The following is a 288,358-nucleotide window of genomic DNA, read 5'->3' on the forward strand; positions in this document are numbered from 1 at the left end:
GCCTAGAGATGGGAGGTCCTAGGTTCAAATGTGGCCTCAAGATACTTCCTAGCTGTGTGACCCTGGGCAAGTCACTTAACCCCCATTGCCTAGCCCTTACCACTCTTCTGCCTTGGAACCAATACCCAGTATTGATTCCAAGATGGAAGGTAAGGGTTAAAAAAAATATATATTCAGAAATAACAGAGCTTTTATCTGTTGTAGGTTTTATTTGCATTGGTATTGTCAACATGGAAATCTAGAAAACCCCAGTTTATTTGGTTTGAAAGTATAAACCCCAGGTTTTGACCTTGTCTCAGGAGAGTTTACTTTTATAAAGGAGCTCAATGGAAGGAATACAATCCGTGATTCCTCCAAAACTTTAAAATAAAGGTCCAATTTGGTTTTATTAGAGCTCACGTCACATGAATACGTGTATTGCATGTGCAGACAGGGGCCTTCATCCACAATCCAATCAATCTCTTGAGCTTTGCCTCCGCGCTGCTCCACCCACCTCACTTTACTACAGACCCCAGATGTCGCAAGGGCAGGGCCGTAAAGCAGTCCATCGCTGGGATTCCGCTGTCAGGTTGCCTAGAAACAGCATAACTCAACTGGAGCCTCCCTGCTCCCCACTCTGTGCAGGCGTGTCCACAGACTAGATCTCTAGCAGCCCCTGCGCGTACTTACCCCGGCATCCGTTGATCTGTGCGCCCATGGAAGAAGGGGAGGAAGACTGGGAGGCGGCGGCGGCGGGAGCGGGAGACTGCAGAGGTAGCTCTGGGGAACTCTGCCTCATGGACAAGGCCATCGGCAGGTAAGGGAAGAGCTTGCCCTGGCCCTAGTTCCTGTTTTGTGGGGCCACCCCAGAACTACGTCCACGGGACCCATTTCTGGATACTTTTGGCGGATGGGCCGAGCTGGATTCCCACCCATCCTTCTGTCAATCAAGAAGCAAGTATTAAGCGCCTCTCGTGTGCCAGGCTCTGGATAAGAATAGGCATCTCTGCGGAGAGCGCCAAAAAGGCATTACACAATTATAAGATCCCAGCATATTTACAATAAGATAATGTCTTTTCATCTTAATGGAAGAGTGGCATATGTTCCACGAGGAGTCATGAAGTCGAGCTCCTATCTGACCATGCATCGAGTGCCCATTGGCTGCCAAATGCCAGGAGATCCTGAGACCTGTTGCCGAGTGCTCTTAAACAGCGAAGCCTAATGGCGAGGTTCAGGGAGCCTGGGGTCTGAACCAGAGAGGGGACAAGTTTGTGGGAGAATTCCACTTTGGGCTGGTAGGAGCTGGCCTTATCCGAGCAGGCAGTGCTCTCAAGAACCTCAGGGTGCCTGATTGTCATGTCAGTGCCAGGCAGAATTGGGTCCTTCATTTCGAGAGTTCACCTGACTGGTGGGGGAACCTGGCCTGGGTGTCAAGGTGGAGGCAATGGAGGCAGCAGCTGCAGTGCTTTATCCTGACATTGTCTTTGCTGTCAGTCTACATTTAGGGATCCTTCTCTAGTTCCTACCCTCCTGGTTTCTCCATAGCTCTCTGCCAAAGAAAAGGTCATGGAAGAACCAATTTTAAAAGTTGGGGGGGGGGGGGTGTTGAATTTTTTTTTTTCAATTTATATGTAGAAATAATTTTTGACAATTGTTTTCTAACATTTTGTGATTCAGATTCTTTCCCTTTCTCTCAAGATGGTAAATAGTCTGATAGGTTATTCTAATGCTTTCATGTAGTACATATTTCTATATTCCCCATTTCAAGACTGAAAATGCATCACATATACAAAAAATAAATAAATAAATAAAATGAAGGAAATAAAACAAAGGATGGAGTATTTTGACCTGCAGTGAGATTCCAATAGTTCCTTCTTTGGCTATAGATGGTGCTTTTTTTTTTTTTAATGAGTCACTTGGGTTATCTTGTAATCTTGGTAATAGTTTAGCCTTTCACAGTTGATCATTTTACACTATTTCTCTTACTGTATACACTTTAGCTGGTTCTGCTCACTTTTTATCACTTTATGTCTTTTCAGACTTTTCTAAACTTACCTTGTTCATCATTTCTTATAGTGAAATAGTTTTCCATTATAACCATATACCACAGCTTATTCAGCCATTTCCCAGGTGATGGACACTACCTCAGTTTCTCATTTTTTTCCACTACAAAAAGTGCTCCTAAAAGTATTTTTGTACAAGTAGGTCCTTTCCCCCAGACTCTTCAGGATATAGACCTAGTATTGCTGGGTCAAAGGGTTTGTATAGTTTTATGGCCCTTTGGACTTGAGAACCAATTTCTTTTTTAAAAAATTAATCAAGCAACAAAGCGTACTAAGGTGAAAAAGCAACAAAATTTATGGCTGCTAGGTGGCTCAGAGAATAGAGACCTGGATGGGAGTTAGGAAGACTTGAGTTCAAGTTCTGCCTCACATACTTAGCCAGCCACTTAACATTTAGCAAGCCTCTTAACCTCAGAGTCTGTAGACATCAGCTGTATGACCTGGGTCAAGATACAACCTTCTCAGTCAGAGTTTTCTCTTTTGTTAAATGGGGATTATAATAGCTCAAATGAGATAATGTCTACTGACTTGCCCCTATGCAAACCCTGAATACTTTAGTGCTAGCTTTTGCTATGATGCTCACAAAACAACCCTTTGAGATTGGTGCTATTATGATCCCTGCAGATGAGCAGTGAGCTGAAAGAAGTGAAGGGTCTTGCCCAGGGTCACTCAGCTAGGGCCTGAGATTCAACTTGGATCAATTAACCTCTCCAAAGCTCATTTCCTCATCTATAAAATAGGGATGATAGTAATACTTTTTAGCACCTGTTTCATGAGTTGTTGTGAGGTTCCTATATGATGTATATAAAGGGCTTTGTAAACTTTAAATTGCCATGTGAAGGTAAGTTATTTTTTTGTCCAGATATGATTTCATTGTTATAGAATATTCATCATGGGGAAATTTTCTTCACCAGAACATGTTGACATTTTCTCTACAACTAGAGAGAGCTAGTGGTACAATGGAGCCAGGAAGGCCCATTTCTTGTCAAACACTTAACAGCTGCATTATCCTAGTCAAGCTGCTGAACTTCTGTTTGCCTCAGTTCCCTCATCTATAAAATACAGATGAATAATAACAGTACCTACTATACAGAATTGTTTTAAGAATCAAAGCACTTTGCAAAACATTAAAATGCTATATAAGTGCTAAATGACTTGCCCAGGGACATGCATCCAGTATGAGAGTGTAAGGGGAGAGGAAGGAATTTAATTTTCCTGACTTGGTTATTATTATTATTATTATTATCATCATCATCATCATCTGGATTCACACAGATAATTAGTGGCAGAGTTAGGAACAGAATCCTTGTCTCCTGATTTCTAGTCCTCATTGTTTTTTCCACTGCAACATGATGCTGAACTTAGGGATGGTAACTGACTCTGTAATTTTTCATTAGTATAGGGATTTCCCAAATGAACAGACTCCTACCAATTCAGGCTGGCATCTTCTCTACAATTTACAGTGTTAGCTGTCTAGACTAGAACACTAAGAGATTAAATGACTTGTCCAGAATCACACTGCCAGCTTGTGTCAATCAGAAATGGGACTTGAGTAAGAGTTAAATAAACGAGGGATTTAAAATTAATGTCCAATACTTCAAGTATCATATTTTATAAAGTTTATTATTTGACAAAACAGAACTACGTGACTTAAAGTTTTTTCTACCTGCTCCACCAAAGCTGCAAGAGAAAGACAAGGAGGAGAGAGACAGACCTCCATTCAATTTATATTCTGTCTACATCAGCACATAAGGACAGAAAGTGAATGGGATTTTGGGAATCATAGTTTTGCTGGGATTGTAGTTTTTAGAGTAATAGATTCTTTTTTTTTTTTAAAGCCCTTACCTTCTGTCTTGGAGTCAATTCTGTGTATTGGCTCCAAGGCAGAAGAGTGGTAAGGGCTAGGCAATGGGGGTCAAGTGACTTGCCCAGGGTCACACAACTGGGAAGTGTCTGAGGCTAGATTTGAACCTAGGATCTCCCATCTCTAGGCCTAGCTCTCAATCCACTGAGCTACCCAGCTGCCCCCAGAGTAATAGATTCTAATTACACACTTGGGCCAAATCAGCCTAGCTTAGAAACCAACTCTATACTACCTCAGGCTGACACTCTATGCTGGAGATAGATAGGAAGACAAAATGTTGAAATTCCTTTTAATATTCTAACTTGCAAGTTCAAAAACTTACTTATCAGCATACCTTGGAGATATCTTGGATTCAGTTAGATTACTGCAATAAAGCAAATGTTGCAGTATTATTATTATTAAAGTATGTAGTAATATATCTTTTAAACTATATACCCTAATAAAAAGTACCAACAATCATCTGAGACATCCAGTGAGTTATTTTCTTTTTTTCTGATAGAAGATGTTGATGGCTGCTGATGAGGATGGTGGCCTAACTTTCTGCCTGTCTTGGCTTTTAGTATGCCTTCCTCACTAAGTTTAATCATTTAGCTTTTGATTTAAAGTGAGAGACCATGATGCTTCCTTTCACTTGGTTAGGGTTATTTTTTTTTAATTTTATTTGGTCAATTTCAAACATTATTCTTTGGTTACAAAAATCATATTCTATTCCTCCCTCCCCTCCCCTTACCCTTCCCATAGCTGATGGGCAATTCCACTGGGTATTGCATGAATCCTTGATCAGAACCTATTTCCATGCTGCTGATGTTTGCACTAGGATGATCATTTAGGGTCTATATCCCCAATCATATCCCCCTCAACCAGTGTAGTCAAGCAGTTGTTTTTCTTCGGTGTTTTTACTCCCACAGTTTTTCCTCTGAATGTAGATAGTGTTCTTTTTCATAGATCACTCCGAGTTGTTCAGGATCACTGCATTGCCACTAATGGAGAAATCCATTTCATTCGATTGTACCACAGTGTATCAGTCTGTGTACAATGTTCTCCTGGTTCTGCTCCTTTCACTCTGCATCACTTCCTGGAGGTTGTTAACAGTAGGGTTATTAATTAGCTTAATTTCAATATTGTTGTGTCTCTGGGAATAGAGAGGCTGGAGAAGAGGAGAGGGAGAGAGATGGAGGAAGCTGCCAGTCAGTGGAGCAGTTAAGACACATACTACATTTCTTGATTGTTTCCTGTTCTGTTTGTGGCCCCCTACAACAGTTGCAATCGTAACATCAAGGATCCTTGATTACAGATCACTGTAACAGATAAAATACAGATATAATAATAGTGAAAACATTCAAAATATTGCAAAAATTACCAAAATGTGAGAAATATAATGTAAGCAAATACTATTAGAAAAATGGTGCTCTAAACTTGCTTGATGCAGTGTTTCCACAAACCTTCAGTTTGTAAAAACTGCAGTATCTGGGAAGTGCAATAAAACTAATAAAATGAGGTATTCCTGTATTCTCATGACTTATTCATCGACTCCAGCTCAGCTACACAAATTGGTGTTCTTGTCCTTGATCTTGCCATTACCTAGGAGTATCTGCCTTTATGTTCATGAATTCTTAAATTCCTTTGTATGATCATTATCTTTTATTGTTACTTTTTTTTAGTCTTATCTTCTGTTTTAGAATATTTGAGTATCCCTTTCAAGGCAGAAGAACCATAAAGACTAATTGGGATTAAGTGACTTGCCCAGGGTCACGTCTAGAAAGGGTCTCCTGGCTCTGTATTCTCTGAGCTACTTAGCTGATCATTATCTTTTATTCAATCTTTACCTCTGCTCCAAAATTCAGAGTCCTTTTCTTCAGTCTCAATGTGATCTCTAATTCCTCCATTCCTCAATTCTTTTCTAAGCCATCATTCCTATACTGGCTACCTTCTCTTCCCTTCTCCTTGTTAATCCTTTAGATGAACCAGTTCACTCTATACTATGCTTATCTTATTCTGCTGAGCTGCTGTGTATTGTGCATTGGTAAGGGCTAGGCAATGGGGGTTAAGTGACTTGCCCAGGGTCACACAGTTGGGAAGTATCTGAGGCTAGATTTGAACCCAGGACCTTCCATCTAGGCCTGACTCTCAATTTACTAAGCCACCCAGCTGCCTCCTTAATCCTTCCCCACCCCACCCCCCAACTCTTATCTTCTGTCTTAGAATCAATACTGTGTGTTGGTTCCAAGGCAGAAAAGAGATAAGGGCTAGGCAAAGGAGTGAGATGATGATGGAATGCACCAGGTGACTTGGGATATTCAGAGGAGAGGAGGAATATATGAGAGAAGTTGCAAAGGTAGAATCAATAGGGTTTTGCAACTAATTGGATAAAGAGGGTGAAAGAGTAAAGAGTAGAGAGGAAGATACCTAAGTGACTGAAGATCATGGTACCCTATAATAGAGAAATTAAGAAGAGGGGAGAAAGAGGAACTTAACTTGGAAATTATTAATCATTTAGTTCAAGATGTCTAAAATAGGCATCTAGAGATGCTAGGCTAAAGGTCAGTAGTAATATTAAAAATTTGCTCAATCTGCAAAATGATACAGAACTTCAAGCCAAGAACTATTCAAGGGACCTGGCCTTCAATGAATAGTACGTCAGATCTCCCTCATGATCTGAGAGCCTCTCTTCCTCCAGAGCACTGGTTTTATAATGCTTGATACCCAGATCATACAGAATAAAATACAACATCTCATTGGTTGATAGACTTCTCTCTTGGCCCTCCCAAAAGGCTAAAGGTGATACATATACATGGGAGGTCCTAGAAGGGGCAAAGCAAGGGTTATCTCTGTTAACCAGATGGTCAAAGGATAGATGCCTCCCCATGTTGGGCAATGGAGAGAGAGAACAAAGGGCAGAAAGGCACCTAAATAATTGGAGGACTTTTCCCATTATTAGAACATCCCTATTCATGTAGGATTTGGATGATTAGGCTCAGGGTGGAGGTCCTGAGGTCCTCTTACCCCACCCTGGCCTTTGTCACTTACTCATCAGGCCAAAAAAGTAGAGATCCAGTTAGTATTTTATGGTTAAGCACCTGTAATTATAACTAATAGTTTAAAGTTTAATAACCTGTACTTTATAGTTTAAGAAAGTATTATAATAATCTAATTAATATGATTTAATTATCCCTAAATGTAATATGTAGTAATATCAGTTGATTAAACTGACTAAATGTATATCAGTGACTAAGTATAAAGGAAATAATCAGTTTCTCTATTAAATCACATTAAACTAGAAAATACTGATTAGAAATAAAAATAGGGATCAAATAATTTCATTTCTCATAGGAAAGAAGAGGGTAGGTTGTGAGATGAGACTAGGGGAGAAGAGGGAGTTGTAGGTGAATGACTTTAATTTTCTAAGTCAGGTATGACTTTAGTTAAAATGACTTCAGCTAAAAATATTTGGGGGAAGTGCAGAGGAAGCCTGAGGAGAGATTTTTAACAGCTGTTTTGGAAAGAGTAATAAGAACTCAGGAAGGGAGTAAAAGGATTGCCATGTTGTGGTAATAGCACAATTCAGATTAACCAACTTTTTAGTCAGCAGCACCCAAGTGGGGATATAATAGGCAGACAGTGGGAGGAATTCAGTATTGGAGTTTGGCAATGTATGAATAGTGATTACTCTCACATCCCTTGCCAAAGGGATTATTAAAGAATTTGGTAGAATTGAACTATGTCACTACAAGGGAGGAAATAGGAAAAGAGGAGGGTGTGATTAGAGAAAAGGTGTAAGACTGACAAAATATTGATAAGGAGAAGAGCAAGGATCATTTTAAGGACCAAGAATAGGTTTAGGAGTATTACCAGATTAAAGAAATTTCTTGATCATGAAGGTAGAATACTTGTAGATAAGGGCAAGATCAGAAATATGGCTGTCTTTTATGTAGTCAAAATGGATTGGAGAAGCAGATTATAGGAACTGAGATCATTAAGTAATTGGAAATTAAGAATGTTGGTGTCCTCTAGTATGGTAGTAGGAGTTGAGGCTGGGCATTGGAACTCATTAAGAAAAGAAAATATTCTTGGGGTTAGTAGAACAGCCCCATAATCTGGTTTGAATGATAAATTAGGATAGATTGAATCTCAAAGAGGAGAGGGTTGCCCAAGTAATAGTGGTAGAGGGAAAATCTGGAAGTTGAAATGTGAAGAAGGGAGGTTTCAGATTAGAGTGTAATGTTTTATGCCTTGGCCAGATGTGTGGGTGATCTTGAAAGAGTTATCCTTAAGGAAAGCACCATTAACAATGTTAAATGCTCCATTGAAGTCAAATGATGACCCCTGGAGTTGATGATAGCTGAGTATGGATATAGATTAGCTAGATTTAGATTGCAGAGAGCAGGTGATTAGAAAGTGGCCAGAGATCATTTTTTCCCCCTAGAAGTTATCTGTGAAGGAAGAAAAGAAATAAAATGGCAGTTGGATAGCAATAGGGTTGAGGGTGAAGGAAGAAGAATTATTAAAGATGTATGAAGTAAAAGTAATAATTGGTAGACCATGGTCCTATATGGTAGGTGTGAGAAGGGACTGCTGATGAGTTCAAGATCATAGTGTTAGCAGATAAAATAGTTGGTGCCATAAACTATGGCAGTTAAAAAGAGTGTTTGTCTTAAACTGTGACCACAAAGATATGTTTTTTATATTAAAAATAAAGTGGTCGCCAGGGAAAAATTCCCAAATATGAAATATACCCAAGTCAGCTGGGTTTTTATGGAGATTTAAATTAATACAAATAAGGAATAGGCCAGCCTGGGCCAGCCTGGGCTTTTAAGCCTTAAGAGAGAGATCAGTCAGTCTTTTATCCACTCACCACAAGATTTGTCCCAAGCAAGATTCTAGTGTTCAGAGAGACACCAGTTCAGCTTTGGCCAGCTCAATCTCCAGAGAGAGTTCTCTGAGAGAGTCCCTTGCTCTCAGCTTCTCATCTCCTTTTAAAAAGAATTTTCTCCTATGTCACCTCCCCTAAGTTCTCACATCTACCAATCACAGTAGAAGTTTTCCAAAGGACAGACCATTCTTAATTCACACCTGAGTAGGGTAAACTTTTGAGTAATTCACACCTGAGTAGACTAAAACCTCTGAGTAAGTTCTCACCTCTTTGCTCCTTGCAAGTTTACAAGTTGCCTGACCTTCATGGGTACTTAGCACCTTCCTAAAAATAGATGTAGCCTAAGTGCTTGGCCTCACTATAAGTATGGGTTAAGTACTTTTCATTGTTCAATAAAGAGTTTACAACTTTATCTTCCCCTAAAGTATGCCTAAGTATGGGTGGAGTAGAGTTCTCACATTCCTGATCAAGTACCTTCATTGTTTAAAATGGGGAATGGTCTTAACCAAATCTTATGACATAGGGTCTGAGAATTTTTAAGATTCACAATAGACAGAAAGAAAGAAGAACCCTTCTATTGGGATATGAAGGAAGGGAAAGAGCATGTGTGATGATACTGAGGAATTTAGAGGGACAATGTAAAGATTTTGGAGTTCTCCTGAATATCATTATCAATCATTAATGCAGAAGAGTGATGGTGAACTATGCTTGCTGACTCTTGGCATAATGATGGGGGTAGATGAGAAAGAGACAGGAAGAGAAAGAGAAATTTTCATAATTTTCATTTTATTTATTTATTTTTGGGAAATTTTTATTTAATTAATTGATTTGGAATATTTTCCCATGGTTACAAGATTCATGTTCTTTCCCTCCCCTTCCATAGTCAATGTGGTTTACATGTGTCATTGATCAAGACCTATTTCTATATTATTGATATTTACACTAGGTTAAGCATTTAGAGTCTGTGTCCCCAATATCGACCCATGTGATCAAGCAGTTGTTTTTCTTCTCTGTTTCTACTCCCACAATTCTTTCTCTGGATGTTGACAGCATTCCTTCTCATAAGTCCCTCAGAATTGTCCTGAATCATTGCATTGCTGCTAGTAGAGAAGTCCATTACATTCGATTGTGCCACAGTGTATCAGTCTCTGTATATAACGTTCTCCTGGTTCTGCTCCTTTCACTCTGCATCAGTTCCTGGAGGTCCTTCCAGTTCACATGGAATCCCTCCAGTTCATTATTCCTTTCAGCCCAATAGTATTCCATCTTGGTGATGTTTTTAAAAAAGTACCAGTAACCTAAGAAATAGGAATTATTTTAAAATTAATTTTAAGAGAAGAAACAAGTTCAGAGAATTCTTGACAAATTTTCTTAATCTCAGTGAAGTAAGTGGTTAAAGTCACTGATATAAGTAAGAAGTAGAAAAGTAGTAAGTGTGAAGAAATGTTTTGAAATTGGTATGGGAAATGAAATAGGGAATCAGTAAGTAGGCAAAAGAATTGTTGAGCAGCAGTGAGACCCAGCTGAAGTTATTAGCAATTCACTTTTTAAAAATCTAGAATGTAGTGGAGATAGTGCACATATTGCCCAGTTTCTTTTGTAAGGTACTGTGTTGAATGTTGTTCTTTCTCTCTGCTGTTCTGACCTTTTGTCCTCCCTTCATATTTCTCTGGGTATCCATTAATAAAGAGGGAACCTTCTATATTATCCTTCCTACTGATATTTACTTAAAGTATTTTATTATGCATTTTGCCATCTATCCAGAACTAACTTTACTTCTCCAGTGCTAGAGAAAATAATGAGTTCTGTGCTTTTGTCCATCCCTTAAGAGCTTATGCTTCTTTTATTATCTCACCTCACATTACTTCATTCTATCTACAGTGGGTTAGAAGACACTAAAGTTGTTCAATAACTCCAGAATTTCCTTTCCAGTAATGTAAGTCTTTAACAAATTGATTATTTTTCTGACAGGAATTATTATTGTGTGGTTCAACCTAAAGATAGAAGGATGGACTGAATGACCATTCATATTCTATTCTTTTCATGCTATTCCATTTTAAATTTAAGGGTTTTGTTACATATTTGGAGAACAGAAAAGCAATTCTGTTGAGCTCCACTCCAAGCCTATACTTCTGACAGGTGCTGTTGTTCCAGTATTATGACCACTGCTGCTGGATGTTGTTGTGGGAGTCCCTATTTCCTCCCGTAACTCAGAACTCCTTTCAAGGAGGACTCTCCCTATTGCTGAGCCAAGAAGTCCTTGATACTGGGGCTGGTGGAGATATTATCCTAAATTTCCTTCTTGGAATAATTTAGAATTATCTTTCCATTGCAACAGAAGTAGGATCTGAGTCCCATGAACTCCAGAAGGCCTATGAAAAGGTGGTTGATCCCTTCAGAAAACATTAAGTTCTGTTGCTCTAGGATGAAAATGACTCAGGAAAACCAAGATTCTTCTTTGGATATTTATCAAGGCAATCAGATTATATCTCCAAACTACCCTTGATGGCAATCATGTTATCTTTCTTCAGCTATATTATGGCTTAAGTAGGTATTTGTGACCTAGCTTGGGAACCTAATATCAAACTTATAAGATACCAGGCTTAAATGAACTGTTGTATGTAAAATGGAGGGAGGAAAGTGAAGAAGCTTTTATTAGGTGTTTATTTACTATGTGCCAAGAACTAGGCATTGTATATAATGAATCTCATCATTCCTGACAATAATCCTGTTGGGCAGGTGCTATTTTTATTTCTAATTTAGAGTTGAGGAAACTAAGGCAGACAGAGGTTAAGTAACTTGTCCTGGGTCACATGGCTAGTATCTGAGGCTAGTCTTCCTGATTCTAGGTCTAGCACTCTATCCACTAGGCACCACTTAGCAGACTTGAAAGTGCTTTACAAACTAATCAAGCACTATATAAAGATCATTGTTTTATACATTTCCTCTTTCCCTTGGAACTTTCCAAATTTGATGGAGAAAATAGAAGTCCTATGCTCCTATAAACTTATCGGAAAGAGTCTAGAGGAGCCATGGAGCTGGAACTTTTCTCTAGCTGTGGACCAAGGAAAAGGGAGTCAGAAGGAGCTCTAACCTGGAATTATTTTAAAAAGATGACTCCAGAATACCAGCCAGTTTTCACAAAAGAGCTTTCTGTGCTTTCCCCAAGCTTATTGAATTTTCTATCCCCTCTCCATAATGAAATTTGCAGTGCTTTCCAGTTAAATTCTTTCAAGGTGCAGAACACAAATGCACAAATAGAAGGATTAGGAGTTAATGGAAGTCAGTTAGTGAGTTGAGAGGAACTGGCAAATTAGGACTATAGCTTGGGTAGACTCTTTAGAACTAATTAGAAATCAGAACTGGCAGTGATGATGCTTGGCTCTTTTCCAAGTGATCTAGATGTCTTGGGGCTTTCTTGGAGGCACTGAAAACACTGGATTCTGAGAAGCCAAATGACTGTAAGGGTAGTGAGTTTAGAAATCATGGTCTTCACATAAATGATGCTATAAGGATTTTCTTTTCAGCTCCCAATTTAGGCATAAAATAAATGACTGAATTTTAGTAGGTGGGATTTTGCTTTGCTCTGAGGAAGGGATATTTGATTAAATGTTTCAGGACCCAGAGAGGACCATGGAGAGTCTCTCAGAAAAATTTGGTAACCTTTATCCGTTGGAGTATGGATTTGATGTCAACCTCCTTGCACAGAGGTCAGATCTAAGTCCATGAATTCCAGAAGGCCTGCAGAAAGATTATTGATCCCCTCAGAAAATATAAGTACCAGTTGCCCCAGGAGGAAAGTGACCCAGGAAAACTAAGGTTTTTTGAACGGTTATCAAAACAAATTATATTTCCAAACTACCCTTGTCAGAGCAAGAGAAAGTCAGCTTATGCAATAGAAAACACATTGGAGATCTGATTTGTAGTCCTGGCATTGCTCCTAATTGTTGTTTAACCTCTCTTTGGGTTTTAATTTTCTCAGCTATAAAATGAGGAGTTCACAGATCATAAATTTATAGCTGAAAGGTACCTTAAAGGTTTTTGGAGTCATAGATTTAGAGCCACAGAGGACCTTAGAAGGCCAGCGAGTCCAGATCCCTAATTTTATAGATGAGGAAACAGAGGGTGACAGAGGTTAAATTATTTGTCCAGGGTCACTGAGCTAATAAATGACTGACATAGTATTCAAACTGAGGTTTTCATGACTTAAGTCTAGTACTCTATATATTATGCCATGTTTTCTTTGAAACATCACATTATATGATATCTTAGTTCCCTGACAGCTCTAGATTTCACTGATTCCTTGAGTGGCATTGATGGTGTGAATTTCAGAGATTTTTGCATGCTAGTGAGAGCAGATTTGGGAGCAGAATGGTTATAATGCCTTTTCTACTACCAAAGTTGTTCATCAATTTTTCATTGTAACATAATAGATATTAACATAAGATAATATACATAAAGCACTTGAAAACAATAAAGCATAGTATAAATAACAGTTTTCATTATTGTGATTCCGTTATATCCAGATGCATTTTTATCTGCTGTATATGTCATATTTTCATTATTGTACTGAAATGCTGGCTTAGTTTCTAAAATCTACTGGATTGAAGTCATTTAGACTAATATTAGCAGGGTGGGGGGGAGGTTTCTGTTAAATTAATATAATAAGCATGTGCAAATTTATCTTATGCTTTATTTTCTATAAACCTATTTTTCTTAGCTTGCTGGAAGTATCTTTAAGTTCAAAACTTCATACACTCAACCTTCACTGCAATAATATCTCCAAGATTGAAGGCCTTTGTCATATTTTGAATTTACGGCATTTAGATCTTTCATCTAATCAAATAAGTCAGATTGAAGGGCTCAACTCACTGACAAATTTATGTACTTTAAACTTGGCTTGCAATTTAATCACAAAAGTGGAAGGTAAGCATTGATGTTGAATTTTATGTAAGACTTCAAATGTGACTGTTTACATTCATTTGTGTTTTCTGTGAGAATATGTATTTAATTATTATGATTCATTAAAAATTAACCATAGGAAGCATGTTTACATGATAATCAAGATAAAATTACCATCTTTGAGAGGAGAAAAGGAAGGAAGGGAGGAAAACAATATGGATCTTATAATTTTGGAAAATATGGAAAATTATTATTGCATTTAATTGGGAAAATTTTAAATATCTGAATAAATAAAAGAAAGAAAATTAACCATAGAGTTTCATAGGAGATAAAATAATTTTGCAAGGAAAATATCAAGTCAATTTTCACAATATCGAATTTTAAATTTACTAAACATTTTTAAGAATAATGGATTATATTAGTTTTTCTGACTTCACAAAGGATAGCAACATTACCAAAAAAATTGTTTATTTTTTGGATTAACATTAAAATATATTGCTATATATAACAAAGTGATTTCTATATTGGCTTTTCATTTCTTTTCCTAGGGCTTGAAAAATTATGGAATCTAACTAAGCTGAATTTGTCATACAATCATATACATGATCTTCAGGGTAAGTGGATTTGATGCAAAAAAAAATTAACCTTATACATAAAGTATTTCAGTCCAGGGTAGGTTGATGTTAATTTTTCTGTATAAATCTATTTACTTTATCAAGCAGCACTGCTGACAGAGCATACTGCTTAGGTATCTCATGGACAAAGTTCATGTTTCTTTTTATTGTTCAGAAATAGGAAGCTGGAAGTCAGCAAGAATAGAATAGTAGAAGTGTACAATGAATGGGGGATGATTTCTGTTATTTAATTTCAACTGCAAATGGTAACTTGGTGGAGATGTCTCACTTCTAGGATAGTGGAATATACAAATCACTTCCAATTTGAAATAAGATTGAAAAAAACTTTAGAGTGTAAATTCATAAACTTCCATGCATAGTATAATTAAAATATTGTACTATACTTTGATATAGTACATAATTCAACTTAAATATTTTTTCTTTTCTTGTCTACATACAGTTTTGTATTTTGACTTAGTGTTATTCGTGAAGAGATATAGTGATAAATGTAATAGTGAGTGACAAGTGGCTGTATAAAGAGATTAAGTTGGAAAAACAAAAAAATAAACCAAAATGAGAGGAGTCTTGAACCCATTTCTCATCAGCAAATCAATCACCAGAACCTAATCTGTGCTGCTAGTATTCACTACTGTAGAAAGGTGAACTGTCAATAACAATTCTGCTCTATTGTTCTGATTTGCCCTAGACTGATTGACCTTGCTTCTTGCTTCCCTGAGAATGGAAATGTGTTCCAAACAAGTTTTTGACCTCAATCCTAAATCATCAAGATACAGAATATAATTATTATTCAACTTTTGGTTATATATAACACATGACACCAGTTATACTTAATCTTTTAAACTTTTAGTTGAGTGAAACATAATGACTGTGCATCCTTGTCAAAATTTATTTCCATTGAATATTTATTCCTTAAATATTTATTGAAGAGGTAGCTAGGTGGCTCATTGGATAGGGAGCCAAGCCCAGAGATGAGAGGTTTGGGGTTCAAATATGACTTCAGATACTTCCTAACTGTGTGACCCTGGCCAAGTCACTTAACATCTATTTCCTAGCCTTTACCACTCTTCTGCCTAAGACAGAAGGTAAGGGTTCATAACATATATATATTTTAAATTTATAAAAGGGTTTATTTGTCAGTGTTAGAGCAACTATCACCAACATGGAGACAATTACAAAATTGTACTTTCTATTGGATTCTGCTCACATATTTCCTTACTAAGCCTGCTGGAGAACCCAGTGAAGCACATAATGAGTTTTCTTGGTATATTAGAAAGACATATAATCATTAATAACTACATTTTGGTCACTCTCTCCAGTATCACATGTAGTTATTTTAGGGTTCTAAATATTTACAATCTGATCAAACAGCTTTGGAGATGTTAGGAGTTAAAAAGATGTCAATAATGTAAATGAGAGTGGGGATAAAGGACAAGAAGTGACATTTATTTATTTTTTTTTTTATTGAATACCTACTATGTATGAAATACTGTGCTAAGAGCATGGAGGATACAAGAGAAAAATAAGACATGATTTCTGCTCAATATTTAAACAGTCCTCTGCAGGGAAATAAAACATGCATTTAATATATATTAACATCAATTAGAATATGAAATATGTTAAGAAGAGTTAAAATAAGATGCTTTTGGAAATTTGTGCAATGGAACAGTAAGGAAAGGTATATTATAGGAAATATAGCAAATGAATTGGGTTATAAGAATAACAGAAAATTAAGAGCTATTTCAACAAAATAAACTTTTTAATATCATCATTAGAATGCAGTTATCTGTGATTCTTTTGTAGACATATTTTCCTTAATATGAATTGTTTATTTTTAGTGATAGAAGTAGCATTTCTTTTTTTTTAGGCTTTTTCATGAAGCAGCCAGTTTGGATTCTTGAAGAAAAATCACTATGCAGCAGCCCAAGTTTGCTGAATTAATAGTGAAACTTTTAATGGCACTTATTACTCTATCTAAGCAGAAAGAAAACTAATATATATATATATATATATATATATGTATATATATATATATATATACACATATATATATATATATAATAGTGAACCTTTTAGTGATGCCCAATGCCCCATTCTATACTAAAAAAAAAAAAATCCATAAAGGATACTAAACAAACATATTAGCCAACATAAACATTCTTAATAAGGATTACATTAGCAACTAAGAACTATTACCTAGGATAAATCCCTTTAGAAGAAAAAACTAAAAGCTTTTTAATTAATAGGAAAATATTTAAAAATAATGCAACTAATCAACAAACATCTTAATTAACCTCCTATTATGTGCTAGACCCTATGGTATATACATTTGGAATATCAAGACAAAAATATTACAATTTCCCCATTATCAGGCAGCTTATATTCTATCAGTGTAAATAACATGTACACACATAAATAGATGCAAACTATATACACAAAGCTTGTACAGGATAGTATATTCAGGGAAAAGGAGTTGGAATAAGCAAGTAGGCAGATGAAAAAAGGCCATCCACATACATTAATCCTGTAAACTCTGTGCAGGCAGGGATTCTACCTTTTTTTTTTTTGGGTATCTTTTAATGCACCTAACATGGTTTTGCACATACTGCAGTTGTAAATAGTTTCTAAATGGAGGAATTATGCTTCTTGCTAGCATCTAAATTTTGTGTCTATTATATGTTTCTAAGACTACTGTGGTTTTTTCCAGGAATTCAGACTGAGAGTCTGTTTTTTACTTTTAGTCAAGTCATATCTGAAACCAAGGTACACTTTTCTGCTTGTCAAACAAAAGTGAACTGAAATGTATCTTTAGTGGATGCCTATTAATTGATAAGCGCCTTAAAAGAGTGAAAATCAATTCTTTTGAGAGAGAGAGAGAGAGAGAGAGAGAGAGAGAGAGAGAGCTGGCAGAATACGTTGCAAATTGTTCTTTGATGTGTTCAAGTATATTTGATATGCATTCATGTGTTAGCCCTAGGAAGTATCTAACTGACCACTTGTGGGTAGAGTCAGGACACATTTCCAAGAACAAAAACTTATTAGATAGATGGACTCTTTTTATATATTAAAGAAAGCCAACACATTCTTTTAAGATGAATAAAACCTAATTAATGCTTATTTTCCATTAAACATAGCAGAAAGTTATACTATAACTCATTTGTATGTGTATATTACAGGGTTTTTATACCTTCGTGGAACCAGGCATAAAATTAGTCACATTGACCTACATAGCAATTATATATGTAGCATTCATCACTTACTCCAGTGTATGGTAGGATTACATTTCTTAACCAATCTTACTTTGGAGAAAAATGGAAAAAATAATCCAATCTGTGATCAACCAGGTATGAGCAATTTATTTTAGCACTATTTTAAGGTCATTAATGTATTTGTTGATTGAAATATGGAGATTTTTATAGCTGCTATTTCCTCCAGTGTGAAATCCAGAAAACAGATAATGAGTTAATTATTTTTTAATTAAAAAAATGTAACCCGAATTAGCTAAAAATCAGAGGCTAAAAGATCATTAAACTTAAGTACTTACTCAGCTGTGCATATGATTATTAGAAACTTATAACTTAAACTTGTGATCTTATCAATATGGTCTGATGGAAGAAGTACAGATCTTGAATTTGGGAGATTTGATTTGAAAATCAACTTTGACGTTCTCTAGCATGTGAACCAGTTAAGATGTTTGAACAGTTCTTTTTCCTTCTCTGTAAAGTGGAGAAAATTAAAAAGCAAATACTTCCTATTGTAGAAGGTAATTTTAAGAAGAATCATCCTGAAACTGTTAAATACTATATAAATGAGTTATTGTACCCTCTTTATTGATACAGATTGTAAGTTTTCTTTGCCTTATTATCCTGTGAAATTCTTGTCTGTTGTCTATAAATCTTCTAAAAAGCATCCATACAGTTTACTGAAGGCTATCTTCTGGTCTTTTCAGTATCTTAGCAGTATTTGTTTAATATGAGTCATCCATCTCTCATGATCTCACAGAACCTTTTCTGGTGATAAATGTTGTTAATGATATCATTTTTATCCAGGACATTTTTTCTTTATTTCTCCTCCCCACCCCCATCCCCCCAGAGTATCATTGTTAATATCCTATGGCAGTCTTTTTTTTTTAACCCTTACCTTCTGTCTTAGAATCAATGCTGTATGTTGGTTCCAAGGAAGAAGAGTGGTAAGGGCCAGGCAATGGGGGTTAGGTGACTTGTCCAGGGTCACACAATTAGGAAGTGTCTGAGACCAGATTTGAACCCAGCATCTCTCTCCTATGCCTAGGCCTGGCTCTCAATTTACTGAGCTACCCAGATGCCCCACCCTTTTTAAAATCCTATGATATTCTTAACAGCTATTGTGCATCTTTCCACTACCCTCTGAGTCATTTAAATTTTTATTTCTTTTTTAGATTGTGGTACTCTATATAACTTGTGTTCATATGGCATCACCAAATGTATCAAACAAAATTTTTGTGGCATTACATTACTGCATTCAAAAGTAGTCTTATAAAGCTAGAAAAAACTTTAGAACCCTCTAGTTTGGTCCCCTCATTGAAGAAATACCAGTGAAATCATAGATCCTTGAAGTATTAAGATTCTAATGATTAATTAGCATTAATCAGTCATAAAATTAGCTATAATTTTATAGTAACTATGTAAGTAATATTTTTCATTTACTCCCATATAATGATTATTATCAACCTTAATTTTTCCAGATGTTTTATGCTATAGCATGGGGAAAATGCTAGTGGGCTAATCGAGATTACTCTAGATGTTCTCTTGTCTTTAAAAATAAGAAACAAAACATTCTCTGTGATCAGCCACCCTAAACATCTAATAGCTGCCTGTCAAGCATATTCAGAGCTATATGAAAACTAAAGGCAAAGGGGTTTGACTGTACCATTTTTTAAACTTCATCAATGTCTTGCTCATAGTGTTTAATGGATATTTGCTGAGTGAACTAAGCTGTTTTAAGAAAAATTATTTGGTGATAGAAAAGACTTGAATTGCTTTTTGTAGGGATATTTTACTTGTAATATAGAAAATTAGTTTTATCATCAGGAAGATATATAGTATGGTATTTTTAGATTATTTTAGAAAATAAAATATTTTTAAATGTTACATTTTAACAATTTTTTTTTTACTTTAGGTTACAGAGGGATCATTCTTCAAACCTTGCCCCAACTAACAGTCCTAGATGGAATGAATATATTTGGTGAACCAGTAAATATGAAAGAAGGAAATCCATCAGATCTACAATGTTTAGAAGATCTTTTGGATAATTTAGTTTATACTGATTCTCAGTTAAATTCAAAAGAGGTCTGATATTGATTTCCCCCTTCATATAAAATCTTCTTATTTCTTTATTTTTTTATTTTTTTATTATTTTATTTTATTTCTTTATCTTTATTATTTTTTAATTGCCAAAATTAAAAAAATATATGCTCTGTTTTTTTTTTTCTATAGACCTCTGATAACTTACCTGGAATTCTACTTGGAATTAATCAGGAAATGTCCAAGGATCAACAGCCTACAAGTACATCAACAAATAATACATTCCATCCCCCTGTAGAAGTTGCTTCATCTTCTGAGCCAGAAAGATATAAACTTGATGAAAGTAATCTGAATAGTGAGATGAGAATAAAAAAATTAGAAGATCAGATTTCACAGCTCCTCAATAATGTAATTCATTTGTGTTTTATATTTTTCCCTTAGGGAAAACAAAATTAGAGAGCTATAAAAACTAGGAATTATTTGAGAAATGGATCTACTTAAGTTATTTTTTCCTTTTGATGTATTTTTTCTGTTCAAATATTAGCACTTCCCCATAAGGAAATAATTATTTTAAATGGGTCAAATGAGTGAGTCCAAATAATGAAATCCTATGTGATGAACATCTTTAGAGTCTTACCAAGACTACCTTTGAGATCAGCCCTTCTAATTCCTCCATTATCATATGGTGAAAACTAGAAAGGAGGAATGAACCTGATACACAGATAATCAGCAGCAGAGAATTCCTCATTTCCTGACATTAGTGAAGAGCCTTTCATATCCCAAACTTTTGCTTTCTGGACCACAAGACTGCTTCAGAATCTTTATTCTCATTTCTTTAGTGGCTTGCTTTGTCCTGTTGTTTTCATTTAAAACTGGCAATAATACTCGGTCAGACTTTCTGTGTGTAACTGTATATGTGTATCTATATATATATATATAGAAATATATATATATATATATACATACATACATACACACACATATACATACATTTCTTGTTGTTCAGTCATAGTTATATCTTACTGTGACCCCATTTGAAGTTTTTTGGCAAAGTACTAGATTGGCTTGCTCTTCCTTCTCCAGCTTCTTTTACAGATGAGGAAACTGAGGCCATCAGAGTAAAGTGACTTGTCCACAATCAAATAGCTACTAAGTGTCTGAGGCTGGATTTGAATTCAGGTCATCCTGACTCCAGGCCCAGCACTCTACTGAGCCACCCAGTTTCACATTTGACTCTGACATCTATATTTTTCTAAGCTATCATTTGTAAGCCCATTTTTACAATTGATCAGAAATTATTTTTTGAAATTTAATCAAACATCTACTTTGATCAACCATTATCATTGTAAAAATGGGAATCTTTTAACATTTTTTTCAAATTTTATTTTGCAGATCTTTAAGACAAATCCTGGGTTTTTTTTTTTTTTTGTTATAGGCCACTAGTTTTCCCAAAAGTAATACTTCTTTGAAAGCTGTCAAACCAAAAAGAGAAACAATTGTGACTTCTGAAAGTGATTATGAAAGTGGAAAAGAAAACCATAGGAAAATGCCTAGAAGAACAAGAATTCCTCTTTATAACAAAGCTTTACAGACTTCCAAGCACCATAATAAAAGCAAACTTTCTGACAGGTACCTTTTATAACTTTTTCTTTTCACCAACCTATACCACTTAATACAGTTCTAATGTTTTTACACACAGTAGATTTTATTCTGTGGATGATTCAAGCCAGTAACAAAGAATTTTGCTTGAAAATGTTGAGAACTCAAAATACTTTAACAAGAGGATGTAATAATTATTATTGCCAAAGTACCTACTAACTAGGTAGTTTGTCAGGAGTACCAGTAGTCTCTCTAAAGAAAACTTCTTAGAAGGAAAATATTTGGATTTATTATTCCAACTATGAATCCTGGGGAGGAAATAGTGTTGACATTCAAAACATTAAATAATTTTTGAATTTTCTTTCCTTGTAGTAGTACAGAGCATAGTTGTACCAAGAAATCAAAAGATCATTCCACAAAGGATTTATCAAGATCATTTTCGAGAAACTCAAATTTAAAGATGGAAAAATCAACTGGAAATCTAGGATCACAAAATATTGAGACAAATAAAACAGAAGACAAAAGTTTAAGGCCCACAGAAGAATCTACATACCAGGTATGATTTTGCAACCTAAATTGGGAAGGGATGAGGCAAGGTAACTAAATGTAAATATTTTAAAACAGTTTGCATATATTTACTAGTTACCCCAGAATATTATGTATATTTTTAAGGTAGAATAATTTTTATGCATCCAGATAAAGCTTAAAAATTTTTTTTGAGTAGTACATTGGAAAATGTAAAAAATAAGTAATTTATTTCAAGAATAGCCTGACTTTTAAAAATGATAAAGGCAGCTGAAATTGAACAAAACTTTGCTAATTCAGACGTCACTCATTCATTTAAATAATTGAGACATAATAAATAGTATTCATGGTGGTTATGGAATAAAAGCATACTTACTTCTGCAAATGAGAGGACAGGTGGTAAAGTGGAAAGAATAATGTGGAGATATGGAGATCTAGCTTTTAGTTTGAATGCCATCACTGTTTAGTTTTGCAAGTCACTTAAATCTCTGAGCCAAATTTCTATCTATAAAATTAAGATGGGGCAGAACAAACTATTTCTTAGTTCCCTTTAACAATAAGATTGTTATGTTATCTCAGTCTTGTTCTTTTAATTGTTTTTCAAAATGAGGTTTTAGAAAATTAAGGATTCTTTCTATATGCTTTTCATTTTTGAGTCCAACAATTTTTTAATATTAAAATATAGCAATCTTTCTGGGCAGTTAGGTTACATGGTCAATAGAATGCTAAGCCTAAAGTCAGGAAGACCTGAGTTTAAACACGACCACAAAGACTACTTGTATGATCCTGGACATGTCATTTAATCCTGTTGGCCTCTGTTTCCTCATCTGTAAAATAAGCTGGAGAAGGAAATGACAAACCAGGAAAATCTACAAAATGGATCATGAAAAGTAAGACATGACCAAAAAATGACTAAACAACAAGCATCCTTTCTATCACTACATCCCCAAGTTTTCTTTACATTGTCAGTATTTGGAGGATGACAGAGTACTCCTCTCAGAGTTGGAGGGGTAGTCCTGAAAGTGTGGATTTATAGTGCTTTCATTCATAAGCCCTTATTGATTTGTTTGCCACTGGTGATCAACTGATCTTAATTTGATTTTTTAGCAAAGGTATTTTAGTAGGAACAAAAATAGTTCCTTCCAAAGCATATTCTCCCATAATTGGAGAGTGGGCAAAAACCTGATGTGCGAAGGCAGACAACACATTTGAAGGGCACATGGTATAGGGGTAACTCATCACTTCTTGCCACTGGGAGCCCTTTTTTAAAATTTAATTTTTTGTTAACTATCAGAGAATCCTCGAGAAGTTCCTTTTAGGTAGAATTCTCTGTGGGACTCTGAGATTGGCTGCCTTTATAGAATCCAGAGCTGGAACTTCTTTCTGCCCCATTAGCTCACACGCCCTGAAGCTGCCTTTGCTTGGGTGATGACTGCTCTTGGGGGGATTTGTTCTCTCTTGTTGGCCCAACATTTTTATTTCCAGCTAGATGCACTCTCTGCTACTGCCCAGTTCCTCTGATGACATGGTCACTGGTGGTCAGAGGGAATGGGAAGACAAGAGACAGAGATAGATTCTTTCTTTCCCTAAAAAGCTTTTTATTCTCTCAGGGGGTTGGCTCTAACCCTCAAATTGCAATACTCCAAACTGGTACTCTTCTATCACTAAAATGGACTATTGTGAACTGCTTTTATGCTTTTATAAAGTCTAAGATATCTGCTTTATCTCCTCCACCAATCATTTTTCTCTGAGTAAAACTCTAATTGTCTAAGATTGATTAAGAACTTACTTATAGGGGCAGCTAGGTGGCTCAGTGGATTGAGAGCCAGGCTTAGAGACAGGAGGTCCTGGGTTCCAATATGACCTCAGACAATTCCTAGCTAGGTGACTTCAGGCAAATTACTTAGCCTATAGCCTAACCCTTACTGTTTTTCTGCCTTGGAAACAATACACAGTATTGTTAGTAAGATAGAAGGTAAGGGCTTAAAAAAAAAAAAAAGCTTATTTACACTTGGTTTATATTTTGAATTGATCAATTCAATTGAAGTGTCTGGGCCTTCTTGAATTTATATTGTTTGGGGTTAGAATTGACCCCTACTCTTACAAAAAATGTGAATTTATATTGCATGTGTATAAAATACATCTCTTTTAATCATTCTTGTCTTCGCTTATCCTTTGAAAAGTATTCTTTCAAAGTTTTATATGCAAGGTACTTTAAAAAAATCATTCTATAAGTCATAGGTTCCAAAAAAATGTTGATACTATTTAATAAATTTTTAAAGGTTTACTTTATGTTCAGAATTAACATCTCATTAGACTATTCTTATATAAACTTGGTTTTATTTCAGACACTTGTTCAGAAATTGGATGAAGAGAGGGAAAAAAGATGGAAAGCTGAACAAGCTGAGAAGAAACTTGCAGACTGTATCAAAGAATTAGAGAAACAAGCACAAGAAGAAAAGGATATTCATAGTGTGGCACTCTTTACCACAGAGAGGTAAGAAGGAAATCCTGGTCAAAAAAGGCTACATGATTGCTTCTCATTAGCATAACTTTGGAACAATTTTTTATACATAATCAGGGCTTGCTATTTGCTATTTATTTATTTTTTAATTTGAATTAATTTATTTAGTCAATTTAGAACATTATTCCTTGGTTACAATAATTACATTATTTCCCTACCACCCTTCCTGCAGCCAACATGCAATTTCATTGGGTATTACTTGTGTTCTTGATCAGAACCTATTTCCATGTTGTTGGTGTTTGCACTAGGATGTTAATTTAGAGTCTATATCCTTGATCATATCCCCTCGACTTGTATTCAAGCAGTTGTTTTCCTTCTGTATTTCTACTCCCACAGTTTTTCCTCTGAATGTGTATAGTGGTTTTTCTCGTAGATTCTTCCAAGTTGTTCAGGATCACTGCATTGCCACCAATGGAGAAGTCCATTACAATCGATCTTACCACAGTGTATCAGTCTCGGTGTATAATGTTCTCTTGGTTCTGCTCCTCTCACTCAGCATCAGTTCCTGGAGGTTGTTCCAGTTCCCATGGAATTCCTCCACTTTACTATTCCTTTGAGCACAATAGTATTCCATCACCAACATATACCACAATTTGTTCAGCCATTCCCCAATTGAAGGGCATCCCCTCATTTTCCAATTTTTTGCCACCCAAAGAGTGCAGCTATGAATATTTTTGTATATGTCTTTTTCTTTATTGTCTCTTTGGGGTATAAACCCAGCAATGCTATGGCTGGATCAAAGGGCAGACAGTCTTTTAGCGCCCAGTGGGCAGAGTTCCAAATTGCCCTCTAGAATGGTTGGATCAATTCACAACTCCATCAGTAATGCATTAATGTCCCAATTTTGCCACATCCCCTCCAGCATTCATTACTTTCCATAGCTGTCATGTTAGCCAGTCTACTAGGTGTGAGGTGAGTTGTTTTGATTTGCATCTCTCTGATTATAAGAGATTTAGAACACTTTTTCATGTGCTTATTAATAGTTTTGATTTCTTTAACTGAAAATTGCCTATTCATGTCCATTGCCCATTTATCAATTGGAGAATCGCTTGATTTTTGTACAATTGGTTTAGCTCTTTATAAATTTGAGTAATTAGAACTTTGTCAGAGGTTTTTGTTATGAAGATTGTTTCCCAGTTTGTTGCTTCCCTTCTAATTTTGGATGCATTAGTTTTGTTTGTACAAAAATTTTTTTATTTGATGTAATCGAAATTATTGATTTTACATTTTGTGATTTTTTTTTTCTAGCTCTTGCTTGGTTTTAAAGTCTTTCCTTTCCCAAAGATCTGACATGTGTACTATTCTGTATTTGCCTAATTTTCTTATAGTTTCCTTCTTTATATTCAGGTCATTCACCCATTCTGAGTTTATCTTGGGGTAGGGTGTGAGGTATTGATCCAAACCTAATCTCTCCCATACTGTCTTCCAATTTTCCCAGCAGTTTTTATCAAATAGTGGGTTTTGGTCCCAAAAGCTGGGATCTTTGGGTTTATCATAGACTGTCTTGCTGAGGTAATTTACCCCAATTCTATTAAACTGATCCTCCTGTCTCTTAGCCAGTACCAAATTCTTTTGATGACCACTGCTTTATAGTATAAATAAATAAAACTACCCCTCCCCCACCCTCCTCCTCCCTTGTACTGCTTCCCTCCCCACCAGTCTGTTTGTTACCCTTCTACTCCCCTATAGGGCACAAATCTATTCTCTGCCCCAATGAATTGGATTGTTCTTCCCTTTTTGGGTCAATTTCAATGCACATAAGAGTTGAGTATTTCCTATCTCCAACCTCTTTACCCTTCTAGTGTATTGATGATCCTCCCCTCTTCCTGCCATGAGCTTCTTTATGACATATAAATTTACCCCCTTTTGTTTCTATTCCCATTTCTTTTCGTATTAACCTTTTTTTTAGCTCTCGTAAATATATATATATATATAAACATGTATATGTATTTATGCATACATATATCTATATACATATTTATGTCTTGTCATTTCATCCTATACAGTTTGTTACTGTTCCCTCTAAGTGTAATTCTTCTAGATGCCAATGTGATGATAACAGTTTTTAAGAGTTACCAATGACCTTTTTTCTTATAGGGATACATATCATTTTAACTTATTGGGTCTCTTTAAAAAAAAAACGTTTTTTTGTTTGTTTTGTTTTGTTTTTCTTTTTTTCCCTCTTTTTAAATTACCTTTTTATGATTCTCTTGAGTTCTGTGCTTGGCCATCAAATTTTCTGTTCATGTCTGGTCTTTTCTTTACAAATGCTTGGAATTCTTCTATTTTGTTGAGTGACCCTACTTTCCCCTGTAAGAATATAGTCATTTTTGCTGGGTAGTTGTTCCCTTGCTTTCTGGAATATAATATTCCATGCCTTTCGGTCCTTCAGTGTAGATGTAGCCAGATCCTGTGTTATCCTCACTGTGATTCCATGGTATCTGAATGACTTCTTCTTGGCAGCTTGTAATATTTTTTCCTTGGTCTGATAGTTCTTGAATTTGGCTATAACATTCCTGGGTGTTGTCAGTTAGAGATTAAGTACAGGAGGCTGATCTGTGAATTCTTTCCATCTGCACTTTTCCCTCTTGTTCTAGAATATTGGGTTAGTTTTCTTGGATAATTTCCTGTAGTATGACGTCTAGGCTTTTTCTTTTATCATGGTCTTCTGGTAGATCAATTATTCTTAAGTTGTTTCTCCTGGAACATTTTTCTAAATCTTCAGTATTGTGAATGAGATGCTTCATATTTTCCTCAATGTTTTCATTCTTTTGGTTCTGTTTTATAGTGTCCTGTTGCCTTATGAGGTTACTTGGTTCTAGTTGTATTCTGTTTCTTAAAGACTGGATTTCATCCTTGGCTTTTTGGTCATCCTCTCCTTCTGCTCTGATTTTCTTTGCAGGTCATCTTTCATTCTCTTTACCTTATCTCTCATCTCCTTTGCCTCATCTTTCGTCCTCTTTACCTCATGTTTCATTTCCTTTGCCTCATATTTCATCTTCTTTACCTCATCTTTCATCTCCTTTGCCTCATTTTCAAGCTGGTTGATTTTGGTTTTCAGGACATTATTTTCTGTTTCCAGATGACTTAATTAGTTTTTAAGTTCTTTTCCCAATTGCCTTCAGCCTCTCTTAATTGTGTTTTGAATTGTATTTTGAGTTCTTCCAAAGCCTGTATCCAATTCGCTGGGATTTCTGTTTTTTTTTTTTTTATAAACCCCTACCTTCTGTCTTGGAGTCAATACTGTGTATTGGTTCCAAAGCAGAAGAGTGGTAAGGGCTAGGCAATGGGGGTCAAGTGACTTGCCCAGGGTCACACAGCTGAGAAGGGTCTGAGGCCAGATTTGAACCTAGGACCTCCCGTCTCTAGGACTGGCTCTCAATCCACTGAGCTACACAGCTGCCCCCTGGGATTTCTGTTTTATTGCTTGATATTCCTTGATCCTTCTCTGTTTCATTTTATCTTTGTTCATTGCCTGTATAGAAGCTGTAAATTGTAATTTCTTTTCCCTTTTTTTTGTTGTTTGCTCATATTTACCCCTTCTTTGCTCCCTGTAGTTATCTGTGCTCTTGCTCCTCTCATTTTTTTTTTTTTTTGGTTTTGGGCTTTTCTGTCAGTCTCTCCTCTTGGAGCTTTGTCAGGAGATCTCTCAGTGCAGTCTTTGGGGGAGGAATGTTGGTACTTGAGTTGCTGCACTGTCCTCTGGATGCTTTGATTGGATTAAAGTCCAGCAGTCTGTGAGGGAGGGGTGTTGGAGCTTGAGCTTCCCTGATCTCTGAAGACTTTTGATGGGATTAAATTCAGCTGGGCTGAGCTGGATGTGCCATGAGGCTAAAACCTCCTGGAAGTCTGGAGCAATGTGGAGGGTCTCCGCCACTTTGACCAGGCTGCCCACTCTGCATTCTCTCTCCAGCTTCTTCCCCACTGCCTGTGTTTGATTCTCTGAGCCTGGCACAGCCCTGCCTGCAAGGTACTCCCTCCAGACCAGCACCTTTGTCCACCCAGAGGTTCCTGCTGCCGCTGGAGGCTTAGAGCTCTAGGTGGAGAAGGGGTCCTGGGACCTTCTTTCTTACTTTCCCTAAACTGGAGTGTTCTTGAATTCTGGCTTTTCTGGGGCATACCCTTTGAATTGAGTCTAGCAGGAGGGTTCCTTGGCTCTGTCTTGTTGTTAGGTTTGATTTTCAGTCCCCTAGGAGCATTTAGTTTGTAATTGGTAAGGAGTGGTTTTCAGAGGTCTGAACTTTTGTTGTCTCTAAGCCGCCATCTTGACTCCAACCCACAATTCCTCACTATTTGCTATTTATTAACTGAAAAGAACACTGAATCTATTCCATCATCTGTAAATAGATACAAAAAGTCTTGCATTCCCTACAGGGTTGTTTTCAAAGTTTCTTTCAAAGTTTCAAAGTTTTCAAATTTCTATCAAAGAAGCACATTCAAAATTGTAAAACAGTCAGAAAGCATTTATTCAAAATGCAACATAAGCTATAAACTGTCTTATTAAATAATAATCATTAATTAATTATTTCATTCAATTCAGGAGACATTTATTAAGTGCTAGCAGCTGAGGATACAGAGACAAAAGGATGATAATCTCTGTAGAGTACTGTGAAATCAGTGGTTAACACTGCATTGCAAAGGAATTGAATTGTCCAAAAGAGGAATTAGAAGTTTGTCCTAAAGGTGGCAGTAGTAAATCCCTGTAGGAAAGCAATAGAGTAACATGGTGTTTGTTGTGCTTTAAGAATATCAGATGAGGTTTTTGTTTTCTTTTGTTTTTTTCCCTTTTAGATATATGACTTCCAAATATCTTCACTCTCACTCAGTGAATCTTCCTTTGCAACAAATAAAAATATTTATGGAAAACCAGAAAACACAGATGCCATATCTGATAGTGTATATACCATTTTTGCACATAAATTTGGGAGTTGTGTTGACGATGGATTAGATAGGAGAGTGATTGGATGCAGGTAAATCAATTAAAAGGCTATTGTGTAATAGTCCAGAAAAGTAGTAATTAGGTGAACAAGAGTGGTGACTATGTAAGTAGATAGAAGGGAATGGATGAAAAAGATGCTGTGAAGCTAGAATCATAGGTTTCTCAACTATTTGGGTATGAGAGATAATGGAGAATGAGGGGGTTGAGATCCTCAATAATAGAAAGCATCATTTCTCCTACAGAAATGTAAGATGGATAGATTTATGGACAAAAATAATGACTTTTTTAGAAATGTCAAGTTTGAGATGCCTGTAGGACATCAAGAGTAGAAATATGTGAGAACTAAATATGTAGTTTTTTGTAGTCAGCTGCAAAAAATGATAATAGGACTCATCGAAGTTTATGAGATCACTATGAACAGTGAGAATTTAGGAGGAAAGGGCCCGGTATACCCTTGCATAAGTGGCAGGACATGAATGATGATCCATCTGTTATAAAGGGATGCTGCTAGCACACAGAGTAAGGGTGAACAGTTTCAAACATTGTACTAAAATTCAAGCTGTTAGTTCTACATTGGAAAACATAATGGAAGAAAAAAGGCCTATCCTCTTGGTCCACAGAAGTTTGCTATTTGTTATACAATTTAAAAAGTTTAAATAGGTTTGTTGCTGTTTTGTAGTTTTCAATCATACCCTACTGTACAAAGATACTGGAGTATCTTGTCATTACCTTCTCCAGTTTATTTTGCAAATGAGGAACTGTGGTAAACAGGATTAAGTGATTTACCTAGGGTTATATAGCTAATAAGTGGCTGAGGCCACAGTTGAAAAGTCTTCCTGACTACAGATCTGGCACTATGCCATCTCCCTGCCCTTCTTAAATAGATTAGCTTACACTTGATATTTTGACTTTTTCCTTGATAAATGTTGATCCTAATCATTGAATCTAGTGACAATGCTGAGTTTTTTATTCTTTTTTTTTTCAGAATGTGACAAGGAAATCACTTAAAGACTGATATAAATTAATTTAAGGTCGCCAAGGAATTCAGCTATGTAATTCCTTAATGAAAACTCAAGTCAGCAGTCAACCTTTTATGGAGTTTAATTACAAACAGGAGGAAGAAAGGTATTAGAGAGAGAGAGAGAGAGAAAGGGGAGAGAAGGGAATAGGGCTTAAATACCCCTTCTGTTTAGGCTGGGCCAAAAGGCCCAAGCCCTTAGATAGCTGAGGCAAAGAAAAGAGATCAGTCCCTATCACTCACGTGACCAAAATGGAGAAACAGTCTTAGGGGCCTCCACCTCCAGCTTTCTTCAGAGCAAGCTTCTCAGAGCACAACCTCTCAGAGCAAAACCTCTCCAACCATCCACCTCCCAGTCCTCAGACCCCGCTATCTTTAAGGAAACCATCCAAGTTCCCTCCCCTCAGTTCTCACATCTACCAGTCACTGTCCATGTCTTCCCTGTGCCAATGGTGGCTCTACCTTAACCCAGGACTGCCCAGAGGTCTGTGGCTTTGCACATGTCTGTTGAAGGTCATATTCTCAAATAATTAAATCTTGATCCTTTGCTGCAGCCCTTCCTAAATCCTGTTACCCTGAGTAGGGTGGAGATTGGAATAATTAAATTTTGATCTATGCTGCAGCCTTTCCTAAATCCTGTTAGGACTGAGTAGGATGGAGATTGTAATTTCCAAGACCTGGTTCTGTCATTCCAAGTATCTCTATTGTATCAATTCTAAAATCAATCATGACTCAAAGAACTTCCTGTTCTATGCTTAAGCATAGGTCAAAGCCCTTTCTATTGTTCAGCAAAAGGTTTCTGTCCTAAAGAAATCTTAAGAAGGGAGGAGGAGGAACCTCCCATGCCAACCTCACATTCCAATAGACTATCAGTAAGAAATTTTCCAAGTATGAAATTTCCCAATGGTGAAATTTCCAACATTTATAAGTCTAAGAAATTTTAAGGTTTACAAGAAGTCAGAAGCAGATATGCTTATGAGTATATTACTGAAGGAAAATGAAAAATGAATTCTTTTTTGTCAAATGAACAAGTTGGCAAAATTCAAATAAATGAAAAGAGGAACTAGTGATTCTTTCTACATTAATTTCAGTACCTCTTCATTCCTTTATGCTGTATAATCTAGTTTTTTCTCTTAATACTTTTTTTTTCAAATACATTGTTTTAATAAGGAAATCAGTTGTTTTGAAATACAGTTAAAAAATTATTCCCCCCCACCAAACCATTACCTTTGGTCTTAGCATCAATTCTTTTTTTTTTAACATTATTTTATTTGGTCATTTCCAAACATTATTCATTGGAAACAAAGATCATTTTCTTTTCTACTCCCCCCTCCCCCCCCCATAGCCAACACGCAATTCCACTGGGTTTAATACTTTTATTGTAACAGTTTCTTTAAAAGTCACTGAAGATATGCAGATCTTCCTTTTTCCCTGATCTCACTGAAATATTTGATTACCTTTATCTTCTTTAAATTATTTTCTCCTTTGTTGCCCATGCCATTGCATGTTTCTAATTCTCCTACCTTTATAACTTTGTCCTTCTCTATTCTTCTTTGACTGTCTTCATCCTTTTGTCACCAAAATAGGAGAGGAGTTGTTGTTTTTTTAATCCTTGCCTTCTACCTTAGAATCAATACTATGTATTGGTTCCACGGCAGAAGAGTGGTAAGGGCTTGTGTAATAGATAATATTGGAGGGATTATTATTTTCAAATGTAATGTCAGCTTCATTTTCAGCAAATTTTTTATTATCTAAATCAGTCATTGCTGGATGGAAAGTTTTATCTTCAGGCTTCAAAGTAGATATTTTTTTCTAAGGGTACCTGTGCCATACAGCTATTTGAAGAATTAACTGAGTTTGGTGGGATGTCATCATACAAATCTGTGAATGATTTCAAAGTATTTACATCTCTAGCAACAGTAACCTGTAGGGAATTGAAATTTTGTTTCTCTGTATCTTTCACTAACTCTTGAGTTTTTGTGACTGTCTGTCTTGTCCTTTTACCCAATTCAATCCCTGTGCCCACTCTGTACTGAAAAAAGTTCTCCAAGAATGTTTTGAGTTGATTTTTACTTTTTTTCCTGTGTGATTACTATACAGTCTCTCTCTGAGTCTCTTATCTCTGTTGCTATTTGAGACATGATGTCTTTAACTTATGCATCAATCTGTTTTACTTGTCTCTGCCTGTCTCCTGATTTATTGCACTTGCTATCACTCACAGATTCACTAATTAGTACTAAATTTTCACCATTTCTTATCTCTTTTATCCTAAGTTTAACATGGGTCTCTTTTACACCATTTCTTCTAATCTCCATGTACCAAACTACATACATTATAGACCTGGCTTTATAATACTTTCCTGACCATGTAAGAATATTTAGGTTTAGCTCCTGATTTAATAGCCTGTTGCATTTCCTGTAAATCAGTTGCCTGTTGTGTGGATTTTAGCTTACAATGAGAACAGCAAGTGGAATTTTGCTTTCTGTGTCTTGCTAATGTGCCTTTGTTGTTATTTATTTAATATTTCTTTTTTCAGAAAACAGTCTTTGATCAAGTGTCCTTTTTTATGGCAGAAAAAAATATTGTCTAGTTTCTCTCTATACTGTTTTTGATTTGTAAGAAACTTTTGAGTAAGTTCTAACAGTATTTAGTTTCTTGTTTTTCTCAATCTCCTTGTCTCTTAAATTTTTCTCTGTCACCTCTAATTTTTCCTTTAAATCCTGCATCTGTTTATTTTGCTCTGAATGATTTTCATGGAGGTAAGTCGTGGTTTCACATAATTTGATCAAATTCACAGTATCATACTTTGGAAAATAATGCCTGAAAACGTTTTTCAAGTGAGGAGTGCAACCTTTCAAAAACTGTCTCCTCACGTGATTTATCGACTCATCAGTATTTGCTTCTAAACCCTTTATTATTTCAGAGAGACGATCTATAAATGAAGCTAGATGTTCCCATTTATTTTGCATGAGTTTGTCAAATCTTGCCCATGCATTAGGCTTTGAACAACAGAGCTTAATAGCTTGGAGCAAGTCTTCCCTACATTTCCTTAAATAATCCATGCTTGTGGGATTAGCAAAATCAAGGTCTTCCCTTTGCTCCTCTGTGGGCCAACTAGTCAGGTTGTTTTCTGACCTAGTCTTTTCAATGAATTGGCGATGCTCATGGGGGCTGAACAGTTCAGACAAGAGAAATTCCACATCTTGGAAATCTGGATCAAAAATTTGGAAAGCACATTTGAGTTCTTTCTGAGTCTTTTAGGGCTGATAGATAAATTTTGGAACCTGTTTCTTCAGGGAATCAAGCTCCTGGGTTGTAAACGGTCTATGCACCTTTGAATATAACACACCAGCTGTATTTGATAATTTGGTAACATCCTTTAGTTGAAAAATTTTCTCAGGTTCACTTTCAGACTTAGTGTCCTTGTCACTGTCATTTCCCTGTGCATTAGCCTTTGCCTTCTTTGCCTTTCTGTCTTTCTCCTTGGGTGCACTATCTGTCTGGCCATGTCTTTTAACCTTAATCTGGTCTAGCCCTTTTGCCTTGAAAAATTCCTCAAACATGTTCTTAATAACATTTTCCAAGTTAGTATCCACCACCATTATCTTACTTATTTGTTTGGGGATCAGAACTCTATAGATGTTCTTCAGATAGGTCAGTGTCTGTATAGCAGCCATGGAAAAAACCCAAGTCATAATGTGCCAGAGGACAGTTTCTTTTTGGAATGGCTACTGTAGTATGAACATCATGGTGTTGCCCAGGTATTCCATTAAATCTACAATCATGGTGGTCATTTTACTGTATATATTTTACTGTATAGGATGTTATAAATCCAATAGCCCATAATAGCTGCCAGCACAACTACCCCACAGAGCACTTATTTAAACATCTTGCTGTTATTTTTAGAGATTGTAAAGTTCAGTCAGTCTGAGGTGCCAAATTGTAATAGATAATATTGAGGGGGTATATTTGATGGGTAAGTGATAAATAATGGATCAGGTAGTTATCTTTTTTTTCTAACCTCCTTCCTCTGTACCTCCCTTCCTCCTTCTTCCAGCCTCTTCTCTGGCCTCCCTTCCTCCCTACTCTTCTGGTTTCTAAATTAGTCAGAGTGAGTTAATGATGTTTCAAATTATACAGTCTTTATTTTCTTTTATCTCAAGTAAGAGATTTATTTGGGGAAGACAGGAAAGGGTAGAGAATGGAGGTGTAAGAGTGTTTGAAGTTTCCCTATTATCTACAGTGAGCCTTAGGTTGGAGGATATTGAGAGAAATGGCAATTCAGTCACTACCATGAAACAGAGCAAGTCAGAGAGAGATATATCGACTATTGTCCTTCTGCCTTCAAATCAGCCAGGCCACCTCCAACTTGATTATCCCAAGTCCCAGAGATAAATCCACCTTCTTCCTTCAAAGTCACCACCATCAGCCAAGAAGCCCAGAAATCAGTCAACATTTGGCTCTTGCCTTCAACTGTTTCCCAATAACATTCCAAATGGAATCTTCCTTTGATTCACAGATGATCAATCTCCAGCTTCTTGTCTTGCTGCATGCTTTCCCTCTGGCTTTTGTATGCTTTCCCAATTCCTCTTTCACACTTGGCAATGGGGGTTAAGTGACTTGCCCAGGGTCACACAGCTAGGAAGTGTCTAATGCCAGATTTGAACCTAGGACCTCCCATCTCTAGGATAGGCTCTCAATTCATTGAGCTACCCAGTTGCCTCTAGGAGAGTTTGAAGAGCTTTTCCCTTGGACATATTTGAGTCTTGTTTATTACTATGTGACCCTGATAAAAATTATTTCATTTTCTTGCTCTATTGTATCTATAAAGTGGAAATAATAATACTTATGGTTGTTGTAAGGAGAGTGCTTTACAATCCTTAAACTTACTTGTCTGTAATGAATCATTATCTAACTTAATCATGTGCTAATACAGATTGTAGCCTATTTACATCTCATCTTATGTAATTCTTATGAAGCCTTGTCTTGCTCAGAATTTGTCATAAAAGATCAAATCAGTGCACTACAGGTATTCATATAGTTCTTTTAAAATCTTATTAGTACTCGTGTGGTACTAGAGTTGTCCATCTATTATCATTGTGTAACACCAATAATTATTACTGTGGAGAGGGTAGAATTGTTGGAACAATACCTTTCCATTCCTTTTTGCATTCTAGAAAGGGGCAAACATGAATACTACCATATTTCTCCTGTCTTTTATTTGGGGAGAAGTTTAAGGTATGGCCTGTTCAATCACTGTGTTTTCTTCTTTGTTCCCCTTTTCTTAGGACCACATGATAACTTTCTCTACTATTTGTTATTAGATGAAAAGTTATTAATAAAAGCATAGTTCAGAGCCCTTAGTTAACATTTTGATAGAATTTTGACTTTGTGACCTCATTTGATACTTGGTATATTTCCAGGTAATTCCTCCCTCTCTCTATTCCCCTTTTCTTGGCAGTCAATCATTAAGCATTTATCAAACTTCTGCTAGGTGCCAAGCACTATACTGAATACTGTATCCCTCAAAGGAGCTTCCTGGTATAAAGGGGAGACAACCTGTAAACAACTATGTGTAATTTAAACTGTATACAGAATGAATAAGAAATAACCATAAGGGAAAGCACTAGATCAGGAATATTTTCCTGAAGAAAGTAGAATTTTAATTGAGACTTGAAAGAAAACCAAGAAATCTCAGAGAGGTAGATGTGGAATGACAACATTTCAGGCATAGGAGACAATCAGAGAAAATATCCAGAATTTATCGAATGTTTTCTTTCAGAACAGCAGGAAGACCAGTATCATTGGATTGATGAATACATGGAAGGATATAAGGTGTAAGAGAACTGGAAAGATATGAGGAAAGAGGGTACTAAATTATGAAGGGTTTTGAATGTCAAACAGAGGATTTTGTGTGGGCTCCTAGAGGTAATAGGATCCACTGAAATTAAGGGCGGGGATAGGTTACATGATTAGACTTGTGCTTTAGGAAAATGAGAGTATTCCTAACCTGATTGAGTTAACATTAAAAGTTATCTGTTCCCCAAGCTTAGTGTGAGCAAATGGATCGAGGGGAGACCTTTTGGTCTCGAGTAGTGGAGGGGGGACAAGAGGAACAAGAGCAAATTGGGGAGAGCAGCTTTAGCTAAGGAGGGAAGGCAGAAGGGGGAAAATCTTCAAACCCTCTCTCCTCTCTCTGAGCCAACCCATTACATCTTCTGTCTCCCTTGAACCCTGCTTTGAGATGAGGGGATTCCCCTCTCTTTCCCTCTCTCCATACCAAAAGTCCAAATTTCCCTCTGGTAAAAACTTCCCTCATTTATCTTTTCTTTCCCCTCTTAGATGTATAAATGTATCAGCTCCAAAGTCTCTTGTAACAATGTCTCGCTTGGCTATCTTGTCAGAATGGTCTGGATACTTGAGTTGCTGTTTGAAAGATTTCCTAGCCTTGTTTGATTTTCCACTGCCTAGATCCATTCTGCAAGCTAAAACATTTTCCAAAAAAGATTTAATCTGTTCCTTGCTTTTCTTCATGCATTTGCAAGATTGTTAGCAGATGCATTAATTGGTGCCTGTATGTCATTGGCAAGGTCATTTCCCCCTACTGCACCTAATGGTGTCCCAGTATTAGTATTAGTGACTACATCATCCTTATTTAATCTATCTCGTCACCTCTCCAGTCTCCTCTTCAGTTCCCTTCCCCATGCTTTGTTTTCTCTGCATTTAATCTTGGTACAGCTCAGTTATAATAGGGATCTGACTAAACAATGCCTGTAATCCATTATCTATGACTAGAGCATGTACAGTTTTCTTTGGGAAGATCAGGTTGGCACCAGCTTTGATATTATTTAAGATGTTAGTCACTACCAAGAACACAACATAGACTTGGAGTATGATTTGCCAGAGGTAATTTACATCTAGATAATTCATTAGCAACTGTGTCCATCCCATAGTCACATTGGTTAATGTCCCCAGAACATTGTCTATTATCCCTGCCACTGTATTATAAATGATACAGTAGCCCCAATAAATGGCAATTATTCTTTTTTTTTTTAAACCCTTACCTTCCGACTTGGAGTCAATACTGTATATTGGCTCCAAGGCAGAAGAGTGGTAAGGGCTAGGCAATGGGGGTCAAGTGACTTGCCCAGGGTCACACAGGGCAATTATTCTTAGTCCAGAAGACCGATGTATTAGTTGTAACATGTTTCCCATTAGATATTTTCTAGGCTCTAACTGCTAGGATTTAATATTTAGAAAATGGTTGTCGTCCCCACAAGCTTTGCTTCTAGCTAGATAGGATCCAAGATGGCTAGATCCTATTGCTGACAGCCCTAGTACAGCTTCCCTTTTGCAATAGACTCCCTCCCTCTGTTTTGTAACTGACTAGAGTGGCAGTTGGTAACTGACTTGTTATCCCCCTCCCTTCCCCCACCCCCATCATGATGTTTTTGATCCTATGTGGAAACTGCCAGGCAGAGTTAGTGTCAAAGACTGCTAGCCTCAGGAGTTGTAATTGACAACAACTTCACAATTGACAGTTGGTGACAGTCACTAAAGGTTTTTATTTTCAATAAACGGGGTTCTTTTAAATCTGGGGTGCCAACTGTATTTTAAAAAAAGATAAATGAGGGAAATTTTTACCCGAGGGAAATTTGGACTTTTTGTATGGAGAGGGGGTAAGAGAGGAGAACCCCCCCCCCATCTCAATGCGGGGATCAATGGAGACAGCAGATGTAACAGGTTGGTTCAGAGAGAGGAGAGGTGGTTTGAAGATTTTCCCCATTCTGCCTTCCCTCCTTAGCTAAAGCTGTTCTCCCCAATTTGCTGTTGTTCCTCTTGTCCCCCCTCCACTATTCAAGACCAAAAGGTCTCCCCCTGATTCGTTCACTCCCACTCAGCTTGGGGAACAGATAACTTTTAATGTTAACTCAATCAGGTAATGCAAAAGGAATAACAGGCAGGGAAGAATGGGAAAAGGAAAGTGAGGAGACGGGGTCTTCTGCCTAAACCCTTTCCCCTCTCTCCTCCAGTTTGGAGGGAACTCAGGCTTTGGCAGCCTGAACCTCCTGAGAGAAAGTCAGGTTGACTCACCCCTGGGCAACAGGAGCTGAGGTCAAGTCTGCTCAGATTTCTCTTCAGAAGTCCCTTCAATGGGGAAGTGTTGGGGGGAAAGATTTCCAGTCACCAGCAGGAAAAATGGGTAACCCTCAGGAGAAAGTCTTTCCCCCAAATTCTCTCTTCAGCTTCTCAAGACTGAGAGAGCCTCACTGTTCTCCAAGCCAAAGTCTCCTCCTCCTCCGGAATCCACTCCTGGGGCCCCTCCCCCATCAAGGTGATCAATTTCACATACTCTTCAACCTGGCACTTTTTCTCAAGTGCCAGCCTCTGTCACATCTACAATCCCTTAAATTATTACACCAGTCTCTTCAGAGAAAAAGCAGCAGTTGAGTCAGCTTTTCACTCACCATGTGTCAGTCCAGTCAGGAACAGGATCCCAGGTCCTGTCAGCAGATCCTTCTGTTCCTCTTCACCAGCCTCAACTTGAAAGCACGAAGAATTGAATTCACTTCAGGAAGTTGTCATTCCCTTTTAAAGACATTTTCTCTTGTGTCACTTCCTGTGTCTTCCCCTAATATTACATCTACCAATCACAGTTGACGCTCTGCTTTAGGACTGCCCAGAAGGCAGTCATTCGATTCTGATTCATCATCCACTATCACACATGTGGGTCACAGACCTCCCCCACTCAAGTGTGAATGGGGTGTTTACACTGTGAATTTCAAAACTACTCAACCCTGTTCAAACCATTCTTTAGAAGATAGGATTTAGCTATTTCCTGATCAATAACAATAGAGATACTTGGAATGACAGAATCAGGTCTTGGAAACTACAATCTCCACCCTACTCAGGGTAACAGGATTTAGGAAGGGCCGCAACAAAGCTCAAGATTTAATTATTTGAGAATATGGCCTTCAACAGACATATGCAAAGTGGACAGACCTCTGGGCGGTCCTGGGTGAAGCTAGAGCCACCATTGGCACAGGCGAGACATAGGAAGTGAGGTAGAGGACAGCTGAGGAGTCTGGGGATTTCCTGTGTGGGGGAAAGGAGGTTGTTGGAGCCTGGTGCTTGGAGTGGAGGCCCTCAGACTGTTTCTCCATTTTGGTCACGTGAGTGATAGGGACTGATCTCTTTTCTTTGCCTCTGCTATCCAAGGCCTTGGACCTTTGGCTCAGCCTAAGCAGAGTGGGTATTTAAGCCCTATTCCCTCCTCTCCCTTTTCCCCCTCTCTCTCTTTCCCTCTAATACTTTTCTTCCTCCTGTTTGTAATTAAAACTCCATAAAAGGTTGACTGCTAACTTGAGTTTTCATTTAGGAATTACATAGCTGAATTCCTTGGTGACCTTAAATTAATATATATCAGTCTTTTAAAGTGATTTCCATATCACATTGTGGCTGACCACACAGGAGTCTAAAGAATTCTCTCAATAAACTTCTGAATTTTCTTGCCTTTTTACTCTACTTTCTCACCATTTAGTCCTTTTTATATCTCTTTGGCTCCTTATATTTTTCACCAAGGTTGCTAGTCATATTTGGATAGATCATTGTTACAAAGAGTTTATACAGGTGAAAAGTTGGCATGTGTAACTATTATATTGATATTGCCTAATTCACCTTTTTTGATAATTATCACTTTTTTCCCATTCATTGAATATCCCTGTAGATAATTTTGACAATCCCTTAATGCTGTGAAAATTTTGTCACCTGTTGCATAGATTTATTTCATTTAGCTTCTTTTCCTATGTTGTCTTCTTTATTAAATTTTATAATATTTTCAATTGAAAAAGACTTCAGGCCATCTGATCTAACCCATAACTGAAAAAGGATCACCTTCATGGTATATTCAAAAGACCTCATGTAGATGTTCCTTAAAGACTGTATTGAAAAGGAATCCATTATCACCTGAAGCAACCCTTTTAGATCATTCTAATTAGGATGCTTAAGCTAAATTATAAATTTTTATATATATGAAAAAACTAAATATATATTAGTTTTTCTTCTTCTTTGTTTTACTTTAGGCTAAAGGAATTGATTTTGAAAGAGAGAAATACAAAATCAAAGCTCCAAACCATTGTCCAGAAATTTAGAAATGAAATTGAGAGACTTAATAATGAACTAAGTCAATCAAGAAGTAAAGAAGAGGAGCAAAATGGAATGCTAAGAACTTTAGAACAAACATTGTCAAAAATGGAGAACCAAAAAGCTCAGCAACAGGTTGAAGAGGTAGCCTTTTGTTTGTCAAAAGTATTGTTAACGTTACATAAATTAGCATGGGTTCATAGGTCTAAATCTCAAAATACATTGTTGTTCAGATGTTCAGTTGTGTCTGATTCTCTGTAACTCCATAGGTGATAGCATGCCAATACTGTCCATGAGGTTTTCTTTGCAAAGATACTAAAGAGGTTTGCCATTTCCTTCTCCAGTGATTAAGGCAAAAAGAGATTAGTTGACTTGCCTAGGTTCACAGTCACTAAGTGCCTGAGATCAGATTTGAACCCAGATCTTCCTGACTTTGGCCTACCATGTTATCCAACAGAGATCTAGCTATACTGTAAAGTACATTACACTAAGCCAAAGTATTTAAAATGTCCACAAGAAAGAATCCAATTACACTTTGAAAATACAGCCTACAAAATTAGTTCCATGCCAAGTCTACCATTGCTTTCTGAAACCACAACATTGTTATGACACTGGTAAATGTGGGAAGGGCAAATAAAAGCTCTCAAGCTTTAAAATGTTCTGTAAAGTGATGCAAATTCAGGAATATAGGCAGTTTTAAAGAATTTCTGAGGGGGAACAACATCCTCTTTTCATAACTCCAGAATCAGGATTATCTTTACATGTGGACTACCAAAGTTTCTATAAAGCATTTGATATAGTTATATATCTACATCATCTGTGAATATACAATTGTTACTTAATTTATTAAGCATGATAAAAACTACCCAAAGAAGTTGATGTTTTTGATTGCTTGAGAAAGTTGCTGAAATTAAACTTGGAGGAGGGCTAATTAATCATTATCAAAATTACCATAGTAATCACTCTCATTTAGGTGAAACGAGTTCAAGAGGTAGAACTCAAAGCTTCAGCTGCTGAGAGAGAAATACAGCTACTTAGAGTATCCCTTCGGCAACAAAAAGAAAAGGTACAACAACTTCATGAACTTCTTGCCATGAAAGAACAGGAACATAGGTAAATGGTAACTAAATGGAAAAAGATTTTAAAAGTTTCAAATCACTCATAGAACTAGCAACTATCCTAATTTCTCTGAATGCCTAAAATTGGTTTCTGAGCTGGCTTTGGTAAAATTCTAAAGTACCCAGCATATTGGTGAACACCTTGTTATTGAGCAAATGGAACTAGCAGAAAGTACTAGACTCACTTTTTTGTCACCATGAAACTTGTAGTTCTTTGAGTCCCACCAAAAATTAAATGAGAATAAATAGTTATTACTTCAGAAGCAGAGCCAATCTAAAGTTACATGGGAGCAGGGCTTGGAGAACTAGTTTCAGAGAAGAGCTGCCTCTCAGTCTTGCAAGTGTTTTTGAGAATAGAGGCATACCCAGCATGTCTTTCTCAGTAGTATTGTGTCTGGGTACCTTGGCCAGCTCTCACACACATATTTTTCCTTGCCTTTCTGATTTATGTCTTTAGTTGGGGAGAATAGAAATAGATCTTAAATATGTACCCTACAGAATTTCAGGAAGATGAAGTAATGCAAAAAAATCAAGGTTAATTTTTGGAAGTAGGGTAGGCTACTGAATTTTTATTGGGCTTAAGTATGGACATATTTGTATTTCCAATTTTAAATTAAAGGTTGTGTATCATATAACATAGTTCTTGACTTTCTTAGTAGAATACTATATGGTTCCCCTCCCCCCCAACATGGACAGTTCAGCTTCTTTTTCAAGAATTTTCAATTCAAATACATTGTTCTCCAGATAATCTTTCATAAAATGGACATAAAAAGGGATAATCAGCATAAAAGGAATGAGAAGCCATTTGAAAAAAAAGGCATGATCTGTGAAAATTAAATGAAAATATGAAGGATTGCAAAGAAAACTATCAGCTTTTTATGTTTTGTTTTCAAATAAAAAACACTTAAGTATTTAAATTTATTGTTTATTCCAGAAAGGAGCTTGAAACAAGAGTGACTTTGAATGGCCCTGATTTCCAGAATGCTTTGGCAAAAGAAATAGCTAAAGAAGAGAAGAGGCATGAAGAACGAGTGAAAGAATTTCAGGAAAAAATTAATATATTAAATCAACAGTATTTAGAACTTGAGGATGAATTTCGTATGGCGTTAACTGTAGAAGCCAAAAGATTTAAAGAAGTAAGAATGATAGTCTCTCTCAGTGGTAATGTTAATTTACATTAATGTAGTATTTATATTTTACATAATACTTTATTTACAACAACTCTGTGAAAATGGTCATTCAAAAATTATCTAATTGACATTGTCAAGGCCTTGTTTTGTTAAATTAGCATCCTCAGCAATATGATATTCTTTTTTTTAAATTATATTTCTATTTACAAAAGTCCAAGCATTTATTTTCTCTTCCATTTCCTCCTCCTAATGAAAAAAGAAAAAACATGTATAATAAATATGTATAATCAAGAAAACAGATCTCCAAATTGACCATGTCCAAAAATATATTTCATAGTTGGCATATTGAGAGTCTATAGCCCTCAAAGGAGGTAGGTAGAATTCTTCCTCTTCAGTACTCTTGTATCATGGGTGGTTATTGCATTGATTAGAGGTAAGTCTTTCAAAATTGTCAGTTAGGAAACATTTATTAAGGAGCTGCTATATCCCAGGCACTGTGTTAAGTCCTGTGATTATATAGAAAGGCAAAAGACAATTCCTACTTTCAAGGAGCTCCCAGAGTAGTGGGAGAAACAGCATGAAAACTATGTACAAATATGCTAAATATATGATAAATTGGAGGTTAGCAATGAAAGGAAGACACCAGAATTAAAAGAGATTGACAAAGGCTTCCTGTAAAAGGTAGAATTTTATCTGGGCCTTGAAGGAAGCCAGGATATAAAGATGAGGAGGGAGAGAATTTCAGGCATAGAGGAAAGCCAGTGAAATTCCCTGGAGTGCAGAGATAGAGTGTCTTATGTGAGGAACAGTAGGGAAGCTAGTGCTATCTGATTAACATTACCTGGAAAGGAGTAAGGTATAAACAGATTGGAAAGGTTTGGGGGAGAGGTGCACGGTTATAATGGGCTTTGAATACCAAATGGGATTTTATATTTGATCCTGGAGGTGATGGAGAGGCACTGGATTTAATTGAGATGGGGGGTTTATATATTCAGACCTGAATTTTATGAAAACCTCTTTGGCATCTGAGTAGAGGTTGGACTATTGAGAAGAGACTTGAAGCCGGCTAATTAACCAGCAAGTTAGTACAGTAATCCAGAAGAGCCTGTACCAGAGTGGTAGCTGTGTCCCAGAGGAAAAAAGGGCATAACAAGTGATATTTCAAAGGTTAAATTGGCAGGCTTTAGAAATAGATTGAATATAAGAAATTAGTATATTAAGGAGTTGATGATACTTAGATTGTGAGTCTGGGTGGCTGAGAGGATGTTGAGAGTAATAGCAAAGTTAGGAGTGAGGAAGAGTTCAATTTGGGACATGGTAAGTTTGAGATTTCTAGTGGACATCCAGTTTAATTTGTCTAATAGACATTTGAAGATGCAAGACTGGAGGTCAGCAGAGGGGGTAGGATTGGAGAAGTAGATTTGAGAATTAATCAATATAGAGAAGTATAATAAATAATAATTAATCTTGGACACTTTATGCTACATTTATAAGTACTGATTAGTAAAGAGGAAAAAAAAGAGAGAAAGAAGATATTACCTGCCTAACTAACCAAAGTCTCTGGTTGCATTGCTGCTGCTTCATCAGGTCCTAGATTTCGAACTGGCATAGTACATTGTACAAGTGGCAGCAAGGGGGCCCAGCTGTGTCTACATGGTTGGGCCAGATAAAATAGCCAAGGAGTGGGCTTGAGTTCAGGAAGGGACTGGAACAAAAAAGAGCACAGAATATGGCAGTGTGATCCTAGCAACAGACTATGACAACTTTGAATGGCCACACAGTTAAGTATGAAGAGACTCGGCAACAATAGGTTCTCCATTTGATGATGAATTTTTTGCCCATATCACAAAGAAAAGTAAAAAAGTAGCCCTTGGTCCTATATCAGTAATGACAATGACAGATTATAACCATTTCTTAAGGAAGTTTAATCAATCTAAAATAATACAAATAATGAGGAAATCAAAAGAATTTAGAAACCACTCTTGGCAGAAAAAACTTGACCTCATTGCTAAAGAAAATGACAGTGGATCCAAAGACAACACTAGTTTTGAATATAGACACATTTGTAAAATTCTTCTGAAGAGGGCAGTTGAAGATTCTAAGACAGTAAGAACTAGTAGGTGAAAAAACAAATTTACAAAATGCTTGGAGAAAGACAATAGTCAAACCAGATCACTTCAAGTGATGAAGGATGCACTTGGAATTAAAACTAAATAGATGAAAAATGAGAAAGCACTGTCAAAATTCATTATATTTAAATTTTTATTTTTATTGTTATGCAAAACACACTTCCATATTGGTCACTGTTGTAAGAGTAAACTGATACAAAACCAAAACTCCCAAATAAAACCCTAAATACACTGAATGTGAAAGTTGACTCCAACAGTTCTTTCTCTGGAGATGGAGAGCATTTCCCATCAAAAGCCTTGGATTGTCCCAGATCATTGTATTGCTGAGAAATAGCCAAGTTTTCACAGATCATCATTGTATACAGTGGAAGAAAGTGAACTAGTACAAAAATGAACAGAAAAAAGAGACAGGACTGAATATTGCCTTTGAGAAATAATGCAGTATTTTTAATGACACAGAGTTTCTTCCTGTGGGAAAAAAATGGGCCATCTTTTTAGCATCAATATTCTTCTAGTGAGGGTGTATAGCTGCCTCATCCAAGCTTGGGGCTGCCTGCAGGGCAATGGAGAAGTACATAGTAAATATGAATAGACTGAGTCATGTAGTGAATTGAATTTCATATCATAAGTGAATGAATGAAAAGGCCAACTCTGTGTTAGGCATTTTGCAAATACAAAGCAAATACAAAGTCCCTGCCTTCCAACCCTCCAACAGATAGAGACAACTCTGTAGGAATTTGAAGCATATTAGATATAATGGATAATGTACCACTTATTAGACCACTAAGCTCCAGGGAGGAGTTTGAAAATGAATTGGATCAGGCCTAGAAGTTTTGGTCTCAGGCAGAGCAAAGTGCTCTCATACTTCCAGGTTTTCTGGTGGATAACTGGATAAAATTTTATTAGAGAAATATATGAGAATAAAAAGAGAAGAATCTAGTCATGTATGAAGGACAAGAGTTAATTGATGGACACCATTATGCTTTTCCAGTATTCACAAAATGCCAACAAATATAGAGAAAAATCACTAGCATACTGGGGAGACTATGGAGGATTTTACCGGAGAGTATGGCCAAACATTGGTTGTAGCTTTTATCATTAGAGGAAATAACTACATTGATGAGGAGAGATAGTAATTGAAATGGCAAAAGACATTAAAATTTGTTTTTTTGTTGTACCTTTATTAAACTTTTTGTGCAGAAAAAATAAATATACACGCACACACAATATATTGGGGAGAGATAAAAACCTTACATGAGTTGTGACTCATGACTCAAATACAAATAAATTCATTAATTCCTTAGAATAGAAACAGTGCTCTTAGATCTTGTTGCCTGATTGTTGAATGGTTTCTGTATGTGGCAGGGGTGGAAAAGGTAAAATGGGATGGGAAAAAAACAACCTTTGTATTTTCTCAGTTCTGGCAGCAAACACTGCATTATAGAAAATAAAAAGATTATTTTTGTCCTGAGCAGAATTCTTACGGGACATAAACTTACTGATTGCCTGAAAATTGTGAATCTTGTTCTTTGTACCAAATTCTTACTGATTATAATGCAAATGCACCTTTCCTTAGTAGAGAAGATGCAGATTCTACTACTTAATAAGTGACCTTTCACAAGCTCACAACCTCTCTCAATTTCATCTCTAAATGGAGAAAATAATTAACATGCCTGACTCACAAGGTTAGTTTGAGGAAACCACTTTGTAAACTGGAAGTATAATGCAAAATATGAGCTGTTATGTAATCAAAATATTTGAAAATACTATAAATTAAATTTACTATTTTGATCAAGATGCTATAAAAATAGAGAAAATGGAACCAAATATTGAATCAAATTAAATTAATACCAAACTGGTTTTAATGAAGAAATTAGAAAATAAAAATAATGAGAACCAATGATAGAAATATAATTATAGCCTTATATTCTCTCCTGGATATGACAATTTAGAAGGGATATTATGTATTAGATTGTCTACATGAAAACAATCAGGGATGACAGGTGTAGAATCCATGTCTTTAGAGATCTCTGTGAAGCAATCTGGGATATTTAGCTTGGCGAAGAGAAGTCTCAGGGAGGGAATGATAGCTGACTTCAAGGATTTGAAGTGCCCTTTTGTAGATGAAGGATTAGATTTGTTCTGTTTGACTTGAAGAATAGAACCAGCAGCAGTGGTGGAAATTGCAAAGAATTAATTTAATCTTGATGTGGGGGTGAGGGGGTGGGAAGAAAATTCAACCTCCTAAGAATTAGTCCAAAAGTGGAATAAATAAGCTGAGATTTTGAGTATGGGGAGGCATTTTTAGATTGGTATTGGGCAAAGTGATTGTTGGGATCCCTTCCAACTATAAATTCTATTATTCTGTAAAAATTTAAAGAACAAATTGTTTTCAGACTTGACAATTATCTAATGCCCCTTAGGGTATATGAAGAATGTTCCAAATTATGACTATCCTGCAAAATATATGAAACCAAATGACAGGCCTATTTAAGACAAAATTCTGATTTTTCGTAACTACAGAGACTCAAATTTTGTTATCCAAAAGACTTTGCATACAGGCATAAATACACTCAGATGTTCATTTTTGCATTCTTAGATGTATGTAACCACTATAGTTGGAAACAGTGAAGGAGGGCCAACTAATGATATAGAGAGAAGCAAGAACCTTTGAATTCATAGCAACTGCTGGTATATATGCATATATATGTACGATGAAATCCTTAAGGATTCTTTTATTCTAAAAAGTTTCAGTGTTTTTCAAAAGGTCTTTTGTGTCATGCTAACACCTTTTCCAATTGATTCTAGGACAACTACTTTGTCTTCTTGTACAGCTCTGTCCTTATCACTTCAGCCATCCTGGTGAGAATTAGACTATCAATAATATCAATAATAACATTTATATCACTCTTGGGATTTGTAAAGCACATTATATATATGATCTCATGAGCCACACAATTCTATATTCTCAGCATTTCTCTGAATACTCTTAAGAGGAATTATTTATACCCATTTTGCAAGAAATTAAGGTTCAGTGACTTGATTGTGGTTTACTTTTAGAAATGTATAAAATTGGATTTGAACCCAAATCTCTCATAATTCCAAATCCTTTGGCATTTCTGCTAGCACACTGCCTCTGATCCTACCTTCCTTGTTTTCACATATTTCTGAATGCTGTGGTTTTGTTTTTATACTTTTAAGATAGACTAATTCCTCAATTGCTTTCTGGTACCAGTAGTTCTTGGCTATTTTTACTGTAGCATAGTTTAGTTCATCATTATATCTTTTATACAGACCACTTAGTCGCTATTGCAGTAACAATAATTTACCAACAATAAACATTGACTTATTGTTTGTATTAATGTAGCAATCATATCACACATAGTCATTTTATAATTATTTGGTAAATCCTTATTTCTAATACATCTTTGCTTTCATTTTGAATTATAGGTTAAAGATGGCTTTGAAAATATTGCAGCTGAATTAGCAAAGAAAAAACATGCTCTGGCTCGGGCTCTACAAAAAGAAAGCGAATCATCTACTTTAATTCAAGATCTGACCTTGATGGTAAAAGAACAGAAAGCAAAAATTGCAGAAGTTTCCAAATCAAAATTGGAAACAACATCAAATTTAAAGGCAAGACTGACATTTTCTTTTTATTTTCCTACAGGTTTAGAGAGACTTAATAATTTATTTTTAATTTAGTTTTGATATGATTTTTCAGAAATCCTCATGTTCCCTCCCCTCAATTTAATACTTTATATTTAAAAGTTTTCTTTAATGACTTTGCCTATATTTCAAAATGACAAATTTTAGTTTTTTTTTCCCCCAAAATAACCTTTGGAACAGACATATATCTGGTTGGTGAAAAATTATTTCCTCATTTTTATTGATGAATTTCGCCTTTCAGGGTGCTGAAGTAAAAGGTGCCCTAAAGAAGTAGCATTTAGCCAACATTTATGACAACCTTCAAAGACTATGTTTAGTTTAAAAAAATTGAACTTTTAAAGTTGTGAAAAACTTTCCTTTGTGTTTTGAGTATTTTATGTTCAAACAAAATCAGTGCAGCTAAGAGTAGATGGGAGACAGTTAATGGGGGGGGGCGTGTAAAAATTAAAATTAATCTACAATAATTTCAAATATTATATTTTATAAGATTTATTAATAATCACTAGAAGTAACAAAATAAAACCATGTGCCCATGGCTAATCTACCTATTCAAACAGCCTACTCCACCAGTCTCCAATAGGAAGCAAAGAGTGAGAGATCAGGAATCCCAGCAAATTTATCCCCCTGTCTACATCAGCACCTAATGACAGGAAGTCAATGGGCTCCTGGGAAATGTAGTTCAAAGACGCAAGATTTCCAATTACACATTTCCCCCTGAGATCTATTTGAAGACTGCTCTCTCCAATGGATCTTATAAACATAACCAAGTTTTAAATTAAAATTATTTGGAAATAAAAGGGAAAGAGAACAAAACCAATGATTGCTAGGCACATCGACAAAAACCAATTAGGGGGCAGTCCCCTTCGGCATAAGAGTATATATACAAAACAAATGCATTCAACTCCACACAGTTCAAATCACCACATCCCAAAATTCACTGAATCTTCCGGTGCAGCATGTAGTCTGTGCAGGCATCTTCATGGCACCTTCTCCAAACAGTTCACTTTCTGGATTCAGAGGTAGCATGTTTCTTATCCTAAAATTACTCTAAAAAATTATTTATATTTTGTATTATAGGATAATTACATGGGGTGAAGCAGGGTATGGAAATCATTGCAGCATATTTCACTGATAAAAGGAGAAATTATATTCTCAGGTGCTTCCCAGAAGAAATCCATGCTATTAGTGACCCTAGGAACAAACATTTTCAAATCACCATAGAGAAATGCAAATTTAAACAACTCCTAGGTTTTACCACATACTTACCATATTAGCAAAGTCAACAAAAAAGTAAAATGATAAATATTGGAGGGGCTGTGGGGAAAAAAATATTCTGCTGGTAGAATTGGTTCAGCTATTCTGGAAAGCAGTTTTAAACATCCCTAAAAATTACCAAATTCTGCATACCCTTTGATGGATTGATACCAAAAATTTATAGCATCTCTTTTTGTGGTGGCAAAGAACTGGAAACTAAGGGATGCCCATTATTTGGAGAATGATTAAAATTTTATTTTATTTTTTTTTAAATATATTTTATTTGATCATTTCCAAGCATTATTCGTTAAAGACATAGATCATTTTCTTTTCCTCCCCCCCACCCCCCATAGCCGACGCGTAAGTCCACTGGGCATTAGATGTTTTCTTGATTTGAACCCATTGCTTTGTTGATAGTATTTGCATTAGAGTGTTCATTTAAAGTCTATCCTCTGTCATGTCCCCTCAACCTCTGTATTCAGGCAGTTGCTTTTTCTCGGTGTTTCCACTCCCATAGTTTATCCTTTGCTTATGAATGGTGTTTTTTTTTTCTCCTGGATCCCTGAAAGTTGTTCAGGGACATTACACCGCCCCTAATGGAGAAGTCCATTACGTTCGATTATACCACAGTGTATTAGTCTCTGTGTACAATGTTCTCCTGGTTCTGCTCCTCTCGCTCTGCATCACTTCCTGGAGGTTGTTCCAGTCTCCATGGAACTTCTCCACTTTATTATTCCTTTGAGCACAATAGTATTCCATCACCAACATATACCACAGTTTGTTCAGCCATTCCCCAATTGATGGGCATCCCCTCGTTTTCCAGTTTTGGGCCACCACAAATAAAATTTTATTTTATATGAATATATTGAAATACTATTGCATCTTAAGAAATGATGGATTCAAGAGAAACTTGGTAAGACCTGTATCATCCAGTGCAGTGTGAAGTAAGAAGAACCAGGAGAACAATATACACAACTTTAACAACATTGTAAGCATAAAAGAACCTTGAAAGACTTAAGATATTTATGTAATACAATGACCAACTATGATTTCACAGTACCAACAATGATTATGACAAACAGTGCTACCCATTTCTGTACGACAGAAGAGAAGAACTTAGGATGCAGGATGAGGCATACATTTTGGACATTACCAATGTGGACATTTATTTTTCTTAATGATGGATATTGTTATAAGGATTTGTGTTTTTTCTTTTCTGGGAAGGAGGGGAGGAAAAGGGAAGATGGACAGTGAATGTCTATTAATTGAAAAAAATTAATTAAAATATATTTTATGTACCTAGAATCGAATCTGTACCCTTGAAACCATGATTGAGGAGGACAAGCAAAAGAGTGTTCAAATAGAACTTCTTAAGCAGGAAAAATCACAGCTTACTTCTCAACTAACAGCCCAGGAATCAATAATTGATGGTTTAAGAGCAGAAAGAAAAATATGGGGACAGGAGCTGGCACAACAGGGTAAAAAATAAGTTTCTAAAAGGCAAAACAACAAGACTGTTTTTTAGTTCTAAATCAAGGGGTAAAATTCATTTTGTTGCCAACAAAAAAGTAAATTTTTTTAATGTTGCTCAAATTTTGGTTTTATTCACATAAATTAACTTTTATTATGTATCACATGATCTAAAAGTAGGAATCTTGATCAATTTATTGGAATTAAAAAATTTCCAGGTTAACAATCACCTATCCATCTATCTACCTTTGCCATTGTTTCAGTTCTTTTGAATATATATTATTAGTAGAACACAATATGTCTCATGATGTATTTATAGAATGTAATGTAATTTCATCCACCCAAGTTTTTGATGTCTCCTTGCTCTTTCAGTTCATCATTTTTGTTACATCTTTATTTCAGTCATTCAGTCAATAAGTATTTATTAAAACTACTCTGCTAGGTACAAAAGATTCAAGCCATGAAAGTAAGGCAGTCTTACTGCCTTTGAGAGCTTATTACGTTCTACTTCACAATTTTGGCCTATGGTCAACTTTGAACATCTGATATCCTTCAAGACAAAAAGTATAGATACTGTATTTGAATTATTTAATATGTAAAATGAAATGAGTAGCCATTTGGCAGAGTAGATTGAGAACTGGACTTGGAATCAGGAAGACTCAGCTTCATGAGTTCACATCCAGCTTTAGAAGCTTATTTACTAGCTTTGTGACTCTGGGAAAGTAACTTAAATCTATTTGCTTCTGTTTCCTCATCTGTAAAAGGAATTGAGAAGGCTATGGCAAATCACTCCAATATCTTTGCCAAGAAAACTCCAGATTGGGTCATGAGGAGTCAGACACAACTGAGATGATTGAACAAAAATAACAAAAGAGTCAACAAACATTTATTAAATGCTTATGTGCCAGGCACTAATCTAAACCCTGGGAATACAAGTAGTCATTGCCCTAAAGGGGTTTATGTTTTAATGGAGGAAGATAACAGAAAAATAAACTGAATGTGGAAATTTCAAGGGAAGGTCCATTGAGACCTCAGATTTGAATAAAGATGTGGTTGGCCTCAATGTTTTTCTTCCTGATTAAAAGGCCATTTTTCTATCCACTAAGCCATGCCAATAACTATGGCAATGCTAATTATGATATTGTCAGCTAAGACTTTTAATATTTTATACATTGTATTGATATCTTAATCTCAGAACCACTAGCTTCCTCAAGGCTCAGCTCAGTACCACCACTAGGACTATAACTCAAAGAGATCGAAGGAAGAGAAAAAGGGAGAAAAATATGTATAAAATAATTATTGCAACTCTTTTAAGTTTTAAAAAAACTTTAGACCAAGGAAACCAAGGGAGTACCCATCACTTGGGAAATAAACAATTATGCATATGAATGTAAAGGTATACTGTTGTGGCAGAGAAATAATAAAAGGAATCATTTGAGAAAGCTTACAATATAGAATAAGTCATCAGTTTTAAAAATGTGACCAGTATAGGAATTTATTTTGCCTAACTTTGCATATTTATTATAGGATTTAGGGGCTCAGTTATTTTTTAATTGTGGGGAATGGAAAGAAAATAAATACATGTTTACTGAAAAAAATTATTTAAAGCCATTCTAAAAAAAGACTAAAGAAAATAAGCAAATATGGCCCAAAGTTTTGTTTTGTTTTGTTTTGCTTTGTTTTTAAAAGAAAAACAACAAAGTAAAGCCCAGCTCAAATGCTACTTGAGGGCAATCCTGATTCTTCCAGGTGTTAATATCCCCTTCTCAAAAATTTTTTTGTATTTAAACAGTAAAATATAAGCTCCTGAGAACAGGAACTTCTTTGTTTTTGTTATTGTATCCTAGCACTTAGTACAATGTCTGACATTTAGTTCTTAATAAATGATGCCTTTTTTTAAACCCTTACTTTCCATAATAGAATTGATATTAAGTGTTGGTTTCAAGGCAGAAGAACAGTAAGGGCTAGGCTGGGTTTAAGTGACTTGCCCAGGGTCACACAGCTTAGGAAGTCTCTGATCAAATTTGAACCGAAGATCACCTGTCTGTAGTTCTAACTCTATCCACTGAGCCACCAGCTGCTCCATAAATGCTATTTGTTTGATTAATAATTAAAAGTATAGTATAATAGCATTCAATTGTCAATTGAATTTACTATGGAAATTTATTTTAAAAGTCATTTTAAATGTACTGAATGTTTTAGTCAAGCAGTTCTTTAGTATTTGAAGTATATAACACTATATGCTCACTCATTTGGAGATTTTAAAAAGAGCATTTTAAGTCATTAAAGGAAAAAGTTTTGGATTTTATTTTCTCTTCACAATGAAGTATGGTAATTTCCTTAATTCAGATCTATTTCTTTGGAAAAATAATTAAAATGTATAAAGTTTATTTGAAATATTCAGAATATTCATTATGCATTCCATTTTGATAATCTTTGCATTTTTTTATTAAGGAGTGTCTCTAGCGCAAGATCGTGGAAAATTGGAGGCAAAAATTGAAGTTTTAACTACAGAGAATGAATCTCTACGGAAGTTAAATGAACGTGGTAGTGATTCATTAAAAATTAAAGTCAAAATTATAGAAGACCAAACGGAAACTATTAGAAAATTGAAAGAAGTAAGTTTGACATCATATTTATTTATTTATTTTGCATTTCACAAATTCTTTTTTTTTTGGTGAAAATTTTATTTAGTTAATTTAGAACATTATTCCTTGGTTACAAGAATCATATTTCTTTCCCTCTCTTCCCTTACCCCCACCCCTTCCCATAGCTGACATGCAATTCCACTGGGTTTTCCAGGCATCCTTGATCAGAGCCTATTTCCATGTTGTTGATGTTTGCACTAGGATGATCATTTAGAGTCTATATCCCCAATTATATCCCCCTTGACCCACGTAATCAAGCAGTTGTTTTTCTTTGGTGTTTCTACTCCCACAGTTTTTCCTCTGGATATGGATAGTGTTCTTTTTTGTAGATCCCTCTGAGTTATTCAGGATCACTGCTTTGCCACTAAGGAGAAGTCCATTACATTTGATTGTACCACAGTGTATCAGTCTCTGTGTATAATGTTCTCCTGGTTCTGCTCCTCTCACTCTGCATCAATTCCTGGAGGTTATTCTAGTTCACATGGAATTCTTCCAGTTTATTATTCCTTTGAGCACAATAGTATTCCATCACCAACATCTACCACAATTTGTTCAGCCAGTCCCTAATTGAAAGGCATCTCCTCATTTTCCAATTTTTTGCCACCACAAAGAGCACAGCTATGAATATTCTTGTACAAGTCGTTTTCCTTATTATTATTATTATTATCCTTATTATTATTTCCTTATTATCTCTTTGAGGCATAAACGCAGCAGTGCTATGGCTGGATCAAAGGGCAGACAGTCTTTTAGCGCTTTTAGGCATAGTTCCAAATTGCCCCTCAGAATGGTTGGATCAATTCACAACTCTACCAGCAATGCATTAATGTCCCCACTTTGCCACATCCCCTCCAGGATTCATTACTTTCCTTTACTGTCATGTTTTGATTTGCATCTCTCTGATTATAAGAGATTTAGAACACATTTTTATGTGCTTATTAATAGTTTTGATTTCTTTATCTGAAAATTGCCTATTCATGTCCCTTACCCATTTATCAATTGAAGAATGGCTTGATTTTTGGTACAATTGATTTAACTCTTTATAAATTTGAGTAATTAGACTTTTGTCAGAGGTTTTTGTCATGAAGATTTTTTTCCCAGTTTATTTCCCTACTAATTTTAGTTGCATTGGTTTTGTTTGTACAAAAGCTTTTTAATTTAATGTAATCAAAATTATTTATTTTACATTTTGTGATTTTTTTTCTAACTCTTGCTTGCTCTTAAAATTTTTCTTTTCCCAAAGATCTGACATGTACATGAACACATACTGTGTTCACTTAATTTACTTAATAGTTTCCTTCTTTCTATTCAAGTCATTCACCCATTCTGAGTTTATCTTGGAATAGGGTGTGAGATGTTGATCTGAACCTAATATCTCTCATACTGTCTTCCAATTTTTCCCAGCAGTTTTTATCAAATACTGGATTTTTGTCCCAAAAGCTGGGATCTTTGGACTTATTATAGACTGTCTTGCTGAGGTCACTAACCCCAAGTCTATTCCACAGATCCTCCCTTCTGTCTCTTATCCAGTACCATCTTGTTTTGATGACCACTTCTTTATAGTATAGTTTGAGATCTGGGACTGCAAGTCCTCCTTCTTTTGCATTTTTTTTCATTATTTTCCTGGATATCCTTGATCTTTTGTTCTTCCAAATGAACTTTGTTATGGTTTTTTCTAATTCAGTAAAAAAGTTTTTTGGAAGTTCAATGGATATGGCACTAAATAAGTAAATTAATTTGGGTAGGATTGTCATTTTTATTATGTTAGCTTGTCCTACCCATGAGCAATAGATGCTTTTCCAATTGTTTAGATCTAGTTTTAATTGTGTGGAGAGTGTTTTGTAGTTGTGTTCCTATAGTTCTTGTGTTTGTCTCAGCAGATAGAGTCCTAATTATTTTATATTATCTAATGTAATATCTATAGGGAAAATGGGAGGGATTGAAGAACAGGGCATATGGAAGGTTTTGTAACAGGGAATGGAGGAGCTAAAGGAAGAAAGGGAATATGGCTGCCGGTGAGGTAAAAGGAGAATTTCTCCTTTTCTCCAAATTTCTCCAAAATAGCCAAAAGGCTATTTTGAAAAATGGAGTTCCCGAGAAATGGGCCACTTATGATAGCCTGAGGGGATGTCTTCTCTATGTATTGATGTTGGAGATACCCCAGAGCAAGTAAGCACGCACTCTGCTGAGGGACAAGCCTCCCCCCCAGACCAAGGTTGCCCAACAGGGGTCCAATAAGTACCATTTATAGTTGAATGACTGTCTTGAGGTTCAGCTCCCTCTATGTCGCCTGAAATGATAGTCCTCTTATCTGACTATAGTTATTTAAATAAAAATGAATTTAATAGCAGGTTTGGATTGGGAAGATATCAGGGAAGAGGGAATTGGGATTTCCCTAGATTGGATTTGAGTCTCTCTCAGCTTTTGAGCTGAGGCCAGGCCTTGCAGGCTGGTGGAAGTTTTCTTTTATTCCTGTCTATGCTCTATCTGTGCTAGCTTTCTTAAATTCAAAGTCTTAGCAGTGTGAACTTCAGATTATTCCACCCTACTTAGTCTAACAAAATCAGGAATGTGTACATCCATACTTAAGGATTAAGTATTTAGGAAGATGGCCTGTGACAGACATGTGATAGCAAATGATGAATCAGAAACTACTGACAGACCCCTGGGCTGTGCTAAGTCAAGCGTAAAATATCATTGGTACGTGTGAGATACAGGAAAGTGATGTTAAAACCATCTATATATTTCTTGTCACTTCCTCTCTCTGGACTCTTTGATGTTCCATCTATATATTTCTTGTCACTTCTCCTCTCTGGACTCTTTGTCGGTGGAGAGGTAACTGGCAGCAGCTTGCTGAGCATGTCGCCATCATGGCGTGGCGACTGCTGTTGTCCGGATTTAGTGATGAGTTTTCCTTGATACCATACTGGAGGAAGCATAGTAATCTAGTTCAGGTGAGGCTCTTCTCTGAGATCTCTCGGAATTTAGGCTGATTTTTCTCTCCTTTACCTTCCAAATACTATCCTCTTAGAGAAAGCCTCTAATCTTCAAGGACCTCATGGTCCTCAATCCTCAAGGACTTTGAATTTGCCTGACACAGGTTGGGCAGGAGAAATCCTATACCTTTCCCTCTCTCTTCTCCTTGATTTCTTCCCTATATATTGATTAAACCACCATATATTTCCAAACTAATTCGGGTATTTTATTTGGGATATCCCCTGGTGACCAAAAATCAAACTTAGATTAGGTTACAACCCTAAATTATTCTTACAGCAGTAGACAGAAAGAGGAAGGGTTTTCTCTTGACTCACACCCCTAAAGACCAGCCTTATAGTTCAAACTGTTTTCTTTAAGGCCTTTTGTCTGATGATACGATCACAGGAATCCTGGTAGAGCACACAGTTGGGAAATTCATGAATGGAGGAACTTCAATCAATCCCGAGTTAGGGAGAGAGGCTCCTTCTAGTTCCAGGGCCAGGAAGTGAGTCCATCAGGAGACCAACTGCCATTCCCAGTTTGCCACCACCACCACCACCACCAAATGTCATTCTCAATATCTTCTCTCTAACATTCCAACTGCTGTTTGTTCCACCTGATTGCCAGAAAGTCCAAAACTTGCTTTAGTTTTCCTTTCTACACTAAGGTGATTTTAGATTGAATTTCTCTTTCTAATTCTTACTGCTGTGAATTTTAAAACTATTCCACCCTAATCAGACCATTCTTTAGAAGATCTTATTTCATTATTTCCTGATCAATAACAATGGAGATACTTGGATTAACTGAATCAGGTCTTGGAAAACCCACATTCTCCACCCTACTCAGTTTAACAAGATTTTGAAAGGTTTGCATCAAACTCAAGATTTAATTATCTGAGGAGATGGCCTTCAACAGACATGTACAAAAAAAAGGACAGACTTCTGGGCTGTCCTAAGTCAAGCTAAGTCCTCATTGGTACAGATAAGACACAGAAAAGTGATGTAAAAACGTCCATATTAGACATGTCAGTTTCTGCCTCTTTCTCTTTCCCTGGAGAGATGACACTGGCTGGCAACATGCTAAGCATGGTAAGTTTGCCCTGGAGCTGATTTCAGTTTCTGGCATCTTAGCTAAGCCTCTTTGGAGGTCAAGCTGAATCTTTCCTCCTTCACATTCAAACCCTTACTTTCTAGATCTCCTATCTTCCTGCCCGGTACTGGCCCCTTCCTTCCTCCTTCTTCTTAAAATCTTCTCTACTATATCAATTAAACCACCATAAAATTTGGCAACTGACTTGGGTATTTTATTATTTGGGATTTCCCTTGGAGAACACTTAAATTTAGATTTTTTTCAGTCTCAACCATAATTTCACCCTTTACACTGCTGAGATGTGTTGGAGATATATAGGAATGATGATGATTTATGTGGGTTTATTTTGTATCCTGCAACTTTGCTAAAGTTGTTGATTTTTTTCGACTAGCTTTTTGGTTGATTCTCTAGGATTCTTTAAGTAGACATCATATCATCCACAAAGAGATTTGATAGCTTGGTCTCCTCATTGCTGATTTTAATACCTTCAGTTTCTTTTTCTTCTCTAATCGTTATAGCTAGTATTTCTAGTACAATGTTAAAGAATAGAGGTAATAATTGGCATCCTTGTTTCACTCCTGATCTTATTGGGAAGGCTTCTAGTTTATGCTGATGGTTTCAGATATATATTGTTTATTATTTTTAGGAAAGGCCCTTCTATTCCTATACTTTCTAGTGTTCTCAATAGGAATGGGTGTTGTATTTTGTCAAAGGCTTTTTCTGCAGCTATTGAGATAATCATGTGGTTTTTGTCGGTTTGCTTGTTAATATGGTCAATTATGTGGATGGTTTTCTTATATAGAACCATCCTTGCATTTCTGGTATGAATCCTACCTGGTCATAGTGAATAACCCTCCTGATCACTTGCTGGAGTCTTTTTGCTAGTATTCTATTTAAGATATTTGCATCTATATTCATTAAGGAAATTGGTCTATTGTTTTCTTTCTCTGTTTTTGACCTGCCCGGCTTTGGAAGCAGTACCATATTTGTGTCATAAAAGGAATTTGGTAGAACTCTTTATTTTCTTATTCTGTCAAATAGTTTGTATAATATTGGGATTGGTTGTTCTTTGAATGTTTGATAGAATTCATTGTAAATCCATCTGGACCTGGGGATTTTATCTTAGGGAGTTCTTTGATGACTTGTTCAATTTCTTTTTCTGATATGGGGTTGTTTAGGTATTCTATTTCTTCTTCTGTTAATCTAGGCAACTTATATTTTTGTAAATAGTTTTCCATATCACCTAGATTACCATACTTATTGCCTTAGAATTGTGCATAATAGTTTTTAATGATTGCTTTAATTTCCTCTTCCTTAGAGGTCAGGTCTCCCTTTTCATCTTGGATACTATCAATTTGGTTTTCTTATTTCCTTTTTTTAATTAGATTGACCAGTACTTTGCCTATTTTATTTGCTTTTTCAAAGTACCAGCTTCTAGTCTAATTCACTAAATCAATAGTTCTTTGACTTTCAATTTTATTAATTTTTCCTTTGATTTTTAGGATCTCTAATTTAGTCTTCATCTGAGGATTTTTAATTTGTTCACTTTCTAGTTTTTTAATTTGCATGTCCAATTCATTGACCTCTGCCATATCTAGTTTGTTAATATATGAACTCAAGGATATAAATTTCCACCTGAGTACTGTTTTGGCTGCTTCATATAGATGTTGAAAGGATGTCTCATTGTCATTTTCTTCAATGAAATTATTGTTTCTCTGATTTTTTTCTTTAACCAATTTTGGAGAATCATATTGTTTAGTTTCCAATTAATTTTTGATTTGCCTCTCCATATACCCTTACTAATTATTATTTTCATTGTGTTGTGATCTGAGAAGGTTGCATTTATTATTTCTGCTCTTTTACACTTTTTTGCAATGTTTTTATGCCCTAATACATGGTCAGTTTTTGTGAATGTACCATGTACTGCTTAAAAGAAGTTATATTCCTTTTTGTCCCTATTTATTTTTCTCCACATATCTACTAAGTTTAATTTTTCTAAGATTCACTTCTCTTACCTCTTTCTTATTTATTTTTTTGGTTTGATTTATCTAGTTCTGATAGAGGAAGGTTCAGGTCTCCCACTAGTACAGTTTTTCTATCTATTGCATCCTTGAGGTCCACTAGTTTCTCCTTTAGAAATTTGGATGCTATGCCATTTGGTGCATACATGTTGAGTACTGATATTTCCTCATTGTCTGTACTGCCTTTTATCAGGGTGTAATTACCTTCCCTATCTCTTTTGATTAGATCTATTTTTACTTTGGCTTTGTCAGATATCATGATTGAGACTCCTGCCTTCTTTTTCTCCATTGATGCCCAATAGATTTGGCTCCATCCTCTTTCTATTACCCTATGTGTTTCTACCTTCCTCATGTATGTTTCTTGTAGATACCATATGGTAGGGTTTTGGTTATAATCCACTGTGCTTGCATTTTATGGGTGTGTTCATTCCATTCACATTCAGAGGTATGATTATCAGCTATGTATTTCACAGCATTTTGATTTCTACTCCTAGTCCTGCACTTTCTTCTTTAACTATTTCATTCTACACCAATGCTTTGTTTTTAATCAGTCCCCCTAATGCCCAGCCTTATTTTACTTCCCTTTCTACCCCCCTTCTTATTCCCCTCTTATTTTCTTTACAGTCTTTTTAAGCTATTCCCCCCCACCCTCCCCCTCCTTTGTATTGCTTCCCTCCCCACCAGTCCATTTGTTACCCTTCTTCTTCCTTATAGGGTGCAAATCAATTCTCTGCCCCAATTTATTTGATTGTTCTTCCCTTTTTGTGTCAATTTCAATGCACATAAGAGTTGAGTATTTTCTATCTCCAACCTCTTTACCCTTCTAGTGTATTGATGTTCTCCCCCTTACCGCCATGTGACATATAAATTTACCCCATTTTGTTTCTTTTCCTATTTCTCTTAGTATTAACCTCTTTTTTTTAACTCTAGTTTTATATGTATGTATATAAATATATATATATATATACATATATCTTTATACATATTTATGTCTTGGCATTTCATCATATACAGTTTGTCACTTGTTCCCTCTAAGTATAATTCTTCTAGCTACCCAGTTGATAACAATTTTTATTTAAACCCTTACCTTCCATCTTGGAATCAATATTGATTCCAAGGCAGAAGAGTGGTACAGTTTAGGCAATGGGGGTCAAGTGACTTGCCCAGGATCACAGAGCTGGGAAGTGTCTGAAGCCAGATTTGAAACTAGGACCTCCCTGTCTCTAGGCCTGACTCTCAATCCACTGAGCTATCCAGTTGCCTCCAATAACAAATTTTAAAAGTGACCAATATCCTCTTTCCTTGTAGGGATAGATATCATTTTAACTTATTGGGTCCCTTAAAAAAAGTTGTTTTTTTTGTTTTTGTTTTTTCCCCCTTTATTACCTTTTTGATGATTCTCTTGAGTTCTGTGTTTGGTCATCAAATTTTCTGTTCAGGTCTGGTCTTTTTTTAATGAATGCTTGGAATTCTTATATTTTGTTAAATGACTATACTTTCCCCTATAAGAATATAGTCAGTTTTGCTGTGTAGTTAATTCTTGGTTGTATATCTAGTTCCTTTGCTTTCTGGACTATACTATTCCATGCCTTTTAGTCCTTCAGTGTATATGCAGCCAGATCCTGTGTCATCCTGACTGTAGTTCCATAGTATCTGAATGACTTCTTTTTAGCAGCTTGTAATATTTTTTCCTTGGTCTGGTAGTTCTTGAATTTGGCTATAACATTCCTGTGTGTTGTCAGTTGGGGATTAAGTATAGGGGGTGATCTGTGGATTATTTCAATGTCCACTTTTCCCTCTTGTGCTAGAATGTTGGGTCAGTTTTCTTTGATAATATCCTGTAGGATGATGGGCAGGCTTTTTCTTTTGTCATTGTCTTCCAGTAGACCAATGATTATTAAGTTGTCTTTACTGGAATGTTTTTCTAAATCTTCTGTTTTGTGAATGAGGTGTTTTATATTTTCCTAAATTTTTTCATTCTTTTGATTTTGTTTTATCGTCTCCTGCTGCCATGTGAAATGTCTTGCTTCAAATTTTCTTCTAATTGTTGTATTCTGGTTTTTAAAGACTGAATTTCATCCCTGGCTTTTTGCTCATCTTTCTCCTTCTGGTCTGCTTTTATTTGGAAGTCATCTTTCATCTCCTTTGCCTCATTGTCAAGCTGATTAATTTTTGCTTTTAAGTGCCTCTGTTTCCAGATGACTGATCTTTCTTTTTAAGTTCTGTTCCCAGTTGTCTTCAGCCTCTCTTAATTGTGTTTTGAATTGTATTTTGAGTTCTTCCAAAACCTGTGTCCAATTCGCTGGAGTTTCTGTGTTGTGATAATTAAAATAGTTGGTTGTCATAAACTGTAGTGATTAAAATAGTGGAAGATATAAATTGTGATAGATATAAGAGTGGATGAGTAAAATATGACTGCCGAAAATATGTTTTCACTACAGTGTCTTGTTTTAAAATTAATATATAAGGTGGTCGCCAGGGAAATATTCCCAATTATGAAATATACCTAAGTCAGCTGGGTTTTATAGAGATTTTAATTAATTAATACAATGAGGAATTAAAGAAAGAAAGAGAGAAAAGGGAAATAATAAGAAAAGGATAGGCCACCCCAGGGCAGCCCTGACCAACCCAGGCCTAAGCCTTAAGAGAAAGATCAGTCAGTCCTAAACTGTGATAAACACTCACCACAAGATCTGTCTAAGCAAGGATTCTAGTGACACCAGGCCAGCTTCATCTCAGCTGACTCCACCAGCTCAATGCCTGAATTTCCGTCCATCTGAATGAATCTGAGCTCCTATTTAAAGGGCATTTTTTCCTATGTCACCTCCCTTAAGTCCTTATATCTACCAATGACAGTAGACGTTTTTCAAAGGACAGACCATTCTTAATTCACACCTAAGAAGGCTTTAAATTTTTTATTAAGTTCGCACCAGAAAACCTCTAAGTAAGTTTCTCACCTCTTTGCTCCTTGTAAATTCACAAGTTGCCTGACATTTATAGGTACTTAGCACCCCTTTGTACTATATCCAAAAATAGGCATGGCTTAAGAACTTTATGTCTTATTATAAGTATGGGTTTAAGTATCTTTCATTGTTCAGCAAAAGAGTTTACAACTTTATCTTCCCCTAAGGCATGCTTAAGTATGGTGAAGTAGAGTTCTCACATTCCTGATCTAAGTAGAGTTCTCACATTCCTGATCTAAGTTACTTTCACTGCCCAAATGGAGAATGGTCCCAATGGGAAATGGTCTTAACCCAACCTTATGAAGTAGGGTCTGGGAAATTTTTAAGGTTCACAATCCTAACCTTATGAAGTAGGGTCTGAGAATTTTTTAAGGTTCACAGTGTTTTTGCTTTTTGTTCCTTGATCCTCCTGTTACATTTGCTCTTTGTTCATTGTCTTGATAGAAGGTGTCAATTGTAATTTCGGTTTTTGTTTTCTGTTGTTTGCTCATATTTGTCCCCTTCTTTTCCCCCTGTAGTTGCCTGTAGTCTTGCTCCTATCATTATGTACTGGATTTGTAGGTTTGAACTTTTCTGTCAGCCTTCATCCTTGGAGCTTAGCAAGGCTCTCTGAGCAGTCTGTGGTGGAGGGGTTTTGGATCTTGAGCTTTCCTGCCCTCTTCAAGCTTGATAATATTAAGCCCAGGTGAGTTGAACTTTCAGAACTGGATGTGCCCTGAGGACAAAACCTTTGGAACAGGGGAGGGGCAATATGGATTGTCTCAGCTGTGATCAGGCTGACTTCTTTGAGGTTCTCCTCCGGCTGCCTCCCCGAGACATGTATTCAAAGCTCTGTGCCTGGCACAGCTTTGCCCCCTCCGAGATTCCAGCCACTTCTGGAGGCTCAGTACTGTAGGTGGGGGAGGGGTCCTGGGACCTTTCTTTTTTCTTCCCCTTAAACCCAGGTGTTCTCCAATTCAGGCTTTTTGGGGGCATATCTTTTAAGTTGAGTCCAGCAGGAGGGTTCCTTAGCTCCATCCTGTTGTTAGATTTGGTTTTCAGTCCCCTAGGAGCAATTGGTTTTTAATCAGTTAAGAAGGGTTTTCAGAAGTCTGAACTTTCGCTGCCTCTACACTGCCATCTTGACTCCGCCTTCCATCATATTTAATATTAAGGATTGTCTGTTTCTTAAGAAAGATATTGAGATGATATATTTGGTAAACATTTATAATAATTGTTTTGAGTTAAATACAGAATTTTTTACATAGAAGTAATTTTAAAAACAAAAAACTCCTTACATCCTTTCTTAGAATCAATACTAAGTGTCAGTTCCAAGACAAAAGAACAGATAAGGGCCAGGCAAATAGGGTTAAGTGACTTGTCCAAGGTCACACATCTTGGAAGTACCAGTTTTAAATCCAGGTCCTCCTGACTCCAGACCTGGCACTTTATCTGCTGTACTATCTAGTTCTAATCCCCCTACCCCCCAAAAAATAATTTTAGAATTTTTTTGTATGCTGTATATTTGTAAGAGGTTAAATATCAACACTGCATTTTGTTTATTCTTGTTTAACTCCCAATTTTATATTTCATTACTTTCCTCCTTACAAAATTAATTTCTTATGAGCTGACAGAAAAGGTAGCTAGTTCTTTTTTCTTGTCATTTGTCAATCAGCACTTTGTAAACAGTCAGTTTTCAAAACAAACTTTTTTTCGATATAACTTTTTTACCCATCTTTGTGTAAGTTGTGTTCCAACCCCACTCCTTAGTCCTCAATTTTAAATATATTGAATTAATTCACACAATATATTAAAATAAATTCAGGTAAAGTCTTGCTTATAAAAAATTGTTAAATATAGCTTTTCTAGGCAAGCTTCTACCTCCAATTCCCCTCCTCCAGTTTGTTTCAATACCATTTTTTCTGAAATCATCCTGATCATCATTTCTTACAGTATTCTATCAGAATTATTTATACAACTTAGCCATTCTCTAACTTATGAGTATCTCCTCAGTTTTTAATTCTTTGCCCCTACAAAAAGATCTGCTACAAATACAGATTTTGGTACAAATACATCCTTTTCTCTTTTCTTTTATCTATTTTGGATTTATTTGGATTTATTTTTATATTTGGCAACTTTCCTAAAGACCTTAATTTTTTCGGGTAGTTTTAGGATTCCATCATATCATCTGCAAAGAGTTTTATTTCCTTATTGCCTATTCTAATTCCTTCAATTTCTTTTTCTTCTCTTACTACTGTAGCTAGCATTTCTAGTACAGTTTCAAATAATAATGGTGACAGTGGGCATCCTTGCTTGCTTCACCTCTGATTTACTTCAAATTTATCCCTGTTACAGATAATGCTTTCTCTTGACTTTAGATAGAGAGTACTTAGTCATTATAAGAAAGATCTTTCCCTCTTTCCCTCCCTCCTTGTCCCTGCACTAGAGAAGGCATCAGTTCACAAAAAAAAGTATATAAACTATGTCTTTTGTGTTTCTATTTATCAGTTCTTTCTCTAGAAGTAGATATTTACAAATTGTTTTCACATATTCATTTCATAGCTGTATATATAATGTTCTCTTGGTTCTGCTCATTTTATTTTTGTAATTTCATGTAGGTCTTTTCCATTAAAAAAATTAATCTGGTCATCGTTTCTTATGGCACAGTAGTATTCTATCACAACCATATGCCACAACTTGTTCAGCCATTCCCTAATTAATGAGCATGCCCCTAATTTCCAGTTTTTTGCTACTACAAAGAGAACTGCTATAAATATTTTGGAACATGTAAGTTCTTTTCCTTTGTCCCTGATCAACTTGGGAAACAGCCCCAAAAGTGGTATTACTGGGCCTATGGGCATACACAGTTTTATGACTCTGATCATAATTCTATAATGCTGTGAAAGAGAGAAATTGGGAAACATGAATGCTTCCCAATTTCTCTCCTCTACAGTGCTCTCCAAAATGTTGGATCAGTTCACAGTTCCAATCTGCTAGGCATGTAGCCTAGCACAGTAGCCAATCTGATAGGCATGATTTGTATCAGAGTTGCTTTGATTTGCATTTTTCTAGTCAATATTGATTTAGAGCATTTTTTCATAGAGTTATATATAGCTTTGATTTCTTCATCCAAAAACTGTCCATATCTTTTAACCATTTCTTAATTGGGGAAATGGCTCATATTTTTATACATATATTAGAGTTCTTTATGTATTTTAGATATGAAACCTCTATATGAAAAACTGTCTATAAAATTTTCCTCAAATTTTCTGTTTTCTTTCTAATCTTTGCTACATTAGTTTCATTTGTATAAACCCTTTTTAATTTGATGTAATCAGTCATCCATTTTGTATCTCATAATGCTCTCTATTTCTTGCTTATTCAAATTCATCTCTTGTCCATAAATCTGACAGGTAATATGTTTCCTGTTCTTCTGAATTACTTAAGATATCATGCTTTATGTCTAGGTCGTGTATCTATTTTGTTCTTATCTTGGTAAATGTTGTAAGATATTGGTCTATACCTAGTTTCTGTCAAACTACTGTACAGTTCTCCCAACAATTTTTACCAAATAGTGAATTCTTATCCCAACAACTTGTATCTTTACTTTTGTCAAATATAAAGTTATGATGATCTTTTACCACTATTTGTTTGTATGTCTTTTCTGTTCCACTTTCTATTTCTTAGAAAATACCAGATAGTTTAAATAATTTCTGCTTTATAATATACCTTAAAATCTGGTACTGTTGGATCTTCTTCTTTTATCCTTTTTTTTCACTAATTTATTTGATATTCTTGACCTTTTGTTTTTCCAAATGAATTCTGTTATTATTTCTTCTAGCTCAATAATTTTTCAGAAATTTAATTGGAATGATATTGAATAAGTAGATTAATTTGGGTAGGATTTAATTATATTGCCTCTGCCAACCTATGAATAATTAATATTTTTCCAGTTATTTAAATCTGATTTTATTTGTATAAAAAAGTGTTTTATAATTATATTCACGTAGTTCCCAGGTTTGTTTTGGCAGATATACTCCCAGGTATTTTATTTTGTGTGTTGTTATTTTAAATGAAGTATCTCCATCTCTTCTTGCAGATCTTTGTTAGTGATATATAGAAGTGCTGATAACGTTTTTGGATTTTTTAAAAATTCTGCTACTTTACTAAAATTAATGTTTTAAGTAACTTTTTAGTTGAGTTTCTAGGATTTTCCACATATACTATCATATTATTGACAGTTTTATTACCTCTTTGGTTATTCTGATTCTTTAAATTTCTTTTTCTTTTATTGCCATTGCTAGCATTTCTAATATTATATTAAATGTTATTTTAAATAATGAACATCTGTGTTTCACTCCTGATATTATTGGGAAGATGTCTATCTTATTCTTGTTATAAATAACACTTGCTGATGGTTTTAGGTAGATACTTTTATCATTTAAAGAAAAAAATCATTTTACTTTATTTCTATAGCTAACTTTTCTAAGATTCTATTCATCTTAACTTATTTCTTATTTATTTTATGGTTAGACTTGTCTAGTACCGAGGGGAAAGTTGAGGTTCCACTATCAATGTAATTTTATTATGTTTCCTCCTCTTATTCATTTAATTTTTACCTTAACAATTTGGATACTATACCATTTGGTGTGTGTGTATATATATAAATACACACACACACACACACACACACACACACACACACACACATATATAGTATTGCTATTACTTCATTCATTGTGTGTGGTGCCTTTTTAGCAAGATATAGTTTCTCTATTTATCTCTTAATTAGGTCTATATTTGCTTTTGCTTAGTCTCAGATCATGATTACTAACCCTGGCCTTTTTTACTATTGCTGAAGCATAATAGATTCTGCCTCAGCCTTTAATTTTAACTCTTATATGTGAGTCTCTTTTTCAAGAATATCTTTTGTAGTTTCTAATCCATTCTGCTATTCATTTTATGTGTGAATTCATCCCTTTAAAATGCAGTTTAACAGTTTAACTAACTGCATTCCTTCTATTCTATTTTCTTTAGTTTATCCTTTTCTCTGTTTTCTTTCTTTTCTTCCTCTGAAGTATATTTTGCTTATGACCACTGTGTTTTTTTATCTACTCTCTCTTTATCACACCACCACCACCACCTTCTCTTATCCTCATCTCCTTCAACTTCCTCATTGGGAAGATGGATTTCTGTACCCAGTTAAGTGTGTATGTATATATATTTTTTCTCTCTGAACCAAATTCAATCATTGCCCATCTACTTGCAATTTTCCTCTCAGCTATAAAATTTCTTCCTTCTGTGCCTCTTTTATCTGAGATAATTTTGCCTATTATTCTTTTACCTTTGTTTTTCTTCCAGAACACGCCTTTTTGTCTCTCATCCATTTATTTTTTGAGGAGGGGCACCATCCCAACTTACTTCTGAGCCCATTGTCTATGTAGACTCTTTCTAACTTTCCTAATAATGATAAAGTTCTTAGAAGTTACATGTATCATCTTCCTGTATAGAATTGTAAGCAGTTTACATTTTTTTCATGTTTTTCTTTCATGTTTACATTTTTTATTAAACCCTTACCTTCTGTCTGGTAAGGGCTAGGCAATGGGCGTCAAGTGACTTGCCCAGGGTCACACAGCTGGGAAGTGTCTGAGGTCAGATTTGAACCTAGGACCTCCCGTCTCTAGGCCTGGCTTTCAATCCACTGAGTTCTCCAGCTGCCCCCTCATGTTTACTTTTTAATGCTGCTCTTGAGTCTTGTATTTGAAAGTCAGATTTTCTATTTAGCTGTGGTATTCTCCTTAGGAATACTTGAAAATGTATTTCATTAAATATGTTATTTTTTTTCCATTGAAAGATTGTATTCACTTTTGCTAGGTAGATTACTGTTTGTTGTAATCTTTGGTCTTTTACCTTCTGGAATGCCATATTTTAAGCCATCTGTTCCTTTAATGTGGCAGCAGGTAAATCTTGTGTTGTCATTAGGTTCCATGATTATTTGAATGGTTTCTTTCTGGCTGCTTGTAGTATTTTCTCTTTGACTTTGAAGCTCTGGAATTTGGCTATAATGGTCCTGTATCTTCATTTTGGGATCTCTTTCAGGTAGTAATTGATGGATTCTTTCAGTTTCCATTTGGCCGTTTCAATTTCTGTTTGTCCTGGTTCCTACAACATTTGGGCAATTTAAAAAATATTTTCTTTTAGTATGTCTATGTTTTTTCTTTGATTATAGCTTTCAGGTATTCTAATAATTCTTAAATTATATCTCCTCAATCTGTTTTTCCAGGTTACTTTTTCCAGTGAGATATTTCATGTGTTTTTTTTAATTTAAAAAAATTTTTTGTTTTATTGTTTCTTGATATCTCATGAAGTCAATAGTTTCCATTTCCCCAATTCTAATTTTTAATGATTTTCTTGACTTAACTTTTGTACCTCTTTTTTCCATTTGGCTTATTCTGTTTTTAAGGTATTTTCTTCAGTATTTTGTGGTACTTTTTATTAAACTGTTAATATTTTTCATAATGTTCTTCCTTTGCTTTCATTTTTTTACATAATTTTTATTTCATCATTCTTATTTGATTTTCAAAATAATGCTTAGTTCTTCTAGGAATTTTTGTTGTGTTTGCATCCAATTCACATTTTTTTGAGGCTGGCTCACCAAAAACTGTAATATTTATAGTGAAAATGGGTGGATTGAATAACAGGGGATAATGAAGGTTTTATGATGGGAAATGGAGAAGTTGAAGGGAGAGAGGGAATATGGCTGCCGGTGAGGTAAAAGGAGAGAGATGCCACCTGCTGAGAGGCTATTTTTTTTTGAAAAATGGGGTTCCTGAGGAATGGGCCACTTATGATAGCCTGAGGGGATGTCTTCTCTATAGATTAATGTTGCAGATACCCCAGAGCAGGTAAGCACAGACCCTCCTGAAGAACAAGCCTCTACCCAGACTTAATCACCCAGCTGGGGTCCAGTAAAGACAGTTTATAGTTGAATGGCTATCCTGAGGTTCAGCTCCCTCTATGTCCCCTGAAATATTAGTCCTCTTATCTGGCTGCGATATTCAAATAAAGATAAAATTTAATAACAGGCTTGGATTGGAAAGGTATCAGTGAAGAGGGAAGAGGGATTTCCCTAGATAGGGTTTGAGTCTCTCTCAGCTTTTGAGCTGAGGCCAGGCCTCACAGGTTGGTGGAGGGTTTCTCTTATTCCTGTCTATGCTATATCTGTGCTAGCTTTCTTAATTTCAAGAGTCTTAGTAGTAGACAGCGAGAGGAAGAAAATTCTGACCTTCAGAGCTGGTAGGCCTGTCTCTTCGAGCTGATGCCCCTAAAGATCGGCCTTTCAGCTCAAACTGCTTCCCATAAGTCCTTTTGTCAATGACACGATCACAGGAATTCAGAGAGAGCACACAGTTGGGAAAATCAGGAAAATAGAGGTACATCTATCCAGATACCAGGAGAAAACACCTTCTACTTCCAACGCCAGGCAGGAAAAGCTTGTCAAAATACCAACTGCCACTCCTAGTTGCCCCTTTCCCTACAAATTGTCAGTCTTGTCAATATCTTCTCTCTCTAATATTCCCACTGTTGTTTGTTCCAACTCAGTGGCAGAAAGTCCAGAATTTGTTTTAGTTTTCCTTTCCACAATTTGTATGCCTATAGCTTTTTTTACTTCATTGCCTTTTGAATTTGTGTCTTGCTCTTCCTCATCACCATAGTATGTTTTTATGACTGTGTGCTTTTTTGTTGTTTACTGATTTTTTTCCTATTTCTTTGCTTTGAACTTTACATTAAAGTTGGTTTCTGTTCCTTCCATGATGGGGTAGAGGAACTCTGTTCCAAGATTTAGGTGTTTTTGGACTGCTATTTTCAAAACTAGATCTGGGACTTTGGAAGATTTTGGTGCTTTCCAGGTGGTGTGATCTGGGGGAAAGTGTGGCCACTGCTCTCCTAGTCTATGTTCTGGTTCTTACTCTGGAAGGGTTTTGCAATCAGTATTGCTCCCTAGGTCACTTGTTCCCTCTTGAAGGAAAGTGTTCCTTTCTACCCTTAAACTATGACTGGAAGAGGTAATAGGCAATAGAGTTGCCAAACAACATCCAGTCCTTTGACAGTTGTTAGCAGGGTGGGGGGGGAGAGAGTTGGGGGGGGTCCTGTAATCTCTTTTTGATCAGTTACTATATCTCCTTACCAACTCTGCCTTGAAAGTTCCTGAAGCTTCTGCTTAGCAAAAGATGATAGACTTCTGCACTTTGTGGGCAAAAAATAATGAACATTTTGATCATATGTATTTATGGGGAATTATAGGAGAAGCTGGGAATAGAATTGTATCTAATAGGATTTTGACTACTCTTCATTGTTTTCAACTTATCAGTTCTACTGCTAGATAATAAGAAAGTAAAAAGGATAGTATTAGGAGAGTAAGACCTGATCAGCTGGAATATATTTTTCTGTGTATTTCAAAAGGTAAAGAATAAGATTCTAGCAGAATTTTCTATTTTTCCTTTTGTTCAATAATACAAGGTAGAAAGCATCATTTTGCCTATGGTTATTAATTATCCAGATTAACAAATATCCTACATCTTATACAATGAAGCCCCCTCTTCCTTTTTTATTTATTTTTATTTAGAATATTTTTCCATGGTTACATGGTTCATGATCCCCTCGCTCTTTCCTCCCCCCTCCCGAATTGAACAAGCAGTTCCACTGGGTTATACGTGTATCATTGTTGAAAGCCTATTTCCGTGTTATTTGTATTCCTTTTTTAAAAGTAAGTGTAACCTCCACCCTCAAGCCACCTTTTTTAGCAGAGATTTGGAAAATATGAATTTAATTTTTTCATTATTCATAGATCACACATATAGATAACCTTTTTAGAATGAACTGTCATTTCATTTTCATTTTTTAAATTCCTCTCCTCCTAAAACTTATACATGATGCATATTTCTTATTTTTTTCCTTAATCTGAATTAATTTTGCAAATCATTCTTATGTACAAAGGATTACATTTTATTATTTTCATCATACTAGACCATTTAAATTGGGATTCCAAAAGGTTCCTAGACTTTGTTTTAAAAAATAAATGTATGTTGTTCAAAATTGATCACTTAGTGAAATAATAATTTAAAGGCATAAAAAATAAAAGTTCTTGATGATACTTGTTCATAGTTAATACAAACGATTTTAGATTATTTGGATTTTTTACTAAACTTCACAGTAAATATTTTCTTAAATTCCTTACACAATAAACTTCCAAATTATTTCCTCAATTGTTAAGATATCTTTTTCTTACCTTATTTTGTAAAGTAGCAAAGACATTTCAGAGGCAATAAAAAATAAACAAGGCATTGACATTTCTTCAAAGAGCTTACAGGAAAGAGACGAACATATTAGAAAGTTACGAGAAGAAATCACTGAAATGCAAAAAAATACTCAAGAACAACTTGATGAAAAAGCTGTACAGCTAGAAGAACTGATGGAGAAATTGGAGCAATACAGTGAGAGAAAAGAGGACCTAAAACAGCAATTGAAGGAAAAGGAAGCAGAACTTGAGGAAATTGGAAAAGCGTACAGGTATGAGACAATGTTATCATTATCATAACTAGCATTTATTAAACTCCTATTGTGTGCCAGATGTGTTGAGCACATTGCAAATATTATCTCATTTAATCTTCATAGCAGCCTTGGGAGGAGGTATTACTATCATTCCCATTTTATACATGAAGGAAGCAGAACAAACAGGCTATATGACTTGCCCTGGGTCACACAGCTGGATTTGAACTTGGGCCTTCTTGACTCCAGGCCCAGTGCTTTACCACCGCAATACCTTGATGCCTCCTAAATTAATGAAAAGCTATTATGGTACATTAAATTGATATGGGCATTTATTTATAAACCCTTTTACTTTCATTACAGTGCAATTAATAAAAAGTGGCAAGATAAAGGAGAACTACTAAGTGGTCTTGAGATACAAGTTAAACAAATGAAAGAAAAATTTGAAACCAAGGAAAAGAAACTCATCGAAGAAAGAGACAAAAGTCTTCAAAATCAAAAGTAAAATTAATTTCCTAATCCTAGCAACTTTCTGCATTCAGAAGCAGATGGTTAAATTTGTAGGAAAAATATCCTTTTATTAACTAATAATAAGGTATGTAAAGGCACCAAAGATGAATTTGTATTTATGTCCTAAAGGGCTACAATGGAAAGACTTCGTTCTATGGATGATAGTTTTAGAAAACAACTTGAATCAGTGGTTGCAGCCCATCAGGCAGAACTCCTACAGCTGGCAAATGAAAAACAAAAGCAAATTGATGCTGCTGATGAAAAGGTAATGTTGATAAAGACAACTTATAACTTTCATATCCAGGATAACACTTTATAATTTAAATGGAGTGACCCCTAAAATTGTGGGAGAGAAAAAAAAAGGACAGATTTGAACACTATGTGAACATAAAGAATGATGTCAAAAGCAATTGGTTCCAAACCACTGCTCTAAAGATCATTTACAAAATTTTGATTCCAGTATAGACTCACTAGTGCACAATTGTTCTACAGCTAAGCATCATATCCTGTCACATAGCTATTTCACAAGATATAGTTACTAAGAGACTATAGATATATATTAATACAACCTTTCATTACCCCTCAAAAAAACTGCTCAAAGAAAATGCTTTTCTGATAAAGTATTGTGGGGATCATCTTTGTTGATTTAGTTACATGGCAATTTGGAAGAGAAGTTTAGGAGAGATGAACATGTAAGTCTTATTTTCCTTATTAATTTTGAAATGATTATGAGAATTTCAAGTTATATAAATATAACAGTTGGAGATTCAGAATTGAACAAATGGTAAAGGCATCAATAATAGAAAAGCAAATCTGCATCCAAGGCCAAGATGATATTTAAATTTGTAGAACAAATACCTAGGAAATGTACCCCCAAAAAAGAGAAAGTAAAAGAATTTCAAAAACAGCCTAAATTGAGTAGGGTAGATGGTGAAGCTTACTATTAATTTACTTTAGAATATAGTTCTTAAATCCAATTCATCAAATATTTATTAAATTTATATTATATGCTTAACAGTCTCTTAGGTTCTCTGGGAAAATTATTTTTTTTTAAACTCTTACCTTCTGTCTTGGAACCAATACTGTGTATTGGTTCCAAGACAGAAGAGTGGTAAGGGCTGGGCAATGGGGATCGAGTGATTTGCCCAGGGTCACACAGCTGGGAAGTGTCTGAAGCCAGATTTGAACCTAGGACCTCCCATCTCTAAGCCTAGTTCTCAATCCACTGAGCCACCCAGCTGCCCCCTCTCTGGGGAAATTATGAACAAAACAGAAAAATAACTTTAGCATAAGATAGCTCTGTCCAGCAAGGAGCTGGCACTATAGTTAAGGAGGCAGATAAAGAATTCATCATTAAAATAAAAGAATTCAAATAAATAGATAGTACAAGATGAGTAGTAAAGCCAGTAAGAGGAGAAATCTTTAGACAAGGAAGAAACCTTAATTGTAGATAATAGATTTGGAGCTGGAGTGAAATGCCATCTTTTACAAAGGAGGAAACTCAGGCCTAACGAGTTTTAGTGACTTGTCCTTGTCTGCACAGCTAATGAAACCAAAATGTGAACACAGGTTGTCTTATAATCCAAAGCCAATGCTTTCTTCACTACATCTGTTCTTTGAAAAAGAGGAGCGGTAGGGAGACCAGGAGATGGGATTCATGGTAGGAGAAACAAGTCACAGTTCAAGGACAGATGTTATAGAGAGCTTGTTGGTGGGACACTGAGAGGACTGAACTTACTGGAATTAGTGATCGAAGGAGACACTGGATAAAATTTTTGCTTCTTATAGAATTATTGATCATTAAAATTATCTAGCCCAGTGGAATCAAACTCAAATAGAAATGAAACCTATTAAGTGGCATCTTGACTTAGAAAATCACAAATTAGCAATATGTAGTTGTGTATTTTTATTTTTGTTAAGTATTTCCCAGTCACATTTTAATCTGGTTCCTTTGGCATCCTAGAATTTGACACTTCTGAGCTAATCCAAACTTCTCATTTCATTGTTTAGAAGGCTTGAACAGGTAAGTAACTTGTCTAAGAGGATTCATTTGGTCCAGAATTCAGGTCTTTGATTTCCAAGTACCTTTTTCCACTGAACCACATTTATTTTCTCCTTAGGAAAGAGTAGGGCTAGATTTGAGAGGACTTGGGAAATCAGAAAAAAGAATTTGAAATTCTAAAGATAGAGTCACTAAGGGCTTTTGCATAGAAAAACATCATCAGAAAAGTTGCTTTGTTTTTAAACAGATTAATACAATAATATACAGGATCCGTGAAGCTACTATATAGCATAGCAGAAAGAGCACTGGATTAAGAGTCAAGAAGATATGTTCAAAAGGAGTCTCAGATACTAGCTAGAGTGAGACAATATGTCTCTGCCTCAGTTTTTTCATCTGTAAAATGAGATAATAATGGCATGAAGCTAAAATGAGATTGTAAAAATAAATCACTTTGCAAACTTTAAAGTGTTATAAAAATGCTGTTATTTTTATCATTATTATTACATTAGAGGTAAAAAATGTTGGAATACTCTAACCATTATTCATAAAAATAGCTCACATTTACGTAGTGCTTTAAAGTTTATAAAGCACCTTAAATTTATCACCACTTTTGATGCAACAACCCTGTGAGGTAAGTACTCTTATGAGCCCCATTTAATGATTAAGAATCAAAGGCTTGGAGATTTTAAGTTACTTACCCAGGGTTGCATAGCTATTAAAAGTTAAAGGTAGAATTGAAAACCATTTCTTCTTGATCCCAAGGGTGGTACTTTATGCAGTATGCCAATTATATCTTTCCATTAATAAATAAATGAAAAATAATTGCTTAAGCACTTGATATATACTAGATTTTTTCTAAGCTCCGGGGACAAAAATACAAACGAAAATCATTCCCTACATTCAAGGACCTTAGAGGGAGAAGTAACACAATAACACATGGAAGAGCAGTAGTAGGGAAGGACTGGACTTTGTAGTTGAGTTACCTAATTAGTGAGTACCTAAACCTTGCTAGTAATGGTGGGGATGGAATGGAAGGATACTTAAATATTTTGAAGAAAGAATTGATAGGCTTTGTCATAAGATCAAATCAAAAGAATTTATTTAATGAAAGATATGAAGGAGAAAGAAAGAAAAGACTACGTCGTGATTATGGGCCTGGATGACTAAAAGAATTGTAGTATCACTGAAAGAAATACTAAGAAAAATTAAGAAAAAAGGAGCCAATTTAAATATAAGATTCTAGATTTGTTTTTAAATGTTCTGAGCTTAAGTAATTGAAACAAAAATAAGCATAACTTTGAAAGACTTAGGATCTCTAATCAACACAATGAAACCTACCACCATTCTAGAGGAATCATAATAAATATGCAATTTTCTTCCATATAGAGAGGTTGTTGGACTCAGAATGCAGATCAGTGTATTTTATTGGACCTGGCTTATGGGGGAATTCTATTTTGCTCAACTATACAAATTTGCAATAGGTTTTCTCTTTCTTGTTTTTTTTAAACCCTTACCTTCCTTATTGAAATCAATACTGTGTATTGGTTCCAAGGCAGAAGAATAGTAAGGGCTAGGCAATGGGGGTCAAGTGACTTGCCCAGGGTCACACAGCTGGGAAGTCTCTGAGGCCAGATTTGAACCTTGGACCCCACCCCACCCCCAGGCCTGGCTCTCAATCCACTCCAGCTGCCCCCTTTTTTGTTTTCTTATTGAGTTGTGGAATAGGGAAGTAAGCGGGAAAGAATTCAGAACAGCCTTGGTAGTCATCCACATAAGAGTATGTAATTGTTTTAGCTACTAGAGACTAGTAAAAAGAGGAGTTTAGCTAATTTGGAAGATTTGGAGGAAAAACAATCAAGAAGATGAATGAGAAAACAGTGAAAGAAAGATATTTATTAGGCAATGAATTTAAGAGGAAAATAATATGTTTAGATGTTTTAAAATTCCACCAAAGAATAAGATGAATGGAAGGGATTCATTGTGTTTTGTGAGGAGACTGACCCTCAAGCAAACATTTCATTATAATGGACAAATGGGATGGCATCTTTGGGATAGTTTCTATTTATAGAACACTTCCCTTAATTTTTAAATATATTCACTTTAGTAATTTTAATTTTTGCTTTATTTTAGTAATAGTAATCTTAAAGGGTCACAATATAAACTTTCTGAGGGGACAGATTCCATGTACTAGATTAACTCTCATGTGTTTTTCTTCTAATATGCACTTTTAGAATGTTAATGTTAAGAGAAATTAAAATATTTCAAACTTTGGTTGTCAATTTAGGTTTCCCAGGTTGAAGACGAGATGCGTCAACTTCTCCAAGAAACAGAACAAAACAAAAAATCCATGGAGTTAAAGATAAAGCGACTTACTTATGCTTTAAGAGATATTCAGCAAGAATTTTGATGGTCTGAGACTTTATCAAGTTGAAATGGTCTTGCAAATTTAATATAAATCATATCATCAGCAACCAATTATTGTAATTGCTGTGCCTTTAAATTTTCTTTCTACACATTCCAATATGAATATATTTTAAAGCCCTTTTTTGATCAAGTATTTACTAAATATATGTATAATTTTTCTTAAATTATTTATACTTCTGTGTCTGGGAATGTATTGTCAAAATAAACTAAAGGCACTTTTGTCTTATGTCTATAATAAAAGTTGTTTCCAAATAAACATATTATTTTTAAAATAGGGTTTTGCTATTTTCCTATGAGAAGGAAGACATAAGTTAATCTAACAATATTTTAGTTATTACCACCACCACATTGTGACTGTATACCAAGGGATTGCTGGGTTCATGTTTTTAGCAAAAATATCTAAAGTGGCTGGGAAGCATTTTACTGACTAATGTCAATTAATTGATACCAGTTCTGTTCCTACTGTGTGCTGGGCATTGCCATGAACTAGGGCTATGAAAACAAAAGTGAAAAAGTGGGGTATCAAATTGTTTACCGTTTCAAGGGGGAAGGGAAGAGGGAAGGAAGAGAATGCGGATCGAAAATGTTAGAAAACAAATACCAAAAATAAAATAAATAAAATAAAATATAAAAAATAAATAAAATAAAAAATAAAACATTACTAAAGGGGAAACAATTTTTTTTTCCTGATTGTTATTAGGGCCTTCTCAAAAATCACTGTTTTATTTTGCACATAACCTATATTATCTGTAAATATGACTTTCTTTCCAGTGGAATATCACTATGCTCCTTGAGGGCAGAGATTATCATCTTTTTTATTTTTTTATCCCCATAACATGAGTCATTTAATAATTGTCAATTGATTACTAATTTTCTTCCCTCTCTCCATTACTTCTGCTCTTATCTGTGACTTTTCTTTTTTTTTTGGACTTTTGTTTTTTCGGAGAGATCATACACTCAGTTTGCCACCCATATGTGGTCCACCTCTAGTTCTTTATTGACAGTTTTAGCTGAGCATTTTCATTAAGATGTTTTCCCATCAAAATGAAACATTTTAATTTAAATTCATCTTCTACAATCCCTTATAATCCTTTGTTTAGTGTTCAAAGCCCTTTATAACCTAGCTCCTTTCTATCTTTCCAAGTCTTCTTGCACTTTACTCTCCCAACTATCCAGTGATAGTGGCCCTTTACTGTTCCAACCATTGCCCATCTCTTGACTCCAGGCATTTATTTCTGGAAATTCATGCCTTCATTCCTGGAATGCATTCCCTTCTCATCTTGGCCTACTGGCTTCCCTGGCTTCCTTTAATTTTCAACTAAAATTCCATCTTCTACAGAAAGCCCTTTCTATACCATCATAATTCAAGTGACTTTTTTTTTTTAAACCCTTACCTTCTATCTTAGAATCAATACTGTCTATTGATTCCAAGGCAGAAGAGCTGTAAGGGCTAGGCTGTGGAGGTTAAGTGACTTGCCCAGGGCCACACAGTTAGGAAGCATCTGATTAGAACCCAGGACTTCCCTTTTCACCTAGTTCTCAATCCACTGAGCTACCTCACTGCCCTCCACTTTCTCTTTTTTGAATATTTCTTGTTGATCTGTATATACCTTGCTTTTATATATTTGATTGGTTGTTGTCTTCCCCCAATAAGTTGTGAGTTTCTTCAGGACAGGAACTGTCTTTTACTTTTTATATCCTCAGTATTTACAACAGTCACTATTTACTGACTTGAAGAAAGCGATAAAACTAAGTTTCTATCAGCTTTAATTTTTCATTCATACTCTAATCACTATATATTAGAAAGGACAATATCCGTTCTTGTTGGACTTGTCCATCTAGTACACTATACACACAAGCAAGAACAGCATTCTTTAGGTATTTAGTTTATGTTACTTCCTTCTAATGGCCCTTAGTTACTTCAGCACTAATATTAAAACTCCTAATTATTAGTTTCAGGTCTTAATCTTGTTCCTCTTCACATAAGGGCCACCATCTTTGCTGTATTTGTGGTCTTACCTCCAAAAAAGCAAATCTATTTTCTCTCTGAAGATTTTAAGTTACCTGCTCTTACTTGAAATCATACATCATATGCAGTTCCCCACACTTCCTCTTTACTCTGCCAAACCACATTCCTTCCTTCAAGGTGCCATTGTAAAGCCTTTTTGTCATAATACTGACTCTAGTCACTACAACATTCTTCTTAGCATTTAAATTTTTTAAATTAAATTTTATTTTTTTAAAATTACATGTAGAAACAATTTTTCATAATTGTTTTCTGGCACTTTATGATTAAGATTCTCTTTCCTTCCTCCTCCTGCCTCCAAGGTGGTTGTCTGATAGGGGTCATACCAGTGTTTTCATTCAATATGTATTTCCATATTCTTCATGCCATGACTGAAGATACACATCACATATACAATAGAAAACTTGTGAAGGAAATAAAATAAGTGATTGCCATGCTTTAATCTGCAGTTAGATTCCAACAGTTCTTTCTTTGACTGTGGATAGTGGTTTTTTGTTTGTTTTTTTATCCTGAATCCCTTTGGGGTTATCTTAGAAATTTATTTTTCTGATATTAGTTTAATACTTCATTGATCATTCTGCAGTATTTGTGTTATTGTATACACTGTTCTGGTTCTGCTCACTTCACTTTGTATCAGATCACAAAGTCTTTCCAGGTTCTTCTGAATTCATCCTAGTCATCATTTCTTATGGCATGATAGTTTTCTATTATGACCATATGCAATCACTTGTTCAGCCATCCCCCAATTGATGGACAACCCCTGTTTCCAATTTTTTGCCACTACAAAAGAGCTGCTAAAAACATTTTTGTACAAATAAATCCTTTTTCTCTATCTCTAATTTTTTTGGAATATAGACCCAGTAGTGGTAATGCTGGATCAAACATTTGGGCATGGTTCCATCTTGCACTCCAGAATTGTATCAGTTCAGAGTTATACCAACAGTGTATATTTAATGTCCCAGCTTTCCCACATCTCCAACATTTATCATTTCCCTTTTTGGTGGTATTAGTCACTCTGATAGGCATGAGGTGGTATCATAATTGTTTTAATTTTCGTTTCTCAAATGGTGATTTGAGGCATTTCCTCCTGACTAGATAGTTTTAATTTCTTCATCTGAGAACTAACTGTCTGTTCATATCTTCTGACCATTTGTCAATTGGGGAATGCTTTGCATTATAAATTTGGTTCAGTTCTCTAGACAGCTGAAAAATTAGTCCTTTGTCAGAGACTTGCAGTAAAAAAATCTTTCTCCCAGTTTCTTGTTTCCCTGCTAATCTTAGTTGCATTGGTTTTGTTTTTAGAGAATCTTTTTAATTTACTGTAATCAAAATTATCCATTTCATTTTTCATAATGTTCTATATGTCTTGTTTGGTCATGAATTATTCCCTTATCCATAAGTCAGATAGGTAAACTTTTCCATGGTCCTCTAATTTATTTATGATATCCCCCGCTATTTCTATATCAAGTATCCATTTTGACTTTATCTTGATGTATGTTTTGAGGTATAGTTCTATGCCTAATTTCTGCCATATTGTTTTCTAGTTTTTGCTGCAAATAGTGAATTCTTCCTCCAGTAGCTTAGATCATTTTTGACTTCCTAACTCATTCAATTTATCTACTTCTCTATTTCTTAGCCAGTACCAGATTGTTTTGATGATTACCACTTTATAGGATAATCTGAGATCTGGTCCGAGTGGGCCTTCTTCCTTCATTTTTTTCTCATTAATTCCCTTGATAGTGACTTTTTGTTCTTCCAGATTAATTTTATTAATTTTCTAGTTCTAAGAAATATTTTTTAGGTAGTTTGATTGAAGGGGTAAATTAATTTAGATAGGATTATCATTTTTATTACATTGGCTTGACCCATCCATGAGTAATTAATATTTTTCCAATTTGTTTAGATCTGATTTTATTTGTGTGAAAAGCATTTTGTAATTGTTTTTCATTTAGTTGCTGGGTTTGTTTTCATAAGTATATTCCTAGGTATTTTATTTGTCTGCAATTATTTTGTGGTAAATAGAAATGTTGATGGTTTGCTTGGGTTTATTTTGTATCTTTCAACTTTGCTAAAGTTGTTTCTCTTTTTTTGTTGATTCTCTGGCATTCTCTCTCTACATTATATATGCAAAGAGAGACAGTTTTGTTTCCTCATTGCCTATTCTATCTTTCAATTTCTTTCTCTGCTCTTATTGCTATTGCTAGCATTTCTGGATTCTAGTTTATTCCCATTGCAGATAATGCTTGTTGATAGTTTTAGATAAATGTCCTTTATCAATTTAAGGAAAGCTCCTTTTATTCCAACGTTTTCTAATGTTCTTATAAATAAGGAATAGGTGTTGTGTTTGTCAAAGGCTTTTTCTCCATCTGTTGAGATAATCATGATTTCTGGGTTTTGTGATTGATGTGGTCTAATATGCTGATCTCTTAGACCTTTTGTATATCTCTACAACTACCATACATGGTAATTTATAATTTTGGTGTTTTTTTTCCTATTACCACTTTTAGAGGCAGAGTTTCTTAAGGAGAAAATCTTTGTAATTTATTTAGTTTTAGTGAACTGCAAGGCAAATGTCCCATGATTTTCAAAAAAGCTAATGTAATCTTGGGCTGCATGAAGAATGCTATCCAATACATGGAAGATGATAATTCCACTGTTTTCAGCCTACATGTGGAGTATTATATTAACTCTAAGTCTCCTACTCCTACTTGAAACTTAAGAGGCCTCAGGGGAAGATGACCAGATGGTGAGGGGACTGACCAGCATGTCTTTATCAGACTCACACACTTGTGATGTTTAGCCTGGAGAAGATAACATTTAGGAGGGAAATAGCAGCTATCTTCAAATTCTTAAAAGATGGTCACAGAAGAAGCATTTGACTTCTCCTCCTGGGCCTCCAGGGGTCAAACTTGAAACAATGGGGGGAAATTGTCAAGAGACAAATTTAGACTTGATTGAGGGCAAACCTTCTAATAATTAGTCCCCAAATATAATAGGCTGTCTAAAAAGATAGTAGACTCCCTCTAAAAGAGGTCTTCACCACACTTATGGATACAAGAGGGAAAAGGGAAACTTGCTACTAAAAGGGTTGAACCAGTAAAGGCTCCTTTAAGAAAGTAGCTTCAGAATTTAAAGGATGAGTGGGAATTTAATAGGTAAAGAGTCTGGAAGATAGTATTAGAAACATCAACTTTAAGAGATTGTTCAGTTTGGCTCTAGGTTAAAGTGCATAAAGAAGAGTAATGGATCAATTAAGCATGCATTAAGTGCCTACTATATGCTAGTTACTGTACTAGGCGATAGAATGTGATAAAGCTGGAAAGGTAGTGAAGTGACATCAGATTGTGGAGCCATTGAATGCCAAGTAAAACAGTCCATTTAGTCTAGAGATAATAAGGAGTCTCAGAAGTTTTTGAACAGTTAAATGGCATGGCAATGTGTGTACCCAGGAAATTTATTGTAGCTACATCACGAAGTATGGATTAGAGGAGGAAGAGACAGAAGGGAGCAGGAAGACTTGATAGGAAGATATAACAATAATTCAGAAGGGAGAATAAAATTCTATTAGGGTAACAGTAATTTTACAGAATAAACTGAACCTCAGAAAGTTTGGGATTTGCTCAGTCACATGGATAAAGTCATGGGTCCAAGACTCAAATCTTCTGATGTCAAGAATAATATCCTTTCCTTACTTGCTATATATATATATATGAATCATAGATCTAGCACTGGAAGGGATTTCTAAACACATCTAGTCCAATCATCTCATTTTATAGATTAAAAAACTAAGGACAAGGAGGTTATATGAGTTACCCAAGGGTCACATAGATAGTAAACCTCAGAAGTGTAATGAGAACTTAAGTTTTTTGACCCTAGAGCCACTCTTCTTTCTCCTATACAGTATTTCCTCAAAGGTATTTTGTAATTGATTAGATATGAGAGATGAAATAGGGGACCATAATATAAAATGTGGAAAAATGGATGAGGTGGGTTCTTGATAAAAATGGTGAAATAAGTAGGACAGATTTAGGGACTGAGCTAATAAGCTTGGTCTACAGTTAGAGTGTGGATTTGGAGCCCTAAAGGGTATAGATAGAATACAGAAGTTTTCTGCAAAAGGGACAATATGTGAAGGTATGAAGGAGATTGCCAAGGGAAAAAGCATGTATACACACACATACAGTATGTGTACATGTCTGTCTCTCTCTTCCCTTTCTTCCCCTCTCTCTGATGTAAAGGGAGGAAAACATGCAGTATGAGGGGTTGGTCAATTATCAAAATTGCAGAGAAAGAGGATGAAAACTAAAAACAATAGTAAAAAACAGCCATAGTGATTCATTGGTTTTTGGTGACTTTTGAGAGCAAAGCCTCAGTTCAGTGGTGGTAACAAAAGCCAAAGTGCAAAGGTTGAGGAGAAAGGAATGAATGATATAGAAATGGAAGCATTTGGAAATGATTTTTTTTCTAAGAATTTAGTAATGACTTTTCAGATTTCAAACTAAGAGTGCCCATCAATTGGGGAAAGACTAAACAAATTGTGAAACCTAAAAGTAATGTAATATTGTACCATAAGAAACAATGACTAAAATTCAGAGACACTTGAGACTTGCATGAATTGATGCAAGTAAAGAAAGCAAATGCAGAAAAATAATATAGTCTCGACAGCTATATGTGTGAAAAATAAGGCCAAACTATATGTAATTGCAATGTTCAATTTCAGCCCCAGAGAGGAAATGAAAAAAATACAAATATTTCCTTTTTTTGTTGGAAAGATGACTATGGAATCTTATAACTAGATGCTTCTCATTGTTATAGGTTTTGCTTTACTCTTTCCTTATTTGTTATGAGAGAAGTTTCATTGTATATGAGGAGAAAGGGCCATATTTAGAAATTATTTTAATGTGGAAACAAGACAACCTTTAAAAAAATTTAGTTGTAGTGAAAGGGGAGAGAGGCAGGATATAGCTGGATCTGGTAGAATGATCAAGAGAAGACTTTTTTCAAAGTAGTGAGAAACATTTTTGTCACAACATATTAAGATGGAGAAGGATTTCCATCCACACCCATTAAATACCAAAGGTTTCCATGTATCAAAATACAAAGCATTTGCAGTATAATTGAAAGAACTCTATCCTGGGGACTGTAGGAGTGGAAAAGTAGGGATTGGTTTAATTTTTGTATCTGTCTCCCCAGTGTCTCTAGCGCTGGGCTCGACACCGTAAGTAGTTAATAAATGCTTTTGGTCTCTTTAATTTAATTTAAACTCTTTAAAACTCAGTTTCCGCATCTTTAAAGAACGGGAATTGGAGTAAATCATTCAGAGTTCCTTCCAGCATTAAAACTGTCTGATTTTATTTTTTATTCATTCCAATTCTTTATAGTATAAGCATCCTAATTCTTATAGATAGGCTATTAGCGGGCTTCTCTAAAATTGAAGAAAATACTAGGTAAGAAAAATAGAATTCAGTCCAAGTAAGACAAGTGTTCTGAGGCTTTTTTAGTTAAGACAACAACTTCAGAGTCTTGAGGTTCACGCAGGCCATTTTTTCTACCAGGACACAAACCTTACTTCTTCCCACTCCCCGGCCCTTCCTAATTTCTTTTTATTCCCACTGATCATTTTCCAGGCAGGTGATTTGGTCAGTTCCTTCTCGGAGTCGCAGGCGAATGGAGAGGTGAGGATGGAACATAGTTTAGCCGGTTCTTCTGGCTGAGGGTCCTCACCTCCCAACGGCACATCACCTCCAGCACCCCTCTCCATCTCACCACTCACCCAATCCCGAAGGAGGGAAAAAAGTGTCTCCGAGCAACGGCGCGCTTTGGCGTCATTTCCTGGCATTTAAACTCCTTTCTCCACCCTGCGGCTTCCCTCTTCTTTACTCTCCAGCTCGACCCCCTCCCCCCGCCCCCTAGCCGGAACGTTCTGGTTCCCGGGCCAGCGACCGGGTCGGAGTCGGGGCGCGTCGCGCTGTTGGCGCCGTTCAGGCACCTGCGCTGTGCGGACGTGCGGGGCTGGGCTGGGTTGAGCTCGGACTTTAGGTCTGAGCCTTGAAGCGGCGGGCGGCATGGCGGCGGCGGCCGAGCTCGGGAGCTCTGGCCAGCAGCAGCCGCCCGGCCAGGGGCAGCCCCCGCAGCAGCCACCAGCGGCGCCCCCGGGTAACGGCGGAGGCGGGAGCAGCAGCCGCCACGAGAAAAGCCTAGGGCTGCTCACCACCAAGTTCGTGTCGCTGCTGCAGGAGGCCAAGGACGGGGTCCTGGATCTCAAGGCGGTAAGAGCTGCGAGGGCAGAGGGAGGGCGGGCGCAGCGGCTCCTCCGCTTCTTGGCTGGGGCATCCTTTCCGATGGCAGACAGGCGGAGGACTCGCGCCAGAGCGCCGCTTAGGCCTCTCTGCCCCAGCCTCTGGGGTCCCCTCCAATCCTCGAAGGAAGAGGGGACCCCGCGGCCGCCGCGAGCACCTTGTTCTCAACATTCTCGGGCCGCCTGGAGATTATCTCCCCATTTCGGGTTCCTTTGTAAGGCAGGAGCTGGAGGTGAGACCCTGCCTCGAACCCACCGCTACCCCCGGCCTGGGCTCTCAGCTGCCTGGGCGCGCTACTGCCAGCGGGGAGGCAGTAGCCTCCTGGGTCACTCCTGGATTTAGAAATGAGTTTAGGTTCCTACCTAGCGGCAGGTTCTTCTAACCCATCCCTTTGGGCACTTACTCGAGCTATGATGCAAAGTGAGCCCAATTTTTCTTCTGGTTGAGAATGGGGGTTGGGGGGGAATGCTAGCATTTCCCGATTCTGAACCCCCCTCTCCCTTAAAAAAACCGCGCCGCGAAGGCTTCTGTAGTTTTGCGGTATTTTCCACCCTGAGGAAGTTAGAATGGAGAAATCACTTTAAGTACTAGAGCGTGGTGAGAGTTGAGAGGAATGAAATTCTGAAAGTTCTCATCTCTCCACCTTTAAGTTGGAAACTTATTTAAAGAAGTGAAAGCAGCTGGCTAGTGCATACTAAGGATTCTCTTGCTTACCCCTACTGCAGGCCATAAAAACAAAAACTGTTCAGTAACCCAATTACCTAAACCCTCCAGCCATGACTTGGAAGAACGCCATAGCCCGTTGGTACTTGAGGAAGACAGAAGTTATTTGCTTGAATTGAAATTCAGCCAGTCAGAGCACTAAAAATAAGACCGTATTGGGGGAGAAGGATGGGGAGTGGGAAAGGGATTGTTCTTGGCAACTTGGATTCCAAGGGGCCTGAGACTCCAGTTTTTACAGTTAACCTTATTTAAGTGATAACTGAAAGAGGTGAGACATCTTATTGCATGCAGGCTTTTTCAAATTCCACTTGTTGCAACAACTTGGGACCTGCCAAACAAGCTTTTCAGACCCAAAAATGTTGCTAGGACATCCCTAGAAAGTGCAAACCAGGATGGAAGTAAAGCAGCAGCTGGTCTGGAGAGCCCAGTTGTTTTGTAATAATTAGGATGGTAGAAGTTTGAGATCTATCATTTATTACGGTTTTCAGGAAGTTATTGTGTGCTTATTAATTATCAAATTGCATTAGCTTAGTATCAACAATCTTTGTACAATTTGTCTGCTGAAGCAGTTCGGAAATTATCTTGTTCTTTAATTTTCTCTAATGCTTCCTAACCTTTCTGGAAATTACTTTTATCTTTGATTATCAACATCTTGCCTTCACCTCCAAAAGTATTACTCTGTATCATAAATTTAGCTTTTCGCTTCAAGTAAACCTGATTTAATTTTTGCCTTGACTTGTACCTTATGTCTTGAAATACTGAGACACTCGGAGGTTGTAAAACCAAAGTTAGGAATTGCCATTGAAATGATAGAAACTCCTCTCTGGGAAGAGCAACCCTGTTTTAAGTATATTCCAATGTGTCTTGTATCTTTAAGTATCTTCCATATTCTTGCTGTTTGAGTTGGGAATTTTGGCTTACTATTTCAAGCAATCAAAAAATAAGTAGTAAGCATCTATTAAGCCTGGCACTGTGATGAGCATTGAGTACAAAAGAGGCCTTTTAGTTACTATAGGAAAGTTACAAAGTAGTGTCTAGTTTTTGATGTTTCACATTACATTGTGTGGAAGAGAGGAACATTACATTGTTTCAGTAGTGGTGGGAAATCTATGGAGGCTTAGGGTTTGGGCTTCTATCAAGAAATATCTGGGGGCAGCTGGGTAGCTCAGTGGAGAGTCAAGACTAGACAGAAGGTCCTGGGTTCAAATGTGGCCTCATACATTTCCTAGCTGTGTGACCCTGGGCAAGTCACTTAACCCCCATTGCCTAGCCCTTACCACTCTTCTGCCATGGAACCAATACATAGGACTCTAAGGCAAGAGGTAAGGATTGGAAAAAAGAAAAGAAATATCTGAGTCAGAGCTCCTTCTATTAGATATTTTTATTAATCATTTTATGAACCAAATAAGAGTCATTCTTTTTCCCCTCTACATATAATTATGTTTGTAGGCATTCCTCTTTCTTGTTATTATTACACATTGAAAAAGATGTTGGTTATGGTCCTGGCCCTAGCATAAGTTAGGTCCATTCTCTTATACCACTTGTCATTTAAAAAAATATGTTTCATTATAATTTTTAATTTGATGGTCATCCAAAGTAGTCCAGTCATTTAAATAGCATGAGATATATCATAGCATGCCAAATTTACATTCTTAATAAGTTCTAATGTGTATTACATTGTGAAAGAGTAAAAAGTCTAATATCTTAAATGATCCAACATCCTCACTAAATATAAATAATGCAGCTTTGGGCATTATTTAATGGAACAAAGTGATTCTATAACATAGTTTTAAATTTTCAAATTGGGATGGAAAGTAGGGCCACTGAGAGCAGCTAGGTAGCTCAGTGGATAGAGAGCCAAGTCTGGAGACTGGAGGTCCTGAATTCAAATATGACCTTAGACAATTCCAAGCTGTGTGACTTCACCTCAGTGTGACTAAAGTCATTTAACTCCACTTGCCTAACCTTTACCATTCTTTGCTTTGGAACCCATATTCAATATTAATTCTAAGATAGAAGGTAAAGGTTTAAAGAAAAAAAAGTCTGTATCTTACTACTTTTCACTAACAGAAAATTACTTTATCCCTATTAATGTATTTTTATGTTTAGTTGAGGTAATAGTTTAAGTTGTGATTATATGATGTGTATGATTTATCTAATAGAATTAGGTGGTATCAGAAAGCCCTGGTGCTATATTCACCAGCTTGTATGTCTTTGGCAAATCATTTAACATTTCTCAACTTTAATGTCTTCATCAATAAGATGAGGAGAATAATTTCCCTCTACTTTGGTGTTGTGAGGCACCACTGAGATAATAGATGATTTATTTATTTAGGCATTTATTAAGTGCTTGCTATATGTCAAGCATTGTTCTAAGCTCTAGAATTAATAAATAACAAGCAAGAGAGTCCCTGCCCACAAATAACATATTTTCATGTGAGGGAAACAATTCCTAAAAGGAGAACTAAAGAGAGAAAAGGGTATTGCTGTGGCATGAGGGAATGAGATGAAACCTGTAGATCAGAGCCAGGTAAAAAGAAAGTTCACAGAGTCCAAGGTTCCAGTAGCATCATGATCTAGAAAGTGAGGGCAATGTTTTGTAATATTTGAACCCCCAAATTATAGTTTGTTTTAATTCTACATTTAGACATTCATTAGCTTTGGTAGGGGGGAAAGGGTTGTGATGCTTGCACTGCCTTCCTCAAAGCCTTGTTTTTTCTTTTGTTTACTTTTAAAGAAATTTTATACTCTTCCAAAATAGAAACCTCTTTTATATTAAAGAGAATAGAAGGGGGCAGCTAGGGAGCCAGTGGATTGAGAGTCAGGCCCAGAGATGGGAGGTACTGGGTTCAAATGTGCCCTCTGATACTTCCCAGCTGTGTGACCCTGGGCAAGTCACTTAACAGCCATTGCCTAGCCCATACCACTCTTCTGTCTTGGAATCAGTTGATTCCAAGATGGAAGCTAAGGGTTTAAAAAAAGAGAATAGAAAAGTGATTTTTTTTCTCCCCAAACTCAAAAAAGCCATTAACTTAAGGAGATTTTGATCTAAGCTGGCAGAGTACCCATAATTAAGAAATCACAGGTCCTATAGCATTCACTTAATGTTTTTAAATTACAAAAATGTTAGCAATTTCCTTGATTTTTCTTTAAAACTTGCCTTCTATCTTAGAATCAATACTAAGGAGAGGTTCCAAGGCAGAAAAATAGTAATGGCTAGGCTATTGGAGTTAAGTGACTTGCCCAGGGTCACACAGCTAGGAAGTAACTTTCTCCAGGTCTGACTCTCTGTCTACTGAGGTACCTAACTGCCTCTCTTTGATGTTTTCTTGAAGTTTTCTAGACACAAAAAGGTGTTAACAACTGGAAATCCGATACCAAAACCTCACACAAATGTTTAAACTCTGAATATCAGCTATGAAAAACCCACCTCTCAAATAGAGTAGTCTTGGTTGAGTTAAAAAAAAATAATTTATTAAATAAGAGAAAATGTTAGACATGCATCCTAGGATCATTTATAATGAAGGGGTGGGGGTAGCAAGCTGAAAGGGATAGGAACAATTTTTGTTGGCAAATCACATTTATCTCCTGTCTCTATGTTTTTGTACTATTTGATACTTATGGAGTACATAGAATATATTCCCTATTTAACTTGAACTCCTAGAAAGCCTATTTTCCTCAAAGTCTTGACTCCATGAAGTGTTACCTGATTTCCTCTCCAACCTCTGGTATCTTCTCTTCAAAAAAAATTTTTTTTATTTAGAATATTTTTTCATGATGATATGATTCCTGACTTCTTACCCCTCTTCTCTCCCCCCTCATGGAGCTGACAAGCAGTTCCACTGGGTTATATATGTATCATTGTTCAAAACCTATTTATGTATTATTTGTATTTGTAGTAGATTGATCTTTTAACATCAAACTCCTAATCACATCCCCAATCAAACTATATGATTGATCATATGTTTGTCTTCTGGATTTCTGCTCTAACAGTTCTTTTTCTGGATGTGGATAGTGTTCTTTCTCTCATAAGTCCCTCAGAATTGTCCTGGATCATTGCATTGCTGCTTTTAGAGAAGTCCATTACATTCGGTAATATCAGTTTATCAGTTTCTGTGTACAATGTTCTCCTGGTTCTGCTCCTTTTGCTCTGCATCAATTCCTGGAGGTCATTCCAGTTCATATGGAATTCCTCCAATACCTCATTCCTTTTAGCACAATAGTATTCCATCACCAACATATACCACAATTTGTTCAGCCATTCCCCAATTGAAGGGCATCCCCTCATTTTCCAGTTTTTTGCCACTACAAAGAACACGGCTATGAATATTTTTGTACAAGTCTTTACTATCTCCTTGGGGTACAAACCCAGCCTTGGTATGTATGGCTGTAGGTATTCTTTTTTTTTTTGTAGGTATTCTTTTAAAGCCCTTTGCACATAATTCCAACTTGCCCTCCAGAATGGTTGGACCAATCCTCTAGTACCTTCTCTTAAAAACTCTCTCTCTGTATATGTGTGTGTGTGTGTGTGTGTGTGTGTGTGTGTGTGTGTGTGTGTTTGTATCCATAGGTACTTTTCCTTTTTCTTTGATCTTTTTGGTATATAGATCTAATAACTTTGTATCACTGAGTGAGAGCATAATTCCAAATCATCCTCCAGAATGGTTGAACCAGTTCACAGCTCCATCAATCATGCATTTTTGCATGACTATTGATAGCTTTGAATTCTTCTGAAATTTCTGAACTGCCTGTTCATATCCTTTGACCATTTATCATTTGGAGAATGGTTCTTATTTTTAGAAATCTGACTCAGTTCCCTATATATTTGAGAAATTAGACCTTTGTTACAGAAACTTGCTGTAAATTTCCCTCTAGTTTCCTGCTTTCCTTCTAATTTTTGCTATCGTGGTCTTGTTAGTGCAAAACCTTAAATTTGATATAATCAAAATGATCCATTTTGCCTCCCTAATTTGCTTGTGGTATCTTACTTAATGTCTAAATCATGTATCCATTTTGAACTTTTCTTGCTATATACAGAGTGAGTTATTTATTGGTATATGCCTAATTCCTGCTTTCAAGTTTTCCCAGCAGCTTTTGGCAAATACTGAGTTCTTGCCTCAAAATCTTGCATCTTTGGGTTTATCAAACCCTAGCTTCTCAACTCTTAACCCTGGCATTTGTTCCAGATGGGGTATAACCCTTGGAGAACCTGATCTTTAATGAGAGAATGCCAGGCTCCCCATTCTCATTCTTCAGCTCACTAAAGACTCACCCTATGACCCTGAGGATGCTTAGGCTCACATCTAGGATATCCTCAAAAGAGGGAAGAAATGTATCCATTGTTCAGCTGAGTCAGGTATAGGGCAAGTATTTTATTCCTATTTTAAAAAATGTTCATTGTAAAAGGCTCACAGAATGCATTAACAAAATGATTTTTAAAAGGTTTAATATCTTGTCAATATTGTTGAGAGACTTGAAACTTGAATCTCATCAAACATAAAGCAATGTGCACAACTGATCAGGTATTTCACATTCTACCTCTTCTCTACACTGTCCAAACAACTCTTGGTACATGTCTCCTGGCAAAATGGCCTGCCATTTTGTCAGTGACTGTCTCTGATGCAGAAGCTTGCCCTGCTAACAGCAAACTCCAGTCCTTGAATTCTGGACTTCTTGAATTCACAAGATCATCTTCAGCCCTTGACTAGTCTATCTCTCCTGGAACAAATTCACCACTTAAGATCAAGCAAGAATGAACCCAAGGATAGCCTTTTCTTCTTGCCATGGTTGAGTTTTCTGTCCTCACAGGATAGAGAAGAGCCATTCTTTACTCATTCCCTCCCCTGAAATCTTGGAGTTTACATGATCCTGGAGAGTAAAAGTGAGAGCTAGACAGAAGCCTTGATCTAATTGATGCAGCACTCCAGTCTCCCTGTCACTGTCATGAGGCAGGAGTAACACCAAGATACCACTGTATATGTTTATGGAATCCCCAAAAATTTCTAAAGGAGTTCCTGGTTCCTGGCAAATGAGATGACTCATATAAACTAATTCTTTATGTTATGTTTATATGTGTACATATTGTCTTTTTTGGCTAAATTGTGAGTTCCTGAAGGACATGCATTGTTTTAATTTTATCCTTAAATCCCTCTATTCATAGTCCATGCATCAGTAAATGTATATTTGATAGATCTATTGTCTTTATCTTAGTCTTCTATCTTAAGGGCTTACAAACAAACCAGTATTTGCATTCTGTACTTGGAAGTTGTGACCTACACATCTTTTGAAGATCATAAGAGCCAAGGTTCAACATCTATTTTCCAGAATCACTTTCATTTTTCTTCAGACAAAAGAATTCTGTAGGTATTGCTTTTCTTATCAGTCTGGTATATTCATTCTACTTTATTTTCAGACCTTCAGAGTAGTATGATATTGGGCAGTGCTTTTGTAATGCATTTAGTCTTCTAATCTATACCTTTCATACAGAGTTTAAAAAAGCATCCATTTAATTCTTGCCGCAGTAGACTTAATCAGACTTAATCTCATCCATCCCATTACTACAGTACTTTAATGCAATTAAGCTCCTGACAAAATACACAGATTCATTCCTTTTACAAATATTTAGTGCTTGGTATAATCCACTGCAATGTGCTAGACCCTAGAAAAGATAACAAATACAGTCAATCTTCAACTTTCTAGGGGGTTGTATTCCTTGAAAACAGCATGAAAGTAAAAAATGTGAATGCTGATACATTGAACCTATGGAAAATAGGAAGTTAGATTCCCACCACCACCAAAAAAGCTAATCTTTTTCTAGAAATATTGAAAATACACTTTTCTACATATCAAATACTTTATATCAAAACATTAATTCTGATAAGCACTTTTTCTAACCTAATAACCCATAAAATACAGTACACAGAATAAAATTGATAGCATGCAAAACTTTTTCTTGCTAATAATTCCCTAGATTTCAGTGATCTTTTGTTAACACCTCAATAAAGAAAATTGGTCCCGATTGTATTTACACTTTATAAGACATGAAATCTACAGTACCACAAATAATTCACAGCATATAAAATTCTTCAAACTAAGTATTTAACCTGAATCTTACTGTCTCAGATAGTGGTGTGAGGGGCTTGTACTATATATTGTAATGTTGTAAACCTTTCTCAGCTGCTCTCTGAAAACCAAAGGAGAGTTTGCTGGGAATTTCAGTGGCTGCTGCTGAAAGATGTCAAGATCTTGACATCACCTTAGAGCCCAAAGGACTTTCACTCTGCTTTGAGGATATAATTACTACATAGAATTTGAGCTTGAAAAGACAAGCAGTGAAAATATGTAACAAGTGCATAGGGAGCTCTGTATCACAGTGCTAGAGTGAAAAAGACAGATCCATAAACATGTATGTATCACACCTCGTTTTTTTCTCATAGCTGCAAATGTACTTGTTTACCAACATGAGAGTAAAACTGAAGTTACTAATAAAATCACACAAATGCTTGAGGTCACAAAAGCTACATGTAAGTGTTGAGTATTGACTGTAATATATGATCCCTACCCTGATTGCAGTTATAATAGGGAGAGATACTTGTATATAGATAAGTATAAAATAAAATTGTAATTGTAAAAAATTTTAAATTAAAAAAGGTATGAGATAAGGAATTGGGTACCTCTAGTTTACAGAGAGAAATAAAGGAAAGTTTCATTAACAGTGTCAACAGATGTATGAAAACATAGGCTATATTTGGGAGAAAGAGAATCTAGTTTTACCACAGTGTTGACTAATGTGAGATAAAGCTGAAAAATCAGGTTAGAACCAAATTATGAAAGTCTACTTTTGAGGGTTGGCAGTTTGGCTTTTATACAGCAGGCAGTGCAGAATCATGGGCGATTTCTGAGCAGTGAAATAAATGGCTTGTCCAAGGGGTATAAGAAAACCCAATTTATCAGTAGGGTGTAAGAGTATAAGATGAATGTAAGAAGTTACTAACTTAGCCTTGAACATTGGTCCTCCTACTCTACAGTCAACTGTCCTCTTTCTACTTTGTGAGGTTATATCAGTGCCAGTTTGGGAGACCCTTGAAGACACTTGAAAAGTAATGAGGTCCTGATAATATGACTGGAAAAAAGGAGACATGTTGGGAGAGAACCTGGAGATAATGTTAGTGCAAGAAATAATTCTTCATTTTTATTTCCAAAAATGTAAAAGCTTGTTAAAAATTTTTTTTAGTCCTCTAGTTTAAAAGAGAATTAAATGTGGTGGGAGAGTTCATTGGAAATATTGTATTTCTTTCTGTAATGTTAAAGTACAGTGTTTGAGTGTCATTTAGATGCTTACCAGGTTAGTTTTTTTTTAAGACACAGTGAACTTTCTAGGTACATAATAACACCCTGCTTGTGTTCTGTGTTTTTTTTTTCCTCCCTGAGACACATGTTTACAATGCCCTTGGTTAGGTATAATTGCCTTCTTAATTCCTTTCGTTTATGCTAACAGGCTATGCAGCCTCCAAAACTTAATTCTTTAGGCATCCTTTAAAGATATATTGGGAGGAGTCCCAACTAATTAATTGTGTTCAGGATCCCAGAAAACCTGCTTGCCCAGTTCCTTTTCAATTCTCTGGCAATTTTACAACTTCTATGATGAAGGGGATTAGTTCAGACCTTAGCAGCTGTTTGGAATATTTCTGAACCACAGTGAAACTGATGCAGGAGCTACAATGACTCTTGAGATTTCATTAAGGATAGAAGCAACAGATAAAGCCAGCACAGCATCCTTTTCTCCCTTCTTTTGTAATGTTAGCTGAATTCATTGTGGCAAAAAACTTTTTATTTCTTCATAAACTTTTCCAATTTTAATAGCAATAAAATGATACCTTAAAATGGTTTTAATTAGATTTTTTCTGGTTAGTAGACAATAGGAGCGTTTAAGTGGGTACTCACAATATAATTTTCTTAATTTTAGAGTTACCTTTTTATGTCCTCAGACCATTTCTTCATTAAGAAATGACTATTACAGATTTTTATTAGTTTTTTAGAGTGTTAATTCATATTTTTATCAATATATTTTACTACTTTGGTCTTAGTTCTTTTTTTTTTTTAAACCCTTACCTTCCATCTTGGAGTCAATACTGTGTATTGGCTCCAAGGCAGAAGAGTGGTAAGGGCTAGGCAATGGGGGTCAAGTGACTTGCCCAGGGTCACACAGCTAGGAAGTGGCTGAGGCCAGATTTGAACCTAGGACCTCCCGTCTCTAGGACTGGCTCTTAATCCACTGAGCTACCCAGCTGTCCCCTGGTCTTAGTTCTTGAGAAGCAATCCATCCCAGTGGAACTGCTTTGCTCTGACTGTGGGAATGGTTTCCAGTTTAGGCCTGGAAACAAAATTTGTCTGCTTTCTGAGGACCATTCTAGTTTGGAGAGGCTCATCACCAGAAGGCTAGCCAAAGAACATACAAAATGGCCCCAAGTCCTGTGTGTACTCATTCTACTTCCTAGTGATGGTTACAGAGTGGTAGAAACCAAGTCATTCAGAATAACTTGTACAGACTGTGGTATGTAACTGGGTGGACAAACCATAGAACATGTCCACTGTTGTGTTTATATTGGTGTGTGTGTGAGAGAGAGAGAGAAATTCACTAGGCTTACAATTGAATAGGAGAACAAAATATATTTCCTTTAGGAAATTTCAATGGTCTTCTGATCCCAAACTTTTCTCCCTGAGACCAGTCATTTTTTAAACACCAGTGTTCAGATTATGGTCTGCTCTTATGGTGGAAAGAAGGCATAACTTTTGAACACTGTGTGTTCTCCTGGTATTTACACAAAATAAAGGGAAAGTGAGGAGGGCATTTAGCATAGTATAAGAAATTTATGGAAAGGTTGTGGACAAAAGTTGCACAGCATGAGTTAGCATTTTTAGAAGGAATATTCATATTGGTAAGATCACAAATCTGTTGTATGTGTATGTATATGTGTGTATATATATATACACATATATATGTTCTCATCACAGTCTTTTTAGTTTCTCTTTTTGGCAACATTTCATAATGGATTTTCTGTGTAATCGTTTGGCCAATTTTGTCTTGAATTATTATTTCCATTTATTTGGTGTCAAACTAGTCTTAGAAATGTTAATGGTTATAAAATATAAAAAAGAAATTAAATGAAGTAGCAAAAATATCTCTGGTGGCTGCTTATGTGATTACATGCCTAGAGAATATGAGATACTCAATAAATGACATATCAAGGTGGCAGTGTCATAAAATACCCCCCCATAGCACTTTTATATACTATTAAGAAAAACTGAGAAATATAATTTATGATGAAAAATGTATCAAATGCTTGTGTATTTACCGAAGCACATAAAAAGCCCTGTATGTTAAGACAACTTTAGAACAATTTTCATAGAAAGGAAGAATTCAAGAGACATGATGACATAAAACCAAAGTAGTAAAAATGTCTATCCTCACATTATTTTATCAGTTTAAAGGAATATCAATCAAGATCCTGATGGGCTCCTCTACAGAATTAGTATGAATAAAAATAATACAGAGAATATGACTGATATCAAGAGGCACAAAGAAAAAAATTAATTGATTGGGATATTGAGGAATTTACCCTCTCGGTATACATTTAATGTGAATGTGAAATCCCATACCCTCCATGATTCTGTAATATTTTATCAGACTTGAATATATAGCTGTTCTGTTATTGCCCCTTTCCCCCATGATATAAACCTTATTCATACTAGAGTGATTAAGCTGCACATTCTTCTCTTTTGCTTTATTATGATCCTGTGCTTTTCCTACAATAGGCCAAAGGCCTGGGCTCAATTCATAGGCCTTATAACTGTTCAGAACAACGTATCTTTATGCTAACCTTTGCTGAATCATTCTTGCATGCAGAACATTCATGCTAAAGGCAGCAACTCACGTCAGTGGCATGTCTGGCCATGGTAAGAACCAAGTTAGGGGATGAAGACACACTGGACTACTTACTTCACTCAGATGATACTATACTACTGACATCACCTCTATAAAGCAGTACTATATAAGGAGACTGCTTACAAGGCTAGAGGTCTTCAATTGCTAACCAGAGTCTGGCTTTATTGTGAGACCCGCCCTCTCTCAATAAAATTTCTTTTTGGCTTGGAGACTTGGTTTTTGCTTTTTGTGTCTTGGATAATAAATTTTCCTGACAGTAATAACTAGAAAAAATATCTTAGGAAGAAAGGAAGGGAAAAAAATGAGGACTAAATGGTAGAACCTGGTATTATGAGGAGTTTAATCAAGCCACAATTTTAAAAAATGGTGGTATTAGAAAATATTAAAAGTAGAGTAGTATTCAAATTCCACCTTTGACACTTAACAGCCATGTGACTGCGGGCTCTTGATTTTCAAATTTTATTTTTGCTAATAGCATAGTATTATTCTTTGCCATGAAGAATTGCACATTTGTTGACCTCCCAGTGAATATTTAGTATAAATTTCATTTGAGTTTGTTGAGTGCAACACATCATTGGAAACCAGCACTATTGTTATATAGGACTTTGCGTCTTAGGTTTCTCAACTGTCAGTCAAGTGTTGTTGGACTAGATCATCATAAATGTCCCTTTCCACTTGTAACATTCTGTGATCTGTGCTTTATGAATAATAAAGTAAAAATCTTTGGGAAAAAATAGTGTGTTTTTTTAAACACACTTAATTAGGGGTTCCTAACCTGGAATCAGAATTATTTTGATTCCCATTTGAATTTGGGATGGGGGAAAAATTATATATTCATTTTCACTAATCTTCTAACTGACATACAGTTTTTTCTTCAGTTATTTAAAAACATTACTCTGAGAAGGGGTCCAAAGAGTTCATCAGATTGCTGACACACACAAAAAGATTTAAATGCCCTTAATTTAGATCCATATTTTAGACAATATATTATAATAAATTCTAATTAAACATGAAATAATTAACTTTTAGAAAACAATACATAATACTCCTCAATTGGAGAGAAGAATTTGTATTAAATGGGAGTAAAACTGAACAGTCCCATTTTTTAAAAATCAAGTAGTGGTTGTGAGAATGAGCAGACCTGCAAAAAAGAAAAAAAAACATGTGTTTTTATATATATGTATATAGATATACATATATATATGTATATATAAACTATAGAAGAACTACAAAGAATATGAATCAAGGGCGTCATCAAGGAATTTTATGACAGGAAGAGAAGGTGGACTGTCACCTGGTCAAAGTGAGGGGATAAAAGGTAGATAACCATAAGTGCTTTACTGATATCCTCATAGTGTTGGGGAAAAGTGAGGAGGGCTACTAACTTAACTAGCATGTTGGATGGAGGACCACCTGTGGAAAAGTTCTGGAAGAAAATGGATGAATATTGCACAAGATGAACAAGACAAATAGGTTTTTACCTGTACTTTTGTAGGTGAATGGGGATCCAAATAATGAGATCATTACTCCACTTTTGTTTTGTTTTGTTTGTTTTGTTTGAGAAATATTTGGAATACTGGAATACTATAAAAATTGTTCAGAGTGGAGCAAGCTGAAATTTACCATTGTTGTAAGTTCTAAGAACTCCTTTCCAACCAGATCTAGGTAGCTAAAGGAAGATGACTAGGATAGGTGGTTGGCACAGTAATGAGAGTCTGGGTCTTAGAGTGAGGAAGACCTTAGTTTGAATCCCATCTTAGACATGTGCTGTGGGCAAGTCACTTAACCTCTGATTCAGTTTCCTTATCTTACAAATGAGGAAAATAACAACACCCAGGGTTATTGTGAGGATCAAATGAGAATCACTGGCAAAGTGAAGAGCATTTCATTGGAGTATAAACTTGAAAAAATATGCATGTGTAAATACAGTTTGAGGATGGCATGTTGAATATTTGATGTATTAGCATATTTTAAACAAAAATATAGGCAACATTGCACAAAAATGAAATCCGCACAGTATATAGTTTCATCCAAATAAAATTGTTGTAGCATATATACCATTAAGATATCAAATTCCTAAACAGTAGGATTTGGAAATAAAACAACTGATCCATAACCCTCTGAGGAGGGGTTTGCATGCAGTAAAAGAAAGAGGGAGAGGTATTATATTGCCTTACATGCCCTTTATTTGCTAGTCTGTTTCTTTTTTTTTTTGAGCTGTCTATACCTATCGTCTCCATTTTCATTAATCCACTATCACTTTATTCAAACAACTTTTCTTTCTAACACACTTTCCCTTAAAGAAACCACTTTTACATCATTTATCAGTTGTGTTAAGTGCCAAGTCTGCATATCCAAACCTTTGTTCTCTCCTGATTATTTATCTTGTGTATCATTTTTAAACATTTTTTCTTGAGTCTTTTCAAAACTTAACCAAAACTAAGCATATCTCATCATTCAGTTACTCACATCACACTCATAACTCCTAAACATTTATGCATTTATTTGCATCTGTACAGCTGTATTTAGTGTTTACATTACTATTGTGTTACTGTGTATTCTCATTTATTTGTATCTTATTTTCTACAGTCTAGTATATATTCTCTGATGGCAAAGACTTTGTAACTTTTTCAACTTCCAAGTCCTTACAATAATTAGAGTTACAAATTATATTTGTATATAGTTGTTGACCATCAGAAGATAAAATACTGTTTTGTAATAGAGAAACTATTAGAGGAGTTTTCTCAAAGGATAATATACCATAATAATGGCTTGTTTTTTCAGTGAATTATCCTTTTTTAAAATAAAGACTATCCCTTTTTAAATTTACAGGCAATATGATTTCACTTTCTTCTGGTATAAAATGGGGTGGTTGTAATATATGGTCCTTTAAGATCCCTTCCAACTCTGAATCCATGATCTTATAACACAGTGGAAAGAAAGGAGTGTTGGGCTTGGAGTCAGGAAGACGCAATCCTATCTATATCACTTAAACTGTATAATTCCAGACAAGTACCTCAAATAATTTCCTACAATTTATCTGATAAGTCATAGTTGGGTTTTGATCAGTGACTTTCTATTACCTCTAAGATTAAATATGGATTCCTTTGGTTAGCCTTTAAAATTCTTTGAAGGGGGCAGCTGGGTAGCTCAGTGGATTGAGAACCAGGCCTAGAGACGGGAGGTCCTAGGTTCAAATCCCGCCTCAGCCACTTCCTAGCTGTGTGACACTGGCAAGTCACTTGACCCCCATTGCCTAGCCCTTACCATTCTTCTGCCTTGGAGCCAATGCATAGTATTGACTCCAAGACGGAAGGTAAGGGTTTAAAAAAAAAATTCTTTGAAAACTGACCCCAGACCCAGTTGTCTATCCACTGTGCCTCTATATGAAGGCATATGAGTGAGCTCAACAAAACTTTAGTACAAAAGAAATTGAACAACCCCTCAAAGTTCTCAGTTTCAATGAATCTGACCTGGTGACTGTTTGGATGTTATTGTACTTACTGGGAAACTTAATTGTGAAAAACCATGAGCAAATAGGACTTTAGGGCTATAAACAGTGAATAAATATTTTTGAAGAAATATGACTGAGATGTAGAACTGAAATTTTCAAAAATTGATGTTACTGAGCAGTAATAAGAAAGGTAAAATTGATATGCCAGACTAAAAAAAAAATCTTTTTTTTTTTAACCTTTACCTTCTGCCGTAGAATCAATACTATGTATTAGTTCTAAGTGTTAACTTGGAAAAACCCAGATCCACTAAAGACCAAATCTTTAATAAGGTAAGAGACATGTTCATATAATATTCAGCCACCACAGAGTCAAGCATTTAAAAACCACACAGAACCAAGGCTTCTGAGACTTTGGGAACAGTGGCTCTGAGAATTCACCACCAAAGATGATTCTCCCAAGAGTAACAGAACTTAGTGGCATCATATGCCTTTTGGGGGGAACAAAGGGCAGGACAGAATGATTGACTAGCTCTACATTGTATACAAGCAAAGGAGGAGCCCAGGGCTTGACTTACAGGAAGAGGCTTTACACTAGCTACAAAAAGATGTTTCCAGCCAGGGGCTGAAATAGTTAATATACTACTTTATAAATAATATCTGATTTAACTGTTAGGTTCAAGTATGATGTTTAGGGCCAGTACTCTGGTTTGGGGAAGGGTAGCCAAGCTCAGGGCAGGCAGAGCCAGACCCTGAGCTAATAAACACAAATAATATATAAATACTGGGTCAGGTTGGATTTAATACATAAAGAAAAGGTGGAAAGGGGCTTTGGGGTTTTCCAATCTAATTTACTCTATCTATCCCCACCAGATCTAATAATCCCTGCAAAGATATTTCTTCTTAAAAATTCCCTATTCTATTTCTCCCCAACCCAAATCTACAATTCCTAATCTTAATTATTCCTCACTGGTCTGTGTAAAGATTTGCTAAGGCTAGGGGGAAGGTCTTAGATCCAAAAGGATCCCAACTTGATATCATGGCCTTGTAGCTAGATCCGGTTCACCAGGGATAGTCTTGATGTCAAACAGCAAAATAGGAACTCAGGAAAACTAGGGAAAGGATAGACTCCAAGTAAAATTACAGCTGACACCTCCAGAGGTTTTTTTCCAGAGATCCCCAACTGTCTTTCTTCCAGCCTAAACCCCTTCCAAAGTTCTAGAATCTTCATGCTGGTCTCATGCCACTTCCTAGCAAAATGTCACAACTTTCCTTAAAACAGTTCCCACCTTTACACAAAGTCACAAAATAGTGTTGCAAACAATATTTTGGCATTTGTGCACTAACAAGCTCATATCCCATCTAAACTTAAAATTCTTATCCAGAATAATAAACAACCTACACTCACCTATCATATCCTATCTAATACTACCTTACTCTAAGGATTTAAAACAAGGAAAGGATGAGGGAAAAAATTATCACTGAACAGTTAAAAAGTTCAAAATACGGGGGCAGCTGGGTAGCTCAGTGGATTGAGAGTCAGGCCTAGAGACAGGAGGTCCTAGGTTCAAATCCAGCCTCAGCCACTTCCTAGCTGTGTGACACTGGGCAAGTCACTTGACCCCCATTGCCTAGCCCTTACCACTCTTCTGCGTTGGAGCCATTACACAGTATTGACTCCAAGATGGAAGGTAAGGGCTTTAAAAAAAAAAAAGTTCAAAATACAAAGCAAACATGCAAAAGCAAAGTAAGCAAAAAACATCAAAATAGGAATATAAACATAAAACTTCATGCAAAATATTAAAGTCATAAAATGCTATTCTTATAAACTAATACAGAAAAATTTTATTACTATTGTAATGCATAAGTAGAAAACATAGAAATATTTTTGAAAAAGTACAATGAACACATTGCATACATTTTTACAAAAAGGTTAAAGCAATCCATCAATCTTACTTATGCAAACTACATTCAAAAAGTAGATGAAAGGGGCCACGGGGAGGGGGGGGGGGGCGGGGGGAGGTAGTTCAGTGGATTGAGAGTCAGGCCTAGAGACGGTCAGGTCCTGGGTTCAAATCTGGCCTCAAACACTTCCTAGCTGTATGACCCTGGGCAAATCACTTGACCCCTATTGCCCAGCCCTTACCACTCTTTTTTTTTTTAACTTTAAACATTATTTTATTTGGTCATTTCCATACATTATTCACTGGAAACAAAGATCATTTTCTTTTCCTCCCCGCCACCCCTCCCACCACCTTTCCCTCTCCCATAGCCAACGCACGATTTCACTGGTTATCACATGTGTTCTTGACTCAAACCCATTTCCCTGTTGGTGGTATTTGCATTAGAGTGTTCATTTAGAGTCTCTCCTCAGTCATATCCCCTCAACCCCTGTAGTCAAGCAGTTGCTTTTCATCGGTGTTTTTACTCCTACAGTTAATCCTCTGCTTGTGGATAGTATTTTTTAGATCCCTGCAGATTGTTCAGGGACATTGCATTGACACTAATGGAGAGGTCCATTACGTTCGATTGTACCACAGTGTATCAGTCTCTGTGTACAATGTTTTCCTGGTTCTGCTCCTCTCGCTCTGCATCAATTCCTGGAGGTTGTTCCAGTCTCCATGGAATTCCTCTACTTTATTATTCCTTTTAGCACAATAGTATTCCATCACCAACATATACCACAATTTGTTCAGCCATTCCCCAATTGAAGGGCATCCCCTCGTTTTCCAATTTTTGGCCACCACAAGGAGTGCAGCTATGAATATTCTTTTTTTTTTAATTTTATAGTATTTTATTTGATCATTTCCATGCATTATTCATTAAAGACAAAGATTATTTTCTTTTCCTCCCCTCACCCCCCCGTAGCCGACGCGTGATTCCACTGAGTATCACATGTGTTCTTGCTTCGAACCCATTGCCATGTTGTTAATATTTGCATTAGAGTGTTCGTTTAGAGTCTCTCCTCTGTCATGTCCCCTCAACCACTGTAGTCAGGCAGTTGTTTTTCCTCGGTGTTTCTACTCCCACAGTTTGTTCTTTGCTTATGGATAGTTTTTTCTCCTTGATCCCTGCAGATTGTTCAGGGACATTACACCGCCACTAATGGAGAAGTTCATTACGTTCGATTATACCACAGTGTGTTTGTCTCTGTGTACAACGTTCTCCTAGTTCTGCTCCTCTCGCTCTGCATCACTTCCTGGAGGTCGTTCCAGTCTCCATGGAATTCCTCCACTTTATTATTCCTTTTTGCACAATAGTATTCCATCACCAACATATACCACAATTTGTTCAGCCATTTCGCAATTGATGGGCATCCCCTCGTTTTCCAATTTTTGGCCACCACAAAGAGCGCAGCTATGAATCTTTTTGTACAAGTCTTTTTGTCCATTATCTCTTTGGGGTACAGACCCAGCAGTGCTATGGCTCCCTTACCACTCTTCTGCCTTGGAGCCAATACACAGTATTGACTCCAAGAAGGAAGATAAGGGTTTAAAAAAAAAGTAGATGAAAATTTAACACAATCTTATTCTAAATTAATTGTTATTCCTATTACACAAAACTGAACTTTTATATAAAACTGTGTATCTTCTTATCCTGTGTAAACTATAATTACATATGCAATTTTATGAATGCATACACACGACACATACAATATATACATGTATGCTACATATGCCTATACATACACCATATTTACATACATGTTACACACATTCACTATAATGCAATTTTTAACCCTAAGTATAATACACACTACATTTATTTATATATCTAGTTACATATTTATGTGATATGTAATCTGTAATATGTCATGTGATATGCAATGAATGTTATGTATGGTGCAATGTGTTTTGTAATGTATTAAGTTCCTTACCTTATCTTATCAACCCTAAATTCTAAACTAACTGTAGACTTATCTTAATAAATTCTTCTAAAACTAACCCTATCTACTTAAACTATTACTATTCTAAACTATCTAAAATCTAATCTAAATCCTATACTAAATAACTATTCATTTAGTAACTATCTTATAACTAATTATAACATTGTTAGTAACTACCTATTCATTAATTCACTACTTAAACTAATATATATTCTAATCCTGTTTATATTTTTATTGTGTTGTTTATGCTATGTTATGTTACTGTTGCATGCAATGTACCTACCAAAACTTCACATTTTCCATCTTCTTATCTTGTTTTAAGAAATCTCTTCCTCTCTCAGAGTTCATGGTAGTAATATGTACTGTTGAATGTATTATGAAACTATGCTATGTTACATTATACATTACCCAAATTCTTAAATTATTAGTCCATCAATCACTTGATCCTCATTAAAACTTTTCTTTATGTCTTTATCTGCTTATTAGCTAGAAGTCTTTCAGTCTTTGCACAGTGTCTATCAGTTTCTCTGAATCCTTCTTTACAACAGCGATCCTTCCATACAAATGTCATCTTCCACTGGAATGGTCCTCTCCTTACTGATCTGTTTGACTACAGACTCTATTTGACTGATGAAATCTCAGCTTTCCACCAATGCTGCTTCTTCTCCTTTTTATTCAATTTCTACATTATCATGATCAATTCTGTGAGCTAATTTTATAAGCCAACAGTGTAACCAAGAATCTCTTCCTAATACTTTCACTGATGTTGGTGAGACTAATACTGTAGTATATGGACCAACCCAACTCTCTTGTGTTGCTGATTTTTGAAAAAATTTTTCACATATACCATGTCACCTGGTTGAAAATTATGAAGAGAATAATCCAATGGACTAGATTGGATCAATACTTCCATATCATGAAGTTCTCTAAGCTGTTGTAAAGCACTTAAGTATGAAGCAATTTGACAATCTCCTCCTAAGAGAGATGTATAAACAGCCATACAAGTTTTTGTTTGCAATGGAGCATGTCCAAAGAGCATCTTATAAGATGATACATGCAGATCTGCTCTTGGTCTTGTATGCAGGTAAAATAAAGCTATGAGAAGAATATCCAGCCATCTTAGATGAGTTTCAGCACAAATTTTCCCCACCATAGTCTTGAGTTCCCTGTTCAAATGCTCCACTTGACCTGAACTTTGTGGATAATAAGGAACATGATATTTAGGTGTTATTCCTAGATTCTCATAGACTCTTTTTCAGAATATCTTGTGTAAAATGAGATCCTTTATCAGAATATATGGTAATTGGAACACTAAACCTAGGAATAATGTTTCTAAGCAACATTTTCACCACAAAGCTAGCTGTATTAGTATTAGATGGAAAATCTTCAGGCCATTTTGTTAATCTATCGAGAATTAAAAGACAGAATTTGTATCTTCCAGCTTTTAGCATACTTATATAATCAATTTGTAAACTCTCAAATGGACAATATGCCAAAGGTCTACCACCTAAACATTTCTTTCTGAATGCATCTTGACTGAATTTTTGGCAAACAGAGCAACTACTACAGATCTTATTTGCAACAATACTTATTCCTGGTGCTACCCATTGTCTTTTTACAAAATCTACTACAGCTTGGGTACCAAAATGACTGTTTCTATGAATAGCTTGACACAAAAAGGTATAAAAATCTTTTGATAACAGTGGTTTTCCGGTGTCTGCAACCTGTATTCCATGTTCTTTCCTTGCTCCAAACTTCTCCTTCCATTTCTGTACTTCTGAGTTGACATAAGCTTTTTCTAAGTCATCAGACTCTATAGTTGACAAATTCATAACATATACTGGAACATTTTGAGCTTTATGCTTTGCAGTGATATCAGCTCTATGGTTTCCTTTAGAGATTGAGTCTTTACCACTTCTGTAATGAATTACTGCTAGCTGTTTCGGTTTCTGGATAGCATCCAACAACTCAGTTATTATTTCTGCATGTGAAATTGGTTTTCCTGATGCCACAATAAAACTTTGCTGTTTCCAGATCTTTCCTGTTGCATGACATACTGAAAAAGCATACCAAGAATCTGTATAAATATTTGCACATTACCATTAGCTAGAAGACAGACTTGCTTCAACTCTATTAACTCTGCAGGTAATGAGTCATACCACAGTGTTTCAAATTATGTAACTACTCTAGCTCCAGTACAAGGAATTCCATTACACAAATATGAAGAACCATCAGTGAATAATATCAAGTCTGGATTTTCAATAGGAGTGTCTTTTAGATCTATTCTAGGCACTACTATTTCTATACACTCACATAATGGTACACCATTCTTTGGTAAATCAGGAAGAAATGTAGCTGGATTTAATAAACTCCACCTCCTCAACTGGATGTTCTCACCACCCAGGAGAATAATTTCATATTTTGATATTCTTTGATCTGAATAAGCCTGAGTATGAAATTTCCTCATTAGTGCTTCTATTTGATGTGAACAATATAGTCAATGGACATCCCAAAACTAAATCTGCTGACTTCTGAACTAACACAGCAGCAGCTACACCCCTTAGGTAAGGAAATGTAACAGCAGCTATTGGATCAAGCTGACAACTATAATAACCAATTGGACGATAACTCTGTCCCATTTTTATATTTTATACATCTTGAACCCTCTAATAACACAAAACCTAGCTATTGCACTCCAGACAAAACCCACTGTAATTTTGCCTTGGAGATTTTATGCCCATGCTTATATAATTCTATCAAAGGAATCTTTCTATCTCTAAGACACTTTTGCATTTGGGGACACAAGAAGGATATCATCCACAAAATGCACCAATTTACTCTCTTTGAATTGTATACTTTTAAGATCTCTATTTAGAATTTGTGACAATTGGCTGGGTGAACCTGTGAACCCTTGAAGTAATGAGTTCAGGTCCACTGTGTCTTTCCCCTGTAAAAATGGAGATTTGAACCCCAGACTTCAATCCCCAGAAGTCCTTGCTAGCTCCCAGAATTCTCTTTGCAGTCCCCTTTGGCATGAAAGTATACATACAAATAAATGTTCGATCAACCACACCCAAAGTTCATTCTAGATCTTCTTGTGCAGCTTGTGGTCTGGAGGCTTCTTTGTGGTGTCTTCTCCAACAGTTCAATTCCTGGATTCAGAGAGGTAGCATCTTTCTTTATCTAAAATTTTTCTTAAAAGGAATTTAAACTTTGCAATATAAGTAATATTTTTTACATTTCCCCATTTTGAGGGTGATTGAAAAACAAAGGGATCACTTAGGGATGCATGTCTGAGTTATGAGGTATATGAATAAATGGGCAAGAGAAATTAAAAAGACATCAGAAAAATCCAAATAAAAAAGAAAATTTCTGGATGAAAGCATAGACTATCAAAGTCTTATGTGTAAAAATTCTAAGTAAAGGAAAAATAAATCTATAACAGATCCTTGTATCCACACTCTTCATGAAAATACTTACAGACAAGTATCGAAGGTTGGTTATCATCCTGGCTCCCTCTATCCCTGAGAATGAAGGTAAAATCAGACCAGGGAATGACAATTCTCTATTAAAATAAAAATCTGGTCCTTTCCTCTCTCCTATAGTATGGCAACTTCCTGTAGCCTTGGCTGCAAATGGGTAAGTGAAAATTACTGCATTCTGTCCTACAGGCTTGTGGGATTAGAAATTACTTAACTGGACCCTATTACAGGGGCCTGTGAGAAATTTATTCTTGCTTTCTCAAAAATTTTTATACATAGATTTTGATATTTTGATACTGATTTTGAATTCTTCTTTACAATAAATGTAAATAAAAGAGTTTAAATTTTTCCCTTAATTTTTTCCCTTTTTCTTTTTTCTTTTGTTTTCATTTTCGTTTTTGTTTTTCTTTTGAATTAACTCATGCACCGCCATAACTAAACCTTGCATCCTCAGCTAGACTGAGTATTTTTTCAACTCTTTCTTCAGGGGGGATTATATTTTCATAAAATCCAAGATTTAAATTTTGTTCGATATAGATCTTCAGAGAAGAAGCTTGCTAACTAACTAAATCCAGAGAATGAACTGTTTGCAGAAAGATACCTAAACCCTTACACTACAGGAAGATCAGAAATGAATGTTGGGGTGCGGTTGATTGAACATTTATTTTGAATGTACACTCTTATGCCAAAGGGGACTTCCCCCAATTGGTTTTTGTCAATGCACCAAGCAAAACATTGGTCTTGCTACCTCTCTCTCTCTCTCTCCTCTATTTCCCCTTATCTACAACTATTGTAGTTTTCCTCTTAGATTTGAACCCCAGACTTCAATCCACAGAAGTCCTTGCTAGCTCCCAGAATTCTCTCTAATCTCCCTGATTGCGAGATCACAAATTATTATTTAAAGGAGCTCTCCGCCTACTGGGCTCTCTTCCTACTTCCCCTTCAGAGTACACGCAGCTCTACCTAGCAGGCAAGATGTGAGTGGTTGTGAATGGGCTCTCTGGGCCTAGACACGTGCTTCCTTATTTTGTATTTTCTTTATTTTTTAATCTTAAATAAACCTCTAAAAAATATAATACTTTTAGCAGAGAAACTAATTTTTATCTGCCACAATTTGGCAATTTTAATCTTAACATCCCACATGAAAGCAAAGATCTTTTGAGAATCCTCATGAATTGGAATTGATACAAAAGCTGAGCATAAGTCTACCATAGTGAAATATCTTGCCTGACTTGGAATGGAAGGAATTATAGCAGCTCGACTTGGTACAACAAGATGAGTTTTGATTACATAGTCATTTACTGCTCTTAAGTCCTGTATAAAACAATACGTAGGTTTCCCATTCAATTCTCATCCAATTTTGGCTTTTTAATAGGAAGAATAGGAGTATTAAATTCTGAAAAGCAAGGTATTATGATCCCTTGTTGGATTAAGGATTCTATGATTGGTCTTATTCCCTCAATTGCTTCGTTAGTCAAGAGATATTGAGGTACATAAGGAACTGGTCTTTCCTTAGTCCTCATTCTGACTGGAGCAGCTGATTTCAATAAACCTACATTTGTAGACTCTTTTGCCCAAAGACCCTTAGGGATACCCTCAGGTATTGGATAAATTGAACCTAAGTCACCCTCTGTACTTACTGAATCTAAGAAAAGCAATGGAAAGGCTTTCAGAGATTCTTCTGTTAGATGTAATGAAATATCACCAGTTTCAGTACAGTGGATCATTGCCCTCAATTTACATAATAAATTTCTACACAAAAGATTCAATGGTCATTCTGGCATACAAAGAAATGCATGTTCCACAGATAAAGGAACTAAAGTAATCATTTTTTGTTGTAATTTAGCTACTTTTTGAGGTTTACCAGTAGCATCTATTTCTTTCATTGTACCAACAGCTCTATAATTCTCAGGAAAACTTTGCAAAACTGATTTACTCGCTCCAGTATCAACCAGAAGATCATAAATCTGGTCTCCAATAGTAACAGACAAATGTGGTTCTGTGCTATTTGGTTGCTAGAATATCTCCAACATTGGAGCTAACACAGTAACATCAGTAGAAAGCTCAGTTGTTTCCTTTTCATCCAAACACACATCTTCTTGAATTGCATGAGATTCCCAGGTTTTTACATCTTTAACACCTACATCAGATTTACCACTACTCTCATTACTCTCATTACCCTCTACCTTAATTTCATTGTTCCCAATTACAATCATGTTTTCCTTATGTATTTCACATTCTTCATTATTTTCTATAATTACACAATCATTAGAATTTTCAGTTATTTTTACATCACAGTTTTCTTTTTCTACATTCATTAACACCAATTACATTATCCTTTGTTTTAATTACATTATTCATATTTACTTTATTCACATCACATTTAATATCATCCTTAAATTCATTTTTTAGTACTTGAGAACTCCAGGTACACCTTCATAATGAACATGCCCCTTTGTTCTGATCACCCTTATGTCCACTAACCACTTGGCTATATTTAGGTCTTGCTCCAGATTTTACCTGCTCTTGGATCGTGTTCAGATCTGGTCCTTGAGCTCCCTGACAACAAACATTTGTGCTTCCATTATTCTGTCTTTGATAATTACTTTGATTATTACTATTACTATTATTATTATTCCAGCCATTATTATTTCTCCATCCATTATTATTGTATTATATATTATACCCATTATTCCTAGTAATTTGTCTTGAAAATTGTCCTCTGTATCTACAATCTCTAATTAGATGTCTTACATCATTACAAAGAAAACATCTCTAAACTTCAGATCTCCTTTCCCGTGATATATATTGATTACTTGGTTGCACACGATCTTAATGATGCCACAGCTCTTATTTCTTTAATTTCACTATCTTTGGCCTTACTTTCTGCATCCTTTAATTTCCTTCTTAAGTCCTCAATTATAGAATCTTTATCATCATTTGGTTTATCTCTATTCACTGTAAATACATAGGTACTTTCCTTCTCAGATCTTCTAAACTCAGCAATTCCCAGTGTGGGCAATTATTTTTGAAAAACTTTTTTACTACTGAATAGGCATTGTTTACAAAAAATCTCTTGATGTGGGTAATGGTTTCTTCTGCCAAAACATCTAGGCCTAGTTGTAATTCTGCAGCCTCAGTCAATCTATCTAGAAAACCTGCCAGAGTCTTACCTAAATTTTGCTTGATTTTTTCAAATTTAGACCATGCATCCAGTTTACCGGAGTTTCTTTTCATAACCTCTAGAAATGCTCTCCTAGCCTGCTTTAATGCTCTATAATTCGGGAGGGAGTTCAGGTCTTTTTTTTCATAATGTTCCGGGCCTGGGGTTAAGGGAGGATTGTTCCTAGTCTTCTCAATAACTTGAGTCACTTCCCTCTTTGTAAATAATTCCTCCATCAAGAGAAAAAAATCTGCATAGTCTCGATCATAAATTCTTATTGCTCATTTAAATTCTAGGATCATTTTTGCTAGCTCATCTGAAAATCCAAGAGTCCTATGATTTATCACATCAAGTTCCACTGCTGTAAATTGTTTATGGGTTTTGAGATGGATGTAACACCGCATTAGGAGAAATAAATGGAATGTCCCTCAATGGCAACAAATTTGCAGGATTCTTCTTTAAGTCCTCATTTTCCTTATCTAGTCTACTAGGTGTCTTAACTTTATCATCATTTCCTTCAGCATTTGTACCTCCAATTATTGTTATATTCATCAAAGCACAATTGTTGCTCTTTCCATTTATCAGATTTTCTTTAAATCTTTTCTCCATTGGATCTATTTGTACTTGCATCTTTGTTATCATTTGTTTCAGTTCTGAATCACTGAACATTTAACCATAGCCTTGATCTTATACAATATCATTTTAACCACTTGCTTTCCTTACAGTAAGGCTGGATTACTGGGTTAATATAGATAAACTTTTAAAACAAAACAAAGATACCTAAGGCTTGACTACTAATCTTATCTAAACTGGGATAATTAACTACCTCAAAATATGTTTGGTTCTGAGGTAAGCTCATCAGGTCAGTCAGGTGCTTCCCCTAAAGCAATTTGACAAGAGGAAAACTTGGATTTTCTAGAAATAGATTTGACTCAATGCAGAAGAGCAGTAAGGGCTAGGCAATAGGGGCTTAAGTGACTTGTCCAGGGTCACACAGCTAGGAAGGGCCTGAGGCCAGGTTTGAACCTATGACCTTCTGATGTCTAGGTCTGGCTCTCAATCCACTGAGCTACCCAACCCCCCCCCCTCCCATTCTAACTTTTTAAGATGAAAATAAAGGAACCCATAATCTTTTTGTTAAGCAAGCTAAGGATAGATGGAATTTGCAATTTGATTCATTAAAATGCATATTATGATAGCTAGCCCAACAAAGTTACTTACAGTGTTTAACCATTGTGTTGTGTAGATACCAGTGATATTGAGAATAACTACTTAAAGAGTTTTGTGTAACCTTTTTAAGAGTGCCTTTTTAAAGGGAAGTAACCGGAAAAGTTTTTTTTTTTTTTAAATATCGATCACTTTGAAGTAGGCCAATCTTGCCCCTTAAAATTATATCAAAGCCAGAATAGAAATTGAGCTATTTGGCCAAAATTGTTCAGTAAAAAACTCAGGATTAAGAGAAGCATTAAGAAATTTACTCTTTGGCCCTAAAAGTAAATATAACCTCTCCCTCTACCCACAATTGTATTAAAAATTGAGGTTGATAAATGGATACAGAGACTGGAAACATCCTTCCCTCCTCCCCTCTATATTTTTTCCCTCGTCCTCTAAGACCATAGACTCTTGTCAATCAGCCTATCAAAAAACATTTATTAAGTGTCTCTTGTGTTCCAGGTATTGACTACTAGGGATACAAATATGAATTAGATAAATCCACTTCTCAAGGAGCTTATGTTCTACTGGGAGGTAAAACATTTGAAGAGTAAAAATTACTGCCTAGATACAAAATAATGAGAAGTTTTGCAAAGCCCCTTTGTAAAAGTGCTTATCAATGGGGAAAATTAGAAAAAGTCCTTCTAAGGAGATAACACTTGAACTAAGTATGGAAGGGAATTCAGAGTTCAAAAGAGTGAGGAGGTAAAGACTTCTGGGAAGGGAGACAGGTCAGGCACACACACATAGCCAGGTAAATGTTATGTACAAGAAAGAGCCAGGAGGTCAGTTTGGCTGGAGAGTGCATTGGAGGGGAAGTAGTGTAATCACCTGGAAAAATTATCTATGATATTTGTGAAGAGCTTTAATGCAAAACTGGCATTTGTTATCTTATTCTAAATACCTTCAGGCACTGTTGTGGAGAACCACTATAAGGATTCTTGTTTTGGGGAAGTGTGATAACATGGTCAGACCTGTATTTTAGGAATGTTATGGCAGTTGCCAGTAGAATGGTTTGATCCAAATGAGAGGTATAAAAGGCTGGATTAGGGTGGGTCTTGTGTAAATAGAAAGGACCTAAGGAATGTTGAGATGGTAGAATCCTTCAGATTTGGCAAACTGTTGAATGGGAGTGAGGGAGATTTGAAATAATTCAGATGGAAGTACACTAAGAACTTAATCCACTTCTGAAGAATCAGGTCTCAAGGGGAGTGAAGTGATTTGCCCATGGTTACCACAGGTAGTAAATGATACAAGCCTTTTTTTTTTTTTTTACAAACCCTTACCTTCCATCTTAGAATCAATAAGGCAGAAGACTGGTAAAGGCTAGGCAGTGGGAGTTAAGTGACTTGCCCAGGTTCACACAGCTAGGAAGTGTCTGAGGCCAGATTTTAACCCAAAACCTCCCGTCTCTGGGTCTGGGTCTCAACCCAGCTCAGCTGTCACTCAGCTGCCCCCCTTGACACCAAATCTGGTGCTTTTTTTTGTTCCATACTTTCTGCCTTTTATTCCTTGACACCTTTGCTAAAAATAAAGGCCAAGAAAGTCTGGACTCAGATACTTCCTTGCTGTGTGACCTGTGTGACACTTAACCCCCATTGTCTAGCCAGGGAAGGGCTTAAAAAAAAAATTTTTTTTTAAATTACTCATTTATTATCTCATGATGAAAAAATTCTCATTTAGCAGGAAAGTTGGTCCAATATTAAAGTCCTTGTTGCCTTTGTTTCTTATTCCTTTTTTAAGCTCTTATCTGCCTCTCTTGTAGCATATATAGTATGAGAATAGAAAGCAATATTTTCAAACTCTTGAAAAATACTTGCATTAGACCTTGTTAGTGCATTACTCAGCTCTGAATAAGCTGTATTGGGTTTAATTAACAGTGTATTGAGAACCAGGCCTAGAGATGGGAAGTCCTGGGTTCAAATATGGACTTCATCAAATGGAGAAAGATTTTTTTCTGAAATTTTTTTCATCTTTATGTGCTCATCTTTTTTTTCTCAACAGCTGCTGGCCAAGAAGTGAATATTTCTTTGGTTTCTTTTGTGAATAGATGTCTTGAACATATAGAGCTTTTGGAATGAATTTGGGATTGTAGTTCTATTGGGATCTTAATGATTAATCAACTTTTTCCTTAAAATACAACTTGTTCTTTATCTCTATTTTTTTCTATTTTTAAAAAAAACAGGCTGCAGATACTTTGGCTGTCAGGCAGAAAAGAAGAATTTATGATATTACCAATGTTTTGGAAGGAATTGATTTAATTGAAAAAAAGTCCAAAAATAGCATCCAGTGGAAGTAAGTGATAGATAATTGTTATATTCTGAAATTTTTACTCTTCTCATGCATTTTCAAAATCCCACATTCCTTAACTTGTTGTGAACTACTCTCTAACATCATCCTTTCATTCTGGTCAGACTTTGACCTTCAAATATAATGTTCATAATCCTGCCTTTGTCTTGACAAATACCATTCACACAATTCAGAATGCCCCTTCTCCATCTCTTAATTCTTCATCATCTTTCAAGACCAAAATAAAGTTCTACCTATGAAGACTTTCCTGACTATTAGAGCTTATGGTAATCTTTTCTACTTCTTTCTGTAGCATATATTTTTTGTCTTGCTCATTTAACATTTAGATAAGTACACCCTGATCAGTGGCAGAATGGTGTGGTACAAAGAGAGCCAATCTCTAGATGAACTAGGTACAGATTCTACTTTGAATACATTGGCTGAATGACTTGGGGGCAATTCACTTAAGATTATAAATTGTAAAGTAGTTGCCAATTTGCATTGGAAGAGGGAGGATGCTCCCTAAGGAACTACCTACATCAAAGAAATCTGAGGTCAAGATAAAAAGTACTTCCTAATACTGTTTTTAGGTGTATATGATTTAAGGTTTATAAACTCCTTAGAAGGAACTTCTGTATTATCCACCTTAAGCATAGTAAGTTCTCAATAAATACATAATTGATGGATTCCATGAAATCACAGGTCCAGATATCAAAGTTGAAATAGTTAAAGTGTAATGAATCTAATCATTGTCCATTTCTGAGGGATAGGCTTTTCTCTTCATCATTTCCTATGGTTAGCATTCTTAGGAAAGAATTTTTGCATCTCAAATGAGAATAACTATCCAAAGTAAACTTTTTTCAGACACTGTAAACACTCTTTAAGAATTATTAGGAAACAAATTTTAGCCAATATGAAAATTCTGTTAATGAGTTTATATTGAGGCTCATGAAATGTTGTGATGAGTTTGAATATTGCACATAGAATGATAGCAATCAGAATTATTTATTCCTTTTTGCCTCCTTAGTTTTTAGCCAGGATTTCAATAAAAGACAAGTAAGGATACATGAGTTTTTCAATGCACTGGAAGCCTTTCTATAAAGGTATCTTTATGTTTCATGCTGTCAGAGTGTGTTTAATTTGGCAAATATATACTGTGTACCTACTTTGTGCAGGGCTTTATCACAGTATCCTTTTGGTACTTCAGTAACTAATCCCTTAGAACAGAAGCCAAGTCTAACCTGCTATTGTGAAGAGAATTGAGGACTTAGAATATGTCAACTCTTTTAAGTGAGGGAGTTTCTAAGTAAATGTATTCAGATCCATAGTTTTCCATTTTACAGTTTAATACTTTTGTGAATTTGACTTTTGATTTTTATTTTACTATGGTGTAAGCATTGTTATTAGCTTGTACTTCAGTCATTTTATTAAAGGAGTTAATTGACGCTAACTAAATGGAAATGAATTCTGTGTTTTTCAGAGGTGTAGGTGCTGGATGTAATACAAAGGAAGTTATTGATAGACTGAGATACCTCAAAGCAGAAATTGAGGATCTGGAGCTAAAAGAAAGAGAACTTGATCAACAGAAATTATGGCTACAACAGAGCATCAAAAATGTAATGGATGATTCCATTAACAACAGATATCCTTTTATCTCAATTAGTGTGTGTATGTAGAGAGTAGAACTGTTTTTAATTGCAGGGTATTTTTAGAGAAGGTAAGTATTAGGTGAAAACTATGGTCTAGAGAACTCTTGGTAATTTGTTCAGAAACCTTTTTAAGATTTAAGTTTTGACTTCTAAACTTGTTAAGACAATGTCTGGCTAAATAAATTATCTTCTGAATGACATCTTATAAATTGGCAACTGAAAACTTAAATGTCACATTTAAAAAGGTTAGAAACAGAAGAGAACACAAAAAAAGACACATTTCTTCAAGGTAGAATCTTTCAATTATGTCTTTCCTTGATGCCTCTTTTATTTCCATATCCCCCACCCCTATGATCTAACTAGAATAGATCACTAGTTATCAGAGGCTATGCATACTATTATTATAACTACAGGAGAGAGGTTCATTCCTTTCACTTCAAGTTTATTGAACTTTAGAGTTTACAAAGTGTTTCGTGAACAATAACTTTATGAAGTAGGGCAAGTATTCTTTTGTAGATGATCAAACCAAGGCTTAGAAAGGCTGAATGACTTGTTTAAGCCGGAACTGAATTCCAAGCCTTCTGAGCCCAAGCCAATGCCCTTTCCACTACACTAAAGTTGACTCTTAGAATATAAGCCATATGTATGTAGAAGAAGGACAATGGGCCTGTTATATTATGAAATATATTATATAATTATGTACAGCATCTTAAAATTAGGCATTCAGTTAATAAGCATCTATTGCATGTGAGACACTGTGCCAAGTGCTAGAGCTACAAAGAAAGGCAAAAAAAAGGCTTGCACTCAAACAGCTTATAGTCTAAAATGGACAGAACATGCCAACAATTACATACAATAAGCTATATATAGGAAAACCTGGAGATAATCAGTGTCTTAATAGTAAAAATTCAGCACCTCTCTTAAGTTGTTGAACAAATTGTAATTTAAAACGCAAAAATAAGAAATGTCATAGCAAGTTAACTTCATGGCCCTTCTTGCCTGTGCCTGATGTGTTCCCCAAAAATGTATCACCTTTTGAGGGTAATTTTGTGGAGGACATGGTTGTCTTCTATGATGAAAATGAAAAAGGTTAGAGAAATGTAAAAGGGTAAAAAATTAAAGATAAGGGATAAAATATTTAAGAGTGTGGTCGCCAGGAATTATTGCTCAATTCCAAATGATTTTTTATGGTAATTTATTTACAAAAGGAGAAAGAGTAAAAGTAAGAAAATCAGAGAGAGTAGATACTTAACTCCAGCCTGGTCCAAACCAGGCAGGGCTTAAGAGGCCTAGCAAAGGGGCCCCAGAGGTAAATCAAAGAAGGGTTTTAGCCACAAGGCCTCCAAGTTGAAGGCCCTTTCTGGAGGCTAGCACCTCCAGGAAAGCCGGGGAAAGGAGTCAGTCTTTTTCACTCACCCATGTGGTAGTTCTAAGGGAGAGACTTAAGAACAGTCTCACCAAGTCTAGGGTCTCAGGTCCATGAAGCAGATTCTACACCAGCCTCCAGCTTGAACTTGAAATTCTGAAGAACGAAGAACTCCATCTCACAGGAAGTTACTGCTACTTTTAAAGACCAATTATAGTTTTATGAATTTTCTTAGGACTGCCCAGAGGGCAGTCAGTCACTTCTGATTTGTCACCCACATTCAGCACATGTGGGCTATAGACCTCCCCAACTCAAGTGTAAGTGCTTTGCCACTAAGAAGTCCATTACGTTCAATTATACCACAGTGTATATCAGTCTCTGTGTACAATGTTCTGGTTTTGCTCCTCTCACTCTGCATCACTTCCTGGAGGTTGTTCCAGTCTCCATGGAATTCCTCCACTTTATTATTCCTTTTAGCACAATAGTACTCCATCACCAACATATACCACAATTTGTTCAGCCATTCCCCAATTGATGGGCATCCCCTCATTTTCCAGTTTTTTGCCAGCTATAAATATTTTTGTACATGGCTTTTTCCTTATTGTCTCTTTGGGATACAGACCCAGCAGTGCTATGGCTGGATCAAAGGGCAGACAGTCTTTTATCACCCTTTGGGCATAGTTCCAAATTGCCCTCCAGAATGGTTGGATCAGTTCACAACTCCACCAGCAATGAATTAATGTCCCTACTTTGCCACATCCCCTCCAGCATTCATTACTTTCCTTTGCTGTCATGTTAGCCAATCTGCTAGGTGTGAGGTGATACCTCAGAGTTGTTTTGATTTGCATCTCTCTGATTATAAGGGATTTAGAACACTTTTTCATGTGCTTATTAATAGTTTTGATTTCTTTCACTGAAAATTGCCTATTCATGTCCCTTGCTCATTTATCAATTGGAGAATGGCTTGATTTTTTTGTACAACTGCTTTAACTCTTTGTAAATTTGAGTAATTAGACCTTTGGTCAGAGGTTTTTGTTATGAAGATTGTTTCCCAGTTAATTTCCCTTCTGATTTTGGTTATATTGGTTTTGTTTGTACAAAACCTTTTTAATTTGAGGTAGTCAAAATTACTTATTTTACATTTCATGACTCTTTTTATTTATTGCTTGGTTTAAACATTTTTCCCTACCCAGAGGTTAGACATGTATAGTATTCGGTGTTCACATAATTTATATATACTTTCCTTCTTTATGTTCAAGTCATTCACCCATTCTGAGTTTATCTTGGTGTAGGGTGTGAGGTGTTGACCCAAGCCTAATTTCTTCCACACTGTCTTCCAATTGTCCCAGCAGTTTTTATCAAATAGTGGTTTTTTGTCCCAAAAGCTGGGATCTTTGGGCTTGTCTTGCTGAGGTCACTTGCCCCAAGTCTATTCCACTGATCCTCCTTTCTGTCTCTTAGCCAGCACCAAATTGTTTTGATGACCACTGCTTTATAGTATAGTTTGAGATCTGATACTGCAAGTCCTTCTTCCTTTGCATTTTTTTTCATGATTTCCTTGGATATCCTTGATTGTTTGTTCTTCCAAATGAACTTTGTTATGGTTTTTTCTAATTCAGTAAAAAATTTTTTTGGAAGTTCCATGGATATGGCACTAAATAAATAGATAAGTTTGGGTAGGATGGTCATTTTTATTATGTTAGCTCACCCTGCCCATGAGAAGTTAATGTTTTTCCAATTTCTCAGATCTAGTTTTAGTTGTGTGGAAAGTGTTTTGTAGTTGTGTTCATATAGTTCTTGAGTTTGTCTCGGCAGATAGATTCCCAAGTATTTTATATTGTCTAGGGTGGTTTTGAATAGAATTTCTCTTTCTAATTCCTGCTGCTGAGATGGGTTGGAGATAAATAGAAATGCTGATGACTTATATGGGTTTATTTTTAATCCTGTAACTTTGCTAAAGTTGTTGATTATTTCAACTAGCTTTTTAGTTGATTCTCTACGATTCTTTAAGTAGACCATCCACAAATGGTCTACCATCCATATCATCCACAAAGAGTGATAGTTTGGTCTCTTCATTGTGAATTTTAATACCTTCAATTTCTTTTTCTTCTCTAATTGCTACTGCTAGTGTTTCTAGTACAATGTTAAATAATAGTGGTAATAGGCATCCTTATTTTACTCCTGATCTTATTGGGAATGCATCTAGTTTATCACCATTGCATATGATGTTTGCTGATGGTTTTAGATACATAATTATTTTTAGGAAAGACCCTTCTATTCCTATACTTTCTAGTGTATTCAATAAGAATGAGTGTTGGATTTTGTCAAAGGCTTTTTCTGCATCTATTGAGATTATCGTGTTTTTTGTTGGTTTGCTTCTTGATATGGTCAATTATGTGGATGGTTTTCCTGATCCTGAACTATCCTTGCATTCCTTGCATTCCTGGTATAAATCCCACCTGATCATAGTGAATAACCCTTGTGATCACTTGCTGGAGTTTTTTTGCTAGTATCCTATTCAAGATTTTTGCATCTATATTTATTAAGGGGATTGGTCTGTAGTTTTCTTTCTGTTTTTGACCTGTCTGGCTTTGGAATCAGCACCATTTTTGTGTTCTGAAAGGAATTTGGTAGAACTCCTCCTTTGCTTATTCTGGCAAATAGTTTGTATAATATTGGGATTAGTTTTCTTTGAATGTTTGATAGAATTCATTTGTGAATCCATCTGGCCCTGGGGATTTTTTCTTAGGCAGTTCTTTGATGACCTGTTTGATTTCTTTTTCTTATGGGATTATTTAAGAATTCTATTTCTTCTTCTGTTAATCTAGCCAATTTATATTTTTGTAAAATATTCATCCATATCACCTACATTGACATATTTGTTGCCATATAATTGGGCATAATAATTTTTAATGATTGCCGTATTTATCTCTTCATTGGAGGCGAGTTCTCCCTTTTCATCAATGATACAGTTAATTTGGTTTTCTTTCCTTTTTTTTATTAGATTAGCCAGTACTTTGTCTATTTTGTTTTTTTCCAAAATACCAGCATTTAGTCTTATTTATTAGTTCAATAGTTCTATCACTTTCAATTTTATTAATCTCTACCTCTTTTTAGGATATCTAATTTGGTTTTCTTTTGGGGGTTTTTAATTTCTTCGCTTTTGAGTTTTTTGATTTGCATGTCCAAATCAATGACTTCTGCCCTCCCTAATTTAATATGTGAACTCAAGGATATAATTTTTCCCCTGAGTACTGCTTTGGCTGCATCCCATAGATTTTGAGAGGATGTCTCATCATTGTCATTTTCTTCAATGAAATTATTAATTGTTTCTATGATTTGTTCTCTAAATAACTGATTTTTGAGAATCATTGTTTAATTTCCAATTCATTTTTAATTTGACTCTCCATGTACTCTTACTGATCATTATTTTTATTGCCTTATGCTCTGAAAAGGTTGCATTTATTATATCTGCTTTTCTGCCTTTGTATGCAATGTTTCTATTCCCTAGTATATGGTCAGTCTTTGTGAATGTAGCATGTGCTGCTGAACGAAGGTGTATTCCTTTTTGTCTCTATTTTTCTCCATATATCTATTAACTCTAAGATTTCATTCACCTCTTTTACCTCTTAATTATTTTTTTATTTGATTTATCTAAATTTGATAGTGGTAGGTTCAGGTCTCCCACTAGTATAGTTTTACTATCTATTTCCTCCTTTAATTCTACTAATTTTTCCATTAGAAATTTGGGTGCTATACCATTTGGTGCATGTTGGTTACTGATATTTCCTCAGTGTCTATACTCCCTTTTATCAGGATGTATTTACCTTCCCTATCCCTTTTAATCAGATCTACTTTTACTTTGGCTTTGTCAGATATCATGATGCAACTCATTTGAGGCCCAATATGTCTTGCTCCCACCTTTAATTCTGACCTTGTGAGTAGCTACCTGCTTCAGGTGTGTTTCTTGTAGACAACACAGGGTAGGATTTTGGATTTTAATCCACTCTCCTATTTGTCAATGTTTTATGGTTCATCCCATTCACGTTCAAAGTTATGATTGTCACTTGTGAATTCCCTAGCATTTTTGTATCCTCTCCCTGTTCTGTCCTTTCTTCTTTTGCTATATCCTTTTAAACCAGTGGTTTACTTTTAATCAATTCCCCTAATCCCCTCCCTTGATATGCTTCCCTTTCTGGTCTCTCCCTTTTTGTTCCCTTCTTGTTTTTTTCTTTTTTTTTTTAGGGTCTGCTAAGTTCCCTCCCCCCCTCTCCTTTCCTCTCTTTTTATACTCCCTCTCACCTACCCCCCTTAGTTTTCCCTTCTCCCTTACACTGTAGGATAGGATAGAATTCAAGATCCCAATGGATCTAGATGCTCTTTCCTCTCAGAGTTGATTTCACTGAGAGTAAGGTTTAAGTATTACCTATTAGCATTCTCTTCCTCTCCTTCTTATAAAAGTATTCTTCCCCTACCCTTCCCTATCTTTGTGTGAAAAAGATTATCCTATTTATTTTATTTCTTCAAGTATCTCTTGGTACCATCTTTGATTCCCCCATCCTTTTACTTTTTTTTTTTTGCATATCATCTTATAGCCAATGCCCCAATCTTTTCCTATGAGTGATTCTTCTAATTATTGTAATAATGAATACAATTTTTGAGAGTTACAAATAACATTTCCCCCATAGATTAATATATATAATTGATCTAATTGTAGCCCTTAAAGAAGACAAATTGAATGCAAAGCAAAACAAAAAATTTTCTCCTTTTTCCTCTTTTTCTTACTTACCATTTCATGTTTCTCTTGATCTTTGTTTTTGGATGTCAGACTTAACACTTAGTTGTGGTCGTTTCATTACAAATACTTGGAAATCTTCTATTTCGTTGAATGCCCATACTTTCCCCTGGAAGTATATAGTCAATTTTGATGGATAGGTGATTCTTGGTTGAAGACCCAGTTATCTTGCCAGTCTGAATATCATGTTCCAGGCCTTGTAGTCCTTTAGTGTGGAAGCTGCCAGGTCTTGTGTGATCCAGATTCGTTCCTGTTGGTATCTGAATTATCTATTTTTGGCTTCTTGTAGAATTTTCTCCTTAGCTTGAAAGCTCTGGAATTTGGCAATTACATTCCTGGGAGTTGTCTTTTGGGGATTTGGTGTAGTGGGTGTTCTATGAACTCTTTTCAATGCCTATTTTTCCCCCTTGTTCAAGAACATCAGGGCAATTTTCTTGAATGATTTCTTGTATGATGTCAAGATCTGTTTCTGTTTATTTCTGCATTTTCAGGTAGACCAATGATCCTCAAATTGTCTCTCCCTCTTTTTTTTCTGATCTGTCACTTCATCTGTGGGATTTTATGTTTTCTTCTATTTTGTCAGTCTTTTGACTTTGCTTTATTAATTCTTGCTTTTTGCAAGATCATTGGTTTCTCAATTCTTGTCCTTAAAGCCTGGTTTTCTGCTTTAACCTTTTGATTTTCTGCTATATTTTTTGATTTCTTCTTGAACCATTTCCTACTTCTCTTGCCAGAAGGCTTCCATCTTTTTTTTTTTAAAACCCTTACCTTCCGTTTTGGAGTCAATACTGTGTATTGGCTCCAAGGCAGAAGAGTGGTAAGGGCTAGGCAATGGGGGTCAAGTGACTTGCCCAGGGTCACACAGCTGGGAAGTGTCTGAGGCCAGATTTGAACCTAGGACCTCCCATCTCTAGGACTAGCTCTCAATCCACTGAGTTACCCAGCTGCCCCTGGCTTCCATCTTTTTGATAAGCTCCAAATTAAATTTTTCCAGAGCTTGTGGACAATTTCCATTTTTTTAGAATGTTTTATATTTGTTTGAATTTCCTCCTGTGTTTCCTCTGTAGTCTGGATTTTTCCTCTGTAAACATTTTCTATGGTCACTGCCTTTTTTTTTTTTGCTTTTCTTGTTGGGAGTTTGGGGCTCCTGTGTGGTGTTTACTTTCCCTTTTTAGTCAGAAATTTGAGTGCCCCGGCCAGGTTCTCTGTGTATGGAGTTAAGGAACAAGGATTTTGCCTGAGGCAAGCTCTGGAATTGCAGCAGCCATTCATAGCTCTGAGCTACTTTCCAGGGGTCTGTGCTCCCCTGTCCACCAGGATTTCCGGTGTAGGTGCTCTTGGGGGTAGGCCTTTGTTGGTCTTTGTCAGCTTCTGAGGACCTAGAGGTGCCCCTTGCTCATTTTAGAAGTGCCCCTCGCTCACTTGCTGATTCTGGCTCTGAGTACCCAATGTCTGCATTCCCCTGCCTGCCTGAGTTTCAGTTGTATCTGCTCTCCAAGGCAGGTCTTTGGTAGTCTTAGTCAGCTCCCAGGTACCTAAAGGTTCCCCCTGCTCTCTCTAGAGGTGTTCCTCACTCACTCGCTGATTCTGGTGCACCCTGGCTCTGACTCTGGCTCCGTAGGTGGGGTGAGGGCGGGGTAAATCTGCTCACGTTTGGGTGGGAGCTTTTTCACTCCCTTATAGTGTGGAAATGCCCAAATCCCACGTGCCTTCAATGCTGTACCCTACTGTAGGGTCTGGGTCTCTCCATTCTCATGAAAATGGTTTTAATGGTCTTTTGAGGTAGTCTATATTGGTGGGTGCTGGGCAGAGGGAGCATCCCACATCTGGACTGCCTCCATGCTTACCCGGAAGTCCCCTATTTTGACTATTTTTCAACAATTTGATCGTACTACTTTGATCAAACCAGTCTTCTGGGTCAACAACTAGCCCCATGGCACAGCTAACAAGGTTGCCTCTGTGATATATTTCAATGATCTTGTCACCTTGTCACCTCAGAGCCTGAGCTGATCTACCTGTACCCTTGATACTTTTGCACAGCATGCTCTACCTTCTCTTTCTTGGTGCCTGAGAAACCTAAGAAAGTTCTAAAATCAAAAATAAAATTTCTTGAATTAGAAAATTTTGAATTAAAAATAACTTTGCCTAAATAAAAATTTTAAGCATATATGTATATATATACGCCCTTATCTTTTGTCTTAGAATTGATACTAGGAAGAGCAGTAAGGACTAGGCAATTGGAGTTAAATGCCTTTCCCAGAATCATACAGGAAGTATCTGAGGCCAAATTTAAATCTCAGTCCACATGACTCCAGGCCTCGCTCTTAATCCACTGAGCCCCTGTTCCTAATATACTTTAACAGTCAGGTCAAATGATAAAGTGGAGACCGACATGCTGTGTAAATAGCATTTCTGAATTAGTATGGAGGGAAGAGAAAATTATTTTTAAAAGTTTAGTTCTTTGCGGAAAAATAACTTGTAAGTTACAAGTTAAGTGAAGAATACTATTTTCCTTGACTTATAATGACAGTACATTTTCTTATGTTACTCATGAAGATATTTGTAATTCTTTTAATGGTAAGTATTACTAGTAAATTTGTTTTGTTTTTTTCTATTCTCAGTACTGATCATAGTGCTTCATACATTGTTGACACTTAATAAATGCTTATCTTATTGAATTCCCAAGTCTGCCTAGGGATAACTTCTTTTATAAAGATGATTCAAAAGTCTTTGTAGACTTACCCTGAGCTATTAGTTTAAAATAGCTATCCAGGGACTTTTGGCCTGCTGAATATTAATAGTTCCTATTTACATTGGGCTTTAGTTTACCGAATATTTCCTTATAACAACCCTAATACCTTGTATTTATATGACGTTATATATTTTGCTTTCATAACTTTTAGTTTCTCTTCTACATCCATTCTTAGTTCTTATCCTCATAAAACTGAAGAGAAAATAGAGCCCTCCAAAAATATGAAATAATTTAACCATGGTTACATGTCATTGAATAATTTTAAATTAAAACAAGGTCTTCTGACCCATTGTTTCATCTGTTAAACCAGCTGTCTTCCTTTGTATCAAACTTAAGATTTCAGTCAAGAAATTTTTAAAATTGATGGTGACCAATAAAAACCTTATAATTCATGAAGCCTAATATTTCAACTGCTGTGTTTGGAACATCTTCATTCCTAAACATTTAACATATAAAGGATATGAAATTGAGTTGTTTAAAATTCCCTATTGCATCCTTCCTGTTTTCTAATATTAAAAAATAACACATACAAATCCAACTAACTAGATTATTTTTAGTAGTTAGAATAATAATTTATTTCTCCTTAATTTCAATGATGTTAAGGCAGTCTTTGTGTTTAATGACAGAATGCAAACATTTTTATAGAATCTTATATTAATGCCTATATTGGATTGGTCATTTTGTTTAACACAGTGTTGATGAGATCAGGATCCTGAGTTCAATCCTTAGTTGAGCCATTTAGCTTTGCTTTGATACAGTCATCTCTAACTCTATTATCCATCCTACTATCCAGCAAGTAAATATATGCCATTTGTCATAAGGGAGGGTCCAGGAGAGAGTGAGTATGTCATTATATTGTCCTCATCACTCGTTGAAATGGCTTAAAATAAATGTCCTGGATGACATGGCAGTAGCACTATTTTTACATATAAAGTTCAGCAAGTTGCATTTCACTGAAGAATCTATCAGCAAATGTGTTTCAATTTACTTTTTAAGATTGAATGAGAATTTTTAGCTCATAGTTCTTTACTTACCATCCTGGCTTCAGAGTTTGTAAGGGAAAGGGACAGCAATATCACAGAAAATCTTACTAATCAATAGCTCAAAGAAGATTATTTGAAGAAATTATGCAGCTTACAATAAAACTCCAAAGTAACTCAATTAAAAATTTAATTAAGTTCAACTTTTCCTGTTACCTAGGCATCAGCTGTCACACTATTTTTAATTTAAAATATCCATTGTTTTAAACTTCAGAACACCAGAACGCACAAATGTGTTCATTGCAAAAACTAAAAGAGAATTGTATACAAAGCTGAGAACTTCTTAATGTACAAGTGATATTTTAATGTAAATTCTACTTAATAGTATCAAAGCTACCTTTGGCTTCTGTATTTTTTAGAGATGCTCTTTTCTGTGTATTTTTCACATTTTGTAGATGCCTTTTTTCCTGTGTATCTCCTTTACTACTGCCCAATTACTCTCAAACAACCCCTAAATAGAAATTCTCTCATGTAACAAGTATAGTTAAGCAAAAGAAAACACATTGGCCATTTCTGAAAATGCATGAATCACAATGTACACCCTCTAAGATTTGTCACCTCTGTTAAGGGGTAGAAAGCATGCTTCTTCAGTTTTCTAAAGTTATAATTGATCATTATATTGAAGCAAATTCTGAAGTATTTCAAAATCAAATTCTGTCTGCATTTATTTTGCTTTTCCAAAAGCTTTTTCGTTTTATTTTATAGATTGAATTGGAAGGGGCCTTAGAAGGCCCAAAGTTCAAATTTCATTTCATAGATCAAGAAACCGAGGCCCAATAGCTATGTCTTTTTCCAAGTCACGTAGTTAGTATTTGAGGAGAAATTCGCAACCAGTTCTTACAAACTCCATGTGAGATACTCTATTCTGTGTGCCATGTTGTTTCTCACTCTAAGAATTGTTCATTTTACATTTTATGATCACCGTTATCCTTGCTTAGTTAAGAGTTGTTTCCCCAGCCAGAGTTGTGAAAATTATCACCTTTTTAATTTATTAACATTGTGACCTTATATGTCTGCTCTGAGCTTGTTTTGAGGTATTTTATGATAATCCAATTTCTACAAAATTGTTTTCTAGTTTTCCCAACAGATATTGTCAGATATCTCTGATAGTTGATATCTGTGGGTTTATTAAATAATAGAGTTTGATTGCTTCTAGTTCTTGATTACTAAACTTATTTCACTGAGCAACTATCAGTTTGTTTGATGGCTATTGCTATGTCCACTTCACTTTTACTTTTATTTATTATTTCCCCTGAGATTCTTGACCTTTTGTTTCGCCAGGTAAGTTTTCTTGTTATTCTGTTTAGTTCTATAAAGTTGCCCCTGGGTAGTTTGGGTTAGTATTAAATTTTAAAATTAATTTCAGTTTAATTTTTCTGTTAGCACAGTTCAACCATGAGTGATTAAAATCTCTCTATTTAAGTCCTTTATTTCTCTAAGGAATGTCATTTAGTATTCTTATACCAAAACATACTAAAAGAGTGTTTTTTTCTTTTATTCAAAGAAGTCTGGAATTATATAATATTTAAATATCTCCAAGATGTGTGATTTCATGGTCTAGATAAATGAGGCAGATCCCAACCTCATGTGACTTAGATGACCTTCAAGAGTCAGATATTTCATTATCCAAGAGATAGGCTGTTGGTGAGTCTCTCTGTTTAGCAAGACTCGTCCTTGAACAACAGACAACTACACTATAATTAAACTTTTCCTGGAAAGCAAAGTCATCAATGGATGTAGTAACTTTTTGGAACTGAAATAAATATATGTATGATTAATGAGACCTAAATTAATATATATATATTCTTAAATTTCTTTAATTTTTTTGCCTAGGGGATACACTTCTTGCAATTAGAGCACCTTCTGGTACACAGCTGGAGGTACCTATTCCTGAAATGGTATGTGTGAATGCAATATAATATATCTAAAGAGGCAATACATTTGTATTTTTTAAACAACATAAACTTAGCATTTATAAAGAAATATTCAGGTTAACACCATAAATCTAAAGATTATCTCCCTACATATCTGCATTGCTTCCATAATTCCTAAATTAAAGATCAAATGTGGGGAGGAAGTGAATGAGAGTCATTTCATATTTGACTACAAAGATACTTAATGGTATGATTTCTTTCTTCTAAAAGGAACTGTCAAAAAATGATGATGTGAGTAATGACCTGAAGGGTTCACAAAATGATTTAAGTCAATGAAAGATAAAAATCTAGGCAGGGAGGAGGAAATGATGTAATAACATCTTACCCTAAATAACAGTAATAATGACAACAATGATGATGGTGGTGGTTAAGATTTATATCACACTAAGCCTTTACATGTATTATTTCATTTGATCTTCACAACCCTAGGAAGTAAGTGCTATTTTGTCATTCCCATTTTACAGATGAAGAAACTGAGTCAGACAAGTCAGTTAAGTGACTTGCCCAGGATCACCTACCTAATAAATGTCTTAAGACTGGATTTGAATTTAAGTCTTCTTGACTTCAGATCTCATCCTTTATCCAACTTAGGCAAATTTGAGTTTTCCTTTGGGTTTATTCTAAGATAGATTAAACTTAGTAAAAAATAACAGTGTAATTATATTGCTTATCCCATATTCCCTTCAAATTTAAATTTTCAACATTAGGTCATAATGAGCTTTTAAAATCCCAATATAAATATATGTGTATAGCATGCATGTAAATTGAAAAGTTTTATATTTGCAACTAAGAAGACTTGTCTTTGTGGTCTCAGAAAAAGAAAAAAAGTTTGACTTGTGATAAAACAGTCCTCACTTAAAGTGATATATACAAATAACTGTAAAGGGGGATTTGATTGTATGGGTCATTTGGGGAGCACAGCTGAATAGATCAGGAAAGTCAGACTTAACAGTTGGCAGAATTCCACATTCTAGAGCTTATAATGTTTTATTATGTAAGGCTACCTTTCAGCTATGAACTTTTTTATAATAACACCTAATACTATGTACTGCACACAGCCCTAACTGACTTGGCAAATTCATTTTATTTTTCTTTGAACTTAGTTATCATCTCTACTAGCTTTGTTGTAGTTTGTATAAAGTGTTAGGGAATTGTGCAAATGAGTATTTTTTTTCTTCTGGTAAAGTTGCTATACTACTAACTATATTTCTCCTTATCCTCTCACCTCATCTCTTTCTGGAAATAATATTAACATCAATTCCCCATTGATTACTAGTGTGCTTTTGTCTTTAATTACAATAGTAAGTTCTAAGATAATTTAAAAAATTTTGTTTTTTAAACAAAAACATTTCAATTTCTAAGGGCCAGAATGGACAAAAGAAATACCAGATCAATTTAAAGAGTCACACAGGACCTATCCACGTATTGCTCATTAATAAAGATTCCAGTTCCTCTAAGCCAGTGGTTTTTCCTGTTCCTCCACCTGATGACCTCACACAACCTCCTTCTCAAGTCTCAACTCCAGTGTCGCCACAGAAACCTAATACAGAGACCCAGAATTTGCCTGAACAACACACCCTTACCATAGGTCAACATCTTCAGCAGACACCAGTTTCAGACACACCCTCAGGTAGGTTTGGAGCCTTTAAAATTATTTTTTAAGATAAGGCAAGAGAAGAGGCATCAAGAGCTTGGTAATTACCTTGACTTGTCATTTATAGTAAAATTAATTCATATCTGAGGTATCTGAATACCAAATATTCAGTAAACAGTTTATTAAATACTTTCTTGGGTTTTTATTACACTAACCATTGGGAAAAGTACAAAAAATTATTAGAAACAATCAAGAGGCTTATTGTATATTTGGGGAGGAAATATATACTTCATTCAAGTTTATATGTAAGCAGTCATATGATAGCCTAGATTTTACCTATATTGAAGAAATTTAGAGTAACAGAAAGATGATTATTGCTCATGTTATTCTATCCTTCCAGTTTGCATTTTCTGTATTCTCAAATTGCATAAAGAGAAACAGAAAAATTGTCCTCCCCCTCTCTCCCCCCCATTGAATGAAATCTTTAGGAACACTTAAAGCTACTGAGATTTAAGTTCAAAGCAGGTAGCCATCAAGACCATCAACTGTTTTGAAAACAGTAAGTCCTTCATATTATTATGAATGTTTCACAGATTTACTCAGTTTCTTTGGTTTAGAAATGGCAGCTTTTCTCAGAGATGTACTTTGATTTTTCCATGCTGTAATAATTTCTGGAAGTGATGAGTGTTAAGTATTCTGCTGCTTTTTTGTTCACTTAAATATTTAGTCAATTCAGAATTCATACTTCAAAAAAGAATTGGGTACATTATTTGAGGATTTCATGGTTTAGCTGTTAATGGTTGAAGAATGCTTTGGGATCTTAACAATTGGGAATTTTGTTACTTCTAATGGTTCCCTAATGGGATGATAAACAAAGATAAGCTGCAGTTAGTTCCCTGTGTTTAGAACACTGAAGACTGGGACAATACCATCCATTCCCTTGATCTATTTAGAGAATCTCCATAATATCTAGTATATTGTCTCACATAGTATTCACTATCTGTTGCTTTCTTAATGATTGATATTTGGTTCTTCCTACTAACAGAGGACTGTAAATGATCTAAGACAGTTGTGTACATAATCCAACAATCATTAATACCAGGTTATAGGACACATTTTTATATTTATAAATATGTGTGTTATTCAATATTGTGAAAATTAGGGAAAAAATTCAAATGAGGAAGCTAATTGTTTTTCCCTGCCTCTTTGCTTGCTTCATTACTTCATTCATTGACCCTATGCTTATTACATGTAACCTTTTGGGCTTCACTGTGGCAGATGCAAAGTAGGAGATATGGCTTCTTCCCTCAACTTAGACTAATTGGTTAAACCAGTGGAGAAAAAAACAACAGAAAAATCATATGATATATGATAGTTGCCTAGATACAAGTAGTGAGTTTTTATATTTCAAAAGTGAGGGAGATCATTTGTGGACTGTTCTGGTCAGAGAAGGCTTCCTGGAAGAGGCTAGGTAGAACGTGGCTGAGGAAGGGGGGCAGTGTCAGCCCACTGGTTAAGGCATTCCAGGCAGAGGGCATGTCTTAAAGAGCAAAGAAATGGATGTAGGAATACCCATAACATATACAAGGAATAGCACATAGACAAATCTGGGCTAGGAAGTATCTTGACAAATATTTAATAGGTATCTGTCACATTTAGAGTTATTGAGTTTGAAAATAATAGAAAATAAAGCTGGAAACTTACATTTGGAGTAGTCTCTTTAATTTCCATAATATCTAATAAATGCTGCATTAATGGGTATATTTGATAGGATTCTATAGGCAGTGAAGAATCATTAAAGATTTGTAATATGATGAAAGCTGGGTTTAGCTTTGGTTATTTTGGCAGTAGACTATATGATGGATTAATGAATGTTAGAGCTGGAGATAGACTTAATTAGATTTTTGCAGTCAAGTTTGTTTTTTTATAGCATTGAGGGATTCTAAAGTCTTTGTGACTTGAGTCATCAAGTTTTGAATTGATAAAATTAATTGGGTAATTCACCATTTTCTAATAATGGGACTAGAGAGGAAAATAAATATTAGAGAGGGAGAGTTAGATGGGCAAGAAGTCAAAGGTGACTCAAAGTTAGAGTACTTTACTGGGACAATGATGGGGAAAGGGAATTCAAGAAATGGAACCAGTTTTTCCAGAAAAGATAATTTCCTTATTTTTTGTTATTGTGCCATATCTGAAGTATCATGACCCCATTTGGGATCTTGGCAAAGATACTGGAGTGGTTTGCCATTTCTTTCTTCAGCTTATTTAGAGATTAGGAAACTGAGGCAAACAGGGTTAAATGATTTGCCCAAGGGTCATACAGATAGTGTCTTTTGAGGCATATTTGAACTTAGGAATATGAGTCTTCATGACTCCAGGGCCAGGACATTGAGCTAGTTGCCCAAGACAGTTTTGTAAATTTTAAATTTGAGGCAATGGTGGAGCAGCCAGTGGAATATAGTTGGAGATATGAGGTCTAGTGTTCCTCATGGCTAGAGATAGATTTAGGGCTTGCTCTGATTAAGAGTTGATAGATGAAGCTGTGAGTTGGATTAATTCTTTGAGGAAGGAACTTTAAAAGGGCTGATCTTTAGGAATGCTGAGTTAACCTGCCAAAAGATAATAATGAGAGGTCAGTAGGAAATTTTATATTAAGAAATGATTATAAATTTTAGACTAAGATGGAATGGGCTGTACCTGAATTTCCTGTAGGACTAGAAGGTCCTGGGTTATTTTTAAGAATTAAGTTTCAAGTAAAGTTGTGGGGAAGTCCATTGGTAGTCTAGTCTTTAGGGTTAAAGTTGTGAAACAAAAAGTCCCTACCCTTCTAGGTACTTATCTAGTGGTGGGGAAGGGCTTATTAGCATTTTAAAGGCTTTCAAAAATCATATGAGAGCCATCTGGAATCTTTTCTAGTTCTCCAGTTGTATGCCTGGGGAGTCAGTTTCAACTGTAATAATGACTAGTCAAGTTTTAAAATGTGAGCAGCAGCCATGTTATTTCCCTTTTCATTTCCACTCAAGGAGGTTATAGGCAGATTCTTTTTTTTAAAAAATATTTTATTTGATCATTTCCAAGCATTATTCATTAAAGACATAGATCATTTTCTCTCCCCCCCCCCCCCCCCCCCATAGCCGCCGCGTAAATCCACTGGGCATTACATGTTTTCTTGATTTGAACCCATTGCTATGTTGATAATATTTGCATTAGAGTGTTCATTTAGAGTCTCTCTATAGGCAGATTCTAATAGAACACAGGGCATCTCCCTTAACCTTGCCTTTTAAAAAGAACAATCTGAAATCTCAAAACAGCTTAAGGAACTTTTTTAGTAGATTTAAATTTAGAGACCCGTTTATGGATGCTAAATGCTTTGGGAGTTAGTGGTAGCAAACACTGGCCAAATCTAAGATGAAAAATAATTGTCTAACCCAGTTTTTTTCTACTCTGTAAAGACTATAACTCACAGCAGGGCAGTACAGCTCCGTCAGCACCCCATTCCAGCCATCCTGACTCAGTGCTGTATACCAGTCTTGCAATAGATGTAACACAGACATCCACTAACTCAAATGAATATCCCTCCCTGCTTCCTTTGGATGTTAATTGTATTCTCAAACCAAACTCTTTGATATAGCAAAGACGGATGAACCTGGAGGTAAGAATCCATCCATTATATTTATTCCTCCCCCCCATTATTCTTATGTCTGAACAGGACAAAGGAACAGCCAATTCTTCAGTTTTGCATAATGGGAAAGGAGATCCATGATAGAAATATGTAGGTAATTTTAGTTTATTTATTAGCTTCTATCTCCACCAGAGAAACTTTTTTCTAGAACTAAGTAATTAGTGTTGCTGCTTGCTATTTGAATATGACCTTTTCTTACTTCCCAGGCTACCATCTAGTTGGAGTGGTTAAGCTCAATGAAAGGATGTTTTTGTATAAAGAATACTGCATACTGCTACTATTATAGGCAGGCAAGGAAATGAAGGAGAAAAGGGGAAAAGGTGGTAGAAATCTGTAAACCAGGTCTAATTAGTTCTAGAAGTATGTTAGGGAAACTCCTAAGAATGGAAAAAACTACTTGAAGGTAAAGAGACCCTAACAAGTCAGGAAAGTACAATGAGCGACATTCTAAAAAACAGAATTAGGTTTATCTACATATCTCCAAAAGTGGAACTATTCAGTAATTCCTTACTTCATGTTTTCAATGTAGTTTTAAGTTTTTCTTCCTATGGAGATGCCATGGATGTTAATGAGAAGAGGATTTTGCATCTTGAAATATCTCATTCAACTATGTTAAAATGCATAAAGGAGTAACTTGATTTATTGACATTTTAATTCTTTAGTACCTTTTATTGTTAGTGTTACTTGCATGATTAATCTGGACTTAAGTGAAATAGAATTATTATTTTAAGAACTGAAAGTACCAGCTAAGTTCACAGGTATAAAATAGTATTCTACTCTAATTTCCATTTCATCTAGAACCCTAATCTTTATTATCCTCAAACTATTGATTTCTCAAAATAGCTTCTCCCAATTTTCAGTTTATTATCAGCAAAGTTATAGTGTTATCTTAAAAATGACTTTTTGGACATAAATATGTATGTTTTCCAATGAAATATGTATCATAAAATTAGAAGTAAAATTTTGGGGAATGGAAAAACTACAATTTAACCCATATATAATGAAATACTCTTCCATCGTGTAAAATAAATTTGATTTTCCTCAAGTAGACTTCTCTCTTTAAGCCTGGGTCTATCTTACCTTTTGAGCCCATTCTGCTACTTACTGGCATACAAGCTTGGACTTGCTCTTTTCAACCAGGTCTAGTTTATTCCTACTTGAGCAGCCTCATTTCCTTACCCTCACTCCTCAACATACCCAATATGCTTAGCCCACTGCAGCTCAGAGCTTCCCAGTTCTGTCTTCCTCAGTAGCACGGATGACAAGAATGCACAATTGTAACCAACTCGAGTGGAATGTTCTTGAAGAGAGGGCCAGCTAACACTTTTCTCTTCTCACAGTTCTAGTATTTGAACCTGCCATAATAATGGAGTTGCTGTTTTGACTATCTGTTATTATCAATAACCATCTTTCATTGTCATTGGATATTCAGTGAAATATAACAAAGTAAAATATGTTTTTGTTTGACAGGATCTATTAGTGGTGATATCATTGATGAATTAATGTCTTCAGATGGTAAGTAGCTCAAACTCATTTCTGCTAAATTGTCAATCTTCCAATAGATCTACAGAAGTGAACTATTCCAAAAATTCTGTGAATTATTGACAGAGAGAAAATTTGGCAAGAATACTGGAGGAAGTTATTAGGGAGAGTAATTGTCATTCTGTGAAGGACATTTCTCATATTTGCTGACCTACTACCAATATTATGTATTGGTTCCAAGGCAGAAGAGTTAGGAAAGGCTAGGCAGTGGGGGTTAAGTGACTTGTCCAGACAATATATGAGGTCAAATTTGAACTCTGGACCTGGCTCTCAATCCACTGAGCCAACCCACTGTCCCTGACCTAACTCTTATTTGCTGACCATATATGTAAAACTATAGAAGAGCTGGAGGAAAAGCAATAGTATGAGTCAATGAAATTACTGGATAATTTGAAACACAGGTGAATAATTCCTTCCTAAGCTTGGTCTAGAGCAACGTTGGTGAACCTTTTAGAGATTGGGTGCCCAAACTGCACCTTCAAGCTGCCTCTCCCCCAAGAACGAGGGAAGTGCTTGTATTTGGCTACTGGACAGGACATGTGAAAAACATGGTGGGGAAATGTTTTCTAAACTTTTAAGTACTATGAAAGCTTGAACTAATCTTGTGTTGTGTATTCACATTTTGCCCTAACATACTGAAATTCTTGCTCTCCTTAAATCTGAATTTGTTCTTCTTACAGTGTTTCCTCTGTTACGGCTTTCTCCTACTCCTGCTGATGACTACAACTTTAACCTGGATGAGAATGAAGGCGTATGCGATCTCTTTGATGTACAGATACTAAATTATTAGATTCCGTGAGAACTATTTGGCCTGTTATCTACCTCTTAACTATATAACACCCTAAACTTCTTTATAACCTAAGTATTTAAAATAATGAATGTAACAACTTTTTTAGTTCACTGACTCTGGGAATATTCTTCCTTTTCTTTATTTACTTCACAAAACTACCCAAAAGAGCAAAAGGGATTTGATCTCTTCAGGGCAAAAAGTGACTTTGTGAGCTTGATTTCCCCCCACCCCCCAGAACAAAACTATAGTCACAGAATTGGGTGGGTGGGAATATTATTATGATGATGGTCATTCCAAAACCCTCATCTTATTTTCCCTTGTGTGGAAAGCAAGTTTAATATTTAAAAGCAGCATTTTTGGGTCATTACAAAATAAATGACCTAGGACTTATCACTTAAAATATCATTTTATACCATTACTGCCACCACCCGTCCATTTTTTTTCCTTGTCCTTCTAGTTTAATCAGTTTTTCACTGCCATTTGCAAAATGAAGGATATAAACTGATACATTGAATTGTTTCAGTGAACAAATTTTGTGAAGTGCCTTCTGTTTTAGCACTTTAAGTTTTTCATGTTTTGTTGACTTCTTGACATTCCACTTTCCTAAATTTTAGGAAAGCTCTTTCTAAGTAGTTTGCATTAAAATGTGCCAATGCCTGTACATTAACAAGATTTTTTAAAAAATAAAATTGTACAAACATCAGTTTTGTTGGTCCATTTTATAGAATCCAAATACATCACAACTGAGCCATTAATCTTGTAGCATCATCCACACTAATTGTTTCGCCTTCAGAATGCTGAGAAATCTAAGGGGGAAAAAATGTTGCGTTATTGTCAGATAAATTAACTTTTATACATATTTCCAATTTAGTTATCTAATTTAGTTTTTTGACCCCAGATATTGCTTTGAAAGTTTTAAGTGTATAGAGCCCAATATCTGTCCTTTAATCAATCATTTCTTTAAAACATGATAAACTTAAGTAGCAAAGTCTTTAAATCAGCTTTAAAATTTTAGAATGAAAAATCACTCAAATTTAACTCATTTTTTTTTTGATGCATTTAATATGATAAATTAAACTTACCGTATGCCGTGGTAGTGGTTCAAGTGACAGTCTTTTTGAGAAATGTGCAAGCTCTTTTTGGATATCTATAAATACCTTACTTGCAGTTCTAACTTTGTCTTCATTCACAATGTTTATCTTTTAAAGAAAAGAAAGAAACATTTAGTACTCAAATCCAAATTTGAAGTGTATTTGCACTTTGCTACCTTAGGTAAAGAACTAAAACAATTATCTGGAATAACTCATACCAAAAGTATATGCATATTTTAAACAAAAGCAACCTGTAAGTGAAAAACTATATATCATTCATTTCTGTCACTTGTTTTTATAAATATAGAGCCAGCCAAATAAGCTTTCCCTCTTAAAAAAAGTATATTTCTTCATGCTCTGAACATTGTTTTAGTAATATTTTGGCATATTTCCTGTATGTCATTTAAAAAATAAGCATGGCCAAAAGAAAATGTTAGTTAAATCAAACAATAGAAGGAATTAGATGTGTCAATACATTTTTATTATAATTTTTACTAAATTTTCATCTTATCTCTATTTTCTGTGCCATAAGGATTTTTACAACAAAGGCAAAAACACTATCTGGGATCTTTAAGATATTCTTTAAATTCTGGTCCGTTTAGCATAGGCTGTCATTAAGAAGTGATAGCACTAATTTAAAATCATCAATAAAAACTTCTTTCAAAGAAAAAACTAAAGTAATTGAATTATTTTTAAGTATAAAGCAATGAGATTCACACAATACTTAAATAGTTAGCTAAATTCAAAAGTTCCCTACAGGTGCTCACATTGGTTAACTTTGCCTGTCGCAGTTGCTAAGAAAAGATAGTGAACTAACTCCTCAAGAGCAGTGGCTTAAAACCTTTCTTTGAGGGACAGCTAGGTAGCTCAGTGGATTGAGAGCCAGGTCTAGAGATGGGAAGGTCTTGGATTCAAATTTAACCTCTGACACTCTTAGCTTTGTGACACTGGGCAAGTCACTTAACACTGCATAGCCCTTAGTACTCTTCTGCCTTGGAACCAATACGCAGTATTGTATGCACAGAATAAATATGCAGTATTTATTCAAAAATTGAAAGTAAGGGTTTTAATAAAAATTAAATGAAATAAAAAAAATCTTTTTGTACCCCTCAGCACAGTTAGAACAGCAGTACCTGACACATAGTAGGCAGGCACTTAATGTTTATTGGCTATCTTCTGAATAAGATCAATTGGTGGGGGAGGCATTAACCATAAAGATTTAAATCATAAATAGTACTTCTAAGCAGATAGAAAGGTCTTTTTATTGGCATTACATTAGAAACTGAAAAAGCTATTTTCTTCAAAAGATTTATGGTTATCCAACAAAAAAATCTGCTTAACAATATAACAGTTGAGGTTATAGAAAATATCCTCTTCATCACATCTTTTTTTTACTTTATTTTTTGAAATAAGCATGTAGAATTTATTATACAACTTCTTTCAAAAAAGCAAACTGCATAAAATAGAGATTCACAGTTTCATATGCAATCCTCCTTTTGTGTTCTGTTTAGTAATTGAAATATTCTTTTTTTGGTATTTAAATTCAGAATTTTTTAGATAAGCATATTTATTATAATTTATTATGTCACATTACATCTTTTAAAAAGTATACATACTATAGTGTATATACTTCAACAGTTCTCATATTTAACTAAATATTCAAGTCAGTACATATTATCAGTATTCTAGCAAAGGAATGTAAAAGTGGATTTCCATCTATTCGAGAAATGGCTAAACAAACTGGTGTTTTAATGTAATTAAATTTACTATGAACACAGTAAAGGAAACAAATCGGGTAAAAAATTAGCAAAACGGAATGCTGTAAATTATAAGGCCCAATCAAATCTTCATTTTATTGAAGAGGTGAAAGTATGGAGTGATACACATACTGTTAAGATTCTATTGAATTTGTTTATCAAGATTTTTTTATTTTCATTTTGTGCTTAAGACCAAGAAATTCCTAGTACTTTAAGACACATGACTTGGATTTTGAAAACCTTTTGCATCTGCCCTGTACTTAAAAGAAATGAGGACTGTAAACAAAATTACATTTACACTCACCTTCTTAAGATTAGTGGTGACCGGTTTTGCTTTGTTTTTAGCTTTCAGATTCTTGCTGGCAAGATGAAATACATTCTTGATCTTCTGCCCTTTCCCTTTGTTCTTCCCCATTGCCTAAGAAAACACAAAAAAGAGAATTCTAAGCTGTCCCAAGTTTAAAAATGAACACCAATTTAAAAATTCTTTTATGCATTTTGAGTGCCAAGTCCAAACTTCCAGAAGTAATCTATTTAAGATCATTTCTTAAAGTTGTTTCTAGAACATAAAAGGCAATACTTGATACAATTCAAAAAATGCAATTTACTACCTAATACTCAGAAGAAAATGTTTGGATTCTTGCTTTCTCTGCTTTAACTGATAGTACACTAACTGATAAAGATGCTGCATCTTTTCCCCAAATAAGTCTTAATCTACTCTCAGTAAGGAAACACATTAGGCAGGATTGTTCAATCATCCAACATTCATCAAAAAAGGTCATCTCATAATTGTTTTTGTTACAGGAGAGGGGGACTGAATTATTGGAAAGGGCTGAGTATTTCTGAAAATGTGATATAAAAACAAAATGCATTAATAGAACTTACTTTTCCGTTAATCTCATACTACCTCCTTATTGTATACTTCCATAGATCCCTAAAATTCAACACGACCCATTTTAGGCTTATTCTTTATTTCACTGTTGAAACCTCTCAGTCCAGTCAAACTGTCCCACCTGCTGTTCCCTCAGGCTCCATATTCTGTCCACCGAATATCTGCATGCTTTTGCAGAGGGGGTTTTCCATATTTGGTATGCACTCCTTTTCTGAACTATACCACTTAGACTCTAGTTTCCCTTAAGGTCATTTTTCTATATTTAGTTCTCATTTGTGAGTAAATTCCTTCCTTACTTTGATCAAAAATCTGCCAGCATGTAACCAGTAAAATGGTTCTCTTGTGCTACAGAGAACAAATCTATCCTCTACTCTACATGACAGTCCCTTCAAATATTTTGACAACTATATGAAGTTTTCTTTTTACCCATTTAAATCCTATTCCATCTTTAAAGATCTATTCTTATGAAATTTTCCCTAGATAATCTCTCACATTGATCTCTTAAAATTCTATAGCATTTTAATGCCCATACCTATTTTTCTGTTGACATTAATTTCAATCAGAGATTGATGTTTAGCTTTTAAAGCTCTTTATAACGTGGTCTCTCATTTTACTTTTCCAATCTTCTAACACTTGAATCTCCTCTACTTTCTCTATGATCCAGTGGCATAGACTCCTTGCTAGTAGTCTTCAAACAAGACATTCCATCTTCCAAATCTATGCATTTTCACTGGCTGTCCTCAAGCCTGGAACATTTCCCCTCTTCTCTGCTTTATGGTTTCTTTCAAGTCTCAGCTAAAATTTCACCTTCTACAAGAAGTTTGTTCTGGTCTCCTCTAATGCTAATACCTTTCTTTTTAGATGACTTCCGACTTACACCAATATGTATCTTACATGTATATAATCGTTTCCATGCTTTCCTTTCTCAAAATGTCAGCTTTCTGGGCAAAGATTCTTTTGCCTTTCTTTTTATCTTCAGCATTTAACAATGCTTGGCAAAAAGTAAGCCCTTAATAAAATATTTTGACAGTTTTCATAAGAAACTTAAATAACCCCAGGAAAAAAAATGAAGTTTGAAAAGTATATACCTAGTGCTTGTTCACTGATCATTCAAAAATAAGATGGTCTTAATGCTCCACTTTCTGTGTACCTTGGACGCCAATGGTTATGTCAATCAGTTCAACAAAGCAGCAATTCCTGAAAGAAATAAAGATGTTAGCATTTAGATATTACAAACTCCACTTCCTTCCTTGCTTAAATGGACTCTCTTGTAAACCTGTAGGCAATAATAACCTATTCATTCAACGTTTGTAGCAAAGCCACCAAAACTAAAATGTAGAAACTCCCAAGTATATATTTTTGAAAGGAAACTGAGAGGGCCTAGAATTTAGATGAAAAAACCATGAGAGCTTCTGTTCCAGTTGCTTAATTTTATGATAAATTCCAAGGACTTCAGGTGCTCCTTAGTAAAAAAGGGACTAGGCTAACTTGACACTTCTACGTAATCCAAAACCTGGAACTCACATGTTTATCCTGCATCTTTCATTTTAATTAGGTCTTCCTAGAAACAATGCTCAAAGCAATTTCACCCTTTCTGAATTCAGTTGGCCTATTATAGAAAAGAAAAATCAACAAAGCCCCCCTCCCCCCTCCCAAAACTCACAATGATCACCTGTAGGCAGAAACCCTCCAGTTTATTTGGAAAAGTTGCCTAGGCAACTCCCAACTGATGACATCAAGAGGGTAAGTGGTCAGACCACCTACAGAAATGGTGGAGGCCTAGTCCTGCGTCAGTTGAGGCTTAAAATGCATCTAGTCGGTCAGCTTCGAAGGTGAAGGAGAGTCAGACAAGGGCAATTTATGCACCTAAGAAAGCTACGAGTAAAACAACGTAGAAACGCTTGCTGACACCATTTTGGGAAATTTGCCAACCAAGAGTTTCAATTTCTTCCCCTGTGAAACAAGGAAGTCGCATCTGCAGGGCCAAGGGAGCTCCAAACCAGGATCAGGCGGCGGTGCAGGGTCTGCTACAAGCGCCTGACTCACACGTGGAATGTCATATCATGCGATACAAGGTGTGGAAGCCTCCCGGAACACAAGTGCACCCCCCGCATCCCCGCACCCAGGCTTTGATATCAAGCCCCTTACTGACCCGCAAATAGCATCCCGAGGGCCGACACTGGGGAGACAGGCATAGCCAAGCGCAACTTGGCCACCTCAAGATGACGTAGGCGGCACTCGCAGAAACCCCAGGCCGAACGCGAAGAGGTCCCGCCTTCCGGAAGAGTCTAAGTCCCGCCCCCAGGGGAAAGCTTCCGCTCTGTCCAGCCCGCCCTCATGGGTGCTGCCGCTCCATTTCCGCTTTAGCCCTGCCCCACGCATGCAGCCGCACTGCTCAGCCACGCCCCTGCCCCAGGAAGTAAGTCTTGGAGAGCCCAACTACTGGAAGCTTTCCTATGCTTCCCGGCAGGGGTCGTGCTTTACTAGAAAGCAGCACCGCGTTTTTGAATCAAACACTTCTGATGGAGCACAGCCCGGGAGCGTGATTGATGTTCTCTTATTTAACCGAAGGTGGCGCTGCTGCCCTCGCGTAGTGCCTGGGTCCTTGCAGATGGCATGATGGGGCAGGGAAAGGATTTTTTTTTTAAAGGACAGGGAGAGTCTTCTAGGTGTTTTTAAGGGACTGGCTACGAAAACGGGAAATTAAGGCTATGAGGACGGAACCTCTGAATGGCAAAACCTAAGACCATAGATTTAGATTTGGAGGTCAACCCTCTTATTTTACAGATATGGAAACTGAGTTTGGATGGTCAAAAGTCTGGATCAGGGTCACACAACAAATACCTCTTTCCCCAGTACATCACTCAGATTACTTTCCATTGATAATCCACATCTCATTTGTAGTCATTGTTGTGTTGATTAGTATATAAACTTATTGCATGTTTTTGCCTTATTATAGTTTTACATTTGGGAACAACATAGGAAACAGGTGCTAGGAGCTGCAGTGGATAGAATGCCAGGCCTGGAGTCAAGAAGACCTGAATTCAAATCCAGCCTTAGATACTATGTGACCCTGGGCAAGTCACTTAACCCTGCCTTGCCTCAGTTTCCTCCTCTGTAAAATGAGATTGAGGGAAAAAATGGCAAGCCACTAGCATCTTTGCCAAGAAACAACAATCTATATATAGCTATGATTTCACCTATAAAAGGGAACTTCAGAATAAGGGAAAATCCCTCAACTAATGCAGGTAAGCTGCCTTCTCAGCAACTAATAACCTCAGAAAGTTGCCTAAAAGAGCATAAATAGGAACAGGGGCCACTAACTCATAAATCTACAGCCTCCCCTTTATAAAGGTAAAGGGTGTCATCAAAGAGCTGTGATTAAAAAAAAAAAAGATGGTGGGCTGAACTCATAGTGAGACTGAGCGATGGACTTTCCTGATGACCGGGAGTCCCATGCCATGAGTAAACATTTCAGGGAGCATCCCTGGAAATCCTTTTAAAGTCAAAGCTGAATAAGCATGTTTTACTGGGCTACCCAAGGTAGAAATACCTGCTCCTTCCTCCAGTTACCTTGCTTTTTATTTTTCTGTGTATGCATTTTAGGAGATTAAGTGATCCAGTGGATAAGAAGCCTGGGCTGGGAGCCAGGAGTCTTGAGTTCAAGTTTTACCTCTGTTATTTGCTGATTGTTTGACCATGTAGAAGTCACTTCATTTTTGTGAGCTTAAAGTAACTGGGAAGTGACATTCAGGAATTCCTAATGAAGTGTACAGGAAGGTCCTTACATGCAACAATACTTTTTTTAATAGGAAAAAAGTATAAGAGGCTTAGTAATGCAATTAAAAAATTTTAAGTAGATCAATTACTTTTCTGTCTTCACAGTACATAATTTTGTTGATTGAAAGAATTAAAAACAAAAATGTATTCCAGAATTTTGTAAGATCCCTAATGATAGTAAACCAGCAGAACTATTTAGTTTTCTTACACATTTGTACTTTACTTTGCATTAGTTACTTGTGGATTTGACACCTCATGCCACAACCCACTTCCACTACCCAACACACCCCTTGACACTGATTTTAAACTCATTTGAAGACAGGGCTAATGCTACTCTGGTTTATCTAATCTGAGAAACGCTTATTAAATGAATGAATGAACAAATAAATGATTTCTTTCCCAGGCTAACACAGTGGGTCAGCACATATAGCTGCTCAATAAATACATTAATTTAGGTCCTGGTACATAGCACTCCATTTTTTATCCTAAAAATTGTTCTCCATTGTCATCAAGTTCAGCTTTCCTGACAAACTCTTCACAAGAAATTATTTTTTCACTAACCTTAGTTGTTCTGCTGATGCTTGGCTCTTTAGAAACATACTACTTCAGGATTCTAGCAGCTGTCTTTGCAAAACACATCTCTTATAAGATATCCAAATGGAATTGGCATAGAAATGTACCATCAAATAAGAAAAGTAATTAAAGAAAAGAAATTGGAGAGACACAGAATTACAAACCATTTCATAATCACTTAAAATCTCCAGAAGAAAAAGTCCCAATTTCTTCCTTGACATTCAAAGTCACTGGTCAACAGGCCTCAAATTGAGAATGCAGATTTATTCCACATCTTCTCAATTTAAACTTTCTACTTTTACTATGTTGATTTGCTTATTGTCCCCCACTTACGCAATGCCGATTCTGATCTTTGCTCTTTTCTCTTCTAAAAAGTTCACTCTTTCTCCCCACTGGAAATCTTATCATCCTTTGAGGTCTCATCTCTAGTTCTACCTTTATAATCTCAAAGATTAGAATCATCTTTCCTGTCTCTAAAGTATGTATAAATAAAACACTTATATTCTGTAACCCACAGTGGAGTGCTTAATTATATACTGGCTACTATCATTCTCTAATTTTTTTAAGCTTATGAGTAGCTATGCACTGAAAAGCAGGAGACCTGGATTGTATCCTAGCTTTGCCACTCACTAGCCAAGTCACTATTAAGTTACTTTATGTTTCCAAGTCATAATTCCAGACTAAAAAAAAAAAAGGATTAGATTAGATAATTCCTTGATTTATGGTTCAACTCTAATTTTTTTCTGTACATCTGGTCTCACCAATTAGATCATAAATTCCTTGAAGATTACCTCATAGAGGATTATATCATAAAGGTTATATCTTCTGTATGACATAAAGCTCATCCCTGTGTAAGGTACACTTAGAGGCATTTAAAGCTTCTCTGACCACTCCATCCCATATTGTGCCCACTTTTCCTTAGGATAAGCACTTAATTGCTTTCTATAATATGTATATTAGTGGAGCACATGCCTTATGGTCACTATCCCAACCCTCCCATTGACACAGTTGTATTCTCAGAGCATGGCTACTGTGAAGAGGTGTGCTAATCAGTGTTTGACAACTGGCTCTCAGGAAAAGAATTTGTATGGCACATTTGAGTTTAATCTGTATTATTCCCATTTCCTCTACCAATTTCTCAAGGGTAGATAATCTACAAAACAATCTGCGATTTATAGCATTTGGATTCTAAGGTATAAACACTCACCCCAAAGATTTCACAATTGGCTTTGTGGGCTGATAAGAATTGGCTTTGGAATTCCTCTACTACTAGGTCTTCTCTCCACGTTCCAACAGTACCCTTGAGGGATTGAGGATTATCTTTTCTAATTCTTTATATCATGAGCCACCACTAATGCTTTTGACCATGACTGTCATTACACATAATTTAGTTAGTCAGCCAGGTTCAATTAACTTTTTAAAAGGAGTGTTAACTAAAATTATATTGTTTTTGTATCCCTCCAAACCTACTATGTGTCAGATAGCACAATATCTAGCACATAGGAGGCACTCAGCAAATGCTTATGGACTAAATTTGATTGCTTTGATTTAATTTAGATGCAATTCCTACCTACTTAGGATAATAAGGTATAGCATTTGATTGATTGATTGAACTTAATTTACTCTCACCTTTCTGTCAGTAGCTACTTCCCCATATTAATTGTCAGCTCCTTAAGGCATTCAGTAAATATTTGATAATCATGGGTCCCCCAAAACTAGTAGAGACTTTAGAAGTCAATGCCATCAATTTCCAAATAAGAAAACCAAGGTCCAGAAAGGTTAAATGGTTTGTCCAAGAATCAAGATTCCTCTTACTCCAACTTCTTCTCTCTTTCCATTGAACCACACTGCCTCATTCATTCATTCAACAAGCATTTATTAAATGCCAGTTATATTCCAGGTACTATGCTAGGTTCTGGGAAATCAGAAACATAGCAAAACACCCATCTTCTAGGAATTTTCATCCTATTGGAAGAGAACATCTGAACAGAAATTAAATGCAAAATAATTTTAAAAGAAGTCACGATAAGCTTCCTCTAGGAGGAGATGGTGACCTTTTTATACTATTTGCATATTTCTTATTGCTTTTGGGATATTTGCCTTTGACCTTTTTTTTTAACCTTCATATATTTATTTTTTCACTTGTTGTTTTAATTTAATGAGTTTAACATTTATGGACACTTTGAGAAGAAAGTACTCTGGACCTGGTTACTTTCTGTGTATTATTTTCTTGTGAAGACATTTTGCCTTTTCAGACTTCATATTGATGTGTCCCAAAAGAAATAGGGTCTGCATACCATTTTATATGACTTCCCTTATGCATGACAAATATGGTAGAATAGAGCTTTAAAATAATTTTAAACTTTAGGGCTACAATTTCATAAATTTTTAGTTTTCCTAGAGAAAATGACATATTGTGGTAAATATTCAGTGATAGGAAACAGATCTATTAGCTTCTAAATTTCATGATAATATACCTAGAAAAGGTTAACTTTTCCTTCAGCATAGAGGTGATTTCTAATTTGCATTTACTAGATGATACCCTCTAGGGATTTCTAGGAATGTGACCTGAATAGATCTGTCAATAAAACCCCAGTTTGTTCTGCTCCAGTTTCTCACTTGCTGTGAAAGCTTATTCTAAGTCAGATGAGGCTAGAAACACTCTAGTACAGTTTTCAGGGTTTATTTTAATATAACAGAAACATAATTAGCGCCTACAACTTTAGAGTAGTTTCAATTCTATAGAAAAGAGATTTTGAGTAGTTTTAATGCTTACTGGGAATCCACATATCATATAACAGAGAGAAGATAATAAGCAATATTTTACTGTTCATGTATTTGTCTGACTGGCAGCTAGGTGGCACAGTGGATAGAGTCAGGAAGATCTGAATTCTAATCTAGCCTTAGACACTTATTAGTTGAGTGATCCCGGGCAAGTCAATTAACCCTGTTCATTTCAGTTTCCTCATCTGTAAAATGAGCTAGAGAAAGAAATGGTAAACCACTCCAGTATCTTTGCCAAGAAAACCCAAAATGTGGTCATGAAGCATTGAACACAAATGAAAGAAGGCCAAACAAGAATTTGTCTGACTAGATGGGTCAATATAACCGAGAGGAGGTGACTAGATATTGTTATAACTGATATGAAACTGTAAAATAATAGCTTGTGGAGGGAGTTTTCCTGGATTGTATTTTAAAGGCTTCATTAAGAACGTTAAATGAAGTTGAACATTTTTTCTAAAGATATATCAAAGTGGGGGCAGCTGGGTAGCTCAGTGGATTGAGAGTCAGGCATAGAGATGGGAGGTCCTAGGTTCAAATCTGGCCTCAGATACTTCCCAGCTGTGTGACCCTGGGCAAGTCACTTGACCCCCTTGCCTAGCCCTTACCATTCTTCTGCGGTATTGACTCCAAGACAGAAGGTAAGGGTTTAAAAATAGTAAATAAAGATATATCAATGGGCTAGCATGTGCAGGGGACCTCAGATGGAGTCTTTCTATGGAGGAAACTAGGAAGATGACATCTCCCCTTTTGGAGGATGCTAGGCAGCTTCTTCCAGGGCAATTGTGATAATGTATAAGGACAGTGAATTGGAAAGATGGATTGCGGTGTATATATATAGATATTTTATAACTGTTTAGCTAGCCATTTGTTGAAGACTACAATCTTTGGCTCTGGAAACATTCACAAAGTTCAGTTGGCTAACTCTCTGCCTCAATGTTCCTGAGGAAGCTTGACCAAAAAAAAAAAAGGAATGTATCCTGTGACCTTGTGAGTTCAAAAGGTTGAGAAGTTTCTTTGGCATCCTGTGGTTCCAAAGTTGCTGCCATTGCATCAATGCCCACCATGGTATGAAGAAAGTAGAAGTGCTCAGGATTCTATCATTCCAGAATCTAGGTCAGACTTGTAGCCAACATAGCATTAATGCTAGAAGGAACAAAGAGTAACCTTCAGGAGTTACCTAGTGATATTTAAAATAATGATCCATCAGACAAGTGATAACCTCCTCTGGACATGAAATTATTAGGTCTCAAACTATGTAGTTAGTGAGCTGAATTGAACCTGCTCTTTCCCAGAGACAGAAAAGTCTTGGAGGAAATGAATTTCTTACAGTCTTGTCTTGGAAGTAAATACCCTTTTGTAAAAACTAATCCAGATCAAATAATTAAATGGAGCAGGTTACTAGCCTTCTAAAAATAAGGATAACATAATTGCTGGGTGATCAAGATGAGGATTGTAGAGGTACAATAGATTAAAAATGAAAGGTGGTATCACAAAAGGAAAGTAAAAGTTTAATATCACCTGCTTAACTTTCTCCAACTAAATGCTGGTTACACAAAAGTTCATCCCAAATAGTGAATAGACCCCTTAATCCAAGTAAAATAGAAAACAGAAGCCAGGGAAATTATATTGATTAGAATAATCCAAAGAATTTGTACTAATAAAAAAAAAGAGATCTTTGGTTGAGAGGAAATAAAACACCTCTATTCAACTAAGAAGAGAGAATAATATTACTAGGGGGAAATGTGCTTGCCTCATTCTCTAGAGCTGCAAAAGTTTGAAGTGTAAAGGGTATTTCATCCCCTCCCCTTCCCGGATTATTGACACAGTTCATCCCATTTTTCGTGCAGGCACTGTGTCCATGAATGTGAATAATGGGGTGTGGGTATGACCCAAGGACTCTCTACTTCCCTGAACATGGCACCAAGAGCATAGATGGAGAATCATGCAGGAGGATCAACATGTGGTCAGACAGGTTAGAAAATAGGCTTTAAACCTATACTTATTTGCTTTCTTTATTTCAAGTGATTATTAATAAATTCTATGGAAAATAAGAACCTGGAGTTATTAATTTAAATCTAACAATGTCAAGAGAAATGTTGGGAGTGGAGTTGGAGAAGTTCCTTTATGTTAGTAGTTCCAAGGGGTCTAGAAGCCAATCAAAAATGTTTATTTCTCTAAGATCTCTTGTTTCGTATCCACTGACCACTCAGCTATAAGACCTTATAATTTGGTATTCTCTCAGCTAATCAAGGAATTATATCCTTTTAAAGAAATTTCATTCAGTTTTCTGAAGTTACATGATATTGTCTCCCTCCCTTCCCCTCCCTGCAGAGCTGACAAACAATCTGGGTTATACATAGGGAATCATATCCTTAACACATGTGTAGCATGTCCAGTCAAGGGCTGTCCTCTGATTACCACCTAATCTGCCTGGGCAGAAATGTTACATATAATTCTATTTTTTGAAAATTAATCATTTTACTTTTTATTATTCTATTAAATGATAGTGTATATGTGTAATATCATATGTTGTTATATATAGCATAGTTAATACACATACACATATATATATAACATTTATATATAGAAAGAATAGAAAAAGAAGCTTATACATGAAACTGTGCTTCTATTACAAATAGTTCATGGCAAAAAAAATTATAAATTCCTCACATTAATTTTAAAGCAGTGCTACTTGTTTGTGCCTCCCTCTAGACCAGTGACAGTGAACCTTTTAGAGGGGCAGGTGATATGAGAAATGTCCACAGAAACCTGTGGAGAGGGGGAGGGAAGCAGTCTGGCCCCATGTCCCTCTGGCTTTCTAGTAACAAACTCTGTGCTGGGCCAATGGACACTCCCACAAAGAGGGTTCAGAGTGCCTCCTCTGGCACATGTGTCATAGGTTTGCCACCATGGTTCTAGACCATCTTGTATTTTCTTTGGTGTCCTTTGAAATGCTCTAATAATTTTCTTTTCTTTCCCTTTTTTGGGTAACAGCATTACCACTCACCATTATCTCTCCCCAAAATCCCCTCTCCAATTTAAAAGCCCTTCCCTTATGGCAATAAACTTAATCAAGCAAAACAAATACACACATTCGTTATATAGGAAAAATGTATATCTTATTCTGTATCTCATGTCCCTTACTTCTTTGTAAGGGGTAGATATCATAATTATATCTTAACTATCATGTTTGATAGCCTTTTTTCTAGTACTCACACATCTTGAACTCTGTTGTAGCTTACACTAATGATTGTTCTAACAATCTGGAAATTCTCTACTCTCTTAAGTTTTTATGATGCTATTATCTCCTGTTCTCCTCCTATATGCCTGACCACTCCTTCTCAGTCTTGTTTGTTGACTCATCATCCATAGCAAACCCTCTAATTTAGCTATCCCCCAATATTCTGGCCTGGGATTTTCTAGTCTGTACTGTTTTTCTTGGTGATCCTGTAAGCCCTTATAGGTTTAACTATCATTTTAATGCTGATGACTCCCACATCTATATTTCTCAGGGATCGTATCCCAAGGCAATCATAGGGATAAGCCATCCAATAGAGCACTTGCTGAGTCCCCTTGACACCTTCTGTGCCTTTGTGCTGAGCCTGGGGTACATGATGTATTCAGGAACAGGAAGGACCAGCATCTTTGGCGTGAGGGCTTGCTGAGTCCTTTTTCAGAGCTGCTCTTTCACCTTGGTTTCCACCTTCCACTCAACACTCATCTGTGGCTCCAAGAAGCTGTAACATACCCATTAGTCACACCTCAATGAAACCATCTCCACAGATGAGGTAAACCAAGTTGAGAGTAACTGATAGATCCCCTGAGTTAGGGAGATTTCTACCCCAAGCATGTGAAAACTTCCCCTGGTGGAATGGAACAATGGGGACAATTTATTCCAACAGACTTTAAGGTGGCTAAAGCAGGCACTGTGGGGCTCCTAGAGCTCAGTCAGACCTGGCAAATTGCCAAAGTCATCCACTGCATCCCAGGTCTTCAACCAGTTGTCCTGACTTTTGTCTTGTTACTGGACTTCGATGAATCTGGAAGAGAGGCTACTGAATTGTCATGATTTATTTCATCAGTCCTCTTCAAAAATAAAGGACTAGAAAGTGGGGAGCTTAGTCGATATGTAATAAGTAGTCCTCTCTGAGTTTCCTATGACTGAATAGTGAAAAACTGCCCTTTCCCTCCACTTGCAGAAGTCATGAACTTCAAGTATATGACAATTATTTACATGAGGATAGAACTTTAGACTTGAGTCATTAAGACTTGAGTTCAATTGCTGCCTTAAGACACTAGATGTGTGACCCTGAGAAAGTCATTGAACATCACAGTCTCAATTTACTATTCTGTAAAATGTGGATAATAATAGCATCTATCTCATAGGATTGTTATGAACATCATCTGAGTTAACATATGTAAAATGTTTTGCAAACTTTAATGCCCTATATAAAGGTTAACTATAATAACAATAAATTTGAGCCTGGGTCTTTCCTACTTGGTGCCTCTTCTCTGAGTATAGGTGACTGAGTAGTGATCCAAGATAGTTATTTCTAGTGTTGGCAGCAAGCGCATGAGGTTCAATAGGTTTAGAGTTTCTGAGTCTTCATTTGATATAAGAGGTATGTTCTATAGGCACTAGCCTATGTTGAGGGAAAAATGACTACTGGCAAAAGGATGAAGCCAATTGTTGTCCAGGTTTGTCAGAAGTCACCTACCTGCCGTGAGGAAGTTATTCAGACAGTGTAGAAAGGAAGCAAGGGTGAAATGCTTATTGAGCAGTTTCTTGTTTTGATGTTTTAAGTATCAACCTCCCATGAGAGTATAATAGTAGTTTCAAGTTACTGCTTCATGTTTTAAGAGTTTTTTGGTTAGTGAGCACTTTTTCTTTTGTGTGGAGAAAATAAATAGCCATTTGAAACTTGTTTTCATTGTACATTGGGCACCTTTCTACTTCTCACTTTGGGATGGGGGTCCTCCAGACTTAAGGCCCAAACTATTTTTAATAATTTTTTCCTGGTGCTCCAAGGTAGAGGCATAAAAAGCCTAAATAAAGAGTTTAACTCTTCAGACTGGAGACCAGAATTCCCTAAGAATGGGTTAAAACCCAGGCCATGTGTATATGGGTCTAGAGCTGAGAGGGATCCCCAAGAGGAGAGGAAGAAAATAAATGGCCCAGCGCCTATATTATATTTAACTGAACAGTGATCAAAGATGGAACTGACCGTCTTGGATCTCTGCTCAATCACCAGCATGAGCATCATCTCCAGTCCTATAAAAAATTTTGAACTAGTTGTATCATAGATATCTCAGACTCAACACAAATAAACCAGAACCTCATTGACTTTTCCCTCAAACTCACCCATCTAGTGAACGTCTGTTTCTATCTCCCAGATTTTAAACTTTAGTGTTATCCTCAAGTTCTCAGATTCCTTCATCCCACATGTCTAGTCATTGAATGTTGGCATTTCTACCTTGACAACATCTCTTCATATCCAGCACCTTCTCTTTCCATCGTCGACGCCCTAGTTCAGGTCCTCACTACCTCTTGCCTAGATTACTGCAACAGCTTCCTAATTACCCTCCCTGCCTCGAGAACCGTCTCCCATCCAGTCTATCCTGTGTACTACTGCCATAAAAGCACAAATCTGACTTTGTCACCCTCCCACTCAGTCCCCTACAGTCTCTTTTGCCTCTCAGATAAAATATAAACTTTTCAGTTTAGCTTTAAAAGCCCTGTGCAATTTGGCCCAGACTATCTTTCTAGATTCACTTGGTGTTCCTCCCCCTCCCACACTCTGCAATCCAGTCAAACTGGCCTTCTCTCTGTTCCTCACCAAGACACTCCACCTTCAGGTTCTGTACCCTTGCAGTCACCAGCCCATCCTCTCTCCTCCAGGCCCATGCATTTCCTCCTACTTCCAATTTATAGAATTCCTCTGTTCCTTTGAGATGTTGCTCAAGCACCATCTTCTTTGCTGAGCTTTTCACGATCTCCATAAACATGCTAGGGCTGTTCTCCAACTACCTTGTATTTATTTTGTACATATTTACATATAAATTTGTCCCTCTCAATAAAGTGTAAGTATTCTGAGAGCAGAGATTTTTTTTTTTCCATTTTGTATCTTTAGTGCCAAACAAAATGTGAGGGCATGCTAGACTCTTACCAAGTGTTAACTGAATTATTGATAATTGCTTACCTAATTTAATTAAACTGCTCATTTGGATAAATTGAGCTTTAAAGGATTTTTTTTTGTTTGTTTCAGAATGATTGTATGTGATTTCTACACAATCTAAACATAGAACTGCAAAACTTTCCCACCTGTCATTTACCAAAGTCTTAAGAGACTAGTCCCACTGGGCTGAGGTGAGATTATAATTAATGGAGCTCTCATTGCAATACACAATATATTACCTCATTGTATTACAGCCTGTACAAACTATGGGTTTTGTAAACCTTTGGCACCTACCTCACTTAGTGCAAGGGGACAAAACAGACTATCCTTGTCTCAGAGGACATAAAAGGTAGATTAACTGGCCAACTTGTGAGAATTGAGAGAATGTCTTGCTTGCATAGCTAAAACCTCCAATTTTGAGATGACTTTATATTTGAAAGAGAAAACAGGAATTAAATTTAACTGAAATTAATTCCAGACAAAATAAAAAATAGCAAAGTTCATGAAAGAATAATAATCTGATAAATCCATTTATAAGCACTTCCTCCTAACTCTTTTAAATCTCTCCTTTTCTCTTTGCTATATGTAACCTTTGTAATGTGCTCAGATAACTTCTGTAATCTACTCCAATCTCAGTTCTGATAAAGTGATGCAAGAGGTAATCTCTTAAGGTACTTCTCTCAATTAAAAGATCACAGAATCTTAGTGCAAGGAGGGGACTTTGAATTCAGCTATTTCAATTTTCCCATTTTATAGATAAGGAAACTAAGATGCAAAGTAACTTATTGAAGGTCATCAAGCTAGTTAATGACTTTGGACAATTCCTTAAGTTAAAAAAATTTTTTGGATACTTAAAAATATATATATTTTATCTTTATTTCTGACTACATTATTTTAACAAAGAATAAAAAAGAAAGAGAAAAAATGAACTGGTAGGGAATTGTGAGAAGATGGCAGTGTTTTGGGAGCTAGAGAACTCAAATCTCCTATATACAATTCTTAAATGGCATCTAAGATGGTGAGATGGACAGACCATTATGCCCAGAATTATGCTTGGAATTATTAAAACCTGAGGTCAAATCCAATATCTATATGATTTTAGGCAAGTTACTTAATTTCTGTTTGCCTCAGTTTCCTCAATTATAAAATAGGGACAAGTAACTAACTTCCAAGTTTTTCATGATGATCGAATGAGAGAATATTTATAAAACTCCAGAGATAGTGCCTAGCAACACTTAACAAATATTTCCTTCCTTCGTTCCCTTTATTCCTTTGTACCTTCATTCCTTCCTTTCTTCCTTCCTTTCCAAAAATATACCAGGTAAAAAATGAGGAAGAGAATTAGCTATAAACTTCTCCTGAATCAGTAGTTCAGGACTGTACAAAATGACCATCAGAATCTGGTGGAAGCTCTTAACAGATACAATCCAGGAGGATAATTCAGAATGAAGAACACAGTCCCAAAGGCAGGATAGCTCTTATCCAGTGACAATGGGTTTCTAACTAGCAGTAGGCCTAGGGCAGCCCTGATGCTTTTCTGCAGCAAGATTTGTTATCAGGTGGTTGTTTTTTTGTTTTTGTTTTTGTTTTTTTAATTTTCAGAAATTACATAGAGATGTGGTAGGGAAAGAAAATAAATTCTTGATAATTTAAGGTAATATTTAATTAAATAAAGCCCACTGTATATTCATATCAACTCCTTACAGAATCAGACTCAATCAACTAATAATATATAATGACAACTTATAGGTAGCATTTTGTTACAAAGCATTTTTCTCCCAACAACCCCCAATGATAATAATGCAACCCAATTTAATTTACTAAGCACTAATTTTAGGACACTTTATTGTTTCCTAATTGCTAGGCACTGTGCTAGGTTCTAGAGATATGAAGATAAAAAAGAAACAGTCTTTGCCCTCAAAGAGCTTACAATTTACTGGAAAGAAAACATATACACACCAAAGTACATTTTTTAAAACTACAAAATAAACTCAGGGAAGGGAAGCATTAGCAACTGAAGATACCTTTAGAAGTTATCTAGTCCAAACTCTGCATGTATATATGAGGAAACCAAGATCTAGAAAGTTTAAGACTTGCCCAGGTTCACAAGGGAGTAAGTATCAGAGCCAAGATTTGAACTCAAATCCTCTGACTACAAATTCACTGCTCTTTTTACTACAGTACACTGCCCTTTGTAGGGCAGCTGGGTGTTACAGTGGATGGAGGGCCAGATGTGAAGTCAGGAAGACATGAGTTCAAATCTAACCTCAGACACTGACTAGCTGAGTGACTTCAGGCAAATCACTGAACTCTGTTTGCCTTTGTTTCCTCATCTGGAAATTAGCTAGAAAAGGAAATGGCAAACCACTTGAGTATTTTTCCAAGAGAACCCCAAATGGGGTCATGAAGAGTCAGATAGACTTGAACAACAAATTTCAAACAAATACTCCTGCCTTTCAAACAAATATTTTTTATCATTACTACCTTGGCAACCATCAATAAATACTGTCACCTACAACAGAAAAAGAGCGTTTGTACATTAAAACCATGAATCTTTTATAGTTCTGGTTTTAATTTTTTTTGTTTTTTTGATTAGCATATAACAAATACAGCATGTCAAATCTGAAATGATACTGCTCTGTCTCCCTCTGAATGTCCTCCTATTATCTTCAGTCTATTTTAAAATATTTCACTGATTCTATTTGTTGATATCACTACTCCTAGTCCTACCTTGCCAGTCTATTTCCCACCAAAATTCTTTCTTGTATTAGATAATCCTTCATCAAGCAAAACAACTCATGCTTTGGCCATATTTGAAAATAGATGTCTCATCTCTAATCTTATCACTCTTCTGTAAGAGATGAGAAGAATTTTCCATCAGCAGTAATGACTGTTCATCTTATTAATCAGGGCTTACAAGTTTTTTAGAATTGTTTTTCTTTACAATGGCTTAGGAAAAACATTTTGGCGTGGGGAACAGCTTATGTAATAGCATAAAAATAGAAGATATAATGTATATAGGGAACAGAAAAAAAACACATGAAAAATGGTTCATATCACTAATTTGGCTAAAATGTAGATTGTGTGAGGCAAAGTAATGTGAAATCAGTCTGGAAAGATAGAATAAAGGCAGGTCATAAAGGGATTTAAATGATAAACAGATATGCGTGTTTTACCTTAGAACTATTAAATGCTATGCTAAGCACTAGGGATACAAATAGAAAAGGAAGATAATCCTTGTTCTCAAGAAGCTCACATTCTAATGGGAAAGAATACCTATGAAAGGTTTTAGCAGCAGTCAGATGGATAAATCCTGTGGTCCCTCAGTGCAGCAGCAAAATGGATGACAATGCCTTTTCTTTAATATTATTTCCACGGATCAAATCAAATCAATTTCTGATGCCAAACCATTTTTATAATACCAAGGACTTGGGGGATCTGGGTGGTTCAGGGGATTGAGATCCAGGGAGGTCCTGGGTTCAAATTTGACCCCAGACACTTCCTAGTTGTTTGACTCGGGACAAGTCACTTAACTCCAGTTTCCAGACTGCATCTCCATAAGAATTTCTACCAAGGATGAGGGCTATGGGCACTGAGTCCTGGGGGCAGGTCCAGGACTCTCTTCAGTGATGTCTGAGGGGAGATGGTGGCCATGGTGGTGGTGGCAGTTTGACTTGCTTGGCAGATGCTGCTACCTGTCTCCCCCAATGACAACTGTGAGTCACTGAAACCTTTGGAGCAAAGACAAGTCTTTGCTTTTGGAATGCCAGAAGGCAGCGAATAGAAGGGTGACAGCTGGAAGGGACAGAAAAGAGATGGTCCCACTAGGACACTATTCCAGTAGTTTCTGAGAGTGAAGAAGGTCTGAATGCAGTGATGATCACATGGGCGGGGAGAAGAGGCTGATCCTAGGAGTGCTGTGGCTGTGGAGTTGAAAAGACTTAGTAACTGATTGGGTATAGAGGCAAGTTAGTTACCAGTGGAAGACAATTTCATTAGCTGCAAACCTGAGGGGGTAGAAATGATCAAAATAGAACTTTATCAAAATAGAACTTTAATAGAAGGATGGGAGAGATAATAGTAAAAGCATAATCATCTCCATGTTACAGTCAATGAAACTGAGGCTCTAGCTAACTCTCATTGTGAAAGGGCTGGGAGTCCAATGTCAGGCTGACTCCCATTCTAATGCTTATTTCATTACACATGATGCTGACTCAATAATACCTTTCAGAAATAAAATCAAGAATGAATAAAATTCCATTAAAGATACTCTCTCCATATATACAGGAATATGTCTAAATTTATATATACACACACAAATGAATGGGGAAACATTTATTAAGAGACTGCTATGATAAATGCTGGGGATACGAAAATAAAATATAGTCCTTGAACCTTAAGTAGCATGCATTCTAGTTGAAGAAGATAGCACATAAAGGAGAGTGGTGGTCATGGGGGGAAAGTCTTAGGGGTCACAAAGATGGTGAGTTGATACAGAGGGCAGTTCAACTAACACACACTTTATAGAAACAATTGCATTATCAACTTATTACTGTGTCCAGAGCAAGAGATGGGAAGTTGTATGTGTGGTAGTAGCCAGAAAGCAAGATGCCCTGGGTAGATGGTTGGATGAGATACGAAGCTAAAACATAGTCTCAGGCCTGGGGCCAGCTAGCTAAAGAAGGCTATGTGCTAGTTTTTACTAAATTGATTGCCATCAGTCGAGCTGGCTGGATCAAAAAGCAAGAGTTTCAAGGAGAGGATTAATATTCTAGGGACTGGGAGAATGGATTCTGGAAATCCTTAGGTGAAGGTACACTTCCAGCAAAATTAACACAGATTTGAAAAATATATATTTTATAGTATTTTAAAGCATCTTTCTCTATGGAGGACATAATCTAATTCTTCCTTTCCATATCTTGAGAGATCAGTAGAAAGAGCAATTATCTTTATTTTATAGAGAAGTAAATTGGAATATTCCCAGTTCACATACTGATTAGTAGAGTCAAGGATATATCACTGATCTGCTGAATACAAAGTCTACATGGCACATTACTGTCCTGTCCTATTGCCCCAATTCATCAAGTCCTATAATTTCTTTAGCAGGTACTTATTAACCAGTAGAATGCCCTTAGAATTGGGGTGTTTTGTGGGGAGTGGTGTTATTTATGAGATTGATATGCTCCAGTAGTTTTCTCTTTCTGTGATTGGGAACATCTAGTTTGCCCTCTTCATCTTTGTCCTCTTCATTTTATAATGAAAAGTGGGTCAAAAAATGGAATCCAAGCATTCTGGGAAATAATTAGAGTTAAGCTAAGAAACTGACTAAAATGTGCATACTATTTGATCCAGAGATTCTCACTGTTAGCCATTACTGTAAAGATGCCAAAGACAGAAAGACCTTCATATATTTAAAGAAACACTTTTTTTTTATAATAGCAAAGAGCTAGAATAAAGTAAATATCCATTGATTGGAGACAATTTTTTTTAATGTGAAAATAATGAAATTATTTTAAATAAATGAAATTAACTTCAGTGTAAGGACTAATTTACCTATGAAGAATTCAGAGAAATGGCTTGGGAATCAGTAGCCCTGGGCTCAAATTCCACCTCTGACATTTCTTTCCTGTATGACCTTGAGAAAATCTCTAAAACGTTACTTCCTTTATGAGGGAGTTAGACTACATGGTCTCTGAAGTTTTTTCTAGACCAAGTTCTATGATCTATGCCTTCTATGAATTGATGCTAATTGAAGAAAATAGAAAAAAAGAAAACAATGATTATAACAATGTAAATGGAAAAGAAACAAGAGGGAAACTGATTGTATGAAAAGTTATAACCATGACTAAGCTTAGTCCCAAAGAAGAGTTAAGAAAATGTACCTTCCTCCCTTCTTTGCAAAAGCAGGGAATAATGAGTATGGAATCTTGTCTATATTGTCAGGTTCAGAAGATATATTTGTTTAGTTCTTTTTATTTTATTATGTCATTTTAAAAAGTTAAGGATTTAGTTTCTCTCCCTCCTAGTTTCCTCAACCTAAAAACCAATTGAACAAAAACAAAACCCTTGAAAAAATATGAAGTCAAAACAAATCCTTATTTTCATGATAATAAAAAACAAATATCTTATTTTGATTGTAGAGTGCATAACTTCTCTGTGAGAATGTTCTTTTTTCTGTTAAGTTTGGTACAATAGTATTCCATTACATACACATATATGTATATATGTATACATATATATATATTTAACTTGTTTGTCCATTTTAATTTATGGGTACCATAATATTTTTATGCATCTTTAGTTTGTTTTGCTTAGGACTAATTCTTCCCTTAAACTATGCTTCTCTAATTCCTCCTACCTAAAATGTAAAAATGGCTATCCTTGCAGTTGTAATAAAGGTTTACTTCGCTGACAATGGTAGTGTATCAGTTAAGTAAGGAGAGGCCTTCCAGAACAGGAACAAGGAGTGAGGGAGTGAGTCCAAGCTAATATGGATGGAGTAGCTGTCTCTCTCTCTTTACCCAGTGATAACAGGTTGTTAGTTACCACACTGTTTCCCCAAAGGGAAGTAGCTGGAGAGGATTTGATGGCAAGCTCACCTGTCAGCTACCATTATTGTGTGCATCTTAAAAACTACTCAGACTGTACCTTAGAAGATTTGGTTTAGCTATTCCCTTATTGTAACAATGGAGATAGTTAGTCTAACAAGAATCATGACTGTATTGGGAACTTTTAAAATTATTCCACCCTACTCAGACAGTGCCTTAGGGGAAGATAAAGTGCAAACTCCTGATTAAACAATGAAAGTCCCTAACTCATACCTTATAGTAAAGCTAGAACCTTAAGATAGGTCTATTTTTAGATCTAATACAAAAAGGTGTTAAGTACCTGTAAAAGTTAAATTAGTACCTAAAAAGGTCAAGTAACTTACAAAAGGCAAGCTTAACAAAGAGGTGTGAAGTACTCAGAAGATATAATCTAACCAGAGAAGGTAAGAACCAAAGGAGGTGAGAACTAAGAATGGGCAGTACTGGAAAAAAGCAACTACTGTGATTGGTAGACATGAAAATTTAGGGGAGGTGACGTAAGAGAAAATTTCTTTAAAAGGAAGGGGTAAAAAGTCAGTTGGAAATTGAGTTCAGAGTTTGGTGTGGAGTTCGATTCTGAACTCGGTTCAGGAAATAGTTTTCAGTGGAGGACTGGAACCCAGCTTGGAGATGGTCTTGTGGTGAGTTACAAGACTGACTCCCTTTCATTTAGACTCAGGAAGGCCACTTTGGCTAAGGCCTTTAACTACTGTTTGGCTCAGCCTGAGCCAGAGCAGTTTAAATTAATTCTATCTCTCTCTCTCTCTCCTTCCCTTAATTCCTTCTCTCTCTATTAATTAAAATCTCCATAAATCCCTAGCTGACTTGGGCATTTTCATATTTGGGAATTTCCCATGGCAACCACTTATTTAGATTTTAAGTCAAAACACTAAAAATTATCCTTACAGTTTTGGCGTTTACAATTGATGATTTCAGTGCCTTCCCCTCAGAAAGGATTTATTTTATTTTATTTTTTATTTATTTTTTAAACCCATACCTTCCATCTTGGAGTCAATACTGTGTATTGGCTCCAAGGCAGAAGAGTGGTAAGGGCTAGGCAATGGGGGTCAAGTGACTTGCCCAGGGTCACACAGCTGGGAAGTGTCTGAGGCCAGATTTGAACCTAGGACCTCCCATCTCTAGACCTGGCTCTCAATCCACTGAGCTACCCAGCTGCCCCCTCTCAGAAAGGATTTAGAGGCAAGCCCCAGGCACAAGAGTCTTATCTCTGAGGGAAAGGCCTCAAGCACTCTTTGTGAAACCTGACCCTAGTTTCTTGAAGTAACCTTTCCAAAATAGTATTGAGAGACTAAAACGAATATCTGATTGATATAGATGGTTTATTATTGGGGTTCAGGTAAACTGGATGAGGGTAGAGGGAATGGATAGCCCTGTTAAAATCCTATACAGTCCATAATCTGATCCCTTCCCAGTTAAAATGACCCTTTCTATTATCTTATTTAACTATTAAAGTAAGAGAGTTATGAAAGAATAAATTCAAGGAGGCAGGGAAGGACAAGGGGAGCAATGATCTCCTCAGAGAGTCCATGGCCCCCCTTAGGGGCCTGAGATGTCTTTTCCTTCAGGTTGAGGAGACAGGAGATGTATGTTGAAGGGAGAACAGCTATGAGTTTGGAGCATGAGACAGGATCCTCTCAGATGGCTTCAGTGATCTTCAACCCCTAAAATTGGTCCTGACAGCTTCAGGTCTCAGGTCAGAAGACCCCAAAGGTTCCTCCAAACCCTCTCAGAACCATTTTTCTTCCCAGAAGCCTTTGCTCCTCAACTGCCACTCCTCTTTCAGTCCTCATCTCAGAGTTCCAAATCTTCCCTGCCCCCCACCCCATCCTTATACCCCTTTCTCTGCTTTTGCCCTGTTGAATGAAATTGTTTTCTGTACCTAATTTGGTGTGTGCATGTGTGATCTCTTCCTTCTTTGAACCAGTTGAAATGAAAGTAATGTAAATGGCAGCCATTCCCTCCACTCCTATCCTCCTTATTTGTAGAGATACCTACTTGTGCATCCACATTATGTGAGATAATTTCCCTAACCTTTTCCTTTCTCTGTCAATGTATTTCTCTTTTCATTCTTTCCTTAAGAATATCAAAGTAATATAGTATAAGAGAAAATTCAGTAGTAGTCTGGAATGTATCCTATATTTGGGTAGAAAAGATTTCAAAAGATTCAAGGAAGGATGAATTTTACAGGGTAACTTGACTTATAAGGTAACTAGGGATAAAAAGTCATCAGGAATGAAATTCAGAAAAGACAAAGAAATTTAGAACTACAAAATGATTATGTTAAATGATCAATGGGGAGACTAGTCTCCCAATGATCATCAGGGGGGGATTGTAAACCTTAAAATTTCTTAGACTTATGAATGTTGGAAATTTCCCCATTTCCAACATTAGGTAGGGAGGGTCCTTCTCCTCCCTACCTAAGATTACTTTAGGACAGAAACCTTTTGCTGAACAATGGAAAGGGCTTTGATCTATACTTAAGCATAGAACAGGAAGTTCTTTGAGTCATGATTGATTTTAGAATTGATACAATAGAGATACTTGGAATGACAGAACCAGGTCTTGGAACTTACAATCTCCACCCTACTCAGTCCTAACAGGATTTAGGAAGGGCTGCAGCATAGATCAAAATTTAATTATTTGAGAATATGACCTTCAACAGACATGTGCAAAGGAGCAGACCTCTGGGTGGTCCTGGGTTAAGCTAGAGCCACCATTGGCACAGGGAAGACATGGACAGTGATTGGTAGATGTGAGAACTGAGGGGAAGGAACTGAGATGGTTTCCTTAAAGATAGCGGGGTCGGAGGACTGATGGAGGTTGGAGAGGTTTTGCTCTGAGAGGTTGTGCTCTGAGGAGCTTGCTCTGAAGGAAGCTGGAGGTGGAGGCCCCTGAGACTGTTTCTCCATTTTGGTCACATGATTGATAGGGACTGATCTCTTTTCTTTGCCTCAGCTATCTAAGGGCTTGGGCCTTTTGGCCCAGCCTAAACAGAGGGGGTATTTAAGCCCTATTCCCTTCTCTCTCTCTCTCTCTCTCTCTCTCTCTCTAATACCTTTCTTCCTCCTGTTTGTAATTAAACTCCATAAAAGGTTGACTGCTGACTTGAGTTTTCATTTAGGAATTACATAGCTGAATTCCTTGGTGATCTTAAATTAATATGTATCAGTCTTTTAAAGTGATTTCCTTGTCACACCAAGTAGTTATGATGGAAAACTACCTTGATATCTTAGACCCAGAGTATAAAAAAGAAATTGAAAAAATCTATTGATAACTTCCTAAAAAAAGATCCCCAAAAGACTTCCAGGAATATTATAGCCAAATTCTATGGCTCCCAGAGCAAGGAAAAAATATTGCAAGAAGAACAGAGAGAAACAATTGAAATATTATAGAGTCACAATATTTAGCAGCTTCCACATTAAAGGAGCAAAGGACCTGTAATATGATATTCTACTAGGCAAATGATCTAGAATTATAACAAAGAATAACCTATCCAGAAAAACTGAGTATATTCTTTCATAATTACCAGAAATAAAAGTGGATAGGGAAGGGTGAGAGGGAGAGAGAAAATTTGGAACTTAATTTAAAAAGAAAATAATGTTTAAAATAAGTAAATAATAACTTTAAAAGAAAAAAAAGTAAAAAAAAGAGACTCTATCAAATTCTATGATACAAATATGATCTTGATACCTACACCAGAAAGTCAAAACGAATAAAAATATCAACCAATATCATTAGTGAATATTGATGCAAAAAGATCCAAGTAAAATAATAATGAGACAACAGCAATGTAAAATAAAGATTATATGCTATGAACAAGACTGGATTTATCCCAGAAATTCAATCTGGTTCAATAGGAATACTATAAATATAACTAACCACATTAATATGAATCTCCCTCCCCAAATCATATGATTATATTGATAGGTTCAGAAAAAGCTTTGGACAAAATACAATACCTATTCTTGTTGAAAATACTTTTTGGGGGCAGCTAGGTGGCTTAGTGGATTGAGAGTCAGGCCTAAAGATGGGAGGTTTGGGGTTCAAATGTGACCTTTGTAAAGGGTGAAAATTATGGTTGGGACTAAAAAAAAAAATCTAAATTTAAATGGTCACCAAGGGAAATCCCAAATAATAAAATACCCAAGTCAGCTGCCAAATTTTTATGGTGATTTGATTACAACAGGAGGAAGAAAATATTAAAGGGAGAGAGAGAGGGAGAAAAGGAAAGGAGTTTAACTCAGAACTACTCTGGCTCAGGTTGAGCCAAAGTGGGCATTAAGGCCTTGGAGAGCCAAGGCAGGGAAAGGGGTCAGTCCTTATCACTCACATGACTGGTCTGAAGGAAAGCTGTCTGCAGGACTGCTCCAAGCTCAAGCTCCAGGATTGAACTGAACTCTAGCCCTCCTCACAGGAAGTCCCGAGAACTCCAGAGGCTGTTCTCTACCTCACTTCCCGCGTCTCATATGTGCCAATGGTGGCTCAAGCTTGACTTAGGACCACCCAGAGGTCTGTCCTTTTTTTTTCACATGTCTGTTGAAGGCCATTTTTTTCAAATAATTAAATCTTAAGTTTGATGCAGCCTTTCCTAATCTTGTTACACTGAGTAGGGTGGAGAATGTGGGTTTCCAAGACCTGATTCTGTTATTCTAAGTATCTCTATTGTTATTGATCAGGAAATAGCTAAATCAGATCTTCTAAAGAATGGTCTGATTAGGGTGGAATAGTTTTGAAATTCATACCTTAGACACTTCTTAGCTGTGTGAACCTGGGCAAGTCTCTTAACCTCAGTTACCTAGCTCTTATTGCTTTTCTGACTTGGAACCAATACAGAGTCTTGATTCCAAAGTGGAAGGTAAGGATTTAAAAAAAGAAAGTAAGAAAGAAAATACTTTCCTTAATATAAGTAATATCTAACTAAAACCAAGAACCAGCAAAGGTAGGCTAAGCCAATATAATAAACATGACCATACTCCACAGATTTACTTATTCAGTGCCATACCAATCAAACTACTTTATAGAGTTAGAAAAATAATAACAAAATGTGGGGACAGTATGAAAACAGCAGGGACTTCCATTGAACAAAACTCTGGAAAGTGTATAAAGACCTTCCCCACTCCCCCAATAGCAAAGACTTTGGGGTAGCCATAATTCATCTAAAGTCAGACATGTAGCTCACTTGAGACTTCAACCCCTCCCTCTCCCCCTTCTTTGCTAAAACTGGATATTCTAACCAATAGCCACTGATGTATGTATTCTCTGGCAATCTGGGTTAGATGGTCCTATATTGACATATTGCTTTATAAGCCTATAGAAAACTCTGTCTAGATTTGATGAAATAAACCAAATCCACTGTACCACCCTGTAAATCATTGACATCCATTGTATATATAAAGAACTTACCTAATCCTCAACCTGATTCAAACTCTATAAAAATGTACCTGTGATCAATAAACTTTACTACTGATTAGCAAACAGCTTGTCTCTGGTCCTCCTGATCCCAACCTATTACTCATCTCTCCCACCCCATCTTGAGGACCCACATATAGGTCTTACAATGAAATTCATTTGGAGGAAATAAAAGGAAAGAATATCAAGAAAATTAAAAGAAAAAAAGTGGGAAGGAAGGAGGTCTAGCAGTAGCAGATCTCAAACTATATTAAAAAGCTGTAGCAGTCAAAATAACATTGTAATAGATAAGAATCAGAATGGTTATTCAGTGGAACAGATTAGGCACATGATATACAGAAGCAAATAAGCATAGTAACCTGATGGTTTGATTGATCCGAAGACTCCAGCTACTGGAGCAAGAATTCACTATTAACTAACTGTTGGGAAAACTAAAAAGCTAGTGGCAGAAACTAGATAGGGTACATTATATTTTAAACCAAGACAAGCTCCAAATTATTTAGATATAAAGGATTACATCATAAAAAATTAGAGAAATATGGAAGAAATTGCCTGCCAGATTTGTGAATGGAGAAATGTTCATGACCAAATCAAATGAGATAATATGACCAAATCAAATGAGATAAGTGCTATTAAAATCACGTAGTACCGTGTTGCTATAGTACGTGCTATAAAATAGTTATTCCCAAATAAGAGATGGTGATGTTCACAGGAAGGAAAATGGACAGTTTTGGTGATATAAAATTAAAAAAGGTTTGCCCAAAGAAAATGAATGTTCTTCAGTTTAGAGAAGAAGCAGGAAATTGGGAGGGCGGGGGGAATCTCAGCAAGTTTCTCTGGTAAAGGTCTTATTTCTGGAATTGAATCCAATTTATTAGAATGATAGCTATTCACCAATAAATGGTCAAAAGATATGAATAAGTAATTTTTAGAAGAATAAATCCAATCTATGAATAGGCATATGAAATGCTCTAAATCACTAATAATTAGATGAGTGCAAATTAGAATAACCAAGGTATGACCTGAGGTGCATCAGATTAACCAAGTTGGCAAAAAAATGAAATGACAAAATATTTAAGTAGCTGAGGGAAAAGATACATTAATGCTCTGTTAATAGGTGGTGCTGTGAATAGGTCCAGCCATTCTGGAAAGTAATTTGGAACTGTGCCAAAAAAGCTCTTAAACTGTATGTACCCTTTTAGCTAGCAATATCAATAGTAGGTCTATGGCCTAAAGAGATCAAAGAAAGAGGAAAAGGCCCATAGATTCAACCATATCTAAAGTATAAGGGGATATATATCCATCAATTGGGGAAAGGCTAAACAACTTATGGTATATGAATGTGATGGTATTATGCTATAAGAAAGATAAAGGGGATAGTTTAAGAGAAACTCATGAAGAATTATATGAGCGAATGCAAATAAAGCAAGCAGAAGTAGGAGAATAATTTATAGAATAATAATAAAATTGTTAAGACAAACAACTTTGAAAGACTTAGGGACTCTAATCAATAGTGTCTAACCTCAATTATAGAGGATGCATGATGAATGAAGCATGCTAGCTAACTTTCATGTAGACTCAGAGCATATTGAAGCATATGTGTGTATATACACATGTCTATATATACACATATGGACATATGTGTGGGGAGAAAGACACAAAGGGTATACATATTAGATATGATTCATGTGTGAATTTGTTTTGCTTAACTAGTTTGCAACAGGTTCTTTTTCTTGCTTTCTCAATGTGGGGAGAGAGAAAGGTGGGAGGAAGAGAATTTGGAACTAAAAATAAAATAAGATTGAATTTAGAAGTTGATGCCCAAGATGAGTAGGATGATAAAAGAGAAGGGTTAACCATCCTAGATTAGGACCATTAATGAATCCTAGATGAGTTACATTCTAGGAAACTGAAAGAACTAATATATGCTGGTAAGTGATCTTTGAAAAAAGGGAAATGACTGGAAAAGCACAAAAGTTTCTTTTTTTTTTTTAAGAGAAGAGAGTAGAGTCTAAAAATTGTATGTGAGTGTAGTTCCTGGGAAAATTCTAGAATATTTTATAAAAAGAATGAATAATGAATAAGTGAAAAAGGAAGTGTTGGCCATAAAGAGGCAGCCTGGCTTCATTGCGAACTGGTTATACCAGACTAACCTTGTTTTCTGTTTTGAAAATGTGTTACTGCATAAGAGGAATTCTAGAGAGAGGGTTTACCTAGATTTTGGCAAAACTTTTCATAAAGTTTCTTAAGCTATTCTTTTGGAAAATATAGAGCTATGTGGGCTTATGATAGCTACAATTATGTGCATATAGAACTGGTTGAATAGTCAGACTAATAGAGTAAATCAGAAATGATTTAATGTCAATCTGGAAGTAGGTCTTCTATGAAAAGCTACAGAGATCAGAGCTCAGTTCTGTTTAATATTTTTATCAATAAATTGTATAAAGTCATCTGTAGCATACTTATTAAATTATTGGATGACACAAATTGAGAAGGATAATTGTCATTCTGGTTGACAATCTGACTTTAATGAGATCTTGACAAGCTAGACCACTGGTCCAAATCCCATTAATATTATGCAAAATAGAAATACATTTAAAATCTTACACTAAGCTTGCAAAAGTCAATTTCACAAATACATTATATAGGAAGTGGCTAGATAGCAATTCACTCTAAAGGTTTAATCACTGCAAGTTTAACAGAAATCAGCAGTGTGAACTGGCAACCATAGCAAATGAACCCATAAGCAGCATTGAGATAGGAATAGAGTCTAGGAGTAAGGAGGGACAGCCCTGATGGACTCTACCCTGGTTAGATCACATTTTTGAGTATTGGAGTATTCAGATCTGGGGGGTAAATTTTTTTTTGTGTGTGGGGGGGTATACATTTCAAGAGCATCTGGAAGAGAGCTACTAGGAGCTCATACCATAAGAATTAGGTATGTTTAGCTGGAACCACTGAAGTGTGAGGGAAGGATGTGATAGTTCACTCTAAGTATTTGAAACGTCGCAAGGAAGAGGGAACAGACATATTATTCTGGGCCTCAGAGGTGAGAATGGGGAGGTTCCCTGGGGTAGAAGTTAAAAAGAGAAAAAAATAGATTTGATGCCAGGAAGAAACTCTAACAATTAGGATTTATCTGACAGTGGTATAGATTAGATAGGGAGGTAGTAGGCTTCCTCTTATTGGAAACTGTCAGAAAAAAGCTGTATGACTGCTAGTCATGTATGACAAGGATCCTCTAAACAGGATAGTATTCTAGTTTGGGTAGGAGTTGACTTTGATGGCTTTTGAGGTCCCTTCTAAGGCTGAAATTCTGTGATTCTGTGAAGGTTTCAAGGAAAGCAGTGGTTCCTGAACTGAATCTTGAATGAAAACAAATATTCTAAAAGATAAGTGCCATCCCAATTTTTGAAAGGGGGCCAATATAGATGATTTACATTACAGACTTATGAACTTGACTTTGATTTTTGGTAAAAGTCTAGAACACTTTATTAAAGGGATGGTTTATGAGCACTTAAAAAAAAAAGAAGATGGTGATCAGAGAATCAACCTGAGATCATCAATAAAGATCATAGGATTTAAAACTGGATGGAATCTTCTTGTCATATTAATTTTATTTCCCATTTTGGCAAGATGACTAGTATGATAGATCATGGGAATGCCAGTTTTATCTGGATTTCAGCAAGGCTTCTGACAGAGTTTAGCATAGTATCTATATGGACAAGATGGAGATTTATAGGCTGTTTTGGAGTTCAGTCAGGTGTAACAAGTTGAATAACCAGGCCCAAAAAGGAGTGACTTTTAGATCAATGGTAATAATATGGAAGAATAGATTCAATAGAGTGCTTCAAAACCCTTTCCTTGATCCTGTTGTGATAAGCCTTTTTTCAAATTAATGATTTGATTGAAAGAAGATAGTATCCTTATAAAACAGTATAAAAATGTAGTTTTACTCTTAGTTTTTTAAAAAAACTACATAAATACATGGAGAAGACTTGGCTAGACAATAGCTCACTTGGAAAAGATTCAGAGATCTTCAATGAGTCAATACATTCAGTTTGGGTGCCACATTTTAGGGAAGATAGTAAAAAATTGGAAAACATTCAAAGGATGAAGGCAGGGGAGTGAGTGGACTGGAGAAGAGTAGATTTATAGGAGGCACACAAAAGCTGTAAAGAGTTTTCACAAGGAAGGATTAGCTTTGTTTTACTTGGCATCAGAGAGCAGAACTAAGAACAATGGGAGTCAAAGATAGGTAGATTCTAGCTAAATATAAGGAAACATTCCTAAATCGAGCTATTCACAAGAATAATGGGGTACCTAGAAAAGAACTGAATTATCCCTCACTTTTCAGTCATCCCTTGCAAGGGAAAATATAGTGAGAATTTTCATTCAGTTAAGATGAAAGAAAAATAGTTTATTAAGCACCTACTAGGTAAAATATTTGGTTAAGTGCAAGGGAAGGCAATATTTATAGGAAATTTAAGGAATGGAAAGGACCATAGTCCTTAAGACAGAGCAGCCAAAGCCTACATTTATTTCCATTGGTAAAACCAGATCCATTTTGGATGGTGAACATTTGACTATGCCAAGGACTTTGGCTATGAGAACTTTCTTTCCTGGGTCTTCAGTGGCTATGGCTGTTGAGGACTGCAGCTCAAGAATTATTTCTAGAGGGGTGCTTTGGATCCAGCTCTCAACAGTGTGAGCAGACTTAAATTTTCAGTGTGAGCATTTACACCTCAGAAATAGGAATTTGATTTATTACTTTGTTGATTTCTAGACTTAAGAAAGTGTTCATAATGGAGATTAGATTTAAAAGTGTGTGTGCATATATATATATATCCTCTTCACACCCAGCCTGGTTGTTAAACATTTACCAGCACAACTCTGTATTGCCTATAAACACTGCAGGAGAAGGCTCAGGGAATGGAGCCATTACCAGACTATAAGACTGATGGATGTAGGATAATAATAATAATGAGTGATGATATAAAAATAACTGGTATTTGAATAATGCTTTAAGATTTACAAAATATTTCACATTCATTTTTATCTCATTTGTATTTAATAATACCCCTCTTGCTTCCAGGCCATTTCCAAACTAAATTGCACTTCAGTCATTGTGCTTAATTAATCCTCTCATCACATTCTCAGCGGAACCTTGGACTTTGAGATAATTTTAGTTTCTGATAGGTGAACTTTCACCTTATTTTGCCCAGAACTAGTCTCCACCTCCTTACCTGACTATTTCCAAACCATGTGTAAGTACTCCCTATCTGGAATCTATATTTTAATTTATATGTCGTTATTAAATATTTTACAAACTGGATTAGAGAAAGAAAAAACACCAGCCACGTGTGGAGGGCTATTCCCTTCACAAGCCTCCTCCCCCAGCCTGCTGAGCCAGCTTCTCAACCTTCAAACACACCAGTGCTCTCCTGGGAATCTCGGAGCCCAACAGTGAGTGAGTGAGTGAGTGAGTGAGTGAGTGAGTGTGTGTGTGTGTGTGTGTGTGTGTGTGTGTGTGTGAATGCTGGGGCTACCCTAGCCAACCGTAGCCCATGCTGGCACTCTCCTGGCTCTCTCCCCGTCCAACCCCCACCAACCCAGGTGCAGCAGCCATACTACAGGCACACCAGTGCTCTAATAGCCCCCTTCTCTCTCTCGGTGGTTCTGAGGCAAAAGAGATCTACTTTTATGAAGTTCCATTTTTGCTCTTTCTGATATCCTTTTTCCGAGTCCCTCTGATGGGGGAACTCTGGCGTGGGTCTAGAGCAGAGGCAGGTCTCCAGGAGGCCCGGAGTCACCACGAAGCCCTTGGAACAGCTGCACAGCACCGGGACATCATCTCCTAGCATTGTAGGGAGGACTCTCCCCAGTGGTCCGGGAGATACAGTCCAGAGGTTCAGAAGATCCTTTGCTTTAAAATGGAAAGTTGTCTCGACAGGCTAGTATTAAAATTTCTCATCTAGCTCCTCTTTGTGTATTTTGTATTCTGTAACTGCTTTCTTGTATTTATATCCCCAGCATTTAGCACAGTTTGACACATAAGTACCTGAGAAGTGCTTTACTAGTCTTTTGTTCTTTCATTTCCTGAATGATGGTTAATAGGGCTGAGGTGGAAATGGGGCCAATGGCCAGGGGCTTTGGGGGATGGATTGCTATTTCCAGTTCTTTGGGGCTGTGCTGTGTGGCAATGACAGGTAGCCAATGGTTGGTAGTAGTGGTAGGGAGGATGATAGTTGAGTTTCCCCATTCTCAGTTTCATTGATTTCATATTTAGATAACTAGTACACTGGAAAATAGGACACAACAACAAACACCAAACAAACAAAAACCTAACAACATTGGAGAATGTCAGGGGACCTTGAGTCTAGCTTTGCCTCTGCCACAACTAATGGTATTACCTTGTAGCAGTGTCTTAGCCTCTTTTAATTCTTACTTCCCTCATCTGTAAAATGAGAGGATCGAACTATTTGGAATTTAAATCCCTTCCAATTCTAAAATTCTGACTATGACCTCAGATTTCTAATTGGAATATATAAGGAATCTTCTGTATACACAGTCAGGAATTTTTCTCAGTCAATTAAATTGCACTTAATAACTATCTACTACTAGTCAAGAGCAACTTCAGTCCGTTAATGACAGAGAAGACGTAGAATAGCATGGCCAGTGTCTTTGCCGGGTGGGGTCCCGGTAGAACTCATCTCTTCTTCCGTTTCTTTCCCGGCCCCTTTTCGGCTCTGCCTGCCCAGACCTCACGCGGGGTTTTGGTATTTACAGCGCCCGGTCCTTCTCCTCGGCGTGTGCCTGACCCAGTCCATCCTGGCCGGGATGTGGTGCGGCCGTCCGGGAGCCTCTTCAGCTGCCGACTGCCACCGCCCCGCCCGTCCGCCCCCGCTCGGGAGCGCCGCCCCCTAGCGGAGAAGGTTGGGAGGAGCTCCGCGCCCCACTTGCCACTCGACAACTTTGAGTTCATTGCTAAGCGGCTGCGGCGCCGGGTGCTGTCGGGTCTTGCTGCTGAGTCCACTGGTGCGCTCGCTCCCTCGCTTCCTCGGTCCCTCCACAGCTCTCTCGGGCTTCGGTCCTCTCTGAAGTCACAACGGGTCTTTCCTTCTCCTCATTCAGAGGAAACCATGTCCAGGCTCAGCTGGGGCTACTGCGAACACAACGGTGAGGGAAAGGAGTTGGGATAACTTTGGAGGAAACCGAGTTGGGCGGGGGTTTCCAGCTCTGCTGTGCGCCCGGGGGACTTTGCTCCTAGTGGCCTGGGGGACGCACTGGAAATGTGTGAGGGGGTTTTCGTGGGGCTGGGAGGCTCAGGGATGAACTCCTAGGGTCTTACGGGGGATGAGATGGGAGTAGTCTACAGGGAAAATCTGCAGGGGTCTACGGAGGGTAGTAAAGAAGGGGCAACCTTGGTTCTATAGAGTTGGGAGAAACTTTCTGGTTCCTCTTTAGTTGATTTGCAAAACCACAGCCAGGGAAGGGCTGGCAGGGTCTGTCACGTGTTGCGGTGAAAAGCATTACTTTTTTTTAGGAGGTTGAGAGTTGGTATGTGTCATCATTGTCATGGTTACAAAAATCCATCACTAAATAATTTCCTGAAATGCTTACTAACTTGCTTTGCAGTGTTTACGAGTCAGAAACTTTACTCAGATCAAATCACACACACTATATATATATTTCTCTCTCTCTCTCTCTCTCTCTCTCTCTCTCTCTCTCTCTCTCTCTCTCTCTCTCTCTCTCTCTCTCTCTCTCTCTCTCTCTCCCTCTCTCTCTCTCCCTCTCTCCCTCTCCTAATGAATTGAGAAATGCCATCTTCCAGGCACTTCTCTGCTTTGGGTTAGATATAACGTGTTCAGGTTATTGCACTATGAGGAGATTTAAGGGGCTCTTTTTTGCATGGAGAGAAAGTACTAGGTTCTTGGTGGTAGCTGTGACTGCTGACTCAATCAGTAACACAGCAATTTGGTTAACCGTTATGCCTCATTTCCTAAATATGAGATTCTTGCAGGGAATTGATGCTGCTTTGGTGCTGTTTCCAAACACTACTGCCTATCTAGATTAAGGATGACTATTTGTAAATCTCCCCTGAAAGCATAGATTTCATGCACTGAAACAACTCCAACAAAAATAGGCATGTTTTTTCATGTGGATCCTAAACTTGTTTGAGTAAAACAATAATTCTAGTTTTTCTACTTTAAATGCCAGTAAGTAGTAATCCTCGCTCTATGAATCCATGTTGCCTTTGTCAAAATTAGGTCATTGTAGTATAATAAACCAAATATTGGTTATGCTCTAATATCGAGCTATAAAACAAAATACAGTTTCCTGTGCTGTATGGTAAACCGTAAACAAACCATAGAATGCACACTAGGGAAGATGGAAAGATGGATTTGTTTTCTAATTAGTATTATACTCTGGCTTCATGGAGTTTATAATGAATATGCTAGTTAAGTTAATGGCAGCAGGTGAAATTTACAAGTATAATTTAATGAATATTATTATTTTAGAAAATTCCTTCCTAGCTGAGGTCTTAATTATAATTTTACATTTAGCTAATTTCACTTCCTACTTTGAAAGAGAAAAATGCATTTCTCTTCATTTCCTTCTCAGCTGGAATCATTTTGTTATTATTATGTATTTGTTACTAGATGCCAACACTATGTGTATTTCTCAGAAGGAAGTAAAAAAAAATCCCTGCTCAGTTGGGTATTGATTAGCTAGTGATGAATGAAAATATATTTGGCCTCCAGAGAAGCTCATATTCATTTCTAAACTCTTTTGTCAAGGCCTAGAGAAATTTTGAGCAAAGGAAGAATTTTAATCTAGATGGCTGACTGTTTTCTTGGACAGAGTATCTGAAACCAGAAATGCACCATAAGGGCATTTGATAGGTTTTTATCTGTTGGTTTTGGTCTTGGATATAGACCATTAATACATGGACAATTAAGAACTGAATTCAAATGGTGAGAGATGGTTCATGAGTTGTTTTGGTAAATCACTCCATAATTCTGATTTGAAATTGTGTATATCACTTTTAAATGTGTTTTAAATCATATACTAAAAAAAAGAAAATATAGCTTTAAGAAGCAGTTTTGCTAGTGCAGCAAACTCTGTACAATAGTTAATAGATAATCATTGGCATTTGATGCAAAGTAGCTTATGTATCAGCTTTGAGCTTCAAAGGACTGAGAATAAGGAAAGGAATCAGTGGAGCAAGAAATTTCTTTGATTGGAGAAAGACATGGGATAGTAGTAATATGTTATATACATTTTCATGGTCTGTCAACAACCTAATTTTCTTCTACATAGCCCGAAACTTGTGAACTTTCAGAACTGCAGTTTCAAAAGTTTACACCTCATAAAAAGGAGTACAAAAGACTGGATTGTTATACAGAGGTATTTGATTAGAGATGTAAATGAGAGAGAGCTAATAAGGTAACTTAATCCATTCTCTTTGATAAGTCAAAAACAGACAATTGAAGGCTTTTGATAAGCAAAGCTTCTAGTTAAGTTCTGTGGGCTGGATACAGAGAAGTAAGCTGAAGAGCTTTTTAATTTGAAATAGTATTGAAATATGAAATAGATAACCAGATTGACTTGGGAAAGCATAAAGAGAGGAAAAGTTAAGATCCTTAATGAAGAATACAAGGAAAAATGATGAGATTAAGCAGAGTGAGACAGTAGTTGAAGGACATAGGGTTTTTGGTTTTCTTTAAATCTTGCTCTAAATTGTCATCTCCTTTGTGCAAGTATTAAATCATTAATTATATTTTATTATCTTAATAAAGGACTAGATTGTTTTTTTCATAGAAAAATCATCATTTGCTTACTAGTATGTGAACTACTCTTTAGTTAGTTATCCTTAGGAGGGAAAGACTAGCTACTTGGCTAAAAAAAAGAAATTAAAATTAGTTGCCACAATTCAACTGATAGTTGCTATGCAAATCGAAAGAATACTTAGTGTGTAGGAGAAAATAAACAGCTTCTGAAAGTCTTTCCTTGTAAGCCCTACCCTATTAAGTGAGGTTCATCTAACCAAGTGATTGTACCTTTCCTGCTGCTTTTGTTGAAGGTCAGAGATAGGCTTTTAATACTGTACTCTTCTGGTAAAACAGCATTCATACTAGTGTGAGAAAGCAAAATCTCATCCCATCTGGCCACCAGCTTTCTCTTTGTTGAAACATGGGATAAGATATTTCTTTTGCCTTGTGTCTCTGTCACCCCTCCTGAGCCCATGCTCCATAGTGTAACAGTGAGGAAAGGTTCTTTCCTCACTTTTACTTTAGAATACCAAGAGGAGGACAGGGTGGCACAGCTAAAATCTGTCACTTGTGGAAAAGCGAAACAAGGACTTTCTTGAATCCCACCTTTCTATTTCACTCCTTCTCTTTCCTAATTCTCTATCTCACCTTGTGTTAGCCTGTGGTGGGGACATGTCCTCTAGATTTGTAAAAGGCAAACATTCTGTTTCTTTTTCCAATAATGACTGGAATTTTTTTTTTTGGAAGTTGGACTTCTTTTAAAGAACATTAGGTGTGGACTGAGAGCCAAGCCTAAAAAGGAGAGGTCCTGGATTCAAGTAAGACCTCAGACACTTCTTAGCTGTGTGACCCTGGACAAGTCATGTAACTCCCATTGTCTAACCCTTAATACTCTTCTGTCTTGGAACCAATAAATGGTATTGATTCTAAGACAAAAAGTGAGAGTTAAAAACAAAAAAGGACATTAGGTAAACTTGAATGACTTCCTCAAAGAGAAGATGTTTTAAAAGTTGTATTTGCAGTTTAATTAGGGAAAACCAAAAGGCTTTTATATTGATAATGAAAAAAATATGGTAAGCTACAACTAGAAAGTAATCTCTTTGAGGCCAAAGACTGTCATTCCTTTATATATGTTCTTTAGCACCTAGTAGTTGCATCGATGGCTTACACAAATAATAGAGTATTTCTTTTTTGAATGAACAAATAAACCAAGTTACTTAATTCTTATCATCATAGGTCCTGTTCACTGGAGTGAACTTTTCCCAATTGCTGATGGGGATTATCAGTCTCCGATTGAGATCAATACCAAAGAAGTAAAATATGACTCTTCCCTCCGGCCTCTCAGTATCAAATATGATCCAGCCTCAGCTAAAATCATCAGCAATAGTGGTCATTCCTTCAGCGTGGACTTTGATGACTCAGAAGACAAATCAGGTTGGTTTGGGAGGAGGAAGGAAAAATATTATGTTATATTGAAATTATTTACTCAATTAAAAAACCCACTATAGTTATTGTGTGCATGTGTGTATAACAATCATATTTCTATTAAGCTTTAATATTGATCTTAATTTGTAACTAACTTTTTGTAACTATGGTATTTTTTGCCATGGAAATATTGACAACTCAATATTACTTCATGAGATGATTAATTTTTTTCTTTAAAATTTAAGTTATCACCTACTTGGAATTTTGAGAGCTGGAAAGGATCTTGGACACATCTCTCATTCTCTAGGTGAGGAGGCAGGCCTGGAGAGATGAAGCAGCTTGTCCAAAGTTGCACAGTCAGTGAGTGGGAGAGGCAAGAATCAGTCCCATCCTCTTCGTAGCAGCTCAGGTAGTTCTCTTTTCACTTTGCCACCAGAGCACTGCAATATTAAGTAGAACACATGCCTTTTAGCTTACCAGAAAAGGTAGAATTCAAATTTTTAAAAAGAGATAGGAAATGACCTCTCCTGTGTTGAGAGTAGTAACATCACTTGAAATTAAAGGCTGTATCCTGATCAGTGTTTAGCACAGCACAGAACCTTATTCATAGTAAACTCTTAATAAGTATTTGTTGATTGACTGGTTAATCAGTAAAACTCCATTGACCTACTCAGTACTTTAATTAATAGGCCTGTGATTCCTTCATTAAGTATACTACCCTCTTGGATATAAATCAAAGCTCCTTTACTCCTTAGATTATGGTATTAAGTTTCCATGGGCAAAAAAAAACCAAACAAAAACCAAACAAATTGTATTACTTGATAACCATTCTTCTTTTTTTTTTTAAGCCTTCATCTTTCATCTTAGAATTAATACTGTGTATTGGTTCCAAGGCAGAAGAGCAGCAAGGGCTAGGCAATGGGGGTTAAGTGACTTGCCCAGGCTCACACAGCTAGGAAGTATCTGAGGCCAGATTTTAAGCTAGGACCTCCTGTCTCTAGGCCTAACTCTCCATCCACTGAGCCACCCAGCTGCCCCCTGGCCATTTTTTTAATGCTGGTGCTGTTCTCCAGTTGGGTCATTCTTAGCTCAGAAATAGACACAGAGTCCATCCTTGGGTAAACTTTTGAAGCATTTCTAGTTTGGTAATACTATTTAGGAGCTCCAGCTTTGCTGCCATAGCTTAAGGTCACCTCTTTGGCATGCTTCCTCAAAACCAAATAAATATATAGAATATGTTATAAGGTGTTGTTTTTCTTTAAATGTAGTTTCCTCAAAAACTGTGTGTGTATGTGTATATTTATAAATTCTAAGGATTGCCCAGGAATCAGATATCATTAAAATGAGGCTATAAATGACAAAGAAAACTATAAAAATTGAACTCAGAGATATTTCTGGGATTTTTGGACATCTTTTTTTTTTTTGTTAGCTTAGCTTTAAAGAATCAAATACAATGCCATCTTAATTAGACATAGAAGTTTTTAAATTTCCCCTTATTCAGGTAAAGTTGCTATGGTTTAGCAGTAATTCCCTAGATGTAGATATGATTTTGCTATTGGCACAAGTTAGCAGCCCTCATGATTTTCCTTTCTATATTTTTCAAATTCAAAGTGGTGATATATCTTTTGCTAGAGCACAAATAACTTGAAGGAGTACTGAACTCTTTCTATGGTCTTCAATTTTTATACCCCACCCATTTCCTTTAGAATCAGTCTAATTCCTCTCTAGCTTTCATCTGCAACCTTTTAAGCTAATTGGTGTGCTATAAATAACATATATTACAGACATATTCCAAGGTCTATGCATAAAGGCTTTAAATACAGAGTATGCATTGTTATGATTATTATTCCTAGTAATAATAGTGCTTAGTGCCTTAAAAATAGTATTTCAAGTCACATAAAGAAGTCTGAACATCCCCCTTTCACTGTAGGATAATAATTATTCAGATTGTAAAGTCCCTAAAAGTCCCTTTATTCTATCCAAGGATTTATTAGATTTCATTGAAGAAGGCCTATATTATGTTCCAGAGTTGATATTGGGTTGTGTGCTTTATAGCCATTGCAAAATCTGATCGAAATTGATTCCTGTTGGCTACATGTTGATTTAGAAAACCACAAATTAGCACTATCTTTGGTGTATTGTATTTTTACTTATTTTATTGAACATATTTCAGTTATATTTAATCTGGTACCTGGAGTTCCAAGTTTGACACATCTTTATAAAGAGGGAAAGCAAAGAGACCCAAGAGACAGAATTATGCAGCTCTGGGGAATCTGATTATTTAGGTATCTTTCCCTGTGTGCCTAGGTTTATAGTCCCCTTTGGAGACTCTTCCATTTGTCTAGGTACAGAATCCACCAAAGGGCTAAACAGTGAATATTTTATGTCACAAAGTCAATGTCCATGACTGGTTCCTTGAGAACAGGGCCTATTTCCAATATGATCTTTATGACCATCTTCCTTCCTAGCATAGTGCTTACTACCGACTTGATGCTTTAATAAATTGTAGATCTTAGCCCTTTATTGTTCTTTCAGACATAGCTGTGTCAGAGGTCAGGATAGCATTACAGTTGGTGTTCCAGTAACCCTGAGAAGTAACCATCAAAGGAGTGTACACTTTGATAGCAGGGGATACAGAGAGGGACTTCTTTATATACCTATTAGTGTAACAGTTAATTTAGTCTCTTGTAATAAAAGTATTATATTTTATGAGGTTTATTAAGATTATTAGAAATCAAGGAAATAAGAAAATACAAAATAAGAAAAGCACATGCCTAGGGCTGAATAGCCCATTCACAGCCACTTACTCTACATCTTGCATGCCAGGTAGAGAGATGCGTGTGCTTAGAAGTGGAAGAAGAGAGTCTTGAGAGGCAGAGAGCCCTTTAAATAAAAATTGTGTTCTCACATTCAGGTGAGATTATAGGGAATTCTGGGAAGTACCAAGGACTTCTGGGTATTGAAGTCTGGGGTTCAAATCTCCATTTTTACATTATCTATGTGACTTGGGGTAGTTAGGTAATACAATAGATAAAATGCTGGATTTGGAGTGAGGAAGATTTGTTTTCCTGATGTCAAATTTGGCCTCAGACAGTTCTTAGCTATATGACCCTGGGTATAAGGGGTAAATTTTGGGGTTATGACTAACATACTAATGGTCGCCAGGGATTTAATTCAATTCCAACAAAAATACTCATCATTTTGGGAATTTTATGGTGGCTTAATTAATATAAAGGGAAGGAATTAGGAAGAAGAGAGAGGGAAAAGGATATAATATTTCTCTGGTCTAGCCTAAGCCAAGGGGAGTTCAGAGAACTCAACCACAAGACCTCCTCCAAGATGAGGGGCCTCCTAGGAGAATAGTGTTTTAGAAGGTAAAGGGAAAAAAAAGAATCAGCCTAAACTCACTCACTTGGCTCGCTCACGCCAAGCTGCCAAGATGCCAAAATGCCACCCAGCACAAAGAGCCAGAGCCACGTCTCCCACAAAGAGAGCCAGAGCTCAACACCTCTGCCTCCAAAGAGAGTGGAGAGAGCAAGAGCCACGAAATATATAGACTTTTTTTTTACATCACTTCCTGCATCTCACATGTACCAATGGTAGCTTTAGCTTGACTTAGGACAGCCCAGGGGTCTGTCAGTTGTTTCTTATTTGTCACTTGCTAGCACATGTCTGCCATAGGCCATCCTCCTCAACACTTAGTCCTTATGTAGACGTGTTTACATTCCTTTAGGATTTTTAAAACTAATCAGGGCATAGAAAATCTAAAATTCACATGGGCAAGTCACTTAACCTCATTTGCCTTAGTTTCACATCTGTCAAATAAGCTGGAGAAGGAAGTAGCAAACCACTTTACTATCTTTGCCAAGAAAACTCCAGAGGGGATCATAAAGAGTCTGACATGACAGAAACAACTGCACAGCAGTAGCTATGTGAATCTGAACAAATCGATTAATCTCTTCCAGCCTCAATTTCCTCATCTATAAAATGGAGGTGATAATAGCACCTAACTCAAAGCATTCCTAATTGATGAGATCACAGACAGACCCATTTGAGCACATGATCTGTTATTATTGTAACTTTCCTTGGACCTGATTCATGGGATCCAGTCCTCAGTGACTCCTGAGGAAATAGCCTCTTTGGTAGCAAGAACCTTAAGTCAAGGGGAAATAAAATGCTGATGGTAATAGTTTAGCATTATAAAACATTTAAAGGTTTATTAAATTTATTTGTGGTTGAGACTGAAATATATTATTAGGTGGTCACCAGGGATTTAATTTCTAAATCCCAAAATGAATTACTTAAAGTAAATGGAATTTATGGTAGTTTATTTACAATATTTACAACAGAAGGAAGATATTAAGGAATGAGAGAGAGAGAGAATTCTGGCTTCTTCTGATGTCAGTTAGAATTTCTAAGCCCCAGTCAGGGGAAGAGAAAAGCAGGGTCACTAAGTCAACCTTACAGTCACCAACGGTGACAGTCTAAATAGAAAGAAGTTTGGGTGTCTGTCTTCCGTTCGCTTCTCAAGGCTCTGTCTTCCAGTCTCTCCTCTGAGTCCAACTCTGAGTAAGAGATCCTTCTCCAACTGGAAACTTGAATTGAATCTTTCTTCTTCTGGCCTCTGGTCCTCTTTTAAAGATCTTTTTCTCTTGTGTCACCTCCCCTAAATTTCACATCTACCAATCACAGCAGACACTCCTCTCCAGGACTGCCCACTCTTTAGTTCACACCTTCTTTGGTTAGATTATACCTTTTTGGTTTTTTAACACCTTTCTTGGTTAGTTTACCTTTTGTAGATACTTAACACCTTTTTGTGGTTAAAATGGGTAAATCTATTTAAAATACTGAGTTATCAACTTTTGGGGATTAAAATATAAAAATAGATTGTGGATTACAATTTCATCTTCCCAATAAAGGATGAGCTAACTACCTTTATTATTAAAATCAGTAGAGAGCTAAATCCAATATTCACAGGTTACAAGCTCTTTTTCCTTTTCTTCTTTGATTTATTAGTTTGCCAGTTGTCTATCTGAGAAAATGTGGAGAAAATGTTAATAAAAAAGTGTCCTGGGCACGTTTTTTGAAAGAGAAAATGGCATTATGAAACATTTACCAGCACATCCCTGAATGGTAGATGTTTTTCAAATAGCAAAAGTCTATGAAGGGTACAATGCATAGGCAAATAAAGATCTATACAGGAGAATTAAAGGGGGGATATAGAGTTTCATTTTTTTTTTAGATCTCTACTAAAAAACAAAACATTATTTATTTATTCCAGCATTAAAAAAACTTGAGTTCCAAATTCTCTCCCTCCAATCACTCCTCCATCCATTAAGAAAGCAAGCAATATGATATTATCATGAACCCGTTTTCAAAACAACCCTGTGAGGTAAGTAAATGGTGCAAATATTATCCCAATTTTATGGATATGGAAACAGAGGCTTAAAGAAGTCTACTTGTCCAGGTAATGTAGCTATTAAATGTTAAGGATGGTATCTAAATTCAGTTCTTCTGACTCCATTCTCCACCTGTAAAAGGATGGAAGTACAATAAACTTGTTTAGTAGGGTGAGGGAAAATTTCTGTTGAACAAGATGCTTAAATTCACGCTGCTACCTGGAGTTAACAAGCCCTGAGAAAGGCAAGATGCAAGAGCTTTCATTTTGTCTTTCTTGGCAGAGCTGAACAGGTACAATTACCACAAAGAATAAGTGGGAACAGAAAGTCATACAAATGATTCTTTTGGAAGAGAGGCAAGCAAGAAAGCAAGAGCAGCCTAAGGATATAGTATAGTGACAGTCATGCCTTGAGCCAGGTAGTAACTTATGCAAGGTCACTGCCCTCAAAGGAAGTGGTAGACCAGCACTGATTTGGTCTGATCTTTGCAGGGCCAACCTGGTTCCACATCAGCAGTACATTTTTTTTTTTAATTTTATAGTATTTTATTTGATCATTTCCATGCATTTTTCATTAAAGACAAAGATCATTTTCTTTTCCTCTTTCCCACCCCCCCCCCGCCCCCCCCCGTGGCCGACGCGTGATTCCACTGGTATCATATGTGTTCTTGACTTGAACCCATTGCCATGTTGTTAGTATTTGCATCAGAGTGTTCGCTCAGAGTCTTTCCTCTGTCATGTCCCCTCAGCCATTGTAGTCAGGCAGTTGCTTTTCCTTGGTGTTTCTACTCCCTCAGTTTGTCCTCTGCTTTTGGATAGTGTTTTTTTCTCCTTGATCCCTGCAGATTGTGCAGGGACATTACACCACCACTAATGGAGAAATCCATTATATTCGATTATACCACAGTGTGTTTGTCTCTGTGTACAGTGTTCTCCTGGTTCTGCTCCTCTCGCTCTGCATCACTTCCTGGAGGTTGTTCCAGTCTCCATGGAATTCCTCCACTTTATTATTCCTTTTAGCACAATAGTATTCCATCACCAACATATACCACAATTTGTTCAGCCATTCCCCAATTGATGGGCATCCCCTCATTTTCCAATTTTTGGCCACCACAAAGAGCGCAGCTATGAATATTTTTGTACAAGTCTTTTTGTCCATTATCTCTTTGGGGTACAAACCCAGCAGTGCTATGGCTGGATCAAAGGGTAGACATTCTTTTATCGCCCTTTGTCAGCAGTACATTTTAAGGCTGGTGACTCACCCCTCAGAAAAGAAAGTGGCCAAGAAGAAGCTTAAAGGGAAAATAATGTAATTTCAATCCTATAAACAGAAAGGCAGAGCAGTTAATCTGTGGGATGGGAAAGCAGTGGCCCCTCATTGGCAGTATCCCAAAAGAAGGCAGGTAGGCAGTTCAATAGAGAGAGCTCTTGCCTAGAGTCAGGGAGATTCCAATCTAGCCTCAGACATTTACTAGCTGTGTGACTGAGCAAATCACCTAACCTCTTTTTGACTCAATTTCCTTATCTTTAAGATGGGGACCATAATAGCATCTCCCTCCCAGGGTTGTTGTAAGGACCAAATGAGATGATAATTATGAAGCACTTAGCACTGTGCCTGGCACATAGTAAATGTTAAATAAATGTTACCTATCCTTCTTTGACCTTGAAATAGTCTATAATAAGAGCCTGAATATGGCCCAATAAGTGCTTATTGCCTTGGAGTAAAGCTGATTCAGTATTCCTGTGGTGGATGAGCTTTGAAAAGAGAAAGAATTGGCAAGATAGATGAGTAGTATCATTGTAACTTGAGTGTCTTTCTCAATGCATCTATACCTATTGTTTGTTCCCTGATTTTGTAGCATACTGTGCTATAAGCTGCTTGAGGTCTTAGGTCTGGAATATAGTCCAGAATATAGCCACAGGGTCTGAGATAACAGCATCCTTGACAACATTTGAACCCATTCTTTCAGCCATGTCTTTGCCAAAGATCTCCGTAGTTTAGTTCCCAAGATCCTGATCTCATGCCTTGGTTACACAATTCCTCAATCCTCTAAACTCCAGTAATGATGCTCTTTATATCTCTTCAACCATATAACAGGGATGGTCACATCTTAGATTTTACCATTAGAAGGAACTTCATTATCTCTAAAATATTAAAAATGTGAAATTTATATTTCATTGCAGCTACTTCTCTGATTCTCTGTTTCATGACACCTGCTTTTTACCTTCGTTGTGATCTCTGGTTTTAGAAACCCTACTTGGTCCATCTTTTGGCTCTCAGAGGGCTTATATTTTAACAGGGGAGATACCATGTGAATGTATAAGAAGCTATAAAATAAATGCAAGGTAATTTTTTTTTCAAGGTAAATTTTTAGTGGAAGATACTAATGTTTGGGATGTAAGGGAGAAGGAATCAGAAAAGAACTCATGTAGGGTGTGTCACCTGAGCTGAGTTCTAATGGAAGCTAGGGATTTTATGACATGGATTCCTGATAGGAAGAGTATTGTCCACAGAGAGATTAGGACTGACACAAAGATGGGGGATAGAATGTTGTTGACAGGAAGAAGCCATTTGACTAGACTGAGAGGAGTAGTGTGTCAGGCTAGAAAGATGGGTTTCAGCCAAGTTGTGAAGAATTCTATATACCAAAAAGAGAATTTTTATATTTGATTCCAGCTTATGATGATATGCTAAGAAAAGTTGGTACAGAATAATTTCCCTCACTCCCTAGGAAAAAAAGTCTATGACCCCTAAGTATGTTTAAAGTCTGGGGAAAGTAAGCTCTAGCTTAATGAATACATGTGAGAAAGACATATCCCACAATTCCTGATTGCTGGAAGTCTTCTTCCATGTGTGGGATGCTTAAGAAATTCCCTTATGCATAGTTGATCTATATCTGTCTGTCTTTAGACCTCAATGTAGATATTACTGCAACTGACTGCTATGGGGATCCAAGAATGGGCAAGGGAGGGAAAGGACAGAGGGTGTTAGGTGTGATGCTCATATGCTGGTGAGAAGATGGGAAACCCAACTCTGCATCCTTCATAGTTCCTCATAAGGTCCTCTTCTGACCAAGATAGGGTTGGGTAGGAGATCTGTCTTAGGCTAAAGTAGAAGCTTCCCTTTCCCTGCTAGCTGTTTCCTTCTTAAGGAGTTCAAAGAATGCGATATTAAGTCTGGCTTTTGGATTGAATCCCTTCTTAATTTGCTTGAAAATTTACAGATAATCTTTGGGGCATGAACAAATTCCCTTGACTTATCTAAATTTGATTCTTGTGCCACTAATTCTAGTTCAAAAGACATTTTACGCTTAAATAATAATAGTTAGCATTTGTGGCTTTAAAGTAAACAAAGTGGTTTAAATACGGTAACTCATTTGATCCTCACAATAGCCTTATAGGTGGGTGCTGTTATTACTTCTGTTTGACAGATGAGAAAACTGAGGCAGTGTGAACTTGCCCAAGGTCAGTCAACTATGGAATGTCTGAGATCCTGACTCCAAGTCCTGAGCTCTATCCACTGGGCTATCTTGTACATTCTAAGGCAGCGGTTCTCAACCTGTGGGTCGTGACCCCGGCTGGGGTTGAATGACCGAAACACAGGGGTCGCCTAGAGCCATTGGAAAATACATATTTCCGATGGCTTTAGCCGCTGAGAAATCGCGCTACTTTACAGCAAGATCTCAGAAGGAACGGGGACCCTGCTGCCCGCACATTGTACTAATAATTAGTTACCTATCAGCAGCCCTCCCCCTATGAGGGGCAATGGATTTACCCTGTTGCCTAGAGACCAGACTCAAACAGAGACCCAGAGAAAGCACCTGGGTGCTGGCTCTGGAGGGGTTAAGAATGAGTCCTGGAGCAGATAACTCCTGGAGCGGATAACGGAATCGAGTAACCCCAGCAAAGTGAAGCCTCAGCTTGAGCTGGAGGGAGACGACAGGGAGAAGAAGGTAGTATCTGTGGACCCCCTCCCCAGGCAGGACTTACCTCCCACCCCAGCGCTCAGGCTGCCTCCTGCTGGATTAATATTTCTCAACATATAATTAAATATTATTTTTGTGATTAATCACTATGTTTAAATTATGTTTGATTTGTAGCAATGAGAATACATAATGCATATCAGGTATTTACATTCCGAAGCATAACTGTAGCAAAATTATAGTTTTGAAGTAGCCACCAAAATAATTTTTTGGTTTGGGGTCACCGCAACATGAGGAACTGTATTGAGGGGTCACGGCATTAGAAAGGTTGAGAACCACTGTTCTAAGGCATTTTATCTCTTTCTTTTAGAGGGGGTGGGGTTGAGTAAATCAATAAGCCACACCCTTATGTTGGTAAGAACCAGCCCTGCTTCATTAAAAAAGAAGGCATACCAGATTAACCTCTTCCTGTTTTGATAAGATGAGTAGCCTGGTTAGTCAAATGAATACTACATAGTATGGGTAAAATTTGGCCAAGAATTTGACAGAATCCCTCATGTTATCATTGTGAACAGAATGGAAAGATATGGGTCAGATGATAATATAGCTACAGATATTCAGAATTAGTTCAGTGAACAGACCCAAGTTATTTATTAACATTATGCATCATTAAGCATTAACATTAAAAACATTCATGAGTCAATGACAACTTAGGATGTGGGTTGCTTTAATTTTTTTTTTAATGGTTAATTTGGATAAGGGATGGGCAGAGACATCAGATATGGATGAAGGGATCAGATCCTAAACAAATTTCAACTTGGCTGGAAAGGTGGGGCAAATGAATATGAAATTTAATAGAGATAAATGTAAATATTTATAACTGAGTACCAGAAAATATCCATGTTATAAGTACAAGATAAGACATGGCCAATAACAGGTTGTTTGAAAATATTTAGGGGTTGTAGTGGACCATAAGACAATATGAACGATCAGTGTGTTTTGGCAACTAAAAGAAAACTAATGTGAGAGAGAGGCATAGTGTACAGAAGCAACAAGGAGTATTTGGCTAGCACCTCTGGTGAGGGCTTATTGAACCCTTTTCAGGGCTGTTCATGTACCTTTGGTATCTACTTGTCTCTCTCCAATGTGGCTCCAAGAAGCTATAGCACATGCAGTAACCATAACTTGGTAAACTATCTTGGCTGTCTGGCTAAACCAGAGTAAGCGTAACTGAAAGGCTTCATATTGGTCATTGAATTAGGAGGGATGTCTACCCCAAGTAGAATGGGCAGGTGAAAACAATTTGTTTCAATGGCCATAAAGGTGGCTGAAGCAGGTGCTGTGGAGTGTGTAGAACTTGGCTGAATATCAAAGACACCAAGATCATTGACTGCATCTCAGTCCCTCACCAATTGTCTTGACTCTAGCCTTGCCCCTGGGCACTGATGACTGGAAGAGAGAGTGAGGTGGACTGTACAACCTTGCCTCACTTAAATTCATTTCACATGAGTCAAGACATCACTGTGTGATGCCACTGATCCTCTTTGAAAATGATTAGGATGATAGTCAGGCAATATGAGGACTGAGAGAAATGGAAATGTGTAGCAAATATATGGGGGAGACATGATAGCTCTCCTCAAGCATTTCCAGGGCATTAATGTGGAAAAGGGTCTAGACTGGTCAGGACAAATCTCAGTAGGTACAAGTTGTACATTTAGGTACAGCATAAAGAATCTACTGCTTTGAGAGGTTGGAAGTAACTTTTACTGGAGAGTTTTAAGCCTAGGCTCCCACTAGTTGGAGATGCCATTCCTGTGGACCCTTGTAGTGCTAAGATTCTGAAATATTTGATTGAACTGAGTTTTTCAGATGTATCATTTTAAGTATTCATTAGTTCCATGTCTATAAAAAGTGGATCTTTTATCTAGATCACAGGGAAATTTCAAGGATAGATTTCAAAATGTCTTTAAACTGTTTCGTATCCCTTAGAGATAAAAATTATATAAAAGTAGGCCGACATTCTCTTTCTCAAGTTAATTTAAAAGAATATTTTAGGTTCGTTTTATGAATTAAAAATGTATATTGGAATTTAACAAAGAACTTAAATTTCTTGCAGAGATCTTATTGAACAAAGAAAACTACTGCTAAAATATATATACAAATGAGAGAGAAGAGAAAAAAGATCTTGCTATACCAAATTCATTTTTTGGGGGAGGGGAAGAAAGTTGGCTCCATTATTCAAAGAAGCTACCATATCAATAACCATGAATAGCATCCTGATCACAGAACTATTAAGCAAACAACAGTGAGGGAAGCTTCTCAGTAGGAAGACTGAAGGCTTTAAGGCTAACAGTTTGGTTGTGTTAGTTGCATCTCCAATGAATGAACATGTTTGAATTTCCAGTTACACATTCTACTTTTGCCTTTCTAAAACAACAGAACCTGTGGGGGGATGTGAGCAAATTTTAAGGAAAGATTCTTATTGACTACAGCATAATGAAATAATGGTTTTTTTTTTGAGGGGACTCACAACAGGCAGTTTTTTTAGTCTTCAATCCCAGAAATTTTCAAACTTTCTTATAAGACTGGGCTTGAGAACACTGAAAATACCATGGTTACTATGGTGTGCTATTGAAATGCAAGGGTAGTTAAGTGAGCAGCAGCATAAGAGTTGAGAGCTTAATGTCTTAAATAGGATATGGTCTAGTCATTTGGTCTAGCCTCAGTTTTCTCACTTGTAAAGTGAGGGAATAAGATTATATGATCTCTTTAATATCTTCTAGTTCTAAAGTGCTATGACATATTTCCCAGTAGAATATGTAGGCTACCAGGATTTTTGTCCCCTCTAGGTATAATCTGGAAACTTCAGTATCTGATATTCCCCTAAAAGTAGCCACCAACTCCTCTTATAAGCTGCCATGCTCACAGAAAACACCCCCACATGCCCACACCCACACCCCATTTTAACCTACAAAATAAAGGATACAAAAAAAAGATTCATGTCCTAATCCATGGATTAGAGACCCCTCCTCTTCCCTGGTGGGCTACCTGCTTTGGCTCTTTGGCCATCTACCAACATGGATAGAGTCAGTAAGGGGGGAACTGGGGTTTGCTGTTCGACATTGATATTCTGTGCTGTGTTGCTTTTTTTGTTGACAACTTGCCTCTGAACTGCATTTCCTAGTTCAGGACTCTATTGTTATTTTGTCACTTTCCTTCAATCCTGACAGATATCCTGGGTCCTCTTATTACTTACTTATTTGTATACATATCACCTTCTTTGTAGCTCGTAGGCTCCTTGAGAGCAGCCTATGACGGTGCCCTAGGTTCAATAAATATTGAATGAATAATGAATGAATGACTATAGCTTTTCTTAGTATCTCATCATAACTGCCTTGCTATGGCTTTATCTTATGTGTTTCCTCTGAAAGACATCTTGACATTAGAATCATGTTCTTAATAGCTGCACTCTTGCTGCTTATCTGGACTAAAATGCTCAAACCCAATATTCAATCAGGTAGCCTTCTAAGGCAGTCTTTGTTCTATAATCAAGTAATACACATCCTGTCTCAAACCAAGACTCTGAACTTGACTTACCTCAGGAATGTGTTTTTGTTCTATCACTTTCCCACTTTCCTGGATCAGGCTGCCCTCTCCTTTTTTCAAGGTTCATTCTAACTTAACTTATTACTTAAACTCCTTAAGCTGCTTTTTATCTGCCAGTGAATGATTTTATGGTTCAGCTCAGGTCTCATTATGCCACAGAAAGAAACAAAGGGACAATATTGCCGTTGATCTCTTTCCATGAAGAGCTTCATTGCCCCTTAGTAATTGACAGCTTTGCTTTGCAAAGCATTCTATGTAGATAGACTGTGATTCCATTTAGGAAAATGTCTTTTAAATCATTTAACCTCTATGTGGCCTTCAAAGCACTCTCTAAAAAAGTGCCAGGAACATTCTCAGATTTTCATCATAGCTTTCATTGTAAAAACACAGTTGTCCCTAAAAGAATGGCAGAGTACAGAATCTTATTGTCTAATTTGTGAGGTAAAGAGCTATTTATTTTCAGGTTTCTTTTCTATGACACTATTAAGAAGGGTCTAGGAGATCGATGTCTTTATTGTAAAGACATTTGAGAAAAATGAATCCAAAAGGAGCCCTTGCCAGTTGGCACTTTCTCAACATTGTGATTAAATATCCTAAAACTATGGTTTATAACTATGAGCTCTTTTTATTGACCAGAGTTTTTAAGGTCAACACTTGTCAGCCACCAATATTAAACTTGAAACAAGGAGTTCTACTGAATAAAGGAAATATGACTGAGAATAAGTAAATCTGGACAGAATAAGTAAATCTGGACAGCAGTCATTGTGCATTCCTGCCTTCCCACATGAAGCAAAAAGAAGAAAACATCTCACCTTATTTGGTTCTTCTTTCTGCTAATATATAATTAAGCCTGTGACAACATTTGATCATTACATATGGCAGATTATTTTTAATTCCTCATGACATCACATTTACACTCACGATTATCCTGACATAAATGGTTTTGAGAGGGATTCAAAAGTGCCTCAAAAGATGGCATTTCCATCTCTTACATCTTTATTACTCTCATTTGCTTTTTTGTTGTTTGTTTTTTAAAATCCATATTTTCTGCATTAGAACCAATAATGTATATTGGTTTCAAGGCAGAAGAGTGAGTGGTAAGGGCTATTCAATGGGAGTTAAGTGACTTGCTAAGCGTTACAAAGCTAGGAAATGTCTAGGGCTACATTTGAACCTAGGACCTGTTGTCTGTAGGCCTGGCTCTCAATCCACTGAGCCACTTAGCTGCCACTCTCTCATTTCCTTTTAAGTCTGCTCTAGATAGAGGAATTGTGATGAGAACAGTTAAGACTGCCTTTCCCTTTTGAAGTTTTGGTATATCAATTTTGTACATGTCTTATTATCCTGGCTTTATCATTTGTAAAATGTGAAGGTTGGACTAGATGACAGCATTCATCCAGGGATTTGCAGCTATCTGATTGTGTGCCTTTTCTCAAGGAGACCAAATACTACCTAATAGCAAATTTATTTCTTAAAAGAGTAGATTTTGTGATGACTGTATGCTTTTTCCACAGATGGATTTCTTCCAGAATATTGGATGGAGGGAAGACTCTTTGGAAATGTTCCATCTTGATGATCTAAGAGAGATCTAACCTTATAACATTATTTTTAAAGATGACTAAACCAAAGTTAATTGAAGATGACATAGTTCAAGCTTGAGGATTCCTGATTTCTGATTCTGATTTCTAGCCTCTCTTCCCATTTTTGTTCCCACTGTATTGAAAGAGGGGAAAGCTTTCCTTCTTGATCTCTAAAAAGTTCTTATATGGACTTCATAGTCTTTTAAGTTGTTGCTAATTCTGCATAAATCTGGAAAAAAATTTTAAAACAATCAACATTTGGTAAAGTATTAAGGGAGCAAAAAATTCAGATTGTTGAATAGTTAAGTGAATAATCATTGGAACTATTGGTTTGGTGTCAAGATTGCAAAAAGCTATTTCTTGTTAACAATTTAAATTTTATTGTTTTTTAGTTCTAAGAGGAGGTCCTCTCATAGGAACCTACAGGCTACGGCAGTTTCACCTTCACTGGGGCTCCACTGATGATCAAGGCTCTGAGCACACAGTAGATGGAATGAAATATGCAGCCGAGGTAAGATACCAGATTGTATATTCTGACCTGAACATAGAGAAGATATTTACCTATTTGGTTTGATTTAAGGGGTACTAATAAGAGTCTGTTGCCCCAAATTAGGTCTCCAACCTAGGTGCCCCAAATGCCTTATATGCCTATATTCTTACTTTGGGGCTAGGTAGCACCCCTTTCAGGAACTTAACGACATAAACTTTGGTAAGGAGGAGAACAAATTATTCCTATTTTCAGAGGATATAATGGTTTAATTAGAAAATTCTGGAGGATGAGTAAAAAAACTAGTTATGATGATTAATACTTTAAGTAAAGTAGCAGGGTGCAAAATTAAATCTATTAAAAATCATCAACCTGACTATTTAGTACTCACAAAAACTGGGAGAAAATAATAGAGAAGTTCCATTCAAAAATAACTACAAAATGAATTATCTAAACCTTTAGGATTTAACTTACCTTGCAAGACACATGCAAGGCTTATATTATAAGCAAAACTACAAAATATTCTTTAAAAAATAAAGGAAGACAAGTGATTGGAAAGATCTATATCATTCATAGTTAATTTGTGCCAATATTTTAAAATTATGATACTACTTAATTTACAGACTTAGTGCTATGTCAATCAAATTTCCAAGGGATTATTTTATGCAGTTAGACAAAAGGATAACAAAATATATTAGTAAGAACAAAATTACTAGAATCACAAAAGAAATTTCATGTATATGTGTATAAATATATACATGTACATATATATATATTAGAGAAATAATTTTAAATAAGGACATAAAGGGACTTAACATTATCAGGTCTTAAGTTATAATATAAAATAGTTAGGGGATAGAAAGCTTTCCCAAGTGAAAATTCTATAGCAGACCACATCTTTATTATTCAATGGACTGAAAAGTACAGAAAAATAAAGATCATTTACTTAGAGTTCCTAGATCAAAGATCATAGATCAAATGAAATAATGAAATGAAATAAATGTATATTCAGTGCTTTATAAATCTTAAAAGTGCTATACAAATGCAAGGTATTATTATTATTATTATTATTACTACTACTTATAAAGATTAAAATTAATATCCAGTACTCCTAGTATTATATTTAATAATATTTATTAAATATTTATCTTGAAGTATAAGGAAGTAGGGCTAGCAAAACAAAAAAACTGCTCCTCACTCCTCTGCCATGGAACCAGAGAGCCACTGTGGGTAGAAAAAGAAACTCAAAACTCTCCCCCACGTTCAGAGATGCAAAAAACAGGAAAAGGAAAAGGGGATTATGGGAAATATAGTCTCTAGGGTTCAAGATGCTAAATCAACACATCCCCCTGTGATCCTTTGGTAGACCAGTCTTCCCAATGGATCATGAAAACATAACTAACTTATAACTTTAACTAAAGGTATGTACAAATGTTACAGTTTTTAAAGGGAAATTACAATAATTTGGGAATAAGAGGAAAATAAAAGGGAAAAGGAACAAAACCAATGATAGGTACATTGACAGAAATCCAATTGGGGGCAGTCCCCTTTGGCATAAGAGTATAGGTTCAAAACAAAAGCATTCAACCCTTCCGTCCCCCCAAGTTAAAATTCTCCATATCCCAAAGTTCACTCTGGATCTTCTGATACAGCGTGTGGTCTCTGCAGGCATCTTCATGGTGCCTTCTAGATTCTGGGAGGTAGTCTTTTGTTCTAAATTTGGCTCAAATTCAAGTCAAAGTTCACAAAAATAACATAGCCCCCTGAGGAAAATAACAATACATTCCCCCCTGAGGAGGATACAGGGATGCATGTAGGAATGATACAGGGATACATGGTTGAGTCATAAGGAATATGAATAAAGTATCAAAAAACATCAAGGAATCAAAGAAATTAAAATTAAAAAAAAATAACTTCGGAGTCAGATAAAAAATATAAAAAGAAAACTTGAAAAAAATTCTGGGAAAATGAAAAAAAAATAACTCACAACAGGTTCTTGTAGTGATCCAGGTTCCATAAGCATACAACAATTAGTCAATAACCCAATTTAGTAGTCTGGACCACAGTAAGTTGTCACATCATGAGAGAAAAATAGAAAAAGAGACTAGATCTCAAGACAAATGGGAAATAGAATTTCCTGGTTCAACCCTTTTCTTCTTTTTTTCTGGATAATGGAGCCAGAGCAAATGATGTCATGTGCTTGATATAGAGTGCGGTACAAAGAAATCCTGCATTTAACACATGTTAAACAGCCACAACCTCAAGTCTCCATATCGAGTCATTATACTTTTTGTGCAGAATGTCATCAATCCCAATAGGATTGGTTTGGTTTCCTTCACCTTTTTTGTGCTCGTTTGGCACTTCGCAAATCATGTTCTGTGCTTCTTTGTGGTCCGTTTGTCCTTGGATTAGACATAGTCATTGAGCTAAAGTTTCATAATAGTTAAGTAACTAGTGGCAGGTTGCCATAGTTCAAAGCTTTTTGGGTATTATTTTTTTTTATATGCTAGGTAAATGGATATCTTAGCTTATGCTATTGCAAAAGGTAAAAAGAGTTAAATTTTTTTTCCAATACAAGTGACATGTGTGTCAAAAGCAAAAGCAAGAAAAAATGAGAAAAGAAGGAAAAAATCAAATACTGTATGACATGTAGGAAGAAAACAAAATGCTAAAATTATGTATATTTCACAATTACAGAGGTAAAATATAGGGACTAGTTTTCAAAAAATAAGATTTGTTTCGTCTTTGACTTACCATGATCCACAGTGTGAGTGAAAATAAGGCAGATAAAACAATGTGAGTGCAAACGAGGTAGACAAAGCAATAATACATTCAAGAAAATACAAAAACAATTAGTAAAGGCACAAAATGCTACAAAAGGCACACCATGTCAATATAGGTCACTAATACAGATTTTCTTCTATGAAGGTAGTACCTGTGTGGCCCCACAAGGCAATTTGTGCAAATACAAGGATCAATCAAATAAAGTGTAACAGTATAGTACAAATCCAGCAATAAAGAAGTCTAATTACAATCAGTAGTCAAATACAATCAGTGCAAGCAATTATTCACCACCAACAGAAGGTACTCGTTTTACATGGCTACAATGAATCCATGAGTCCCTCTCTCCATTTTTATGGCTGTTGGTGTAGTTACTAGGATCTGGAATGGCCTGTCATGAGCAGGTTCAGTCGACCCAGTACGTTTGAAATTGTTTATGTACATATTATCACCTGGGTTTAAATCATGAAATGAGAAATCAAGCAGGGGCCTGCTTGAACAGCAGCTCCAAGGTCGTGGAGTTCTTTCAGTTTTGTTTGTAATTGTCTGATTTATGTAGCAATGATTGTATCCCCTCCTAACAGTGAGGTATAGGCAGGGGAAAATGGTTGTGCCTGAATAGGTGGATGTCCAATAGCATCTCAAATGGTGAGATGTGTAAATCACCTCTGGGTCAATTTCAGGCCACTTTAAATGAGTTTCTGTGCATAATTTGCCAATCATGGTTTTAAGTTCTTTATTCTTTTGTTCAACTTGGCTGAAGCTCTGGGGATGATATGGTGTATGAAATTTAGGAGTTATCCTAAGTTATCCCCAGTTATCCCCAGACATGAATAAATTTGAGATAACACCGAATTGGTAAAATGAGTTCCTTTATCTGAGTCAATATGTGCTGGCAGGCCAAAATGAGGAATAATTTTTTTCAAAAGGATTTTAGCAACAAAAGCCGCTGTGGCATGAGCAGTAGGAAATGCTTCAGGCCACCTGGTCAGTTGATCAACTATGACTAGACAAAATTTATACTGTCCAGCTTTTGGCATAGAGATAAAGTCAATTGGTAGTTGCTCAAATGGTGTATAAGCAAGAGGATGTCCACCAAAGGCTTTTCCTCGAAAGGCATGTTGATTAAAGGCCTGGCAAGTACGACAAGCTGTACATACTTTGGAGGCAATTGTAGTTATTCCAGGTGCTCTCCATACTCTTTTAACAGAGTCTACAATATCTTGGGTGTCAAAATGACCATGTTTATAAATAGAGTGACAAATATGGTTATAGAAAGCTTTAGGGAGTAAGGATTTGCCATCTGATGATACCCATAATCTATTTATCTATTTTGCTTTAAATTTCTTCTTCCATTTTTCCACTTCCTTGTCATTATAAGAAAGGGATAGATTGAAATCATCAGTAATTGTTAGTGGCATAATTAATTCAGGGCCTTCTAAGGCCGCTAGTTTTGCTGCGATATCTGCTTGGTTATTTCCCCTGGAGACAGGGTCAGTGTCACCTGTATGTGTAGAGCAGTGAACGACAGCTATAGTTTTGGGGAGCTGGATGGCAGAAAGAAGTTCAGTAATAAGGTTTGCATTGGCAATACATTTTCCAGCTGATGTTAAGACTCCCCTCTGAAGCCATAGCATGCCAATGGTGTAGTGGGAATTGTGACTCTCTTATCCTTTGTAATAAGACAGACCCGTTTCAAAGCTGTGAGTTCTGCACCCTGTGCGCTTATATTTGAGGACAAGGAATCTGACCACAGAGTATCAAATCCAGTAACTACTGCAGCTCCTGTATAGCACACACCATCCCTCATAAATGAAGAACCATTTGTAAATAATATTAAATCCAAATCATTCAAAGAGGTGTCCAACAAATCATTATGAGGTTTATCAACAGTGGACACTAAAGATGCACAATTGTATAAAAGTTCTCTGGAAATTGGTAAATCAGGGAGCAAGGTTGTAGGATTAAGAACTCCAGTGTTTGAGTGTGATTTGTTCATAATTTAATAGGGTTATCTAATATCTAGTAATCCTTTGGTCAGTAAATGCTTGTGTCCTATGTCTTAATAACAATGCTTTGACCTCATGTGGGCACATTATGGTCAGAGGGAACCCCAATACCAGATTGGCAGATTTTGTTATCATCAAAGCTGTGGCAGCTACTCCTCTAAGGCGTGGTGGTGCTCCAGCAGCTACTGGGTCAAGTTGGGATGAATAATAGGCTACTGGGTGTTGAGCAGGTCCCAAACTTTGAGTTAGAACACCTGAAGCTACCCCTTTTTGTTCATGGACATATAAGGTAAATGGTTTATCATAATTTGGCATGTGTAGAGCAGGGGCAGACAGCATAGCTTGTTTTAAATTTGAAAGAGCTGTTCTGTTTCCAATTTAAGTGGTTCAGGGACTAAGTTTTTTATGAGTGCTACAAGGGGCTTAGTGATTTCCCCATAGCAAGGGATTCACTGCCGACAAAATCCTGTTGCTGCAAGAATAGCTCTCAAGTGCTTTTTAGTGGTAGGAGCACTTAACTTTTGGATATTTTCAATACTCTTGGGAGAAATTAAACAGGACCCAGCAGTTAAAATAAAGCCTAAATATTGTATCTTGGGGAGACAACACTGAACTTTGGCCTTGGAGACCTTGTGACCTCTCTTATGTAGCTCTAAGAGGAGGTGTTTTCTATCCACTTAGCATGCTTCAGTGTTTGGTGAGGCCAAGAGTAAATCATCCATATACTGAATTAAATGATTGTATTTAAATTTTATGGCATCTGTATCAGCAGTTAAGAATTGTGTGCCTTCTCAGACCACAATGCAATAAAAATAACCTTCTCAGAACACAACGCAATAAAAATAATAATTAGTAAGGGTACATGGAGAGATAAATAAAAAATTAATTGGAAATTAAACAATATGATTCTCCAAAACCAGCTAGTTAAAGAACAAATCATAGAAACAATTAATAACTTAATTGAAGAAAATGACAATGGTGAGACATCCTTTCAAAACCTATGGGATGCAGCCAAAGTAGTACTCAGGGGGAAATTTATATCCTTGAGTTCATATATAAACAAATTAAGAAGGGCAGAGGTCAATGAATTGGGCATGCAAATTAAAAAATTAGAAAGTGAACAAATTAAAAATCCTCAGATGAAGACTAAATTAGAAATCCTAAAAATCAAAGGAGAAATTAGTAAAATTGAAAGTCAAAGAACTATTGATTTAATAAATAAGACTAGAAGCTGGTACTTTAAAAAACAAAATAGACAAAGTACTAGTCAGTCTAATTAAAAAAAAGGAAAGAAAAAAAACAAATCAACAGTATCCAAGATGAAAAGGGAGACCTCACCTCTAATGAAGAGGAAATCAAGGCAATCATTAAAAACTACTATGCCCAATTATATGGCAAAAAATATGGCAATCTAAGTGATATGGATGAATACTTACAAAAATATAAATTGCCTAGACTAAAAGAAGAAATAAATTACCTAAACAACCCCATATCAGAAAAAGAAATTGAACAAGCCATCAAAGAACTCCCTAAGAAAAAATCCCCAGGTCCAGACAGATTCACAAATGAATTCTATCAAACATTCAAAAAACAGCTAACTCCAATACTATACAAACTATTTGACAGAATAAGCCAAGAAGGGGTTCTACCAAATTCTTTTTATGACACAAACATGGTACTGATCCCAAAGCCAGGCAGGTTAAAAACAGAGAAAGAAAACTATAGACCAACCTCCCTCATGAACATAGATGCAAAAATCTTAAGTAGGATACTAGCAAAAAGACTCCAGCAAGTCATCACAAGGGTTATCCACTATGATCAGGTAGGATCCATACCAGGAATGCAAGGATGGTTCAATATTAGGAAAACCATCCACATAATTGACCATATAAACAAGCAAACTGACAAAAATCACATGATTATCTCAATAGATGCAGAAAAAGCCTTTGACAAAATACAACACCCATTCCTATCTAAAACACTAGAAAGTATAGGAATAGAAAGGCCTTTCCTAAAAATAATAAACAGTATATACCTAAAACCATCAGCAAACATCATCTGCAATGGGGAAAAACTCAAAGCCTTCCCAATAAGATCAAGAGTCAAACAAGGATGCCCATTATCACCTTTATTATTTAGTACTAGAAACACTAGCAGTAGCACTTAGAGAAGAAAAAGAAATTGAAGGTATTAAAAGTGGCAATGAAGAGATCAAGCTGTTACTCTTTGCGGATGATATGATGATTTACTTAAAGAATCCTAGGGAATCAACCAAAAAGCTAATCGAAATAATCAACAAGTGTAGCAAAGTTGCAGGATACAAAATAAACCCACATAAGTCATCAGCATTTCTATATATCTCCAACCCAGTTCAGCAGCAAGAATTAGAAAGAGAAATTCCATTTAAAGTCAGCTGAGACAATATAAAATACTTAGGAATCTATCTGCCGAGACAAACACAGGAACTATATGAACACAACTACAAAACACTCTCCACACAATTAAAATTAGATCAAAATAATTGGAAAAACATTGATTGCTCATGGGTGGGACGAGCTAACATAATAAAAATGACCATCATACCCAAACTTATCTATCTATTTAGTGCCATACCCATTGAACTACCAAAAAACTATTTTACTGAATTAGAGAAAACCATAACAAAGTTCATTTGGAAGAATAAAGGATCAAGGATATCCAGGGAAATAATGAAAAAAAAATACAAAGGAAGGTGGCCTTGCAGTCCCAGATCTCAAACTATATTACAAAACAGTGGTCATCAAAACAATTTGGTACTGGCTAAGAGACAGAAAGGAGGACCAGTGGAATAGACTTGGGGTAAATGACCTCAGCAAGACAGTCTATGACAAACCCAAAGTCCCCAGCTTTTGGGACAAAAATCCAGTATTTGATAAAAACTGCTGGGAAAATTGGAAGACAGTGTGGGAGACATTAAGTTTGGATCAACACCTCACACCCTACACCAAGATAAATTCAAAATGGGTGAATGACTTGAATATAAAGAAGGAAACTATAAGTAAATTAGGTGAACACAGAATAGTATACATGTCGGACGTTTGGGAAGGGAACGGTTTTAAAACCAAGCAAGAGTTAGAAAGAGTCACAAAATTCAAAATAAATAATTTTGATTACATCAAATTAAAAAGTTTTTGTACAAACAAAACCAATGTAACTAAAATTAAAAGGAAAGCAACAAATTGGGAAACAATCTTCATAACAAAAACCTCTGAGAAAGGTCTAATTACTCAGATCTATAAAGAGCTAAACCAATTGTACAAAAAATCAAGCCATTCTCCAATTGAAAAATGGGCAAGGGACATGAATAGGCAATTTTCAATTAAAGAAATCAAAACTATTAATAAGCACATGAAAAAGTGTTCTAAATCTCTTATAATCAGAGACATGCAAATCAAAACAACTCAGAGGTACCACCTCACACCTAGCAGATTGGCTAACATGACAGCAAAGGAAAGTAATGAATGCTGGAGGGGATGTGGCAAAATAGGGACATTAATGCATTGCTGGTAGAATTGTGAATTGATCCAACCATTCTGGAGGGAAATTTGGAACTATGCCCAAAGGGTGATAAAAAGCTGTCTTCCCTTTGATCCAGTCATAGCACTGCTGGGTTTGTACCCCAAGGAGATAATAAGGAAAAAAGACTTGCACAAGAATATTCATAACTGCATCCTTTGTGGTGGCCAAAAATTGGAAAATGAGGGGATGCCCTTCAGTTGGAGAATGGCTGAACAAATTGTGGTATATGTTGGTGATGGAATACTATTGTGCTAAAAGGAATAATAAAGTGGAGGGAGTCCATGGAGACTGGAACAACCTCCAGGAAGTGATGCAGAGTGAGAGGAGCAGAACCAGGAGAACATTGTACACAGAGACTGATACACTGTGGTACAAGAGAACATAATGGACTTCTCCATTAATGGCTTTACAATGTCCCTGAACAATCTGCAGGGATCTACAAGGAAAAAAACTATCCTCAAGCAGAGGACAAACTGAGGGAGTAAAAACAGCGAGGAAAAGCAACTGCTTGACTACAGAGGTTGAGGGGACATGATCGAGGAGAGACGCTAAATAAGCACCCTAATGCAAATGCCAACAACAAGGAAATGCGTTCAGAGCAAGGACACATGTGATACCCAGATGAATCACGCGTCAGCTATGGGAGGGGTGGTTATGGGGGGGAGGAAAAGAAAATGATATGTTTCCAGTGAATAATTTATGAAAATAACCAAATAAAATAATGTTTTAAAAACTTAAAAAAAAAAACCTAAAAAAAAAAAGAATTGTGAACAGAGTAGGGCTGTCCATGAAATCTTGGGACAGATGAGCCCAGGTCCAGTTGGAGCCCTTCTAGGTAAAAGCAAAGATATGCCTGGAGTTCTCATGTATGGGTATAGAGAAAAAAGCTGAGCACAAGTCTACTATTGTAAAGTATGTAGTTGTGCTAGGAATAGAAGAAATAACAGTGTGTTAGAAACTACAGGGCATCTCTTTATAACATGATTGTTCACAGCTCTCAGATCCTGAACAAAGTGATAGAGGTGCTTGCCATCGAGCCCCAGTTTTGGCTTTTTATTGGGCAGGATGTGTGTATTGTATTCAGATTTACAGGGAATTACGATTCCTTGGTCAATCTGGGAATTTAATCCTGGTGTAATGCCATCAATTGGCATTCCTTCGAAAGAGGGTACTGAGGAATGGAGTGAATTTTAAATTAAATTTCAAAACTATTCCACCCTAATCAGACTGTACTTTAGAAGATCTGATTTAGCTATTTCCTGATCAGTAACAATGGAGATACTTGGAATAACAGAATCAGGTCTTGGAAACTCTACATTTCTCCATCCTTCTTAGTTTAACAAGATTAGGAAGGTCTGCGTCAAACTCAAGATTTAATTATCCGAGGAAATGGCCTTCAACAGACATGTGCAGAAAAACGGACAGACCCCTGGGCTGTCCTAAGTCAAGCTAAGCGATCATTGGTACAGATGAGATTCAGGAATGTGATGTAAAACCATCCATATAAGGCATGTCACTTCCTCTCTCTTGCACTTTCCCTGGAGAGGTGACTCTGGCTGAGAGTGTGCTAGGTGTTTCAACATCTTGGAATGTTGTTTTGCCCTTGAGCTGATTCAGGTTCGGGCAGCTTAGCTGAGCCCCTTTGGAGGTCAGGCTGATTCTTTCCTCCTTCACACTCAAAACCTTACTTTCTAGATCTCCTAATCTTCATGCTTGGTACTAGCCCCTTCCTTCTTCCTTCTTCTTAATCTCCTCCACTATATCAATTAAATCACCATAAAATTGCCAGCTGAGTTTGGGTATTTCATTAGGATTTTACGAATAAAATCCTTGGTGACCAAATAAAATTATTACACTGAGTCTCAACCATAATTTTAACCTTTACAATGGAAGGAGGTGGGCTAGATGTTGTTTGAATTTGGACAGGGTCAGCTGATTTAAGTAGGCCAACATCAGAAGATGATATGGCCCAGAGAGACTCAGGTATATCATTTGGAATCTCAAAAATAGGAGTTTTCTTTGTTTCATGAGTATCTGGAAGAACTACAGGGAGTAAAGTTAAGGATTCCTCAGGCAGTTCCAGTGTCATAGAGCCATCTGGAGAGCAGGTTATTGTGACCCTAAGCTTGCATAAAAGGTCTCTCCCCAGCAAATTTAAAGGGGAACCAGGCATTAGGAGGAAACAGTATTCCACACTAAGGGATCCTATGGACAGTATTCTAGGGGAAAGCTTGGGAAACTTTAGGGGTATCCCTGATACCCCCCCTGACATTAACTGAGCCAATGGAACTGCAATACGAATCAGGTGTACTTTTTAATATAGACCAAGAAGCTCCAGTGTCCAAAAGGCAATCACAATAGGTGTTACCAACCTTTAATGCTACATGGGGCTCATTAGTATGGGGGGCAGTGGATACGGACAATGGGCAGTAAGATGTTAGGGTCTGGAAAATCAAAGGTTGTATCCTCTGATTCCTGTGGCCTTCCACCCCCCCCCCCCCCCGTACACCTTCATAATCTTTGGGTAGTACCTTGGGCTTCCCCTTGAAGGGCAGTAGCTCCCTGGGTGGTTTTGGGGCAAACTCCACTCAAAATATAATGTCCTGGGGTTATTTGGTATGAATTTTCAGGTACCCAATTCATCTCCCTAGGATTATTATCTGTCCTAAAATTACAATTCCTGAAATCACCATTATAATTATCATTCTTGTAATTGTTCCTATAAAAAATTCTCCGGTTGGTATAGTTCATCAGTATCCAGGAAAAATTCCTACAGTTCATCATCATATGGCCCTTCTTGTGACAGAATTGGCAGGTAATGGATTGATAGGTTCTTGGAGAGGGGCTAGCACCATTGGTTGATTGGGTTCTTGGTAAGGGGCTAGCACCATTGGTTGATCCTTATGCCCTTTGTTTTGTTTATTAGTCTTTTCCTCCAAAATTTTGATGTGTTTTCTCACGGTTTCTATGATATTATTAGCCTCTTCCTGTTTTTCCTTTTGTCCTTTAAAGACATAAGAATCAGTGTTTTGCAAGTCTTTAAGGTCCATCTGAGGCCACCGTGGGCAATGCATCTTAAAATAATCTTGAACCACCCTGCAAGAGTTGTTGACAAAAATGTCTCCTTATTTGCTTAATATCTTTGTCTTTAGAAATATCAAGGCCTAGATATCGACCCCCAAGCTCAATGAGCTTATCCATGAATTGTGAGGGTGTCTCATTTTTTGATTATCTAAGCCTTTCAAATTTTGACCATGCTTCTGTGTCCTTGGAGCATTCTTGCATAACTGTTATAATGGTGTCCCTACAATGATGTAATTGCAACTGGTCCATGGTACTGCTATAATCCTATGCAGGATCCTGAGCCAGCCAGTGTGGTGTACTACACCCCTGGGCCTTGTTAACATGAGAGATGATTTTATTTTTTTCATGTTCCATTAGAAAAACATTGAGAAAATTCTTAACAGTCTTATAGGACAGGTCATATTGATAAAAAATATCAGCCATCTTCTTGGTTGTTAGATTTAAAATGGTTGAGGTCTTAAACTGTAGTGATTAAAATAGTGGAAGTTATAAATTGTGATAGATATAAGAGAGGGTGAGTAAATTTGACCGCAGAAATATGTTTCACTACAGTGTCTTGGTTTTTAAATCAAATATAAGGTGGTCGCCAGGGAAATATTCCCAATTATTCAATTACTCAAGTCAACTGGGTTTATAGAGATTTTTAATTAATACAAATGTGGAATTAAAGAAAGAGAGAAAGAGAGAAAAAGGAAATAAGTATGAAGGGCCTTAAGCCAACATGGCCTAGACCTGAGGCTTAAGAGAGAGATTAGTCAGTCAGTCTTTTAACACTCACCACAAGGTCTGTTTAAGCAAGGATTCTAGTGACACCAGGCCAGCTCCATCTCAGCTGACTTCACCAGAGAGAGTTCCAAAGGGCCTCTCTCCAGAGCCTCCAGAGGGACAGAGTCCCCTCAGAGGAGCTCTAGCGAGATCTCCTTTAGAGATTGTCCTCCAAGAGCTTCCCTTCTCCAGAGCCTCTCTCAAGAGATTCTTCTCAAGTGATCCTCATCAGAGATCCTCCAAAAGGATTCCTCAAGAGATTCTGCTTTTTCTTATATAGGGGTTTTTCTCCTATGTCACCTCCCCTAAGTCCTTACGTCTACCAATCACTGTAGACGTTTTCCAAAGGACTGCCCATCTGAATTCCTGCTAAGTTGACAAATCTCAGTAAGTCTGAACCAGAAAAAATGCTGCTGTGTCGACTAATCTCCTCAGTAAGTCTGAACCAGTGAAAACACAGCTGAGTCAACTAATCTCATTAGGAGAAAACTTTTAGGTACCTAGCATCTCATTGTATCAATTCTAAAAAACAGGCATGGCTCAAAGAACTCCTTGCCTTATTATAAGCATGTGTCCAAGTACTTTCATTGTTTAGCAAGGATTTTTCTCCCCTAAAGCAGTCTTAAGTACGGGTGGAGTAGAGATCCTCTCATAGCAAGGAATTTTCTCATCAAAATGGGGAATGTTCCCAGTCCAATGGGGAAATTTTTAACATTCACAAGTCTGAGAAATTTCAAGGTTTACATGGTCACAACCAAAGGCTCAGATTCAAATGATGGTATATTATGTGTCAGTTCTCTAAGTTCTTGGGGAGTAAAAGGAATATGGTGTCTTAGGGTCACCACATCCCCATTACATCCTATTTCGGGCACTTCCCTTAATGGGAAAAAGCCTTCATAGTAGTCACCTGATGTCTGTGATTCCTTAGAAATTGACTGTGGGGGTGCTGAGGCAACATTGGTAGGAACAGGTATGGTAGCAGAATGAGATTTCTTTGGAGTTGGGGCTGGTTGTGAGGTGGGAGAAAGGGCAGGAGAGGATGGGGGTTAGAAGAAAGATCAGGGGAGGTAAGATCAGCCAGGAGTTGCAGAGCATGAGAGAGATGTTGCAGAGTATGAGAGAGAAGGGTCTGCACCTGATATGTACGAGAGGGGTGTCTCATCTCCATTTCTTGAGGAAAAGGTTCATCCTCTTATTTGTGGTTCAGGAGCAGGCTCACAAAATTCAGATTTATTTTGGGTGGGATCAGTATTTTTTATTAGGTCATGTAAGTGTTTGAAATTTTTTAATTGAATTTTCTGTTGGCTTGCATTTCTGCTTTAATCTCTTGTATACAGGTATCTTTTGTCTTAAAAATGAAGATTAGAAAAATAAAATGTCCTAGTAGTACAAGGAGGAGGAGGTAATTTGGAATTTTACATGCTTCTAATTGTGCAAAAAGCAAAAGTCTTTTCATGCATGATAGCATTTATGCTCATTAGCATTTTGATCAAAAAAGGGAAAAATAGTGTATATTTATTTATTTAAATTTAAATTGTTATTGTTATAAGGGGAGGGGGAGAAGATGAGGGTATTTAGCTTATTTATTTTTTATGATTTTATTGGATTTTTTTTAAAAGGGGAAAATGTTTAGTATTTTTAAATTTTATTTATTTATTTATTGCTGCCATCTAGTGGCAGCAAACAACCACTGTAGCTAAGCAGGAAAAGGGAAAAAATAAAAGAGAAGAGAAAGAAGAATAAAAAAAGAAGGAAGAAAAGAGAAGACAAAATCAGTACTCTATATTGACCTCTAGTGTCCAAGAGGCAGCACTACAACTGGGAGGGGTTAGGAGTATGGTAAGGGATGGTTAAAAAAAAAAAGAGAGCTAGGACCTTCCCGGCCAAGGCAAAGAGCCTGGGTGGAGCCTAGGGGCCAATCAGCTGTCCTGTGGAGAAAGGGGGCTTCCCATCGAGCTGGCTAGGGAAAGGGAAGCTTATACTCAGCAGCTGGAACAAAGATCAGGGCAGGAAAAGCGGCAGAAGTGGCAGCAGAAGAGGCGGAAGTGGCAGCAGAAGCAGCAGCAATGTTGGGGTGGGGGCCAGGTTGGAACTAGCTCTGGCTAAGAAAACAAAACACCCAACAGCGGCTTTGGGTTAGGGGTAGGAGAAGCCAATCACAAACCTGTGACTAGGTTTCAGCAGCTGGAGGGCATAAGAGCACCGGGGTGAGCCCCGACTGCCCCTGCTGAGGCAGCAGGGGAGCCCACTTAGCCAGGGTTTTACCAAACTGAGGTCAGGAATGGTCAGTCAGGTTGATAGGGCTTCTCTCCAGGCTATGGGCAGTGAGCAGCTTCTCCACAAAGTCCCCTAAATTTAGGCAGCTGGGCGAGGCAGGGCAGCCGGGGGTGTAAAAATACTCAAATACTCGCAGCTGCCAGAGGCTTGGAAGGTGGAAGGAAAGCTAGAAGAATGGGCCACAGCTGGGCGGCTGGAGAGGGGGTCTGAAAATTACCAGTAGAAAAGCAGCTTTGGTTGCAAACCAGTAGCAGTTTTAAATTGGAAGATCTCAAGTTGCTGAAGATCAGTTGCTCAGCTGTAACCAGGCCCACGGCTTTAAAGAAAAGAAAAAAGAGAAGCCAAGTTCTAGAGTCCCTTTGTGATTGTCAAAAAGTAAAGATTAAAATTAATATCCAGTATTCCCAAGTATTATATTTAATAATATTTATTAAATATTTGTCTTGAAGTATAAGGAATTAAGGTCCGCAAAACTAAAAAAAACTGCTCTTCCCTCCTCTGCCATGAAACCAGAGAGCCACATGCATGGAAAAAGAAACTCAAAACTTTCCCCATTTAAGGAGACACAAAAACAGGAAAAGGAAAATGGGATTTTGGGAAATATAGTCTCTAGAGTTCAAGATTCTAAATCAACACATACTACTCCCGTCTCTAGGCCTGGCACTCAATCCACTGAGCTACCCAGCTGCCCCCTTTCCCATTTCTTATAACACAATGGCATTTCACTACATTCATATATCACATATTTGTCAAGTCATCAGCTAATCAATGAGGGGAAAAGCTAGGGGCAAGAGTGGATAGAATAGTGGGGTTGCAATCAGAAATCATGATTTCAAATTTGGCTCATACAGTTAACTATTTATGTGATCCTGGCTAAGTCACTTAACCCAGTTTGTTACATTCATATATCACAAATTTGTTCAATAATCAGCTAATAAACGAGGTGGACAGCTCTCTGTGTGACCCTGGGTAAGTCACTGTAATATTTAAATTGATATCAATAACTCCAAGTATTAATTTTATAAAGTTTATTAATAATCAGTTGAAGAAGAAGAAATAAAAAAAAAGAAATAGAAGTTCAAAGCCTAAATTTCTAACTAAAGTAAGACCACGTGTGTAAATTCACCTGCCTGCCTGAAAGCCAGGTTCAACAGCCACATTTGGGGAAAGAGAGAGAGGCAGGGGTCACACCAAAACTTTATCCTCTGTACATATGCATGAAGTGTTCGCACTCAGCGTGAGTACGCAAATGGATGCAGTCCTAGGGAGCAAATTCTATCTACACAATCTCCTCTCTGATTCCATTGAGAGGCAAACATGTTGGAATCGCCCAGATTTACATGCCTAGTCTTCCCAATGAATCATTACACATAACCAGCTTATATCTCTAAAAATCTCTTAATAAAGGTGCATATAATATTGCACTTTCTAAGGGGAAATTACAATAATTTGGGGATAAGTGGGAAATAAAAGAGTAAGACTTAGAGCAAAATCAATGTTAGGTGGGTGCATTTACAAAAAGCCAATTGGGGGCAATCCCCTTTGGCATGAGTTTACATTCAAAATAAATGCATTCAACCCCCCACAGTTCAATATGCTATATTCCAAAGTTCATTCTGGACCTTTTGATGCAGTATGTGGTTTTTGCAGGCATCTCCCTAGTGCCTTCTCCAAGCAGTTCACTTTCTTTATTTGAGGAGTTAGTGAGTTTCTTATCCTAAACTTTTCTCCAAAAGATTTTAAACCTTGCATTAGGATAATTATACAATCCCCCCCCCCCCCCAAAGGTTTTGGACAACACCTGGATCACCCTGGGATACATGACTGAGTTATGAGATATATGAATCGATTGTCAAAAGAAAGCCAAAAACAAAAAACCAAACAGAAGAAAAGAAAAAAAATCAGGGCTCAATCAAATAATTTATGTCCCACAAAGCTGTAGGGCTATTGCAGCAATATACACTTACCCAATCAGCAACCAGGACTACAGAAAATTTCCATACTATGAGAGAAAAGGGACTAGACTTTGAAACAAAAGGGAAATAGCATTCCCTGATCTGATTTTACCTTCACTCACAGGGATAGGGGAGCCAAAATGGCAGCCAAATTAAGGTACTTTGTCTGAATCTAGTATGGGGAAATCCTGTGCCTGATGTTATCAAACAGCCGCTTCCTCAAACACCAAAACAAGTCCTCTGTCTTGGTGCAAATTCTCATCAATCCCACTGGGATTGGTTGGTCTCCTTGACTTTGTCCTTCTTGGCACTGTACAATGGCTCTTTTGTGATCCCTACTTCTGAAATCAGACACAATTATTAGTGAAAGTCCCATAATACTAAACAATCAATGGCAAGTTTGTACAGTCTAAAGCTTTTTCTACAGTCTAAGTATATATTGCCACAATGGTCCTGCAGGCCAAGCAGAGGTACAACATCATTTAATCCAATTTGCCTGAGTTTTTCATCTGTAAAATGAGCTGTAGAAGGACACGGCAAACTACTCAACTATTGTTGCCAAGAAAACCTCAAAATGGGGTCACAAAGAGCCAGATATGACTGAAATGACTCAGTAACAAGTCAATGAATATCTATTTGTTTGCTAGATTTTTGCTATCACAAAAAAGTGCTACTATGAATATTTTGTAACATAGAAGCCTTGGCCTTCTGACTTAACCTTTCTTAAAGTATATACCCAAAAGAAGGAATATTGAGTAAAAAGGCATGAATAACAGTGATTTTTCTCATACAATTCTGAATTGCTTTTAAGAACATTTGGACCATTTCACAGTTCCACCAAGTACATCAACATGCTACTTTACCTACTATTTTTGTCTTTAATAATTTTTGTCAATTTAATGGAAAGGATGCAAAATCATAGCATTATTTAAAATTGTTTTTCTATTATTTGTATTTTGAGGCATTTTTCATTGTTATTGATAACCTGCACTTATTCTTTTATTTTTTAAAAAATTTATTTATTTAATAGAATTTTTTCCCAGGCATCTTAGTCCTTCTGCCTTGTCCACACATCACAGAAGATATCACTCGACAAAAAGATATGTATATGTAGATTGTGTCTTTTGTGTTTCTACTTTTCAATTCATTCTCTTGAGGTAGACACAAGTTATTCTAAATATATTAAATCTGTAGCTGTATATGATCTCTTAGTCCCACTTGTTTCTTTATTTCTTCATTATTTTATGTAGATCTTTCCAAGTTTTTTAAGAATCAACCTGTTCATCATTTCTTTTAATGCAGTAATATGCCATTATAATAATACACTTTCTTTAGACATTCCCAATTGATAAGACATTCTCTCAATTTCCAGTTCTTTGTCATCACAAAAAGAGCTGTTATAAATGTCTTGGAACATATAGTTTCTTTTCCTTTCTCCCTGATCTACTTGGGAAACAGAGTAGGCCTAAGGGTATACACAGTTTTATAACTCTTTGGGAATAATTCCAAATTGTTCTCCAAAATGGTTGGATCAGTTTGCAGTTCACCAACAATGTAATAGTGTCACCATTTTTCCACATCCCTTCTAACATTTGGCATTTTGTCCTTTTATCATTTTATTCAACCTAATAGGTATGAGATGATACCTAAGGATTGTTTTGATTTATATTTCTCTAATCAGTAGAGATTTAAATCATTTTTTCATATACCTATGTATGACTGATTTCTTTATCCAAAAAACTTGCTCACTTATCACCAGGAGATGGCTCTTATACATATATACATACATACATATTATATATATATATATTAGATATGAGACCTCAGTCCAAGAAACTGTCTAAAGTTTTCCCTCCAATTTTCTGCTTTCCTTCCAATCTTGGCTATGTTAGTTTTTCTTTACAGAATAATTTCATGAAATCAAAATTATCCATTTCATGTTTTACAATGTTCTCTATCTCTTGTTTACTCATAAATTCCTCTCCTATCCATAAATCTGATAAGTGGTATGTTCCCTGTTCTTCTAATTTGCTTATGATATCTCCTTTTATGTCTAGGTCATATATCCATTTTGATGTTATGTTAGTGAATAGTATAAGATTCCTAATGCCTAAGGCTAAAATAGCTTTCTAACTTGTCATATGGTTTGACTCACTGTGAGGCAATAAAAACAATGCCATCAGCTTGGTTTGGATATTTTATTACCAGTTAAGCAAGGTATGTGGGAGGGAGAGGCTTTTTATTTTTTTAAGATTTTCTTATTGTTTCCTGTTACCTTTCAAAATGCCATATTTTTTTTCTGAGTGACAAACAGATGCATAATACCCCAAAGTAGCTCTCTTTTATTCACACACTCTATTTTTATGACCATAAGGAAGTTATTAATTTCCTTGTTAACTCTTTGATGTTATCACTTGCTAAATAAACTTATATAGGTGCCAAGACATTCAAAGAATCTGGATCTTCCACTTAGCCTCTTTAGGTGGATATCTGTATGTCTCATATGATCCAAATGTATTTTTTTTCCAATGGCACAATTTGTTTATACTTCTTTGTTTTCAACCACCTAAACTGATATATACCATGCGATCACAGGACTCAGAAGAATTTCCAGTGGGACTTTTTTAGCAGCTTCCATTTTTTACCTGTCAGATGGTACAGAATAAGACAGTTCACTATTTTATTATGAGTTTATTTATTTCCTCCTTACCACTGAAGCGGGCCTCATCATCCAGGCCCTAAAGGATAGCAAAGTGGTTGAGATTGTAGAGCAGAAGATCCGAAGGAAGGAGCAGCCTGAGAAGTGGCCCCTGCCAGGACCCACAATGACAGATTCACAGACTGACTTTTCTCAGCTCATCAACTGCCCTGAATTTGTGCCCCGACAGAGTTTCCAAAAGGAGACAGAATCAGCACCAGGCTCTCCCCACTCGGCCACTCCTGTGCCAACCACGACAGAGGAGGTCAGCAACCTAAAGACACTACCCAAAGGCCTATCAGCCAGCCTCCCTGACCTGGATTCAGAGAATGGGATAGAGGTGAAGAAGAGGCCTCGGCCCTCTCCAGCAAGACCCAAGGAAGGAGATTTTTGCTCTACAAAAGTTGGGAGGGCCTTGAGACCTGATCATTTCTATTTACAAAGAAGAACAGAAAAAGAGGATTGCCTATGAAACCACCAGTCTCAACGTGTACAGCTTGCTTTTTTTTTTCAAAGATTAATAAATTGAATGTGTTAGTTTAAAAAAAAAAACAACTATATCAGGACTACCTTGTCATACCATGCCCTGTAAAGCTGAATTTGGCCAGTGGAAAGGGTTCTAAGGAAAGCTGTCAGATTTTCTATAAGAGGCTCAGTGGAGAGTATCTCTCTCTCTTTGTCATCACAAAAAGAGATGTTATAAATGTCTTGGAACATATAGTTTCTTTTCCTTTCTCCCTGATCTCCTTGAAAAACAGACTAGGCCTAAGGGTATTTCTCTCTCTCTCTCTCTCTTTTTTTCTCTCTCCTTTTTCCCCTTCTCTCCCCCTCCTCTCTCCTTCCCTTTCTCTTCTCCTTTCTTTCTCCTGCTTTCACTCTTCTCTCTCTCTTTTCTCATTCTCTCCTTCTTCTTCCTCTTTTTTTTTAAACCCTTACCTTCTGTCTTGGAGTCAATACTGTGTATTGGCTCCAAGGCAGAAGAGTGGTAAGGGCTAGGCAATGGGGGTCAAGTGACTTGCCCAGGGTCACACAGCTGGGAAGTGTCTGAGGCCAGATTTGAACCTAGGACCTCCCATCTCTAGGCCGGACTCTCAATCCACTGAGCCACCCAGCTGCCCCCATTCTTCCTCTTTTTTTCTCCATCTTGCTAATCCAAATATCTTAGTGCAGTTATAAGCTATTAAAGCTTAAATAGATTAAAACTGCACTAAGGCTTTTGGGATAGCCTGTATATAAAACCCTCAAGATTCTCAACATTCTGACATTGTCACTACTATGTTTGCCCTTTCTTTAAAAAATAAATCCTGTCTTTATTTATAACTTGCTTTTATATCCCCTTCATTTCTAGACATATTTTTTCTTTCCTTCTAAAGCCTGCAAAAATTATTTTTTTTATAACAAAGATTTAAAAAGAAAAAAAGAATCAACTCTAATGGTGGGATTGAGAGAGGGTCCTTTCCATTACTGGGAACAGCTGCTGGAGGGGCTGATTGAAGTGTAGCACTTCCTCCTCCACAGAGCCCAATGGAGTTTGGACCTGACCCAGAGTGAGTCAAACCCCTCCCACCTTTGTTTCTAGATTACTTTAAAGTCTTCCCTCCTATTACAAAATTTCAGAGACAATCTAGATATACTAATTGGCTAATTTATTTCTATGGCAAAGAGATAAAAGGGGGAAAAGTAGGATAGAGAGGTTGTGTAGAGCCTACCCCTATATTTTCTATAGCTATATTTGATGGGAGATCAAAATGTCTTTCCAAGAATGAAATGATGGTATAAAATTATCTTCAAAACAAAGCAGTAACACTTCTTCAGCACAAACCAGGTAGGAAAAAGTATATGGAAACCCAGTTTTCTGGACAGAGACTCTGGTGAGAGAGTCAGAAGAGAAGAGGGGAGAGAAGTCAAAGAGTACCCAGACCTCCTTCTGGCCAACAGTTTTCCTTTTTGAATCGTCTATGAAATTCCATGGAATTCTTCCCCTGCTGGCTCATGACAGTTCCATCTGCTTCTCTTGGGTCCATTTTCATTACCTTTCATATTTTCTCTACTTTTTGACCATTTCTCTTGACTACACAACCAATACACCAGCTAATACTAATAGTATATTCAGTAATCCATACCTGTAGTCCTCCATTTCTGCAAAGAAGGGAGGGAGATGTATTCTCTTATGTCTTTCCTGGTTGTCCTTAACTTTTTTTTTTCATTTGGCCAATTTCAAACATTATTCCTTGGTTACAAAAATCATATTCAATCACTCCCTCCCCTGCCCTTGCCCTTCCCGTAGCCCATGCGCAATTCCACTGGGTATTACATGTGTCCTTGATCAGAACCTATTTCCATGCTGTTGATATTTGCACTAGGATGTCCTTTTAGGGTCTATATCCCCAACCATATCACCCTTCGACCCATAAAATCAAGCAGTTGTTTTTCTTCGGTGTTTTTACTCCCACAGTTTTTCCTCTGAATATGGATAGTGTTCTTTCTCATACATCCCTCCAGGTTGTTCATGATCACTGCATTGCCACTAATGGAGAAATCCATTACATTTGATTGTACCAGTGTATCAGTCTCTGTGTACAATGTTCTCCTGGTTCTGCTCCTCTCACTCTGCATCTCTTCCTGGAGGTTGTTCCAGTCTCCATGGAATTCTTCCACTTTATTATTCCTTTTAGCACAATAGTATTCCATCACCAACATATACCACAATTTGTTCAGCCATTCTCCAATCGAAGGGAGTCCCCTCATTTTCCAATTTTTGGCCACCACAAAGAGTGCAGCTATAAATATTCTTGTACATGTCTTTTCCCTTATTATCTCTTTGGGGTACAAGCCCAGCAGTACTATGGCTGGATCAAAGGGCAGACATTCTTTTAGCGCCCTTTGGGCATAGTTCCAAATTGCCCTCCAGAATGGTTGGATCAATTCACAACTCCAGCATCAATGAATTAATGTTCTGGCTTTGCCACAACCCCTCCAGCATTCATTACTTTTTTTCCGGCATATATGAGAGGATTTGTGACTGCAAGGCCACTTTTCTTTGCTTTTTTTTCCCCATGATTTTCCTGGATATCCTTGATCTTTTGTCCTTCCAAATGAACTTTGTTATGGTTTTTTCTAATTCAGTAAAAAAAGTTTTTTGGTAGTTTGAAGGGTATGGCACTAAATATGTAAACAAGTTTGAGTAGGATGTTCATTTTTATTATGCTAGCTCATCCTACCCATGAGCAGTTAATGTTTTTCCAATTGTTTAGATCTAATTTTAATTGTGTGGAAAGTGTTTTGTAGTTGTGTTATATAGTTCCTGTGTTTGTCTCAGCAGATAGATTCTTAATTTCATATTTCTATTTGTTTTTCATATTGTATTTTATATTGTCTAGGGTGATTTTAAATGGAATTTATTTCTCATTCTTGCTGCTGAGGTGTGTTGGAGATATATAGAAATGCTGATGACTTATGTGGGTTTACTTTGTATCCTGCAACTTTGCTAAATTGTTGATTATTTCCACTAGCTTTTTAGTTGATTCTCTAGGATTCTTTAAGTAGACCATCATATTATCCGCAAAGAGTAATAGCTTGGTCTCCTCATTGCCAATTTTAATACCTTCAATTTCTTTTTCATCTCTAATCATTATAGCTATTATTTCTAGTACAATGTTAAAGAATAGAGGTAATAATGGGCATCCTTGTTTCACTCCTGATGTTATTGGGAATGATCTAGTTTATCCCCATTGCAGATGATGTTTGCTGATGGTTTTAGATAAATACTGTTTATTATTTTTAGGAAAGATCCTTCTTTACCTATACTTTCTAGTGTTTTTAATAGGAATGAGTGTTGTATTTTGTCAAAGGCGTTTTCTGCATCTATTAAGATAATCATGTGATTTTTGTTGGTTTGCTTGTTGATATGGTCAATTATGTGGATGGTTTTTCCTAATATTGAACTATCCTTGCATTTCTGGTATAAATCCCACCTGATCATATTGAATAACCCTTGTGATGACTTGCTGGAGTCTTTTTGCTAGTATCCTATTTAAGATTTTTGCATCTATGTTCATTAAGGAGATTGGTCTATAGTTTTCTTTCTCTGTTTTTGACCTGCCTGGCTTTGGAATCAGTACCATATTTGTGTCATAAAAGGAATTTGGTAGAACTCCCTCTTTGCTTTTTATGTCCAATAGTTTTCATAATATTGGGATTAGCTCTTCTTTGAGTGTTTGATAGAATTCACTTGTGAATCCATCAGGCTCTGGGGATTTTTTCTTAGGGAGTTCTTTGATGGCTTGTTCATTTCTTTTTCTGATATGGGATTATTTAAGAATTCTATTTCTTCTGCTAATCAAGGCAATTTATATTTTTGTAAATATTCATCCATGTCACCTAGACTGGCATATTTATTGCCATATAATTGGGCAAAATAGTTTTTAATGATTGCCTTAATTTCCTCTTCATTGGAGGTGAGGGCTCCCTTTTCCTCTATGATACAGTTAATTTGGTTTTATTCTTTCCTTTTTTTATTAGATTGACTAATACTTTGTCTATTTCGTTTGTTTTTTCAAAATACCAGCTTTCTATTCTTATTTATTAGTTCAATAGTTCTATCACTTTCAATTTTATCAATTTCTCCCTTAATTTTTAGGATCTCTAATTTAGTTTTCTTCTGGGGATTTTTAATTTGTTCTCTTTCAATTTTTTTGATTTGCAAGTCCAATTCATTGACCTTTGCCCTCCCTAATTTGTTAATATATGAACTCAAGGATATAAATTTTCCCCTGAGCACTGTTTGGCTGCATCCCACAGATTTTGAAAGGATGTCTCATTATTGTCATTTTCTTCAATGAAATTAGTAATTGTTTCTATGATTTGTTCTTTAATTGATTTTGGAGAAGAATATTATTTAATTTCCAATTAATTTTTGATTTGGCTCTCCATGTACCTTACTGATCATTATTTTTATTACATTATGATCTGAAAAGGTTGCATTTATTATTTCTGTTTTTCTGCATTTGTTTGCCATGTTTTTATGACCTAGTACATGGTCAATTTTTGTGAATGTACCATGTGCTGCTGAAAAGAAGGTGTATGTACTTTCTGTCCCTATTTATTTTTCTCCATATATCTATTAACTCTAATTTTTCTAAGATTTCATTCACATATTTTACCTCTTTTTAATTAATTAATTTATTCGATTTATCTAAATTTGATAGTGGTAGGTTCAGGTCTCCCACTAGTATAATTTTACTGTCTATTTCCTCCTTCAATTCCACTAGTTTCTCCTTTAGAAATTTGGATGCTATACCATTTGGTGCATACATGTTGATTACTGATATTTCCTCATTATTTATACTCCATTTTATCAGGATGTATTTACCTTCCATATCCCTTTCAATCAGATCTATTTTTACTTTGGCTTTGTCAGATATCATGATTGCAACTTTTGCCTTCTTTCTATCAGTTGAGGCCCAATAGGTTTTGTTCCAACCTTTAATTCTAACTTTGTGAGTAGACAAATTCTAACTTTGTGAGTTGTCATGTAGACAACATATGGTAGGATTTTGGATTCGAATCCACTGTCTTATTTATTTTTATTTTATTGTGAGTTCATCCCATTCACATTCACAGTTATGATTGTCACTTGTGTATTCCCCAGCATTTTGATATCCTCTCCTAGTTTAATCCTTTCTTTTGCTATATCCTTTTAAAGCAGTGGTTTACTTTTAATCAATCCCCCTAATCCCCTCCCTTAATATGCTTCCCTTTCTGCCCCCTCCCTTTTTGTTCCCTTCTTGTTTTTTTAGGGTCTGTTAAGTTCCCTCCCCCCTTCTCTTTCCCTCACATTTTGTACTCCCTCTCCCCTACCCCTCTTTGTTTTCCCTTCTCACTTTCCCTGTAGGATAAGATAATTCAAGACCCCAATGGATCTAGATGATCTTCCCTCTCAACATTGATTTCACTGAGAGTAAGGTTTAAGTATTACCTATTAGCACTTTCTTCCTCTCCTTCTTATAAGAGTATTCTTTCCCTCCCCTTTCCATGCATATCTTTGTGTAGTAAAGGCTATCCTATTTATTCAAGTATCTCTTGATGATCTCTTGAACCTTTGATTCCCCCCTCCCTTTTTCTTTTTTTGCATATCATCTTATAGCACTTATTACCCCAATCTCTTCCCATGAATGATTCTTCTAATTACTATAATAGTGAATATAATTTTTGAGAGATACAGATAAAATTTTCCCCATATATTAATATATATATAATTTGATCTAATTGTAGTCCTTAAGGAAGAAAGTTTGAATAAAAAAAACATTTTCCCCTTTTCCCTCTCTTTATTATTTTCCTTTTCAAGATTCTCTTGATCTATGTGTTTGGATATCAGACTTTCCACTTAGTTCTGGTCTTTTCTTTACAAATACTTGGAAATCTTCTATTTTGTTGAATGGCCCATACTTTCCCTTGGAAGTATATTGTCAGTTTTGATGGATAGGTGGCCCTTGGTTGAAGACCCAATTCTTTTGCTTTTCTGAATACCATATTCCAAGCCTTGTGGTCCTTGAGTGTGGAAGCTGCTAGGTTTTATGTGATCCTGATTGGTGCTCCTTTGTAGCTGAATTTTCTCTTTTTAGCTTCCTATAGAATTTTCTCCTTAGCTTGAGAGCTCTTGAATTTGGCAATTACATTCCTGGGAGTTGTCTTTTGAGGATTTAGTATATAGGGTATTCTATGAACTCTTTCAATGTCTATTTTGCCCCCTTGTTCAAGAACATCAGGGCAGTTTTCTTGGATGATTTCTTATAGTATGATGTTAAGATTTCTGTTTATTTCTGAATTTTCAGGTAGACCAATGATTCTCAAATTGTCTCTCCTTGTTCTATTTTCCTGATCTTTCATCTTCTCAGTGAGATATTTTATGTTTTCTTCTATTTTGTCAGTCTTTTGACTTTGCTTTATTAATTCTTGTTTTGCAAGATCATTGGCTTCTAGTTGCCTAATTCTGGTCTTTAAAGACTGGTTTTCCTTTTTAGTTTGGACCACCCTGCTTTTCGTGGCTTCTAGCTGTTTCTCCAATTGGGAGTTCTTATCCTTTGAACTGTTATTTTCCCTCAGAACTATTTCCCACTTTTCTTGCCAGAAGGCTTCCATCTTTTTTATACGCTCCAATTTAAATTCTTCAAGCACTTGTGAACAATTTCCATTTTGGGGGGGAAGGTTTAGGTGCATTTTTAAAAATTTCCTCCCCTATTTCTTCTGTAGCCTGGGTTTTTCCTTTCTAAAAAATTTCCAGGGTCAGTGCCTTCTTTTTGTTTTTCTTGGTGGGAGGTTTTTTTTCCTGGGCACAATTTGCCATCACTATGGAGGTTTTTCCTTCCTTTTTAAGTCAGAAATCTTAGTGAGATGAGCAGGCTCTCTGTGTTTGGAGTTTAGGAGTTAGGATTTTGCCTGAGGCAAACTCTCGAATCTCTGCAAATTCTCCTGTTTGCTGCCCTTCTTTGTGCTATCTTCCCATGAGCACCCATGGTCTGGCCTCTTCAGTCTGCTGGGGTTTCAGGTGTAGCTGCTCTCAGGGGTTGGTCTTTGGTGGTCTTAGTTAGCTTCCAAGGACCTAGAGGTGCCCCTTGCTCACTCGCTGATTCTGTGGAATGTTGGCTCTGACTCTGGCTCTGTATGTGGGGTGGCGGAGGGTAGATCAGCTTGTGTTTTGGTGGGAGCTTTTTTCACCCCTGTATAGTGTGGAAATGCCTAAATCCCATGTACCTTCAATGTTGCTCCCTACTGTAGAGTCCCTTCATTCTCATGAATTTTTTTTTTGGTCTTTTGAAGTTGTCTATATTGGTGGGTGCTGAGGAGAAGACGAGTCTTGTGTCTAGACTGCTGTCATATTTACCTGGAAGTCGTCCTCAACTTTTACAACTGAATTTTAAGGCCTTATGAGACTCTCCCCTCATTCTTGGAATGATCTCCCTCCTTCTATTTGCCTCCTGGCTTTCATGACTTCTTTGAAGTATTCCCTAAACTCCCACTTTCTGCAGGGAATCTTTTCCTGATCTCCCTTATTTCTAGAGCCTATTCTCTTTTGATCATTTCCAGTTTATTCTGTTTATGTTTTCTTTGTACATAATTCTTTGCTTATTATCTACCCCATTATATTGTTAGCACCTTGAGAGCAGGGACTACCTTTTTGCATCTCTTTTTATTCCTAGATTTTAGCACAGTGCCTCATATAGAGTAAGCACTTACTACATATTTCTTGACTGACTTACTTTGCAGAAAAACTAAGTCACAGAAAGGTTTAGAGACTTGCTAATGGTCACACAGCCAGTAAGTGTCAGAGTAAGTCATCTTCTGGTTCCATGCTTTCCATTATATATGATATCAGTTTGTCTTTCTGTAAAATGAGAGGATTGGCCTAGTTCAGTCATTTTGTCGTTAAACATTTAATAAATGTCTACTTGTGCAAGGTAGTGTCTGTGCTAAACTCTAAGAATGCAAAGAAAGGCAAAAAACAACTCTTGCTCTCAAAGAGTTTATATTCTAATGAGGGAGAGAATATCTCAACAACCACGCACTATCTACAGGACAAATTAGAAATAATTCCAAAGGAGAGGTACTAGCATTAAGAGAGATTGACTGGGGGCAGCTAGAAAGCTCAATGGATTGAGAGCCAGACCCAGAGATTGGAAGTCCTGGGTTAAAATCTGATTTCGACTTCCTAGATGTGTGACCCTAAGCATGTCATTTAACCCCCATTGCATAGCCCGTAATGCTCTTCTGCCTTGGAATTAATACTTAGTATTGATTCTAAGATAGAAGGTATGAGTTTTTGTTTTTGTTGTTGTTTTTAAGAGGGATTGTTAAAGGCTTCCTGTGGAAGGTGAGATTTTCTCTAGAATTCAAATGAAGCCAGGGAAGCCAGGAGGTGGAGGTGCAGAGGGAAAGGTTTCTTATGCAGGCAAAGAGGCAATGGATATACCCAGAGCCACAAGAGAGAGATCTTAATATGAGAAATAGCAAGGAGGCTGTCATTGGATCCCAAAAGTATGTGGAAGGGTTTAAAGTATAAGAAGATGGAAAGGTGGTGATGATGGTAGTAATGGTGGTAGTTATAGTGGTGGTACTGATGATGCTGGTGATGCTGGTGGTGGTGGTGGGGGGGACTACCCACCATCTGAATGCCAAATAGAGTATTTTCTATTTGATCCTGGAGGTTATAGGGAGCTCCGGGACTTTACTGAGTGTAAGAGGAAGGAAATATTAGGATCAGACCTGCAGTTCAGGGAGATTATTGGCCACTGAATGGCAGAGACGTGTGCCAGACCAACCAGCAGGTCATTGCAGGGTTGAGATGAGAAGGGCCTGAACCAGGGTAATGGCAGTGCTATGAAAGAGAAGGGGACATATGTAAGAGATATTACCCAAATGAGATCAACCAGTTTTGGCAACAGATTGGATATGGGAAGTGAGAGAGAGTGAGGAGTTGGGGTTGATGCCTCGGCTGAGAACATGGGTAAGGAGAGTGGGGTCCTTGACCATAATAGGGAAGTTAGGAAGAGGGTGAGATTGGAGGGGAAAGATAATGAGTTCAGTTTTGGAGATGATGAGTTTAAGGTGTCTACAGGACATCTATTTTGGGATCTCCAATAGGCAGTTGGAGATGTGAAGGTGAGGCTCAAAAAAGAGGCAAGGGCTCGACAAGTAGCTCTGAGAGTCATCAGTATAGAGGTAGGGAGCTGATGAGATTAAGCAAAATCATATAGAAGGAGAAGAGGAGAGGGCCCAGGATGGAGCCCTGTGATGCCCAAGGAGAGCAAGTATGACATGGATGAAAATTTGGCAAAGGACACTGAGGACCTGCCAGATCTATAAGGCTCCTTCCAGCTCTAATATTCAAAACTCTCACTAAGGAATATCAGGTCTTATTAGACATTGAGTGAGAAATTGTTACTTTGTCCAGCAGAGCAGTACAGACAGGGTCCCTGAAGGACTTTCTCAGTGACCCTGTGTATTATTATTCATTCCTTGACTAGCTCTTAGGGCTTAGACAAGGTCTGCTCAGCTTTTAACAGAAAGAGACTTCTGCAGGCTGTGGCTCTCTGTCAGTAGTAGTAGCCTGTGACCATGGTAAAGGTAGGGACACATATGGGGCAGGCTTGACTGGACCATCTCTAGACTGTAATTTATTAACATCTTCTAGTGACCTTTTCACAAACTCTTTGGCCTTCAACTTTTCATCTGAGATGGATAAAAGTCTGCTAGTTCCTTTCATGGCCCTTCTGAAGAATCAGTTATGCATATAAGTGTATATGGCATGCTATGTAAATAATTAGTTATAATTTATTATGCTCTTAATTGTCATCATTATTATCATTTGAGTTGTGTCTTTCCTTTTTAGCTCCATGTGGTTCATTGGAATTCCGACAAGTACCCCAGCTTTGTTGAAGCAGCTCATGAACCTGATGGATTGGCTGTTTTAGGCATTTTTTTACAGGTGAGGATGAACTAATTTTGTTTAAAATATTGAGTCTGCTAATATCATACACAAAGTAGGCACCCAATCATTTTTCAATAATGAATTAGCCTGGGGGGAAGCTGAGTCTGCATGGAATCGTTGCCTCACTTGGCCCAGGTTTGGTTTTTATTTTTATACTCATTTTCTTGGCACACAGCTACATTATTCATCATACATGTTCAAATGCAGATAATTGGGTAAGTAACCTTATAACTTTTGACAAATCATTTTATTAACATTCTGTGATCATTCTATACACTTATAGTGTAACTATTGATTCTGATAGGATATACAAAGGTTTTGCACAAGATAAATGATTTCGTCATAGGTGACTTAACTTTCTCATTAACCTCTGAGGAACTTGAGCTTATAGACAATCAAGGAAAATCACTTATTACCTTTAATAAAAATAGATAATCAATCAGAAATTCTAGAGAAAATTAACAATCATAGTAACCAAGTGAAGAGATCAAAGGGGTACTAAAAACACAATTCAGATTTAATATTAGACAAATCGTTTTTCAGAGTTTGTTGGGGAGTTTTCCAAGAAGGGTTTTTGTTGGTAAATCAAGTCACTGAGGCATGGTGTACTAAGGCATATTGTACAGGCCTCTCCTTATAAATGATTTATGTATTGGCTTAGGAGAATTAGTTTCTGTGCATGGGAGTTGGGGATTTCTTGGCAAAGCTTTTGTAGGCACAGCTTTTGTTGGGAATTATATACCTAAGCAAAAGTTAACCCATGATAGTCTTTTGGGTTAGGTTTTATGAGTTTGATTTTTTGGTGATATTTTGGGGGAATAGTGTGAAAGCATTTTGCTCTCATATTGTTTTTTCTGAGACTAGGGAGAGGACAATAATCATATCAATTCCATTAGTAAGGGATGTTAATGAGAGAAATCACACAGAGTAGGCTGAGTGGGGTGTATCCATCCTGCCAAGGAGCCACTTTGTGACCTCTTGGCTTCCATGTGTGACTATGTCAAGACATTGTGGCCTGATGACTCCTGGCAGTTTTGGGTTATATTAGCTTGCTTTAAAGAGAATTTGATATTGATAGAGAAAATGTACTGTGATATATATATATATATATACACACACACATATATATATATATACACACACACACATATATATACACACATACATAATCCCAGGTAGTTGCATTCTCATTTCAATTGTGTTGTTTTCAGACTGGTGAACATAATCTTCAAATGCAAAAAATTACTGATATTTTGGATTCCATTAAGGAAAAGGTAAGTTATCTGTTTTGCCAAGTAGGTATTAACATGCTTTTGATGAACAGTTTTAGATAAAGAAGTATTTTATGGATACTTCTAAAACTCTCCTCTCTGCTTATTCATGTTGCATTCCTGTAAAGATAGCTAAAAGAAAAAAAATGTGTATATATAGGATAAGCTATAGATAGTGTTGATTTGGAGATGCCTTGGAACATACTTGGGCAATAAATCAGAAATGACCCATTACTACTCTTCTTTTGTAAATTGTGTTGAGTCTTAATTAGCTAAAGTAAGTGATTAGGAGATAAATCATCATTTATAATGATCTTACTAAAGGGAAATCTTTACACATTTAACTTTTGTGGAAATGTTCTAAGGAACATTTCTGTGAAGGCAACCAAAATTTATTTGATTTAATAAAACATGCAAAATGGAATATTATTGATTTTTAAGAAAGTTCATTAACTATACTTACTATACCATACTACATATTTACATATTATACTATATATACATATACTATCTATACTATAAACTATATATTATACTTTACTATAAAGTAAAACTATACTATATTTAACTATAAAGTAATAACTATATAAAGTTTAATATAGTATACGATATAGTCTACTACACAAGGTATGTAATGTCGTTAAAGAATATCATATTATTCAATAAGTTAGTTGTTTTAACTTTATTTTATGCTTATTTAGTGGCCTTTCTGTCTTTTTGGCTTTTCTAATAAGAATATCACCTAGTAACCAGAAGAGACTCTCTTTCTCCTTCTGTCTTTCTCCAGGGTAAACAGATCCGCTTTACCAATTTTGACCCAGCAACTCTACTTCCTCAATCATGGGACTACTGGACCTATCCTGGGTCCCTTACCGTTCCACCTCTTTTGGAGAGTGTCACTTGGATAGTTTTAAAGCAGCCTATAACTATCAGCTCTCAACAGGTACCCTCCCCTTCCCCAGTCTAAGTTGGTCTTTATGTTTTAAAAGGAGATTTACCAGAAGATTTTCAGAGTATTGTGGTAGAGACTTGAAGAGAGAGGTTTTGCAGGACAAGCCAAGATGCAAGAAACAAGGCTGGGGACCTGTCTGTCAATCAAGGAGAAGGTTCCAAACGGAATGTTCCCAGGGGGAGGGGCAGTTGAGGCAGGATGAAGGACCCTTGGGGGGGGCGGGGCTGGCTTGGCTTTGGGCTCTCTGACCAAAGGAGAAACCTCTGCTCTCTGAGATTTGACTGACCAAGAGTTGGAAGAAAGTCAGGCTGAAGGAGAGACTTTTCTTGGTGGCTGGCTAAGGGGGAAGAAGCCCTGAACTGATCTTGTTAGCCTTCTGTCCCAGCCTAAAGGACCCTTGGGGGTGGAGGGGCTTCAGAAATTAGGCTGAGAAACCTTGATGGCTTTGTGAAGAGGAAAGAAGATTTTAAACAGTTGTCCTCCATCTCTCTAACTGTCCCCCCTGTCACAGTTGTTACTGGACTGATTTCCCAAACCCTCAAATTCTTATTATAGATTAGGGAAACCCTCATCCCTCTTTTCTCAGTTTCCTTTTCCTGTTATCCCAACAAACCCCTTTACCCGAGAAAAGAAAGGAAGAACTTTTTTTCTCATAAATATCAAGTCCACTCGGGGGGAGGGAGGAAGCCAAAGGCTTCAAGAAGAAACTGGGAGGGAGAGGTTTGGAGAAGGGAGGGAGTGAAGGGAGGAGGAGGGTTAGGAAATATATTGATCTATGAGCCATCAGTAGAGATCAGTAGGCAAACCCCAGAGCATTCCCCTTTAGCAGTATCCCTATGGCAGCATTCCCTGTAGCAGCATCTCTGTAGCAGTATTTCTCAGTCTCTCTCTATCTCTGTAGTACTTCTATCTCCACCATTGTAACTAGGCAAGTCTCAGGTGTGTCCCCATACTAGCAGCAGTTCTCTAGTCACAAGCCAGAGTACATCAGTCACTGTAGCAACAAGAAATAGTCACACAGATTACTATTTCCATTTTAGTATCTTAAGTTCAGTTCAAACATTGATTTGTAAAGCTGTTTGATGGAGTGGAAAGAGTGAGTCAGAAAACTTGAATTCAAGTTCTGCTTTTGCTCCTCATTATCTAGTTGACCTTAGGCAGGAAGTTTGACTTCTTTGACCTTCACTTTTCTCTATTGAAAAATAAGAGTATTGTATAAAATTATAGGAAAACCAGGAAAGAGCATTGTCATAAAAACCTGAGGAAAGTATCCAACAGGAGAAGGCAATCTGCAGGGACAGATCTGTAGACATGACAAGAAGGGTAAGGATTGAGAAAAAGCCATGAGATTTGGCAATTCAGTAACTTTGGAGAGAATGGTTTAGTTTGAATGTTGAGATTAAAAACCGGAGGAGAGAGGTTTAGAAAAGAATAGTTGGAGAAGTGAAGGCCACAAGTGTAGAGCTCTCTTTAAAGGAAGCTCTTCTTTAAAGGAAGCTCTTCTTTAAAAGAAGAGAAATTTGGGATGTAATGAAGAAGACTAACTAGTCTATCATGTGAATTTTTTTTTTTTTTTAAGGATGGAGTAGACATGGGCATGTTTGTAAGCAGCATGGAAAAAGTCAGTGGCTGAAGAGTGAAAATAATGATAATGGAGAAGAAGGGAAGGTGTGGAATCAGTGATGCCTGTAGAAGGACTGGCCTTGCAAGGAGAAGGGCTCTCGCTCCATGACATAAAAAAGTGGGGAATGAATATATCTGAGTGATGTGAGAGGAAGAAGAGGAAGTTCTTATCAATTTTGGGTGGGGAATACTAGATGATATCTTCAGGAGAGAAGGCTTGCTGTGGGAGACTTGAGGATAAGATATAAAATATAAAGGTATAAAAGTTTTAAATAAAAGAATTAAAATTTTTCAGGGGAAAGCCCTAGCAACTGTGGGAAGTGGAATAAGCTTTCTCCAAAAGGTAGCATATTATGCTATAGATTCTGAGGTGTAGACAAGGAGAGAATAAATTCCAAACAAAGACACAGACAGGAGAATATTAGCAAGGAAGCCACTTTGACTGAAGAGGAGAATATATGTAGAAGAACCATATGCGGTAACTGGAGAAGTAGACAATGGGCCTGCTTTTAGTTTCTCTTCACTCCAGTTTAATATTCCTAAGACACATTGTATGCCCTGTGATTCTTTTTCATTTTTAAAACCCTTACCTTCCATCTTAGAATCAATACTTTGTATTGGTTCCAAGGCAGAAGAGTACTAAGGGCTAGGCAATGGGGGTTAAGTGACTTGCCCAGGGTCACACAGCTGGGAAGTGTCTGAGGACAGATTTGAACCAAGGACTCCATTTACAAGACTAACTATTCATCCATTGAGCCACCTACCTACTCTCTTGCAGTTCTTTTGATCAAAAGTCTTCTATTGTTCCCCATTGTCTATAAGGATAAAATATAAGCTCTTCAGTGTAACATTTAAAGTCTCACACAATGTGGCTCCCATCTACCTTTCAGACTTATTTTCATACTACAGGTATCCCTTCCACTTCATTGGGATTTGGGGTGTAGAGTCCCTGAAATTTGAAAAATCTTTGTACAACTTCTTGGCCCTCTCTGTACCAGAGAAGAAGTCTAACTTTTGCCTTTTTCTTTTATGAAGTTGTTTACAATACCTTATATGCATTTATGAGTTACTAAGCTTTTTTAAGGTATCTCTACATTTCTAGCCTTTGTGTGTTATCTGCTAGCTTTCACATTCCTTTATGCAAAATTTAATCTTTTAATTATTTTAGCTTTAAAAAATAAATTATGTATATTTATGGTATTAAAAGATAAACTATATTCTGCATGTATTTGATGCATTTCTGTGTTTCTAAATTTTTTCTGTTTTGTATGCTGGCCTTCGCCTATCATCTTCGGCTTCCATAAAGTTCCTATTTAATTTCTGATGCTGACTTATAATATATCAAAACTGTGATGGGGAAAGTCATGATTTGGAAGGGATACTTCCTTTCATGCATTTTGGATTCCTGTCAAAACAGGCCTATTCATGAATTCAACATCCTATCTGCCATCTGGGTCCTTTTGCATAAGCCTGGAATTCCTTCCTTTCATTCCTAGAGGAAGCTTTTCCTGATGTTCCTGTTTGTGTTCTCTCTCTTTAAATTATCTTGAGTTTGCTCATTTGTAGTTAGAATGTATTCTCCTTTTCTTCCAGTAAAATAATTAATACAAGTATTTGTTTTATTTTATATTTGTTTCCTATGTGTTTACCCTATTACCTATCAGATAAAGTATTGTGCAGCACCTCCAGTAAAGGGGCAGGAAGGGGGATTATGGGGACCAAGAAGGAGCAGCCAGATAGGATGGAAACCAGGGGAACAGTTATATAAAGCTAGGGAGGAGAGAATGTACATGAAGAGTAGTGTTTTGTTTTTCATAAGTACTAGTAGGTGCTTAATTAATTTTGCTGAATTGAATTAAATGATAAGGACATCCTCCCTGCTCTGGACTCTGTCACCTTGAAGGTAGCCTTTTGATGGGTGTCCTGTGCAAAGGTGTTGTAAATATGTGCATAAAAGTGATAAGAATAAAATCCAGCCTGTATGGATGTACTTCTTAGTAGCTATATGACCTTAGTCAATTCACTTAACCTGAAAGAAAGCCTCAGTTTCTTCTGGAGAATTAAAAAAGGTCCCTTCCAGATCTTAAATTCTGTGGTTTCTTGCCTTTAGTTGACTTTCTCCAGGTTGCCCTTCAGCCCTGCCACCATCCATAGGGCTAGGTAGATCTGGGTTGTGACTTCTCATTTACCATACAGAAAGCATAGAGAATGACTGGTGTGCCCAGACCCTCCTAGTACCATTATAAGAGGACTCGGAACCAAGAGACTAGTTTCTTACAAGAACCCTGCTTCTGAGGAGTTTTGTGGCCTCAGGCAAATTATATACAATTTTAAACCTCATTTCCTCCTCTATAAAATGGATCTGGTTATGAATATTCTACCTAATTCAAAGGATCGTTTTGAGGATCAAAGTGAATTATGCTTAGTATTCTAAATTAGGAAAAGACCCCAAAGGCCATCTGGTCCAACTGCTGTATAATCCTGAAATCGGTGTACAAGTCCATTGAAAAATGCAAAAGATTGTTAGCCTCCCATTAGAGATGAAATATATTTCTGATTAGAATTGATGCCCCAAAGTGAGTTAGGTGTTCCACCTTCCTTTTGATCACAAGGAATACTCAAAAGAATGGACTAGTAGTTAGGAAATGTGGATTCTAACCTAATTCTGCCACTGTGTATAATCTTGTATACACTTCCTTTCTCTGGGTCATGGTCTTCTCATCCATAAGGGTCTACCCAGCTCAAAATTCGGTGACCTAACTGGAGTATAAAAGCCTCTCCTGATTCCTTCAGTTGTGACAGCACCTGTGTATTTATTTATAAAACATTTTGTATTTACTTACCTGAATAGATGTCACTCCTCTATTCCTCCTCCCACAATATGAATATAAGCTCCTTGTTTTTGTCTTTGTATTCCTAGCACGTAGTAGGATGCCTGGCACATAGGCAGTTATTCAAGTAGCAAGCAAACATTTATTATGTGTAATTTATTTAATATTATAATAGTAATTAAAAACAAACAATAACAAATATTTATTTAATAATATATACATTATATATGTTATTATACATTTACTATATATAAGCACTATGCTAAGAGTTGGAATACAAAGACAAGAATAAAAAAATCTCCAGCATTCGTGAAACTTGAAGTAGCAAGAATTTGTTGAATCAAATTCTAGATATTAGGATGAAAGAGCTCAGGTTATAGAGATGTAGAATCTGCATTCAAATCCTAGCCCTGCTACTAAAGACCTGTGTGACTTTGGGCAAGTCAGTCACCATCTAGACTCTATTTTTCTTATCTGTCAAATGGCATAGTAATGCTTGATAGAATAATAATTATTATATAGAATACTATCTTGCTTATAGAGTCATTGTAAAGAAAGCATTCTGGAAGTCTTACAGGGGTTCCTAGGTGGGAGCTTTTCTTATCCTGTAATTAAAACGGAATATACTTGGGCATTGAGGAAAATGCTGTGGGGTAGTAGTGTCCTATTTTTTTCTTGTTTTGGTACAAAACTACAAGCAGAGTATTAAAATCATTAGAGTCCATTCATGAAGAGATACATTTTCCTTTCTGCCCTCAGACTGTAGACAGGAGCACAGAGCTTCCCATTCACCAAGGTTCTTTCTAGTGTGAACAGGGAAGCCTTCTCTGGTACAGAGAGCCCTTCTGAGACTGGCATTGTTATGAGTTGGTTTAACCTTTGGGAAATGTTTTGGTGTAACGGAACGAAAACCAGACTAGAACTCAGGAGACCCGATTCCAGCCCTGCCTAACTTATTTAAGGCATATATGCCATTTTGGCAAACAACTTCCCCTCTTTGGCTCCATTTTCTTTATCTGTAAGGGAGAAAACAAACACTGAAGGGCCTACTAAGTGCCAGGCACTGGGCTAAACACTAAATATAAATATTGTCTCATTTGATCCTCACGCAAACCCTGGGAGGTAGGTGCTATGTTTATTCCCTTTTTATAGTTGGGGAAACTGAGGTAAATAGCAGTGAAAAACCTAGTCAGGGTATCCTAGCTAGTAAATATATAAAGCTGGATTTAAATTCATATTTTCCTGCCTCCAGGCCCAGTCCTCCATCCTCTTTACCAGCTACCTGTCTCTAAAAATTTGTAAAATAAAGGGGTTGAATTAAATGACTTCTACAGCCCCACTTAGTTTTATTCCCCATGATGGAATGAGATAATCCTTCTCATATCTCCTGTCTTGCTAGGCTATCCTGGGAGAAAAGCTTTCCCAACCTTCAAGCATTATATGAATGAAACCCCTTAATCTTAGTGCCTTCTCTCTGACGTTATTTCCAGTTTAGACTGACTGCATAGTGGTTTCACATCGTCGCTTGGGTATCAGCTTTCCTGTTACACTGAACTCCTTAAAAGCAAAGACAGTCTTTTGGCTTTTTTCTTTATCTAGCACTTAGCCAGCAATGCTAGTTGAGTAGTAATGATGATAAAGTTAGTGTGTCGGGAGAGAACTTTCTGGCACTAGCCTACTTATCTTTCCTAATGAAGAGTAAGTAATGGTAGGAGATGGCACCCCTGGAAATTCTGCCTAGCATCCTCACATCATCCAGACTTGCCTCTTCATAAAGTCTTATCACCTCTAATCAAGGAAAAGACATTAGGGAACATTTTTCTCTTGGGCTGCAAATATGGACCATTTTTCCATTGGATGTTCCTCAGAACTGTTATCCATGTCCTTGGGATGGGAGGCAGTGTAGTACAATGGAAAGCATACTTAACTTTAGAGTAAACAGACCTGGGTTCATATCCTATCTCTGACACATTGCTGGTGTGACCTTGGAAAAGTACCTTAACATCAGTTTCCTCATCTACAAAATGGGGGATTGACTTAGATGGCCTCCAAGGCTCCTTCCACTCTAACTCTATGATCCTATGATCCCGTGATCCTGGTTGAGGCAAAAGACTTAGGAAAGTTTGTTTAACCTTGCAGTTGAAATCTGAGGAGCCAATGCTCAATTGAGATGGCAACTACCCATTGAATGTTTTCCAGCTATATCACATTGATTGCAACATTACAAAAAGTCCCTTTAGCTGATTCAGTGTACTTTTTTAAAGAAATTCCATTTTTCTCCTGTCTCGTGTGTCCTATTTATTCCTTTTCACCAGGATATGACTAATTAATAAGACAGAGTGACCTGATTCTACCATACTTCAGAAGTGGCATAATTCTTTAAAGCTGCTTGGAAAATGACCAGCCAATCATTTAGAAGAGAATATGTCATAGGATTATAGATGTAGAGCTGAGAGCCTCTTGGAGGTCATCCAGACCAACTGCCTCATTTTTTCAGAGGAGGAAACCAAAGCCCAGAGATATTCAATGACTTGCCCAAGGTCATGAAGGTAAAGTGGTAAAGCAGCAAAATTATCATCACTTTCATCTTTTTTGCATACAAAACCACTTCTATGAATAACACCTTGGTAGATTTTAAAGCAATTTTAGCTCTTCAATTATAGAATTATGAGGTAGTCTTAGTTTGCACAAAACTTATCTTTGAGGGACACTTGATTAATGGATGGGACACAAAATCCACAGAATGGCTGTTCTCCATCATGAATGACCCAAAGAATAAATGCAGGGTAGAATACTACTATGATTAATTTTTTTGCTTTGAAATACTTTAATATGAATATTTTTAAGTCATTTAAAAATTAGCAAAATTTTCTAGAAATTTCCATTCTTTACTGAGACTGAGATTCTTCCCCCCCCCTTTTTTTAGAATGTTTTTCCATGGTTAGACGATTCATGATTTCCCCTCTCTTCCTTTCCCTCCCCACCTAGAGCTGACAAGTAGTTTCACTGGGTTATACATGTATCATTGTTCAAAACCTATTTCCATGTTATTCATATTTGCAGTAAAGTGATCTTTTAATATCAAAATCCTAATCATATCTATATCGAACTACATGATCAATCATATGGTTTTCTTCTGTGTTTCTGTTTCACAGTTCTTTTTCTGGATGTGGATAGCCTTATTTCTCACAAATTCCTTTGGATTTTCCTGGGTCATTGCATTGCTCTTGAGACTGAGATTCTTTTTAAGGGTAGTGTTTAAATCCACTACAATATAGAGTTTAGAGCTCTACTAAGAAATAGGTGTTCAGCTTTTTATTTTTTTTCCAAAATTTATTAATATTGTTTTTATATCTCTTTCATTTCTAAATATATCCCATTGCTCCATTGTACCACACAAGTCACCTCCTATAACAAAGGAATAAAAAGAAAGGACAAAAAACAAATTAGTCAAATTAAACTAAAATATCAACTGAGCCTAGATGATACAGATAGTGTTCCCTACCTCTTCTAAGAAAGGAGGTAGAAAGGTTACTTTCATTTTTAAAAATGTAAAACATAATTGAATAGATTTGGCATTGTTGAGAATATTTTTTATGTACTTGTTTAATTCTTTTTATGAGAGAGAGAGAGAGAGAGAGAGCTAATAACTGAGGCAAAGTCCTTTTTTCCATAGGTGCTCTTTCCTTCTGACATACACAAAACTACATACCTTTATTCATAAATGAGGATATGTGGTACATAGTGTCAGCAATATAAAGTTGGTATTTTCATTAATGTTATGGAAATGGCATATTTTGAAGCTATGCTTTAAAACACCTTAAACTCAACATCATGCCTTAAAAGAAAAAAAAAGAAAAGTAAGAGTTTTTTTTTATTTTAAATTTTTTTAGGAGTCCTGTTAAAAAGTTTGTATTTTTCCTTCTCAACCTCCAAAGCTATTCCTTGAAAACTGAGCATTTTTGTTATTGAACCCCTTTTTTATTCCACCATATAATGTTATGAGTAGGGAAAACTTATTTCTTTTTATTCAGGAAGTTAGTGTCAAACATTTCCCCCCTGAGCTTTACCACTTTTCTACCTTGCTAACCGAAGCTGTGACCTGAAGTACAGATCAGGTTTTTCATCTCCCTTCTCCTGACTCCAACCCATTTTTCTTCCCTGGATTGAAACACTTAAGTGCTAAAGTCTTGATCTAATTAACATTCCAGCGAGAAGATTTACTGTTTTCTAATACTTTAGAGGACATATTTTTCATTCTCCTCATTAATGCAGTTCTACTGCCAAGGACTAAAGTTGTGAATTTTGATCACCTAGGTTGTCTGAATTGGCTTTCTCTATGAAATTCACTGGAACAAATTGCTCAGCTTTCTTCAGCTTTCTTCTGCTTTGTTATATTTTTTTATTTTGTTTTTCTGTTAGTGATATTAAAGCTATGTGTTCTCACATAGATCCAAATGATATATAGTTTTTGCATCTGACCTTTTCTTCTATGTGACAAAGCATGGATTAAAGGAGGAAATCATCCACTGTAAAATTTCATTCAAAGAATATGAAATTCAGCAAAAATATTCCTTTTGAATTAAATATGTACAGTATGGGACAGTGATGAATGCTCCCCAAATAATCATTTGGAAGGATGCTGAAAAGCCAGCTTTTCTTTTAATTAATTTCCTGAGAAGTCTTTACAAAGGATTAAGAAACATTCTAATAACTACATGGGTGTGTTACTGTTTCAGGAATTTAGAACTTAAAGAGTTTTGAGCCAAGAAGAAAAATTGGTGAGATTTTCTTCTTAGTCACATTGGTTGTTCCTAAATCATTAGGAATTCTCTTTCTCAACTTTTATCTATGAAGACTTAGTTTAATCTAAGTAAATTATTATACTGTTGTAAACATCAGTATCCAGCTCTTCCTTCTACTGTCTATATGTCAGGAAAATGTAAACTCCTTGAGGGCTAGAATGGTTTACTTTCTGACTTTGCATCCCTAGTATCTAGTGCCATGCATGTAATAGGTGCTTTGTCAAGGTTAGTTGAATATGTCACAGTGTATCACACAGACGTATATACCAGATTATTAATTGTGGGTCTTACAGACTTAGAGAAAACAGTGTTCATTTATTTGAAAGGATTTCCTTTCCCTAGCCCATTTTGGCTGCCACTACATAATTTTTGCTTTGGTCCCTATTTGATAAATTACCCTGCTGATATCTAGACTAGATTTCAGCCATAAGGTGACTCGCAAACTCAGTGAGTTAAAGTACTTAATCTTGATAACTTAAGCTTCACCCCTAAATCAAGAATCTCTTCTTTGTTACATACTACATTTTTCTCAATTTTATAATTTTATAACACAGCGTTGGTGTGAACAACAGGGTTGAATATATATATATATACACACACACACACACACACATAAAACACATATATATGTATATATTCTCTCTATATATATTTTAATTTTTAGTTTTTTTTACAACTCTTACCTTCCAACTTAGAATCAATACCATGTATTGGTTCCAAGGCAGAAGAGAGATAAAGGCTTGACAATGGGGGTTAAATGACTTGTCCTGGGTCACACGGGTAGGAAGTATCCGAGGCCAGATTTGAACCTACGACCTCCCATCTCTAGACTTGGTCTCACTTCACTGAGCCACCCAGCTGCCCTCTGGAAATATATTTTTGAGGAAATATTTTTTAGTAACTGTGAAAAAGCAAGAGTTTATCAAATACTCTATGTGTTATATTCAATGCTTGGCAAAAAGAATACAATGTAGTGAATGAAAATCTTTATTCACAAGGAATTTAAATTCTCAGTTATTCAGATAATTTGCAAGCCTGTTTGATTTGTTTACCAAACTTGGCCTGTCTTAAGATGCTGGACATACTATTAAACATATAAAAGAGTAAAATTTTAAAAATTACTACCCCCCCCCCAGATAATTCATTATTTGAATAGTAAAACATCACCAAAAGTTGAATGGCATTAAGCTTTTTTCCATCCTCATGTTTTACTTATTTTTTTAAAAAATTGAATACAAGGATGGAAATGGCAAAAAAATTTGTATTTTGGAATACATTCCAGTTAGGGGGAAAATCATATATTGATATTTGAAATAATTTTTAAAAACATGTTAAATATGGCAAGGAAAAAACCAAGCTGTATTCTATTTTAGCCAAGGCTTGCCAAAGACAAGAATTTCTGGTTGGAGAGAGGTCCAGAGTTCTCTCCAGTAATCTGAATATACACTTTCTTCCAGGCAACTTGCCAAGTTATATTTTATAATGGTCATATAACAAAGGACAAAGTTCTATAGCAAAGTAAAATAGAGATACATAGTCTAAGTGTAAGGTTTTTTGTTTTACTAAGCAGAACAAGAGGAATGTTAATACCAGCTGCTGGTATCTTTGGAACAAATGCCTTTCAGAAACCAATCATTCCCTCTTTAGCTGTCCCGCTTTCGACCTGGCCAAAAGTGAACAGGGAAATACATCTCCGATTTGAATTAAATGAAGTTTGGTCACTATAAATGAGAGTATCTCCTAATTTCAGGGAATTGTGTTCCCTCCCTGAAACTGATAAAGCAATCATAATAGCTAAAGTTTAGAAAGTGCTTCAAGGATTGCAAAACCCTTAACTTATATTATTTCATCTGATCCTTATGATAACTCTGTGAGGTGCGTACTCTGACGATCCCTATTTTACAAGTAACAGAACTTTGGAGGAGAAATGTTAGGCACCTTTGATAGGGACCTGCCAGGGTCATGTAGGTGGCTTCTGATGCAGGATTAGGATAGAGTCAAGTATTCAAGGAAGACTGATTAAAACTTTGTTTCAAATGAGACCAAAGGCCCTGCCATATATGATTTCTTCTTATATGCAACTTGATGGAGTCACAGTTAGGAGACATCTTAGACACAAACTGGCACAAATTCCTAATTTTTTTATATGAGAAAATTGACCCAGAGAAACTTAACATCGATCAGGATAGAGTTTGACCAGCATGCTGGATTTGTGACCCTGGGCAGGTCATTTAACTTTTCAGTACTCTAGCTGACATCTACTCTTGAAATCTGTTTCCTAAGATGTCAGGAAATTGTGATCTACAAAGATGGAGGAATGAATGAAATGCATTTCAATTGGATGAATGAATTCCTTTACATGAATAAATGAAAAACACTTTCTTTGTACAGTAGGCCCCTGGTATCCACAGAGAATACATTCCAAATCCTACTGTGGATGGCTGAAACCACAGATAAAAGTGAACTCCTGCTAACCCCATAGATAACATGATTTTCTTGTATATACATATATAATAAAGCTTAATTGGTAAATTAAGCTCACACTTAAGACATTATCAATATCAAATATAGCTATTAGTAGTACGTAGTGCATTATTATGGAATATAGTACAGTAGTTCCTCTTTGCCTTTTGGGGATATGTTCCAAGACCCCTCCAGTAGATGCCTGAAACTGAGGACAGTTTCTGCTTTATTTTTTAACTTTTAACATCTATGTTAACTTTATTATATAGTATTGTGCTCTTCCCCCCAGCTTCTGTCCCTCCCCTCAGCACTCTGTGGCTTCCCAGCTTCCTTCCCCCCAAAAACACCCTAAAAAACTTCTTCAGGTGAAAGCATTAGAACTAAAGTGGGGAGAGTCAGAAGCTGAAGGCAGACCAGTGCTGGCCAACCTCCCTCATTGGATGGCAGCTCCCTTCCTGCCTCCCTTCTTTCCCTGCAATGACCATGAGTAACTGAAACTCTGGAAAGCAAAACCCCAGAGAAGTGGGAACTGCTATACAATGTCATAGATACCTGAAAGAAGTACAGAACCAATAACTAATTTGATTAATGATTTCATTTTAGATTCCATGGCATGAAGCTATCTGTGTAGCTACCAAATGTACTAAGAAACAATTTGTTTCCTAATGAAATCTTTCTAACTTTTCTTCATATCTTTCTGGTTTAAAAAATTGGTGTTTTTACATAATAATTATTTCCTGATATACCCAATTCCCACTGAACCCTTCCTTGAAACAATGAAAAATAATTAAGCAAGAACAACAAAAGGTAAGATCTGACAAGAAATACAACATTCTACACCTTGAATCTTCCACCTCTCCAATGAGAGAAACGAAGTATGTTTTCCTATGCTTTATGACTAAGGCCAGTCACTGTAAATACTAACTTCATGTCTTTTTAAAAATGTAACTGTAATCTTTTGTGTAGGTCAAATAAAAGCTCAAGTGGACTTTGACTCTCAAGTAGATAGATGACAATTTATATTATATTATATTATATTATTATATTATGTTATGTTATGTTACTTTATGCTATGTTCTGTTACATTACGTTATGTTATATCATATATTATGTTATGTTATATCATGTCATGTCATGTTATATAGTATATTATATTACATTTGTATTGTATTGTTCTGTTGTATTATATTATATTTAATATTATATTTACTATCATATCATAGTTTATCATATCATATTATATCATGCCATATCATATTACTTTCCACTGAACCAGTTTGCTAGATTTTGCCTGTGGTGTCCCTATGCCCAATGTATCCCTTCCCAAGGCATCTTTTACCTTGAAGTAATTTGCTTTTCCTCAGGATAGCAGCCAACTCTTAAATAGAATCATAATTTTAGAACTAGAAGGCACTTTAATGGTCGCTGAATCTACGCCTTCATTTTATAGATGAAGCATCTGGGTCCTGATACAAACCAAAGTGTTCCTAAGATGGACAGCCAAGATCAGTTAATATGTTACAATGATGGTAGCAGCAGCAGCAGCTCACCTCTCTGTTATTGACTTTAAACTTTAATTCAGTTCAATAAACATTATCAAGTACATAATATAAACCAGTCACTGTACTAAGCCGGGATATGAAAAGAGACAAAAGATAGTCCCTGTCCTCAAGGAACTTACAGTCTACAATTTGTTTTCACCAAAGCAACCCAGTACAGACCTTAAAGTTTTCAAAATGTATTACTGCATTATTTCATTAGATCTTCACACCAACTCTTTTACAGATGATGAAATTAAGAGTTTTCAGAGTTTTAAAAAATTATTTGTTTGTTTGTTTGTTTTTGGGTTGTTATTTGCTTAGAGAGCTTTTACGCAGGCCCTCATCAATGACTGACGTGGGTCCTCCAGCCTTAAGTCCACATCTCAGCGAGCCATGTCTCTCGAAGTACAGCTGTGACTATCCCCATTAAAAAGATGAAAAAGTTAGAACTGTGAGAGATTAAGTGATTTATCTTAAGTCTACAGCTAGTAAGTAGCAAAATCAGGATTTGAACATAGCTGTACATCCTAGATTCGGTATCAGAGGACCTGGGTCTAACCTTGGCTCTGTGACTTGTTTCCTGCGCGATTTGGGGAGCACAGAAATTAATTTCTTTAGCCCTCAGTTTCCTTATCTAGAGAATAAAGGGGTTAGACTAAATGACCCCCAAGATTATAATTCCATAATTCCCCAGGCTCCCATTTAATGCTCTTTCCACTGTCATGATATGTAGAAAATGACGTCAATGCGAGAGTGAATATCTGTGTATTCATCATGGATTAAACACCTACTTTGTGTTGGTAATTCCAAAGCCAAACTGAACCAGTGGCTGCCCTCAAGGAGCTCACATTCTGTTGCTTTATAAAGGGCATGAGCTGTGCTGAGTCTAACAGTGCCGTGCAAACTGTAGGCATTTAAAAGATACGAAGTAATATGAGTTCTGAAGAGAGAAAAAGGGAAGTTAAGTAGCAAATTTACTGGACAGTTTTAGACCACAAAGCTCTAGTAGGTTTCGGCAAGGGTTAAGGTGCCGGGCATGTCAGCTTCTGTGTGGAGGCATTTACTGAGTTGCCGTGACAATTGTGCATTGAAATCTCTTTCTCTCTTCTTCAACAGCTAGCCAAATTCCGTAGTCTCCTGTACACTGGAGAGGGTGAGGCAGCTGCCTTCTTATTGAGCAACTACCGTCCACCACAGCCTCTGAAGGGCCGGAAAGTGAGAGCCTCCTTCCGCTGAAAGCTTCCCCTGAGAACAGGGGCACAGATGGGACTACAGAAGGACTTTCCCTTTAGATCCACTTCGAGTTCTTTGCTTGAACCATAGTTTATGGGCACAACTGTTGGGTAACTGGACCAAAGCCCTGAATTAATTCATGATGAAAGATCTTGATCTTTGAGGCAAAATGCAATTTGGCCACCCCAGTTTAGCACATGTTACCATCCATGCATTAAATGTTGTTTGTCTTGTTGACTGTGAGATAAATACCCTTCTGTCCATTGGTGAGAAAGTATCCTAGACAATGCCCACAAAAGAATGGCTTTAGACACCTTGCTGGAAAACCCAATTGCTCACTTCTCTGAAAGAATTTCTAGTTAAAAACAGTGTCATGATTTTAATGTTAGAATTTTACTAGCCTTCACACCAAGAAGTCTGTTTAGCAAATATTTAACTGAGAGTATTTTAATTTGCAATCTGTGGGTTCTGTTTCCTTTTAAAATAACCCCTTTTTCTTGATTGTTGATTTAAATATTTTGATTCATTTTTTTCTTTCAAGAATAACCATATTAAATGAATGCATCCTAGAGAGATAGATTGGATTAATGGATATAGCTTCCATCCAATCAGGAGACCCTGGGTTTAAGTCCTGCCTCTCACTGTGGGCAGATCACTTAGACAAGTCCCAATGCCCCAGACTATTCTCTCTACATACTGTAAGTGGCAGAACAGTTACCAGTTTGTGGAGGATATTCTCTGCAGGGATCAAATAAATAGACTAAAATAAATCAAAAAGCCTAAAGGCTGAGTATGACTAATGAAATATGGGACAAAGTAGCATGGTAACTATATTATAAGAATAAATCAGAGGGCAGCTGGATGACTTAGTGGATAGAGGGCTGGGTCTGGAGACAGGAGGTCCTGGTTTCAAATCTGGCCTCAGACACTTCCTAGCTGTGTGACCCTGTGCAAGTCACTTAACCCCCATTGCCTAGCCCTTACTGCTCTTCTGCCTTGGAACCAATACACAGCATTGATTCCAAGATGGAAGGTAAGGATTTAAAAAAAAAAGACTGTATTTGGCTCCTGCCATAAAAAACACATCTTTATTTGCTCATATGGAAACAAACATTAGACATTTAAACAGTATGTGGAGTTCTTTTTGTTCTTACAAAGTGACTTTCAAAGTCTTCTTGGTTTCCAGTAGGGTATGACTATGGCATATTGACTCTCGGATTTCCCTCCTCCATTCCAGGTCCCCACCTCCCCAACCCAGACACACATATCCACTTTTTTGACTACTGGGCAACGGTTCTAATCCTGTTGGGGAGAAAGGGTGTAGGGTAAGAACAGTGCTGATTTGCAAGCTGATGCTAAAATTACCTGAAATTCATATGTATACTATCTACCCACAAATTCTGAAAGTGCAGCAATCCCACTCTACTTCCACACTTGCTCTTTAGTGAGCAATTGTTATGGTTTCTTCCTGGCTTCTCCAGATGTTCACTTTATTTTACCTTGATATAACTTGTTTTAAAAAGGCTCCCCTGGAGTCATCACAATTCACTCTTCCTTATTAAATAAGTTATATGACACTAAATAGAGCATTTCACTATTTCCAGATGACTGGAATTCCTTTTCTTTGTTGTCTTTTGGAGAAAGTGTTGAGTCTGTAGGATTGTGGTTCTTTGATTTTTAAAATTTGTTTAATATTTTACTCTTTGTCTGAAACTGGTTTTAATATATGAATTTGTTTTGCTGTATTTTGTCAGATATAGTAAATTGACATTAAAATATGTAACTATGTGTTTCATTTTTTGGTTCAATTTCATGTGAAGTTCTTTGATAATTTTATATTTCTTCTTGAGATTAATATTTTTAATGTTTAAAAAAACTTAGGTCAAATGTCCTTATAGTTTTTAAAAAGGGAATTTTAATTAAATTCTGATTAATCAAACTTATCCTCATGCTTTTGAGTTATATATAGTTATTCTAAAAATACCTGCATTCAAAAAACAAACCAATTTTAAAAAGTTAATGGTGAGGTCTTATAGTTGGTGAAATAGCCTTGTTTTTCTCAGAAAATCTAGGATTACACATCTGGAGGATATTTAAGAATGTAACTCTAATTCTGGTGTCCACAAATTGCTGTTTCAGCATCATATATTTTTGACTATAGGCTTGGTATCTGTATCATGTTACAAATTGTATGCTAGGTGATTCTTAAAAAAAAAATCTACCCAGAATTGATCTTTCTGAGATTTGGTTACTAATATCTTTATGTTCTAGAAACAAACCCAAAAAAGGTAAGCCAGAATTAACCAAATATGTAGATGTGACTCATTGTTTTAGCCACATTTTTATATTGTCATAGCTATGCTTTATGTTCTACTGAATTTATTAAATATGTATTTATTGGCCACTGCTAAGATTTTATCGCTTCAATTTCAATAGAAAATATACTATAAAAAAATGGAAAACTATTAGCCAAGTAGTTGTAAGCATTTACACCGACAATCTCACTGCATCCTCCCAAGAACCCTGAGAGGTAGATGATAATGGTATCCTCATTTTACAGATAAGGAAACTGTGGCTAAGACATTGAGCGGGTTCCCTAGGGTTAAGCTAATTAAGTGCCCATGGCAGGGTTTGAATTTAGATCTTGGGTGCCCAAACCCAACACTATCCAATGTGCCACATAGCAGCCTGGGGTGTATTTTCTAGATTTGCATTTTTAGTTGATAGTTTATATCCTTCTATATGCTGCCTTTTAAAAATGTCTTTTCTCTTTCATATGATGGTTTATGAAAGTGAGGCTTTAGAGACACTTCAAAATTTTTATTTTGGTTTTTCTTTTACTATTGGGATTACTCCTTTCTTCTATGAAGTAGAATATTTTCTACCTATCTAAGTTAGGAAGGAATGAACCAACCTGGGGAGAGATACAGAGCACTACTGTAAATAAAAAAATGTAACAAAATAAAAAGACCACAGGCCTATGGCTAATCAGCCATTTCAAAACCCCCACACTTGCCATCCTTGCCTTCAAGCTCAAGAGGGCGGGACCTTCTACATCCCTGCCTAATATCCACTTTCTTCAGGAGGTCAGTGGGCTCCTGGGAAATGTAGTTCTTTTTTAGAGAAACAGATTTTCAATTATACAATCCCCCGTGATGATCAATTTGGGAGACTAGTCTCCCCAATTTGGTTATTTAACATAATCAACTTTTAAATTTCAGTAATTTGGGGATAAAAGGGAAAAGAACAAACCCATGATTGCTAGGCACATTGGCAAAAAGCCATTTAGGGGGCAGTCCCCTTTGGCATAAGAGTATACATACAAAACAAATACATTCAACTCCACACAGTTCAAATCACCACATCCCAAAGTTCACCCTGGATCTTCTGGTGCAGTGTGTGGTCTGTGGAGGCATCTTCATGGTGCCTTTTCCAAACAGTTCACTTTCTGGATTCAGGGAGGTAGCATGTTTCTTAACCTAAAATTACTCTCAAAAGAATTTAAACATTGCATTTTAGAATAATTATACATTCCCCCCTGAAGAGGGTATTGAAAAACACAGGGATCACTTAGGGATGCATGACTGAGTTATGAGGTATATCAATCAATTGGCAAGAAAAATCAAAAACATTTTAAAAAATCCAAATAAAAGAGAAAAGAACTTCTGGATGAAATATAGACTATCAAAGTCTTATGTGAAAAAATTCTAAGTAAAGGAAAATAAACCTATAACAGGTCCTTGAATCAAGGCCCAATTAAAGTGCTTTAAGCAATTATGCATTTACCCAATCAGTAGCCAGGAATATAGAAAGTTTGCTACACTATGAAAGACAGAAAAGGACTAGATTTATGGCAGCAAATGGGAGCCAGGATGGAGCCAGAATAATCGATGTTATGTATTTTATATAGAGTGTGTGGTACAGGAAGACCTGCATTTAACACATGTTAAATGCTGCAACCTCGAGTCTCACATATGATCAAGTTCTTGTGCTTTTTGCGCAGAATGTCCTCAATCCATGTAGGATTGGTTTGGTCTCTTTCATCTTGTGCTCGATTGGCAAGTAACTTTGTGCTTCTTTGGCACTGTGCAATGGCTCTTTTTGTATTTCCTTATGGAATCAGACAGAATCATTAAGCAAAGTCCCATAATTTTTAAAAATAATCAATGGCATCATTTTTATAGTCTAAAGCTTTTTGGGTATGCATTGACATAATAGCAAATGTATTTGAAACATATTACTGCAAAATCAAAAAAGTTAAAGGAAAATCTTATCAATACTGTTGATGTGCTTCAAATACAAAAAAGGAGAGAAAAAATAAAATTGAAATAGTACATTGCACATGCAAGAAAAAACAATTAAAAAGTTTTAAAAATAAAAAATATATAGCTTACAATCATTGACACATTGTGTCAGCTAAGGAAAGAGAATGCAAAGGTGTCTCCCCCCCACAAAATGATATCCATTTCCTCTTCAAACTTAGCCATGATCCACTCTGTGTGAGCGCAAATGATTTTCACAAAGTAACAGTTTGTTATAAATAACAGTAGTGCAACAGGTAATGCACATTCAAAAAGTATCAAAACCCCCAAAGTTGTAATAGCCCTTTTAATGACAATAGCAAAGAAACCCACTATCATTTGGATTCATACGAGTCTGCTGTGTGGCATTTAAAAAAACCTTAGAAGCTAATGGATACTTGTCACAAGATTTTAAGGTGTAGCAATGTTTCAACCTTGGCTGAGATATTTTAAATCTATTACTGCCATCATTACAAAAATGTGGCAGAGGAGTCTAGAAAAGTCCAAACCTCTGTACTGTTGATGTTGGGTCTAAAAATGTCACCAAGAATCTAGATCATTCTGGTGAAAGGGTAAAGTGAGCTGAGGAGTTACAAATGAGAGATGCTCCTCTTTTGGGATCCATCCAGGTGTACCATGCTCTGGGATCAACTTCCCAACTCCTTTGGTATGAGACTGTTATGTTCTATCCATTTACATTTTTACAAATGCAGGAGGTGGGGATTATAATAGTGCTTCACTTCAGCTACCAAAATGGACCCTTTACCTCTTGTTACAAATAAATCAGAGGCAGGAAAAATGATCAGTCAGAGTTATTGAAAAAACAATTTTTAATCATGTCTAAAGACCCCTTAAAATCAGTTCGAGATATTTAGCTCATTAAATTCTCTAAAGGTTGTTAACCTGGTTGACGGAGTCCATCCATCATCTTTGTGACAATTAACAAAGCTAAAATAGAAAAAAAAGCTGTTTTTTTATGGACTTATTCAATAATATTTATTCAGTATAGTTATAGGGGAAAAGTAAGAGAAAATAACAGTAGTTAAAACACAATAGATTAAATGATTCAGTATAACAGAATAGTATTGAATATATTAATATATGAACTTAAAACAACAAAATTCAATCATAAACAAAACAATCAGCAAAATACAATAAAATACAGAGACTTTTATAAAACAACGGAGTCTGAACAGGCTTAAAAATTTCACCTCCAGACTCTTTAAAGTTCCTTTCTCTATCCGTTCAGGTTCCTTTTGTCAGAGTCTTGGAATTTCCCATAGTGAGGGAGAATATGGGCTTGAGGAACCCCAAACTGGATGAATCTTAGAGACTGGACAGGCCCAAAAGGCAAAGGGTTGTAAGGAGATGAATTTCTCCCTTGAATCTCAGGCAAGATAAGTGAAAGGATCAGTGAACTCATGAAAAAACATCCTAAAACTGGAAGCTGTTTGAAATAGGTAAGCATTGCTCTTTCAAAGAGGGCACCATGCTTGTAATTTACTTCCTGTTTGGAAGAGTAACTTCCTTCCTTCCTGTTCACCCCCTGAGGTAAAATGTTAGGGAGCAGTTTGTTTTCCCTGCCACATGGGCAGGGAGGCTAATTGTTGCCTAAGGAGAAATACACCCTGGTTTTTTCCAGCTACCCATAGAGCAGCTCCAAGAATTCCTAGCTTCTTGGTGGCAGCAATCAGCAGCCTAGCAGGATCAGCAACAGCAGGGTTGGCATCAGGGTGGAGGCCAATTCAGGAATAGGAGTAGGAGCAGGCAGTATCAGCAACAGCAATGCCAGAGGTAGTAGTGAGGAACCCTGGCTCGGGCAGATGGGTAAGAGAAACAGTTTATCTCTTCTTTGCCAAGAGTTCCCCAGATAAAAATAGCCTGGCTGGTAGGGAGAGCGACTGGGCAAAAAGTAGGGAAAGAAAAAGGCAGCAGCTCCAAAGAGAATTTGGAGTTCTTCGGGGATTGTGAGGGTGGGTGAGGTGGGTGGGTTGGTTGGGCTAAAAGCCTTGGCAGGAGAAACATGGCTAAAAATAAATTATCTAGGCTACCTTAAAAAATTGAGAGGTTCTCCAACTAGTGGTTGCCATCAATGTAAAAATTAAAATTAATGTACGATAATTAAAATATATTTTAAAGATTTATTAATGATAATTAGAAATAAAGGAATAAAGAGGATATACAATAAATACAACATGCCCATGGCTGATCAGCCAGTTCAAACGCCTGGCTTACTGCCACCAAGTTTGCTGTCATCATGCCAAAGAGGGCAGGACCTTCCATGTCCCAGCCTAATATCCCCTGTCTACAGGAAGTACATAATGACAGGAAGTCAGTGGGCTCCTGGGAAATGTAGTTCTTTTTTAGGGTTACTGATTTTCAATTATACACTACCATGGTGTGATTTTAGGGGCAAGAAAGCCCCCACCAACCAGTAAATTTCTCCCTGTTTGTGGATGCTAGAAATTTCAATTTAGGAATTTGGAAGTTGTTTTTTTTTTTAATTTTACTTTTTTTTCCATTTGAATTAGTTTATTTAGTCCATTTAGAACATTATTCCTTGGTTAAAATAATCACATTATTTCCCTCCTTCCCCTCCACACACCCTTCCCGCAGCCGACGTGCAATTTCATTGGGTACTACTTGTGTCCTTGATCAGAACCTATTTCCATGTTGTTGATGTTTACACTAGGATGTTCATTTAGAATCTACATCCCTAACCATATCCCTTCGATCCATGTATTCAAGTAGTTGTTTTTCTTTGGTGTTTTTACCACCAAAGTGTTTCCTCTGAATGTGGATAGTGGTTTTCCTTGTAGATTCCTCTGTTCAGGGTCACTGCATTGCCACTAATGGAGAAGTCCATTACATTCAATTGTACCACAGTGTATCATGTTTTCCTGGTTCTAGAAGCTCCTCTTACTCTGCAACAATTCCTGGAGGTTGTTCCAGTTCCCATGGAATTCCTCCACTTTATTATTCCTTTGAGCACAATAGTATTCCATCACCAACATATACCACAATTTGTTCAGCCATTCCCCAATTGAAGGGCATCCCTCATTTTCCAATTTTTTGCCACCACAAAGAGTGCAGTTATGAATATTCTTGTGCAAATCTTTTTTCCTTATTATCTCCTTGGGGTACAAACCCAGCAGTGCTATGACTGGATCAAAGGGCAGACAGTCTTTTATTGCCCTTTGGGCATAGTTCCAAATTGCCTTCCAGAATGACTAGATCAATTCACAACTCCATTAGCAATGCACTAATGTCCCAACTTTGCCACATCCCCTCCAGCATTCATTACTTTCCTTTGTTGTCATGTTAGCCAATCTGCTAAGTGGGAGGTGATACCTCAAAGTTGTTTTGATTTGCATCTCTCTGATTAAAAGAGATTTAGAAAACTTTTTCATGTGCTTGTTAATAGTTTTGATTTCTTTGACTGAAAATTGCCTATTCATGTCCCTTGTCCATTTATCAATTGGAGAACAGCTTGATTTTTTGTTCAATTGGTTTAGCTCTTTATAAATTTGAATAATTAGACCTTTGTCAGAGGTTTTTGTAATGAAGATTGTTTCCCAATTTGTTGCTTCCCTTCTAATTTTGGATGCATTGGTTTTGTTTGTACAAAAACTTTTTAACTTGATGTAATCAAAACTATTGATTTTACATTTTGTGATTTTTTCTAGCTCTTGCTTGGTTTTAAAGTCTTTCCTTTCCCAAAGATCTGACATTCTGTGTTCACATAATTTGCTTATAGTTTCCTTCTTTATATTCAGGTCATTCACCCATTCTGAGTTTATCTTGGTGTAGGGTGTGAGATGTTGATCCAAACCTAATCTCTCCCATACTGTCTTCCAATTTTCCCAGCAGTTTTTATCAAATAGTGGATTTTGGTCCCCAAAACTGGCATCTTTGGGCTTATCATAGACTATTTTGCTGAGGTTATTTACCCGAAGTTTATTCCACTGATCCTCCTTTCTGTCTCTTAGCCAGTACCAAATTATTTTGATGACCACTGCTTTATAGTATAGTTTGAGATCTGGGGCTGCAAGTTCTCCTTCCTTTGAATTTTTTTTCATGATTTTCGTGGATATCCTTGATCTTTGTTCTTCCAAATGAACTTTGTTATGTTTTTTCTAATTCAGTAAAAAAAGTTTTTTGGAAGTTCGATGGGTATGGCACTAAATAAGTAAATTAATTTGGGTAGGATGGTCATTTTTATTATGTTAGCTCATTTCACCAATGAGCAATCAATGTTTTTCCAATTGTTTAGATCTAGTTTTAATTGTGTGGAGAATGTTTTGTAGTTGTGTTCATATAGTTCCTGTGTTTGTCTCACCAGATAAATTCTTAAGTGTTTTATATTGTGTAGGGTGATTTTAAATGGAATTTCTCTTTCTAATTCTTGCTGCTGAGATTTGTTGGAGATATAAAGAAATGGTGATGACTTATGTTGGTTTATTTTGTATCCTACAACTTTGCTAAAGTTGTTGATTAGGGGCAGCTGGGTAGCTCAGTGGATTGAGAGTCAGGCCTAGAGATGGGAGGTCCTAGGTTCAAATCTGACCTCAAACACTTCCCAGCTGTGTGACCCTGGGCAAGTCATTTGACCCCCATTGCCTAGCCCTTACCACGTTTCTGCTTTGGAGTCAATACATAGTATTGACTCCAAGATGGAAGGTAAGGGTTTAAAAAAAAATAATAAAGTTTTTTATTATTTCAACTAGCTTTTTGCTTGATTTTCTAGGATTCTTTAAGTAGACCATCATATCACCTGCAAAGAGTGATAGCAGGTCTCCTCATTGCCAATTTTAATACCTTCAATTTCTTTTTCTTCTCTAATTGCTACTGCTAGTGTTTCTAGTACAATGTTAAATAATAGAGGTGATAATGGGCATCCTTGTTTCATCCCTGATCTTATTGGGAATGCTTCTAGTTTATACCCATTGCAGATGATATTTGCTGATGGTTTTAGATATATGCTGTTGATTATTTTTAGGAAAGGCTCTTCTATTCCTATACTTTCTAGTGTTTTCAGTAGGAATGGATGTTGTATTTTATCAAAGGCTTTTCTGCATCTATTGAGATAATCATGTGAATTTTGTCAGTTTGCTTGTTAATATGGTCAATAATGTGGATGGTTTTCCTAATATTGAACCATTCTTGTTTTCCTGCTATGAATTGTACCTGGTCATAGTGAATAACCCTTGTGGTGACTTACTGGAACCTTTTTCTAGTATCCTATTTTAAAGGATAATTTTAGAGTTGTGACTTAAAATCTAAATTAATTTGGTCTCCAGGGAAAATCTGAAATAATAAAATACCCAAGACAGCTGGAAATTATGGTGATTTTAATTAATATAGAGAGAAGGAATTAAGGAGAAGAGAGAGAGAGAGAGAGAGAGGAAAGAGTTAATTTAAACTGCTCTGGCTCAGGCTGAGCCAGGCAGGAGTTAAAAGCCTTGGCCAAGGGGGCCTCCCCTGAGCATCAAGGGAAAAAGGAAGGCAGTCTTATCACTCACCATGAGACCCTCTCAAGGAAGCTGTCTGAGGGAGCTCCTCTAGGCTCGAGTTCCAGGATTGAACTGGCACTCAGGCCTGCTCAGAAGAAGTGATCAGCCAGATCCACCTCTCTGGGGAAAGAGCCCGAAGAGAGGAAGTGATGCATCCTATATAGATAGTTTTATGTCACTTTCCTATGCATTATCTTTCTGCACATGTCTATTGAAGGCCATCCTCCTAGATATTTAATCTTTGAGTATGGGTGCAGACATTACTGACCTTGTTAGACTAAGTAGGGTGGAGCAATGTAGAGTTCACAAGACATTCCTGATTTGTTAGACCAAGTATCTCCATTGTTACAATCAGGAAATAGATAAATCAAATCTTCTAAAGTACAGTCTGAGTAGGATAGAGTAGTTTTGAAGTTCACACTATTTAAGATTTTTGCATCTATATTCATTAAGGAGATTGGTCTATAGTTTTCTTTCTCTGTTTTTGACCTGCCTGGCTTTGGGATCAGTACCATATTTGTGTTGTAAATTTGGTAGAACTCCTTCTTTGATTATTCTATCAAATAGTTTGTATAAAATTGGGATTAGTTGTTCTTTGAATGTTTGATAGAATTCATTTTTTTAAATGAAAATCCACCCAAGAAAGTCTTTATACCCTCTAAGTATATACTTATTAAAAGCCCCATAGTGTCATTTAAATAGGGCTTAGTCTTGGAAAAGGGAAAGGCCTACACCTAAATTTTGTCTGTTATTTGCTAGCTCTGTGACCACAGACAAGTCACTCGAATCGCTGAGCCTCCATTTTTTCATCTGAAAAACTGGAATTATATTATCTATAGTACATCCCTGACAACTATTATAAAGATCAAATGATCTAGTGCATGTAAGTGCTTTGTAAACCTTGACAGACTTTTTGAAGATAAGGTTTATTATTATTTTTTCATGGAAATGGAGTTTACACTACTAAGTATTGGTTTTAATATTGTAGCACACACTCTGGGCTAGTTCTGCCAATGCCCACTTGCATGGCACATTGTGCCAATGACTACAACATAGGCTCCCATCTCTGAGCTTGCTTTAACTCACATCCCTTCAAGTCTCTAAGGATCCCTTGTGAAGAGGGGCTGGGAGTGGGTTTTCTAATCCTAGAGGCTCAAGCCCATACCTAGTGAAGTTTGTAAACCTTAAAATTTCTTAGACTTATGAATGTTGGAAATTTCACCATTGGAAAATCTCATACTGGAAAAAATTTCCTACTGATAGTAAGAACTCTATTGGAATGTGAAACCCCCTGGCATGGGAGGATCCTTCTCCTCCCTACCTAAGACTACTTTAGGACAGAAACCTTTTGCTAAACAATGGAAAAGGCTTTGACCTATACTTAAGCATAGAACAGGAAGTTCTTTGAGTCATGATTGATTTTAGAATTGATACAATAGAGATACTTGGAATGACAGAACCAGGTCTTGAAACTACAATCTCCACCCTACTCAGAGTAAAAGGATTTAGGAAGGGCTGCAGCAAGGATCAAGATTTAATTATTTGAGAATATGACCTTCAACAGACATGTGCAAAGGGACAGACCTCTGGGTGGTCCTGGGTTAAGCTAGAGCCACCATTGGCACAGGGAAGATATGGACAGTGATTGGTAGATGTGAGAACTGAGGAGAGGGAACTTAGATGGTTTCCTTAAAGATAGTGGGGTCTGAGGACAGAGGGGTTCTAGAAGAGGTTTTGCTCTGAGAGGTTGTGCTCTGAGAAGTTTTGCTCTGAAGGAGGCTGGAGGTGGAGGCCGCTGAGACTGTTTCTCCATTTTGGTCACGTGAGTGATAGGGACTGATCTCTTTTCTTTGCCTCAGCTATCTAAGGGCTTGGGCCTTTTGGCCCAACCTAAACAGAAGGGGTATTTAAGCCATATTCCCTTCTTCCCCCCCCCCCCCCCTGCTTCTCTCTCTCTCTCTCTCTCTCTCTCTCTCTCTCTCTCTCTCTCATACCTTTCTTCCTCCTGTTTGTAATTAAAACTCCATAAAAGGTTGACTGCTGACTTGAGTTTTCATTTAGGAATTACATAGCTGAATTCCTTGGCGACCTTAAATTAATATATATCAGTCTTTTAAGGTGATTTCCTTGTCACATTGTGGCTGACCACACGGGAGTCTAAAGAATTCTCTCAATAAACTTCTGAAATTCCTTGCCTTTTTACTCTACCTTCTCACCACTTAGTCCCTTTTAACAGCAAACTTGGCTTAAAGACACAGCTGCTAGAACACGTGAGTATAAAAAACTTTTTCTCTCTTCTCTTTTCTCCTTAAGTTAAATTGGAATCAGCAGTTTTTCTTTTTCTTCCCTTTAATCTTAAGGGACAGCTGGGTATCTCAGTGGATTGAGAGCCAGAGACAGAAGGTCCTGGGTTCAAATCGGATCTCGGATACTTACCAGCTGTGTGACTCTGATAGTTAGATAGAAAACAGCTGTTTTAAATCTCAGCAACAGGACCCTAAAGTCCTGGCTGGAAGAGCTGTTTCTAAATATCCTTTCCCTTAAGGAACAACTTCCTAGATTAGAAAAAAAAACCCTGTGGAAAGTTTGTTGCTTTGCCCTGCTCCCCCTAGACAAAATTTTAGAGAAAGTAGTTTGTCTGGGTTGGGAGGTGGCATCTCCTTCAAAGCTTATTTTGGTCTACTGACTACTTTCTGATCCCTCCTCCCAATTTTTGTCTAATATTGGGTCCTTACCCCAGTAACTAGGATCTTGGCTTATCCTGCCCATGAACAATTAATATTTATCCAATTATTTTTATCTACCTTTGTGTAAAGAGTGTTTTGTAATTATGTTTATAAAGTTCCTGTGTGTGTCTTAGCAGGTAGACTCTCAAATATTTTATACTATTTGGAATTTTTTTAGAACCCTTACCTTTTGTCTTAGAATCAATACTAAGTATGGGTTCCAAGGCATGAGTGATAAAAGCATGGCAATTAGTGTTAAGTGACTTGTCCAGAGTCACACAGTTGAGAAGTATCTGAGGCTAGATTTGAACCCAGGACCTCCAATCTCTAGGCCTTGTTCTCTAACCATTGAGCAACCTAGCTACCCCCTATAGGTATTCCATTTCAATGGAATTCTTCTTGATGTATCTTCCAAAAAGTATTACTTGAACCTCATTATTCCTCAGGCACTATTCACCATCCCTGAAGGAGATGAAAGAGACAGGAGATATGATTCTCTTACTCAAGGACCATATAACAATTTCTTGGGAAATCAAGACTGTCCAAATTAAACAATTAGAGAATAATTGTGAAGTGTTTACTCAAACACTGCAGTATCTCAGGAAAGAAGAGATGCCAAGATAGGCTGGCCTATTTAGGGAATGCTTATTGAAGGTCTAGGGAAGAGGAGAAAAGATGGAGCAAAGGTAGACAATGGGAGGAGAACAGAAAGAGCAAAAAGCGACAAGGAAGGCATTAATTATGCCATGCTCAATGAAGAGTAAGGCTTAGTAGTAAGGATTAGGTTGAGTAGGTTGGGTGAGACCAGACTGGATTTCCTAGAAAAGTGAGAAATTTGGATCTAATTGGGCAGGTAATAAAGAAGAGTGCTAAGTCTCTGAGTGGAGGAATAAGTGACAAGATGAACATGATGCTTAAGAAGATTAGTCTGGCAACCACAGGGGTAGAAGAGAGCAGAGCTAGAGAGAGGATTCTCTGCCAAAGGAAAAAACACATTTTTCCTAAAGTGTTAATTCTTGTAAATGGCTTAATATATTACTTCTCTCAAGGACAACTCAAGGCTGTTATTAGAGCTTAGCTTGCCTATTTACCCTGAATATTAAGAGATACTAAGGGCTGGATTAATGGCAGCTACAACTTCCCTCACCTCTTGGCTGCTGCCTGGCTTTGGATTTTCTAAATCCAAGTCCTATCCCTCTCTCTTGGCTTCTTGCTGCCTCACCAGGGCCACTCCCAGCTCCATTTCTCACCTGGCCCCAGGGATAGTCCAGTAGATGTGCTGAGTAAGTAGGGCTAATATTATCAAGGGGACAGAGAAGGTCAATCCCCTGTTCCTTGTTCCCCTCATTGCCACTGCTCCAGCCTAAGTCTCCTGGCCTGTTTGGCAGCATCCCCAGTCTGTGACCCATATTCTTACCCTTCTCTTAACCCTCCAGATTGGGTGTTAGAGCAAGGAAGACCTTCTTTGCTGGATGTCTCAATCCTACTTCCCAGTCCTTTAAAGTGAGTTATTCCAAGGAGGAAAGAAGGGTATCAATCAGCCTTATTTATAATTTGTGTTCTATAGAAGCGCTATTCATTGGAAGGAATAATATCTACCTATTACCAGAAGCTCTGGAATGTGGCTTTAGCCAATAGAAATTTTAATTTACGACCAGGCCTTCAGATTCCTGTTGGAAGGTCTGATCCAGGAAAGCAAATTATATAACAGTAACAATTTTTTTTTTTAATGGTTGTTGATCCCTAGGACTGGCTCTTTGCCTAATCTCTTTCTCTAAGATTCCCATCTGCTTCAGATCCAAGCACCTGGTCCAGATGACAATTGGCCTCTAATGAGAGGAAGTTGAAGCTTCTTTTCTGATGTTCTTTCCCTCTTTAAACTCCAGTCCCAGGATACTGGGGGACAGTTATATTAAGTTTAGGTTTTGGTTCACGTCTACATCTCTCCCGAAAAGGAGTATAGAAAGGTACTCAATATACAATTGAAGTCAAGTATGGGCTAGGTTTTCTTTTCCTTTTTTCCCCAATTTCCTATAGAAACAATTTTTGCCCTTTTTGACCATCATTTTCTGCCATTTTATGGTTAAGATTCTCTCCCTCTCCCCTCCCTCGCCTTGCAGCAATAAAGTCTGGTATAGATTATACCGGTGCCATCATGTAATGCATATTTCCATATTGCTCACGCCGTGACAGAAGACACATATCACATGTACAATAAAAAACTCATGAAGGAAATAGTCGAAGATAACATACGTTGATTAGGTTTTCTATAGATACAAGAAATGCTAGAAGGCACAAAAGAATCCCATTGTGCGTTGATGAACAATTTAAAACAAGCTTTGGTGACTTCACTTAAAATTACGGTTATACTCTCAGAAGGCCCGTGCTTAATCCTCATCGGTGCATGAAGCAGTTGGGGGACCGTTGATAAGACATTTTCCATTTCACCCCAGCTCTGCACTGTTCTCACAACTCCTGGTTCAGGGCTCCATCGCTCCCTCTTGGAAGAATCATCTTCCCCAATGCTGAAATTCTCTTTGCTGCTGCTGGCTTTATTCCATGGACCAAGACCTCTGGATCTCTCAAACTTCACCTTCAAGCCTGGACAGTCCACTTTGAGGGTGAGGCTTGGTCACTTACTGAGGAAAGGAAAGACCAAGTAGGAGAAGCAGCTAGGGGCCCAGGCACCTCGTAACATTCTCTTGTTCCTGTTGCCACATGAAAGCCATGGCCATAATGAAGTTTAGCAGGGGCAGGGGGAGGGAAAACTACCTCATCCCACCCACCACCTCCTCAGGAGTCTCCATTATATGATGGCCGTCTGGATGGTGGAAAGAAAAGAGCCAGCAGGAAGCTCTTCTGTCCTTTTAACATGCAATCTCTGCCCCTCTGCTGCTTGGGTGGGAGTACCCTGGAGTCTCAGGACGTTTCCAAATGTGCGTTTTATTCTATTTCATTTATTTATTTATCCATTTATTTAGTTATTTGTTTGTTTCTTTGTTTATTCATTCATTCATTCATTTATCTATTTATTTATTTAAAAACCCTTACCTTCCATCTTGGAGTCAATGCTGTGTATTGGCTCCAAGGCAGAAGAGTGGTAAGGGCTAGGCAATGGGGGTCAAGTGACTTGCCCAGGGTCACACAGCTGGGAAGTGTCTGAGGCCAGATTTAAACCTAGGACCTCCCATCTTTAGGCCTGGCTCTCAATCCACTGAGCTACCCAGCTCCCTCCCCACCCCCAAATGTGCATTTTAAAAATGGCTCTGAACCCTGAGAGACTATATCTCCCAGGACTCTCTACCCCAACTTCCTTAAACACCTCCCACTTCCTTTGTGGGAGGTGTCTGAGAAATTATAAAAGAAGAGAGAAGCTCAGGTTTTCACGCCTTTTCTGCAGAAGAGCCTTTTGCCCCCAAACCCTTTTACCCCCCAGGCTGGAGATCTAATTGTCTCTAGCCTTTCCAGACCTTTATTTTCAGAGCAAAAATAAACCTATTTAAAGATCTCTGAAATCTGGCTTGATTTGATTTAATTCCCAAAACATAATTATACTAGAAAAAAGAAAAGTCTGGTCAATTTCCCTACTGGGACGAGGGACCCCTGGCTACCTTCCTTTTCCTACCTTTTTCCCTCCATTTTCCATGAGGTAGCTCTAGGCAGGCATTTCCTGGGATGGGTTTCATGGGCCAATTCAACCTCTCCTATACGATTATGATTTGGAGGTATGACAAGTCTTTTCCACGCTCTTCAGATTATGCTTCATAAGTATCACTGTCTCTGCTCTGCCCCTTTTCCTTGTAAGCCTAGCCCTCAAGTGTCCACCACGTGAGCAGCCACGGACCAGAATAAGTGTGGCTTTGCCACCACCCGGTACTGATGGCCTTCCTGGAAGCTGCTGATCCTAAAGCAATAGATAGGAAGACAAAAACGAGCAGTCTGATATTATTGTTGTCATTCGGTCATGGCTGACTCCTTGTTAACCCTGTTGGGGATTTTCTTGGCAATGATATTGGCATGGTTTGCCATTTCCTTCTCCAGCTCATTTTAGAGATGAGGAAACTGAGCCCAACAGAGTTAAGCGTCTAGCCCAAGGTAATACAGCTAGTCTGTATCTGAGGCAAGATTTGAACTCAGGCCTTCCTGACCCCAAGCCCCAGTACTTTTTGCACTGTACCACCTGGCTATCCTTTCACATCAGATCATAGAGATCCAGAGTTCATAAATAAGGTTCTTAAGGGAGAATACAAACATAGAGAGAAGAGGCGGTCATAAAAGGAATTTGGGGGTCGGGACTGAGTCAGGACATCTAATAAGAGGAATTTTGTCATTAGGAAATGGCAACCTAAGCCAAGAAATCAAATCACGAGTCAATTCTCTCCCAAGGGGTTCAGAGAATGGACTCTGGTTATTTAGGGGATTTAATGCACATATACAGTTATTTTTTCTTTATTCAAAGATATATTATTTTCCCAATTACATGTAATAACAATTTTCAGCATATATTTCCCAATATTACAAGATCCAAATTGCCTTCCTCCCTCCCTTCTCGGAGAGGGTAAGCAATTTGATCTACTCAGTTATTTTCATGCTTTCTGTCATTCCTGTGTGCAATGGCTCCCTCTTTCTGCACTCCAATATATTGGTACTGGACAAATCCCCTGCATTTACTAGCTGTTGGAGAGGGATGTAAGCACAGAAAATGATATGATGCAAGACTGCTAGGCCTACTTTCTAGGGATGGCAGGCTATGAGAATGCTTGTCTCCTATTCTACAATAAAGTACAAAGTTCTGGTTTCCTTTTAGGTCAGCCAAAAACAAACAAACAAACAAAAAAACAACGCTTTCATTGCCCTGTGGAGGAATCCAACCCTTCTGGGAACTTAACCCTCTCCCCATGGGCAGATCATCTATCTCAGGACCCAGCAATGTGACTATTTCAGTGGAGTCTGGTAACTTTTTGGATGACTAAAATTGCTTTACTCTTTTTTTGCCAGAGTGCAAATGATGACTTTTCTCCAATTGCCAAGTGTGTTTAATTTTTATGGTTGGACTGAATATTTAAATTGGTGGCCACCAGGAATTTAATTTCCAAATCCCAAAATGAATTACTAAAATAGAATGGAATTTATGGTAGTTTATTTTACAATAGAGGGAACATATTAAGGATGAGAGAGATAGAGGAAACTCCGGTTTCCTCTAAGCCAGGTAGAAATTTTAAGGCCCTAATTAGGGAAAAGGAGTCTCAAGACTATGGGCCTTTCTCAGAGGTTCACACCTCCAGAAAGGGCAAGGAAACTAAGTCAGCCTTTCACTCACCACAGGTGATCGTCTAAAAGGAAAGCAGTCTTAGGTCTCCTGCAAGAGCTCCTCCAGGGGTCCAGTTCCACAACCAAATGTCTTCACTCCAAGTCTGAGTGTCTGTCTTCCAGTCTCTCCTCCGAGTGACTGAATCTTGATCTGTATCCATCCAGTGTGCCTCTGTTTTCTCTATTTAAAGATCTTTTTCTCTTGTGTCATCTCTAAATTTTATGTCTACCTCTCTAGGACTGCCCATTCTTTCACACGTGGGTCACAGACTTCCCACTCAGTGTATAAAATGGATGTTCACACCTTTTTGTGGTTAGTTCACACCCTTTTTGTGGTTAAAATGGGTAGATTACTTATAATACTGGGTTAACACTTTGGGGATTAAAATATAAAAAATAGACAGGGGATTATAATTTTATCTTCACTATCAAGGAAGAGCAAGTACCTTCATTGTTTCAATAAGGAGATAGCCAAATCCAATCTTCACAGTGAGACTCTAGAACATTAGGGGAAGGGTGGAGACAATGTCCTATTGACCTGTAGTATTCATCTAGAGCTTTCACTTCATGTTATCTTTACACTGACAACCCCATTCCTTCTGAGACTAGCAGAGCAGTTGGAGCGACGGACTTCAGTTCAAGAAATATGAGGTTCAAATGTCATTTCCAACACTTACTTAACTGTGTGACCATGGGCTAGTTACAAAGACTCTGATTTTCTGTTTCATCAGTGGTAAAATAAGGATAATAATCCCTGAATCTCACAGGAGTATTGTGAAGTTCAAATGAAATGATGCTTCTTTAAATGCTTGCTAAACCATAAAGTGCTTGAATGTCTATTATACATAAAGAAATGATAATAATTATGTCTGTTATAGTTATAGAAATAATAATTATTATATTATGTCTGTTATAGAAATGATCATTGTTATTATTCTATTATGTCTATTATACTTGTAGAAATGATTACTATTATATTATGTCTATAATACTTATAGAAATTATAATTGTTATATGTCTATTATACTTGTAGAAATGATTATTATTATGGCAATTATGCTTATAGAAATAATTGTTATTATATTTTTATTATATATTATATTTAAAGAAATGATCATTATTATTATCCTATTATGTCTACTATACTTCTGGAAATTATAATTATTATTATGTCTATTATGCTTATAGAAATGATAATAATTATTATAGTATATCTGTTATACTTATGGAAATTACTATTATATTGTCAATTATACTTCAAGAAATAATTGATAATTTGTCTGTTATAGTATAGTATAGTATAGTAGTAGTCTCTCGGTAACCGAGGATGACGATTGTCTTTGTGCGTTTTTGTGCACAAAGACACTTGTGCGTGAAGGAGATTTAAGTGGAAAAGCCGATGCACAGAGACAGTCCCACTCTCTCGGCGTTGGAAGCCTGGGTCCAGTGGCACGAAAAGTCGTTACACCTGGAGACTTCGTCAGCTGCATTGGATGGCCATGTTGTCCTTTGTGCTCCAACACGCCCTGAGCACTCCACAGTGCCTTGCTGCGTCGCCCTCTCAGCCGTTGAACCTTCTTATTGGTTTCTTCCGCCTGTTCCACCGAAGCAGTCTTCACATGCTGGGTGAGCAAAGCCCTGGTTCACCAGGGGTCGATGACCCGATGGCTACCCTCACAAGGTTTAGCCGGCCTGTCGAAGCCGTTGCCCGGGGTGTGGCCGCTGCTGCATGCTAGCAGCTACTGGGAGCCACAAGTGAGAGCTGGGTGTCAGGTGGGGGTCAGAGGCTGGAGAGCTGCCCTAGGAGGGCACGACAAGCCCTCCATACTAGAGATACTACTCCTCCCTGAACACCCCATACATCCCTGTCTGTTATACTTATAGAAATGATCTTTGTTATTATACTTTTAATAATTATGAACACTATAGTTATTATTAATGGTTAGACTAAGCAGTGACCAATACTCCTAAATAATTTGGAGTTCATATGCAATTTTGGTTTGATGATGAGTTAAAAAAAAAAAAGAAAAATCCTTATCTTCTGTCTTGGAATTGTTACTAAGTATTTCTTCCAAAGCAGAAGAGCAGTAAGGGCTAGGCAATGGAGATTAAGTGACTTGCCCAGGGTCACACAGTTAGAAGGGTAAGAGGTCGGATTTTAACCCCGCATCTGTTGTCTCCAGACCTAACTCTATCCACTGAGGTACCTAATTGCTTCTGAATTTTTCTCTTAATTCTTTTCGTGCTTTTTCCCCTTTGCCATGTTTTCTGTTTGCCATTTTCAGGTGCCAGAGTTGTTTCCTTTTGCTGTATGTTCTGAGTTTGACTTGTTTCTGGAAAGTGTCATTTTTCTTTTCTGGATCTTCTATGTGTTCTTCCTTTATTCATCATTGGTTATAAATATTTTCTTCTGCCACTTTTGGTAACTCCCACCTTCACTCAGGTCTGCACATTTATACTTTATGCATTTACATTAACTCATATATTTTTTCCCAATTAAAAATTCTTTTTTAACTGGATGAATCTGGTTTGCATATTGCCATTGATTATACTCATAATATGTTTCTGATTAGAATGATAATAAACAATCATCTTTTTGCTTGGGATTACAAGGAAATGCTCCTGTTCTATCACACTGTTTCTTAAAAAATATGTTTATCACATTGGTTGCAGAGTTATTGGGCAGTCAGATGGTACAGGGGATAGAATGGTAAGCTTGGAATCAGGAGGTTTGAGTTCAAATCCTGCCTACTGCAGATACTTACTAGTCCTAGGTAAATCCTAGGCAAGTAACTACTCTCTGATTTAGTTTCCTCATCTCTAAAATAGTAATAATAAATCACCTCCCCATGTTGTGTTAATCAAATTAGATATAGATATTATATTAAATATTTTTTACAAAGTGATTCAAAGCCTAGCATATGTCATTTAGGCATTTTCAGTTGTGTTTGACTCTTTGTGACTTTTTTTGGGTTTCTTTTGGCAAAGATATTGGAGTGTTTTGCCATTTCCTTCTCCAGTTTATAGCAGAGGAAACAGAGGCAAACAAGGTTAAGAGACTTGCCCAGGTGCCACTTGATTAACATTCTATATTTTTGTATTGTGATTACAGACAGAATAAAGGTTGCACCCAAGAGAAATGATTTTGTCACAGGTGGCTTAATTTTCTCATTACCCTGTGAGAAGTCTTGAGATTACAAACAATCAAGGAAAATTACTTATTGCTTTTAATAAAATGGAATAATTAATCAACAGGTCTTAAAATACAATTCAACAATCATATTAGTAAGGTTGAGGGGTCTGGGAACACAATTCAAATTTAATATTAGACTGGTCATTTTTCAGGGTTCTTACTAGGGAGTTCCTGAGTTACTGATTTGTGTAATCTGAAATAGAAATGTAAACTGAGAGAAATGGTTTCTTTTTTAATGACTGCTGCCCTCTGGCTTTGACTAGAGAGCTGCTAGAGGGGAACCTGAAGCTGCTTGGTTGTAATGGATGTAGGAATGAGAGATGCTGAGGGATGCTGGTACAAGGATGCTGCCATCCAGCAGCTTTGGGAACTGCTTTGGGGAATGCTCTGGGGTTTGCCTACTGATCCCTACTGATGGCTGATGGATCAGTATATCTTTCTAACCTCCTCCTCCCTTCACTCCCTCCCTTCTCCAACCCTCTCCTTCTTGCCCCCCTCACCTCCCAGTTCTTCTTGAAGCCTTTGGCTTCTTCCCTCCCACCTTGAGTAAACTAGAAAGATACTCTTTTCTTTTCCTTTTTCAAGTCAAGGAGTTTATTGGGATAACAGGATAGGAAACTGAGGTAAGAGGGATGAGGATGTCCCTAATCTAAAATGAGGGAAAATTTGAGGTTTTGAGGAAGTAGTCCAGTCACAAACAATTAGGGAGATGGAGGACAACAGCTGTTTAAAATCTTCTTTCTTCTTCTTCACAAAGTCAGCAAGGTTTCTCAGCTTAACCCTCGAGAGAAACTAAGTTCAAAATCTCTCCTTCAGCCTGGCTTTCCTCCAACTGTTGGTCAGTCAAATCTCAGAGGTTTCTCCCTTGTTCAGAGAGATCCCCAAAACCAAGTCAGTCCCACAAGGGTCTTTCAGCCAGCCTCAACTGCCAAGAGAGACAGAGACCAAGTCAAGTTTTGTTTTGTTTTGTTTTTTCCTCCTCTGTATAGCCAGAAACCCCCAACTGCCATTCCTGGGAACATTCCATTTGGAACCTTCCTCTTTTTTTTTTTAACCCTTACCTTCTGTCTTGGAGTCAATACTGTGTATTGGCTCCAAGGCAGAAGAGTGGTAAGGGCTAGGCAATGGGGGTCAAGTGACAGGGTCACACAGCTGAGAAGTGTCTGAGTTCGGATTTGAACCCAGGACCTCCCATCTCTAGGCCTGACTCTCAATCCACTGAGCTACCCAGCTGCCCCCTGGAACCTTCCTCTTGATTGACAGGCAGGTTAGGTCCCCAGCTTGTTTTTTGCATCTTGGCTTACAAGTCCTCTCTCTCTCTCCATGTCTCTACCACAAATCGAGTCACTGAGGCATATTGAAGCTTGATGTACTTGTACTTATTGTATGGGCCTCTATGATTGATTTGTGTGCTGGCTTCATGAGAATAGGTTTCTGTGAGTGGAAAGTTTTGGGCTTGGCTTGTAGCTGCCATTTCACTGGGAATTATGTACCTAAATAAAAGTTAACCCATGATAGTCTTTTGGGGATTGGGTTTAAGGGTCTGATCTTTTTGGTGATGTTTTGGGGAATAAGGGTATAGGTGTTTTGCTCTTACATTATTCCTTTTGAGACTAGGGGGAATAATAATCATGTCAGTTCATAGGTAAGGGGCATTGATGAAAGAGGTCATGCAAGGGGGATAGAGTGGGCAGTCCCATCTCACCAAGGACCACTCTGTGGTCTCCTCAGCTACCACACGTGACTCTGTCAAAGCGTCGTGGACTGATGGCCCCCAGCATCCAGTCACACAGCTAGCCAGCATGTGAGGTCAGCTTTGATCTTAGGAAGATGTGTCTTAATGACTTGAGACTATCTACTGTAGATGCTTAAAAAATGCATGCCAAGATGTGGCAAAGTTAACTTTTCAATAGTTCATTGTAGTCTCCTTTATAATACTGTTCAACGTGCCCCTGACCAGATGGGCAACCTTTTGCTCCCTTCATGGCTGCTTCTGATTTTTGTGGACTTAACCATGCCCAGGTCCCTCTATTCTCTGTCTCCCTTTCCACCATGCTGCTTTTCAGCTCCTTTATGAGTGCTGTCTCCCTTTATTATGTAAGATTAAAATTTAATATATAAATACCTCAAGTATTATATTTAATAAGATTTATTAATAATAATAACTTGAAGTAAAAGAAATAAAAGCTAGAGCAAAGAGAGAGTTAACACAGCCACGGTAGTGGGAAAAGAGAGAGGGGGCAGAGAAAACATCCAACTATATACAAAGGTGAGCACACCATGTGGTGGAGACAGGAAAGGAATTCTGGGGAATGTAGTCTTGGGGTACAACATTATTTTTTTTTATCTTGAGAAAATTTTATTTAATTAGTTAAATTAGAATATTTTCCCATGGTTATAAGATTCATATTCTTTCCCTCCTCTTCCCCAACCCCCTCCCGAAGCCGATGGGCAATTCCATTGGGTTTTATGTGTGTCATTGATCAAGACCTATTTCCATATTATTGATTTTTGCACTGGGATGATTGCTTATAGTCTACATCCCCAATCATATCCCCATCAACTCATGTGATCAATCATATGTTTTTCTTCTGTGTTTCTATTCCCAAGTTCTTTCTCTGGACGTGGATGACGTTCTTTCTCATAAGTTCCTCAGAATTGTCCTGGGTCATTGCATTGTTGCTGGTAGAGAGTCCACTACATTCGATTGTGGGGTACAACATTCTAACTACACAATTAGAATGGCAGCAATTCCAGGGCAAGTCTTCATGGCTTCTGGTCTGGCAATGTATCTCTTGTGCTACCTTGCTGCGCTGAATCCATTCTAGAATATAATATATTCAAATGCAGTTTGTTCAAGGAAATAAACCAATTCAATGATTCTGAGGTTCCTTCCCATCACAGTAGTGCTATCCCTAATCACAATTATAATCCCTTTTGTTAAAAAATGCTTTAGAGTTTACAAAGTGTTTTCAGACAATACTATAAGGAAGGCAGGTCAGAGATCACTAACCTCTTTAGTCAGATGAGGGAAGGACAGCTTGGACAGGTTAATTTGTTACCTTGTATGATGTTATGGGTAGTAGATGGGAGGGTGAGAAGGAGAATCAGAGTCATTTAACTTCTAATCCACTGATCTTCCATCATTGTTGTTGTTGTAGTTGCTGAATCAATTTCAGTTGTGTCTGACTTTCTGTGATCCAATTTGGGTTTTTCTTGACAAAGATAACATGAGTAGTTTGCCATTTCCTTCTCTAGCTCATTTTACAGATGAGTAAACTAAGGCAAACAAGACTTGCCAGTGGTCATACCTCTAGAGAGTGTCTGAAGCCAGATTGAAATTTAGGAAGATGAGTCTTTCTGACTCCAGGCCCAGCACTCTATCCACCGGACCACCTAGCTGCCTGTGTTTCCCACCATACCCAAAGTATAGAGATTTGAGAAATAATAGCTGTGTAGCTTCACATTTGACACAGATGAAAAGTATTACTTGGCCAATAAGTGCTTCCTAAGCCAGGTACCATGAACAAATACAAAGAAGGAAATGATCCCTACCTACAGGGAGCTTATATTTTAATGGGGGAGAAAAATAAATATATGGAGAATCAATGTATAGTGAATGCATTCAAATATACGTAAAGTAGCTAGATTCAAGATGGTCTGAGAGGAAGGGCACTAACAGCTGAGGATGTCTGAGCTGCATCTTAAAGGAAGAGAGGAGTGCATTGAGGTGAGGGCAAGAGAGCAATGCATTCAAATCATGGGGAACAATCTCCAGTTTCACAAAATATTATAGTTGGAAGAGATCTCACATACCTTTTAGTCCAACAGATTCATGCTTAGGAAATGCCATTAAAGCATACTTGACAAGTGTTCAAGTGATTTCTGGTGATAGGGGTAGGGCAGCTAGTGGCACTGTAGATAGCGTGCTGGACCTGGAGTCAGTAAGACTTATCTTCCTGAGTTCAAATCTGGCCACAGACACACAGTTGCTGTGTGACCCTGGACAAGTCACTGCACCCTGTCTGTTTCAGTTCCTTAAATGTAAAATGAAATGGCAAACCATTCTAGAATATTTTGACAAGAAAACCCCAAGTGTGAATCTTGAAATTTCTCAGACTTGTGAATGTTAAAAAATTCCCCATTGGGGAATTCTCCATTGGGACAACTCCCTATTAGGGACCGTTCCCCATCTAAAATGTGAGAACTCTACTTGGATCAGAAATGGGAGGACCTCTACTCCACCCGTACTTAGGACTGCTTTAGGGGAGAAAACTCCTTGCTGAACAATGAGAAATGCTTACACCCATACTTAAGCCATGCCTATTTTTAGAATTAATACAATAGGGTGCTAAATACCTATAAAGGTCAGGCAACTTGTGAATTTACAAGGAGCAAAGAGGTGAAAACTTATTCAGAAGTTTTTTCTGGTTCAAACTTACTAAAAGGATTAGTCGACTCAGCTGTGTTTTTTCTGGTTCAAACTTACTAAAGGGATTAGTCGACTCAGCTGTGAATTCAGAATGGGCTGTCCTTTGGAAAACATCTACTGTGATTGGTATATGGAAGAACTTAGGGGAGGTGACATAGGAGAAAACCCCCTATATAAGAAAAAGAAATCTCTTGAGAAGAGGATCTCTTGAGAGACAGGCTCTAAGGGGAGTCAGAAGAATCTCTCTCTGGAGAAGGATGGCTGGCTGAACTGGTGTCTATATTCTTAGTTGGACAGATCTTGTGGTGAGTGATTAAAGACTGACTGATCTCTCTATTAAGACTCAGGTCTAGGCCATGTTGGCTTAAGGCCCTTCATACTTATTCCTTTCTTACTCTTTTTCTCTTTCTTTAATTCCTCATTATATTATTAATTAAAGTCTCTATAAAACCCAGTTGACTCGGGTATATTCATAATTGGGAATATTTCCCTGGCGACCACCTTATATTTGATTTTAAACAAGACACTGTAGTGAAAACATATTTTCTGCGGTCACAATTTTACTCACCCACTCTTATATCTATCACAATTTATACTCTTCTACTATTTTACTCACTACAGTTTACAACCTCAACTATTTTAACTATTACAGTTTATGGCATCCACTCTTTTAAATGCCACAGTTTATGGCTCTCACTCTTTTAAATATAACACAAGTGGGGTCAGATGAAACTGAAATGACTGAATAACAACAAAAAACAAGAGATGGCGATCTCATTACCTCCTGAGTTAGCCCATTTCACTTTTGGTAGCTATGATTTTCAGAAGTTTTTCCTGAGTCATTTATTTTTGTTTTTGATCTGGACCTGGCATTTCATTGGTGTGGGCTCCCCTGAATCTTTAACTCACAGCCTTGGAAATTTGTCTGGGAGATTGAGAAATTAAGTGCTTACTCAGAGTCATACTGTGGCTAGATGCAAGACTTGAACTTGGATCTTCCTGACTCCAATGATGGCCCTCAATTCACTATGCCATGCTGCTTCTATAATAGAATTAAGTGTTTGAAGGAAGGTCTGGTGATTTTTAAAAACTATTTGCAAAGTTGCTTTATAACTACAATTTCTCCGGTCACCTTGGGCCTGGAAAAGGCAGGCTTGACCCTTAACAGTTGTGTCTCTCCTAGACATCATTCAGCTACTAGTTGGTGCCCTTTTTCTTTTGGCCTAAGAACTAGGAGATATTAGGTTTCTCAGTCTGCCACTGGGACTTCCTGCTATTGCACAAAGAAGCAATCCTTCCCAAACCCGTATCTCTTTGCCTTTTCCATTTGTAGTGAAGCAGATACACTTTCCATGTTTTCCCCCTAGAAATCTGAGCCTGGGCAAACAAGGAGTTGGTAACGATCCCACGTCTGAACAATACAAAGCCCTGTTGTGCTCCGTAGATGCCAGTAAGCACACTTTTTTGCTGAATCCAATCAGTCATCACTAGATGTTGGAATGTGAGCCCTGATTTTCAATTTTTTTTGTCTGTTGAAACAAACAGAACTAGAATTGTGTCTCCAAGAAGCAAGAGAGGACAGGAGAGGTGGGGAAAAGTCCTTTTTTCCCTTTCTAATGGAGACACAGATTCTTCCCATTCAAGTAGATGGTCCTATGATGAAAGTATGGACTTATTTATTGGAGGTAGTTAGATTGCAAAGGATATTGGGATTCTTTCTGTTGTATATATATATATATATGTATATATATATTTATATATTTATGTATAACCTTTTATAGTTAAAAGTTTTCTTATTTATATGTTATAATTATTGTTCTAAATGGGCTACATCTAACATTGGTCTTCATGGATAATGTTTAATGTGTTTCTGCCACTCCTACTACAGAAAAAAAATCACCTTGTGAGGTGGTATATAGTAAGAATCAGAAGAGCTGAGTTCAAATCTAAGTTTTTCTACTTATCTCCTGTGTGAATTAGTAAAAATCACTTAATCTCTCTGGGCCTCAGTTTCTTTATCTGTAAAATAAAAACATTGGACTAGATGATCTCTGAGATATATTCTTACTCTAACTTGATTTATGGAACCCAAATACATATTCCTGTTGCCTTATCAAACTAATTTGATAAAATTTCTTGATTATCCATTAATATTCAGTAGCAAGTTTTTCCTAAATTCATGTCTTCATTTCATAATTGAAGTATAAATTCTTTGAGGTCAATGACTATTTCTCTTGATTACAACATAATGGCAAACACAGTTCCTGGCACATCACATAGTATGATGTATCCATGATCCTATACTTGGAGATATAGACATCCCATGCCTTCTCATCCTATGGGATTCTTGTCCATTTTCTTCCATTAATCCTCAATAGGAGATTTAGCCATAGGCTCATAGAAGACTGAAAGGGATCTCAAATATGGAGGAGCTGGGATTGTGTGGCCCTCTGAGCAGCCATCCTCTTAAGAAGCATTTAGCCTAGGTTTCTATTATCCAGCCTTAGGGATTCCTCTAGCACTTGGGGCAAGTTTGCTGGACAAAGGGAGGGCTCTGTGTCAATATGCAAGACTGGGTAACCTGAGGAAAACAACTTCTGCCATGCCTGAATGTCATCCCTTATCAGTCCACCTGGGTGAATTTGTGGGATCCAAAGACTCCACCATTGGTCTAAACGATCTGGACTGGGCTCAGTGTTCTTAGGAGAGAAAGTTTCTTCAGGAAGATGAAATAGTTTGTGTTTATAGGGACCTGCTGATGAATGAACTGATTTCCTTAACTGCTTTGGTATGTGGTAGGTACTTAATCAGTATTTGTTGACTTAAATTATGAAACTGGAGGCAGTAAGCCCAATTAGGGTTTATATGAAGCAATAATAGCAAGAGTACCTCAAAATCTTTTATAAAAAGTAGTCTTCAAAATGATTTGAGATTGGGGGCAGCTGTGTGGCTCAGTGGAGTGAGAGCCATACCTACAGATGGGGAATCCTGGGCTTAAATGTGACCCCAGACATGTCCTAGCGGTGTGACCTTGAGCAAGCCATTGCCTAGCCCTTACTGCAATTTCTGCCTTGGAAACCAAAACCCAGTATTGATTCTAAGATGAAAGGTAGGGTTTTTTCTTAAAAAAAAAAAAAAGATTTTATATTGGTTAAAAGTAAAATAAACAAACAAACCCAAACGAAAAGCCAATCTAACAGAAGATATAAGCAAGTAATAAAAGCAGTAGCCCAGTATTTGATATGTTGCTAGGAGAAGGACTTCCTTTTTGACAAGAACCACTGGCAAATCTGAAGTGCTGTCTGGCAGAAATTAGACCAGCATTTTATTGGAACACTAATATGGAACTAGAATAGAAAAACTCAAACAAAAAATGAGAAGAGCAGAAGACAGATCTTCCACGGCTATGATTGGAGATGAGGTTGGGGTTGGTGAGACAATGCTTAATCAAGCAAGAGATAAAAGGAATCACAGAATCCAAAACAGGCAATTCTGAATATCAAAAGTTTCTGCATGAATAAAATAATTGAAGATGGAATAAGAAAAGAAATTGTACTGTTTGTAACAAATGTTATGCATAAGTCTGACATCCAAGATATGTAGGGAATCTATGCAAATAATTCTCTGCCATTTGTCTAAACGGATTGGGCTAGGCTCAGTGTTCCCAGGAGAGAAAGTTTCTTCTGAAGATGAGATAGTTTGTATTTGAGCCATTTTCAGTAGACAAGTGGACAAGGATGTGAACAAAAGCTTTATAAATGGTTACTCCAAATACTACTAGTAACTGAAATGCATTTCACCACCTGAAAACTGGCAGAGGGCAATAGGAGCAATCTGTTGGAGGGGATGCGACAATTGTCTGATATGTAGACTTGGGAGAGCAATTTGGAATTTTGCCAGAAAAGGAACTGATTTATTGATTCTATTAAAATGGGTATATCCCTCAAAGGAAGTAAAAGACAGGAATTATATTACAGAGCTAATAATAATATTACATTATATAAGGAATATCCTATAATTATGCTTTCCTTTTTATAGCGGAGCACTAATAATAGAATGGGTGCCCATTAATTGACAAATGCAAAAAAAATCCACCCCAAATCCTTTGGGATATGAACATCACATAATACTAATGATCAGTATGAAATTAGCAATATGAGAGTTCAGATAAATGTGGAAAGATTCATAAGAACTGAGGCAGAGTGAAATGAATATGAAGAAGAACAATAAAATAAAACAGAAAACAAATACAATAAACAAACGTGAACAATGCCATAAACAGCAACTATAGTGATGTAAATGAAAAGATCACTAAAAGAAAGGCAAATCCTGCATGAAGAGGGCTGAACCAGGCTCAGGTCAATACTCTGGTGATTTAGATTTGAAATCAGAATGAAATAAAATTCTCATTAAGTCATTCAGTTAGGGGGTGAAGAGCACTAGATTATTTCAAATCTGGCCTCAGATCCTGAGTAACTATAGAACCTTGGTCAAGTCATTAAAATTCTCTGTGCCTTACTTTCTTCATCTGTGAAATGGAGTGGTGCTAACGTCATGTTTTATTATGAGAGGAACCTGTAGAACTCAGAAGTGGCAAAATTCCTACAAGAATGTTCCTGTGCTAGTTTTCTCTGATCTAGAATTCCTCCTTTAGGAAGTGCCGAAAAAACTGAGCCATTCCCTAGATATAGCCCTTTCTCCCCTTCATGCCTACTTATCAAAGTTCTTTGTATATATTTTGTTATTTCCTTATCCTTGTATTATGTGTTCCTCAGACAGAATATAAGCTCCTTGAGGGCAGGGGTTGATTTCCTTTTTGTCTTTATAGTTTGGGTTTTTTTTTTTTTGGTCATCCCCAGTGCCTAAAATAGCACCTGGCACAGAGTAAGCAATTAATATATTCTGTATGAGATGAATCAAAGAATTGGTGGCTGCTTTGTGTTGCATGTTGGGGGAAAGACTGGTCAAATAAACCTAAAAATATTTGTCACTGTGGGCCCTGGTATCTTGATACTAGTTCAAGTTTTCATTTACTCTTCCCCCCTCCCCCCAACTATTTATTTGAAATATGTTTTCTTGATTACTTTTATAGTTATATCACAGTCATTTGGGGGGGGCAGAATTCACATCCAATTTCCCCTTCACAAAGTTGAGCCCTCCACCCTTTAACAAAATAAAGCAAGTAGAAATACTTGATACAGTCACCAGGAAAAATATTTCATTATCTGTTCTCTGAGACTATAATTTATTTTTCAGTTACTCAGTGTGATAGGCCAGATTTTCCCTCCTCCTTCTATGGTTTACTTTTTTCTTTTTTTTTTTTTAAACCCGTACCTTCTGTCTAAAATTAGTACTGTGTGTTGGTTCTAAGGCAGAAGAGTGGTAAGGGCTAGGCAATGGGGGTCAAGTGACTTGCCCAGGGTCACACAGCTGGGAAGTGTCTGAGGCAACCCAGGATCTCCCAACTCTAAGCCTGGCTTCAATCCACTGAGCCACCCAGCTGCCTCTTAGTCTTTTTTCTAAATTCCAAGGAAGCCATTCCTGATGGGGGGCTGAGAAGGTTTAGGTTTAAGCTACATAATTGTAGAAGTTTCCTAATGCCTTGAACAGTATTGACTATAGTTTCCTGATCACCCAAGACCATGGAAAGGCCCACATGGAGTTAGAGCCTCATGTTTGGCAGCTGTGCCAAGGCTCAGAAGGCGACCCCTCACCACCTTGCTTAACAGAAACATTTCTAAAGGGAGATGAGGGAAGCTGTATTTCATTTCATTTCATTTCATTTCATGAGGGAAGCCAGTATTCAATTCTATGGCATAGTTAAGTAAAATTTGAACTGTTGCTGAATAACAATAATGATAATGATGATAACTTTTATATAGCATTTTTAGAGTTCCAAAACATTTTAATATTATTTTATTTTGTCCTCACAACAATCCTAGAAGGTAGATGCTATTATACTGGAGTGTTTTGCCATTTCTTTTCTATTTCATTTTATAAGTGAAGAAACTGAGGCCTACATAGGGTTAAGTTACTTGCTCAGTGTCACTTACATCTTAAGGGTCTGATCTCAGATCTTCCTGACTCTAGGCCAGGACCTCTATCCACTGGGCAACCTAAATGCCACACCCCACCCCACCCCAAGCATTGATAGGATTACAGATTTAGAACTGGAAGGAACCTTTTAGATTAAATCACTAGCCCAAGCTTACACAAAAGTGCTAAACTTACTTCCATTTGAGAAACTTATTTAGTGTAAAGGTTAAAATTAATGCTTAGATGATGATTATATGAATTTATGTGGTTGCCAGTATTTATTATATCTTGAGTCAGAAATTTATTTACAAATAGAGAGGAAACAATAAAGAAGAGAAATGTGAGGATGTAGAGAAGTTATCTATCCTATCAATCTAAATGCTTTGCTCTGGCTCTGCTTAATCCAGGCAGAGATTAATTAGCTCTCAACCAGGAAGGCTGATAGTGAGTAACCACAGGACCTCCTCCAAGATGGAAGCTAGTCTCTCTAGAAGCTAGGAAAGGGGTCAGCCTTTTACTCACCCAACGAAGTAATCCAAGAGTCAGAGTCCAAGTAGAAGCCAATCTCTGAGCCCACAATCCAAGCCTTAGTTTCCAGTGAAGCTCCCTCTAAGACTATCTCCAGAATACAATCTCTTCAGACTAACTTCTCAAAGACAATGTGCTCTCAAGGAGTTCAGGGCTTGCTTTTTATGGTGATTTCTTGTCCCTTCCCCTCTTCACAGGGGCCAATCACAGTTTCCAAATTGTCTAGCACTGCCCAGAGGGCAGTGTTTGTGGGAACCAGTTCTCACCTTCTCAAGGTTAAGTTCTCATCAAAAAGGTTCACAATTTCCTGACTGATTGGATTTCTAAGGGTATGAATTCTCTTGGTATCTTATTTGATTTTCACCTAGTACTAAATAGGATGTTCAGACTTCTGTTGATTCAATTCAAAAGTCGACAAAGGTGGGGTGGGGCAGCTGGGTAGCTCAGAGGATTGAGAGCTAGGCCTAGAGATGGGAGGTCCTAGGTTCAAATCTGGCCTGGGCAAGTCACTTGACCCCCATTGCCTAGCCCTTACCAGACTTCTGCCTTGGAGCCAATACATAGTATTGACTTTGAGACGGAAGGTAAGGGTTTAAAAAAAAAGTAGATAAAGGGAAACTAATCCTGTCTTCAGTCTAGTGAGGTACTAAGTAGGGGTATTTAAGTTAGTGTCAACTCAGGATAGACAATAAAGAATTTTCTTTCATTAATAAGAGAATATGACTCAAAACTTAATGAATGTTCATCAAGGATATAGTACTATGTCTGCATTTAGGAACATTTCCATCTTCAACTGTCCTATAAACAGGAAAAGAGAAAGGAAAACTGAGAGAAGGAAGTCCAGTTCAATCAATCAATATTTATTAAGTACTTCCTTTGTGCCAGGCCTTTTGCTAAGTGCTGGGTACACAAAAGAGGAAAAAGACTATCTTTGCCCTCAAGTTTTAGATTTAAGGAAATGGCTAAATGAAAAAAGACCATCTAGATGTGAGAAGTGATGACTTGAGGTGGAGTTACCTTATTTTGTGAACAACAGATAAAATAGAAAAGGTCTCTTTCTATCATTTTCTTTCTTCCCTCTATGGGAAAGGAAGTGATGGAAAGAGACTTTGGATCAGGCATTTATTGTACCAACCCCTAGGAGCTGCTATCAGTCCAGGAGCGTTTGTTCTTGAGTTAATGCTGAGGACGGTGGGATGGGGCAGGAATTTGGGGGATGGGTAGAATGTGTGTTATGAGAACCAGCAAAACAGCTATTCATACATAAAGAATATTAGTAAGTTGGTTGGTTGTAGTTTGGGGAGTAACATTTTGAATAATTAAAGAAAAGTATTTTCTTATGATTATGTTATTATGAGAAATTAACATAGTTGACATGTTATTGATTGACCTGTATTATATTTAGTCTATGCCTTAATCAGAGAAGAGTAACCTTTTACTTGGGACTAAAAATCTGGTTTTTCATAAATTTGCCTTCATCAACCAATAACTAGAAAAGATTTGGACTTTAAGAAGGAATGATACAAAAATGTTTGAAGTATCAGTCTTTTGGGGATCAGAATGACTTCTTAATATGGCAAATACAAGACAGGGAAGAATTCTTTTCAGACAGCCATAACTAGTGACTGACAAGATAGGTAGCATCTATGGTGTGATTTGCAAGGAGGCATACAGACTTCTGCTGATATATATTTTTCCGAATATACATATTTAATTTCTGAAAATTCTGCTCTTCACTAAATGAAAGTATTTATTTTATGGCTAATTATGTTCTTGTTGCAATTAGAACTCAAAGCCTCCTGTGAAACCGAAAAAAAAAATGGGATCTTGGTCTGCATTGAGTATTTTGCCCAGGTTAGACTATATGGGAAATATTGTATTTAGTTCTGATTACTAGAATTTAGAAAGAAGACCCAGAAACTAGAGAATTACCAGAGAACATCAACCAGGACGTAGATCGTTGGGTCCTTGCCACATGAAGATTGGCTGAAGGAATTAGAGATGTTTAATTTGGAGAAGAAAAGACTCCAAGGGATTATGTTAGCTATCTTTTAGAAAAAATATGTTAGCTAACTTTAAGGCCTGTCATATGAAAGAAGGATTAGACTTATTTTGTTTGGCCCCAAAACTAGGAATGATGGGTGAAAGTAGCAAAGACGGAAATGTAAACTTGATGTTCAAATGTGGATGGGGCTGGCTTAGGAGGTGGTGGGTTTCCCTTCAATGGAGGTCTTTAATCAAAAGCTGGATGATCATTTGTCTGGTATGTTATGGTGAAGATTTTTATTCTTTGGGGAGGGGGGTAAACTAGATGATCACTGACCCATCAACTCTGAAATTCTGTGATTGTTTAACTGCTTTATTCTAACTCTGCTATTAGCAGAATATTTTCGTCTGATGTGAAAATAGTTAGGGATAAGAGAGCAGGCATCAATGTGCAAAGGGCAATCTGAACCCCAGTGGGAAAGAGAAAAATTCAATCCTTATCCCTATGGAGTTGAAGGATGAGAGGTAGGTGGCCCACTAAAGGGACACTACAGGAAGAAAACCTGGGGTGGGATGGGACAATAATTCAACAAACAAAATGAAAGATCATCTGGGGAAGGAAATATGTTTGTGCTTAGTCCAGTGGAGCATCATAAGATGAGGCAAGGGGATAGTGGTCTTAGTGTGAAGGAAGGAAGTGTATGACTTCCTCCTCTCCCTATCCATTAGCTGCAATCTGGGGCAAAGCCCTTTTGCCTCATGCTTAGTTGTGATCCAGGCCAACAGATCTTCATGCCCTAAGAGGCGGTCAAATCTCAATTAATCCCTTAATCAAAAAATAACTATTACATATTTACTGTGAGTTCAAGGTAACATGTCATAGTGGATAGATGGCTTTGAACTGAATGAATGAAGAAGCATTTATTAAGTGATTACTGTATTCAGTGCACTCTTCTAAGCCCAGATTATAAATAGGAAAGCAAGACAATTTTGATTTGATTTTTTAATTTTTATTTATTTTTAATTTTTTTAATTTTCATTTTAGTTTTATTTTTTTTAAACATTATTTTATTTGGTCATTTCCAAACATTATTCATTGGAAACAAAGATCATTTTCTTTTCTTCCCTCCCCACCTCCCACCACCTTGATTTAATTTTAAAGAAACTCACATTTTTTCCTCTCATATAATGTTTTCATATGCAACTAAAGACTCATCCCATGATATCTGTAATAGTAAAACCAAAACAACCAACCATGAGCTGAGTAGTGAGCTTGTCCTTCTTCAAAGCTCCAAGCTTCTTCTGTCTGTCTGGCAGAGGGGAAATCTTCAGCACTTTTCCTGGTTTATGGAGGTCAGGTTGAGGACTACAAGGAGTTTTGGTTCTTGTGGTTCAGTCATATCAAACTCTTTGTGACCCCATTTGGGTTTTTTTTTTTTTTAAGATAATGGATTTCTTTCTCCAACTCATTTTACAGATGAGGAACTGAGGCAAACACAATTAAGTGACCTGTTCAGGGTCACACAGCTAGGAAGAGCTGGAGGCTAGATAGGAACTCAGGAAGATGGGTCTTACTGATCTTAGGCTCTGCACTCCATCCACTGTGCCATGTGACTATGACATGTGACAGAGGCCATGCTCTGGGGGCAGGACTGCGAGGTTTCCATGCAGCAAGGACCAAGTAGCTCACATTATAATGAGGGAGAGTACACACATACAAATTTTTGGCTGCAAGTCAGATAGAAAGGTTCCATGGTCCTTCCATGCAGAAACAAAGTCTCCTTTATGCTAAATTTCCACCAATAAATTCACATGTTTCTGATGTTGAAACTTTTTTTTTTTTAATTCTTACCTTCCATCTTAGAATCAATACTGTGTATTGGTTCCAATGCAGAAGAGTGGTAAGGGCTAGGCAATGGGGGTCAAGTGACTTGCCCATGGTCACACAGCTGGGAAGTGTCTGAGGCCAGATTTGAACCTAGGACCTCCCATCTCTGGGCCTGGCTCTCAATCCACTGAGCTATCCAGCTGCCCCCTGATGTCAAAACTTTTGAAAGTGATGAGGACTTTGGTGGAAAGAACTTTGTTTTCTGGGACTTCAGTAGGATGAATGATGATGAGGCAGGGGCTGAGCCGTTATAGTATTTGCCAAAAAAGTTAGCACGTTACATCTGCATGAGGATTAGTTCTTGGATGACGGCTCTGGGGGCTGAGAGGAAGTAGGTCGGGTTGGCTTTGGACTGTCTTCATCAGCATTTGAGGAAGGATAGTGGTGGTAATGACTTGACTCCTCTGGAACATGCAGCCTCCTGCCTCTCTTTTAGGTGCCTTGCTTCTATCTTTCCTTATTACTATTGGAAGTTAGTAGGCAATTGGGGTGGTGGTGGTGGATGAGATGGATGAACTTCTCCACAGGAGCTGTTTCCCTGGATAATGGTTGAAGGGGCTAAAAGGGGTGGTGGTGGGAGTACTGCTGCTATTGCTCTTCCCAAGGCCCTGTGCTTTCCTCCCCTTTGGGAGTAGTTAGGGACAGGAGAAGTGAGAATGGGGAGCCTCTTCTCACCAGGATTTCTCTCCTCAATGATGGAGATCAGGAACTGGTAGTCTTAGTAGGGTGGGACACTGCTATTTCCATGGTTTTGGGGTTTATGATCTTGGGCTCTTTCCATTATTTAAAAGGATGTTTTGGTTGAAGGGGTAGAGGCACTTTGACTTGCTTGCCACTTCCTATCTCTTGCTCAGTTTGCTTTTCTGAGTTCAAGTTATGACTTTGAGCCTTAACTCTAGTCTAATCACTTAACCTCTTAGTACCTCAGTCAACTCTGTAAGACTATAAATTGTAGAGTAAGTGTTGGCCTGTATAAGTCCAGGGCATTTGTTCATCAGTAGTTCTCTGTACCAATGAAATCACAGACTGGTGCTTTACCCCCCCCCCCCATATTCTAGGCACTGGGGGGGTACAAAGACAAATGGGAGATCATTTTGACTCTCAAGGAGCTTGCTTTCTGTACGGGTTCACACTTACCCATTACATAAATAAATAAAGGCATAGAGAAACTAAATCTTCAGGGACTTGGGTTTGGGGAGAACATACTGACAATGGCCAGATTCAGAAAACTCTTCTTGAAGGAGGTAATATTTAAGCCTCCTTCAAGCCTCAAAGTGAGCTAGGAGGTCTAAGAGGCTGAAGTGAAGAGCATGGAAAGAGAATCATGGAAAGAAAAGTCTAGAGACAGTGCAGATGCCATAGCACAACACATAGAGGGGGTCTTCAAAAAGCCAGGGCATTTTTAAGCTGCCAAAGCTATCTAAAGACTGACCTAACTCAAGACTGATTTGGCCTGGCTGTCCAGAAACAGTTACCAGGAAGGATAGCTTCACTCCTGTCTTTGTGGCCTTAAATAGACCCAAGAATTAGTATTGTAACTCCTTCCTTATAATCTTTGGATATTAAGAAAACATTCCAAACTATTAGAGCATCTTATCCTGTCAATTGATTCCTGGGCTTTTGGCTGCATTGAAAACAAGTCCATGCATACCAGTCTCCCATGGTTTGACCAAAACCTTGGGTGGGAAGTTCCAGGAAGGAGACCTTAAGATTTTAACATGAAGTTGTGGGAGTGTGAGCTTAAAGGCTTAGCTCTATCTTTTGGGAGGATATACATAGAACTTGTGGGACATGCCAGAAAGCAAGGGTGTAGAAAAACAAGGGCTCCACCTAAAACCCAAGCCTACAATCAAATACAGTAAAAAGAAGAATAAAAACAAAACATTCTGAGCAGGGAGTGAAATTGCCCCAGTAATGTGCTAAATGACTTCAGAGTTTCACCCTGGATCTTGAGCTAAGGGTGTCTTTCAGTGGTGATGATGGTGAGCAGCTGATATTGGCATAGAGTGTGTGGGAGTCCAGAGGTGATTTTTTGGGGATGTTTAACCCTTGTCAGATACTTTTGGGAATATTATACCTAGTCTGGTACTCTGTAACAAAAATCCATGAGTACTTGAAGGGGGTTCAGAGAAAAACCATTAGTATGATGGAAAAGATAAGAGAGCATTCAAGAAAACTCATACAGAATAAAGAAAGCGACATCATTAAGTTAGAAAACCAGTGTTCAAATTCCATTTCCAAATTCACTTTTTGGTCACTTAACATTTCTGAGTTTTAGTTTCTTCTTCTGTAAGTAGAGAAGTGACCTCTGATGTTCCTTTCAGCTATAGATCTGTGGTCTCATTAAACACCGAGTAAATGCATTGCCAACACTATGATAAAGATGTGGTGTGTGCTTTGGGCTACTATCCCAACTCTCATTTTCATTTAAGAATTGGGTGGTATGGTGGTATGTTCCTTTAGCATTTGAGGGTTGGGATGGGGTTGTCTTTCTTTAGCTCTCAAGGAGTAACATTGAGGAGTTTAGAGTTATCTTTTTTACACTGGTGTGCTTCTTATCAAGATTGTACGTTGACATTAATTTTATTCGTTTTCATAAAGGTTATTTTGTGGTAATACAGTTTATATAGTTGTTATCCTACAAAGTTATGATGTCTCTGAAAGTCTGTTATATACTCTCCCAACAGTACATACAGAAATCAGGGGAATTTCTCTTTGACTGATTTATTGAAACGTTCTCACCTGATAGATTTATTAGGGCTAAGTGGTTAAGATGTGTTCTTACCTAACAAATGGATCAGGATCTGCTTTATCCATTCAAAGATAAATATCATCTAGTTCCATTTTTGGAAGAGAAAAGAGCAAAGGTCTCTCTGATAACACCTTTCCAAATTGACTTTTATACAAAAGACCGTATTCTGTGTAAAAAGAATTGTAGATTTGTAACTGGAAGGAACCTCAATGGTTACCTAAGGCTTAGCATCTCTGCTAAGGATAAAAGCAAGAGAAAGTAAGCTCAAACCACTTTATGCAGGCCTTAGGTAACACTCAATGGAGATTTTCTTAATTGCAAAGCCCACTTAATAACAATTATAATGTAGGTCCAAATAATATTTTATAGAAATTTCCATTTAAATGTGATGTAACATTTTTTATACAATATAATCTTTAAAACCACCCTTTAAATGATTAATATCATGTACCTGCTAGTCAGAGAAAATATGCAATCTTTTAAAGGAAAATAAACTCATAAATAGTTGGGATGGTTTTGGTATCCTCCTGCCTGAAGATAGGGAAAAGAATTAGTCAGGGAATTCCAATCATTAGAGAGAGCCCAGATGAAATATTTGGGCAGCTAGGCGAGATTTTAAAATGACATATCTTACGTGGTTACTGTCTAGGCCTTGAGGCTCTCCCAAAATGAACGTGACTTGACATCAGAAATATATATCTTTAAATTACTAACAGTTGAATTTTCTGTCATTTATAAAAAGTAGTAAAAGAAAAAAGTACTTCTGTAGATTATATCCAAAACAATGGTTTCAAGTTCCAGATCTGCCAACCAGTAAATAGGATCAAACAGGAGACTTCAGAGATTTCAGAGTATGGATTCAATAGCTGTAAGGGACTTCATAAATTGTGTAGTCTAGGGATTCTTGGTCTTTCTTGTGTCATAAACTCTTTTTTTTTGGGGGGGGGGCACCCGCTGGGTGGCTTAGTGGATTGAGAGCCCAGCCTAAAGACAGGAGGTCCAAGGTTCAAATGTGGCCTCAGACACTTCCCAGCTGGGTGCCCCTGGCCAAGTCACTTAACTCCCATTGCCTAGCCCTTGCCTCTCATCTGCCTTGGAACCAATACACAGTTTTGATTCCAAGATGGAAGGTAAAGGTTTGTTTTTTTTTGTTTTTTTTTTTAAATAAACTTTTGGCAAGCTGAAAAAGACTATTGATTCCTCCTCAGAATAATATTTTTAGAGATATAATATGCATAGGATTATACAAATTCAATTATTGAAATATATTCTGTGAAACCACAGATCCCAGGTTAAGAATCCTTGATTGAATCCAAATCCTTTCTTTTGCTTGAGACTTGCCCAAGATCGTACAGATAGTGAATGGCAGAACCAAGATTCATACTCAGGCCTCATTCCTGATTCCAAATTCAGTTCTTCCCCCATAGTACACTGAATTTCTCCTCCGCCAGGCCTCTAAGAGATCTGCTACCATAGCAGAAAGGTCACTGACAGCCTTCTTACCAGTCCATGATCTTACGGTCCTCTTCACAAAACATTGGGGATTCCAGTATTTTTTTAGGGAAAAATTTATTTAATTAATTAATTTAGAATATTTTCCCATGGTTACAAGATTCATGTTCTTTCCCTCCCATCCTCTTGCCCCCCCCCCCCCCCCCCCCTTTAGGCCGCACGCAATTCCACTGGGTTTTATACGCGTCATTGATCAAGACCCATTTCCATATTGATATTTTCACTAGGGGGATCGCTCAGAGTCTATATGGGGATTTCAGTCTTATTCAAGGCCATCTATTCCCACCCATACCTGAATGAGAATCCTACCCACAACGGCCCTCGGCCAAGACCAGCTAGTCTCTTCTTGAAGCCAGATCTTCAGTGACTTCGTTACTCCCAGAGACGTCGGAGCTGGAGATAGCTCGGAGACTTTGGACGTTTTCCCTTCCGTAACGAGGGCTTCGGCATTTCGGCTTCATCTGGCGACTCGGAGCCTCCAAGATAATCCGGCAGTCTCCTTCAGCCATGGGGGAGGGAGTGGGGTTCATGTTTTGTGCCTTTCTTTTACTCGAAATCGTTTTCATCGATGTTGAGCCCTGGGAGATCTCGCTTGTGATAGGAGGGAGGAGAAGACGGCTCCACTGAATTGGCCCGGGTCAGTGATGCCCTGGGGATCAGCGTCCAAACTGGGAAAGCCTTTGACCCTGCAGGTTACGATCTTCTTCCAGAGACTGTCACAAGGCGGCGCTGCTACCAAAGCGATATTTGATGTTTGCAGGAAAGTTTGGAAAATGAGTGCTTGAAAGAGGCAGGGAAGAAGGAGTTTTGCTTTCCTTTATTTCCCTATAACTGCTCTTTATAGCCAGTTTGGAAAACTGCAACGAGAGGCACTTGATAAATAGAGAATCAGCTATTGATAGGACAAAAACAGACTCTTTGGCTTATCGAATGCTTGATCCTAAAGAGCTTTGAAAGTGATTCTTAGGTAAGTGGCAGGGCAGGGGCTCATCCAATTTTCTGGTTCCCAGGCTTGTGCTTTTCCCCCTCTATCAAAAACCTTTTGGGAGGGGGCAGCTGGGTAGCTCAGTGGATTGAGAGCCAGGCCTAGAGATGGGAGGTCCTGGGTTCAAATATGACCTCAGACACTTCCCAGCTGTGTGACCCTGGGCAAGTCACTTGATCCTCATTGCCTAGCCCTTACCACTCTTCTGCCTTGGAACCAATACACAGTATTGATTTATTTATATATATCAATACACAGTATTGATTCTAAGACAGAAGTAAGGGTTTAAAAAATATTTTGGAAAATGTTTAGAAAGAAACAGTATGTAGATTTGCAACTTGAAGTCACAATTTTGCCCCTGACTTAGGGATGTGAATGAAAGTATGTGCATAAGTATATGAGTGAGAAGAAAAGCAATGATAAACAATGTAAAAACAACAATAAATATATTGACTTTAACTTTTCTATTTTAAATAGCATAGTAGTCGTCTCTCAGTAACCGAGGATGACGATTGTCTTTGTGCGCTTTCATCTATGATGTGTAGATGAGTGTATACAAAGACACTTGTGCATGAAGGAGATTTAAGTGGAAAAGTCAATGCACGGAGACAGTCCCACTCTCTCAGCGTTGGAAGCCTGGGTCCAGTGGCACGAAAAGTTGTTACACCTGGAGACTTCCTCAGCTGCATTGGATGGCCGTGTTGTCCTTTGTGCTCCAACACGCCCTAAGCATTCCACAGTGCTTTGCTGCGTCGCCCTCTCAGCCGTTGAACCTTCTTATTGGTTTCTTCTGTCTGTTCGGCTGAAGCAGACTTCACATGCTGGGTGAGCCAAGCCCTAGTTCGCCAGGGGTCAACGACCTGGTCGACCAGGGCTACCCTCACAAGGTTTAGCTGGCTTGTTGAAGCCATTGCCCGGGGTGTGGCCACTGCCGCATGCTAGCAGCTACTGGGAGCCACAAGTGAGAGCTGGGTGTCAGGTACATTTCTATTAGAGGCAAATGAGCTGTAGAGTAAATGAAGTGCTTTCTTGGAGTCAGGAAGTCCTGAATTCAAATTCTGCCTCAGGCACTTGCTAGCTGAGGGACTTTAGGTAAATCAATTAATTTTTCTTACCTTCAGTTTCCTCATAGGGGTGATATTGGCACCTACCTCACACGGTTATTGTGAAGTGAAGGTCAAATGTAAAACATTTAAATCATGTTGCAAACATTCAAATCCTATATGAATCTAGTTATTATTATTATTAATGCTTTTCTACCTTTTCCAAATAATAGAAATATTGCAATAGCCTAGACTATTTCCTTGAACCATGTTCCTCCCCTTTCCTATCCCATCTACTATGTAGTGACCAAATGAATACTCCTAAAGCATATGTTTGAGTCTAACATTACTCCTAAAGCATATGTTTGAGTCTAACATTTTTTAAATGCATTTTTATCCATGTCTTTTTTTTTTTTACATTTTCATAGTTTCTTCCAGTATCCCTTTCCCTCCGTAAGATTTAAAAAATATATTATATTATTTTTATGTCAGGATCCTGGATTGCCAAGGCTGTATTAGGGAGAGAATTCAGGAGCCAAGACTCAAATTTGACTCCATACAGATTTTAGCATTCTTTTTGTCCTGAAGAATGTGGTCCTTTCACAGATTCAGAATGACAGGAAAAGTTTTATAATAATACTTTTCCTAAGGACGTGAAAAACTTTACTTGTCAGTTTGGGGAAGGGCGGAGGGTCTAATAGGGCTGAAAAATGAGCTCCCAAAAATGTATATAAGTACCTGCATCAGAATTTCTGTTTTTTTTTGATGGCTGAGGGAGTCATTTGACTATAATTAGGATTTCTTGATTGATCAATTAGTAAATTATTTTAAAATCATTATAAATCAGCCTTTTGATATCATTTTAAATGCTAACAGTTTGGCAACCATGAAGGGACTATTTAATCCTTCTTTTACCAGAAAAAAATTTCACTCCAAGACTAGACCCACTTGGGAGCTTTTCTTCCACAGAACGATGCCTCTTCTGATGAGTAAAAGGTAGAGAAAGTTCAAGCCTGTTCCTGATGATGAGCTATTCTATGGAGCCTAATTCTCATGAAAAACGTCAATTGGAATTTTAAAAAACTTTGCTATTAGTTTAAGCAAGCAAGGTCTGTCACCCAGGTAAATCTGAATTTGAGAAACTCTGACTTGGCCTGAGACCAGGAAACCCTTTAAGCTTGTAAAACACCGCAGCTGGACTTTTGTAACATTAGTCCTGTCAGTTTGATATATAGATTGCTGTGACCTAAATAATTTTTTTTCACTTTAAACATTATTTTATTTGGTCATTTCCAAACATTATTCATTGGAAACAAAGATCATTTTCTTTTCCTCCCCCCCCCTTCCCACCACCTCTCCCATAGCCGACACACGATTCCACTGGGTTTCACATGTGTTCTTGGTTCGAACCCATTTCCATGTTGTTGGTATTTGCATTAGAGTGTTCGTTTAGAGTCTCTCCTCAGTCATAACCCCTTTCCCCCTTTAGTCAAGCATTGCTTTTCCTCGGTGTTTTTACTCCCATAGTTTATCCTCTGCTTGTGGATAGTGTTTTTTAGATCCCTGAAGATTGTTCAGGGACATTGCATTGACCCTAATGGAGAAGTCCATTACGTTTGATTGTACCACAGTGTGTCAGTCTCTGTGTACAATGTTTTCCTGGTTCTGTTCCTTTCGCTCTGCATCACTTCCTGGACGTTGTTCCAGTCTCCATGGAATCCCTCTACTTTATTATTCCTTTTAGCACAATAGTATTCCATCGCCAACATATACCACAATTTGTTCAGCCATTCCCCAATTGAAGGGCATCCCCTCGTTTTCCAATTTTTGGCCACCACAAAGAGCGCAGCTATGAATATTCTTGTACAAGTCTTTTTCCTTATTATCTCTTTGGGGTACAAACCCAGCAGTGCTATGGCTGGATCAAAGGGCAGACAGTCTTTTATCACCCTTTGGGCATAGTTCCAAATTACCCTCCAGAATGGTTGGATCAATTCACAACTCCACCAGCAATGAATTAATGTCCCTACTTTGCCACATCTCCTCCAGCATTCATTGACCTAAATCATTTTTAAAAGATACTTTAAAGAAATTCTTATTTTGTAGTAAGTTTGAACTATATATGTATTTAAGATATAGTATTCTATTGTAACATCTGATATACAACCTGTAGTAACTTCAGCAGAGAATTTACTCCAACTTTGTTAATTAATTTTTAAATAGATAAAATTTTAAGCTAGCTACATTTCCTGTTTTAATTTGATGTTTACCATCATTGCAAAATCATAAAAGAGTTTATTTTGTTGTATTAAGTCTACTTTCTTAAGCATTTTAAAAAAATGTTTCTTTGTAAAAGGTAGAAAATCTTTGTTTTGTATTTTGCTGGTTCTGTAATAGGCAAATTATTTTTCTTTTGTGTATTTTCAGATGGTGGTCTATATCTAGGATTACAAAGAATTAGAAATTAGAAACTTAACTGGGTTACTAAAAAACTTCCTATTAGTAAATATTTTTTCTAAATTATAATGTGAGAATATTGGGGAAATGATTTCAATATAAATAGAAGTGAAAGTTATGTTAACATTATAAAAGCTGGATTTAATTTGGTTAATAATTATTTTAGATTGAAATGATGTTAATAATGTATTTAGGTTAAGTTGAATTTTTGTTATTTTAAATTAAAAGCAAAGTGTTGTGTCACATTGAATGTGTAACTGAGTAGTGAAAAGGGGATATAGAGAAATTGATGTGCGTCTCCTTTAAAAATTCAAAATCCCACCTGTGCCTCTATGTGCCTCTGAATTTGCATTGTTATTTCCTTTTTCCCAAAGTAGGTCTTGGATTGACAAAGAGATGTAAGTTTCTTTTGGTGGGAATGTAGAGAATGGAGTACCAAACATCTTTCTTCATGCCTACTCAAGATACTCTTTCCTCTCTTCCTCCCAGATATTTCAGGTGGTCCAGGCCCAGCCAGCCTGTAGCTTGAAGGTAGTTCATTTTCTTATTAAGTGTAAGGTATAATTTTATTAAATCAGAACTCAATGTAAATAATAATGATATTCTGCTTGTTATTATTATTTTTAAATGAATTTAATTATTATTTCTTTGATAGAATTTAATTTCTTGATAATTTTGCATAGGTTTTTAAATGTGATGAAGCAATTCTGTGTAATATCATTTGAAAATCTGTTGATAATCTGCATCAAAGGTTTAGTATGCATTGTCTTATAGTCCTTTGAACTTATTTTCAAATTGCCCTCCAGAATGGTTGGATCAGTTCACAACTCCACCAGCAATGTATTAATATTCCAATTTTGCCACACCCCCTCCAATATTTTCTTTTTCTCTACTGTATATTGGCCAATCTGATAAGGGTGAGGTAGTACCTGAGTTGTTTTAATTTGCATCTCTCTAATCAAGAGGGGGCATAGAACATTTTTTCATGTGATTATTGATAGCTTTGAGTTCTTCATATGAAAACTGCTTATTTGTATTCTTTGCTCATTTATCAATTGGGAAATGACTTGTCTCATAAATTTGACTTAGTTCTCTATATATTTCAGAAATGAGATCTTTGTCAGAAAAATCTGTTATAAAATTTTTCTAATTTTTTCCCTTATAATTTTGACTTCATTAGTTTTATTAGTTCAAAATCTTTTAAAATTTAATATAGTCAAGATAATTCATTATACATATTGTTCTATGTCTCTTATTTGGTCATAAATCCTTCTCTTCTCCATAGATCTGACAGTTAACTATCCTTTATTTGCTTATAGTATTACCCTGTATGTCTAAATCATATTCCTATTTTGACCTTATCTTGGCATTGAGTGTGAGATAGTGGAATTATCTATATTCATTCATTTATTTATTTATTTTTGCAGCAGTTTTTGTCATATAGTGAGCTCTTATCCCCAAAGCTGGAATCTTTGGGTTTATTAAACACTAGATGGCTGAGGTCATTTCCCCCCAATCTATTCCTTTGATCCCCCCTTCTATTTCTTAGCCAAGACCAGATTGGTTTGATGATTACTGCTTTAGAGTACAGTTTAAAATCTGGTACTTCTAGGCTCCCATCCTTCACATTTTTTCCCCATTAATTTCCTTGATAATTTTGATCTTTGGTTCTTCCAGATGAATTTCATTATTTTTTCTAGTTCTATAAAATGGATTTTTGATAGTTTGATAGGTATGACACTGAATAAATTAATTTAAGTAGGATTGTCATTTTTTATTTTATTAGCTCATCCTACCCCACTTTATTTGTGTGGAAAGTGTTTTGTATTTGTGTTCATATAGTTCTTGTATTTGTCTTGGCAAATAGATTCCCAAGTATTTTATATTGTCTAGGGTGATTTTAAATGGAATTTTTTTTCCCTAACTTTTGCTGCTGACCTTGTTGGAAATATATAGAAATGCTATTGATTTAGGTAGGTTTCTTTCATAGCCTACAACTTTGCTAACATTATTATATCTATCATGGTTAGAAATTTTATATCAGACTATGGAGAACTTGCTTGATACAATATAACATCATTTTCTTAGCTTTTTATGGATCTCAGTCTAAGTCTTTTATTATAATAGAAGTGAGACATCTTTTCGGTAAATTCATGTGTTACCATCTAGCTTAGTCTGCAGAGAAGCAGAGAGTTTTTATCTAAGGATCTTACAAAACTATGAGATTCTTTTCATCCTCCTGAGGGGGCATTGAGAATTTAAACTGGAGAAGATTAAAGTAAATAAGAACAAACAACAGCATATTATCAATAATAACATAATAACAAATAACGAAAGCAATAATATTCAAAGTGAAAGTTTTTGAATAAAGTAAAAATGATCAGATGATTATATATCTCTATAATGTCAAATATGTTTCTAATTGTTTAAAATGCATCGAGCATGTCTTAATGCCAAATTGTTAAAAAATTGGGTAATATCAACTTTTTAATCTGTTATTGGCAATTTCCCAAAGTAGATATTTGGTTTAGATAGAAGTAAAAAAAAACAGCAAAAAAAAAAAGAAATATAAGAAATATAAGAACTTATGTTCTTTAATGTAGAGGTTCTTGGTTGGGTCTCCTTTATATTAATAAAATTAGAATCCTAAGGTTTGAGTTAAGCTTTCACCATCTGACTTAACTAATGGCAATGAAAAAATTTAGTGACTATGTTAAATTGTATTAAGATCTATTTTTCAAGCAATTTTAGGAAAAGATGTTTTAAGTGATCCTGGACCTGGAGAAAGCAGATGTGCCAGAGGAGCTGCTCTGAGGGCCAACTTGACTCAGTCAGCCAAAGAAGATGACAGCAATAGCAGACGACTCCAGAAATCAGACTGCTGCATCATGAGACTTTGAGTCCTTGGACATACTGGACTGGAAACTAGGGGTTGGGCCACCTATCCCTTTCGTATCTCTCTCATGCACTGTTATTTTGTTTATAAGACTCTTGTGCCAGAAAGGACATGTCCCCAGTGGCTCCCTGTTAATGCAGCTACCAATCATTTTGAATACCATGTTAAGAAATACCCAGGCATCATAGTTAGGCTCTCAGTGTAATGTATAGTCATCATATTCTGTGTGTTTCAGATGCAGTTTCCCCAAGAAGCAGAGTGGGGATTGTGAGAAGTTTTTTAAATAGACTGTATTATTTTTATATCAGGGACCTAGATTGTAAAGACATTATTGTTGTTAAAGAGAATTCCTGAGCCAAGGCTCAGACCTGGATCCATCCAGTCTATAGATTTTTGCATTCCCTTTTTCCTGAGGAATGTGGTCCTCTCATAGAGTCGGGTGATGGGAAAGATTTTCTAGTAATACTTTCCTCATGGATATGCAAAATTTCACCTGTCAGTTCGGGGAAGGGCTGAGGATTTGATAGACCACTTCTTAATTAGCTATCACTCATTAAAATGTTTTGGGATATTTTAAGGAGAGGCTAAATAATGAGCTCCCCAAAATGCAATAGGTACCTGTGCCAGGAGTTTCTGTTTGTCTTGTGGTTCAGAGTCATTTGATCACAATTAGGATGTCTTGGCAAGTCATTTGATAAATTATTTTGAAATTAAGACAAATCAATCTCTTGAGGTAATTTTAATTTTGCTATGCCTACCCCAACAAATACCATCCCACATGATAAACATAATTTTTAAGGACAAAGAAATTAGCATAAACAATCAATACATAGAAAAAATCTGGAAATATGTGTAATATTCATAAGTTGTGCAAAGGCCTGGGGTGGGAGCAACACTATTGTCTGTATGTGTGGCTATCTGACTTTAAACACTTGAATAGTGTCTCTAGCACATTAAAGGCACTTAAAAATATTCTTATTGGCTAGCTGGTATACAATCAAACTGGACTCAGAAACCCTTTCCATTTACTGTCCCTTGGAAATTGCTACTTCGAGCCAGTCTATATAGTGGAAAGATTGCAGGATATGAAGCTGGGGGAAATGTGGGACTCAGTCCCAGTTCCAATAGTTATAATGCTTCTTAATTCAATTTCTACAGCTATAAAATGGGGATAATTATATCCATAGTACCTACCTCACAGTATTGTTAGGAAGATCAACCATGATAATAGATATAAAGCCCCAAGTTTTATTTTTGTGTTCAGTTCTGAACAATCTGTGTGAATTGGAAAAGACATTGCTAAATAATAAAGCATCCTGAAGAGGGTGACCAGGAGGGGCTTTAAGATCATTCCTTTGAAGGATGCAAAGTGAACGGCACTGCAGATGTTTAGTCTGGAGAGGAGACGATTTAGGAAGGACATGAGAACCATTTTCAATCCCTAAAGGGCCATCAGAGATAAGAGATTAGATTTGTTCTAATTGATTCTAAGGGGCAGCCAGGTGGTACAGTGGAGTCAGGAAGACTCAAGTTTAAATCTGGCCACAAACTGTGTGACCATGGACAAGTCACTTAAACCTGTTTGCCTCAGTTTTCTCATCTGTAAAACGAGCTCAAGAAGCATAATGGCAAATAACTCCAATCTCTTTGCCAAGAAAGCCCAAATGGGATCACAAAGAGCTGGCCACAATGGAAACATTTCAGCAACAGGAACAATGACATTTGCTCCCAGAGGATAGAACTAGGAACAATAGAAGAAAGTTGCAAGGAGAAAAATTAACATAAAGAAAAATTTCCTAATAAACAGAACTATCCCAAAGTGGAATAGCATTGTTATTCCATTAATGACAGCAATAACTAGGTTTTCCTTAACCCTTTTTAGGTTAACAATAATTGATAGTAAAAGAATTACTATCCCCATTTTACTAGGTAAGGAAATTGAGAAGTAGAATGAGATACCTGAGACCACACAGGGATTTAGTGGCGGGGCTCAAATTGAAGGCTAAGCCCCTTGATTCTTTGTCATGCTCTCTTTCCATGGGCTGTCTCTCATTGGAAAGGTAAAGGTATAAAACATATCTTCTACTGGCATTTCTTTTATGTAAGCTGAGCAAAGAGGATAAGAAACAACCTTGTCATCCCTTGGTGCAATTTTGGGAATAGCATCACTTAAGTTAGGATGACTAATTCCTGATAAAATACTGAGAACTCTAATTTCAGTCCAGAACTCCCCCTTCACTTTCTTTATTCAATCCAGAGTTTTCTGGGATTCTTGTTGTAGTCACTGAAGAATCAGTCTCTCCTTGAGTTTTCCCCTGAAACCTATTGTCTTATTCAGGAACTTTTTGCCCCACCTGATTGATGGAGTCAGTCTCTCTGCTGGATTTTTTTTTCTCTCTCTTGGGATTTCTTTGTGGGATTTTCTTTCCTTTACCCTCTTTAAGTATGTTGTTTTTTGTTATTTTAGGACATATCTAGCATTTTTGAGGTGATAAGGTACAGGAAAATGGGCTCATGCCTAATTTTTTATTCAAGCATCTTGCCCCAAACTTCACACTTTCATATATTTACAGCTGGAGGGGAATGTTAGGGGTTCATCTGGTTTAATCCCCCTTTTTGCAAAGGAGGAAACTGAGGCAATAACTTTAAATTACTTGTTAAAGGTAAGACAAATCTTAGTGAGTAGCAACTCTCAGACTTGAACCCTCTGACTCCTTAACCAAGGGTCTTTTGTATTGTACCAATCTCCTTTGATGAAGCAGATAGACTAAATTTACAGAATTATATTGATGAAAGCATTCATGTTGGAAGGGGAAAAAAACAAAGAACTTATCTTTTATCTTTAAATGCATGAATCAAGTAGAAACCAGTAATTTTCCTATCAAAACTATTTAATGTTTGTAACATTTAATATCTTGTTTAGATTTTTGAAGATAAAAGCTCATTTGAAGTTTTGGTGAGTGGGGGGCTATGAGCAGTGGGTTGGCCTCACCAGATCATAACATCCTTGTAGCAACCCACGCATTCAAATTCCAATGAGGTCATAAGGAACTGCATGTGCAGGCCAAAGGAACAACATGGTCCCAAATCCTTGGAAATGTGCAACTGTGTTTCAAGGCCCTGAACCTAAGTGATAGGGGTTGTTGCAACTTTGTCATAGTTTTACCTCTTTGTAGTCCAATAGAGGCTCTTGCTGTTGGGTTGCTGCCATGTTGTAGGATGCAGAAATGCACAGAAATGGTGCAATGTAAAAATGATAGAGTAATATAGTGGGAAAAGGAGTGGACTTGATGGTAGATTTGAGATCCAATCTTG

At 36.8% G+C, this 288,358-nt stretch overlaps 4 protein-coding genes across 17 annotated transcripts; 3 read left to right on the top strand and 1 right to left on the bottom strand.

Moving 5' to 3' along the window:
• Nucleotides 1-552: 552 nt before the first annotated feature.
• On the top strand, nucleotides 553-77,540 carry LRRCC1 (leucine rich repeat and coiled-coil centrosomal protein 1). 4 transcript variants are annotated; one of them, XM_056824175.1, is made up of 20 exons: nucleotides 554-796; nucleotides 13,497-13,702; nucleotides 14,227-14,292; nucleotides 17,487-17,654; nucleotides 19,468-19,637; nucleotides 19,785-20,000; nucleotides 21,028-21,221; nucleotides 21,564-21,747; nucleotides 24,065-24,213; nucleotides 40,280-40,484; nucleotides 41,314-41,453; nucleotides 42,393-42,594; nucleotides 47,526-47,579; nucleotides 48,168-48,353; nucleotides 50,944-51,118; nucleotides 53,565-53,728; nucleotides 72,145-72,353; nucleotides 72,696-72,833; nucleotides 72,972-73,107; nucleotides 77,129-77,540. In XM_056824175.1, exons 1-20 carry the CDS (start codon nucleotides 696-698, stop codon nucleotides 77,249-77,251), a joined length of 3,186 nt encoding a protein of 1,061 aa, XP_056680153.1. In that variant the 5' UTR covers nucleotides 554-695; the 3' UTR covers nucleotides 77,252-77,540. The 4 variants fall into 4 exon arrangements, with proteins under 4 accessions (XP_056680155.1, XP_056680156.1, XP_056680153.1 ...); XM_056824177.1 differs by lacking the exon at nucleotides 17,487-17,654 and having other exon boundaries at nucleotides 553-796; XM_056824176.1 differs by lacking the exon at nucleotides 47,526-47,579.
• A 7,593-nt stretch (nucleotides 77,541-85,133) lies between these two features.
• E2F5 (E2F transcription factor 5) lies at nucleotides 85,134-136,591 on the top strand. 5 transcript variants are annotated; one of them, XR_001628648.2, is made up of 9 exons: nucleotides 85,142-85,563; nucleotides 114,641-114,750; nucleotides 116,225-116,386; nucleotides 125,088-125,131; nucleotides 128,180-128,244; nucleotides 129,643-129,910; nucleotides 133,327-133,526; nucleotides 135,027-135,071; nucleotides 135,779-135,869. XR_001628648.2 is itself a non-coding variant. In XM_016431447.2 (8 exons), exons 1-8 carry the CDS (start codon nucleotides 85,360-85,362, stop codon nucleotides 135,886-135,888), a joined length of 1,008 nt encoding a protein of 335 aa, XP_016286933.1. In that variant the 5' UTR covers nucleotides 85,134-85,359; the 3' UTR covers nucleotides 135,889-136,591. The 5 variants fall into 5 exon arrangements, 3 of the variants coding, with proteins under 3 accessions (XP_016286933.1, XP_056680160.1, XP_056680161.1); XM_016431447.2 differs by lacking the exon at nucleotides 133,327-133,526 and having other exon boundaries at nucleotides 85,134-85,563; nucleotides 135,779-136,591; XR_008917760.1 differs by having other exon boundaries at nucleotides 133,327-135,071; nucleotides 135,779-135,882.
• A 1-nt stretch (nucleotide 136,592) lies between these two features.
• RBIS (ribosomal biogenesis factor) lies at nucleotides 136,593-141,919 on the bottom strand. 2 transcript variants are annotated; one of them, XM_007486883.3, is made up of 5 exons: nucleotides 141,781-141,919; nucleotides 140,717-140,825; nucleotides 139,041-139,154; nucleotides 136,971-137,087; nucleotides 136,593-136,694 (listed from the first exon to the last, which is right to left on the bottom strand). In XM_007486883.3, exons 3-5 carry the CDS (start codon nucleotides 139,149-139,151, stop codon nucleotides 136,626-136,628), a joined length of 297 nt encoding a protein of 98 aa, XP_007486945.1. In that variant the 5' UTR covers nucleotides 139,152-139,154; nucleotides 140,717-140,825; nucleotides 141,781-141,919; the 3' UTR covers nucleotides 136,593-136,625. The 2 variants fall into 2 exon arrangements, with proteins under 2 accessions (XP_007486945.1, XP_003340661.1); XM_003340613.4 differs by lacking the exon at nucleotides 141,781-141,919 and adding an exon at nucleotides 141,153-141,282.
• LOC100018677 (carbonic anhydrase 13) lies at nucleotides 141,371-239,290 on the top strand. Of its 6 annotated transcripts, none has more exons than XM_007486885.2 (8): nucleotides 141,371-141,703; nucleotides 148,613-148,737; nucleotides 175,971-176,168; nucleotides 191,059-191,177; nucleotides 220,668-220,763; nucleotides 221,978-222,040; nucleotides 222,825-222,980; nucleotides 237,369-239,290. In XM_007486885.2, the coding sequence occupies exons 2-8, from the start codon at nucleotides 148,698-148,700 to the stop codon at nucleotides 237,486-237,488; spliced, it is 792 nt and encodes a 263-aa protein (XP_007486947.1). In that variant the 5' UTR covers nucleotides 141,371-141,703; nucleotides 148,613-148,697; the 3' UTR covers nucleotides 237,489-239,290. The 6 variants fall into 6 exon arrangements, with proteins under 6 accessions (XP_007486947.1, XP_007486948.1, XP_016286931.2 ...); XM_007486886.3 differs by lacking the exon at nucleotides 141,371-141,703 and adding an exon at nucleotides 141,917-142,047; XM_016431445.2 differs by lacking the exons at nucleotides 141,371-141,703; nucleotides 148,613-148,737; nucleotides 237,369-239,290 and adding exons at nucleotides 171,496-172,137; nucleotides 224,569-235,720.
• The last annotated feature ends 49,068 nt before the right edge of the window (nucleotides 239,291-288,358 follow it).

Source organism: Monodelphis domestica, chromosome 3, assembly GCF_027887165.1.
Source record: "Monodelphis domestica isolate mMonDom1 chromosome 3, mMonDom1.pri, whole genome shotgun sequence".
NCBI classification, from domain to species: Eukaryota; Metazoa; Chordata; class Mammalia; order Didelphimorphia; family Didelphidae; genus Monodelphis; species Monodelphis domestica.

What these genes read in the sequence shown, in the direction of transcription:
- LRRCC1 (XM_056824175.1), top strand. Translation starts at nt 696, where the DNA reads ATGGAAGAAGGGGAGGAAGACTGGGAGGCGGCGGCGGCGGGAGCGGGA. An exon ending in TTTCACAGCTCCTCAATAAT is followed by an intron (nt 20,001 to 21,027) that starts GTAATTCATTTG and finishes TTTTTGTTATAG; the next exon opens with GCCACTAGTTTTCCCAAAAG. An exon ending in AAACAACATCAAATTTAAAG is followed by an intron (nt 48,354 to 50,943) that starts GCAAGACTGACA and finishes TTATGTACCTAG; the next exon opens with AATCGAATCTGTACCCTTGA.
- E2F5 (XM_056824182.1), top strand. Translation starts at nt 85,360, where the DNA reads ATGGCGGCGGCGGCCGAGCTCGGGAGCTCTGGCCAGCAGCAGCCGCCC. An exon ending in TATTTGTAATTCTTTTAATG is followed by an intron (nt 125,132 to 128,179) that starts GTAAGTATTACT and finishes TTTTTTGCCTAG; the next exon opens with GGGATACACTTCTTGCAATT. An exon ending in AGTTTCAGACACACCCTCAG is followed by an intron (nt 129,911 to 133,326) that starts GTAGGTTTGGAG and finishes TACTCTGTAAAG; the next exon opens with ACTATAACTCACAGCAGGGC.
- RBIS (XM_007486883.3), bottom strand. Translation starts at nt 139,151, where the DNA reads ATGGGGAAGAACAAAGGGAAAGGGCAGAAGATCAAGAATGTATTTCAT. An exon ending in TCACCACTAATCTTAAGAAG is followed by an intron (nt 137,088 to 139,040) that starts GTGAGTGTAAAT and finishes TTTCTTTAAAAG; the next exon opens with ATAAACATTGTGAATGAAGA. An exon ending in AACCACTACCACGGCATACG is followed by an intron (nt 136,695 to 136,970) that starts GTAAGTTTAATT and finishes TTTCCCCCTTAG; the next exon opens with ATTTCTCAGCATTCTGAAGG.
- LOC100018677 (XM_001366712.4), top strand. Translation starts at nt 171,630, where the DNA reads ATGGCCAGTGTCTTTGCCGGGTGGGGTCCCGGTAGAACTCATCTCTTC. An exon ending in TGACTCAGAAGACAAATCAG is followed by an intron (nt 176,169 to 191,058) that starts GTTGGTTTGGGA and finishes ATTGTTTTTTAG; the next exon opens with TTCTAAGAGGAGGTCCTCTC. An exon ending in TAACTATCAGCTCTCAACAG is followed by an intron (nt 222,981 to 237,368) that starts GTACCCTCCCCT and finishes CTTCTTCAACAG; the next exon opens with CTAGCCAAATTCCGTAGTCT.